This window comes from Schistocerca gregaria, chromosome 3 (genome assembly GCF_023897955.1).
Source record: "Schistocerca gregaria isolate iqSchGreg1 chromosome 3, iqSchGreg1.2, whole genome shotgun sequence".
Taxonomy (NCBI): Eukaryota; Metazoa; Arthropoda; class Insecta; order Orthoptera; family Acrididae; genus Schistocerca; species Schistocerca gregaria.
The window spans coordinates 685688054-685976411 of NC_064922.1; the positions used below are offsets into that span (position 1 = coordinate 685688054).

Here is a 288358-nt window from a genome sequence, read left to right on the forward strand (position 1 = left end):
TATACTCATGTGATCTGTTAGATAGTGTGGGATGGCTGATTTGATGCACTAGATAACACCTCACTATGGCATGGAAATGATATGGTACTTACTGAGGTTGCTGTCGTCTTATCTGCTAATGGAAGTGGCATTTTTGTTATTTGTTTTTCAAGATTCTCTTTTTTCCCACGTGCTACATAATTTATTTGGGCAGGCTTGGGAGGCATTTGATAAAACTTTGGCGTAGGATGGAGGTGGTGATTCAGTACTCTCTGTGATTGGTAAACTTGGTGATAAATATTGACAGACAGAATCCTACAGTAGGTGAGCTCTTGAAGACTGTCTGACATATTAAAATTATGTTGTGTTGGAAACTATAGTGCAAACACTTTGAAGATAAATGGCTAACTAATATGGTACTTATTTTAAAATGCACAGTATTGTTGAACCTGAAAAAAAAGATGTATGTGAAGAAGCATTGCAGTGTATTTTTCCAGATGTTTGTAATTCACAAAAATAGTCTTTTCATGTGCCATAATGATGTGTAGAAACTATATTCTCATCAGTAATGAGCATTTAAAAAGCCTTTTGTGGTTGGAGGGTATTATCCTTTTGAGTTACTGTAGATGATGGAAGGACACAATTTCTGTGATGTACTTATCCAATGTGAACTGCAGTGTTCAACTTATGATTATTAGACATAGATTAGATTAGATTAGATTAATACTTGTTCCATAGATCATGAATACGACACTTCGTAATGATGTGGAACTTAATGAAAGATGTCTGTACAAGATATTATATTACACAAAATATTGCATGACACTAATGCTTTAAGTTATTTTTTTCCCCTACCTTATTTTACATCTAAAAATTCAGCCAATGAGTAGAAGGAGTTGTCATCTAGAAATTCTTTTAATTTATTTTTAAATGTTGGTTAACTATCTGTCAGGTTTTTGATGCTGTTTGGTAGGTGACCAAAGACTTTTGTGGCAGCATAATTTACCCCCTTCTGTGCCAAAGTCAGATTTAACCCTGCATAGTGAAGATCATCCTTTCTCCTGGTGTTATAGCTATGCACACTGCTATTACTTTTGAACTGGGCTGGATTATTAACAACAAATTTCATAAGTGAATATATATACTGTGAGGTTACTGTGAGGATCCCTAGATCTTTAAATAGATGTCTGCAAGATGACCGTGGGTGGGCTCCAGCAATTATTCTGATTACACGTTTTTGAGCAATAGATACTTTTCTACTCAACAATGAATTACACCAGAATATGATATCATACGAAAGCAGTGAATGAAAGTAGGCATAGTAAGCTAATTTACTGAGATTCTTATCACCAAAATTTGCAATAACCCTAATAGCATACGTAGCCGAACTCAGACGTTTCAGCAGACCATCAATGTGTTGCTTCCAGTTTAACCTCTCATCAATGGACACACCTAAAAATTTTGAAAATTCTACCTTAGCTACAGACTTCTGTTCAAAGTCTATATTTATTACTAAAGTTGTGCCATTTACTGTACGGAACTGTATATACTGTGTTTTATCAAAATTTAAAGAGAATCCGTTTGCTGAGAACCACTTAATAATTTTGTGAAAAACATCATTTACAATTACATCACTTAGTTCTTGGTTTTTGGATGTTATTACTATACTTGTATCATCAGCAAAAAGAACTAACCACTTTCAACATCCCCACTGGACGGGGATTGGTTTCTTTCACCTATATTCCATATTTTTTACCACCAAAATTCATACTCACACATTGCTAATCTTACCTTATTTCATCACTGATTTGCATCTGTGCATTGATGACCACTGTCAGTCTGAAAGGTAAAGCTGTGACTGATGAATAGTCCATATTCAGCAAAATTAATTTTGCTTTCCTGCATCTGAAAACCACTGTGAAATGCATTGGGGGGGGGGGGTAACTCTCATTGTACTAGGTATTACGGTTTTCGCTATTCTATTCACTACCCATGCTTAATTGCCTCTGTGAATACTGTAATTAATCTATCTTTCCTTCAGGATCATGGGAAGCTGTAGTATATTCCCAGAGTCATCATTTAAAGCCAGTTCTTGGAACTTTATAAGTAGGCTCTCACAGGATAGTTTACAACTGTCTTGAAGAGTCTGTCAATTCAGTATTCTCGGCATCTCTGTGACACTTTCCCATTGGTCAAACAAACCTGTGACCATTCACGCTGCTCTTCTCTGTATACCTCCAATATCCCCTGTAAGTCCTATTTGGTAGGGAGTTCCACACACTTGAGCATTTTTTAGTATGGGACACACAGTTGACTTGTAAGTAATCTGCTTCGGGAACTAATTGCATTTCCATAGTTTTAACTGACAGAATTATCTCTGAAGCAAGATATGATGAAGATAGCATATTGGGAGTTTTTTAAGTAAAATATTACATGCATTAAAAACAGAAACATTAAAATGTTGCATAAAATGCAATATTCAAAATAAACAAGAATTCTTCTGTTCTCGGAGCTTACGATGTGATAACTGCAGTTGTATGGTGTGTTCAATCTAGTCAGAACATTTTCTGTTGATCTTTATGAAAAGTTTTCAGTATTTTATCATGTTTAGCTGAGGATTAAGACTGTTATGTACTAGGAGCAAAGTACACTCAAGAGCCAAAGAAACTGGTACACCTGCCTAATACCATGTAGGGCTACCCATGAGCACACAGAAGTGCCACCACAAAATGTGACATGGGCTCGACTGATGTCTGAAGTAGTGCTGGAGGGAATTGAGACCATGAATCCTGCAGGACTGTCTGTAAAGAGCATGAGCAGCATGTTGCAAGGCATCCCAGATATTCTCAATAATTTTTATATCTGGGGAGTCTGGTACCCATCGGAAGTGTTTAAACACAGAACTGTGTTTCTGGAGCCACTCTTTAGCAATTCTGGACATGTGGAGTATTGCATTGTCCTGATGGTATTGCCAGAGTCCTTCAGAATGCACTTAGGACATGAATAGATACAGGTGACCAGACAGGATGCTTTCATACATGTCGCCTGTCAGAGTTGTATCTAGATGTGTCAGGGGTCCCATATTACTCAAACTGCGCATGCCCCACACCATTACAGAGCCTCCGCCAGCTTGAAAAATCCCCTGCTGACATGTATGGTCCACGGGTTCATGGGGTTGTCTCCATAACCGTGTATGTCCTTCCGCTCGATAAAATTTGAAATGAGGCTCGTCCAATGAGGCAAAATATTTCCAGTCATCAATAGTCCAATGTAGGTATTGACAGATCCAGGTGAGGTGTAAAGCTTTGTGTCATGCAGTCATCAAGTGTACACAAGTGGGCCTTCAGCTCTGTAAGCCCATATCTATGATGTTTCATTGAATGGTTCGCACGCTGACACTTTTGATGGCACAACATTGAAGTCAGCAGCAATTTGCAGAAGAGCTGCCCTTGTGTCATGTTGAAGGAGTCTCTTCAGTCATTGTTGGTACTGTTCTTACAGGATCTTTTCCCACTTGCAGCAATGTTAGAGATTTGATGTTTTGCCAGATTCCTGATAGTCATGGTACACTCATGAAATGGTTGTACGGGAAATTCCCTATTTCATTTCTACCTTGGGCATGCTGTATCCCATTGCTCATGTGCTGACTATAACACCACATTCAAACTCACTTCAGTCTTGATAACCTGTCATTGTAGCAGCACTAAGAGATCTAACAACTGAGCCAAACACTTGTCTTGTACAGGCAGGGCAGTGCTGTGCTGTGCAGTGCTATGTTCTGCTTGTTTACATATCTCTTAATTTGAGTATGTATGCCTACACCAGTTTCCTTGGTACTTCAGTGTATATCCTGAATTGTTATGGAAGGAGTAATTAATGAGATATGGAGCTTATTTTTTTCTCAAATTTGTTTGAGCAATTTAACAGATTCTTGCCACTTGATTTCTTACATTCATATGAGATACTTTACTCATGCCACAGGTAGTTTCAGGCTGAAGTGTTAAAAATCACATGTATTATTTTTCGTATGAATCAAGGAGTTGGAAGCTGCCACAAACAGTAATCTACAGTAAAAAAATTAAATAATAAGGGTGAAAAAGGTAGGTTAAAACACTTTTAATGTGTAATAATACAAGGCATATTTGAAAAGTAAGGTCTGATTAGGCATGAAATGGAAACCACTGCAAAAATCCAATGGAACTTTGCACAGATGTGTTGGGCAGTGTCGTTAGTGATCATGTAGAAATACCTAAAACAACAGTGCCTCCTGCCGATACGTGGATCTGGTGAGAGATTTTGCACGAAGCTATGCAGCCCACATAACATAAATGTCATGAGATTTTTTCTTCAAGACAATTTTCAGTTACATTCTGCAGGGGCAATAAAAACACTGCTGCAGTGTTTTTGATGGGAAGTGTTTGATCACCCACAAAACAGCCCTTAACTGGCTCCTTCCAATGTTCATCTATGCTCACATGAACCACTGGCTACAAAGACAACATTTTTGCAGAGAGAAAGTTTGTACACTGGCATGAAAAACGTCCAAGTCAGAGCAGAATCTATTTAGAGAGGTAGCTGGAAGGTGTGGCTAACTGTTGTGAACAAAAAAATTTTGATTTTCGCTATGGTTTTCATTTCATTACCAATTGGACATTACTTTATGAACAGTTTTCATACATTGCTGACACCTGTATATAAAACTGGAGTGATTGAAAGGGTGTGATTTTCATCATAATGGAAACAAAGTTATTATACATATACTCTCCTCTATTGGTTTTGTGATCAGCTGTGGCTTTGTAAATTTACCTGAATTACCATGTGCCAATAAACAGTTTGTAGGAACTAATCCAGAGAAATTGGCACCATTCACGACTGTGAACAAAACTGTGAGAGAGTCTTCATATACTTTACTTACAGGAGACAACATTTTTCTGTTTTCATCAGCTTGCAACAGACTGATTGTCTTCAGACTTTGGGTATTGATAAAGAAGATGCAAGATCAATAGTCCAATGTAGGTGTTGACAGATCCAGGTGAGGTGTAAATCTTTGTGTCATGCAGTCATCAAGTGTACACAAGTGGGCCTTCAGCTCTGTAAGCCCATATCTATGATGTTTCATTGAATGGTTCGCACGCTGACACTTTTGATGGCACAACATTGAAGTCAGCAGCAATTTGCAGAAGAGCTGCCCTTGTGTCATGTTGAAGGAGTCTCTTCAGTCATTGTTGGTACTGTTCTTACAGGATCTTTTCCCACTTGCAGCAATGTTAGAGATTTGATGTTTTGCCAGATTCCTGATAGTCATGGTACACTCATGAAATGGTTGTACGGGAAATTCCCTATTTCATTTCTACCTTGGGCATGCTGTATCCCATTGCTCATGTGCTGACTATAACACCACATTCAAACTCACTTCAGTCTTGATAACCTGTCATTGTAGCAGCACTAAGAGATCTAACAACTGAGCCAAACACTTGTCTTGTATAGGCAGGGCAGTGCTGTGCTGTGCAGTGCTATGTTCTGCTTGTTTACATATCTCTTAATTTGAGTATGTATGCCTACACCAGTTTCCTTGGTACTTCAGTGTATATCCTGAATTGTTATGGAAGGAGTAATTAATGAGATATGGAGCTTATTTTTTTCTCAAATTTGTTTGAGCAATTTAACAGATTCTTGCCACTTGATTTCTTACATTCATATGAGATACTTTACTCATGCCACAGGTAGTTTCAGGCTGAAGTGTTAAAAATCACATGTATTATTTTTCGTATGAATCAAGGAGTTGGAAGCTGCCACAAACAGTAATCTACAGTAAAAAAATTAAATAATAAGGGTGAAAAAGGTAGGTTAAAACACTTTTAATGTGTAATAATACAAGGCATATTTGAAAAGTAAGGTCTGATTAGGCATGAAATGGAAACCACTGCAAAAATCCAATGGAACTTTGCACAGATGTGTTGGGCAGTGTCGTTAGTGATCATGTAGAAATACCTAAAACAACAGTGCCTCCTGCCGATACGTGGATCTGGTGAGAGATTTTGCACGAAGCTATGCAGCCCACATAACATAAATGTCATGAGATTTTTTCTTCAAGACAATTTTCAGTTACATTCTGCAGGGGCAATAAAAACACTGCTGCAGTGTTTTTGATGGGAAGTGTTTGATCACCCACAAAACAGCCCTTAACTGGCTCCTTCCAATGTTCATCTATGCTCACATGAACCACTGGCTACAAAGACAACATTTTTGCAGAGAGAAAGTTTGTACACTGGCATGAAAAACGTCCAAGTCAGAGCAGAATCTATTTAGAGAGGTAGCTGGAAGGTGTGGCTAACTGTTGTGAACAAAAAAATTTTGATTTTCGCTATGGTTTTCATTTCATTACCAATTGGACATTACTTTATGAACAGTTTTCATACATTGCTGACACCTGTATATAAAACTGGAGTGATTGAAAGGGTGTGATTTTCATCATAATGGAAACAAAGTTATTATACATATACTCTCCTCTATTGGTTTTGTGATCAGCTGTGGCTTTGTAAATTTACCTGAATTACCATGTGCCAATAAACAGTTTGTAGGAACTAATCCAGAGAAATTGGCAGCATTCACGACTGTGAACAAAACTGTGAGAGAGTCTTCATATACTTTACTTACAGGAGACAACATTTTTCTGTTTTCATCAGCTTGCAACAGACTGATTGTCTTCAGACTTTGGGTATTGATAAAGAAGATGCAAGATAATTTCAGGCAGCACATAGATAAGATGGTACTCTAAATCATATTGGTAAAGATCCAAATATCAAAACGAGACAGCCAGTATATGAAAGAAATTGCAAATAACTAACAGTGATATTAATGGTGCTGAACTATTGCCTACATCTAAATCATTTATGGGACAGTCAACTGTTGTCTCTCATTTATTATCTAACAGCACAGGTATTTTGTATCTTTTATCTTTCAACAGATTTTAATTTAGAATTTTACAAAATTCTTCAATTTTCATATCAGCGCACACTCCGCTGCAGTGTGAAAATCTCATTCTGGAATTCTTCAACAGTTCATAAATAATAATCAGAATTCATGTTTTATAGAATAATATATTTAAATGTTTTTTTTATTTCTGGACAGAAGACAATTAATACAGAGAGTATGCCTAGCATCACCATGTTTAGATCAAAGAGTAAAACAAACTTGCTGTAGATCTGCTACCACAGATGCAAATCCTGAATTTTTATGAATGACTGAGTGCTCATTTGTTGTCATGTTATCTAGAAATACTCTCACTAGAAGAATCCAGTTGTATCTTTTATACAAGTTATACCTACTGGTAACCATTAAAAATAATAGAAAGATCACTGGCTGCACTTTATTCAGCAACTGTTAACCATGTTGTTGAAAAGGTGCCATTTACCGTCAGAGTGGGCTCCTGTGTTCTGATATAAAAGTGTTTAACAAACTGCTAAGAAACTGGAAGCATACATATCACCATTGAGGGTACCAGAAGATGTCAACTGAATCTCAAATTCAGATGGCACATAAAAGCCAACCATTTTGTTTAAGGACTCCAATGTAAGTACAGATGCATGTCATAGCATAAAACAAGATGGAGCTAAATGTGCCAGAGAAATTTCTTCATTCATCTTCAGATAAACTAAAGTGCAAATGAAAATTTGGTGTTGGAGAGTAGTTAACAGTTGTTAGAGCAAGAGTGCAGTGGGCACATCAGTGGTAAGAATAAGTGAGACCAAAAGTTACAGAATATTTGCCAAAGCATGCAAGCAAGTGTCCATTTAACAATGGGGAGATCATAAAGCCTATTACAACAGTAACTTTTAGTCCACACAGCCACTACTGCAATCTTCACATGGACAACAGTTAAGAGAGTATCTCCTGGCTGAAGTATTAGATGCACCCTCCAAGACATCTATCAACAGCAAGTAAATGAATTAAGTTGTAATGGGGTACAAGAAATTTTGATACTGTGTTTGGAATGTAACAATATTATGAAAAGGAAAGTTGCCACTTGGCATATAGCAGAGATGCTGACTCACAGATATGCACAGCAGAAACACTGTCACAAATAAGCTTTCAGCCAACAAGGCATTCATCAAAAATAGACCACACACACACAAACACACACATGAACATGCCTCACACGTACATGACTGCAGTCTCTGGTAACTGAAGTGTGTGGCTTTAGTTGCCAGAGGCTTCAGTCATACGTGTGTGTGTGTGTGTGTGTGTGTGTGTGTGTGTGTGTGTGTGTGTGTGTGTGTGTGTCTGTCATCTATTTTTGATGAAGACCTTGCTGGCTGAAAGCTTATTTGTGACAGTGTTTCTGTTGTGCATATCTGTGACTCAGCATCTCTGCTATATGGTGAATGGCAACTTTACTTTTCATAATATGGATATTGTATTTGGTCTGACCACAAGATGTGTAATGACAAAACAGGTGAATTGAAACAGTCACTTATGGAGATGGTAGACAAAATGAGAGGTACCTTTGCCCAGTACTTGTAGGTGTTGTATTGAGAGCACTCCGCCACTTGTAAAATAATGGTCATGTTCCTTTCTCAGCTTATACAATTTAATATGGCTGCTTTACTGAAAACACACCATTTAATTTAGTCATTCTCCTTTATAGATGTATAGCCTACTTAAAGCTTGAAATAAGTCAATAATGTACATTCAGGCACACAACTCTAGGCATAGTTCCAATGTAGATCATTTCTCTAGCCTCTTCAAGGACTTGATAATTCTTAACTTACATGTCAATACACTAATACATACACTTTAATCTTAATATTAAACAGATTCAGTGAGTTGTAGAGCAGCCAGGTCATTATCTGTCTGTGTGGTGTGCACTTGAGTTCAGTGACCTAGTGGTCATACAGCAGCTTGAGTGTTTCATTTTGTGACACTGATTATTAGTATCACCTTCAGCAACCTTTTTTTTGAGAGGTCTGCACAAGTACAGAGGGTGTAATTGCTTGCCATTGGGAGCTCCAATGTTAGGTGGATTATGGAGCCCCTTGGAAAAATAATGGACATGTTGGAAAAGAAGACCACCATCCTCTCTGTTTGCTCTCAAGAAATGGGGGAAGAGTCACATTGGAGATGTTGCCGGCAGCAACTGAGCACACTGGGTGCACCTAGCTGCAAATCATAGTTTGTGTCAGCACAAATGACACCTGTTACATGGGTTCAGAACTTATCTTCCATTCTTATAGGTGACTGGCTGACTTCGTGCAGACAGTTAGATTCAGTCAAGGAGTGGAAGCAAAGCTATTGTCCTGTAGGATTGTTCCCAGAACCAATCGTAGTCATTTGGAGCTGAGTGGAAGGCTTAAATGAGAGACTCAGATGATTCTGTGATGACCTAGGATGTGGATTTTTCAACCTCCACTATCAGGAAGAGAAATGTAGAACCTCCCTTAATAGGTCAGATGTGCACTACACACAGAAAATAGCTACTAGGATGGCAGAGCACATGTCAGGTGCACATGTGGGTTTTTAGGACAGAGTATTCCCTCAGTAAGCCTGATTAGATAACCTTCTGAGTCAAGAAAGAGAAACATTCTCCATAGTAGATTTGAGAAAGAAAATGTTTATAAAGTATTAGTTAACTGCCAGAGCACCTATGGAAAGGTCCCAGAACTAATCTCACTTATAAATGGTAACAGTTTCCATGTAGTACTAGGGACAGAAAGCTGGTCAAAACTAGAGGAAAAATCCAACTCGATTTTTTATCACTAGGATAAGTTGAAAGCCTGTGGTGGAGGAATGTTTATAGAAGCAAATATATGATAATATCTAGTGAGGTTACTACAGATTCAGAATTTGGACTAATTTGGGAGAAGATAAATGTTAAAGGTGGATCAAACATGGCCATCAGATACATTTGCAGATCCCCCTCCTCAGCAGCAGTAGTGGCAGAACAGTTGAGGGAAATTTGGAGAATATTTTGTGTAAATTTCATGCTGATGTTATAGTTTTAGATGAAGATCTTAACTTACCAGCAATAGACTGGGAGATTCAAGTGATTAGGATGGGTACTATGGATAGAGCACTGTGAAAGGTGGTTTGAAAAATTATTTGAAATCAGTGCAAGGAATCACTCATGGGTTCCAAAATGCTATTTAAAATCCAGCTGTCACAATGATCATGCAAACAAAGTTCAAAATAATGGGGTACAATAGTAGAGCAGCTCCTCATAAGACTCATTTCTGTAGTCAGTGCTAAGTGACACTTGAGGTGGTGTAAGAAGCTGTGCCACTGGACAGTGGATAACTGGAATTGAGTGATACGGAATGACAAATCATGCTATGCCCTGTGGCAATCCAACGGAAGGATTTTGGGTTGGTGAATGCCAGGAGAACATTATTGTCATCAATGCCAACAGTGGAGTACAGAGGAGGTGAGTATTACAGTATGGGGCATTTTTCATGACTAGGACTTGGTCCCCATATTGTGCTTAAGAAAATGCTAAATCCAGGAGAATGTGAGCACATTTTACTGCATTCTATCCTGCATGAATTAGAAGAGCAGTTTAGAGATGATAATTGTATCTATAGGAGACTGCACCCTGTAGGAGTATAATTATTATTTTCAATGGCCACTGTGACCCTGGTAGGGCATGCCTGCATTTGGTAAATTAAAATGTACTTAGCAGTCTACTTCTATAATTTATGTCATTATATAGATTCAAAACTGTGAAATCTGTTGCAGAATGACAAGTATAAATGCTTATAGCAAATAAGCGTTGTTCTTATACACTGAAGAGCCAAAGGAACTGGTACATCTGCCTAATATCATGTAGGGCCCTTGCAAGCATGCAGAAGTGCCACCACACAACGTGACATGGACTCAACTAATTTCTGAAGTAGTACTGTAGTGAACAGACATAATTAATCTTGCAGGGCTGTCCATAAATCCATAATAGTATGAGGGATGGAGATCTGTTCTGAACATCAGGTTGCAAGACATCCCAGAAATACTCATTAATGTTCATGTCTGGGGAGTCTGGTGGCCAGTGGAACTGTTTAAACTCAGAAGAGTGTTTCTGGAGACGCTTTGTAGCAATTCTGGATGTGTGGGGTGTCACATTGTCCTGCTGGAATTGCCAACATCTGTCAGAATACACAATGAACACGAATGGATGCATATAATCAGACAGGATGCTTAGATACGTGTCACCTGTCAGAGTTGTATTTAGACATATCAGGGGTCCCATATCACTCCAATCGCACACACCTCACACCATTAAAGAGCCTCTACAGCTTGAACAGTCCCCTGCTGACATGCAGGGTCCATGGATTCATGAGATTGTCTCCATAACTGTACACATCTGCCCACTTGATACAATTTGAAATAAGACTCATCTGACCGGGCAACATGTTTCCAGTCATCAACAGTCCAATGTCAATCGTGATGTGCCCAGGCAAGGCGTAAAGCTTTGTGTCGTGCAGTCATCGAATCAAGGGTGCACGAGTGGGCCTTCACCCATGTCATAGATGTTTTGTTGAAAGGTTTGCATGCTGACACTTGTTGATGGTCCACCATTGAAGTCTGCAGCAATTTGCAGAAGGGTTGCATTTCTATAACACTGGATGATTCTCTTCAGTCGTTGTTGGTCCCATTCTTGCCGAATATTTTTCTGGCCACACTGATGTAGGAGATTTGATGTTTTGCTGAATTCCTGATAATTCACAGTACACTCCTGAAAAAGTCAGATTGGAAAATCCCCAATTCATCACTACCTTGGAGGTGCTGTGTCCCATCACTCATGCACCGTCTACAACACCACCTTCAAACTCACTTAAATTGTGATAAGCTGCTGTTGTAGCACCAGTAACTGATCTAACAAATGCGAAAGACACTTGTTGTCTTATATAGATGTCGTCAACCACAGTACTGTATTCTGCCTGTTTACATATATCTGCATTTGAATACAGATGCCTAAACCAGTTCCTTTGGTGCTTCAGTGTAGCATGAATGTAATTGTTATTCTTAACACATATGTCATTTTACCTGTGGCACCATGAAACAAGCATTAGTAAATAAGGAATAATTAGAATATTTGGGGAAGCTGTCTTTTTTCTCCTTTTTTCAAAGCTGTAACTTTCCAGTTTATTTTACATCTTATGATGTCACAGTTTTATAAGCAGTTTATGATATTCAACATCCCATTATTTCTAAAATTATTGTTGAAAGCATCTTATTGCTATAGTTTGTTTTATTGTTGCTACTCATCAATTCATGGATCTTCTTACAGTGATTTTGTGCTACAAATTTTGTTAAAGTATCTCTTCAGGTCTGATGTGACCATACCATGATAGCTTTTGTTGGTTACTGAGGACAAAAACCACCTTTATGCCCAGGCTATGTGTTCACTCATCCACCTTCATTTATCTTATAGAGCACAAACCCTTTTTCCTTTTCACTGAATTTCAGCATGATGTGTAAGTTGCCACGTATTGAGCAAATGACAAATACATGAATCTGAACTGTGTCTCAAATCTTGGTGTTACATGTTATGGAATTAGCTATTTCAGTAAGACCTTTCCTATGTCATCTTTTCAAGAATATTTTTTCATCTTTTTTTGCATTTAGTATTAGTAACATCATAGTACTTAAACTTATCATTTAATTTTTCTAAATGAAGTAATGTTCCCCACATTTCTGAGCCATGTGTTCTGCATCTGCTCTACTTTCTGTAAGAAAAACTATGTCATCAGCTCTTAAAACAAATTGTGTACATGTTCTTCTCCAACTTGATCATCTATTGGACTGTATTTCCTTTATTGTTGCTCCAGGTCACTTAAATAAAATTTGTTTCGTTACATTCTCATAATTTTTAATAAATGTTATTCTATGTTTTACACTAATACATAATAGGCCTTACTCTAATTTATTTTTAGTCACCAAAAGAATATTATTAAGAGACAGAACATGAAGATTCACAGTTACAAATACCACATAGGAAATTTCTGGACTTTCAGAAAAGTGAGCTAACCAGTAGCAGTGGGTGTTCAGATTGTGATATTTGGTTGGTTGATTGAGGGAGGTGACCAAACAGCAAAGTCACTGGTCCCTTGATCTAAGGTGGCAGAAACCAAGGGAGGAAGAACAGAAATAGCACAGTCCAGTCAAGGGGAATGGAAAATGGGCAAACATAGAGGTAAAAGGAATGTCGGGGCAGCAGGAAGAGTAAAGAACAGGCTTGGTGGGGTGGTGGTGGGGGGGGGGGGGGGGGAGGGGATGGCAAGAGAAGGGCTGCCTCACGAATGCTACATACTCTGTACTGTGGTCATGACACAGTGGGTACAACAGCAGGGGAAGAAGGCACAAGATTAGAGGGAAACAAAATGGCACATAAAACTAGACAAAAATAGAGAAAAAAGGGAGAGGAGAGCACAGCAATGCTAACTTAGAGTCTCCAGTTCCAGAGGGAAATTCAGTTACTTAAAACTGGAAGGACAAATCAGTTCCATGAAGGAAATCATCAGCTGACACCTGGAACAAGGAAGGTGGGAGGGCATATTTAGTGCTAAGGGCCAAAATTCAGGGGTAGTCTAACAAAATCACCATAAGGGAGGGGGGCAGCATATAAAAGGGGGCAGCTCATTGTGGAGTAAAATACCACTGATCAACCTAGTATGGCTAATATGAAGATGGCAGAGGATGGTAGATTCCTTCTGGGAAAGGTTCATGCAATCCCCTTGATTGCATGAACTTCATTAGACAGGGCAGCAGTCTCCAAGGGTTGATCAATGATTGAGCAAAAAGAGATTTGGTATGAAGCCACAGATCTGCCTCTGGAGTGGTTACGGTGGCTGCCTTCTCAGCCAGACAATTGGCAAGTACATTAAGAAGAGTCATGTGGCCAGAAGTCCAAAGTAAATCAACTGAACAACAAGCAGTGCCAAGATTGGTGAGAAGGTTGTGGATGGCAGAGACCAAGGGGTGTCAGAAAAACACCCAGAGATAGCCTAAATGCCACTCATTGAGCCCATATATAACAAAACTTGGGTGAGGGAGCACCATTTAATAAAGCAGAGAGCCCAATAGATGGCCATCAATTCTATAGTAAACACCCCACACACGACAGGGTATAGGTGATTTCCATGCGAACAGAAGACTTGAAGGCATATCCCACATGATCAGTAGATTTAGAACCATCTGTGTAAAAGAAACAGTGGCGTCCTGAAACTCCAATAAGAGCAGGTGAGAAAACAATTATGGAGCCTTTCAAACCCTGGAAGAGGTCCTTCTGGAAACAAGGCCGAGAACTAACCAAAGGTTTGGGGTCAAAGAAAAATGCAAAAAGATGGTGGTGCTGGGAAAAGGCCTGTGCAACTGTGGTTTCCAAACAAAGCAGATGATCAGTCAGAGACTGTCCCTCCTGAAAGCTGCACTGGTAAGAAGATAAAAGGTCCTGAGATTCAAGGACATGAGCTGACTAGCCACCATCCATTCAGATAACTTGTAGGGAACATTGGTCAGACTCATGGGCCAGCAACTATCGAAGTACAACAGATGGTTGCTGGACAAAGGACAGAAACCACAATAGTGTCTCTCCATTGAGAGGGGAAAATGCCTTGGAGCCAAATATAGTTAAACACATGAAGGAGATAGTGTTGTTGTAGCAGATTGAGGTGTTGAAGCAATTGGTCATGGATGGAATCAGGGCCAGGGGTGAATGACAGGAAGAAGAGAGGGTCAGAAGACAATCGCATTCATAAAAGGTTCATTGTAAGATTCCACCTCACAATTGGTAAAATATAAGTGAGCAGCTCCAGCCTGCTGTGAAGGTGGCTGGATAGGAGGCTGAAGCTGATGACATCGCAAAATGGGTTGCAAGATGTCCCATGAGAACTGATGGATCTGTACAATGGTTGTCTAGAAAGGCAAGAACTGGGATAGAAGACTGCCACAGATAACCTCAGAAAGTGTGGAGTGTAGGTCACACCTGTGACAAAGGGACAGAAGAACCTAGGGAGGAGAAACAGCATTTCCAACATATCTGCTTGCTCTGTTTGATTAAGTAATGGGCTTTGGCACAAAGGCATTTGATGATAATAAGACCAGCAGAGGACAGGTACCACTTCATACATTGCAAGGTGTGACAACAATCATGGATGGCTGTGGCAAAGGCTGTGCTCCACTATGAAATTGCCTGGCAGTGAACGGGGCATTGCGCAGGGAATGGCGATACTGGCAGCATGAATTATCTTATCAGAAAGATCACAAATGACTTCATTAATACAACCTGACAAAGAAGGTTAAACATGACCAGGGAGGTATATAGAGGCCAATCAGCATGATGGATAGCTCAGCGGGCTAACCTGGCCATTAGGAGATGGGAAGGGAACAAGACAATCTACATGAAGTGGTCACTATCGCAGAGATCATCATGTGATGACCAGTGCAAGGAAGGAAGAATGGAGGGGAAGTAACCGAGAGATTGGTGGCAGAGAAAGTGCCATATGCATCAATAAAAGGAGTAGTGGAACCATCATTATGAAGCACAGGTTGTGGTCTACAAGAAACTGGTCAATGGGAAGCCCCTAATTAAATGAAAAAGCACTGCCCTACCGAGAGTGATGGGCATTAAAATTCCCAAGGAGGAGACAGGTAGCGGAGAGTTGCTGAAGGAGGGCAGTAAAGGCAGTGGGTGTAGATGGCCTATTAGGAGGGAGATAGAGATTACAAATCATCTCCGTAGAGTCCAATGGACACATACAGCAACTGTTTCCAGTGTGGTACAAAGTGGGGGTATGGACAAATGTGCAAATGCCATTGGAAGTCCTCAAAGGCAGACCCGGTTCCAACAAAAGCACAAAACCCAAAAAGGGTCAGAGATTAAGCATCAATAAAATGAGACTCCTCAAGAATGACACATATTACCAAGTAAAATGAAATAAGGGATTACAGTTCCAGAAGGTGACAATAGAACCCATTACAATTCCACTGAATAAGCACAGAAAGGGGATCCTGATGGGAGGCAAATGGACTGGAGCCAATTATGCCTCCAGGTAACCATCCATCACCAACAAGGATGAAGTGACATCCATAATTAAGAGGTCTGACTCAGGTTTCTATGGGGGGATGGCACCTCTGGCCACACAGGAGGGGCTTTGACCTGGGACTTACATTTCTTCTTCTTCTTCTTCTCTTTCATAGGTTGAGGAGGACAGGACACAGTTGGAAAGCAAGCTTCTGCAGGATCTGGAAATGAGAGAGAGAAAGCGACATAGGGACGCATAGACTGTGGGTTCCACAGATTAGTTGTGGCAGCAGGCCTCTGGCCTGATAGACACCATGGAGAGGGGTCCCAGGAGGGAGGCCCATCACTGGTGGGTGCCAAAGAGGAGGGACACTCCTCTGACTTGGGAGGGGTAGGGTCACTTGGAGAAGAAAGTGTGGGAACCATAGGGGAGGTGGAGTGAAGAGGGGGATGGGGCTGGGCTAAGGAGGAGGGCAGAGGGGAAAGGACGTAACAGGGGCAACATTATATGTCATCAACACACGGTGAAGGTGATCATATTTCTGATGAGCCTCAGTGTAGGATAAACAATCAAGGGACTTATAATCGTTTCCTTTCTTACAAACCACACAATTAACACACATGGGCAATGGGAAGACATGTGCCTGATACACAAGCACCAAAAACACCTCATTTGTGGTTGGCTGTCACATTGATAGCAAATAACCTTGATTTTTCTAGCAGGATATCTCCCTCAAATACCAGAAAAGAGGCACTGGTATAAGTGTGATTGTCCTTACAACCTTCCTAAACACACTGAACAAAATAAATGCCCTGTTATTCTAAATGGGCCAAGAATTCCTGATTTGTTTGAAGAATGAGGTCCCTATGAAAAAAGACACACTGCACCATATTGAAAGACTGATGAGGAGTAGCTGACACTGGGATGTCACCAAGACAGTCAAAAGCACAGAGGCCTTCATATTGGGGGCAGAAGATGTTTTGATTAATAGCAAACCTGACTGCATCTTATTGAGAGACTTCATGTTGCCAAACTTGTCTTTGATATTTTCCACAATAAGTAATGGCTTGGTGGTGGAGAAAGTGTCCCCTTCAGTCCTAGTGCAGATCAGGTAGTAGGAAAAGTGTTTTGCCCCAAGCTGGTGAGCCTGGCCCTCCTCCCATGGTGTTGCCAGGGAAGGGAAGGCCACAGGATCATAGGGAAGCAGTATTAAATAATCTATTACCAACTGAAGAGATGGCCATAGAAGAATGGCCAGTTTTTTTTAGCTTAATATGTTTCACATGCAAAGCATCCACTCTGCTACCACCCACTCCAAGCAGGGGCTCTCCCCATGGGCACCACCCAGCCACAGTGAGGGCTGTCTGGCACAGTGACCATTGCTGGGAGTTCCAATGCTCCAGAATGCCAAGTAACCGCTCCTAGGGGGTAATGGGAAAGGAGCAGGGAGACAGGGAGGGAGGGGCTTGTGGAAGGAAATGAAGCCTGGAAAGGAAGAATGGGCTTCAGTACCTCAAGGCCTCATGTGTGCCACACACAAACTCACAAAAGGAGTGCAAGACCCCTGGGGGGCTCAGATTATGATGACTCAGTTGTATTCTAATGTGCCTGAGTTTGATCTTAAGTGGCCTGAATATACATTCATGAAAACAGGAATTTTGCCAGTAGGTCAGATATTTTTTCCCTAAGCTTTGATGCATTCCACATTGGAAGCACAGATCATATAGTTACTGAAATGGGACATAGCATTCCGTCCCTGGTCCATTACTAACTAGAACTTCATAAAGATAATCTATGTTTGGGATCTGTAGAAAGAAGAGGTGTCAGTTTAGGTTATTTGGAGAGAGAAAGCCATTAGAAGTGGTTTGACAGTGCTCCAATGTGACTTTTGTTTCAGATTAAAACTTTCTTGTATGACTTAACATGTTAGTTTTTTGCAGTAACAACTTGAAATAAAATGTAGGTGATGCATTAAGGATTAAAGGCAGGAAAAGTTAAAATATTTATTTCGTTTGTAGTAATATTATGGCATAAAGATAGCTTGGAAGAATTTAGCATTATTAAATTACTGCCAAAGAAGAAGCTTCAGTTTTGTGTGTGTACCTCAATTAATTTGTGTGTCAGTTCTATTCAATAACCTTTTCCTTTGAATATCATCTAGACTGGGAATATGTTCATGAAGTGTAGTGGTTTCCACAGCAGAGGTGAAAAACTTCCGGTCTGCTGAATGCAATCAATAGATGTAGAAATGTTTTGAATAGTCAGGACAAGGAATGTTCTTCACCTATATCAAGACTGATGAGCCATAATTAAATGCTTTCATAACTGTGGTAACTATTCCATCAGATGGAAGGAGAGTTATGGCAGTTGTAGGTCACTAACAAGCAGCAGCTTTTCCTAAGGCCTTTATTTGTTGAAAAATTATTTGAAATATCTGACTTAGTTGGTCTGGTGTTACATATCTCAGCATAAATTTTTAACAATATTAATTTAATTTTTGTGTGCATGTGTTTGTGTCAACTTTTTTTCAGTCTTTGTTTCTGTGAGTATTTAACATTGTTCATCTATGATTCCCTTGCATGTACCTATTAGTTCCTTCAACACAAACTTGTAACCCACAAAGGATCTTCCATCCCATAAACCACTTTGATACTGTGGTTTGGCATTTCTGTCTCTTCTTCCTTACTTAAGAGAACTGGTAAATCGCCTATTCCACCTTCACTCAATATATTTATTGGGGATGGGAGGGAAGGGGGATGTTTGGGGAGCCTGATGGGTGTTACCCTATATTATCTGTATTTTATGCCTATTATTTGTTCCACCAATAGGTCATCATTCATTTCTTCAATATTTTGTTGGAAACTTTTCTGAACTCTCTCATTTGTGGAGTAGAGCTAATTCAGTTATTGTGCCAGTGTTCATTATTTATGCACTGAAGTTGCAACTGCTTACTGTTCACCTAAGCTTCATTTTGGTGGACTGCATTATTTGTCAGTTTACTGACATTGCTCACTGACATGTTATAGTTGTGCAATTCTTTGGAAATTTCAGTTTTGTATCTCTTGCTGTAGCATTTCTCACTGTTCTGTGTATAGTGTCACATATTATACAAGATTAATGCTGCATATTGTTACCATAATGTGCATATTTGCACCTAAAAAGATATATGTGGCAATTCAATTATCATTTACAATTCCCTTTGCTTATACTAGATCATTTTCTCAAAAAATCCTGTCTTTCATACCAATTTCTCGTATTTTCTAATTGTAAGTTATACCTTATGTTTCTAAGTAGTGAGTTGATTACAGTGGAGGCCATCTTCGTCCTTTTGTACCACATTTAGTCATCTGCTTTTGTGTTTTGTGTAAAGTGGCAGCTAAGTAGTGACTACATCTAAATGTACATCCATATTCTTCAAACTACTGTGAAGTGTAGAATACTACCCACTCAACAACATATTAGATTTCTTCTCGTTCCATTTGTATCTCAAAGGAAGACTGTTTAAATGCCTTTTGTGAATGCTATAATTAGATTGATCTTGTATTCATGATTCCTGTGGGAGTGGTAACTAGCTTTGATTTGGTAATGATACAAATTATTTTAGAAAGATGAAATGCTGAATCCACCTGACTGTGTTGATCTATGTATTTCAGGGTGTCATGTGGGAAAAGCATGAGTAGAGTTTCACATCATTGTTTACCAAATCTATATCATTTGGCACTGAGTGGACAGCCTATTAAAGATATCTCATTATTTTTCAGTTCAGAATATTTTCTAAGTTTCAGCGACAGATGGGTGTTAATGGTGTTGGCTAGCAGTTCCATGAATCATTTCTGCAACTATACTTGCAGACAGGTGAGGACTGTGTATTCTTCCAATACTGGATGCAGCTGCTTGTTTAAGAGAGCTATGGTATATATTATCATTCAGAGTGGGGTTAACTAAACGAAGATGCTGTTTAAAATCTGATATAAATTTCATCTTCTTTTGTAAAGGGATAATTGAAAATGGAGTTTATAGGCTTCCATGGTCAGTGTCAATTTGAAGTTAATTACTTTGGGTTTTAGGCCCCAACATTACAAATACTAAAATGACTGTGTAAATGACTGCTGCAAAGATGATAGTTTTAGTATTTAAAATTACTTTATTTCATTTTGAAACAGAGATAAACATTTCTGTGTTTTCTTTACTTCTCTCAGTTTTGTTGGGTCTTATGTCATCCATGAGTGTCGGTACACTAAGTAGGGAACAGTGACACCACATATGAGCACAAGTTGGGTTTTGTAATAGATCTTTTAAAAGGAAGTTGAAATCTCCATACATTCATTTTGACAGCTAAATGCTTTTCATTTAGCATTTACATGTAAATCTAGAGTCTTATGTTTTACTTTAAGCCAATTCTGCAGCAGTCAGTGTTTCTGTGAGCATGGAGAGATCATTGTGGATGGCTTTCATCACAATGTTTTCTGCTGGGTAACTATCAGTGCTTCATCAAGCCACAGTCCCTCTATATGTTCCTGCCAAAATTAAATGTTTCAAGTTTTTCCCTGAGGTATGCCACAACTGTCTCTTTGTCTAGTTTTCTGAATACATAAATATTTCTACTGTTTTTAATTGTCTTTTGTACTTTAGAGTTAATTTTCCTGCAGCTGCCTTGTGGACACTGATACCAGTTTCATTGTGGACATCTTAAAAGAAGCCACATATATTAGATCCAATGTATTTCCATCAGAAGTGGGCTTCAGTCTGTGATATACCTTTTGCATTACTTACTTTTATGTTTTCATCCTCTTTAAAAGCAAAGAGAAAAGATGAGGTGGTAGTAGCCCAGCGTAGAGCCTGTGCCTACCGTCACGTATTTTTGACTATCAGATGTTAAAAGACAGAGCAGTTTTTGTTCTTGTACGAGTTGTTGGAAGGTAGGTTTCGCTCAGTGAGTGAACGAGTGAGAACCGCCATTTTTTAGCGAGTAATTGCAGACCGCCATTGTGTGTATTTTCTATGTGCATCGAACAGAAATATAGTAGCGTTTTATTAACAGAAAATTTGTGAGAGTTATTATTATTTCAAGTAGAAATGCAATAAGAAGAACGGAAGCCCACCTGTGTACTTCGGAAAATTTACGAAGATCCGAATATAACAACACGGCCACAGTCAAGGAGACGGCGATCGGACATAATATTAATAATTGGTACGCATAAAATACTATGAAGACGATTTATTTATATAAATATAAACTAAAATGATTCCTTTCCCGTTACAGGCAATGCCTAGCTTATTGTGCTTGTCCTTCATGCCAAAGAATTAATCTCTTTAATTCATCCATTTTAAAAAAGCCACACATTCCAACATTTTATTATCATTCATTCCCTATCCTATTATATTATCATTTTATCATATTATAAAGTGGCGACAAGTGACAGGCACGATACGTAGTGGGCAAAACTGTGAGTACTAGTATTGTTAGGAAAATGAATATACATGTATGTTAACAATTTCTTTATGTTACATGTACGCTGATGATGTGACGGAGACGGTGATGTGATACTGAAAGGAAATAATAAATAAATTAGAAGGAAGAGGACGACAATACCAAGAACGTACAACAAAGCACAGTAGAGGACGTAACAGTTACAAGACAACAATCAGGTAGGACCGCGCAATGCATATAGAAAATGCGTTCCTAGTAAGCATATTAGAAAACCCAAGCACCTATTTCCTAAAATCCAGAACCTAAAGCTTCAGAGATTAACGCTATTGTATTCGAGTAGAGACAATGACATTTCTTTATTAGTACTGAAAATATATTGACCGAACAACAACTGAGATTACAATTACATACAGCTGTATATGCATTTTTAGCGTGAGAAGTACCAGGAAAGTGAAATCTTAAGAGAGAAAATACTGATTTTGATAACTGTAGTGCCTTAAGAGTTTCTATAATGGAGAGTCAAAACAATAAGGAAATGTCATTCGAAAATCAAAATGCCAATGTAGTGGATGTGCATTTACAAAACGCAACAAGGAGTGGTTTAGAACCGTTAAGCGGTGATTATTTGGATGCTGGGCGCAACATGCCATTGTTGCATTCGACGCCCGTGAATACAGAACATTTCATTACCAGCAATACTTTGATTACAATAGACGAAATTAATGACAACTCAAGGCAGGAGAATATTTTAAATGAACGTAGTACGCGTAGTACAGAAGCAGATGCTGACAGGCGTAGGCCGGAAATGAATAGAGAAGATATGCAAGCATTATTTCGAGCTTTAACAGAAACTATACAAACTAACATGAACACAATTAATTCAAAGATGTCGAGTTTAGACATAATACAAGCAGACATGACTAACATGAAAGCAGACATGACTAACATGAAAGCAGACATGACCACAGTAAAGTCCGAGATCGCGAAGGTAAATACAAACATGACGCACATTTCAGGCGAGGTACAAAGTTTGCGCACAGAACTCAATAACATGGATACGAAGTTCACACAGCAGATTTCGCAAATCTCCACGGAGGTGGATAGGAAAATTAAGAAACAAGTGCAAATTTCAGTTCATGATATGGGTGAGAAATTAAAAGGCATAATGAGAGAAAATTTTGAGACACTAACACACACATATCGACAGGAGCTATCCGGTATTAGAGAAACCCAAGAGAATTTACAGGCAATGCAAAAGAATACGCAGGTTAACTTAGACAATGTACAATCAGAAGTAGCGAAACTACATTCTTTCTGTGACGACTTGCCAGAAAATGTAGAGAAAATCACAGTGGAGATAGGGTTACTCAAGTTAGAACACAAGAGAATCAACTCAGACATTGTGCAGCTTTACGAAACGGTAAAGAGTAATGCAAAGGACGAAAACACAACGTTCGCAGAAAAATGCGTACGTGAACAGCGCACTTATGTGGAAGCGGTAAAGGAAGTAATGGGGGAAAAGGAAGAAGAAATCTTAAAACGCATAGAACAGGATATCAGACAGGTAGAACAAAGGTTAAGGGACGAAATAGTTAGCAAACAAAGTACGGTAATATCATCGCCGGGGGCGGTAAGCGCAGCGCTAAACAGCCATCCGCCAGTGAGAGGAATCAGTGGCGCGGACAACAATGCCCAACCCACGCCGCGCGACCGCATGTCGACGCACGACGCGAGCAACGGGCAAAATTTTTGTGAAACAAATATACCGTTACTGCAGGGAAATGCTGTTCCGCCCTCCTGGACAGCGTTGTTAATGGATGAGAGCTTAATAAAACATCGACAGTTTCCCGTATTCTCAAATGAGAAAAAGCGAACGCACCCGGTAGTGTTTGTCCGAGCCTTCAGAAATGTACTGCCGAGGACTTGGACAGAAGCTCAAAAGATCAAATATGTAGTAGGACATACCGAAGGTGATGCCCTTTTGTGGGCTACGGAGATGTCAGAACTTTGCGAGCCATATGATCAGTTTGAGAATGCATTTTTAGATAAATACTGGTCTACAGCTATCCAGGAGAGTTTAAGACGAGAGGTATTTAACCCAGTACCATATCATTCAAAATTCGGGGGGCTAAGAAACTATTTTGAAACATATCTAAACAAGACCCGTTACTGGAATAATCCGATCTCTCATGTAGATGTATTGAAAATCTTAAAGAACAAGTTACCTGCAAATGTTAGGGAAAAATTAGTAACTGTTCCCGAATATGACCTTGAGTATTTTCTTTCAGTGCTCGACTCAATAGATCTGATTCATGAGTATGGGCAAGAAGTCTAGCTGTTCTATGTAGCTTACAGAGAAAGTATCTAGTATTGTTTTGTACAGTGCCTTGTTGCACCCACCACTTCCAAAGTTCCATTTACCTCAATCAATTGTTGGATGACTGAAGTCTCCTCCAGTGATGATAGTATGATTTGAAATATATTTATTAGCAAGACCGTGTTTCCCCTAAAAATTTCCATTACTTTTGGGGGGTAAGTGCAGTGGTCAACAGAAGGAGTCAATTTTAAGTTTATATCCAGTTTTGATACTAAGTCTCATCTTATGAAACTCACATGCAGTTCCTACCTCTGTATGGATGGATTTGAGTTTCTTATCCATTGCAACATGTGTGTGACCTTCATTTTCCAATACCCTATCCTTTTTATATACTTTTAGATTTATCCCAAATATGTCACTACTTCAATTTAGTGTTTCAACCAGCTCTCTATGCCCTGTATTTTGTGAGCTCCACTGTTTTTCAGGAGTTTTTTAAACTCTGGCTGGATGTAAGAGGAAGGTTAGCTCTTTTTTTCAGATTACCTGCTTTTCTGACCATATATACGGGATGTCTCCTTAAAATTATCAGGAACATCTTTTCTGGTGTTTTGACAGATATCAGTAATTTAATTTTTTCAATGTGTATATGGTCTCAGCCCAAACGAATATTGAGTATGATGTATTTCACGTGACACTTTGCATTGACAGCATTTTCTTTCTCATTACAAAAAATGTATTTAAAGTGGAATTTTATGATCCCATGATAGAATGGGCCCAATTTAGTATAATAGTATATTAAGGTTAACTACTCTATATATTTTAACAGGCAAAACAAACAAAATGAAAACCAGAACTTAAACAGCAGTTAAGTAGCTGCAGTAAAGGTGTATCTAATTGATCACTGCTTCTACAGCCTGAAAGAGTAGTAACAAAATGTGCCAGTATGAATAATAATGTACCATCTGTATCCACTGAAATCATAGTAACACTGTAATCACTGAAATCATAGTAACATTGTAATCACTGAACAGATAATGTACCAAGAAAAAGTAGTGTAACCACAAGAGATTAATGATGTTAAAATGATAGAAACAATATTGTATTAAGTGATGTCCAACACCTCATGTACATTCTATGTACACCAACAAGGTCTCATGGACAAATAAATAAATAAATAGCACTGCTAATTACCAGACAGGCAGCGAAGCAAGGGCTGGCACAAGAGAAAGGGTGAATTGAGGAAGGAAGGCATGACCAACAAATGTTTATGTTCTTTGAGTCTACTGTAGTCATAAAATCATGATAAGTTTATTGATAACAGCAGCATAGCCATAGAACAGAAATCTCTTTCTACTGACCTATTTCCCTTCGATCAGTCTTCAGCAAAGACCTTGAGACGATCCTCTCCAAATGTATCCACAAAAGCAATTTAAACAGCAAATCCCACCACACTTTAGTCAGCGTGGCATCCATTCTGGCTTCTATGCTGCGATCAACTCTTTCACCTAGTTTACCTCCTATAAAAACAATATAGAAAAACAATACAACAGTCTTTCAGAACCCCAGGAATAGTTGAAAAACCAAGGTTTCTGTTCCACAATTCTTATCTGATGATCCGCAGCTGTCTAATCCACATAAGGCTAACACTCAGTCAAAAACTAACCAGGAACTTTACCTACTCACTATCCAAAAGGAAGCCCACAAAAGACTAAAAAACACTGCTGAACATGGGAATTGAATGCCGTGGCTATCCTCATCCTCCCCATCCTTGCCCATGAGAGTACAGCATGATTTTTTTCTCCTCACATGTTCTGTAACTTACTCCAAATCCTGAAACAATATGCACTCCACATCACTTTCAGTATTTAAGTACTCTCTCCCACTCATACTTTATATTTCCTCATAATGTTTGTACACCTCCTCGCGCACATAGAACGTGCATATCTATCGTTCTGGGGAATGAAAATAGCTGCTTTACATACAAAAAGATTGTCCACAACACTCACGCTCCTTTCTAGAGATCCTTGCCAACTTCTACACAGTGATCCTTTACACAGGCTACTATTCTGTCTCATGAAAATGTCCCATATCCTACTTCTCCCTGAATTCAAAAAAAGAAACCAGGCAATGACATGTTCTCCTACAATTCATCAGCCTCATCTTGGGGCTCAACAAGCTGTTTGAATCTGACATCTTCCAATACATACATTAACACCTAAACCAACACCTACACTACCTGGCAACTAGTCTATTTTCTAAGTTTCCCTCCTTGACATTGGAAATGCATTTGATCAGTTATGGCAGTCCTGTCTTCCAGAGTGTATCCACCTTATTGCAACCTAGCTATCAAACACCCAATTATATATAACCATAAACAGTGCTAATTCCCCTTACCTGCTGTTTCTAAGTAAATAAAAAAATATTTTTAAAATTTTTCTACATTGCGGGAGATTAATAATATTTTTATTTAGCCATAACAATGAAATACTTCATGACACTGGAATGTGAATGTGCTATATCTTTCGTTCATAAATTGTTATTAAGAAAATATCCTTTCATATGAAATGATAATTAGATAAAACATTGTAATAATTCGTAATTTATGCTGATAAGGTTCACTTCAAGTCAAAGTTCTCTGTGATTTCAGCTTGTGAGGTTTGAACAAAATCACTGAAAATATTTGGCCATGTCACCTATCTGAAAAATCATCAAATGTCTTTAAGGAGACATCGAAAACTGCAATTTGCTTTTTCAGATATGCAGTTTGGCTAAATGTTGGTGAAGATGACTCAAAACTCTCCACAAAAACGTCTTTTTTAAAGTACGCCACTTGTCTCACAATATTTTTGAAATTAAGTTAAGACTTTGAATAATAGTACTTTGCTAACAATTATAATTTCAACATGCACTTACATTAACTCAGCAATTAATAGCAATCAGACTCAGAATTAGAACAACAAAGGAATGCGATGAGAATGCGAATGCCAATGCAAGAGTCTACATTAATTCATCACTTATACATTAGTTATGAAAAGCATCCTCGTCACGTTATGAGTTATTTTGTATAATATCTCTAAAATTTAATTACTCCATGCTCTTAAAGGCCCTGAACTAGGGGAGGGGGGGGGCAAAAACTTGATAGTCGCGCCCATCCCCCCCCCCCCCTCTCTCTCGAGCGTTTGAGATAGAACGTAAATTTTTTTAAAGAAATCAGTTTTTTCAAAAATATGTTCATTTTGTAGCCCCATAAGTTTCTGAAGAATCCGATGTATTAAACATATATGTTAGAGGAACGTAAGACATTTTATTTTGTCTTATGTATTTCGCTCTGTGTAATTCAAATGCGTGTTTTATAATGGAAGCCATCAAACCTGTATTCACGGCAGCGGAAATTAAAATGTTCTATGGTAAACTTTTATGAACTCGTCCTTTCCGTTTAAGATATTACATGATGGATGCGTCGGTGGGTTGTCAATGAGCGATAATGTGTTCTCCCTTTCACTGTTCTTTAACTGATGAGCTTTTACTGAGAGTAGAAAAAGTTCTATAAACCATTCTATGAAAATCGGATTATCCATCAAGATACTCCTCTGTGATGTGTAAACAATAGGCGTCGCATACATGATTTGTCACCTCAGTGTATTCCATACTATTAGAGTCGAACCAACTTAAGGAAATCCCAGATACCCGGCAGAGCTTTTGACATATTCCAACTGCGAAGCGCAAACAGCTATACTCGAAATCAATAGTCATCTATAGAGCTATGAAGAAGAGTTGCTATAGAGACGTTGGAGACACGCGAAGAAGCTGCGTCCAGCGAACAGCAATTGTCCGGGATCATCTCACACCGAGTGTTCTGTAGGAGTAGGCTACATATAAGATTTTGTTTCTAATAGAAAATTGGCAAAATAAATACCCAAGTAATACCAGGTTTGTCACCTCGTTAGTCGTTAGATGATTATATCCACTCTCCCTGACAGTGACTGCATGAGGAGACCGGTGCTGTCATCATTGGACGATGTTTGTGTGGTACGCTGCTAATATTCGAGTTAAAAACTGGAGAAACAACAATTGCTCAGTTATATATCCAGATCAAAATAATCAGCCTTCACCTATCAACATAATTAGAAAAGACTAAAGGTTTAGTCATTTACCATAATGCATATTCTTGCGTCACTAACAAGAACAGCACTAATCTACACAGTGTTTACTTTGACATTATTCTATTTACATCATACTCACCTGCACTAAACAAAAAAGCTCTTTTCTTCACTTGGTTTACTTTTTAGGAAGAAGTAAGGTACAATGAAATTACTATCAAAATACCTTCAAGAAATTTCTTCAGGCGGTGCTACATGTTTGAAACTGGAACATTTACAAAACCCAAATGTGATTTTAATTGTTTACTTAAGTCTTCAAACATACAATGCATCAAACTGTAACAAAAACGAGAAATAGTTTATAAATTAGGAAACCATTGATTTTAAGTCCGTCACACAAGGTCCATATCGCTCTCGCACTCGCTGTCCAATTTGAAAACGACTCCTTTGTTGGCTGATCCAGATTTCTTCTACAGAACTGATGAGTGATGGGACACTCTCAGCTGATCAGCGATAAAGCTAAAAAGCCAGTAGTCTTGCCGAATAAAATCATCCATTAGGGAAAATGTCGAATGGTTCCAGATCTCACACAAAACGAAAACATTTGTTCGTCTTGCGTCTTAATATGGTGTTGTTCTTACAATCGAGTGGCGTGTCTTTGTTTCGGAGACAGTGCACCCCGTTTGGCTCAGATGTGGCCACAATTTCGGCCACAGCACTTTGACAGAAGGAATTTTATTTCTCTAAGCTGATCTGATATTTCTACAGATTAAAACTATCTACTTGCTTGCGTCCCTAACTCCAATCTCTGCTGTCCTCATACTCTCCTAGTTGGAGCCCTCTTTATGTACTGACTCAGAGCTTCAAAATGACACCATACTTACGTCCTCAGTTCCATAGTCAGGAACGGCTGACCAGCTACTGTTGCAGAATTAACAAAAATATAATGAAGAGAAGGCTGCGTGGATATTTGAATAAATATCAGATTACGAATACTATACTTCTGGTTAAATCTGTCGGTGATCTCTGCTCCTTTCATGGTACTCAACAAATTATTTGCGGCAGTGTCCTGTCTGTCCTTGGCTAGAAGTACATATTAAAATGTAGACCCTCCTCATATAGGTCATGTGATTCGGACCATAAGATTCAAGAGGCTGAGGTCATACCTGCAATAGTAGAGTGCTTTGCACAGCAGTGGCGGGTTCAAACTAATCTTCGGATTAAAATCTGTATTACGTGAGATGGAGAATGGTTTAACCACAAGTTGGGCTTCAGCGTAAAGAGTACGAGATTTTGGAAGAGCAGTAGATTGCTCAGGGAAGTTAAATGATCATCTTTGGTGGACAGCGTTGTTTGCGAAAAATCCTGTTGAGTAAATTTATAGAACTGGTATGCGAGGTGCATTATGCAGCAGCCAACAGTCTCCATCGACATCTCACATACGGGTAGTCAGAAGAAGGTAAAATAGATGATAGTCTGTACAGACAGTCGCGTCTACTCGGTACAAAAGCGATTGGATTAGAACGAGAAGTGACTAGCAATGCTGCAAGCACTACCGCCATGAACTCTACGGTATCCACCAAAAAAATTTCGGAGTTTGTTCTAGTATATTTTTAGAGTATTCTGGTATTGAAGACCAGTGGTCTCCGGTGGCTCGTTACAGAGTAGCCCGGTGTATCTTAGTATCGGTACTGCACCGAAAACATCGGCGCAACAGTGCAAATATCGACGGTATTCATTGTGTGTCTTGCTTGTAAACGATCTTGTCCCGTTCTTTCACGGTATTTTCTGTTGGAAACAATAATGCCTACTTTACCCTTCGTTCTGAAGCTTGTATTCAGTACTGCTTGCTTCTGTCTCGTGTTTGTTTTACGGCAGTGTTAACTGTACGTTGACAGCGTCATAGACAGTTCCACTGATGAGGAGTTGACCGACGTATAACTCACTTAACGAGTTCACTGAATACCTTGGAAGAGCAGCACAACGAATCTTTGCTGAGATGTTCCCACAGCGACGGAGACCGCATCACGGTACCTTTGTTTCTGGGGTTATTGCATTGCTCTGTGTTGTAAGCTTTGGTGATTGCGTATTACTGGTTTTTTTCATTGTTGTGCAGGTATTTTCACGGAAACAAAGGTAAATGGTGAAACAAACCAAATAACTCATAACCACCTGATTACTAGAGTCGTGTTCTACCAAAACTACGGGTCAGTAGTGTGGCACAATATGTTAACGAACTAATGCGTGATAGGTATGCAACACCCCTAACATGCAGGTAATGCGGTTGCGACCTTAAATGGCCAAAGCTATTAGATAAACTATCATAGTCTATGCTTACGTACCATAGTCTGGCGCAGCCTAAGGTAGTTTTACAACTCTAGTTATTACTCTGCACTGAGCCACATTCTGAAGGTATCCTGAACGACCTCCGAACTTTTTATTTACGCACCCAGACGGCAGAGCGCGCTATTGGGCCGTTTCTGGGCTTTGGGCAAATGATTTTGAGCCGGGTGAAATCCGCCTTGAGTATTAAGAACTAGGGCAGGGTCGCCAGCCAACCTGCATGTGGTTTCGCAGGAATTTTTGGGGCAGCCTCAGATACATGGTGCTTAAACATGCAGAAAAACATTCTCATTCTTGAAAACGTAATTTATTCTAGACGCAGAAGGTATGGCAAACAATTCCCATCCCAGGGGAGTAGTAGCGTCAAGAAGGGCACCTGGCCGCCACTGTCACTGACATTGCCAAAACCCATATAACAATGCCAATCCTGTAGAGAAGCGTGAAAAGGTGAGGAATAAGGAGGACAAGGAGGAGAAGGAGAAGAAGAACAACAACAAGGGCATTTTTTGCTGGAGTTCTGGTACATCCGTTGTTGTACTAGGTCGTAGCTTGGAGTCGATCTGTAAAGCGTGTTCTGAAACCTGAACTGAGTGCTGGCAGAATTTTGAGATCAGGGTTGCACTTCCAGTACACCATACAGTTTTAATTGAACACAATGGTTTAAAAGGTCTTCTGTTGTCCCATTCCCACAACTGAATGTTGTTGTACTTTCTTGTCACGACTGGGTTACTCGTGAGTCTCGGATAGCATATCAGGTGTAAAAGACAAAATCACTGGGTAGTAGTTGCTAGGAAGTCTGGACCACTGACGTGATTCAGTCCTCGCCGAAAGGTGGCAGGACGGAAGTCTGCGGAACGAGTCCGGAAGGAAGCCCCCGTGGCTTCTGTGCATATTAGCGGTCCTGTAGTCGACGACAGAGCAGCCAGCGGAACACTGCCGCGCGGTTACCTAGGTGCCATGTAATATGGCCCCTGAGGAGGACCGTATGCGTAGAAGGACTGGTGGTGCGCGTGGGACGCGGTGGGGAAGGCGGGAGGCGGCGCCGGCGCAGAGACGGGGGGTGGAGGCGCGCCCGCAGCCAGGTGAGGGTGCAGGAAGTCCGTGGCCGCGCCGTACGCGGCGGGCCCTGCGGGCCCGGCTCCGCCCCCGGCCGCGTTGCCGCCGCCCCCGTGCGCTGCCCCCGCCGGCACCGGCCCGCCGCGGCCGCCCACTGCCGCCGCCTCCAGCGGCGACCCGTACATGAAGCCCGCCGCTCCGGCGGCCGGCCGAAAGCCTTGGTGCGGGTGGTGGTGCAAGTGGTGATGCTCACTGGCCTCCAACGAGTACTGCGCGTGCGCACTGCAAGCAGACAGAACCACAGCGATATTACCCTTGTGCACTCTGTACCAAAAATATGAACGAGGGTGACACTGATAATTTGTAGATAATTAAGAAAGGATTAATTTTTAAAAAATGTAAATTATTTGATACTTGCAGACTGAAGAGCCGAATGAAAAGTTGTACCAAGAGCAGGATTCGAACCCAAGTCTCCTCACTAAGTAGATGCACTAACCACAAGGATGAGTCAAATGAAAACCTTAAATCTGTAATAACACATCGAAATTTGGCTCCGTTATCCTGTAAGTTGGTAAGCGTGCTACAAACAGTGTGCAGAATGGCCTGTAGGTGGCAGCATAGTGCAGATGCACACATACCGTCACAGTATCACTATAAAGATGGCCGCCCCACTTGCGACGTGCACCAGGGAAGAACAGCGTTCTGTTATTCTGTTTTTGCGTAGTGAAGGTGTGAAATCTATTGAAATTCATCGACGAATGAAGGTTCAGTACGGTGGTGCATGTTTGTCGCAGGAGCAAGTCTACGAATGGAGTTGGAAGTTCGCAAATGGTGTGATTTCAGTGGAAGATGCTCCTCGTCCATGTCAGGCACAACGAGTTGTGACTCCACAGAACATTGCAGCAGTTGAAGCCATAGTGAAGGAAAACCGCCGAGTGACACTGAATGACATTGCAGCATGAAGAATGAGAAAGAAGAGGTAAGCCACGTGGTGCATGAGTGGTTGTGCGGACTACCAAAAGAACTTTTTTTCTAAAGGAATTTATGCACTTTGTAAGCGCTGGAGGACTAGCATTGCGCGTGGGGGAGATTGTGTTGAAAAGTGATACTCATTTGTACCACTTCTGCGCAATAAATAATATTTAAAAAATACTAAAGGTTTTCATTTGACTCACCCTCGCACCATATCACCCTAGCAAAGTGCACAACTGCACAGAATGGGAATTTGATTGAGGAGAAATGTGTCCTAGTGTAGTAGGAGATCCAGGTTCAAATCTCAGCACTGGTAGAAATTTTCTTTAGTCTCTTCAGTCTTCACATAAACATCATAAATTTTTGGGACTTGAAAAGGTCTCTGGAACCATATAGTTTCATTTGGTAAATGATTTTATTGTTTTTTAAAATGTTCCCTTTATCCTCAATACATTTTTGCATTCGATCGAAAAAGACTTCAATGCAATGTTGTCGCCGCTCTTTCTGAGGTACTTCAGAAATTAGGTTTTCATAATGTTTTACTGCTTCATCTGGTGACAGAAAAGTGATTCTTTGCATTTTTTCTTTAAATTTTGAAAAGAAAAAGAAATCACGAAGTGCTTGGTGAGGACTGTATGGTGGAGGGTTCATGGTGCTGTCTTTTAGGCATCCAGAAACTTAGTTGTTAGTTTTGCTGTATGCTCGGACTCGTTGTCGTAATAAAAATTTATTTTCACAAATGTTTTCAAAAATTAACGGTGAACAGAAGTTGGTGAATCAGTTGTCAGTAACTGCAATTCTGCATGGGGCATCATTGCCAAATGCATTTCTAAGACGATCTTCGTCTTGTTCAGGCATTAATCACGATTTAAAATCTTAAGAAATCATAGCCCGGGAATATTCTCTAGTCAAATTCATCTTACGGTGCACACAGCATCTGAAAATAAAAATAAATAACAAAATGTTAGAGCAAATCGAAGACACTAGCTGGCAATGAACTTCCAAAAGACTAGGAAGTAGCTGTCAAATAATTAAAAAGGTCAATTGCTTTTAGAACCACGGCACTCTAAAAATTTCCGTTGTATACGAGGGTGAATCAAATATAAACGAGACTCTTGGCCACCCGAGCGCACTATTGGCGTATGACGTATCCCGCTCCTGCCAGTGTTGGGCGGGGATGTGAGAAGTGGGGAAAGCAGCTGAGAGAAGTCGCTCGCTTCTGTCATTAGTTATCGACACACCGCGTGGATAGGCCGCGCGGTTTGAGGCGTCATGTCACGGACTGCGCTGTCCCTCCTGCCGGAGGTTCGAGTCCTCACTTGGGCATGGATGTGTGTGCTGTTCCTAGCATAAGTTAGTTTAAGTAGTGCATAAGTCTAGGGACCGATGACCTAAGCAGGTTGGTCCCTTAGGAATTCACACACATTTGAACATTTTTTCATCACCACGACTTCTGTGCAAGAGGCACGTGTCTCCGTTGTGCAACGCATTGCTCTCACGTTTCTCGCTCGGCAAGGTGTAAAACAGGCGAAATGCTCCGGGGATGCGCTGAACAATTCAAGAAAGAGAGACACCTCCACGATCTTGAGTGTTTTTGCTTGGCACAAGCAATTTGTGGTGGGTCGTGTGCTCGTTGAGAATGATGGCTACGATCGCCGACCCAGCAACAGAATTACAAACAACATTCGCCGTGTTCAATAAAGTGTTGAGGGTGTCAGGTGTTTGACGATCGTTGACGGTCGCTGACATTGCAAATAAAGTCGGGATATTTTATGGCAGCACTCTTCCCCTAATCACAACAAACTAGGATTTAAGAAAGATGGATTAATCAGCTTTAGACAACTAATAAAAAATTGAATCGTTTGCACATGAGTGAGAGTCTCTTGGCTAAATTTCAGGAGAACGGAGAGTCGTTCCGGACTCACATTATCGCCTGTGATGAAATGTGAGTGCATCAATACACCCCCACCCAATCAAAGGAAACAAGCGGGGAATGGAGAAACAAAAACACAAAAGTGTACGGGGGGGGGGGGGGGGGGGGCAGCTGTTAAACTTAAATCACGGTTGTCATCCGGCAACGTCGTGTTATCTACTTTTTGAGACCAGTGAGGCATGTTCCATATCGACTTTTTGCACGTATGTCGGACAGTGAACGGTGCGCATTAACACGTGGTTTTTATTGAGATTAGGCAAGCATATCGCTCAAACGACGTGACTTATTGATGAAAGAAGTGATTCTTCTGTAAGACAACGTGTGGTCCCGTACAAGAGCCCTGAACAAACAAATACTGGAGTAACTCAACTGGGAGACACTTAAACGCTCTCTGTATAGACTTTCATGTCTTTTGTCCACTTAAAGAAGTTCCGGGATGTCCATGGTTCAGTGGCGACAGTGAGGTTGAAGTCTATGTGCGCAACTGGATACAGGCACGAGCGACTTCGTTCTATGAGGACGGGGTCGCAAAGTTACTTATTTGCTGGAAAATGTGTGTTCCGAAAGAAGAGGGAGGAAGGAATGGAGGGAGATATATAGAAAATTGATGTATACACCTACATTTATAATTTATAGTGCCAACTAAAAAAACAAAGGAAGTTTAGTTTCTATTTGATTCACCCTTGCAGACGACACGGCTTCATGTGAAAAATGCGCTGTCTTGCTTTCGATGTGAATTGTATGACGTTTCAGAGAAGAAGAGATGTGGATCACAATGAAAAGAAAAGGTGCCCATTTGTCGACAACATTTTACTACGTTTTTCGTCGCACAAGGGAGTATTTCTCTGCGTGTTATTAGGAACAATGTACTAAAGTACATTGGACGATGTGGATTGTATGGTAGAGGTCTCGAGGACAGACATCTTGGGTTGTTCTTCCTGTAATTACTGCTTGGGTTATACAATACTGATGGAGACGTCGCACTGTTTACATCAGGACGCTGAGTTGGAGGTATCGTAGGGAGAATGGAGGACGGAATGGACAGCAAGGAACGCGGTGTAGTTAGCATACTGAGGTATGTAAACGGGAAAGGATGGTTTAAGAACATCGACTGTGTAACTTACAGGAGAAAACTTAATGGCGAAAGAACAGATCCTTCGGTCAGGTGAGCAGCTGGATGGAAAATGCGGGGCAGCGTTTTATTTGTTGTAACAAAGGATGTACGGTTAGTTAGAAAGGATGTAATTAGGCAGATATAATTGACTGAAGCGTATACCACTTGAGCTTCAAATGGATGCCAGAATTCTGCACACGTTCGTAGGTAGAGGGGAGGTCGGCGTTTGTAGTATATGCTATAGGAATTGGACTGGGTTTAATTGTTGACAGCTTTTTGAAAAGTTAGGGCAGAAGCCACTTTGGATAACAGAGGAAATCAGATGTTGGTCAAGGTGGTGATGATACATTCAGAGATATTGTGTGGAGATAAGGCTGATGGGTCGGTGGGAAGAGATTTCACTAGTAGTTTTAACAGACGGAGATTTTTTGAGGTTTTCCAAAGCCCGGTGTAGTAACCGATATAGAGGAAGGTGATGTATAAACTACAAAGGTTGCTAGTCAGAGGAAATAACCTGCTTTAAGGAAGTACTACGTTATGGAATCATGATCAGGGTCTATGTTGTGTGTCTCTGTAAAATTGCTTTTATGTCGTGTGCTATAACTGGAGTGTTTGACTTTGTTTGTGGAGTGGAATTATTATTGGAAACTAGGAGCAAGGGGGGCAGCGAACGTGTCGCTCTCCTCTTGGATATGTGGGTCCATAATGTGGTCAAAGTTGAGATTATGAGGGATGTTGAAGGTGTCTTGGAACAGGAGGCGAAAAGACTGACTTTGCTTAGGTTGTCAGGGAGAGAGTTTTTTTTTTTTTTGGGTGAGAGGGTAGTGTGGAGCAGGTTGTGGCCTTGGGTCGGTGGAAATCTTTCTAATACTTGCTGGAGTTAACAGCTGCCTACTCACCTTGGTGCATGTCTGTTACCATTACTGTATTTTGGCAGTCATAAAATTGTGGACGTGTTCTGAAACTACCAGTGATGTTTGAGTGAGTTCTGCACGTGGTTAAGCTAGAAAAAGTATTAGAGATGATGCCTCTACCTCAAGAAAATACGAGAAAGGGGGGGGGGGGCAACGACGGTATATGTGTAGCACCAAGCACCAACTTCATTCCAGTTTTGTTTAAAAAAGAAGTATTCCTGCAAACATTGTTTGGATTTGGAAAGTTAGCGAGATGGCTTCTGATGGGGGAATGAATATACTTCCGTTAGTCATTCCACTCAGTATAGTTGTAATCTTGAATTAATTTGGGTGTGGTACTGTGGAGTCGTATTTGGTGGTGTGGAAATGGGACCGATTGGCAGTAGGACAATTTCATGGGCGTTTCCAACTGTACCTAGGACCTCTGCTTGAATGCGACCAAGAAAGTTTCTACATGACTTTAAGATAACAGGAGTGGAGTTGCTTCCAGAACAGGTGTAACGAGAAGGAGGGACGGTATCATCAGGAAGGAAGATGGTAAACTGACGCCATCAGCTGATACAAGCTCGAGAGCGCTTGTGGATATTTAGATCAGTGGCAATGATATGGGCGGAAAACGGTAGGTCTACATAGGCGATGGAATTAAACAGAATGGGATAACTGGTGCATGAGACAAGTGATAGTACAAATTAGCAAACATCGTTAGCTACCCAGCAGATGCTGTTTGAAATTAAGAATACTTTTTATTCCTACATAATACCAGAGTTTGATCAGTGTCGCACAGTTAACAGTATAAATTTTCAAAGTGTGTGTTTTTTGTAAGGTGAAGCTTTTTGTCTTTGTATTACCTTTTTGTTGTGCTTTGTTGCTCAGTGACAGCAAATATGCAGTACTAAGCCTTGTGAGGTAAGAGCAGACAGCTTTGATCCTACTTACAACTAATTTAGAGAACTGAAACACTAAGCTTCAGCACATACAATTTTATTTCACGGCATCCATCACAGAGTGACATCACACACACTTGCTGCATATGGCAGCGCCATCTACTTATTATCAGAAAGTGGCAAGAGATGGTGCTGTGTCGTCCGAAAAAGACACAGCCAGGGAAAAAGCACCACAATAGAGACTTGGCATTTGTGCGAGTTCCACCAGCGCCACGGGCGGCGCTGAGGATGAAGATATGGACTTCTCCTCGGCCAATTGCCGGCCGAGTGAAATCCACCAATCGCCGGACGACAACGGACAGAAGCTTACTCTGAAGACAGAAGAGCAGCCCTCGCCCACTTGGTAATACATCATGTTCCAGAACTGACTTAGACAGGGAACGTCGTTTAGTGAGCTCTTAGAAGTGAACATACAGTTGTAGTAAATTGCATTTGCTATGTACTGTGTAGTTCACCTACGATTATTTGCACTTAGTCATTGTGGGCCTATTTTGGGTTATATTACATGCAGTGTTGCAGACTTAATGTTTCAGCAAGTCACAAAGATAAGTGAAACTTTTAACTCATTTGTGTGACTTCGTTACTGATTTGTTGGATTGCTGTAGAACTTTTGTTCGCCTATCTTGTTACCTGACCCTATGGCATAGATCTGTAATAGTAGCGGGGAGCAATTTTTTTAGCGGTGTAGTGCATCAGAAGCCGTTTCACGAACTCACAAACTCGGCCTACCGTAATAATACTGTGGAAACTCTACCTCCAAAGCAGTAGTGACGAGTCCTTACAAAACTGGCGACAAGGGTTTACAAAAGATGACATGAGTATCTCTTCTCATTCTCCGGTATCCTCCCCACCCTGGTCCACCTCAAGGGATGACCAGCTGGATCGATCGACAGATCTTCGTTCCACTCAGCCGCCAGAGAATAATACACCTGATTTTGTCGTTTCTGCCACGCCGAACCTATTCCACCATTGCTCTCTCAACCGAATCCATTTTCAGCTCCTCGTATTATTTTGTGGGCCAGTCAAACCATCTCTGGCCTCTGAGAACTCTCCTCCCCACATAACTCACCAACAAGCAAGTGGACAAATGCACATTTTGCATGCGTGACATCAAACTTGTGGTCATGTCGGGGCTAAGCCTCAGCAATAGCTGTTGTGTTTGACAGCATGTACACAGCTCTCTGAAACGTTAAACTGACAATTTAGTTCAACATTGAAACCTGCAGGACACCGATGAACAAACTGAATTTTTCGCCTTGCCTTAACGACGTTATGGCAACATTGACATCCTTAGGAATCACATCAACTCGTAAAGCATGCAAAAAAAAAAATGGTTCAAATGGCTCTGAGCACTATGGGACTTAACTTCTGAGGTCATCAGTCCCCTAGAACTTAGAACTACTTAAACCTAACTAACCTAAGGACAGCACACACATCCGTGCCCGAGGCAGGATTCGAACCTGCGACCATAGTGGTCGCTTGGTTCCAAACTGTACCACCTAGAACCGCTCGGCCAATTCGGCCAGAGGATGCAACAAGCCATGCACTTTCCACCTCGATGGTCAGCAATTTAGCAGCTGGTTTGTTCGCCCAGAGCAAGCTTTTTTAATCTCTGCAACTAATAATTGTTAATGATATGCCTTTTCTGCTGTTTTTTTCTGTATGTTATTTTATCCCTCCCACCCCATAAGGGTACATTCAACCCGCTCTTCAGCCAGGGAAGAATAAAATTAACTAAGAAGAAAAGACACCAACATAAGGGTGTTTTATTGTAAAGTGAGTTAGAAACTTTTGGAGGTGAAATTAGTGGAAGGTTTTATTCGTGGTTTTCTTCGTTTTAAATTTAAAACACAAATAATAAAACGATTCAACGAAAAACAACAATATTAAATTTCAAAAAATTAAAAACGCGACTTATAAAACTGATCTTAGGAAGAAGTACTTCATTGTCCCAGAAAGAAAGAATGCTACAAATGCGAAACGTTACGTATGTATTATTTGGAGTCTCCAGAGTGAGCGAGCCAAGTTTCCGTCACTTCCGACAGATGGCGTAGCTGCAGAACAGTTTCAAAATGGCGTCTTTTTTTTATTATAGTGTGTAGTGTGGACTGAAGAGATCATCCTTGGGATGTAAGGATAAAAGGAAATCACTTTATTTGTTACACATTCAGTTAGGCTTGGGCACGCAATGGGTCTTTTAGCCTGCTGTCTTTGGTTATGTCTATCTCCTATGGAGGGCGAAATGTGTTAAGGCTGTTATGTGTGACTGCTTCCTCGTGTTATGACAGATTTCCTATGAGGGGTGAAATGATATTGACTTCGGTACTCGATACTTGTGCCATCTTGCAGGGTTTACTGCTTCTACCAATTCTAATTGTCGAACTTCGTCTCCAAGGGCTTCGACCTTGTCAAAAACTCGTAGAGCCTTGTCATGGACCTTCTCTTGTATAGTGGTCTTGTGGAATGTGGTGCGGATGTCGACGTTTCTTGTCCACCATGTAGCTCCTGTGCTCCATTGATAGCAAATGTTTTGCTGGGCTCGGAGTTTGTTGTAGTTGGAGACGCACGTAGTTCCCCACAAGGTGGAGCCATACAACATTGTGGGTTCCACCGTTGCCTTATACAATTGGAGTTAAGTCTTAGGGTTGAGATGCTTACTCTTTAGGAACGGAATCAATGACCTGGCCATCTTCTGGGCTGCTGTCTTTTTGTCGTCAATATGCTGCGTAAAGAGTAATTTTTTGTCAAGGTAGACACCGAGATACTTCACTCCCGGCGACCATGGGATAAATTGGTCAGCTATTTGTAGTCTGTCGTTCAGAACTGGTTTCCTCTGTGTGAACAGAACGGCTGCCGCCTTCGTCGGGTTGATCGTTATCTTATTTTGCAGCGCCCAGCGTTCCATTACAGCAAGTTGCCATTGCATCCTAGCGATTAGCTGGTCCAAGTGTCGTCCAGTTATCAGAAAGGCCATATCGTCCACATAAAAACTCGCCGTAACAAGGGTGTCTGTTGGGATGTCACTTATATATAAGTTGAAAAGCAGAGGCGAAATGACAGAGCCCTGCGGAGATCAGTTTCATTTCGGAGTTTTTATCGTCGACTCCGACATACAATTTCCTGTCCTGCAGAAAGTTGTCTATGAGTCTAATGTAACAATCCGCAATAGGGGTAGTGCGATGCATTTTGACGATAAGGTTGGGCCGCCACACCTTATCGTAAGCTTTCTCAGTGTCAAGGAAGACACCAATCGTGAAGTGCTGCTTGTTGTATCCTTCTTGTATCCGTTCGGTGATCCGTAGAAGTTGAAGTTCGGCAGATAACTTGGCCTTGAAACAGAATTGTTCGGGTCGTATAACATCATGCGCTGTAAGCGTGTCATGGAGCCTCTTCAACAGCACTCTCTCGAGCACCTTGCCAAGGGTCGGCAAGAGGCTAATTGGCCGGTAACTGTTGGGTTCTGCTGGGTCTTTACCTGGCTTAGATATTGGAACTACTCGAGCCATCTTCCACGCCGTAGGGAAATACCCCTGCAGAAGACAGCTGTTGAGAGTTCGGGTAAGGAGCACATTTGGCTTCCTGGGCAACTGTTTCAAATCGGTGTTGCTTATGGAGTCGTTGCCTGGCGCATTATTCTGTCTTCCGGATAATTTTACGGATCTCTGCTGGTGTTGTGAGTTGTGGGCTGCTCTGCACAGGCGCAGTATGAAAAACAGTCCATTCTGCTGTAACGACGGCTTCCTGTTCTTGCAGGCGGACGTCGTTCACGGGGATCGCTGGTGTAGACATATGTTCTTGGTAAGTCGTAACAGATAGAGAAAGTGTATGAGGATATTGAAAGGGTAATGCAGTATGTAAAGGGGGACGAAAATCTAATAGTCATGGGCGACTGGAATGCAGTTGTAGGGGAAGGAGTACAAGAAAAGGTTATAGGAGAATATGGGCTTGGGACAAGGAATGAAAGAGGAGAAAGACTAATTGAGTTCTGTAACAAGTTTCAGCTATTAATAGCGAATACCCTGTTCAAGAATCACAAGAGGAGGAGGTATACTTGGAAAAGGCCGGGAGGTACAGGAAGATTTCAATTAGATTACATCATGGTCAGACAGAGATTCCGAAATCAGATACTGGATTGTAAGGCGTACCCAGGAGCAGATATAGACTCAGATCACAATATAGTAGTGATGAAGAGTAGACTGAAGTTCAAGACATTAGTCAGGAAGAATCAATACGCTAAGAAGTGGGATACGGAAGTTCTAAGGAATGACGAGATACGTTTGAAGTTCTCTAGCGCTATAGATACAGCAATAAGGAATAGCGCAGTAGGCAACACAGTTGAAGAGGAATGGACGTCTCTAAAAAGGGCCTTCACAGAAGTTGGGAAGGAAAACATAGGTACAAAGAAGGTAGCTGCGACGAAACCATGAGTAACAGAAGAAATACTTCAGTTGATTGATGAAAGGAGGAAGTACAAACATGTTCCGGGAAAATCGGGAATACAGAAATACAAGTCGCTGAGGAATGAAATAAATAGGAAGTGCTGGGAAGCTAAGACGAAGTGGCTGCAGGAAAAATGTGAAGACATCGAAAAAGATGATTGTCGGAAGGACAGACTCAGCATACAGGAAAGTCAAAACAACCTTTGGTGACATTAAAAGCAACGGTGGTAACATTAATAGTGCAACGGGAATTCCACTGTTAAATGCAGAGGAGAGAGCAGATAGGTGGAAAGAATACATTGAAAGCCTCTACGAGGGTGAAGATTTGTCTGATGTGATAGAAGAAGAAACAGGAGTCGATTTAGAAGAGATAGGGGATCCAGTATTAGAATCGCAATTTAAAAGAGCTTTGGAGGACTTACCGTCAAATAAGGCAGAAGGGATAGATAACATTCCATCAGAATTTCTAAAATCATTAGGGGAAGTGGCAACAAAACGACTATTCACGTTGGTGTGTAGAATATATGAGTCTGGCGACATACCATCTGACTTTCGGAAAAACATCATCCACACAATTGCGAAGACGGCAAGAGCTGACAAGTGCGAGAATTATCGCACAATCAGCTTAACAGCTCATGCATCGAAGCTGCTTACAAGAATAATATACAGAAGAATGGAAGAGAAAATTGAGAATGCCCTAGGTGACGACCAGTTTGGCTTTAGGAAAAGTAAAGGCACGAGAGAGGCAATTCTGACGTTACGGCTAATAATGGAAGCAAGGCTAAAGAAAAATCAAGACACGTTCATAGGATTTGTCGACCTGGAAAAAGCGTTCGACAATATACAATGGAGCAAACTGTTCAAGATTCTGAAAAAAAGTAGGGGTAAGCTACAGGGAGAGACGGGTCATATACAATATATACAACAACCAAGGAGGAATAATAAGAGTGGACGATCAAGAACGAAATGCTCGTATTAAGAAGGGAGTAAGACAAGGCTGTAGCCTTTCATCCCTACTCTTCAATCTGTACATCGAGGAAGCAATGATGGAAATAAAAGAAAGGTTCAGGAGTGGAATTAAAATACAAGGTGAAAGGATATCACTGATACGATTCGCTGATGACGTTGCTATCCTGAGTGAAAGTGAAGAAGAATTAAATGATCTGCTGAACGGAATGAACAATCTAATGAGTACACAGTATGGTTTGAGAGTAAATCGGAGAAAGGCGAAGGTAATGAGAAGTAGTAGAAATGAGAATAGCGAGAAACTTAACATCAGGATTGATGGTCACGAAGTCAATGAAGTTAAGGAATTCTGCTACCTAGGCAGTAAAATAACCAATGACGGACGGAGCAAGGAGGACATCAAAAGCAGACTCGCTATGGCAAAAAAGACATTTCTGGCCAAGAGAAGTCTACTAATATCAAATACCGGCCTTAATTTGAGGAAGAAATTTCTGAGGATGTACGTCTGGAGTACAGCATTTTATGGTAGTGAAACATAGACTGTGGGAAAACCGGAACAGAAGAGAATCGAAGCGTTTGAGATGTGGTGCTATAGAGGAATGTTGAAAATTAGGTGGACTGATAAGGTAAGGAATGAGGAGGTTCTACGCAGAATCGGAGAGGAAAGGAATATGTGGAAAACACTGATAAGGAGAAGACTGAGGGAATGACTTCCATGATACTAGAGGGAGCTGTAGAGGGCAAAAGCTGTAGAGGAAGACAGATATTGGAATACGTCAAGCAAATAATTGAGGACGTAGGTTGCAAGTGCTACTCTGAGATGAGGAGGTTAGCACAGGAAAGGAATTCGTGGCGGACCGCATCAAACCAGTCAGTAGCCGGATGAAAAAAAAAAAAAAAAAAAAAAAAAAAAAAAAAAAAAAAAAAAAAAAATCGTGGCATACAGCTCTGCCTGGGCTAGTTCGTCATAGAGGAGGCCATCTGGTCCTCTGATGGCTCGTTTAGGTGGCCGCTGGTGTCGTATATTCTTGACTACCTGCCATTCGTTCTTGGTTCGAAGTAAGAATTCATCCATCTTATCTTCCGAGACCTGCTGTCGTCACTTGGCCCCTCTCTTGTGCAGTTCTCGTGTTAAGACGTGTGTTTCTCGTCGATCGATAGGGTTTCTATAGCGGAGCCAACGTCGTCTGCTCCTGTTTCTCTGTATCTTCAGTTCTTGGAGTAGAGGCGGGGACTCGTCGAAAGCTACTACAGGGAAGACCGTGTGAGTAGTTGCCCTCCGTTTGGCTACCTTTATCTTCTGCGTCAAAGTTTGTACCGCGATGTCGATGGCTTCCGCTGTTGAAACGTCTTGCGTCGGGCAGATATTGTTGTCAAGATATGTCCGAAATTGACCCCAGAGTTTGTGAGGTAGGGGGCGGAAGTTTGCCCGTTGCGTTTTCCACTATGCTGGTAACAGGCCGGTTGTCAGACGAAAGATCGTCGACGGTGCGGAGCTGGAGGTTCGTCTCAATATTTTTGATGATAGCAATATCTAGGACGTGTGCTTCTTGCCGATCGACGTAAGGAATCCGTGTGGGCTCTCGTGGGCCATGGACTGTGATGCCCAGTTCTTCTTCCATGGCAATCAAAGTTCGTCCACGAGGGTTCGTACGCCGGGAATTCCACGCGACGTGCTTGCTGTTAAGGTCACCTCCTAGGAAGATTTTGTCAAAATTGGTGAAGATACTCCGAAGGTCATCTGGCAGCAGGTTTTTCCCGGGGCTGTTGTACGCCGCAATGAAAGTGATGTTGGCTGCCGCCGATCGAACCGTTACTGCTGTTGCCTCCAGATGTTGGAGGTGTGGTAGTGTTTCATGATGGTGCCGCAGTTCCCTTTTAAGCAAAACTGCGATCCCTCCACCTCGTTGGCCTTGTCTGTGCGGAATATAGACGCACATGTTACGAAATCTGAGCCCAGTTGTTGGACGAAGGTGCGTCTCCGATACAAATGCGATGTCGATTTTGTGACGTTGTAAAAATTCTGTTTTCTTGTGTTTCATTCCGTTGGCGTTCCATATACAGATTTTCAGATTTCTCGTGGTCCCAGTGCGATCCATCTTAAGGTGTTCCAAAGGCCTTCAATACACTTTCGATTAAAGAAAGTATCCCCACTAGTTGTTGCTGCACGGCGGTGAGAAGTTTCGCGGCATCAGAGAGCGCTGGGGCTATAGATTCCATCAAATGAGCTGGTGAGACCTAGGTTTCCGGTTCCGGTCGGCGTGGTGATGCTACGTGGGCGTATGAATAATGCTGTCGGTGCTGTCGAGGTGAAAGTGCTTCAGGAGGAGGCTGTGTTACTGGCTGCCGTGTCGCCGCCGGCTTTTCTTGTGGCGTTCTCTGACTCTGGGGCGGAGGGTGTGGCGTCAGGTTGGAGTGCAGTATTACACGAGTCCTCCGTTGAGAGGGCTGCGGGGAAGACCGTTGTCTGCATTTCCTGAGAAGTTCTTGGTACTTCTGGCAGTCACGCCATGTGGCAGGGTGGTCCTTTTCACAGTCAGCACATTTCAGCGGAGCCTCTCTGGGATAAGTACATGCTGGTGGAGATCGGTGTTGCCCCCCACATCGAACGCAGCGAGCAGGCAAGCTACAATAATTAGCTGTATGTTCGAATCGCTGGTAGTGGCGACACTGAACAGGTACTTCTTGTCTGTTGTTGGTTTCAATAAGTACTTTAGTATATGGAAGGTATTTTATGTCGTAAATCTTGTAGTTTTCCTTTTGGGCTGGCAACGTGACACAGTAAGGATCTTGAGGTTGTAATTCCTTGGTGTTGTCGTCTCGATTTTTAAACTGGTGGACGTTGGTGACAGGGAAAACCATTTCTATCAGTGCGTCTTTCAGTTCTTCCTCCGTAACTTCGGCAGGTAGACGTTTGGCAACCACTTTGAGGTCCTTGTCCTCTGCGGCCTGATGTGTAAAAAAGTGGATGTCATTCGACACAAAGGAATTGATGGCCCGCCGTTGATCTTCATAGGAGTCAAAGTGATATTTGATCCTGTCTCATGGTAGATGGCCTCAAGACTGCCGTCAATATACGCTTTCAGCGCCTTGTTGAGTTCCATGTAGTTCTTGGTTTGGTAAATAGTAACGGGCGGGACTCTGCGTTGTAAGTTCCGGCCGGAGCCATCTGTCCCCTCTTTATCTGCTCCGAGATTGACGTCACTCGTCTGGTCCATACGTTCTGGAGCATCCGTAGTATCTTCCGTCGCAATAGGCGCATAACGGTTGGAAGTTTTCAGTTCTTCTGTGCGTTGTCGCTTCCGAGAGTTGTTCTGCTTAGGAGAAGAGCTGAGTCGTTTGCTTTGGCGAACTAGTGTAAAACCGCCCTCTCCGTTGGTGGGCTGCATGGTCCAAACTTCTTCAGAGGAGACTCCCTCCATTTCGTCGTCGTCTTCTGGAGGAGAAAATTGTTCCACGTCGTCTACTTGTTCATCAGGCTGAGAAGTAGGAACTGTAATAGTGCGGTTGTCGTATACTTCGTGACTTTGCAGAATCATGTGTTGTATTTCACGTCGTAGTTCCCGTTGTAGCCGATCGTTCCGTGTTAGGTGATGCCTCTCGTCACAGGGCTTTGACGGCCCCGGCGCGACCGAGCCGTCTGGCTCGGACGCTCGCGTGCCGTTGTCCGCACTCATCGGCATCGCGCGCTCAACTGAAAATGGCGTCTGTACGTGATGTACGTTACAAGCAACGTCCTGTCATTGAATTTCTCACTGCAGAGAAAGAAACTGCGGGGAATATTCACAAACGCTTGTGCAAAGTCTATGGAGTATCTGCTGTCGACCGAAGTACAGTTAGTCGCTGGGCACGAGGGGTGAGGTCATCAGAAGGCGGTTCGGCGGAGCTCCACGATTTGCAGCGGTTGGGGAGACCATCCGCGGATGTCACACCTAGCATGTTGCAGTGAGCTGATGTTGTCAATCGCCATTAAAGGATGCTATTCGTGGCAGACATGATGAGGACGACGAGGAAGTGATTCACACAGTGAAGCACTTGCTCCGCAACCATGACAAGGATTGGTACCGATAGGGCGTACACTCCCTTGTTTCACGCTGGAAGAAGGCCATAGAACGAGATGGAGATTATATGGAAAAATGGGGTGTGTAGATGAAACACCATTCTTTCGTATGTGTAATTCTCTTGATGTTCAGTAAAGAATGGTTGAAGAAAAAAAATGCGGTGCATTACTTTCTGAGTAACCCTCGTACAAATGATTCATTCGTTTTCAAAACTCTATATTTTTCAAACTATTACAAGTGCAAATATGATTGTTGCATGAATAGAACCGTAAAATCACTGCTTGAATTTTCCACTTTACAAATGTCTTATGAGTATCCGTCAGGTCACACGTCCTCGTGGTAGTCAAATTCGTTCCAGCGTCACAGCAGTAGTGATACGTTCTCTGAGCCATTCAAGTATTTTTGACAGTGGAAATATGTAAACACGATCCTTAATGTACCCGCAAAGAAAAGAGTCACAAGGCGTTAGGTCAGCCGACCTGGAGAACCAAGGGAACAGAGCCACCTCATCTTCACTACTACACACAATCCAGCGATGCTCCGGTGAAGGGGTGCCCCACCTTGTAGGAAGATGAAGTTTACAGAATCAGCAGTCAGTTGCGGAAACAATTAAAACTGCAACATATCAAGGTAACATGTACACGCCACACTTCTCACAGAAGAAAACGGCCCACACAGCTTCGTCCGTGCCATGCACATAGAACGTAACCTTAGGCGAATATCACTCACGCACTACAATTTCATGAGGATTTTTGGTGCACCACACTCTCAGATTGTGGCGATGAACCTTTCCAGATAAATGGAAGGTTGCTTCCTTGCTGATCATCAGCTTGCAGACGAAATGTTCATCCTCAAATGCTTCCTGCATTATGATACAAAAATGAAGGCCGAGGCTGAAATCTTCAGGTTTTAATTGTTGCAAGAGCTGCAGGTAGTATGGTTTGAAATATTGCTGCCGTCGCAAAATTCCGATAAGATTACGGGTCCATTTATGCATCAGTCATATATATACACGTCGTTTTTTTTTTTTTTTTTGAAAAATATAGAATGCTGAAAACGAATTAATCATTTATAATAGCCCTGTATTATTTTTTGATCATGTTACATAAAGATATCATTCGTAAATGATAATTATTGTGAGGTACGAGGCCGTGCTGAAAAGTAATGCCTCGGAATTTCCATGTGAAAGCGCTTAAAAGCTTTTTAAATAAAGCAAACGTTAACAATATCTGAATCTTTATTCTTCATGTCTACATATTTGTAGCGCTCGGCCGGTAGAGGGCTCCGAAATGTTAACGCGCAGCATGGCAATGTGCTCGTAAGAAACAACTAGTTTCGAATTCGAAGAGTTTGTCCACAATGGTGCTCCTGACTTGGCCCCATCCGATTGTCATTTGTTTCCAAAACTTAAAGAAAACCTTCGAGGACTTTGATACTGACGGAAATCAGCGTTTGGCGTCATTGGCCGGGAGGCCCCTTACGGTGCATGACCGGCCGCCTCGGTGCAGGTCTTATTACATTTGACGCCACATTGGCCGACCTGCGCGCCGGTTGTGGATGAAGTGATGATGAAGACGACAGGCGACACCACACCCAGTCCCTGAAGGGAGTAAATCCAGCCGGGAATCGAAACCTGATCCCTTAGAACGGCAATCCGTCATGCTGACCACTCAGCTATCGGGGCGGACTTGATACTGATGAACCGGTGCAAGCGCAGGTGAGATTGTGGCTCCGTCAACACTGTCAAACATTCTAGTGACGGTATTAGCAAACTGGTCTTTCGTTGGGAGAGGTGTGTTTTTCATCAAGGTGACTATGTTGAGAAATAATTATGTAGACATGAAGAGCTGAATATATTTTCAGCAGAAATCAGTCTTAACGATCTAGTAGTCAACGACATTTTTCCTCTAATCTTCCTTCTTACCCAATTAAGCCTTCATACACGGTCCAGCCACGTTGATATGACCACCACCTACGTTCGACGTCAACGTGAAATAATTCACAGACGGCTGGTGGCAGCACTAGCATTAGAGCGTATGTAAAGCATGGCGGGGGGAAGCGGGTGGCGGGAAATACCGTGCATGGCAAAATGACGATATCCAAAACTGGCGCCGAGGCAACGTTGGTGCAACACGGGCTACAGATGACAGGAGTGAACGATACTGCGGAGATGTGTACGGGAGAATAGACGTGCTACTACTGGACAGCTGACCACCCTTATGACGCAAGGAGCTACCAACAGTGCCTCCTCAACGACCGTTCAGCGAACGGGGCTGCGTGTGGGTCTCAGCACCAGCCGCCCATGCTGACTGCTGTTCATCGGCGACGAAGGCTGGAGTTTGCTAGCCAGCACCGCAATTGTATTTCCACTGAGTGGTGACCAGTGGCTTTTTCAGATGTATCACGTTTTATACTCATTTGGGGTGAAAGTCATTAAAACAAAAGCGTTTTTAGTTGCGGTGGTATCGTCTCGAGAAATTTCAGTCACCAGCTTTCTCCTCCGAATGAGAAAGTATTTTACTGTCGCCGACGTGCGTAGGGAGAAACGATCATCGTAAGAAAATAAGGGAAATCAGAGCTCGCACGGAAAGATACAGGTGTTCGTTTTTTCCCCGCTCTGTTCGAGAGTGGAATAATAGAGAATTAGTGTGAAGGCGGTTCGATGAACCTGCTGCCAGGGACTCACGTGTGATTTGCAGAGTAGCCATGTAGATGTAGATGATAGATGGCTTTTGGGTTTTAAGATCCTGCAACAATCATCGGAAGGCCAGCTAGAGGAGGGAACATTATGGTCTCGGGAATGCTTTCGTGGAATTCCCTGGGTGGTCTCGTTATTCTGGAAAGCAAAATGGATCAACACATGTATGCATCTATCCTCGGGCACTATGTTCACACCTACGTGGAGATTGGTTTTCCTTCGCGCGATGGAATCTACAAACAAAACAATGCAGTGTGTCAAACAGCTCGCAGTGTACGTGCATGGTTCGAAGAGTATCAGGACGAGTTTAGCGTAGCTGGTTGGTTGCTCTCGTGCTACTGTAGTAAACATCCGTAAAAAGTGACTGAAGGATGCTGAAACCACGAGTAGGTGACTAGGTGTTGGACGTCCGCACCTCATTACAGAACTCCGAGTTTTGAGGCTTACCTTCTGTATGAAGCAGGGTACGTGGCTATCTACGGCAGCTCTGACGACAGATTATATCGTTGATGAATACATAAGTAATCTAGAGCACAATGTTCAGCGCACATAGGGGCTCCACTGCTGACGACTCCGAAGCGTCCAATTTTGACATAACGACATCGTCAGTTGCGATTAAAATGTGTACAAGATTACTGAGATTGAACTGTGGATCAGTGGAAACCTGTCGCTTCGTTGAATGAATCACGTCTTTTGTTATGTCAGGTCGATAGTCGTGTGCGGGTAAGTTTTCATCCAATCGTCTCCTCGTAACACATCGCGCCATAGCCACAGGCTGGTGGAAGCAGTATTACGCAGTGGAAAATACTCACCTGGGCTTCCATGGCACGTGTGTCAGTAGTCTAAAACACGATGACAACTATGGACTATGTGAATATTATTGCCGATCAAGTATACCCCTTCATGCTTGATGTCTTCCCCGACGCCTGGTAGTAATCTAAAACACCATGACAACTGTGGACTATGTGAATATTATTGCCGATCAAGTATACACCTTCATGCTTGATGTCTTCCCCGACGCGATGGCGTCTTCCAGTAGGATAAGCGTGCGTGACACAAGGACAGAATCATCCTAAAGTGGTTTGAAGAACATGTCACTGAATTCACATTGATGTCCCTCTCTCCCTGTAGGATGCATACAGCTTTCGCCGCATTCCATATATCGCCTTCGGTTCCTGTCTTTCACTGTTTCCACTTAAGCCTCTCTTTGTTTTCATGGCCTCCTTTACCAATATAATCGGGCAGCCTGCTGCCTTAACTTCTCTTTCTTCTCCGAGGATGCTGCATCTAGGTCTTTTTTTGTCATCTGTCTTCTGTCATTCGCATTATATGTCCATGCAAGGCGAACTGCCTCTCTTCTGTTAGATGAATGATGCTTTCTTGAATTCGAGTCATTATTCTATTCGGTGTATTTCTTACGTGGACTCGCTGAGATATTCTGAGATAGTCCACTTGAACAAATCTCAATTTGTTTCTATTTTTTTCAGCTCGTTCCCAGCACTCGTATCCATAAGTTGTTATAGTCTCTGGAATACTTTTACAGTGCATTTTCTTTATTTTCCAACTGATCTTGGAAGACCATAACACAATTTAACTTCTGGGTTGCTCTTTTCCAACTCGCTGCTGCATTTTCCAATTACTTGTTCCGTCTGCCGTTAGAATTCTATCCAAATATTTAACGTTTTTACCTGCCTTGATGGGCTGGTCATCTACTATTATGCTTCCCATTTTTTCACTACTGTATATGTATATAGTCTCTTGAAAATTTATTTTCAGTGCCCACTGATCATGTTCATCTAATAGTTTTGTTAGCATGAAGCGGACATCCTCTGTACTAGCCACCTGATCATTTGCGAGGACCAAGATGCACAGACAGGTAGATCATTTGAGATTAGATTCAAAGAATACATGACAGCACTGAAAAAACAAACAAAAAATACCACATATCAGCCATAGCCATCCACCTGAACGAAATAAAACAACACAAGTCTCAGCATCCTACATATCCAACAGAAAGGCAAAAAACTAGACATCCTTAAAACACTCCAAATACACAACCACCAAATAAAACGACCTGAGTCCATCTTAAACGATAACAGTTACAACATTTACAGTACAATAGTGTCATCTCTGTTTTTAGCGCCAGTCTACGTTATTAAATTTGCTATGCACTCACTCATTCACACACACACACACACACACACACACACACACACACACACATACAACTTCGCTCCTCCCTTTCATATTTACCATAAACAATTAGTTACGTTATCATTACATTTGCCATATAAACAACAGAACGGTCTTATTCACAAATGTAACAACACACCAACAATTTGCGCCCTGATATATCTATGTGCGTATTATTTTAAAGCATAATTAATATATTACTCCAATATCTACTAAGCTGTAACATGTAACAGATATAATTTTAACAGTGCAAAGTTGGAAAAAACATTTACTCTCTTACAGTACTTCCATACTCTCTCTCTCTCTCTCTCTTCCCCCCCCCCCTCTCTCTCTCTCTCTCTCTCTCTCTCTCTCTCTCTCTCTGTGTGTGTGTGTGTGTGTGTGTGTGTGTGTGTGTGTGTCCCTTCATATTTACCACGAACTACTTTAGTTAATTTCATATTTTCGAAATGAACAATTGACTTGCTTAACTTACAAAACTTAATAGATCCACACCAATAAAACCAACAGTTTACCCCATATCAGCGATATATTATATATATTTGTTTATATTAATAATAGTATACCTAGCTACAAATCTTTAATTTGGTGTCAGTGTCTTCAACATTTAGATAGCAGATGTAAGTTTGAGAAACTCGCAGCTCTAGCACATCCAAAAATTTGCTCTCCTTTTCGTACTGCTTTCATCCTCCATCTCTAAATCCCAGCCAAAATTGTTATTTATATATAATTTTGCTATTTTTTGCAACATAATTATTGCACTTAATGTTTTCAACGTGTCATCTGATACAGAAACGAGTACGATATTTAAGCTATATAAACTTGACACAAAAGGATTTTATACCACCTGAAATATTTACCCTAACATTTCTGTTCATCAACTCAACGAAAGATCTACGCAATGACTTACGACTTTCTCTGAAACAATGGTGTTGTTTTGCTATATGTTCTTTGCACTATGAAATAGTGTTTCTGCTTTTGCTACTATATGTTACTCGCACATAGTAGTTTCCAGACACCATCTTTGTTTACAAAGTGCTACAGTTTATATGCCATGTATTGCGACAGAGACCACTGTGCCTGTGACGACAGGAGGTACTCTACTTCAGTTGTTTCGTTTTTACATTCGCATGTAGTTTTTAATCAGACACCTCCACAGAGGCATATTCTGAAACAGTGTTTTATTTCTCCACTAGGCAGTGTCATAAGTTTTCCCAAAGTCGTCCCACAGTACATACAAGCCGTATTAATAAATATAAATGCACCTGATGATGGAGGTTTAAACCTAGGAAACGTGTGCGCATATAACTAACCAGTGACTGATAAGAGTAACTTATTGTTTCACTCGAAGGCATTGAGCCTTTGTTATCTGTACACCCATCCTAATGTGCTGCGAATACATAGAGAGAAAGGTCCTTTATCATTTAGCTACAATATAGCAGGTCAGCAGCTGGAAGCAGTTAATTCCATAAATTATCTGGGAGTAGGCATTAGGAGTGATTTAAAATGGAATGACCATATAAAATTAATCGTCTGTAAAGCAGATGCCAGACTGATATTCACGGGAAGAATCCTAAGGAAATACAATCCAAAAACAAAGGAAGTAGGTCACAGTACACTTGTTCGCCCACTGCTTGAATACTGCTCACCGGTGTGGGATCCGTAGCAGACAGGGTTGATCGAAGAGATAGAGAAGATCCAACGGAGAGCAGTGCGCTTCATTACAGGATCATTTAGCAATCGCGAAAGCGTTATGGAGATGATAGATAAACTCCAGTGGAAGACTCTGCAGGAGAGACGCTCAGTAGCTCGGTACGGGCTTTTGTTGAAGTTTCGAGAACATACCTTCACTGAGGAGTCAAGCAGTATATTGCTCCCTCCTACGTATATCTCGCGAAGAGACCATGAGGATAAAATCAGAGAGATAAGAGCCCACACAGAGGCATACCGACACTCTTTCTTTCCACGAACAATACGAGACTGGAATAGAAGGGAAACGATAGAGGTACTCAAGGTACTTTCCGCCACACACCGTGAGGTAGCTTGCAGAGTATGGATGTAGATGTAGATTTAGATCCTTGTGCATTTCCTGTTCCACGAGTTTAAGTCTTTCTGAATATACCTTAATGTCCTGGTCATGAAATTCGCCTGGTCTCTAACCGATGGAACATCTCTGGGACGCTATTGGGTGCCAGCTTCGCGCTCACAAACCACCGTCTCCTAATTTACGGGAACTGCGTGACTTGCGCGAAGACATCTGGTGGAATATACACCAGGAAAACTACTGAGGATCTTAACTGATGCCAAACATAATGGCTAATGAACTGAGTTTCAGCACTGTGCTAAGCAGGTGGCCATGACGTTTTGGATTATCACTGTAGAGCTGTGAAATTTATTCAGTGGCGAAAACCTATGTTACTGCAGGACACAAGTGTGCCAAAAGTATCCCGGAGAAATCCATGCAAGCAGTATGTGTGTGTGTGGTTGTGGGGGTAGGGGGGGGGGGCGTTTGCGCGCGCTTTTAGATTGTGTGCAGTACTCACCAGGAGTAGGCGGGCTTGTGCGCCAGCGGCAGGTCCTCCACTGGGCGAGGCCCGTCCAGGTCTCGCTCGTACAGCTTGGCGAAGCTGCAGTCTGGCTCCGCCTTCATACGGCTGCAACAACGTGGTAAGGGTAGTCAGCAACAGCAGTGTTCTCTCTCAAGAAAAACGGGGGAGGCCGAAGGTCTCTAACAGCGCTTCTGTTAGTACCAGACACACAAGCCACTCAAGGTTGCAACGAGTTCGCTACCAGTACCAAAAATAAAAAGTACCTCTGTCGTCGTTGCACCAGCTGCACTCATCTCTCTAGTCGACATGCGATGTGACGTTATTATTAGTGGAATATCTGATTTAATATCATAGCGATCGACTAGACAGAAGGAAAATATATCTCCACAAACGCAAATGTGTCCTGCTTTTATATCCGAGCTAAGAAACTCGTGCAGTTTATGATAAAAGAATAATAATAACAGAAACGAAACAGGATTGTAGCCTACCCCCGAGGTAGTTCAATATGCGCGTTGAGCAAGCAGTAAAAGAAATCGAGGAAAAATTTGGACAGGGAATTAAGAGTCAGAGAGAATAAATAAAACCTCTGAGCTTTGCCGAAAACATCGTAATTCTGACTGAGACGGATAATTACATGAAAGATCAGTGAAAAGGAATGGATTATATCTTCAATTTAGGTTATAAGATAAATAACAAAAGTAAAACAACAGTGATGGAATGTAGTCAAATTAAATCAGGCAGTTATGGAGGACTTGAATTAGGATATCAGACATTAAATGTAGTAAATGAATTTAATTACTTGATCAGCAAAATAACATTATGGTCGAAGTTAGAGGATGTAAAATGCGCACTGGCAATGGCACGAAAAAAATTTCTGAAGAATGATAATTTGCAATAATCTAAGATAAATTTAAGTTTTAGGAAGGCTATTCTGAAGATACTTATCCACAGTGCTATACCGAAGTGAAACATGGACGATTAAAAGTTCAGACTAAGACCTGACTGTAGTAAGCACGGCCAAATGGATGTAGCTTGCAGTGGCTATGCAGAAATAACGAGAAGCCCAAATGATAGATTAGAGAAAGTGGAGAGCTGCATCAAGCAAGTCTGAAGACAACAACAACAACAAAAACAGAGAAAAAGTAAAGCTATTACAATTTTAAAGTATAAAGAAATTACCTGTGTAAGTCCCAGGTCAGCCCGTTATCAAGTAATAATTGTTTAATATAGATTTGACTTCTATTAAAGTTTCAGGCGATTGAAGAATCACTTACAGTAAAAAGATCATCGTCCTACAAAAACGAAAGCATCATCAGATCCGATCCAAATATTTACTTCGCTTGTGCAGTTTAGGCTTGATCCCGTTTAATTTTTTATACAGTCCTGCTCTCTTCTTCATCGCTTCACCTTCCTCAAAAAGCTGTGGGGAACACTATACTAAGTCCAGCATTATAATTTCACAGATCGTTCTCACCAGATAACATAATTTCCACCTTACTCAGTCTGCAGTAGCTTTTAATTTTTACGAATATCTGCTGACTTATTTGACAGATGTCGTCCGCCTACGAAATTTTGGAACTGTACTGCCTATTCTAAGACTGTAGACGAGCTCAGTATAACCTGCAAAACATGTTGCGACCTAGGTCAGTAAACTCCATTTACGTTAAGCACAGATCTTCACAACAGTATGTATAATTTTATAACATATTTTTGAAGTGTGTGATTAGGCTGAAAACGATTTGCCAAGATGAAACGATTTGCCCAGATGCGTTCACTTGCGTTTTAGGCGAGACTAATTAAGATTTTCTATACAAATATCAGTTATATTGGCAAAAGCAGTTAGTTAGGAAAGCAACTTACATGTATCATTCTCTAATGAATGTAAGTGGTTTCTGTTGTGGAGGAGTTGGATGCAGTCGCTCTCCCAAATGAGAATTCAGTCATCTCAGTTACTCCGAAGTAAAATAATCAGGATGGTATATGAACCAATTGAATGGAATGTGACGCAATTATGAGGCTGGGGTAAAAAGTACAAACTTTTGAAGTTGGGGTAAAAAGTACACACTTTTGCTGATAGTTTAATAAGGTGCTGGAGTCTGACAGTGTATTAGGAAGAAGTGCAATGAATTGTATATAGATCATTTCTCAGAGCACATATACCTACTCTACTATATAAAGACAAGTCGTTGTTTAGCGGCGTTACCAAAAATGGCGCAAAGTTCTTGACCGATTTGCATGCTCTATTAAACATTCGGATGAACGTAGGCTGTATATTTTTAATATATGTAACATACAAAGGGGAAACATTGTTGGTAAAAATAATTTAAACTTTTTGCACAATTTACTCCAAATTTTTACACAATACACTAATAAACATTCAGACGGACATAAGCCATATACTTTTTAAATGACAAAGTACAGATTTTCCTTTAAAACTGACTAGAACTAAAATACAGTGCTGTGCTATAAAAATGTGCGGTTCCGTTTTACTTGTCGCAGTTTTAAACCACTAGACAAATTATTTCTCCCATATATATTCTTTCTCCATATACAGGGTGTAATGGGAGTAAGTGCAGACATTTCTACTGGTGACTGAGTTAGCTATAGATACTAGTATATTTTCTGGTTGGTTAGTACTTCTACATATGTCTGGCACAAGCAAGCCATTAATGCTTATTTTCGTCGGGGTAGTGTGGACGCGTGGACGCAAAACGGTTTAGTCTATACTGACAGGTGTATTCCACTTACAGGTGCAGTTACAATTGTGCAGAAGATACCAGGTAGTAGAGCTTGTCACATGTTTGTGGGAAGACCGAAGGATGCAGATAAGAAACAACTAACACACTGAGGCGTGTACACATTAAGGTACCACATATAAAAATATGTGCACTTATACCTGTTACACCTTGTATATAATTTTAAAGCAAAATTGTACACACAACACTGTGTCCTTTGTTTTCTTTCTCGCCATCGTCTTTACAGAAAAGGGGAAAGTTTTGTTTACAGCTTATCGGGTTATGATTAAAATACTACTACGAATTCTGAATTGTCCAAAATTTTACAATCCTCCACATATGCAGATTACATCTATGCGAAATACTTCTTCTTTTCCTTTAGTGTTCAACCCTGAGGTTGGTTTGCAGCAGAGCGCCATTCCTCTCTCCTGCCTGCTCTCCTCTTCATTTCCACGTATGTGTTCCATCCAACCTCATTCATGATCTGTTGCATGTATGATATCCGTTGTAGCTCCCGCCGATTCCTTCCCTCACTAGCTCTACGAAATACTGTCATTGAAAATCCGCCAGTTGGACAGGTGTCTCCTTTACCCTGTATATCAATGATCCCAACCGATATAACCATTCATTTCAAGCGACTTCGATTCCCAGTCAAGTTTTCGTTTGCAACAACAATAAACAAGGCTCAAGGTCAGAGGAAGGGCAGAAGAGGAGAGCAGAGAGAGAGAGAGAGAGAGGGGGGGGGGGGGGGTGCGGAGATGGACAAGGAAGGGGAGGAAGGAATTTCGGATGTATTTCCAGTTGCAGTTAGCATTTTTGAAGCATTGTCAGGCTGGCTAGTAAGGTATGGTCTAAAGCGCGTAACAATTAAAAATTTCAAAAAGAATTGAAGTCGGTGCAACGAGAGAGTTCTGATAGTGATAAAATGAAGGCTACGTATTAGTGCTCTGCAACAAATAATGACTTTTTTACATTCCTGTAATACTTTTTGTGTACGGCGTATTCTGCAAAATGTATCACTGACACAAATATCTAATTTGGCACAGATAGTCACTAGAGAAGGTTTAAGAATCTGCGAAGAAAAAACAAATTTATCGCTAGCATGAAAAATGCACCAAAATTTTTACAGTCATTGGTCAAACAGAAAAGGTCAAAGAGTTCAGATATCTAGAAGGGATAATTTGAGAACATGGGTTAGAAAAACGAGCCTTGAATTAAAGGTTTCACAAAATGAAAAGGCATATGGGATGGCAAAAAAAAGCAAATAAAATAATGTAATGTCCAGACATGCTAAAATTGTTAATTCCCACACTGTAAGGAAACCAGAACGCCGTCTATGGAAGTGAGTCTGCAGCACTGAATTACAATTTAAACAAGATAAAGAATCATGAGCAAATTTTTGGTCCAATATGAAGGGTACAAGCCTGGAAGTGATTAAGAAGCAATGATGATATATACAAAAACATAGAACTAACAGCAGAAACAAGAAGTAAAAGAAGAATGATGTTCTTGTTGAACATTTATACAGGATGAATGACAATAGGTTACAATCTTTCAAGTATCGCTGGGAAAACAAATTAGCATGAAGCTGAATCCCAGAAGATCAAAAGATTTAGAAATAAACAAAATAAATTGAGAAGAATTAGCAAAAAGAACAATTCAATTTTCAGCCCTGGCTGTTATAATATCACTGTTGCTTACACCAAGATAAGCTGATTTTGGCTGTTAGCCATATGCAAGAGTTAAAGAGTTGAAATGAGCTGACGGTGGTGTAAATACAGAGGTTACACAAAAATATTCTAGACAAGGCTGCAGTTTTTGCTGTTCTGTCTGACCGTACAAGAAGCAGGCGTGGCCAGAAAAGAGTTCTGTGTGATTGTAAGTGCATTATGTAGGAGCTAAGAGAATTCGAACGTGAGCAAATTATTTGTGCTCGTATCGTAGTTGTTATCGAAATCATGGTAGGCGAAGTGTTTGATTATTCAAGAGATATCGATCGAAGATTTATACCGCATACAGGGAGAGCGATAAAACCTCATCCGCTAAACCACAGAGCTGACGAAAGAAAGAGTGATCGTGACGGATGGTCATTGAAGAGGACAGTGACGAAAAACAATAGGGCGAAAGTTGCAAAAGTCACTGCAAATCTGAAAGTCACACTCGCGAATCATGTCGGTACCAAAGTGGCACGAAGGGAGCTGCATAGGCAGGGAATTGCAATGCGAGCTGGACTCGAAAACCACATAGAGTGAAACAGATTCCCGTAACGGGAAAACGGGCTGCAGAAGCCACAAAACATGGACTATGGAGCAATGGAAGAAATACATTTTGTCCATTGAGTCTTGTTTCACATTGTTTCGAACTTCTTGCCGAGTTTGTCTCACAAGAGTGAAACGTGGAGGGGTTTAGGTGACAGTTTCATGTGACACTTTTGACTGAACCAGTCCGCCCCGTAGTACAATGTTAGTTCCCTTACGGTGATGCTGTATTCCAAGACGGCAGGGCCCCTGTTCACACAACTCGCATCGTTCAGTACTTGTTTCGTAACACGATGACACATAGTCGCATCTTCCCTAGGCACCACAGCCAGCAGATATCAGTGTTAATGAGCCTTTGTGACCTACTTTGGGCAGGAGGGCACGTGATCGCTGTCCACCTCCACCAACTATATGTGAACACGCCACTATTTTGCTGGAAGAATGGTAGAAGATTCCCTAGAAAACCATACATCACCTTATTTACCCTTTCAGAGGCGACTGGAAGCTAGCTTGAACGCTAACGGCTTTGCTGCACGGCATTAGGAATGGTAGTGTGTTGTTTCTTTTGTTTCCATATGTTTCTCCATCCGCTGTAACAGTGATGTTATAACAACTGGGAAGGAAAATGGGATTGTTATTCAGTAAATTAGTGGCTGTGACATCAGAAATGAAAAACATATTAAAACGAGTAGGAATTGAAAGTGCTAAGTGGTCCTTGGTTGTCCAAAACGAAAGACAAAAAGGATTTTAAAAAAATATGAATGACGTTCGCTAGTTGGCTGCCAGGAACGCAACTGTTGTCAAGGTGCAGACGCTGCGTACCCGTGGCAGCGCCCGATGTCCGGAGAGGTGGAGCTGACGCCGGAGGTGGAGGGCAGGTCGGCGTCGCTGCCTGGGGACACGGCGGCCACGCCCACGCCCACCCCCATCGCGGCCGACGTCTTGGGCGGCTTGCGGCGGCGCGGCTGGTACTGCGGACACAGTCATTCATTCACCTCCTGTTGCTCACTGTACAACTACGCAATAGTAATTGCGGCTAGCTAAAACTGAGTCTGACACTAGCTAGTTTCCTTGACATTTGCAGATTTACACTCGTGTGAAAAACTTAAGGACGAAAGTAACTTTTGCATGGTGTCTCACTGCCAAGCAACACAGCTCAATGAAACTTGGACTATGCAAATAGATAACAGCTACAGAACAATGTACATTACTGGCCATTAAAACTGCTGCACCAAGAAGAAATGCAGATGATAAATGGGTATTCACTGGACAAATATATTATACTAGACCTGACATGTGATTACATTTTCAGGCAACTCGGGTGCATAAATGCTGAGAAATCAGTACCCAGAACAACCACCTCTGGCCGTAATAACGGCCTTGATACACCTGGGCAATGAGTTAAATAAGCTTGGATGGCGTGTACAGGTACACCTGCCCATGCAGCTTCAACACGATACCACAGTTCATCAAGAGTAGTGACTGGCGTATTGTGACGAGCAAGTTGCTCAGCCACCATTGACCAGACGTTTTCAATTGGTGTGAGATATGGAGAATGTGCTGGCCAGGGCAGCAGTCGAACATTTTCTGTATCCATAAAGGCCAGTACAGGACCTGCAACATGCGGTGTTGCATTATCCTGCGGAAATGTAGGGTTTCGCAGGGATCGAATGACGAGCAGAGCCACGGGTCGTAATACATCTGAAATGTAACGTCCACTGTTCAAAGTGCCGCCAATGTGAACAAGAGGAGACCGAGACGTGTCACCAACGGCACCACATACCATCATGCCGAGTATGGCGATGACGAATACACGCTTCCAATGTGCGTTCACCCCGATGTCGCTAAACACGGATGCGACCATCATGATGCTGTAAACAGAACCTGGATTCATCTGAAAAAATGACGTTTTGCCATTCGTGCACCCAGGTTCGTCGTCGAGTACACCATCGCAGGCGCTCCTGTCTGTGATGCAGCGTCAAAGGTAACCGCAGCCATGATCTCCGAGTTGATAGTCAATGCTGCTGCGAACGTCTTCAAACTGTTCGTGCAGATCGTTGTTGTCTTGCAAACGTCCCCATCTGTTTTCTCAGGGATCGAGACGTGGCTGCACGATCCGTTACAGCCATGCGGATAAGATGCCTGTCATCTCGACTGCTAGTGATACCAAGCCGTTGGGATCCAGCACGGCGTTCCGTATTACCCTTCTGAACCCACCGATTCCATATTCTGCTAACAATCATTGGATCTCGACCAACGCGAGCAGCAATATTGCTATACGAAAAACCGCAATCGCGATATGCTACAATCCGACCTTTATCAAAGTCCGAAACGTGATGGTATGCATTTCTCCTCCTTACACGAGGCATCACAACAACGTTTCACCAGGCAACACCGGTCAACTGCTGTTTGTGTATGAGAAATCGGTTGGAAACTTTCCTCATGTCAGCACGTTGTAGGTGTCGCCACCGGTGCCAGCCGGTGTGAATGCTCTGAAAAACTAATCATTTGCTGGTCACAGCATCTACTTCCTTTCGGTTAAATTTCGCGTCTCTAGCGCATCATCTTCGTGGTGCAGCAATTTTAATGGCCATTAGTGTAGTAGGTAACTGAGAGAAAGGTGCAGATGACACGAACAGAAATGACACTTCTATTGAGTGGCAATAATTACACTGAAGTCATCGCAATTCATACTAGTGCCGTGAACATTACAAAGGGCGAGACGTGGTTGTTTACCGTTGTGTGTAATCACGACGGACGGCAATGCATGCTCTTCAACGGGTTGCCACGCTGGCCTCTGGGTTGGTAAGGAGTTCCTGTGGTAGATTGTTCTATTCCTCCATCAGCGCAGATGTCAACTGCCGGGTAGTCGCTGGTGCATATAGACTTACTTCAGTACGTCTCCCCAATGAATACTACACATACTTGATGGGATTTAAGTCGATGGAAAGGGCAGATCAGTCCATTAGCCGAATATCCTCCCGTTCCAAGAGCTCCTTTACCTGCTCTATTCGCTGCAGTTGTGTATTGTCGCCCATAACAACAGCCACGTGCTAGGAAGACTCGCGCCCTGAGGGTTCCGTACAAACTTGAGTATACAGACAGTTCGTCCACTCCAGGAATCCACACTCCGTCGGAGGTTCGAGTCCTCCCTCAGGCATGGGTGTGTTGTCCGTGGCGTAAGTTAGTTTAAGTTAGATTAAGTGTGTAAGCCTAGGGTCCGATGACCTCAGCAGTCTGGTCCCATACGAACTTACCACAAATTTCCAATTTCCAGGAATCCAGCATATTGAAGATTTTCCCCTGTTATCGACATTGATATTGCTAATATGTCGATTCCAGGAATTCCAAGACTTTGAGAATGTTGTAATTTCAGTTTTAAAACAAATATTTTTTCTTGTTATAACATTACAAATTAAATATTTTCGTGTTTTTTTCCTTTACTTGTACTGTGAAGCCTTGCTTCTTGCCAAATTTCATGATTATAAGTCAACGGGGAATACGCTGAAGGTTTTGATGAGTGCGTTTCCGAGGATCAAAATATGTGACATAAATGGGCGTATCTTTTGGCTGCGTTAACTTAGGAGCTTAAAACTGTTAGACAGGACAGCTAAGGGACTATAGACCTGATCAGTGACATTAATGAGTACTTGAAACGTCTATTCGTTCCTGGGGAAAAGGGTTCTTACATCTACATCTACATGGTTACTCTGCAATTCACACTTAAGTCCCTGGCAGAGGTTTCATCGAAACATTTGCATACTACTTTTCTACCATTCCACACTCGAACCGCGCGCGGGAAAAAGGAACACCTAAATCCTTCCGTTCGAGCAGTGATATCACTTATTTTATTATTATGATCATTTCTCCCTACGTAGGTGGTGTCAACAAAATATTTTCGAATACGGAGGAGAAAGTTGGTGACTGAAATTTCGTAGACAGATCTCACCGCAAAGAAAACTGCCTTTGTTTCAGTGGCTGCCACCCCAACTCGCGTATCGTATCAGCATATCAGCGACACTCTCACCCCTATTGCGCGACAACACGAAACGAGTTGCCCTTCTTTACACTTTTTCGATATCCTCCGTCAATTCTACCTGGTGAGGATCCTACACCGCGTAGCAATATTCCAGCAGAGGACGGACAAGTGTAATGTCGGCTGTCTCTTTAGTGGGTCTGTCGTATCTTCTAAGTGTTACGCCAAAAAAGCGCAGTCTTTGTTTCACGTTCTCCACAATATTATCTATGTTGTCTTTCCAATTTAAGTTTCTCGTAATTCTAGTTACTAGGTATTTAGTCGAATTGACAGCCCTCAGATTTGTGCGATTTATCGTATACCCAAAATTTATCGGTTTCTTTTGGTTCCCATGTGGATGACCTCGCACTTTTCTTTATTTAGTTCTAATTGCCACTTTTCGCACCATACAGAAATTCTCTCTAGATCATTTTGTAATTGGAATTGATTATCTGACGGTAAATTACAGCGTCATCTGCAAACAATCTAAGGGGGCTGCTCAGACTATCACCTAGATCATTTATATAAATCAGGAACAGCAGAGGGCCTATGACACTTCATTGCGGAACACCAGATATCACTTCTACTCGATGATTCACCGTCTGTCACTACGGACTGTGTCCTCTCTGAGAGGAAATCACAACTGAGACGATACTCCATATGCACGCAATTTGATTAATAGTCGCTTGTGAGGAACGGTATCAAAAGCCTTCTGCAAATCTAGGAATATGGAATCGATCTGAGATCCCTTGTTGACAGCACTCATTACTTCATGGGAATAGCCCGCATCTCGTGGTCGTGCGGTAGCGTTCTCGCTTCCCACGCCCGGGTTCCCGGGTTCGCTTCCTGGCGGGGTCAGGGATTTTCTTTGCCTCGTGATGACTGGGTGTAGTGTGATGTCCTTAGGTTAGTTAGGTTTAAGTAATTCTAAGTTCTAGGGGACTGATGACCATAGATGTTAAGTCCCATAGTGCTCAGAGCCATTTGAACCATTTTTTCATGGGAATAAAGAACGATATTTTCTGAATCCGTGTTGGTTATATATCAATAAGTCATTTTCTTCAAGAGTACAGTATATGCCCCAAAATCCTACTGCAAACTGAGGTCAGTGATATGGGTCTGTAATTCAATGGGTTACTCCTATTTCCTTTCTTGAATGTTGGTGTGATCTATGCTACTTTTCAGTCTTTAGGAACAGACCTTTCGTCAAGTGAGCGGTTGTATATGATTGCTAAGAAAGGTTCTATTAACAGGCGGATAGGCAGAAGAGCGACAACAAAGCGATAGTATAAGTTTTCCGTTCTTACAGATTGAGACACAGAACCCTAAAAATGAAGTTAGGGCGGAATACACCCCAGAAAAGACGCATGTGGGGCAGAAGTACTGTGTCAGAAGAATGAAGACTTGGAGGTCAGTACGTCTATGCAACTTTATGCCTCCCCACACCTGAATCACCAAAGTGAATATGTCCACAGTGCTGGACGTACCCTCAAATGGCATGAGGTGGGAACACGATCGTTTTTGTGGCCCAGATCTTAATGGTGTGAGGCGGCATAACGTTGAATGGGCGTACTGACCTCCAACTAATTGAACATGGTACACTCACCGGTCAACGTGATCATTATTTTTATGGATGACAATGCGCAGCTGCATCAAACAGCGCAGATGGAGGAAGTCTTGGAATGAGCGGATATTTGGGGAATGTGCTGCCAGTCCCCCCTGACTTAAATTCCGCACGTGTGGGATGTGTTCGGGAGACGTACTGCAGTACATCCACGTGCACCAAAGGCCATCCAGCAGCTTGCAACGGCCGTCGTGGAGAAATGGTACGACCTACCATCAGAAGTCCTTACCAATCATGTGTCCAGCATGGGAGCACATGGCAGAGCATGCACTGCCTTCCATTGTGATTACACACCCTATTAACAACCATGTCCCATCGTTTGTAATGTGGAAGGGCCATCATGAATCGCGGTGACTTCAGTGTAATTACTGTCTTTGATTAAGGGTGTCATTTCTGTTCGGCTCTTGCAAATTTCTTTCAGCTAGCTTCTGTTCAAATGGCTCTGAGAACTATGGGACTTAACATCCGAGGTCATCAGTCCCCTAGACTTAGAACTACTTAAACCTAACTAGTCCAAGGACATTGCACACATCTATGCCCGAGGCAGGATTCGAACCTGCGACCGTAGCAAAACGCGGTTCCGGACTGAAGCGCCTAGAACCGCTGGGCCAAAGCGCTAGCTTCTGTACTATACCGTAGCAACACTTGCTATGTGCTAAGTTTAATCTAACCGTGTTATCTGGCAGTGACATTTCACACGAAAGTTACTTTCGTCCTTAAGTTTGGCATACCAGCGTAATCATCATCATATAACATCATTACACACCACTTTAATTAACATAAACTTAGAATAACATTCATAAAAAACTGTCTATTGGCTTCTCTCTCGGGTTCTTCGGCCGACGTTCATCTAATGATTTTTCTGACGTTTCGCCAGCACGAGTGGCTGGCATTGTCAAAGCTTCACCCTCTCCATTGCCGGTGGTGAACTAGAGCCGAGCTCTATATGTACCTGGCGCGCCAACGTCCGAGGGCTTCTCCGCGGTCATTTCCGGTGAGGTTCTCCTCTTGCTACCTGCGACGGTCGTTCGCTGCAGTACGGGAAGCCAGGATCCGTTTACCGTAAGGCTTTCCTCTTTCTCGTTCAAACTGTTCGCGTGTTTTTGTATTTCTACAGCTTCTCTGAACAAGCGCGTGTGATAATGCTTCTCTACAGCCAGAACTTCCGTGTCGGCGAATTTTATTACGTGGTCGGTCTCATTCAGTGCGTGCTCTGCCACGGCCGATTTCTCCACCTGCCCCAACCTGCAATGTCACTTATGCTCTTTGATCCTGGTGTTAATGGATCGTCCAGTCATTCCGACATAAACGTTTCCGCATGTGCATGGTATTCGGTATATTCCCGACATTGCAAGTGGGTCTCTTTTTCTCCTTCGCCGATCTAAGACACTCTTTGATCTTCCTTGTCGGTTTGAAAATCGTCTTTACGCCATGTTTGCGCAATATACGGCCGATTCTGTCCGTCACTCTGGGAATGTATGGCAGAAAGGCCGTACCCGACATTTCTTTTTCTGGTTCCTTACTTCGCCGAGTGTTTGGCTCTGTTACACTTCTAATATAATTTGTGGAGTACCCATTGCTCCTCAGAACAGTTCCCAGGTGTTGCATTTTTGAGGTGTTGCGGCTCACATATTCCTCCTGCTCTCGTTGCGAGCGTACTAATCATGCCTCTTTTCTGGCTCGGGTGGTGGTTTGACAGTTTGTGAAGGTATAGATCCGTGTGTGTTGGTTTTCGATACACGCTGTGTCCCAGCTTTTCGCCGTCCCTTGTGACCAGCACATCTAGAAATGGCAGTTTCTTGTCCTTTTCTACTTCCATGGTAAATGTTATGTTGGCATGGAGGCTGTTCAAGTGTCTTAGGAAGTCACCGAGCTGTTCTTCACCATGGCTCCACACAACGAAAGTATCGTCGACGTACCTGTACCACACCATAAGTTTGCAAGTCTCCGAGTCCAGTGCATGCGCTTCGAATTGTTCCATGAAGACGTTGGCCACCACTGGACTGAGAGGACTACCCATGGCGACGCCTTCCAGCTGTTCGTAGAAATCGCCATTCCACGTGAAATAGCTCGTGGTGAGCCATGCATGGAAGAGCTTTCTGATGTCTTACGGGAAATTGGAACCGATGTGCTCCAGAGCGTCACTGAGTGGCACTTTTGTAAATTTCGTCTCCAAGCCACGACTAACAACACAAATCCTGCAGCACACAGTCCTTTAAAGTTTGGTACCCGTACGATAAACAGCTTTCTGTTTACAATGGCTCAAGTAGCCAAAGTTTAACCACCATGTTTTTTGAAACCCTACTCTGAAGACACGTAATCGTACAAATTGTGGGACTTCACACGTTGATGTTTCGAAAGTCTCTCTTAGCAACTACCAAGCAAATTTGGTAACACACTAGCCGTTATTAACCTTTGTTACTTTCTTTTAATCGGTGGACACGTTACGGCATCCATTCCTTTTACAGTGGATGAGTAACCACGAAGAGCTGAGCTTCGCCGCTTTAACGTTATACTGTATGCTAATGTGTACTAGGCCTAAGGACTGCAGCCTCTGAGGGCGTCGGACACACTCACCTCACTTCCTCCACTAGTTTCCATACTGCAGCCAACCACAACATTCACTTCTGACGACACTTAGCTAGTACGAAGAGATAAGGACTAATGATGGACGCGACTCACAGAAGAGTGAGTAGCTGTTGCCGCTCACCTTGTACTCGGGGTGGTCCTTCTTGTGGGCGTTTCGGAGCCTCTCTGCCTCCTCGATGAAGGGCTGTTTCTCCTCCTCACTCAGAATCCTGTGGCACAGGAGGAACACGGTTAACTACACACAAAGACAAGCACACTGTACATATTCATAACCATCCCTTAGGTATTACACGGTCCAATCACATCAAAGTAATCACGGCCTGTGTTCGACGTCAACGTGCGATAACCAGACTGTAGATGGCAACACAAGCAGTGGTGGGTCTATAAAGCGTGTCGGGGTAGGGGGGGGGGGGGGGGGGCGTGGAAAGCGAGGCATTTGTTGTCGTGATGCAGAAACGGAGATATTTACCCGACGCCCAAAAGAGCATGATCATTGGTTTTCGGGCTAAGAGTGGTAGCGTTTCCGAAAGGCTAAGTTTGTAAACTATTCGCGCTTCCACGCATGGCAGAACAGCGCTATCCTAAACCGGCACCGAGAGAACTATGGTGCACCACTGGCCACAGATGACAGGGATGGACGACGGCTGCAGAGATGCGTCGGGCGAACAGACGTGCAACTGCTCAGCAGCTGACCGCCCACATGAACCACAGGGCTACCAACAGTGTCTCCTCAACCCTTTCAACAAACGTTGTAGCGTATGCGTCTCTCCAGCAGGTGGCTGACCCATGCACGCATGCTGACAGCTGCTCGTCGGCGACGAAGGCTGGAATTTGCACGCCAATACCTCAGCAGCAAGGCCGAGAGGCGACAGGTGGCCTTTTTCTGATGAATCAAGTTTTTTGTTCCATCGGTCAGATGTTCCATCGGCGTAAAACTTCTGAAAGCAAACACCCTGCAATCGTCGAAAGGGTCCAGGTCGTTATGGTCTGGGAAATGCTTTAGTGGCATTCCCTGGGCGATCTCATCATTCTGGAAGGCACAACTGATCAAAACAAGTACGCCATGTCGACCCCTGCATGAAGTTTGTTTTTCTCAGCACAATGGCATCTACCAGGAGGACAACGCAACGTATTGCAGAGCACGTGCGTGGTCGGAAGAGCATCAAGATGGGTTTACTCCCTTGGCCATCAAACTCCCCGGATTTAAACCGAAGCAAGACTCTTTGGACCACCTCGATCGGAATGCTCGCGCCGTTAACTCATCGACTGGAGGATCCTCACTGGAGTCGGCATGGCTCCACACCCCTCTTAATACTTCCCAGAACCACATGAATCTCTTCCTGCACGTCTCGCAGAGGTCCGCGCTGAAGAGGTGGCTACTCAGACTTGACAGTTGGTAACATTAATGTAACTTGACAGTGCGAATGTGTGGGTCTGGTCCACGGACAACCCCTCAAAATGGCCCTAAGCCCTATGGGACTTAACATCTGATTTCATCAGTCCCCTAGACTTAGAACTACTTAAACCTAACTAACCCAAGGACATCACACACATCCACGCCCGAAGCAGGATTCGAACCTGCGACCGTAGCAGCAGCGCGGTTCCGAACTGAAGCGCCTAGAATCGCTGGACGGCCACGGATAACGGCATTGTTAACCGGTACTGAGATGTGTAGAACATGCGGCATCCTGTAGATCGTCAAGGGCTGCTTCAGTACAGAGGTTTCCAATCTTGTTACATTATAGCGTAACACTGGTGATTTCGAGGAAAATTGTTAAATAATTAGTATATTATTTGTGCTAGAATCTTGTTGCTATTATGTGGCGTCTGCTTCTAGTTTTGGAAGGGTTTTATCGACGACAGAGATCTTGCAGCACCAAACAACGAAGATCGTATGACGATAAGTGTCACCAGATTATTACAATACATGCTATAAATTGTCATTAAATGCTAAAGTCGTACGGACCATGGGATACGATGAGCTCTGGCTGTGAAGGCCAGTTATTACCATGGATTTACCGAATACTCTTTGAATTTTACTAGGTCTGAGGCGGTGCCATACAGTAAGGTACCTCATAGTTGGCGCAGCCGCGTGGTGTCGCCACGCGGTCTTGGACACCTTGCTACGGTTCGCATGGCTCCCCTGTCGGAGGCTCGAGTCCTCCCTCGGTCATGAGTGTGTATGTTGTTGTTAGGGTAACTTAGATTAAGTTAGATTAAGCAGCGTGTAAGCCTAGGGACCGATGACGTCAGCAGTTTAGTCCCATAGGAACTTCTCACGACCACAGTTGACGCAGTCTGTCAGCTGTACAGTCGTATATCCTGTACTCTAGGCGAGCTAATTACATTAGATTGGACCATTCTTATGCAGGAAATATAGTCACTGTTTCATTGAAATAAAAATGTTATTAAATGGCTCACATCTGGGTATAGTTGATCATGTTGTACATTAATGACCTTGCAGAAAAAGTTAACAGTGACCTTCTGCAGATAATGTAGTTACCTATAATACTGCAGATACTGCAAAAACATTCAGTCAGAATTTGATAAGCCTTCAAAGCGGTGAAAAGATTGGAAATTTGTTTTAAATGTTCAGAAATGTGAAATTACACCTCACAAAACGAAGAAACGTTGTATCCTGGGACATAATATCAGCGAGTCACAACTGGAGTCAGTCAACTTAACACATCTAGCTGTGTGTATTAGTGAGTGTATTAAGAGCCCTATTAAAGATTTCACTTTTATTTACATATTACTCCGGAAAGGACGAAAAGATCATAATGATACCTTGTAGTCTTATTTTTGTTTATGTTTTCATTTATTTGCAGCAATTTAATTAAAGTTTACCCCTTCGTTACTTAGTTCACTTTTCCGGAAAATAGTGAAAATTTTAATTACTCTGGTTAAGAATACTTGCTCAAGTGGTTTGTTTACATACAGTTGCATATAAGCCAGATTTTTACCAACCTATTTCATTGTTTCTTGGTAATTTATTCAACTTCTTCTTACCGAATTATTGTATTACCATGAATGAAAAGTGCCTAAGTTGGCGCAGGGTTGGTAGTTCCAGGGTATGGCGTGATAAATTCGGTAGTATTTTCTTCCATCTGAGTGACTGTTGCATCGTGGGAATTGGGAAAGTTAATGGAGGTCTTCAGTGACTTTACAAGATATGTACTGGAGACAGGGAAGATAGTGGAAAAGGGGGAGAAAATTGCTGCCATTCAGGACGCGTTAGAAAAGACTCTGAATGGTCTGGACTAGTTAAAGAAGCAGAACGGCAAAGAAAGAGATGAGAAGTGGGAACAAATAATAGTAGGAATAGTTATAGGATTTCCTCTGGCAGCTTTGCAGTGAACGTGAGAAAGTAAGTTTAACCTGTTGCTTCCGTTGGAAACGAATGAGTCTAAAGGTGGTTTGGGTGTAGACAGGACACGGATTTAAGGAAGGCAGTAAAGAGAAAAAAAAGTTCTGTTGTTAGGTAATTCTCACGCTACAGAAGTTGGCCAGCCAAAAGAGACACCTTGGTTACAACAGATGGCGCGAGCAGCAGCACTGACACAAATGAAATGATTGTATGGCATTGTTGGCCGGGAGACCCCATTCGAGGTTGTTCGGCCGCCGTATTGCAAGTTCTTTTCTGGTGACGCCACATCGGCGACTTGCGAGTCTTTGTTGATGAAAATGATGATGAAAGACACACAACACCCAGTCCCCTGCCGGGAATCGAATCCGGGCCCCCTGCGTGGTAGGCGGTAACGCTATCGCTACGCTACGGTAGCGGACAGCACTTACGGAGATCATGCGTACAATATAAGAGGGTGGCCTGTTAAAGATAATCAGCATTTGAGACATACAGTTATTAAATTTGTGTCTGTTTTGAACCGCCATTAGTGACCTCATTTGAACTCTTCTGTCAACAATGTCAGCGAAGGGTCACATGATGGTGCGATTCCTGTCAATTCTGTCGGTAAATAGGGCTCTACTTCAGTTCATCGGGAAAGGGAAGGGTAAGCTGACTGCTCTGGGAGCGAAAACGTAAGGGAGGGATGATGGGTGAGGCACTGAGACACTGTCATAAGTGGTAAAATCCCAGTGGCTACAGGTGTCGGAGCAGCTACTTTTTTTTTGGACTATGGGGGGTAGAAAGGTTGGACTATGGAGGCAGAAAGAAACAAAATATTCAGAGAGGTTAGGCTCAAATGGTTCAAATGGCTCTGAGCACTATGGGACTGAACATCTGAGGTCATCCGTCCCCTAGAACTACTTAAACCTAACTAACCTAAGGTCATCACACACATGCCCCAGGCTGAATTCGAACCTGCGACCGTAGCGGTCACGCGGTTCCAGACTGAAGCGCCTAGAACCGCACGCCCACGCCGGGCGGCCAGAGAGGTTAGGATTTAAGCAAATCTTCAGTTGGGAAAAGAAACTAAACAGCATATTCTAGCAACTGCATCGCTACAAACACGTTTCCGCAATCATTAGGAATTTCATTTTCATCCAACAATACCACAGTCAGTGAGAAATGACTGTCATCTGTATTGCTTCAGAATATTCGAAGTGGCATTAACGAACTTCTTCTTGGCATTCGTGAACTGGAGTATTCAAACTGAATTCACATAATCTGCCTCTCTGGACTAACAGTAATTAGGTTAGCATCATATTTACAAAGAGCAGAATTTTATGACTTATTCTGAGGTATATGGCAACGTCTTCTTTCTCAATTTTTGTAGAGCAGAAATGGAGAAAGGAGGCGTTGCCAGACGTGTCAGAAAAAGTCAAAAATTTAAGAACAAAGACATTCATAAATTTTGATTGTGGCAGCATATGGAAATATGCGTGACAGAAGCAGAATTGCGTAACAAATCCTTTACAGTAGTAAGTGTATACCGAGAGCCCGCAGGTAATTTTAATCTGTTTATAACTCACCTTGAGGCTCTGTTGACCCATTTAACAGCAAAAACAAGGAAGTAGTGATCGATAGTGATTTTGATACAATTTTTTCTAAAAATTATTCCAATAGGAATTTACCGCATGTGGTAACATAGTCATTCATCTTAATTCCTACCGTAAACGTCTCATCTAGAGTAGCTATTTGCTCAAAAACCGCCACTGACAATATATTCATAGAAATATTTAATGAATAAAATTATGTTACGAAACCAATACCGTAGCCAGTATATTAAATACAGTAACTTAGACAGCAAAGCAGATGGGTTTGGAGAAAAAGATAGTTAAATCAGGTAACTAAATAAAGTCAATATAGGATGTAGTAAAGAAGGTGACAACCAGAACCAGATATGAAGATGAGCAGATAGCATCAAGAGTATTAATACAATGTGTGTTATCAACGTTCGATACCACACTTGTTAGGGGTTGCAGTTGTCGACTGCGGTCCATACTACTTTATTTCTGTGTTTCTCGTCTTCGCAATTGTTCATGATTGGAATTCAGGAATATTTACTTCGTCTTCTTAGGTGAAAGAGTTTCGGAAAACCTTGTTTAATAACTCTGCTTTAGTGACACTGTCATCAGTGACTTCACCGTTGTTATCGAGCAGTGAAGGTATTGATTACGTATTGCCACTGGTGTGCTTTATATATGATCAGAATCTCTTTGGGTTTTCTGCCATAATCCGAGAGAGTTTCATTATTGAAGTTATTAAAAGCATCTTGCATTGAAGTACGCGCTATATTTCGAACTTTTGCAAAACTTTGCCAATCTTGGGGATTTTGCGTTCTTTTAAATTTGGCACTCTTGTTTCGTTGCTTCTGCAACAGCGACCTGACCCGTTTTGTGTAGCATGGGGGATCAGTACCATCACTCATTAATTTATGTGGTATATATCTCTCAAATGCCGTCGATACTATCTCTTTGAAATCATTCTACATCTTTTCCACGCTTATGTAATTAGATCGGAAGGAATGGAGACTGTCTCTTAAAAAGGCGTTAAGAGCATTTTTATCAGCTTTTTAAAACAGATGTACTTTGCATTTCTTTTTGAAGGGTGTGAGTGTTACGGTATTCAGTCTAGCAGCAACTGCCGAGTGGTAGCTAATCCCTGTATTCTTCATTATACTCCCTATTTGAACCGCGTGACCGCTACGGTCGCAGGTTCGAATCCTGCCTCAGGCATGGATTTGTGTGATGTTCTTAGGTTAGTTAGGTTTAAGTAGTTCTAAATTCTAGGGGACTGATGTCCACAGATGTTAAGTCCCATAGTGCTCAGAGCCACTCCGTATTTGTCCAGGATTATTTGTTGCTAAGAGGTCAAGTACTTTTTCTGACTAGTCTATCGTCTTCTTTGGGCTTCAATCTCCAAACCATACTTCATCCATATCAGTTCAGCAGTTTAGTTGTAAAAACGTAACAGACAGAGCTATTTTTGCATTTAAAATATTAGTATGGGTAAAACATTAAATTATGACATCTTTCTCCCTTGGTCCGATTTTGATGAAAGAAAGCCTGTACGTTGCTCCAAGCTCTCAAGTTACCCATGAAATCCCCATGAAGATTCGTTTAGTAGTTTTGGAGATTCGTGTGTTCAAAAACAGAGATGACGGGATGTAAATCAGGCTCTCAGGGCACTAAAGGTTGTACACGACTACTCTAGAGAATAGCTCGGTGATCTATGTACATTCAAACAGAGAAGTGATTAACTGAGTGGAAATTGTCGAACCTTTTTCACTTAGAAGATAGTTGGAAACATAGTGAGAGGTCTGTGGTGGAGATCGTCTCTGAAATACGATCTGGTGCATATCTGCCTCTTGTTCAGATGGCATGGGTCTTTCTATAAAGACGATAAGTTCTAACCTAGGATGTCAGACTGTTTGATGCATCTCTTCTACGAACAAGCGTATCGACTTGTCCTGTGCAAAGAATCTTAGCTGTTCCACATGAATATGGATCCCATTCATGCCCTATTGGAGTATGAGAGCCATTCTATCTAGAGCTATACTGATTTCTTAAATGAATGCTCTTCCTCCCTGCTGACGCATGGTTTGTTGGCTTTGGAGAGAGGAATTTGGCTTTCCTGTTGTTGTTCAGCTGCGTATCTGAGCAAGCCTAATACAATCGACGTACAGCAGACTTCCTTAAGGCTACCCACTGACAATTTTCTTCAACAGCCGGCCACCTTACTGGTATGTGGCTCACCATCGGACTGAGGGTTTATTTTTATAGAGACTCAAAATATGTTGTTTTGTAAGGTAAACTCTCCGTTCTTTCTTGAGCTTGTTAACAAGGAAGAAATTATTCCAACTGCCATCTACCAGAGATTCCTGAAATTTAAGAGAGCAGATGACGCATGCTATAGTACTGCCTTCCTGCAGCAATGAAACTGATGTGATAGCGACGTCACGAAGCAAGAGCCTGCATGGGTTCCAACGAAACCAAGATCGCCTAATCGGCTTAGCTGTTCCCGTCGCTGCATTATGACCAAGTAACTGTGTGCGAAGCTAAATATTGGTATCGCTGAGTTAAAACAAATATTAGCAACGCAAAAAGTATTACAAAGATTCCTCCTGAAGGGGCTGTTTTTCCCTTCTGTCTACAACGATGGAACAACTCTTATCGATGTATAATATTAAATAGATTTTACCACTTAAGATAAAATGGGGCAAAGATTGACATTACTCTCTACACTTCCTTCGGCTCCTTAGATACAAGAGATGTTAGTTCTAGTTCATCACTGAGAACAGAAAGCCTTTTCTTTGCAATCAGGTCCCCAAAAATCTGATACCCGCCTTTACATGTAGCGTGATTAATATTAATATAATTTGTTGTCTGTATTGTTATTATGTCCAAGAAAATGTACCCCGGTGCATACTCGGAACAATAGTGTGCTCAAAGGATCCTAAACGAGCCATATGGTTATTTGAAAGTTAGTTTTGTGTCTTCAGTGTATTATTAATGAAACTATATTTTATATTCACAGAACTTAGTGAAAGAAATGAGATAGATCGAGAAATAATGGCGATAATCCTGGCAGGAAAAAGATCCAGGTTTTTTGTAAGAGAGCTGCTGAGGTCCCAGCTTCAATTGATATCCATGAAGAATAGGATTTACAGGACAGTAATACAACCTGTCGTCCTACACGGAGCAGAGACCTGAACCATGACACAAAAGGCAGAGAGAAAACTCCTGACATTTGAGAATGCTGTTCTGATTTTTGCACCTGGCAAGAGTGAAGACGAGTGGAGTAAAAGGAAAAACAGTGAACTGCAGGAGTTGTACAAATTGCTGGACATTGTGGCTGTGGTTAAACGGAGGAGACTAAAGTGGTATGGACACACGATACGCCGAGAACGCCAAATCACCAGGCAGGTGCCGAATATGAAGTCAGAGGCAACAGACTGGGGCCCTTGAGAAAAACGCGGCGGCCAACGAACTTGTTACGTCACACTAGTCGCCTTGTCCGCCATATTTCACGATCCTTCGACTCTGTGCAGAGACCACAGGAAGTTAATCTCAATGAATAGGTACCCACTAAAGGTCAACATTTTCGTGTGCTGTCGAGAGCTTGCATGCATTTAAAAGTGCAGTTAATAGTTATTAAACTCGTCTGAAATAGTTACACGTTCTCCATCAGGGATGAATGCTGGCACTCACAAGATCTATAGTGTCAGTGTGATGAGACATACGCGCCACAGTCTGTGTTTCTCATGGGCCTTGCGAGAGGCTGAGGGAAAGACCACGACAGAGGTGGATTGGCAAGATCGGAGAGTATTGAGTACAAATGGGCTAGTTAGAAGGAGTACATGGGCCGCAGAAGATGGAGGAGGCTGGCTTGCGACGCTGCGGTTCTTTCTTCAGCTTGTTAATAAGTAAGTAAATAAGTAAGAGCTCTGTCTACGGAGAACCGAGGCATAAATATTATAATTATACTGTTCCTAGGTTTATGTCGCAGGCTGTACAATACTTGGCTACTTAACAGTATGTGGGACATATGAGGTAAAGAGAGAAAATATAAAAAGACATAAAAATAATAATAATAAATCAGTACAAAAAGCATCCTATGGAATACTATATCAGACGCTTTCATACACAACCTCCAAGTACTCAAACATTTTTATCTTAACTTTTTATGTAATTACCTTGACAAAAATGCGTAACATTTTTGATGAATGTATTTACTTATACTAATCGTAGATATTTCATTTCTACACAACAATGTTCTTCAGTTCACCCTCCCAGATAGCCGTGCGCGTTAAAGCGCCACTTCTGGGACACAGAAATGCGCCGAGCCCGAATCGAATCTGCTCACTAACGATGAGGGACAATGTGCCGGCCTTCCTGGATGTCATTTTTAGGCGGTTTCCCACATTTCAGCAGGTGAATTCCAGGTTTGGTAGACAAGTTCCCGCCTCAGTCACACGATTCGCAAACATTTACAAAACTTTCGCTCACATTCACGTGAATAACACTGCACACAGACAGTTGAGGTATACATATTCACTTGAGGTACTTGGGTGGCGACAGGGAAGGCATCATCCACGTTAGCTTAACCATGCCAAATCCCTATATAACAATGCTGACCTTGCGTCGATATGGGACAAAAGGACAAGAAATGAAGAAGAATATTTTTAATAATTTTCACTTTTTATATAATATTTTTATTGATTATCATTTTTCTATATTTTTATGAAATTCGAGGCCAACGTAGAATTATATTCTGATATACGTAAATGTATCACACAATAAATGTGTTTTGTGCAGATGATGCCCCACAGCTCGAATTTTTTTTTTTTTTAAAGTTGGTCTTGTTCCTGAGTTGCCGAGAGATCATTAACTACCGGTTTCGATCATATGATCATCATCAGTCTGTAAGACGACGTTCTGACTGTGGCGTCAAACAAAATAAAAATCAACCTGGCTCACTGCCGTCAATGGTATAATGCAATGTACAGCCAACAATAAAATAAGTACAATTTGCTATTGTTAATGCAGCTACGTACACTCTAGCCATACAGGCTGCTGCAAATAATTTTGTGTTGACTAATGATTAACAGATAATCAAAACCAGTAGTGAAAAAGATTTCTTTCATCAGCAGCTCTTGGTAGATCTGATACACGATTTTTTCTCCATCAAGTGAATGTACACGTAAAGGCCACATATATCCCAAACCAAAACTCGAATCCATAAAATTTATTAGATAAGATACTAAAGTTATCCTGAAATCATACGTTTTAGGGGTTCATTAACTTGAGGTGTGAAAGACGCAAAGAAACGAGTATTTTAGTGGAGACGCCATCCTTTGTAACATTTCTGACGCTTGTAATTTTCTACGAGTTTTGGCACTGGAACACAACATAAGGACTCAGATTCGTCGGTGTAGAACCAAATAGTACGACTATACTAAATAATATATTTTGTTGCTAAAACTTCACACAGACACTATTATTGTCTGTTCCAAAATTTTGAATCTTTCAAAACCCCGTTTGACTAGCCAGACTTAGGTTTTCTGCAGTTTCCCTAAATCGGTCTGAGCATGAAGAAAGGGGGCTCAGATTTTTAAAGTTCCGTCGAAGGCAAGATCAGTGAAGACGAAGCACAAGAACAGAGAACAGAGAACAGCTGCGTTCTTTTCAAAGGAACCACCCAGAATTCACTTTAATCGATATTGCAATGATATGACGGAGATTTGAATCCAGCTCCTGTCGAATATGAGTCAGTTGTGCCGATCACTGTATCACCTCAATTAATTCGCCTAACTGTCTCTAAAGGAAGTTACGTGACAGCGTTCCTTCGTTCATCTGTAACGATTGCATAGTCCTCGGCGTGTTTCATTTTGCGCCTAATGATGGTTGTCTGCCTTTCGGAATTTTTATAATTACACAAAACACCATAGTACCGGTTTTCATTGTGACTGTTATTCGTAAATTTTGACATCGTCGATAACGACAGAGAATAACCTTTTTCACGATGATTTGTTGCCCGAAATTCAGAATTGACGACGGCAAAATTTGCGTTTTTCTTGTTTCCAGCGAAGGACCGACATTTCACTTTCTTCCTTTCTTCCTGTTACTGCTTGAAGCTAATTTTTGTACGTTGCAAAAAAAGTCACCTTCATTCCTACTGTACTATGTACATTTCTCTCCCTAGAAATAATATGTAGTTAATACGACGCGGGCTCTTTCCATATCACTGTTCTATCCGTTAACACTTTTCGGCTGTATATTTCTAGACGAAAAGTAGTACTCGATTTGATGGCTAGAATACTTCCGCTTATCGTCTCATACACAAGAGCCAAAGTCGAGATTGGATAGTTAAAGAAATGCTTCTAGCATTTGCCGTAACTAATTCACAAAATTACAAATCACTTGGTGTGAGGGGCAACTGCAGCTTTCCAAATGAGGAAAACCGCAACAAGTGACTCACAATGATTTATTAACTACGACTAGTTTAACGACGTTCTAATCAAATCTTCAGAAACAAACTGCTGAGCTAAAGAAGACTGAAAAATCTTGATTAGAACTACGTTAAAACAGAAACTAAAATTACTAAACTTATTCGAGTATTGATTAGCAAGTGAGGTGTACGGCCGGCCGAAGTGGCCGAGCGGTTCTAGGCGCTACAGTCTGGAACCGCGCGACCGCTACTCGCCTGCCTCGGACATGGATGTGTGTGATGTCCTTAGGTTAGTTAGGTTTAAGTAGTTCTGAGTTCCAGGGGACTGATGACCTCAGATGTTATGTACCATAGTGCCATTTGAACCATTTGAGGTGTACGCATCTTTCCATACATAATATCCTCAAAATCTCAATAAGAATAAATAACAGAAGTCCCCTGTCTTCCAGTGGCTATTTGATTCATGACGATTGTGTACATCATGGAGCCGGTTTCGTGCAGGAAAATAGAGGACTTCTGTTACGAAGATTTTATGAACATTATGTATTAAAAGGTGCACATACCTTATTTGCTACTCAAAGTTATATTAATTCGGTAGTTCCTGTTTTAAGATAGTTCTAATTACTATTTTTGTATCTTCTTCAGGACAACAATTGGTTACCTGAGGATGAGTCTATAATTTCATGAAACTACTCATGATTAATACATAATTTTGACGTAGTTGTTGCGGTTTTCGTCATTTGAAGTGATTTAGTAAAGATACGGAGATCTAAATCTAAACCTGAATCCTGCTCCTCCCTATGTGAGTCTAGTGTCTGCTCCATCTTTTATTGTCGTTGGACTTGGAAAACACATCACACTCCATTGCTAACATTTCCATTTGAGAAATAGTGAGAGAAGATGGTGGTATACGTCATGTCAGCGACTAGTCAGTTGCGTTTTGTATCTCGAACCGAAAGTATTGGGTAAACTTATAACGTTGATAACGACAGCAACACATTTATAATAATTATTTTACGAGAGCGTGCTGAAAAGCAACGCACCGAATTTTTTATATGAAAAGTCTCAAAACGTTTTGAGTAATACAAACTTTATTAGCACTCTACATCTTTATTCTTCCTATCTGCATATTAATTTCTTAACATAGTCACCCCGGTGATGGACATATTTCTCCCAACGAGGGGCCAGTTTGTTGGTATCGTGACTGTAGCGCGTTTGACTTTGTTGGCAGAGCCATAACCTAACCTCTGCTTGCAGCGCTTCATCACTATACTCGAAAGTATTCTTTAATTTTTGGAAACAGATGAAAATCAGATGGGACCAAGTGCGGACTGTGTGGAAAATAATCGATGACAGTGACCCAGAGCATCGGATTGTTGCAAATGTCGCAGGGTTCGTGTGCGGTCTGGCACTGCCATGCTGTAGGAGAGAGTGCTCCATATGTGGACAAGCACTTCGAATTCGTGCTTTCAGTTTTCCGAGGGTCTCGCAGTACCTTGCAGAGTTTATGGTGGTGCCTTTAAGCACCACATGTTCAACATCTCCCAACATTCTGAGAATGACTTTGTTGATGGGATGAGCTTGAACTTATTTGGCGTCCTTGATCCGTTGAGAGGGGTCTCCATTTATGCTCTCTTGTTTTCGGGGTCAAAGCTTCATGATCTGTCACAGATCTGTTACGGAACCCATCACCCTCATAATCATAACTCAGAGAAAATTGTTGACAGATGTCATATCTCTTCTGTTTCATTTCAGGAGTGAGCATTCGAGGCACCCACCACACACACAGTTTTCTGTACCGCATTTCTGCAGTGATGGCCTGTACACGCTCTTGTGATATGCCTCACTTACCCGAGAGCTTTGTCTGTGTTCAGAATGAGATTTTCACTCTGCAGCGGAGTGTGCGCTGATGTGAAACTTCCTGGCAGATTAAAACGGTGTGCCGGACCGAGACTCGAACTCGGGACCTTTGCCTTTTGCGGGCAAGTGCTCTACCATCTGAGCTACCCAAGCACGACTCACGCCCCGTCATCACAGCTTTACTTCTGCCAGTATCTCGTCTCCTTTACAGAATCTCTCCTGCGAACCTTGCAGAACTAGCACTCCTGAAAGAAAGGATATTGCGGAGACATAGCTTAGCCACAGCCTGGGGGATGTTTCCAGAATGAGATTTTCCAGTCTGCAGCGGAGTGTGCGCTGATATGAAACTTCCTGGCAGATTAAAACTGTGTGCCGGACCGAGACTCGAACTCGCAGGAGAGTTTCTGTAAAGTTTGGAAGGTAGGAGACGAGATACTGGCAGAAGTAAAGCTGTGATGACGGGGCGTGAGTCGTGCTTGGGTTGCTCAGATGGTAGAGCACTTGCCCGCAAAAGGCAAAGGTCCCGAGTTCGAGTCTCGGTCCGGCACACCGTATTAATCTGCCAGGAAGTTTTTGTCTGTGTTATCCGACGATTTCCTCTGACGTGTTTACTAACCCGATTCCGACGAGTGCAGTCGGTTGCTGTACGCGGTCGTCCACTCGGAGCTCTTGTCCCATACCTTGTCAGCGCCACCGTTTCCTTCATTCCGAGCAGGATCAACCAAACGTCGCACGTTACTGCTGCCGACACAATCATCACGTTTACAGCTTTCATTCTTCTACGGGTTTCAATTAGAGGCACGTTTCCTGTGGTTAGAAGTACGATGACAGCACGCTGTTTCTCACACATAGACAAAGCCACGCTACATAACCATGTTGCACGCTACAGTTCAGTGTCCTCTGGTGGCAGATGGTTGCAGCTTGCGTCGGTGAAGCGTGAAAGTCAACCGAAGAATATGCATGACATGTATAATATCCTCCTACATTGCGAACAGAATAAAACATTCTGAGGCATTACTTTTGAGCACGCCCTCGTATAAAACTGCAAAATGTGAATTACTTTATTTGTTACTAGCGAACCCAGCAATTTTTCGCATTTTCTAAAGATGCATGGGAAATAGATAAACGCCCTAATCTCTTCTCCGACCCCCCCCCCCCCACCCCTCTCTCTCTATCTCCTCCTCCCGCTCCCTTTGTCCATCTCTTCCTCCTCCCTCCTATCTCTTTTCACCACCTTCCACTCCCTTACTGTGCAGCTTTTACCCCACACTCTCTCTATCCATCTTCGCCTCCTTTATCTCTCAGTCCAATCCTCCTTTTCGTTATTTATATCCATTTCCTCACCCCTCCCCTGCCAATCTCCTCTTTCTCGCTCTGTCTGCCCTTGTCTGCTGTTATTGCAAACGCATTGGTAATATAAGTCAAAATGATTGGATAAATAGGCTGGAATCATTAGTACATTGAGTATTAGAGAGACAATTCCTGCTGCCAGATGTGTGAGTATAGTAGCTCCAATGACATTATTTCGCGTGGTTTTAAGCTATGAAGAGACAGAATTATATAGTTGCATTAACTTTCCCGTTATCTGTTAAAAATTTCTCCGGAAAGGAAAACAAAACCGCACATCTTCACAGCACAGCTTAGCGTGTTCTTTCTCGTAGCCGGGATAACAGACAGTGTGTATTGTATAACATCTCCATATCACCAAGCCAAAGTGCCATACGATCATTTCATTTTATCTCCAATGGATTAGACTTCGTTGTCTGTCAGCCAGTCTGTTGCCCAGAAGGAATTCACGCAACCGAATCTTTTCTTTGATTTGTGTGAATAGATAAGAAACAATTTCAGTAAGGTCATGAATTGACTGATAGGAAATAGTTCGAAAATCATTGTTTTGACAATAATGTCTAGGTGTTTTTAATGAGTTCATCACAGCGCTTGATTACGAATGATATTTTTTGTTTTTCCATCCGATGGTTTACCGACTCCCGAACACGCTATGTACAACTGCCCATTGCAAAAACAAGGCAATTCAAGGTTTATTCCACGCACTTCAAATGACTGGCCTCGTAACTTATTGATTGTTATTACGAATGCAAGGTGAACCGGAAACTGGACACGCTTCAATTGAAACTGCAAGTGGTTGGAATCAGTAGTACTCTAGGGATCACACCATAATCACCTTTGATTATCATTGATCATCAGCTTCTTAACAGCAGTCCTTGTTCCACTGCATAGTTTCCGTCGGTAACCGGCTGTTGGATCGTATCTGAATGCCAAACGTTCAGTTCGACGAATTGTCCCGTTTGGCCTTCTGTTTTGTCGACGTCTTAAATTATTTTGTGCGTGAGCTCTAACTGAGCGAGTGAAACTCAACTGTACCCGTTGTTCCGAAGTCATAATGAATTGCGCTTGAGAAATTCGATTTGCCTGAAAACGCTGACTACGCTCTTCTAGTTGACTTGTGTTGTGCATGCGCCTCATTAGTGGTAGTTTTCCCAAAGAAACAAACCACTAACCGAAATCAAATGAATTTTTGCAACACACCATATTACCACGAACTGACATCAGTTAAGTCTCTGCAAGACACAAAAGATATGTGCACCATCGCTGAATATCAATATTCATTGTGGAATCTTGTTGTCATAAAAATATGCGGCACCAGAACTATCAAACTGAACGTGACTGTTTTTTATTAACACATGTGACAGCAGAACTGTCAAACCGACCGTCACATCTCAATCACTGAGATTTTCATACAAAAACACCATCCAAATTTCCGACTTTTCCGGTGGATGTTCCAAAAATTGTCTTTCATACAAACATTGTCCTGACAGTTATGAACGCAACAAAAAAATCAGCTAAATCTGCCTAGCCGTTCTCAAGTGATGGTCTTTCATACATGCGACAACTAATTTTTATTTTTTATTTTGGTGTGTCCATCGTTTTAGCAGGACGTCTCTGGGACGACGGCCGTTTACTATCGTGACCAAAAATACAAACACCTACAGCCGACCTTATGATTTGATTTTGATTTTTTTTTTTGTCGCTACCGGTTTCGACGCTTCATTGCGTCATATTCAGGCTGTTTCGATGCGGTACAGGTTGATACGATCCCCATGCGTAACCATCAGTTGCCAGCATTACTGGATTCGCAGATAATGTGTCAACACTCCAACCATCAACAGTTGATGGTTGGAGTGCTGACACAGCTAGTAGCTGCCTTGTTTTAATGAAATTTATACTATTAAGAAAACTCAAGTACAATTTTCAATGTTTATGTTACGAAAACTTTCAGTCTACTTCGCGACTATCGAGATTTCAAATAACACGAGTTGTTTTTCAGGAAATTTCCTGTAGTAACAAGCCCCTTCTTCCCGCTGAGTTCCAACATTCTATAGAAAGTTGTGATTGGGAAATGTTTTGAATCACATTGTAAGTGGGCTGTAGGCGAACGAGGGTAGTCATGAAGCTCTAATTATGACATCGACAAAATAAAGTTATGTTATTTATTTTTTGTCTGTACTCGAGGTACACGCTGCAACCGCCGTGACACTCTAACGCAACATACCGTCAGAAGATCCAAAACAGAAAGTAGCAGTCCACTGATGGAGCCGAGTATCGTACAATAATTGAATTTCGGATGCAGCGGAAATGTTGTACGAGAGTCACTCCGAAAGAAATGCACACTATTTTTTTTAAATCCATCTTTTATTCTATATGTTTGAAAGTTTTACAGTGTGTAGATACATCCTTTAGTAACAATATTTTCATTTCTCTACATAATTTCCATCCCTTTCAACTGCCTTACGCCATCTTGGAACCAGAGCCTGTATACCCGCACGGTAAAATTCTGGACCAACCTGTTGGAGCCCCTGTTTGGCAGTGTGCACAAGGGAGTCATCATCTTCAAACCTTGTTCCACGAAGAGAGTCTTTCAGTTTCCCAAAGAGATGATAGTCATATGGAGCCAGGTCAGGACTGTAACGCGGGTGATTCAGTGTTGTCCATCAGAGTTTTTGATCGCTTCCATGGTTTTTTGGATGACATGTGGCCGTGCATTGTCGTGCAACAGCAACACCTGCTTTTGCCGATGTGGTCGAACACGACTCAGTAAAGCTTGAAGTTTCTTCAGTGTCGTCACATATGCTTCAGAATTTATAGTGGTTCCACTTCGCATGATGTCCACAAGCAAGAGTCCTTCGGAATCGAAAAACTCTGTAGCCATAACTTTTCCAGCAGAAGGTGTGGTTTTTAATTTTTTTTTCTTAGGTGAATGCATGATGCCACTCCATTGATTGCCTCTTCGTCTCTGGTGAAAAATTGTGCAGCCATGTTTCATCACCTGTCACAATTCTTCCAAGACAGTCATCTCCACCATTCTCGTGCTGTTCCAAAAGTTCGCTGCATACCGGTTTTCTTGTTTTTTTGTGAGCCACTGTCAACATCCTGGGAATCCATCTGGCAAAAACCCTTTTTAACGCCAACACTTTCAGTATTCTGCAAACGCTTCCTTCCCCTATCCCAACGTAGCGTGACAATTCGTTCACTGTGATGCGTCTGTCAGCAATCACTAATTCGTTAACTCTCTGTACATTGTCTGGAGTGTGTGCAGTACGAGGCCTGCCGCTGCGAGGACAATCCTCAATATTGCCGTGCCCGCTTTCATCACGTAACCTGCTTGCCCACTGACAAACTGTACTGCGATCGGCAGCAGCATCTCCATACACCTTTATCAACCTCTTGTGGATGTTTCCCACTGTCTCGTTTCCACAGCACAGGAATTCTTTGACAGCAAGCTGCTTCTGACAAACGTCTAGTGTAGGAGCTATCTTGAAGACATTGCTAGAACGGCGCCACTAACGGGAACAGGTTGAACTAACAAAGGGAGGCCGCCAATTGTGAAATTCAGATTTGATTCATACTGCGCATAATAAAAGCTCATGGCCAGAGATGTGATGTGGCAAAGCACCAAGATGCACTTCCCTGCCGTGGTCGAGACAATCGAAGTTAAAAGAAACCGTTGCGGTGAAATACTTTCTACGATTAATAATTTTCTGCAGCGTCATGGAGCAGCGGTAAGCGCTCGGGTTCGTAATCCAAAGTTCACCGGATCAAATCTCGCGCCATACAATTTTTTTTAATATTAGTTTTTTGTAATTCAAATATATATAAATGGAAAAGCAAGAAAGGAAAATTGTGAGAAAGATCTATGGGCCAGTTCAGAGACAGGGGATCTGGATAAAGAGACCAACAAAGGAATTGTACAAACTGGCAGAGACAATTACAGACAATATCAGAAAAAGAAGGACAAAATTCTATGGGCACATTCATAGGATGAATGAAAATAGACTGACCAAGAAGATTTTTAACATAGTGGTGACGAATATGGTGAAAACTAACTGGGTAAAGGAAACCATGGAAAACCTCAAAAATCTAAACATCTCCACAGAAGAAATATCAAACAGAGGAAAATACAGAGAAAAAATCAACAAACAGAAATTAGAAGAAACACCAAAAGAGAAGAAAACAGGAAAAAAGTGGACAGAAGAGAGGAAGGAGAAACACAGTGAATTTATGAGAGGTTTTTGGGAAGAGAAAAGAAAGAGACAGAAAAAAGTGCCATGAATTTGAAATGTACCAATTTATGTACCATATTTTCATTGTGAATATTGATTGTGTTTTAACGCTCTCCTTAATGGGGAATTAACGATTATAATAGTAATAATAATAATAATAACAATAATAATAATAATATATAAACTATTATGTATGTTGGTGAAGGCGGATCGCTCTCCAATTGTACCGCTTCCATTTTTCCGTTTGTTTAACAGGTTGTACCAAAGCTCTCACGTCCGCACTGATTTTCGACGATGTTCTAAGTTGCGCTAGTGACTGCATCTACCTTCTTTCGGAGTTAGCAGGGAACTACGCTGTTATGTGGCGGCTCGTTTCGGCCCATTCAACATCTGTCCTTCAAGTGTAACGAGCGAGTAACGGAGTTTATATTTCATACCTGCCACAGCAAATTTGTGTTTGTGGGGTCTCTATTCTAATTCGAACGTTTGACTTACGCTATACGTATTCGTTTCGGAATATCGTTTCTACGTCTTCCGTTAACTGTACATGGCTAACATTATGTTGGATGGCGCAAGATTCGATCGGGTGACCTACGGACTACGAGCCAGAGCATTTACCGCTGCGCCACGACGCTGTAGAAAATTATTAATCGTAGAGAGTATTTCACCGCAACGGTTTCTTTTAACTGTCGATTTTCTCGACAACGCCTGGGAAGCGCATCTTGGTGCTTTGCCACATTACACCTCTGGCCATGAGCTTTTATTATGCGCAGTATGAATCGAATCTGAATTTCACAATTGGCGGCATCCCCTTGTAAGTTTGAAAACAAATGGGAAGGATGTATCTACACACTGTAAAACTGTCACACAAGCAGAATGAAAACTGTATTTTTACAAAAATAGTGTGCATTTCTTTTGGAGTGACCCTCGTACCTGTGTCAACCAATCTAGTTAACTTCTTTAGTTGTATGGATTGGCCTATCACCGTTGCGACATTTTCGCTGTTCCCGAAATTGAATTACCGTGCGATATACCACTCTATTCTCTATTAAATGGAAAGACCTTGAATCTTAACTGAAAGGTTGGTACGTCCACAAAACCTGCCGTTTTGGCTTAATAATAATGTGTTTCGTCTTCAAACCACTGAATCTACTCGTTTAGGAAACGGGATTTCAATATCCAGCAGACATCTGGGACGAGCGTGTACGAGAATAATCCACAATTTGTGGCGATATGGATGCTAGCTACGGCAAACTGGAAAAATGAACTCGTGCTGTTTGATCTTTGTCACTGTATTGAGGCACACAGCTGTGCAGCGTCGGCTGGTGCATTACACGCGTTCTGCAACACGTGGCGCCTGGTATAGCTCGCGCCCGTCCAATGTTTGAGCGACGCCTGCGCGCGTCCCCTGGAATTGGCTCCGAGTAAACAGGAGCGGCCCGCGCATGCGCGTGGCGTCCCAAACAAACAGCGCCGGCAGCAGCGACGCCTTTTGATGTTGCACCAGTAAAAACAACACGCGCCGCCTCAGCTTAACTGTCTCTTAAACGCCACTGCCCCGGTCGGCGCCGAATAAAACGCTCTAAAATCCCCGATAGCGGCCGTGTTTGTTTTCCCAGGCTCTGTTTGTGACGTTCCTTTCCAGAAACTATTTCCCGGAGATGAACTGAACGGGAGGTATATCGGCGGCGGCTCCGGGAATAAGTTAGCCGACTAAAACAAACTGTCTGACCGGACTCGACAGCTAATTAAGACGGATCGCACTCTGCGCTGAAATCACACACCTGTTTCGCAGCTCCTTCCGTTTCGGTCATCTCTCAGCTAGTAAACAGTTTCCTGCTGCACAGCAACATCGTTAAGCACTGCTGTGAAAGTGGCAGGAGGAGTTTTGTTTACGTATTCCATGTGTAGTTACTTTACTTCGGAGTAGAATGCGCGGGGTTTAGTAAAGCCCAGTTCATTTTTACGTGATAGACGCTGTTATGTTGCGATGCAAGACGATATAATTAATGAACGCAAATGTCTTCTCAGACGGGCGCTGTTGATTGTCTTCAGTCCTGTTGTCCTTTGGCGTGAGGGGGGGGGGGGCGATGTTCGGACACTACAATGTTATCAACAATTTACAGGGACTTCTAAAAGAGAGATGTTTAAGTTTATGAAACTGCAGAAAAAATATTGATTAAGTCAACTGGAGAAGATGCGATGTGATAGGATTCCAAAGGAAATACTGAGTTATCATTCTTATCTTTTAGCCTTATATTAGTAGTCTAATCTCTATATTATTGCTCCACGTATTTTAATCCATTATTCTTTTACACTGCATTTGAGCATAAGGGCTTTCTATGTCTCTGTACACAGTTTTCGCTCTAGCACGGCCTGCATTGTGTATATTGTCATATGTCCTGTCATTTTTTATTTATTCCTCAATTTGTCCATTACTATTAGAATTTTCTTAAGCTCCTATCATTCACATGTGTGAACTATGTGAATATCGACGGGCCTCCGGCACCATTCTAACCTATGGTTATGTTTAGATTCCGTGCACGAGGTATTGTTTTGCGCTGCTCTGTTCAAAATGGTTCAAATGGCGCTGAGCACTATGGGACTTAACTGCTGAGGTCATCAGTCCCCTGGAACTTAGAACTATTTAAATCTAACACCACACACATCCATACCCGAGGCAGGATTCGAACCTGCGACCGTAGCGGTCACGCGGTTCCAGACTGTAGCGCCGGCGCTGTTCTGTCGTCACTTCGTTGAGGTAATATGCATTTTTCAATTTCTCCTTCGTTCTCTATTCATGCCCGTCCTCGGTGTATTTAATGATAAATTTTTAATATTTTTTTCTGAATATGTTGCCTTTTAGTACGTTTTATTGGGTGTCATACTTTCTTTGAAGGATGCTTTTCGGTAGAAAATTTTTGATATTTTAACTTGAGGTACACTGCGTGTCTGTATGTAATTTTATTGGGTCGGTGTTTGAAGCTTATTTTGCTTGTATAGTAGTCCAGGATAGGATTAATTGTAATGAGGTCCTACACTTATATTTCAGTTAACCTAATGATGCTCTAACTGGGAGAAACCGTCGTTCTTGAATTAATAAAGAACTTCGTACAACGTACGACTGCCTTTTACAGTAACAATAATAAGGCTGCTGTACGACGACGCCAAGAAGGAATGGAATATATTTTAAAAATTGTCCTCCTCCAGAAGGAAGGGGCAAGTGATGGTAAGGTAAATAGATAGCAGCCTGGCATTGTAAGGATGGACTTCGTAGCTCGGAAGAAAGAGATGAAACACATATAAGAAGGTAAATAGTTCTGGAAAGTCCAGCCTGTGAGGGCTCACGGTGAAAGGAAAAAAAGCAATGAAAATGACAGAAGTGTGACTCAGTTGAAGACGGAGGTAACCGAAGGTACACGCAAAATGTTAACACTGAGCCAGTATTGAGACAGTTGCAGAAGGATGGAGGAGATGAAAATGAGGATTCGATTGTCTCCCCCAACGAGAAGGAGCGTAAGTCTGCCGGCCCGTAGACACTGTTGTGATACAACAAAGACAATTACGAAATACTTGTGATATGTTCTCTTCACAACTGTTGCCGTACAGAAGCAGACGTTAGTGCAGAAACTCTCAGAATAATTATTCCACCCAGAGATTCCATGTCAGAAGCTGCCAGGTTAAACGACTGGTAAGGTGTGAATTTTAGTTACCCAAGTAGGTTATATTTTGGTGGAAAATGCATTAGAATTCAAACCACCACTGGTCTAGTCAGACGAGCAGTAGTTTTGTACACATCGCACTGTTAATAAATGCTACAAAAGTGACAGTCTGAGAGTAGTAGTATTAGGCAAAGTTCTGATCAACATCTGTGTTCATAGCTGAAAAGCAGAGGTAGACAGATAGCGGCAGCGGAGACTCAGCTATTCTTACAAGACTACTGCTGTCACCGGTACCTCATCCCACATTGCGTCATCTCTATGCTTCTTGCATCTCCACTGAAGAAGGTTCCCGTTTTTACCTGAAGGGTGTGCTTTTGAAGATATATAGAACATTGCAGAAAATTCGAGAGTATTCGAGAGCATTCCACAACATTCCAAAATGTTCGAACACTAGCTGTGATTTTAGCTTGCCTTGTCGAAGAGTATTACAATTTAGACACTAGTCATTTTAGGCATCGTCTACAATAATTTAAAAGAGCTGCATAAAAAGTCCGAGAGACCTCCTTGGGAGTGCGGGAATATGAAGCGAATTGTGAAACTAGTAGTTCAGACACCTGTTTGTGATATAAACACAGCAATTAAACTACGAGTCTGTCGGTATTTCCCAGTTTAATGAATGTCAATTAATTATAAATACAGGCAGCCATTGGCTGCAGTGGCTTACCAAGATACGTCGACCACTGAATAAATTATGCTAACGTAGAAGATATTAAAGAGATCAACTTTTTGAATAAGATGCTGTAACACGCAGTGTTCGTCAAGTTTCCCTAATATATTGCACTGGGAGTACGGCAACAGACTGTTGTGGATCCGTTACTGTTTACAATGTAACTTGGGGAAGTTGCACGAAGCTGCTCGCGGACGATGCTGTTTACTATAGAAACAAGTCTGTAGCGAAGTGCAGGAAGAACAGTGGCGGATCGATTGTTGGTGGAGGAACTATCAGTTACACCTGAACGTAAATAAATGTTACGTGTTGCGCGTAATTAGGCGATCCAGTACGGTTCAATTTGTATGTCAGTGATTAATCAATGGAAACAATAATTTTTTATTGAGTCATATTGTAAGTAGGCTGTTTAGGTTTTTATGTTGGTAACACCACATAGCGCTCTGTATGAAAATCACTGACTGTCCTGCGTGCAGTCTGTGGCTGGTTGGGCTCATTGTTGGAATATTCGCTTGTCTAGTGTTAGGCAGTTGGATGTGAACAGCGCGTAGCGTTGGGCAGTTGGAGGTGAGCAAGCAGCAGTGGTGTATGTGGAGTCAGAGATGACAGAGTTTTGAGCGGTTGCTGTAAGCGGAAGATCTGGACGTGTGTTCGCCAGAAAAAGGAAATTTGTAAAGATGGATGTCATGAATTGATAGGCATATGTATGATGACTTTTGAACATTGTTGAGGTAAATACATTGTTTGTTCTCTATCAAAAATCTTTCATTTGCTAACTATGCCTATTACTAGTTAGTGCCTTCAGTAGTTAGTCTTTTATTTAGCTGGCAGTATTGGCGCTCGCTGTATTGCAGTAGTTCGAGTGACGAAGATTTTTCTGAGGCATCATAAAAGGTATAGGTTATTGTTAGTCAGGGCCATCCTTTTGTAGGGATTATTGAAAATCAGACTGCGTTGCGCTAAAAATATTGTGTCAGTTTACTAATGATCAGAATAAGTAAAGAGAGAAATGTATGAGTACGTTCAGTTTTGCTCAGCTGTCTGAAAATCAAATAACGTAAGAGGTTTACCAGCACACTCATTCATAAGTTTTTCTAAGGGGACGTTACAATATGTTTTGTGACTGGCCTGATGGGGCCCGTCACGAATCCCCATCCCGTGCTAACATTTTCATCTCGGAGTAGCGCTTGCTCATGACCCCATCAATTATTTGTGGGAAGTATTTAAATTTCTAATTTCCTCAATACTTTTTACGCTCCACGGCTCCCTGTAGTCGTAACACTTTTTCTGTCTTCTGTCCCTTCTTCTTGTCAATCTTTTCCCTATGTTCCCTTCTTCGCCAATTATGCGGGGAAGCTCCTCAACATTCATCTGTAGCACCACATCTCAAATGCTTTGGTTCTCTTCTGTTCCGGTTTTGTCACATCTCATGTTTCACTGCTATAGAATGCTGTGGTCCAGAAGTACATTCCCAGAAATTTCATCCTTAGATTATGGCCTATGTTTCAGTTCTATTGGCCAGGAACGCCCTCCTTGCATGTGCTAGTCTGTTTTTATGTCTTCCTTGGTTGGTCCGTCATGGGTAATTTTGCTTCCAACGTAGCACAACTGCTGAACTTCGTTTATACTTTGTGTTGACATACACTCCTGGAAATTGAAATAAGAACACCGTGAATTCATTGTCCCAGGAAGGGGAAACTTTATTGACACATTCCTGGGGTCAGATACATCACATGATCACACTGACAGAACCACAGGCACATAGACACAGGCAACAGAGCATGCACAATGTCGGCACTAGTACAGTGTATATCCACCTTTCGCAGCAATGCAGGCTGCTATTCTCCCATGGAGACGATCGTAGAGATGCTGGATGTAGTCCTGTGGACGGCTTGCCATGCCATTTCCACCTGGCGCCTCAGTTGGACCAGCGTTCGTGCTGGACGTGCAGACCGCGTGAGACGACGCTTCATCCAGTCCCAAACATGCTCAATGGGGGAAAGATTCGGAGATATTGCTGGCCAGGGTAGTTGACTTACACCTTCTAGAGCACATTGGGTGGCACGGGATACATGCGGACGTGCATTGTCCTGTTGGAACAGCAAGTTTCCTTGCCGGTCTAGGAATGGTAGAACGATGGGTTCGATGACGGTTTGGATGTACCGTGCACTATTCAGTGTCCCCTCGACGATCACCAGAGGTGTACGGCCAGTGTAGAAGATCGCTCCCCACACCATGATGCCGGGTGTTGGCCCTGTGTGCCTCGGTCGTATGCAGTCCTGATTGTGGCGCTCACCTGCACGGCGCCAAACACGCATACGACCATCATTGGCACCAAGGCAGAAGCAACTCTCATCGCTGAAGACGACACGTCTCCATTCGTCCCTCCATTCACGCCTGTCGCGACACCACTGGAGGCGGGCTGCACGATGTCGGGGCGTGAGCGGAAGACGGCCTAACGGTGTGCGGAACCGTAGCCCAGCTTCATGGAGACGGTTGCGAATGGTCCTCGCCGATACCCCAGGAGCAACAGTGTCCCTAATTTGCTGGGAAGTGGCGGTGCGGTCCCCTACGGCACTGCGTAGGATCCTACGGTCTTGGCGTGCATCCGTGCGTCGCTGCGGTCCGGTCCCAAGTCGACGGGCACGTGCACCTTCCGCCGACCACTGGCGACAACATCGATGTACTGTGGAGACCTCACGCCCCACGTGTTGAGCAATTCGGCGGTACGTCCACCCGGCCTCCCGCATGCCCACTATACGCCCTCGCTCAAAGTCCGTCAACTGCAAATACGGTTCACGTCCACGCTGTCGCGGCATGCTACCAGTGTTAAAGACTGCGATGGAGCTCCGTATGCCACGGCAAACTGGCTGACACTGACGGCGGCGGTGCACAAATGCTGCGCAGCTAGCGCCATTCGACGGCCAACACCGCGGTTCCTGGTGTGTCCGCTGTGCCGTGCGTGTGATCATTGCTTGTACAGCCCTCTCGCAGTGTCCGGAGCAAGTATTGTGGGTCTGACACACCGGTGTCAATGTGTTCTTTTTTCCATTTCCAGGAGTGTATTTTGATATTAAGCTTCTCACTATTCTCAGTTCAGCTTCTTCTTAGTACTTTTGTATTTTTCCGGTTTACTCTCAATCCGTATTCTGGACTCATTAGACTGTATTTCATCCAACAGATCCTGTAATTCTTCCTCGCATTGACAGGTAACTCTAAAACATGTAGAACTAACAATTCCGAGCGTCTAAAAGTGGTCAACAAACTCCAGTCGCAAACTCTAGATGAGAGGAGCTTCGCAACAGTGAGATAAAGCAAACAAAAAACAAACACCGTTCCAACAGGCCTTGAAGGCTCCCTGCCGCCGTTGGATAAGCAGCTGCAGCAGCAAGTCGTATAACCCTAGCTTACTTATTTCTTAGATAGTTTAATTAATTTCTTTGCGTGTTTTTGGGTACTTGCATTGTTTAATTCATATATTTCGGGCGTATTATAGTATTTGACAGTTGTAGCATCGTGCTTTAGTGTTTACTTGGTAGATTCTTATTTAAATTGGGTGTGAGTTTCGTATAGGAGGTGCAATTTCGAGTTTTAGTTACTGTAATCGTAAATTCAGCAGATTGTAGCGCAGTCGTTAGGCATTTGTACAGGTTAGTTGATACATTCTTTGAGTGTTTCGCTTGCGTTATCTAGGCACGGACTCGTGTTTCAGTACCTGTTGTTCAACATCGATTAGAATGGACAGGGACTGCGATTGCTGTGTTCGGATGAGGGCTGACTTGGCATCCCTTCGCTCACAGCTGCAGTCGGTGCTGACTTCGGTTGCGCAGCTTGAGGCTGTTGCCAATGGGCACCACTGTGGACAGCCGGACTTGGGTATCACGGGGATGTCAACCTCGTCCCATCTGTCCCCAGGTCGGTCTGCCGCTGTGGTTGCCCCGGTTGCTTCCCGCAGTGGGGCTGAGCCCTCGCCTGTGGTTGATTGGGAGGTCGTTCCAAGGCGTGGCAGGCAGCGAAAGGCGTCCCTGGAGGCTGATCAGAAAGCCTCCCTGGTGCGTCTGACAAACCGGTTTCAGGCACTGTCTCTGGCTGAGCCAGATGCAGCTGCCTGCCCTGTTTCAGAGGATCATTCTCAGCCTCAGAGGGTGGGCTTACTGGTAGTTGGGAGCTCCAATGTTAGGCGCGTAATGGGGCCCCTTAGGGATACGGCGGCTAAGGAGGGGAAGAAATCCAATGTGCACTCCGTGTGCATTCCGGGAGGAGTCATTCGTGATGTGGAAAGGGTCCTTCCGGATGCCATGAAGAGCACAGGGTGTAGCCAGCTGCAGTTGGTGGCACATGTCGGCACTAATGACGTGTGTCGCTTTGGATCTGAGGAAATTCTCTCTGGATTCCAGCGGCTATCTGATTTGGTGAAGGCTGCCGGTCTTGCTTACGAGATGAAGGCAGAGCTCACCATCTGCAGCATCGTTGACAGAACCGACTGCGGACCTTTGGTGCAGAGCCGGGTGGAGGGTCTGAATCAGAGGCTCAGACGGTTTTGCGACCGTATTGGCTGCAGATTCCTTGACTTGCGCCATAGGGTGGTGGGGTTTCGGGTTCCGCTGAATAGGTCAGGAGTTCACTACACTCAGCTGGCGGCTACACAGGTAGCGGAGGCTGTGTGGCGTGGACTGGGCGGTTTTTTTAGGTTAGAAGGCCTCGGGAATGTACGGGGTGGGCTGCAATGTCAAAGGGTGCATGGCAATTACAGGACGTGCTTGGATCAAGGAACAGTCGGAATTATAGTTGTAAATTGTTGTAGTTGCGCTAGAAAAGTCCCTGAGCTTCAAGCGCTAATAGAAAGCACAGAAGCTGATATCGTTATAGGTACAGAAAGCTGGCTAAAGCCTGAAATAAGTTCTGCAGAAATTTTTACGATGTCTCAGACGGTGTTCAGGAAAGATAGATTAGGCAGAATTGGTGGTGGAGTGTTTGTGTCTGTCAGTAGTGGTTTATCTTGTAGTGAAGTCGAAGCAGATACTCCATGCGAATTGGTATGGGTGGAGGTTTTACTTAACAGCCGAATGAAGTTAATAATTGGCTCCTTCTACCGACCCCCAGACTCCGATGATACAGTTGCGGAACAGTTCAGAGAAAGTTTGAGTCTCGTAACAAATAAATACCCCACTCATACGGTTATAGTTGGTGGGGACTTCAACCTACCCTCGGTATGTTGGCAAAAATACATGTTCAAAACCGGTGGTAGGCAGAAAACGTCTTCCGAGATTGTCCTAAATGCTTTCTCCGAAAATTATTTCGAGCAGTTAGTCCACGAACCCACGCGAATTGTAAATGGTTGCGAAAACACACTTGATCTCTTAGCCAAAAACAATCCAGAGCTGATAGAGAGCATCATGACTGATACAGGGATTAGTGATCACAAGGTCGTTGTAGCTAGGCTCAATACCATTTCTTCCAAATCCATCAGAAACAAACGCAAAATAATTTTATTTAAAAAAGCGGATATAGTGTCACTAGAAGCCTTCCTAAAAGACAATTTCCATTCCTTCCGAACTGACTATGCGAATGTAGACGAGATGTGGCTCAAATTCAAAGATATAGTAGCAACAGCAATTGAGATATTCATGCCTCATAAATTGGTAAGAGATGGAACGGATCCCCCGTGGTACACAAAAAAGGTCCGAACGCTGTTGCAGAGGCAACGGAAAAAGCATGCAAAGTTCAGAAGAACGCGAAATCCCGAAGATGGGCTAAAAATTACAGACGCGCGAAATTTGGCACGTACTTCGATGCGAGATGCCTTTAATAGGTTCCACAACGAAACATTGTCTCGAAATTTGGTAGAAAATCCGAAGAATTCTGGTCGTATGTAAAGTACACAAGCGGCAAGACGCAGTCAATACCTTTGCTGCGCAGTGCCGATGGTACTGTTATCGACGACTGTGCCGCTAAAGCGGAGTTATTGAACGCAGTTTTCCGAAATTCCTTCACCAGGGAAGACGAATGGAATATTCCAGAATTTGAAACACGAACATCTGCTAGCATGAGTTTCTTAGAAGTAGATACCTTAGGGGTTGCGAAGCAACTCAAATCGCTTGATACGGGCAAGTCTTCAGGTCCAGATTGTATACCGATTAGGTTCCTTTCAGATTACGCTGATACTATAGCTCCCTACTTAGCACTCATATACAACCGCTCGCTCACCGATAGATCTGTACCTACAGATTGGAAAATTGCGCAGGTCGCACCAGTGTTCAAAAGGGTAGTAGGAGTAATCCATTTAACTACAGACCTATATCATTGACGTCGGGTTGCAGTAGGGTTATGGAGCATATACTGTATTCAAACATTATGAATCACCTCGAAGGGAACGATCTATTGACACGTAATCAGCATGGCTTCAGAAAACATCGCTCTTGTGCAACGCAGCTAGCTCTTTATTCGCACGAAGTAATGACCGCTATCGACAGGGGATCTCAAGTTGATTCCGTATTTCTAGATTTCCGGAAAGCTTTTGACACCCTTCCTCACAAGCGACTTCTAATCAAGCTGCGGAGCTATGGGGTATCGTCTCAGTTGTGCGACCGGATTCGTGATTTCCTGTCAGGAATGTCGCAGTTCGTAGTAATAGACGGCAAATCATCGAGTAAAACTGAAGTGATATCAGGTGTTCCCCAGGGAAGCGTCCTGGGACCTCTGCTGTTCCTGATCTATATAAATGACCTGGGTGACATTCTGAGCAGTTCTCTTAGATTGTCCGCAGATGATGCTGTAATTTACCGTCTAGTTAGGTCATCCGAAGACCAGTATCAGTTGCAAAGCGATTTAGAAAAGATTGCTGTATGGTGTGTCAGGTGGCAGTTGACGCTAAATAACGAAAAGTGTGAGATGATCCACATGAGTTCCAAAAGAAATCCGTTGGAATTCGATTACTCGATAAATAGTAGAATTCTCAAGGCTGTCAATTCAACTAAATACCCGGGTGTTAAAATTACGAACAACTTCAGTTGGAATGACCACATAGATAATATTGTCGGGAAGGCGAGCCAAAGGTTGCGTTTCATTGGCAGGACACTTAGAAGATGCAACAAGTCCACTAAAGAGACAGCTTACACTACACTCGTTCGTCCTTTGTTAGAATATTGCTGCGCGGTGTGGGATCCTTACCAAGTGGGATTGACGGAGGACATCGAAAGGGTGCAAAAAAGGGCAGCTCGTTTTGTATTATCACGTTATAGGGGAGAGAGTGTGGCAGATATGATACACGAGTTGGGATGGAAGTCATTACAGCACAGACGGTTTTCGTCGCGGCGAGACCTTTTTACGAAATTTCAGTCACCAACTTTCTCTTCCGAATGCGAAAATATTTTGTTGAGCCCAACCTACATAGGTAGGAATGATCATCAAAATAAAATAAGAGAAATCAGAGCTCGAACAGAAAGGTTTAGGTGTTCGTTTTTCCCGCTCGCTGTTTGGGAGTGGAATAGTAGAGAGATAGTATGATTGTGGTTCGATGAACCCTCTGCCAAGCACTTAAATGTGAATTGCAGAGTAGTCATGTAGATGTAGATGTCATGTAGATGAAGGCCCGATGGTACCGACCCGCCGCCGTGTCATCCTCAATTTAGGCGTCACCGGTTGCGGTTACACAGGGGCACGTGGAAAGCACAACGCTCTCCCAGACGTTGCCACTTTGCGTGATCGGTGCCGCTACTTCTCAGTAGCTCCTCAATTGCCCTCACACGGAATGAGCGTAGCCCGCTTTCCAATAGCATTCGGCAGACCAGGACGGCGACCCATCCAAGTGCTAGTCAAGCTCGACAGACCTTAACTTCGATAGCCGTTGGGGCAAGGCTGTTGGATAACAGGGAGAGATGTACCGTTTAAATTTCGACAGCATATGCGCGAAGAAGAGTTCAGATACATATTAATTCCTCCCACATATACAGATACCCATATGACCACCAGGATAAAATCAGAGAATTTAACTTTTATACGGGGTTTTATCGTCAGCTGTTCTTTCATGTAGGAACATATTGGAACACTTTACAGCAGCCAATTACAGAGCAACAGCATCATGCAGGCGGTCTTTCTCACCGGAATAATACCGAATCTAACATCTGTCACCAGTACCTCATCCCACATTGCGTCATCTCTATGCTTCTTGCATCTCCACTGAAGAAGGTTCCCGTTCTTACCTGAAGGGTGTGCTTTTGAAGATATATAGAACATTCGAGAGCATTCCACAATATTCCAAAATGTTCGACAATGATCCGGGATTTATGAAATCTTGAGGAATAGTCTGGAACATTCGGGAAGATTTCAGAATGTTCGGGAACACCCTGGAACATCCCAGGTCACTGTGTAAGATTCCAGAATACTCTCGAACGTTGTGGAATGTTCTGGAACATTGTGGACCATTCGAAGCCTTTTTGGTACATTCTGGAATTCGCAACTCACGGGGCCACCCATTGGTAGGGGTATATAAAACAAGATCCTTCGTGGATTCGAACGTCAGTTTCTTATCAGTGACTAAGGGAGAAACCAAAAAAGTAGTGCAGTGAGTGAATAAAAACAGAGAAATGTGAGCAGCCAAAGTGATAATGATTGAATATAAATCGAAAATAAAGCGTGTTAAGTGTACTTAATGTATTTGTTAATAAAAAGTTGATTCGATTTATATTTTGGAAAATATGTAAAAGAGGAGGAGATCTTGCCAGTTCGGATGCAAAACGACGAAAACAAAAAGAATAACGAGAAAGCGAAACAAACGGAAAGCGCGAAACACGTTTACGTAAGTTCCCAATGAACTACAATAAGCAGTCAGAAGCAGAGAAACGGAAGAATCAAGAACTACGACACAGTCTTACAATAACAGACTGAGAACTCAAGCCAGCCATGAAAATATCACCCTACGAGAAGCACGGACGAGGACAACTAAACAGTACAACCTAACAAATGAAGCATTCCATTACAACCCGACGAATGAATATAACAAACATAAACACGTCGAAATCGAAAAAAATGGATAATATCTGCCAGTTTTACAACGCGTTAAACTTCAGTAGGAAAACACTAGGATTCTGTTACATGAGTGGAAAAATTCAATTACCATCACTGGAAGCACCTCCACAGGAATCTTTACATTGAGTGGGGGTATCAAAACACTTTTTTCAAAGTATAAAAGCGTACAACGCCTGCTTCCAAATGACTTCTTTCGGTGTCACTTCCGTCAGTACTAACGGAGATGAAATCGATTATGTTTTATCCATCCAAGGATAAGTCTATCACAACATGGGATCATTACTAGCACTACCCAACGAAGACCATAAATTTCTGGAAGTATATTTCATCAGAAATGGAGAAACAGAAATTGATCAACGATGCACAAATATCGTTGGACTGAGACGAGAAGTAGTCCGACACGTATAGAGGATCTTGCACAAATACAATCAACTGACTCATATATTCGAAACAGCACATGATCGAATGATTTCTGAGGGTTATAAAGTTGTATTTAGAGCCGACAGAAGAACACATGGAGAACACGAACGCCGATTTAATTCACCTCAGATAGGCGATGTCGCCATCGTAATTGTGGACAATGGTTGGTTGGTTGGTTTTTTGGGGGAAGAGACCAAACAGCGAGGTCATCGGTCTCATCGGATTAGGGAAGGACAGGGAAGGAAGTCGGCCGTGCCCTTTCAGAGGAACCATCCCGGCATTTGCCTGTAGTAATTTAGGGGAATCACGGAAAACCTAAATCAGGATGGCCGGACGCGGGATTGAACCGTCGTCTTCCCGAACGCGAGTCCAGTGTGCTAACCACTGCGCCACCTCGCTCGTTGTGTGGACAATGAAAACACAAGTCGTGATATGATTCTACAATTAAGAAGAGAAGGACTAAACCGCATTCCAGAGACACACCGTTTATATGATATAATACAATATTCTGCACGGAGAGGACGGATATCATTCTAATGTAAAACAAACCCACTCTTGAAACAGGCATAGAAACAAACAAAAAAGTCGATCGAAGGGGTTCTATGTTTACCGCTTAATGATCAGAGACAATAAAACATGCTATCACATTCCCAACACTCGCCGTTTATTGCAACTATTCCTGGTAGATATGTATGCAAAAACAGATGCAGAACATATGCTTTACATAAGACTAAATCGGAAGAAACTACGCACAGAAGAATACATCCACCTTCGAGACGCAGTCGTAAATGACGGAAAAATTGACTGCATAGGGACAGTGATAATCGTATCATCATCATATACAGGAAGTCCGAAACACGTGCACGAATACACCAAGATGCCATTACCTTCATAAGAAAATATGGACGATCTGACCTCTTCATATTATTAACATGCAACTTGTGGCCAGAAATCAAAGAACAACTAATATACGGACAAGATCCCATGCACCGACACGACATTATAGCCCGAGTTTTCGGACAAAAACAAATGAGATTTTCTAAAGTCATCACAAAATGCCACATCTTGGAACCGTTAGGTGCTAGATGCACACAATCGAATGGCGAAACCGAGGACTGCCTCACTCACATAATCTCATATGGATACACGACAGAATTCATCCCACGGACATCAACAAAATCATCCTTGTTGAATTTCCCAGTCTACAATAAGATCCGGAAGTGCACGACATCGACATGATGGTGAGTGACGGACCATACCGGCTATTAAACCCCAATTCGCCATATATGAGTGATGGAATCACTTTAAAAAAAAGAAAAAAACACCATACTTGTACGAAACACAAATCCCAAATATAGAAGACGGTTTAAAAAAAAGTGGCTGCGCAGCAAAAATACGAATACGAGGCAGTGACGACCTGGAAACAGATAATCAATGGATATAACACACTACTTTGCAAAATCTTCCAAGCACACATAAACGTAGAATACTGCAATTCAGTGAAGTCCATCAAATATGTCTGTAAGTATGTGAACAAAGGCAGTGACACTGTAGTATTTCAAGCAACCAAAGACACCGAACAGCAAAACTGAAACGCTCAGATCCTCTTGTACCAAATGGGAAGACACATCAACAGCAACGATGCAGCGTAGCAGATTTCCGGTTTTCCCATACAAGAATGTGAACCAGCTGTGCAACATCTAGCAGTCCATTTAGAGAATGGACAGACAGTTTACTTCGCAAAAGACATCGCCAGAAAAAACTGCAAGCGAACCTCCTCAGAACACAACATTAACAGCTTTTTACCAACTGTGCCAAACGGATCCATTCGCGAAAACATTGCTGTGTGTCGCAGTCCCTAACTATTATACGTGGAACAAAACAAGAAAAATCTTTCAATGACAAAAACAAGTAATTACCGTAGAAGATGATTCAGGAATCATGAAAACTGGCACACATGGCCGAGTATACACAGCACGTCCGAACAACGCCGAATATTTCTACCTCTGGATGTTGCTATACACGAGGACCGAGAAGTTTCGCAGATCTCGGGACTGTTGACGGTTACCTACACCACATGTACCAAGAAGCATGCCAACACTTAGGACTACTGGAAAACAACAACCAATGGGAATTAACACTACAAGAAGCCTCACTCACAGTGTCAGCTCAATAAATGAGGCACTTATTCGCCATAATTCTAACAACATGTAACCCATCGAATCAAAACCAGCTATGGGACTTTTTCAAATAGAGCATGAGTGATGGCATGCTATACCGAATAGGACAAGCTCATCCTGAAGTGACCATCGAGTTCAACGACGACATCTTCAAAGGAACACTCATCCGCCTAGAAGACAAATGTTTAGCAATAAACAACCAGACCTTTAATAAAATTTTCACGGGCTTCCAGCCGCGTCAGGCGGTTAAAATCCCACGAGCTTTCGACAGAGGTCTCCCTAGTCATTGTCAAGAGGTAAGACTGACTGCTGTGTCGCCGTGGCCGCGTCGTTATATAGCCGCACTGCTGGCTGTGACGTCACTGGTGCTCTCTTCCTCGCCATATACGGTAATGTTTTCATCCCGCGCCCGTCACGCCCGTTTTAACATCACGATAGCCGGGTCACAGGCTGTGCTGAGTTGCAGACCGCCGTCCTTATAGATGGTGTTTTCAGAGATTTTAATTTCAATAGCTTCCTTTTTGACACTATCCCAAAATCCCTTCGTCTTCATAACGACAGATGTTTCCTCGAATAGAATTCAGTGTCCATTTTCTAAGCCGTTTTCTGCCACGGCTGATTTTGCTCGATAGCGCAGGCGTAAGCACCACTCGTGTTCCGTCCGGCGTTGCTCCACCGTGCGTACTGTTTAGCCGACGTAGTAACAGCCACACTGACCTGGTATCTCGTATACTCCAGTCGTTCTAAACCCTAGACCGCCATTCTCAGGCGTCATGAGCTGATGAAATTTTGCTAGGGGCCTGAACACCGATGAAATGCTATATCTCTTCAGGAGCCGGCTAATCTTTCCCGACACTGTACCACAGAAAGCCAAAAACACAAGTTTCTTGCTTTCTTCTTCGGTGGTGTTCTCTTCTCTGTCGGTACGCTTCTTGCGTGTCACACCAGATATATCCTGTGACTCCTGTCCGTGGCTGTGCCCGTTTTCCCGGAAGACTTTTCGGAGGTGGCTCAGTTCTAGTCTGAGACGACTTTAGCACGATGGACGAGGGTATTCAGAGCGCCACGTTTTTGTGCCAGATGGTGGTGCCTGAGAGTGCGCAGATACCGATCTGTGTGTGTCGGTGTCCTGTAGACACTGTGGCTGTGGTGCCCATTGGTTTCCCGTCGACGCTGGCACGGCGACACAGCAGTCAACCTTACGACTTGACAATGACTGGGGAGAGCTCGGTCGAAAGCTCGTGGGATTTTAACCACCTGACGCGGCTGGAAGCCTGAGAAAATTTTATTAATTCATATCGCGGCGAAACCATCCATTCAACCAGACCTTAGTACAACTTGGGATGCAAGCAATCCGAAAAGATGTTATCGATGTGCTAAACTTGTTATCTATGTGCTAAACTTCGCAAAGGAAAAAAACTACAACATCAACGAACTACTGTACTTCAACACATTGCTCGCAACAAACCACTCCTCGTTGACAATGAAAAGGAAATTTACAACAATATCATGGTTCAAATGGCTCTGAGCACTATGGGACTTAACTTCTGAGGTTATCAGTCCCCTAGAACTCAGAACTAGTCCCCTAGAACTCAGAACTACTTAAACCTAACTAACCTAAGGACATCACACACATCCATGCCCAAGGCAGGATTCGAACCTGCGACCGTAGCGGTCGCGCGGTTCCACACTGTAGCGCCTAGAACCGCTCGGCCACCCCGGCCAGCCAACATTATCATGGAGCAGATCGACAACAATACTGGTGGAATTATTTACTTGGCCGCACCAGGCGACACCGGAAAACGTTTCTAATAAATCTCCTGCTGGTGGAAATACTTGCTAAACAACACATAGCATTTCCATTGGCACCATCCGACATTGCAGCCACACTTACGGAAGGAGGACGAAATGCTCATTCCGCCCCGTAACTACCGTTGAATATCGCCGAAGAATAATTCCCGGTATGTAAAATCTGAAGAACATCTGGACGGGATGAACTTCTAAAGCAAGCTAAAACAATCTTCTGGGATGAATGTACAAATGAGGTATAAAAAATTCACTCGAAACCATGGACAGAACATTACAAGGCTTGCGAGCAAACTCTGAAATGACGGGAGGAGTTCTACTCATACTCTCAGGAGATTTTCGACAAACACTTTCAGTTTTCCCTAAGTGAACACAAGGAGGCGAGATCAACGCTTGCTTAAAAAAGTCGCACCTCAGGTCTCACACACACAAATACTGCGACTAACAAAAGATATGAGAGTTGAACTATCGAAAGACGAAAGAATAGTACATTTTGCTCAACAACTCTTACAAATAGCCGAAGGCTCATGTCCTACTAACCAGACGTTTGGCCTCATAAAACTCAACAGTGATTTCTGCAACGTAGCTGTTGCTAAAAACGTACTCATCGATCAAATTTATGCGAACATTGTTCACAAAATACCAATCCAGACCGGCAACTTTCAAATATGAAAGTGCAATTTTGGCAATTAAAAATAAAACTGTCGACAGTATCAGCTTTAATATTCAAAAGAAAATTCCCAGTGAAGAGAGAATATACAGATCGATCGGCACCATGGTAAACGTTGAAGAAAGTGTGAACTTACCTACGGAATTTCTAAGCACTTTGCAAGCTTTAGGAATGCCATTACACTGCCTTCGACTTATAACTGGGCCTCCGATTATACTATCCAGAAATCTCAACTCACCAAGACTATGTAATGGAACAAGGATGATAGTCATACAGCTATCGAATAACATAATCGAAGCCGAACCCATGACTGGAAAGTACAAAGGACACTCACTATTTATCCTCAAAATAACACTGATCTCTACTGAACTTCCATTCCATTTTAAAAAAAAGTGCAATTTCGAATCAAATTAGCTTATAGTTTTACAGGTAACAAAGCCATAACTGGAAAGTATAAAGGAAAGTCACTATTTATCCTCAAAATAACACTGATCTCTACTGAACTTCCATTCCAATTTAAAAAACTGCAATTTCGAATCAAATTAGCTTAAAGTTTTACAGTTAACAAAGCGCAAGGTCAAACTTTAAAATATTGCGGCATCAACCTTAAAAACTTCTGTTGCTCTCACAGTCAACTATACGTAGCTTACTCATGAGTAGGAAATTAGAAAAATTTGTACATATATACCCGAGATGACAAAATAAGAAATGTGGTTTATAAATACGTATTATAAATAGTTAGAAAATGTTTTCAATAATATTTTTTCACCCCCTATATTTTAAATTGATCCTTTTATTCCAACTGCCACACAATCTTGTATAAAATCCGTGAATGAATTCGGGTACCCGAGCTAGTAGTTCAGTTTACTTTCTCACAACATTTTAAAATTATTGCAATTACTTTCTGTGTGCTATAGTTTATTTCTGAAGTTAGTCAAATTACTCCAGAAAAGTAAGATTTTTCCAAGTGTGAAAAAAATATTCCAAGGCACAACATGCCCATGTATACAGGAAAAAATATTCTAATGAAATTTGAAAGTGTTGAAATTGGGAAAATCTTGCCCGTACTGTATATAATGGTCTATCTATTACATTATCACTCTACTGCAAACCAATTAGTATAAGCATTAGCAACACCATTTACAAGATAAATTTTTTGGAATATAAGTTAACTCAAGTTTCCAGTTTCAAGGCAGACAAAATTCTTAAGACGTTAAAGAAACACGTTTAGCAAATATCAAATGCTCCATACTAGGAGACCTGTTTCCGTTTAAAGAAAGCACAAGATGGTGCACGGCCCACGAAGTACGACTTAACAGCCCATACATTATGTAAGTAGTTTCAAAAACATACAGAATTCTGCTCACCGTGAAAGTATGCAACTAAACAAACGACAAGATCTTCCAAACAGCTTTAATATATTATACAGTACTTACAATTGCACATCAACCTCATGTCTCCCAACAACAAAAACTGTAAAAAAATGTCAGAAATTAAATACTGTGGTCTCCAGGGTGCATTCTTACACGTGATTCTGAAATCGGCCACTACACTGACATATCGACCGGGAAACATAAGATTTTCCTAAACACCTATTCCCAGTCTATAACGCTTTCCAACTATTATGGAATGGGAACCCCTCCGCCACCCTCAGTAAAACGTAACAAACTCAAAGAATATCATTCAGTAAGCAATTTTTTTTGTACAAAATAGAGTCTTGACAGGGATGCAGTACTAGAAACAATAAAGTGAAAGAAATTAAAAACACATTTGCAGGTAACAGTCAAGATTTCATTTACGCAAAAAATACGCTGCTCTCTCCGCCTATGTAGCGTAGCGGTAGCGTTACCGCCTACCACGCAGGGGCCCGGGTTCGATTCCCGCCAGGGGACTGGGTGTTGTGTGTCCTTCTTCATCATTTTCATCATCATCGACTCACAAGTCGCCGTAGTGGCGTCAACTAAAGGGGACTTGCAATACGGTGGCCGAATTCCTCCGAATGGGGTCTCCCGGCCAACAATGCCATACGATCATTTCACTTTTCGCTGTTTTAAGCGTCTAAGCTATTAGAGTGATGTAAATTAGTTTCTATTCAGAATGTATGACCAAAGGGAAAAAACAGCAAGTATGCTATTGGGATATCAGAAACGGAGCACAACCTCGAACAGCTCAAGGATGTGGAAGATTTATTGCGTTTATTTGGAAGACATTATCTAGCTTATTGGCACTGCCTGATTTAGGGAAAATCACCGGAATCGTAAATCTTGGTGGCAGAATAAACGGAAATCGTAAATCTGAGTGGCCGAGTAGAGGTCTGAACTCCAGTTCTGCGGAAAGCGAGTGCAGTGTCTGAGTCACTGCGTCAAATCGGTTTTTCGCATCGGCTATGAGCGTGTTCTTGTGTTATAATATGCTGTGCAGTTTTCCTCTTGTCCAGCTCACTTTCCATGAAGGTACGTGCCAGACAGACAACCATTTTTGAAATTAGCTTATCCAGTGTCAATAACCAATATTACACCTTGACAAAAACATCAGATCACAGATGCACAGAAATGTTAAGTCAACTATTTAGAAAACACAGAAAAAGATTGTAATTGATATACAATTACTTGGGGGTAGTTGTGTGAAGATTAGGACTGATCTCGTATGGTCAGGACTAGGCGAAGAGTACGACAGGCATAAATTCATTAGCAGTATAAGGTGTCAGGCAAATCCAACATCTTCCATGAAAACCCTGACATGATACGCAAATCCAGTAGTATGTCACATAGCTTCGAATAAATCGTGACATTAAATTAACCAAAGTAATACGAGTAACGAGTGAGCAAATGGAATACCACAGACGAACACAAGAATGCTTAAATGTATGTCATACCTTCCCACCGTGAGACAGACGCAGTTCCGAGGGGAGAAGCGAGAACAGAAGCCGAGAGCAGAACCGTGTTAAGCTGAAGGCCCTACGATAAGGGACAGACACCCACGTCGCCAGCTAACCGCTAGGTCCACCCCCCAGCCCATGTTAAAAGCTAGAGCCATCCAGAAAAACAGTATAGATCTTACGATAACGCTAAAAGGACCACACCAGCTGCAGGTTTTAGCGTGAGACTTTTTCGCGTCTCTGTTACGTTGCAAACTTTAAAAACATTGCCCCAACACGAAAAGTATAACGTTTCTCATTGGATAGACAGAATTTTTGTAGGCGGAGCTTAAGGTTAACATTGAGACCCTGATTGGTCAGATGAAAACACAGCCAGATAGTTTTTTTTAAGCCAACTTCGGTAAATTGTAGTAAGGAGAAGTTAGGAGGAGAGTTGCTTAGGAGACAGGGAGGTGAGCGGAGCTGTGCTTCCAGCCGCCCCCTAACGTACACCGACAAGGTAATGAACGCATGCGATGCCGCATTTTTGAGCGCATAAAGCTTCACTCAGAAGTGCAGAAGTCTCATCTGTTACACCCCCTTTTTCGTAATACTAGTGTCGATATTATAGTGCATGGTGTTCACATTTGCCACTTGCAGTAAAAATCTGAAACGCGATGATTTTTCTGTTATATAGTTATTGAGAAGCCACATCCGCCACTGTAATTTATGTCAAGTTAGATAAGTAATTAAAGATAATTGAGGGTCAATGTAGACCATTTTGATAGTTTTCTCTCTTGTGAAACTTAATTTAAACCTAGATTATAGATGTGATATGGCATAGGTCATCCTTCCATCCATTGTAGAACTTGGAAACCCACTCAGGGAATATTCGTTCACATTTTTGTTGAACGCAGTTGGTTTTTACCATCCTGTATTAAAACATCTCCTTTTATCAATGGTGCAATTTATAAACAATGTTTTGTGAGTAGAATAAAATTTTCAGTGGTAAACTTAACTGATTTTTCGACGTTATTTTACCAGCTAACTAAAAATTGGAAAGTCTTGAACCCCTTTCACTAAATTTAGTTAGTATTAAGATTCTTTAGCAGGGAGTGCAGTGGAGCTGACGCTGAAATCATTAAGTATTTGGTTATATCATCGCTAGTCTCACTGAACGCTTCTGAATTCTACATGTCATGTGTGGTCTGGCGTCTCCTTACCAGCAACAGGACCCAGTTTCAAAATAGTCAATTCCCTAAAAGACACGCTCAGAGCGTCGTTGCGCGAAAGTGGTAGGTAGACACGATATAGAACAAACAGACACCACGGAGAATGTTAGAGCAGGAATACGGGGAATCTTCAGTTTGCCTTCAAAGTACATTGTTTACTGTATATTTTTACCGGGCTCAATGTATGCTGTTAATTATGTGGGTTCTCTGTATCAGGTCAAACTTATAACAAACGTCGAGCCCGTGTAAAGATTGGAGGCGCCATTGGTCGCAGGCTTGTTGATCTGAGGAGAGAGTATTATAAATGCTGATTTGAGAAACAATCAAAGAAAGAATCCGGCGAAACATACTCACAGAATGTCAAGAACGTATTTTATGGATGGCAACTACGCATAACCTTCAGCCACCTAGGAATAGGAAGGAGATGGATAAGAAGATTTGCTGTGTTCATTTCGAAGGAACCATCTAGGTTATTCGCGTTGCCATACGGATCCTAAGGATAATGTTACAGTAATAAGAGATTGTACACAAATATATTGGGAAAAATTCTTCCAAAATCTCAAATAGGAATGGAACCACAAATATTCATCACATATCGTACAACAAAAGCAGCTCCCTGCCATGCACCTTGACCAACAATTTTCATATTTAGATGTGGATGTCTCCAACAATGTCGAGACCTCATTCAAGGCACAGTTCATTCTGAGCCATTCCGGACATACCTTTTGACCTGACATATCGCCGAACAAATATGTACAGGGAAAGAATAATGAGCTATTGGATTGTCTCTAACTTCCATACTTTCTACAGTCAGTAATCTTAACAAAAAAAGATTTTCGTTGGAATTTGTATCAGTAATAATCACCAAGTAGCACTAATGTCGTTTTGTTCTGATGACCCTCCGTGGGCTTTACCTTTCTTTTGCGCTACGGAACTAACTTCACTTGCGCTACGTCGGCTTGGCGTAAGTATGTGAATATGGGGGAAGGAAACTGAGGACCCACCTCCAGAGCTTCCCCAGCGTCTTGCTGAGCTCGGCGTTGTGCAGCTGCGGATACTGGTCGGCGAGCTTGCGCCTCGCCGCCTGCGCCCACACCATGAACGCGTTCATCGGCCGCTTGATGTGCTGCTTCCTCTTCGCTGACGACTTCTGCGTCACGGGTAGTAGTGTCCAGTCGTACCCTGAGCAAACACATCCTCAGTTACCTCGATTTCCTCGAAAAACAATTTCTTATTCAGAAAAGGCAGGAAAGGGAGCCAATTAGTATCCCACACAGTTCAATTTTGGGTCTGCTGATGGTACTTTTACACTTATCTTAATAGCATTCAAATTAGGATTCTGCATATAATTTAAATACTTTTTGGAAATTATCTAGATATTATAATAGTTTATTGGGTCTCTTAGACATACAATTACAAAGACACTCTCGATAACATTATTAAAAAATTATGAACAGACCAGGTGACCCAAGCGAGACTTGCGTTCTTTTATAGTCTTAAATAACGACAGCAGCCTACTTGGAATATGTGGAGTCGTTCAGAAAAGGGAAGTTGTGGGACTGCAGAGAAAACATGTTGAAAAGGAAACCGAACGATGTAAAATTTTAATCATGAATTTATGATACATCCTTGTATATACATTTCCAAGCACATATCGGTATATTTGAACAAGACTGCTTACAGAGTATTTCAATACCTAGGAGTACACGATATTTGACCCTAGAATGTAATCTTTTTGCTTTCTATTCTCTTTAAGCGACACAAAAACTTTGTTGATTTAATTACCTTTGAAAAGGCTAAATACAAATGGTTCAAATGGCTCTAAGCACATCTGAGGTCATCAGTCCCCTAGACTTAGAACTACTTAAACTTAACTAACCTAAGGTATAATCTATGACAATGCTGTGTAAAATTATCCGATTAATAAGTACTTTAAAACAATATAGTGTGTGTAATAAGATAAAATGAAAAGAGAGTCTCTTACTCGAGGTTAATAACTTGGCTTTGTAAAATATAGGTCTGAAGCTGGGCATCTATAATGCTCTTTTGCCTATGACAGTTAAAGTCTTCTTTACGTTAAACAAATAGGAAGCAAAGGGCAAAATCAGTTTGCGATGCCAGAAACCTGTTTAAAAACCTTTGTTACGATACCTCACTCACCCCCATACGATTAGTATCTGTTGAGGAAAAGGAAAATTGGCTTAAAAAATAATACACACATCAAAAAAAGTTTTGAATCACCTCAGTTCCGAGAGTTCCAGCTCCTGTACAGAAACTTGGAATAGAGATAAACATCATTTCCGCCCTTTTTACTGCTGATAAGAACCACACTTTGCATGTTGTACCACCATACAGCGAGATCTGCAGAGGTCGTGGTCCAGATTGCTGTACACACCGGTACCTCTAATACCCAGTAGCATGTCCTCTTGCATTGATGCTTGGCTGTCTTCGTCGTGGCATATTATCCACAAGTCAATCAAGGCACTGTTGGTCCAGATTGTCCCGATCCTCAATCGCCACTCGGCGTAGATCCCTCAGAGAGGTTGGTGGGTCACGTCGTCCATAAACAGCGCTTTTCAATCTATCCCAGGCATGTTCGATGGGGCTCATGTCTGGAGAACATGCTGACCACTCTAGTCAAGCGATGTTATCATAAAGGAAGTAGTTCACAAGATGTGCATGATGCAGGCCAATATGCAGCCGATATGGTTGCACTATCGGTCGGAGGATGGCATTCACGTATCGTACAGCCGTTACGGCGCCTTCCATGACCACCAGCGATGTACGTCGGCCCCACAAATGCCACCCCAAAACAGCAGGGAACTTCCACCTAGCTGTATTCCCTGGACATTGTGTCTAAGGCGTTCAGCCTGACCGGGTTGCCTCCAAACACTTCAGTGGCGATTGTCTGGTTGAAGGCATCATATGCGTCACTCAGCAGTGAAGAGAACGTGATGCCATTCGGCATGTAGCTGCGCCCATTTGTACCGCGCTGCATGGTGTCGTGGTTGCAAAGTTGGACCTCGCCATGGACGTAGGGAGTGAAGTTGCACATCATGCAACCTATTGCTCACAGTTTGAGTCGTAACTCGACGTCCTGTGGCTGTACGAAAAGCATTATTCAACATGGTGGCGTTGCTGTCAGGGTTCCTCCGAACCATAATCCGTGGGTACGGTCATCCACTGCAGTACTAGCCCTTGGCTGACCTGATGGTGGTGGTGGTGGTGGTTAGTGTTTAACGTCCCGTCGACAACGAGGTCATTAGAGACGGAGCGCAAGCTCGGGTTAGGGAAGGACTGGGAAGGAAATCAGCCGTGCCCTTTCAAAGGAACCATCCCGGCATTTGCCTGAAACGATTTAGGGAAATCACGGAAAACCTAAATCAGGATGGCCGGAGACGGGATTGAACCGTCGTCCTCCCGAATGCGAGTCCAGTGTGCTAACCACTGCGCCACCTCGCTCGGTGGGTTGACCTGAGCGAGGCATGTCATCGACAGTTCCTGTCTCTCTGTATCTCCTCCATGTCCGAACAACATCGCTTTGGTTTACTTTGAAATGCCTGGACACTTCCTTTGTTGAGAGCCCTTCCTGGCACAAAGTAACAATGCGGACGCGATGGAACGGCGGTATTTACCGCTAGGCATGGTTGAACTACAGACAATACAGGTCGTGTACCTCCTTCCTGCTGGAATGACTGGAACTGATCGGCTGTAGGAGTCCCTGGTTGTTTACGTCTTTGGGAGGGTTTAGTGACATCTCTGAACAGTCAAAGAGACTGTGTCTGTGATACAATATCCACAGTCAACGTCTATCTTCAAGAGCTCTGGGAACTGGAGTGATGCAAAACTTTTTTTTTATGTGTGTATATATGAATGATTCTGTGTAAACGAATTTTCCCTTAATCTTGAAAAAACATCGTAGTATATTCATTTCTTCTCAGTATTAGAATAATACCGAAGCTACACGGAAAGCGTTAACAGAAACTAAAAACTATATCTGAATGTTCCAAATTTTGAGTATAGATATAGACGCCATAATGCACTGTAAGGAAAATAATACCTTCTCAAGCAGATACATTCAGTAACCGTGACACGACCCGCCATTGCCAGTCTTGAAGAGAAATAACAGGAACGAGAAGAAAAAATGACAGTCATTACTCTCCCGCAGTGACCTCTTTGCCAATTGGTCGAATCTTTCTTCTATTTCCTTTGTTGTCAATATTGCCCACAGAATCTATATTATGTGCATTATCAGCCATACTGATAATTCACTCGTCTCTAAAATCAGTATAGTTTAGGAGTATTTGGTATTCAACTTTCTATGATTATGCTGTATCAACAATACAGTCTTTTTAAGACTCTTCTTCCTTCGTGTTTATATTGGATCACTTTATTTGGAAACTTGTCTAAAATTAGATCAATCTATCTGTAAATTACGTACGTTTTCTTCTTTTCCTGTCTTTTTATTTCGAACTCTGTCCCTCAAAGTCAGCGTTATTCAGTTTGGCTTTATCATTTCGTTGAAGAGTCCAACATTAAATTCAATAGCTGAGAGTATATTCTAAAATGACATTGTGAACTGTTATTTGTGTTTCTTTTCTCATTTTTAACCAAAGATTCCGCTTAATGTTTGATCCAATTACTTATACTTTCTTAATTATTTGTCTGCGGCAATTTAGGTTAAAAATTGCAAAACTTAGTTGTTAAAATGTGTAAATCTTCTTGCTTGTTCCACTATTTTATTATTGATTGCAACTTATACTCTTGAAAGATTTTATTTCAGCTGATAGCCATTGCCTTTGCTTCAGTTCCTAAAATTATCATATTATACAGTATGGGAATGTTTTGAAGCAGATCTAAAGGTACCTCATAATATCTCATTTCTTAGAACTAATGTTAACTTCGATTTTAAGGAATTTGTAAAGGTTGTATTACAGAAAAGTAAATCAAATCGAATTTATCACAACATTTGAAACTTTGTATATATTCTGTTCTATAAAATAAATCACCTGTTCTAATTCTATCACCTGTTAACGACTTTCATTACAGCTAGCTTCTCAAAATTCAGAAAAATATATCCTTTTTTCACTAAAATCTTGATTTCTTGATGCTTCCCATTTTACAAGGCATTCTACTATTATATTGGATTATGTAGGTCTACAATATGACACTCTATGAAAAAGGACAACAGTCAACAGTCTAAACGAAAAGGCCAGGCCCCCTCCCTCCATTCCTGTCAGATATTTGTTTCCACGAACTAAATTGAATTTCAATAATTCAGTAATAAACGATAGAGTTTGGGCGTACAAGACGGCAATAAGACAATATCTGATTATCGACGGCAGTTCCTCTGTAAAAACTATTTGTATGTGAGCTGCATACCACACATAGTAAAGACTATATTTGTCAGTGAAATCGTGGCATAGTGGAAAACAGAGGAACTAAGTTCAAATAAATGTAAGCAATCGGAGTGAGTAGGTGTCACAGGGTGAGAAAAGTTAGGCTATGAGTAAAAATTCAATTACGTAAGAACTGAATTTTGTAACATAGCAATTACCTACATGTTATAAATATAAATAACTTATAGATTTATAATATAAATGAAATAAGATTAGCCATACTTTTACAGAACGTAAATGTATGATGAAACAATAATCGATTTATAATAAACTGCAAATGAATAGCATAGCTGAGTATGGTAGCAGATATTGTGAGAAGTGTAGATAAATGAGAAGGCTATGTGAGGTTCGAGAAAGCGAAAGTCCTAAGGTGAGTTTGAACTTTCAGAATTAAATACCTCGCCCTACGTATTGTTATATATAACGAAATGACCATGATGTAAAACAGAAATTTTGGAAATAATGAGTGATAAACAGAAAAAAGCACCTTGCATGGGTTTTCAATCAGTAACTTTTTAAAATTCAACATCGTGCTTCATCCAACTCCAAGCCACAAACATCTGTATTTGGTGGATTAGGCAAGTCATGATGCAGACTGATGTTGCCACCTATCTGAGAAAAACACAACCTGCGGAATAGCACACAAGCAGTGACAAAGAGTCGAAATACGTTTGCCTGCCACTGAGAGCCCACATTTCATATTCCCGGTAAAAATTCCGTGGACTTCTTGTTACATGTCGTTGCTATACGATACCAGGAGAACGTGAAGTTGTAAAAGCTTTCAGTGTTATGAAAAAAGTCAAAAGGAAAAACAAACAGAAGTCACCTGATACTGCCCAATAATGATTTATTTTAAAGAAATTTTAAAATAAGGGCTACAAAAGCAGTGTTCACTGGAGTCATGTAATCTGCAGCTCTACATATGCTACCAGACTCACTGAATTTTCGAAGAGTAGTATATTTAGAGTAAATAGTATAGAACGCATTTAGAGTTAGCCGTTAATACGTGCTTCAACTTTTTAGTTAGTAAGACAAGAATAGACTATTGTAGAAGCAAAATGTATCTTCCTCGTCATGGAAGCAGCAGCTTATCCGCCACTGGAACACGAGGCAACGTTAAATTGCGCCAGCGTAATTGTTACAGCCTACTCGGGGCCACAGTACATGGTGTCAAATACTAATGATCTAAGGAATTAAACAAAAAATGAGCAGAAGATGGCGTGACACAATGTACACTAATTGGTTTCCGGATTGTTAGTGGTAAGGAGTAGCGCGTCAAACCAACACTTGAGGGTACTCAGGGCTTGGTTGTAGCGAAGGCGATGGAGCGTACAACGAGAGTTCACAACGCTTTAACAATGGACTATCTCTTCGGAACTTGATGCATTAGAGCTTAAGAAGACCCGCTTTCTTTTCCTCGTAGACAGGCCAGTTAGTTCACCGAATAAACATTAATTTCGAGATAGAAGAACGCCTTTAGACGAGACGTATAAATCGGAGCAGTGGCAGCGAATGCCAAAGAATTCGAATCGAAATACGGCCGTGTGGCTAACTCATAATGCTCGAGCACAACGGATACAAGGGACAAATAGGAAACAAGTAAGAAGGAAAGAGCTAGAGAGGAAAAAGTCAAGAACTTGGCACGGTTCGAGGGAATGTGGGCTCAGGCTAATTATCCAAACAATGGTGGCTAGGTACATGTTCTGAGTTAGATTCTGAGGAAGATATGGTATCATTCAAAACACCAGCAAAAACATGGCGTCCTATCATTGTTACTAAAAGGGAACAGGCATTGGACGATTTAAGTGTAATGAACTGGAAGAGAAAAGATCTATCTGCCAGGGAATATACTGGGTGCCTCTAACGGACCGCGACTGGAATTTTTCTCGATAACAGTAAGACAGACTTTTCTCAAGTATAATGCGTCTTGTGGAGAACATTGAGGGTGAATTGGGTGCAGAATTTCGGATTGCATGGAAAATGGAAACATTATCAGAGTTTCGTATGGAAGTGCGATACTAAATGAGGATCGTTGAAAGAAGAACTATCAAACCGATTATGTCTAAGTCTGGAAAGATTTGATAAGTTACTCTCTTTTCAGTTATATTATTGGAAGTATCCTCTAACCGTTCTCACCGCCAACACAATATTTTAGCAGAACTGTAGCTATGTTGAGAAATTTCGCTTTATCGTTGTAAGAGGAGGAAAAATGAATATTATGACTGGATTTAATTACAAGTGTTTCTTTGCTACTTCAGTATCTTTTCTGGTAACACTTCATCCTGCGCTATGGATAGAAAGAAAGGACAAGAGCTAACTCATCTTACGTTTCGCAGGGACACATCGAAGACCTGCAACAGATTAAATGACTGAACCTAATTCAGAAGCATGCCTGTCTGCATCAACTGCAGATCTTCGATGGACGTACGAAGACGGGACACAAGTATCTTTCGAACAAGGAGACATAATCTTGAAAATTGAGTGCAGTAAGCCGAACAGTTCTAGGAAATACGTTATTCTTCAATAATTTGTAAAAAAGACAATTCAAATCGTATTTTACTATTCTTCAAAGTACAAGAAGAACAGTTATTTAAAACATGATCATTTCTACTTAATGAATGTGTTTGCACATAACAAAAATGTGTTCCTACGAATAATTTGAAAATTCCGATTGTGTTCTGTTCTAATAACGGAGAACAATGAAAAGAAGAGGATGCATCGGATTCAAGAGCTTCCAGTCACTGAAAGTAGGATGTTGGAATGAATACTCTGCTGATTCCTATCCATCACTTCGAATACGCAATGTAAATTACACGTAAAAGCAACAAAATACAGTGCCAAAAAATATTTCACTCACGATTTCCGCTGTTTAACTGAAGACTGACGACAGATGTTGCATTCGACGATGTTTAATCAACAAATTGACAAGTCTACGTCCATAACGGTATCTGTAAGGCTTTAAAAAGAACACAGTGAAAGCTATTTTTCCTTTTTTAAATTTTGCCTCATTGTATTCATGAATCGGAAACTAGACCTTCATGCCGGAAGAAGTTTTACTAACCTTATGATCCAGTACCGTAAGTTATTCTTATAAATTTCGAAATATTCCTCACAGTTTTATTAAATGTTTGTGAAAATTATACAGAATCTCTTTTTGACGAATTGCTCAGCATACCTGTAATATTTATTGTTCACAAACGTTGTTATTGCTCTTCTTTGTATACGTTTCACGTTCTGTGTTGGCTTGCCTTGGAATCATTTACAATCGACCTGGTCATTTGAACAGCGTAGCAGCCGTTTCCTTATATCCTACTTGTGAGCAGGAGTCTATCCCGTACTGTGAAAATAAGGAAAGTTAAGTGATACTTCCACAGAAAGGAGTCACGCATTGTTAGTACAAAATAATCTTACGGCATGAAATTTTGCAGATGTGATTCGCTATTCCAGCAGATTAAGTATCAAACTCCATTTCTTCCTCCGTAAGGTCGGCGGAAAATTTATAGAAACTATATAGCTGCATATACGCTTATAATACACTCCAGACACGCCTTTACTGCTCATCGGGGCTCAGTTAGAAGCAAGAACCATCACTGAAGACAATTCTACTCCAGTCAATGAGATCCCAGTCCGAAGATGTGTCAGGAGACGCCCCGGAAACCGGTGGGATACCAAACTGACTGTCGCCACCATACGGCCCAACAACCAGGATTCATGGTCTGTGGTGCCATCTCTTTTCATAGCAGGACCCCTTAGTTTATCATCCGGCACAGCGGTGGCGTCGACTATATTCTACGCCCCGCTTTGTTGCCCTTGATGTCAAGCCATCCCGGGCTTACATTCCAGTAAGATAATGCCCGCCTGCACTCGGCGAGAGCTTCTACTGCTTACCTTCGTGCTTGCCAAACCCTACCTTGGTCAGCAAGTTCGCTGGATCTCTCCCCCAGTTGGTTCTCCCCCATCTCAGGATATTTAAGCTCTGTCGCGCCAACTGCACAGAATTTAGCACGATTCCCTCAGGAGAACATCCAACAAATCTGTCAATGCCAAGCCGAATAACTCCTTGTAAAAGGTTCAGACGTGGACCAACGTGTCATTTACTTTCTCTGTTTGTGAAACTATTTCACTTGAATAAATCATACAGTTTTCCTGAAACTGTAACATTTGTTAGTCTATACACGTACATCACACCTACCATATCTACCGATTGCGATCCCATTAGGATAATTCCTTCATGGTGCGTTCTTTTTCTTGTCTTTGAGTGCAGTTTGACAAAGGAAACGTATCTTTGGTAAAAGTCTGAGATTATACACAATTTTATTTCCAACTTCATTATAAAAAATTAACAATACTGATCCAGGATCACAGTCCAAACTTTACCCAGTTTTATTCCTCCTCAGCGTAGCTCACTTGATTCGACACCGTAACATGCTCTTTCCCCAACTACAAATGCGCCTACATATTCCACCGCAGAGTGTCTTTTTTTGTTCGAAGCAAAACGGTATATTCGTCATCGAGTTATCGACTAGCGTGCGTGATAAACATGGTTACCACGAGGAAGACAACTAAAAAAGTAATTTATGGTAAATGAGAAAATAGTGTGGCATCGGCCCACAGCAAAATTAGACTAATATCTCGCCACGCTTCTGAGAATGCTACGACAGCATCTGCGCAGTGGATAGTTCCTGAGGCTGGACGCGCGATGCCGCAAGTCGCGCCAAACGCGTCACATTTCAATAGTCATCGTAACTGTGCTCCATATGCGAATGAAGGGGGTAGACACCTTATTCGAGAGTACAATGGGAAGTACCCTCTGCTATGCACTCTGCAGTGGTTTTCGTAATATGGATATAGTTGTAGATGTAGCTGGTATCGGCGGTTGACCCAAAACATAAAATAAGTACCTGACACGGTGGCTGGATCGGCTGCTCGTGCCTTATTATCGAAGCCGCCCTACGTCTATTCACAAATGCAGATGTTGTCTCCCTTTCCGTACTTAGACTTTGATTTTAGAACTCTGATTGTGTATTTTGCTGTTCATGACGATTCTGTCTTTGTTTGCTGGAGGTGATCTGAGCTCACGTTACTTGCAGAGGTTATATTCGCTCTTGTGATGTAATCAAGCCCGAACATATTCTGAATTCTTCGATATGGATGAGTATCGGTAATTTCATTTTATAAATCAAAAAGCTTTTACAAAACTACATCCACGAAAGTAAAATATTCCATGCACAACTGTTTGCATCATATACGTCTAGTAGAAATTTAGAAGTTTTGACATAAAAATATGTATATTTAAATCTACTAAGTTATGCTGAATATTCATCAACTTATGTCTTTGATAACGATTTAAACCTCGTTCCTTCAAATGTTATCTGTGTATTTTTCTTTTCTATATTTGGCGGGGCGTTGTGGAGTAACAGAGGCAAGTGGTGTTTGTGATACTGTAGAAAGCAGACTTTGTAATTGGAAAGTAATAGCTCAAGGAAGCAAATGATGTTACATTTCGTTATTTGAAGAGTTAAAATACAAATTTTGAAAGGTGCAGACGTTTATTTCGTTTTGTATTGAGTGATTCAACGGTTATTCATAATCCTAGTAGATGGAAATGTTCTTCGTACAAACCAGATCTGTGAACATTATCGTACGTCGATAACAAGACAACGAAGCCAGCTTCAAGGTAATCAGCTAAGTAAATGTTATATTTTAATAAGTGAATATACCTTTCCATGCAGCTCCATTCGAAATAATGACAAACGTAGGTTCCATGAACACGTCATTGTATAGATAACATCTGAATCGGCATATTATGCTCCCTTACACTCTGTTAAGAAGTATGGGATTTGTCATCATCATCACCATCACTATGTTTTGTAGTGTATAGCACAAAGATAGCAGAGGACTTCAATCTAAAGACGAGGGAAAGAATGGCTGGAATGATCTAGAATATTTCTGTATGAATTAAAACTTAAATAATATAATAAAATGTAAATCATGAAGTATTACAATGGGATAGACAAGTCATCACTGATGTACTATTTCTTAGCAGGATGGGTTGACAAGTCTCTTACATTTCTGCTAAATAGCAACAAACTGTGCATGTCATACATTTCGCAGGAATGGTTGAAGAGGAGTACTGGCCAATGATAAAACGCTGTTTTTAATGGCTTATAGTCTAAATACAAATTGAAAAGAGAGAAGTTCGTAGTGAATGTGCACCAGCGCTTTTTTTTATTTTATTTTTATTTTTGCATTTACTTTACTACGTAAGGTTGGGGTCTCTAGGCGCCCTCTTAAATCTAGACTTACTGGGAGAGCTATCACAGCATAGTTCATAGCACAGGTACATGAACGGTACGTAATAATAATAATAATAATAACAGTAATAGTTATAATAAAGAATGTAGATATTACTGTAAGATCATAAGCAGTAACTGTGTTAATAATTTTATCATAACACTACGTTCTTAAAGAATTTTAGGTGAAAATATGTTCCTAAGTTTTTGAATTGCGTGAAGACGAGAGTTATTTCCTGCAGGTTGTCACAGTTTCTTCTTCGAAGTTTAGATGTTCGTCCCATGTTATGTAGAAATCATTTAACCTTTTTTGATAGGGTAACTGGATATCATCATGGAATATGAGGAAGAAGTATTTTACAAAAACTTCTGCTGATCAATTTTCGGATGCGATTGAGGGTTGCCTTATTATTGGTTACCTGAATTTAATCGTGATCGTACAAACATCGCTGACTTGTCACCTTCTGTGAGTTCAGTTAAAGAGCCATTTAATGAAATGACCAATAAAAGAGTCTTCTTAAAATTCACGTGATTTTTGAGATGAAAGGGAGCTCATATGGAAGTGTAATCTGGAATGGAGTTCTGCGTACGAGAATGGAATTCTGCATATAAGGAGGCTGATTGCAAAATTCATGGCGCCTTTGTTGTAAGGAGGTCGGAAACACTCGCAGGAGGGTGCTTTAAATAGTGTTTCGAAGATCTGAAGCGTAATTCTGAAGGCACTAAAAAGAGCACGTTATCAAAGATAAAACTGCATTGGTTTTTCGGATAGGAGAAATTTTTCTTTTACTTGTTCGATGTCGTTGTCTTTGGCTATTAGGAAAATATAAAACAGTGACTGGCCTTTATTACGCAATGTTGTTGTTGCGTTGTCTTACTGAGTTGAAGCAAATGATAAAGAAGATGAAATAAAATGATGGTATGGTATTGTTGACGTGGAGACGCAGTCTTAGCTTGTTCGTCCGTAAATTGCAAATCTTTCTATTTGAGATCACTTCGGTGACTTGCACGTCGATGAAGATAAGATGAAATAAGAACAACACAACCATCCAGTCCCGAGCGCAGAAAACCTCCGACTGTGTCCGGAATCGAACTGAGGACCGCAAGATCTAGAGACAGCTATGTTAACCATGGGACACGAGCTGCGGTCGCGACGACGACGATGACGACAGCAGGATTATTTGGGCGCATACGTCGATATCTTTAGTGCCACAATGAAATATAAGGAGACCAGTGTCGTTAGACCCAGTATAAATCAAAATAAACTACAGGGTGATCCATTGATCGTGACCGGGCCAAATATCTCACGAAATGAGTGTCAAACGAATAACTACATAGAACAAAACTTGTCTAGCTTGAAGGGGAAAACCAGATGGCGCTATGGTTGGCCCGCTAGATGGCGCTGCCATGGGTGAAACGGATATCAACTGCGTTTTTTAAAAATAGGAACCTCCATTTTTATTACATATTCGTGTAGTATGTAAAGGAATATGAATGTTTTAGTTGGACGACTTTTTTCGCTTTGTGATAGATGGCGCGGTAATAGTCACAAACAAATGGCTCACAATTTTAGACGAACAGTTGGTAACAGGTAGGTTTTTTAAATTAAAATACAGAACATAGGCACGTTTGAACATTTTATTTCGGTTGTTCCACTGTGATACATGTACCTTTGTGAACTTATCGTTTCTAAGAACGCGTGCTGTTACAGCGTGATTACCTGTAAATACCACATTAATGCAGCAAATGCTCAAAATGATGTCCGTTAACCTCAATGCACTTGGCAATTCGTGTAACGACATTCTTCTCAACAGCGAGTAATTCGCCTTCCGTAATGTTCGCACATGCATTCACAATGCGCTGACGCATGTTGTCAGGCGTTGTCGGTGGATCAACAGAGCAAATATCGTTGAACTTTCCCCACATAAAGAAATCCGGGGACTTCAGATCCGGTGAACGTGTGGGCCATGGTATGGTGCTTCGACGACCAATCCACTTGTCATGATATATGCTATTCAATACCGCTTCAAGCGAACGCGAGCTATGTGCCGGACATCCATCATGTTGGAAGTACATCGCAGCCATCGTGGATTTTCCGTTGCCCAATAGTGCATATTATGCCGGTTTACGTTACCGCTGTTGGTGAATGACGCTTGTTCGCTAAATAGAACGCCTGCAAAAAATCTGTCATCGTCCCGTAATTTCTCTTGTGCCCAATGACAGAACTGTACACGACGTTCAAAGTCGTCGCCAAGCAATACCTGGTGCATAGAAATATGGTACGGGTGCAATAGATGTTGATGTAGCATTCTCAACACCGACGTTTGGAGATCCCCGATTCTCGCGCAATTTGACTGCTACTGATGTGCGGATTAGCCGCGACAGCAGTTAAAACACCTACTTGGACATCATTTATTACAGGTTGTGCTTGACGTTTCACATGTGGCTGAACACATCCTGTTTCCTTAAATAACGTAACTATCCGGCGTACGGTCCGGACACTTGGATGATGTCGTCCAGAATACCGACCAGCATACATAACACACGCCAGTTGGGCATTTTTATCACAATAACCACACATCAACACGATATCGACCTTTTCCGCAGTTGGTAAACAGTCCATTTTAACACGGGTGATGTGTCACGAAGCAAATACCGTCCGCACATGGCGGAATGTTACGTGGTACCACGTACTTTTACGTACTTTTGTGACTATTACGGCGCCATCTGTTATAAAGCGAAAAAAGTGGTCCAACTAAAACATTCATATTTCTTTACGTACTACACGAATATGTAATAAAAAAATGGGGGTTCCTATTTAAAAAAAATCGCAGTTGATATTCGTTTGACCTATGGCAGTGCCATCTAGGGATCCAACCATAACACCATCTGGTTTCCTCCTTCAAGCTAGACGAATTTCATTCCTTGTATTTTTTTCGTTTGATGCTTATTTTGTGAGATATTTGGCCTGGTCACTATCAATAGACCACCCTGTATACTGAAAGAAAACGTAATTTCTTTGAAGTTCTTTTGTTGAGATCTACTCACACACACACACACACACACACACACACACACACACACACACACACACATACACGCACACAAACTAAATAAAAAAAAGTGTCCCTACGTTACTTCTTAGACGTTAAGCTTGACAAATCCAATGAAGAAGTGATTGGGATACTATATTAGATGTACGTGACTAGCCGATCACTAACAAGAAGGGATGACAGCCACTCTGCAACACACTTGAACCTCCGACCACAGCCTTTAATGCACGAAATTTTAAATGCTTTGTAACATTTGTCGTATCTTTAGCTAAAACAGAACTCAGGTCTCGAGTTACAATAGCCGCTGTCCTCTCGTCGTAGCACAAGGACTTACTCCAAACGTGGCTTACAGTGAGTCTTTTGCCATAGGCACCACAGATTGAAGCATTTTCCCAGCGAAGACGGAAGCCCTGTGTTAATGAACAGTGTTCAGTTTGGAGGCAGGTCAGAGGTTTTCATCCCTTCGGAGAGAGGCCGGTATCAAGTAAGCCACGGGTACCACCTTTACCCCTACCACTACTATTGTAATATAGTATGCTTTTACCTAAATAACAGATAAATCTTTCTCTATGTGCCATATATAACCCTCTTACTAAATATAGCTTATTTTCCAAATAATGTACACTATGGGAAGGTAGTTCTGTTAATAGTAAAAGCTAATCAATAGAGTTACCCTTTTTACAGGATTTGACGGTGTGTTATGTCTGTTGGATAAGTAAATCATACTACTGGATTCTTTCCCTAAAATCTTAGCCAGCGGTTAGAAAGAAACGCAGTATGAATAGTATTATACTGAAGCTAGGACAGCTCAGTTCCAAGTTCAGTTAGTGGTTTAAAATATGTACTTACGATCGCCAGCGTATGAAGGCAATGAAACAGCGAAGTATTGGAAAACCAGAAGTATGAAGTTTGACTAATTTCTAGCTAGTGTTTAAGTTGCTTCTTCAAATAAGTATTACTCCATGTAAACAACATTGGTGCAGACATTGGAATTTATTTTTGACTACTACATCCTTATACATTACGTTTTTAAAAGAGAAAAAGCCCAGAAAATGACTTCAAGGAAGCTAAAACAATTTTTTGCCATGGGGGACGTTTAGAAAAGCGCTTTCCATAACCAACAAACTTAAATGCTAAAATACTTAGATATTAAAGCACACACTTTTTATACTGAACATTTCACTTCAAGAAAACATCTTTCTTACTGTAATTTACTTTCAAAAGCAGTTATTCTTTGAACTAACTCTGTATAGTCATTAATAGATTCTAGTAACTTTGCTTCACTCTAACTGAATTTTACGTACGCAGACTTTTACTATAATACTTCGCAATAGTTAAGAAAACTATCTCATTATTGACCCAAAGAAATGATTTGAATGGCGCCTCTTTATGTTAACTTGGCACTTCATAAGTCTATAAAACAGGATACTTGGATTAATCAAACAACAGGTAGGAACCCTATATAAATCTATGATTAGTATGATATAACAGGGTGAACCAGTTTCTTCAGAGTTCAAGAATGGTTACAGTTATTGTTAATGGTTCACTCTGTACAAAAGTAGAATACAAAAAAATCGTATCTAGTGGCTGTAGGCTTGAGAGTGGCGAACAATTACAGCAGCTATACTCCCACAGTACGGCCTGCAAGTATCTTGCTGTATGGACTCAATTTCTCTTCTTCGCGTCGTCCAACTTCACGTACAGTACCCCGACAACTCTCGGCTATGCCGTAAGCCGTTTGCAGTCTTCATCCGGGGCATTTTTGCGCAAATTTGCAGAAAAAGCTTCTCCTGCTCCACAAGGTTGTTGCCTCAATCACTGCTACCTACAGATTGTGTGACTTGTTTCCCGCGCTTGCTCTAGGTAGCGCGCCAATTCGCCCTTGCCACCCACCTTTTCCACTCCTCAGAGGTACTTTCGTTTCAAACAAAAGCACACTGGCTTTTACATAACACCTACTTCTTACATTGTCCCTAGGTGTGACCCTTTCTTACAGTTGTCCAATTTATATCTACATGAATAGTTAATACACACAAATATTTTGAAATACGAATGTCATCAGAAAATTATTTAACGTAATAAACAATTTACATAGTATTTTACATACATTACTTATATACAATACAAAGAACTTCAACCTCCAGTACAGTACACTTTACTTTACATATACAGAAAATATAGTACCAAAATGTGAAAATTTAAAGCAAAAAATTATTAATAAAATATAGATGTACCATAAATAAATAGTGTTATACACCGGTCTCAGAGTGATCATGACTAGCTTGCACAATCCGCCCCCGGAAGCTGAACCCTAAGGGCTGGGTTCGATTCCCGGCTGGGTCGGAGATTTTCTCCGCTCAGGGACTGGGTGTTGTGTTGTCCTAATCATCATCATTTCGCCCCTATCGACGCGCAAGTCACCGAAGTGGCGTCAAATCGAAAGACTTGCATCAGGCGAGCGGTCTACCCGACGGGAGGCCCTCGTCACACGACATTATTATGAAACGTCCCCTTTGAAAAATTATACACGACTGTGCTTAAACTGAAACACAATATTTTGTAGCGCAACGCAATCTGACTTTCAATAATCCCTACAAAATAATGGCCCTGACTAACATTAACCTATACCTTTCACAAATCATTTACCTCACCAAAGCACCACTACTGCCAGCTAAATAAAAGATTCAAACTACGGAAGGCACTAACTACTGATAGGCACAGTTAGCAAATGAAAGATTTTAATAGAGAACGAACAATGTATTTACCTTAATAGTCATAATATATATATCAGTTCATGACATCAATTCTTACAAATTTCAAAACTCCGCCATCTCTCTCCACACGTCCACCACTGCTGGCGGCTCACCTCCAACTGCGCAACGCTACGCGCTGTTAGCATCCAGCTGCCGCTGCCCAACACTACAATGGCAGACAACAATGCAAACCAGCCACAGACTGCACACGGCACAGCCAGTGATTTTCATACAGAGCGCTACGTGGCGGCGGCGTTACCAATAAAAAAAAACTTAAACGTCCTACTTACAAAGCCACCACGGAAGCATTAACCCTTTCGCTGCTACAGAGACGTGCTCCATGTATTCCGCGCTGTGCGCGATTTTGTCATCACTGCACTGCACGCCAGTGCAGACACATGGTGTTCCGACTACTTTGACACACTTATCATTCGATTTTACAAAAACTATTTGGCCCAAAAATTTAATTTTTACACATCTTCTTGACGATACCTTCCTCCCATAAATGACTTATTTTGTTTCGATGTTCAACGCAGTTATTGTGCAGCATTAAATGTAGCAAACCATCGCGCGAAATTTTGAAGAGTTGGAAGCGGTAAAAGTCCATAGCAGGTACTTTCCGTATGGTCGATTTTAGTTGCCACTAGATATTTCAAAAAATCACATTCAAACGAATAAAATTCATGAAATAAGACACTTCGAAATTGTTTTTAAATACAGAAAATATTAAGCACCAAGCAAGATTTGAAATCTGAACCATTCGTTTAGAAGCCATACGTCTTAACCATTACACTGACGCAACTAAATGTTTAACTGGTTTCCTGGAGGACTTTAAAGCATCACGCCAAATCCCGAAAACACTGTTGGTATGACTATGAATTACTCACGTTTCAATAGGAAATAAACAATTACCGCTGTTCTTTATTGCCAAAAAGCGGTTGGTAAGAATGAATTTCCTTGCTATCGCCTGAATTAGGAGGCTTATTGCTTGGTTGGTTTAATTAATTAATAGAATATGAAGCAATTGGAATATAGAATGCTTTTTTCCAAACTTTCTTTTATAGAAAGTCTGCTATCAAGACATTGCTTTTGTTCAATTACTTTATTTATGGCAGACACTCGTCCGTGGTCTGTACTGCAGTCGAGCTGTGGCAACGTCGTTCTCTGTTCATTGGTTGACTGTGTTTTGTGACGTCAGATGCGCAGAACGAATCTAAACTCGGCCGCCGTCGTAAAGGATGCGCACTTTGGTGGTCATAGGTATTCATTACAGAGCCCGTGTTTACTCGACATTTTTGCTTCGAATGATCGTTCCTATCAAATCCCTGAATGTTGAGCATTCCTGTTGGGACACGCTGCGGGTGCCATAAAACACGTCCGACAGTGAATCACTCGGAAGACATGTGAAGTTGGCAAATCACCAATAAGAACAGATGCATCTGAAGCATTTTACGAGCAGCAGGTGACTGAGCTTACCGACAGAGCTGTCTCAACAGAGCTGCACCTGAACTAACGACGGCAGAAGCAATTTGCCGCGAGTCGGCGGTGCGGGCTGAGAGAGGCTGCGGCGCAGCCACGCGCTATTGGGTTACAAACGACCTACGTAGAGGAAGACGCCGGCCGGCGAACACGAGCGCCTCTCATCGCCGGCGGCGCGGAAAGGAAGTAAATAATTAGACGAGACAGAGGGCGCCGCCGTTTAATTTGCTGCGAGATTTGCCGACAAGGGGCCCGCGCCCGGCCGTACATCACAGCCGACAACTCGCGACCAATTTGGCCGGGATATGATCCGTGGACCGCCGCTTTGAAGCCGTCGCGGCAGCGGCAGCGCCCCCTCAAAGCGGACGGAGAGAAGAAGCAGAGTCACGGGCACGGCTCAGAAGAGGGCGCCAGTGCGCCCTGACTCATCCCGTCCATCGCCGAAATGTCTTCGAAATAGACCACCCCGTGTCGTATGCCGCAGCAGTCGTTAGCCCTGCTCTGCAACGGTCACGGGTTGTGGATTCCATTCTGGAGTAGGCTGTGAATCTGTTAAGAGTTTCGCCAAATTGTCGACTAGCCAGACGTTTCTTTTAACTATGTCTCAAATACGTGTTTTTGGCAGGACTATCCAACACACACGATGCGAAAACCATCGAAATACAACGTGTTTCCAAAAGAATATACGTATTTCGAACGCATATATTTGTTGAACTGTTAGACATACAACTGTGAAACTTACGAATCTCTCACGTTTAGACTGCAGATGTTCAACGTATCCTCCACGAGCAACACGAAAACTATCACATCGATGCTAGAATTATTCTCATACTCGGGTGAGCATGTCCATCGTCACTGGTGTTATGGCGGTAAGGATCCGGTTCTTCAGCTGTTCTGGGTCCTGTAGTAGTGTTGGTGCACAATCTTTGTCCTTTATAAAATCCCACAGCAAGAAGACACAGAGAGTCAAATCCGGTGAACGTGGAGGCCACCTGAGAAGTGTTCAGGGAACGGCTTGAAATTCTGTGGAATTTAATTTAGATATTCATTCAGTTGTCGGCTCCAGTAAAGGGGTGATTCGCCTTGTTGAGAAATGAAGTCGTTCTCGTTCAGCCACGTAAACAACCACTTTTGTAACACAAAAGATACTGATGACCGTTAACAGTGTTTCCATCGAAGAAGAATGGGCCGTAAACACGTGAGTGGAATGTCGCACAAAACACAAAGACTTCGAGTGAAGGAAAAAAAAATGGATTTGAGCAGTATGGGACTTAACATCGGTGGTCATCAGTCCCGCAGATCGTAGAACTACTTAAACCTAACTAACCTAAGGACATCACACACATCCAAGCCCGAGGCAGGATTCGAACCTGTGACCGTAGCAGTCGCGCGGTTCCGGACTGAGCGCCTAGAACCTCTAGACCACCACGGCCGGCTCGAGTGAACATCGCACAAGTTCAGTGTGTATATGTGGGCTCTGCAGGACCCAAATTCGGATCTCGTGTTTGTTTACTTTCCCACTAACGTGCAAAGTCGCTTTTTTACTCAACACGATGCGTTGTGCGAAAGCTGTTTTTACTGTGAATAGCATTCTGAAGATGGTCAGAAAATGCCACAAGTTTGAGTTTCTCGTCATCATGTCGAAACTGTAACAGCTTTAACTTGTACAGCTTCATACCTCAACCGACGTCTCAAAACACGCAAAATTGTTGTTGTAGGTAGCTGTAACTTTCGATTGGCAGGCCGAGTTGATTTTGTAGGACTACGTTGCAAAGCAGTTTGAATTAGTGCGACTTTTTCGTCGGAAACACGAGGGTGGCTAGGGCTCTTTCTTTTACATACGTATCCTGTGTCAATAAACTGTCGATACCATCTGCGAACGTTCCACTCATTCGGAGGATCGGTTTGGTACTTCGACGTGAAACGTCTTTGCACTTTAATCCCGGAATTACACTTCGCAACCTGGACAACACAAAATTATTTCTGCTGTGGAGTAGCCATTTGCAACACGCGAAGGTGACCAATCAAACAGAAGGCAACCAACATGTAGCGGCAATCAATACAAACTAGATAATGTATTCTTTCCTCCAATAACAGACCCGTGGCTAAGCGATCGATATAAATGATCTAGGAAGTAACGCAATTTACCGAGTAAAAGCCGTTAGTAAGCAAGTAACTAATTTTGGGGGAACTGTCGGATGTCTGCAAGTTGCTGCCACGTTATTTGCGCACAGAGTCTTCTAGCCATCTTCAGATGAATACCGACGAAAATGCACTAAGCTCACATACTTAAGACCCCGCCGGCACATGCGAGTTGTATCCAGTTGGTGTTGCGCATGCGCTGCTTGAGTGCTATGCGCTTCTGCTGTAGGTCTATACACTGCGCGTTGTCCGTACTGAAAGCTCGCCTCGTCATTATCAAATCGATGGTCTTAGTACGGTAAAATGGCAGAACGCCGGCTACGCAGAGCGAAGTTTTTCTATGAAAATATACTACTCATAATTTAACTGGAAGGCGCCGTCTCGAGCAATAAGGGATACCGACAGTAGCATTTCCACTGATTCAGTGATGATGTAGTTATTCTTCATGTCTACATATTTGCAGTCCTCTGCAGATGATGCGGTTGTCCATAAGAAAGTAGCAACGGCAGAAGACAATATCGATTGCAGAATGACCTGCAGAGGATTGGTGGATAGTGTAGGTTCTGTAAGTTGATGTTGAACGTAAATAAGTGCAAGCCTTGCGGAGTGACCGCGTGGTTAGAGGTGACATGTCACGGATTGCGCGGCCCCTCCCGCTGGAGCTTCGAGTCCTCTCTCGGTCATGGGTGTTTTTGTTGTTCTTAGCATAAATTAGTTTAAGTAGTGTGTAAGTCTAGGGACCGATTACCTCAGCAGTCTGGTCTCTTAGAAATTCACACACATTTTTGAAATAGGTGTAACATATTGTGCATACATACGAAAAGATATCTACAGCTGTACAACTGCACTATTGACGAAAAACTGCTGGAAACAGCATCCACCGTAAAATATCTAGGAGGAACTATCCTGAGTGGGGTTAAGTAGAATGAGCACATAAAACAAATATTAGGAAAACCAGATGTCAGACTGAGATTCTTAGAAAGAATCTTAAGTAATTGTAACTCGTATACGAGGGAAGTAGCTTACAAGGCTGTTGTTCCACAGATTATTCAGTGTCGTTCATTAATCTGAGTTCCTTACTGGGTAGGACTGATGGAGAAAGTGGAGAAGACCTAACGAAGATTGGCGCGTTTCGTTAATGGATCGTTTAGCGGTCACGAGAGCGTTAGAGATATGCTCAACAAACTCCTGGCGGACTTTATGCGAGAGACGTTGTGCATCTCGGAGAGGTTTACTATTGAAATTTTGAGAGAGCATTTCCCGGGAAAAGTCCAACAACGTACTACTTCCTCGTACATAAATACATCTCAGAAAATTACCACGACGAAAAAATTGGAACAATCAGAGCTAATATAGAGGCTCACCAAGAATCATTCTTCCTATGCGCCATTCGCAAGTGGAACAGGAAAGAGGGGATCAATGAATGGTACCGGAAGTAGGTTCCACCAGGCACTGTTAGGTGGCTTGCAGAGTATAATGTAGAGGCAGAACAAATATAGCTTTTCTGGTACCTCACTGTTATATCGGGCGTAACCGAAGAATGATAAACACAGCTGCAGCCGGTGTTGTCCTGAGAGCTTCGAAGAGCCTTATTAGAGCTCGCCTCAGTACGCTGTTGTAGTTTTTCAGTCTCAGTCGGTGTGCCCATAAACTCGCTGGAAAGCTTACAATTGCTATGAACCTGAACTGCATTAACTGCATTTTATTAGTACTACCGGTTCCGGCCTTAAGCTATCATCTGGTACGTAAATCACATAAAACATTTCAAGTTTCGTGAATATTGAAACACAAAGCATCGAGTATTTTAATAACATGAAACACGTAATAAAGACCTCCTTCACAGCATTTATTCATACGAAATGGCAACCACGAATACAAAGTTACTTGGTATACCAATGAATAAGTTTTAATTGCGTGTTCTATGTAGATTAAAACATTCAGTGTTTAGTGTTTCAATATTCATGACAACTGAAATGTTTTAAGTGATTTCGTACCAGATGATGGCTTACGGCCGAAACCGGAAGTAGTAACTAAATCCAGTTCATGCAGTTCAGTGTCATGAGTTTTTTGAAACATATACCGACTGTTGAAACTTGCCTGAAAAAAACCTATGATTGCATTGAAGGTGACGTTATGGTAATTAGGCGTAACATAAAGCTGTTATTTTGTAATCTGCGGTACTGGATACTCACATCGCACGTGACATATCGCTGACATTTACGCACGTACGGAAGCGCTCGCACACACACACACACACACACACACACACACACACACACACACACACGGCACACGGCTAGGGGCGGGTGGTCCGGATTGGCGACGCAGGAAGCGGCGTCCGCGTGTGTGGCGGCCGGAACTGCGGCGGCGTCTCAAAGGCGGGGGTGGCGTCCACCCGGAACAGCCAAATGAGCAATTAGGGGCGAGCACATGCGCGAGGCACGGCCCGCCCCCACGTGGACCGCCGGTGGGGACAACTCTTTCTAAGCGGCTACTTCCGACAGTGGGAGCGGCAACATCGTCTGCGTACAAGGAGTCATCCCATTTCACCAGAATGCGTGGACTGAGACTGAAACTTGGGGTAAATTTTAACCAACACACAGAAACTAAAAGTGCACTTTCGCGCTATTTGTAAGTTGCCGGTTCCTTTTGTTCTTGATAGGGGTCGCCCAGGCTTAATTAGCTCGCTCGTTCACTCATCCCGCTATCTGCAGAACTCGAAGAATATGCCAGAAATTTCAAATTGTCAACAGGATGGAGCGCCATCTACAACAGAACGCATTTTTCCGAGACACTGGAAATTTCGATTGAAATCTCTGCTTACACTACGGGAAAAAAACCGACGCATCACAGAGGAATTATCCGAGTGGGACGAAATTCGGTAGATGTCATGTATATATACAGGCAAACAAATGATTATAATTTCAGAAAAATTGCTTCACGAATTGAGCGAGTCAATAACGCTTGTTCCACCTACGGCCCTTACGCAAGCAGTTATTCGGCTTGGCACTGATTGATAGAACTGTTGGATGTCCTCCTGAGGGATAGCGCCCTAAATTTTGTCCAATTGACGCGTTAGACCCTCAAAATCTCGAGCTGGTTGGTGGACCTTGCCTACAATGCTCCAAACGTTTTCAATTTGAGAGGGACTCGGTGACCTCTCAGGCCAAGGTAGGATTTGGCAAGCACGAAGAGAAACAGTAGAAACTCTCTCCGTATGCAGGACGGCATTACCTTTCTCAAATGGAAGCCTACAATGGCTTTGTACGAAGGACAATACCACTGGGCCTAGAATATCGTCACGAACCGTTGTATTGTAGGGGTACTGCAGATGACAACTAAAGTGGTCCTGCTATGAAATGAAATCACAGCCCAATCCATCACTCCTGGTTGTCGCACAGTATTGCGAGTGACAGTCAAGCTAAGAAACTTCCCGGCAGATTAAAACTGTGTGCCAGACCGAGACTCGAAAACGAGACCTATGCCTTTCGCGGGCAAGTGCTCTACCAACTGAGCTACCCAAGCACGACTCACGCCCCATCCTCACAGCTCCACTTCTGCCAGTAACTCGTCTCCTACCTTCCAAACTTTACAGAAGCTGTGCATTTTCAACTTCTTGCGGCGTAAGGAATAGACCATTAGATTTCGGGTATGCAGCCGCGCAAAAATAAAATTTCCTCGACTGATATTTCTGCCACGTATCGTCCGGCCACCTCAGAGTGAGTCACGAGACTGACGCCAAGATGCCAAGCTGCACCGCGGCGGTACTGCGCATGCGGGTCACAGGTGCTGGGCGGCGGCAGAGACATACGTTTACACATGCGCCGCCTGTGGCGAAGGCGTACAGACATTCGATTCGCTTATCGATGTATGATCGGCGGCGGTGACACCATGACGACTTCTCTGCAGTTTAAGTACCCCAAGAGCCGTATTCCATGCTTTGTCCAAATTATAACCATTATATCTATTTATTAAATTATTAGCTAATCTAATCTCTATAGCTTCTTTGAAGACAGATTCCCAAAAAGAACAGGTGGATGTTAAAATCTTCACATCACTGTAATTCATGGAATGCCTGTGTCAATACATTGTTCGGCCACAGCCGACTTGTCTGGCTGTAATGAGCGTGTGTATCTTCGATGCTCCACACACCTCTCATGAACGGTGCGTGTTGTTTGACCTGTGTACGACTTCTCACCATTTCCCTAAGGAATCTGATACACACCAGCTTTACCAAGCTTTAAATCGTCCTTCACACAGCCGGGTAAAGCTGCAATATTCGTGGGGGCCGGAAGATCACCTTAACACAATGTTTCTAAAGAATACGGCCTATCTTCAAGGAAAGAGCACCCACATAGGGCAAAAACGCACTAGATCTGAAGGAATTACTATCTTCTTCACCATCACATACCTGCATTTTTGGTTTTGCATCTAATGCTCTACGAATTTGTTGCGGAGAAAATCCATTCGATTTAAAAATGCATTTGTGGTATGAGAGCTCTTCTTGCAAATTGTCTTTATCGGATATACAGTGCGTCCGATGCACTAAGGTCTTAAGGACACCTATGGTCTGTGAAGGGTGATGGCAGCTACTGGCACGAAGATACAGATTTTTCTGTGTTTGTTTCCGATACACGGCATGTGCTAATGTGCCATCACCTTTACGGCGAACGACAACATCCAAGAAGGGGAGGCAGCCGTCTTTTTTTACTTCCATAGTAAATTTAATGCTAGCATGGATGGAATTCATATGCTCAAGAAATCGATGTAATTCCTCCATCCCATGGTGCCATACCACGAATGTGTCATTCACGTACCTCCAGAAGACCGTTGGTTTAAAACTTGCTTAGTCCAGTTCCTTGTCCTCGAAGTCTTCCATGAATAAATTAGCTACCAGAGGGGAGAAGGGACTTCCCATGGCAACACCATCAATTTGTTCCTAACATTCACAATTAAACTGAAAATAAGATGATAAAATCACATGTTCAAATAAGACCGTAATGTTCTTATCAAAATATTGGCCGATAATAGATAAACAGTCCTTTAAAGGTACCTTGGTGTATAATGATACTACGTCAAAACTAACAAGCGCATCCTTACTATTTACCCTGATATTGCGGAGTCTCTGAATAAAATCCATGTAATTACGAATGTGGTGACTACATTTTCCTACCAATGGTTTTAATAAGGAAGCTAAATATTTGGCAGAAGAATACGTTGGTGAACCAATAGTGCTCTTTATAGGTTTCATAGACAAGTCCTCTAGACGCTCATCCTTACCCATCTTGTGAACTTTAAGAAGACCATAAAATCTCGGTGGTACTGCACCTCGTACTTTTAAACTTCTTATGACTTCCTTCGGTAGTGATGAAGCGTTCAGCAAGGCAGCAGTCCTTATTGTCACCTTGTTAGTAGGATCTTTGCTAATCTTCCGGTATGCACCAGAACTAAGTAGGCCACATATCTTTTCCATTCTCACTCTGAGGATGGCCGGACGATACGCGGCCGAAATATCAGTGGAAGAAATTTTATTTGAGCGGCTGCATGCAACAAATTTAAAGGACTTTACAGAAGCTCTCCTGTGAACCTTGCAGAACTAGCACCCCTGAAAGAAAGGATATTGCGGAGACAAGACTTAGTCACAGCCTGGTGGATGTTTCCAGAAGGAGATTTTCACTCTGCAGCGGAGTGTGCGTTGATATGAAACTTCCTGGCAGGAAGTCTAATGGCAGCGTACAGACCGGCGAAAGGAAACCAAGCAAACGAGTTACAAGAGGAACTAGTGAAATAGCTGTGCTATCGGCAGTGCACCACAATCCACGGACAAGCGCGATTCCGGTATGTCCATGTCACAATACTGCATCGTCTTAAGTATCATCAATTCCACGTGAAACTGCATCAAAAATCTTAACTTCTCCATCTTAAATTTTCTCGCAAACTTGATGTAGCGCCTCTTGGATGTAAAAATGATAAATTAAATAAATTCAACATTGCACCCTTGTTAAAACTAATGTTTTTCTGCGTATACCAACATCATTTTCAGTTTTCTGTTAATACACAGTCTGGCAGATTTATGTGAAGAGATGAATAATTTGTTAATCGGGTTATTCTCATTGCCATATTTACATATCGTCGTGGTGGTCTTCAAATGCTTCTTGGGTAGTACACGGGACTTCAAGCAGACAAATACAGTATGGAGGTGAAAGTGTGTAATGTGCTACTAATGTGTGAAGTATTACAGACACTATTTGTTTTATTAAATTAGAATTTCATCGTATGTTACCATAATAAGTTATAATTGATTTGTACTGGAACTGTGCATATTTTTAAAGCGCTTCTCGTTGATTTATTTAATATAACAGAAGAACATAAGTGAAAAATTAATCATTAGCTATATCCCTCGTCAGTTCAGTTAGATTTGAGAATGAACTAATAATAAAATAGAGAAAAGTTAAGATGCTGGTTCTAACGCTTTCTGTGTTCTAATAGCCTCCCAATACTTGAACACAATATAAATAACGTTCATATAACATCGTGAAACTGTAAGGAAAGTCCTTCTTTGTGATGTTATTAACTCGCGCATCACAATGACTTAAATTTCAGTTATGTCGTCAAAGCGTTGACTCTTCATGTGAATTTCTACACTTTGTCGTTTTTGGTGGATTCGTATTGATAAAACCAACTCTCAACACCTGTGGTTATTTTTTCCAGAAAAGAATCGTCCGCGTTTTGCATTTCAATCAAGTCCCGGTAGGCGGGCGGTCAAGGGCGCCTTGCCACGGTTCTCGCGGCTCCCCCCGTCGGAGGTTCGAGTCCACCCTCGGGAATGGGTGCGTGTGTTGTCCTTAGCGTAAGTTAGTTTAAGTTAGATTAAGTAGTGTGTAAGGTTAGGGACCGATGATCTCAGCAGTTTGGTCCCATAAGACCTTACCACAAGTTTCCAAAATGTCCAAAGTCGCGGTAGGCGCCAGCTCATCGTTTTTTTTCTTCGGGAGTCAAGATGAGGAGAAAGCTTTGCACGCACATTTCTCTGCCTCAAAACAATTTGAGAATGCTTTGAATAATTAATTCAGAGATGTTGTTCCATTGTTATTTGTGACACAACAAAGTTGATATACTACGGTCGCATGTCCTCTGCTTAACACTGCCTGCTAGCAATTGACTGCGCGTCTGCACAGCTACTGTTTACAGTTGTTAGTTCAAGCTGCCAAAGTAATCAGTCCGCTGATTTCACTTATACGCCGGCAGTAAAATGAGTCTCGGAACTTTTTGAGCCAACAATGAACACTATCATGCCAACCATTGATATATGGATAGTATGGAACAAGCCGCATTTTTGTACTTTGGTACGGTTTATTGCTCTATTAACTAGTCTTCAAGCCACAGCAGGCTCATCATCAGATGGAGGTGTTACAGACGTTATCTATACCATGTGCAGTAAAACGCAAGGATCTTTGTACAACTTGGTGGAACACATTGTGATCTCCCCTTCTCTCTTTGCTCCGTTTCTTTCCCCGATCTTTCCTCTTCTTTCTTCCTTCTTCGTACTGCGGCTATAAGGGTTTTCAATGCAGAAATGTAATGAGAAGGGGGCACATGTGTGTGGTGGTTCACGATATCGTAGTGCTGTGAGACAGCGTCACTCGTACCTCTGGTTTGAGAAGACTGATGGCTGAAGTACGAACATTTCTCAAAAGAGAAACAGGTATGTGCCCCCTTTTCTTTTAAAACTATAAACAGAAGCGTAGCTTTTACTATCTATCGCTTTAATAAACTGAATGAGCGCGACACCACAAGTTTCAACCTCGAAAGAAGTTTATTAATACCAATTAGCTGAAATTAAAAAAAAGATTCATCCAATCCAGAGGTCAGTCACAGTTAGAGTAATTAGTTTCTGATGTGTGTGTAGTGGTCATTGCTACTTAAAAATTCGTTTCAGTAATTCTATCACTGTCTGTTTATGAGTTGCTAAGCAACGTATCAATAAGCTGACTATGCAGTGATTAATATTTGCCGGCCGCGGTGGTCTCGCGGTTCTAGGCGCGCAGTCCGGAACCGTGCGACTGCTACGGTCGCAGGTTCGAATCCTGCCTCGGGCATGGATGTGTGTGATGTCCTTAGGTTAGTTAGGTTTAAGTAGTTCTAAGTTCTAGGGGACTAATGACCACAGCAGTTGAGTCCCATAGTGCTCAGAGCCATTTTTTTGATTAATATTTGTTGTGTCCCGACAGTAAATCGCTTCTCGCTTGCTTTAAGCATCAAGACAATTACTATGCCGCTCATATATGTCTTTCATAGTTATTATCAAGCTAATGTCCGTAAATTGCGGTTAATGTTACTGAATCATACAAGCGACGATATCGCCCGATATCCAGCCGCGTATCTTAAACTCCGCACCGATATTTGAGAGTTCGCGCGAGATTTGTTTGCACCAAAGTCGGGCCGTAGTTCTCTAGAATAATTTTTAAATCAACGCCGGGTTGTAAATTAACAATTCTATGCCCATTCATGAAAGTTACAGCAGATCCTCACTCGACGACTAGTAGATCGCGCACTCGAGCAACACAGAAGTTTTTCTTCTTACAAATAGAAAAAGGCATGATGCATAATGCAAACAAGGTTATTTTTTATGTCAAAACATATTTATATCTATCTCATTAAAACTCATTACCTATTAAATGTTGTACATAATTAAATTCTTTACTCTGTAAATAATCAATAAAATTTAGAGATGGACAACATGTATAAAAAAAAATCTCAAGCTCATATGACGTCATGGGTCACTACTAGTTTTGACTCCCCTACACTCACGTGACGCAAAGTAGATCCGACTATATAGGACACACTCATGTAATGTTACGACGTGGCAGGCATTCCTATAATGCATTTTGTCAGCTTTCACAGACAATATTTATTTGATTGGGTACTCCATCAAGAGTTGCGTGCACCACGACCACCACGTTAGTACTAATAACAAAAGGAGGGTCAGCATGGTCGTTCAAGTAGAAACCTTTGTTACTGATAAAGTTAATTTCAATCACTGCGTGAAAGCCGGCCGGTGTGGCTGAGAGGTTCTAGGCGCTTCAACCTGGAACCGCGCGACCGCTACGGTTGCAGGTTCGAATCCTGCCTCGGGCATGGATGTGTGTGATGTCCTTAGGTTAGTTAGGTTTAAGTAGTTCTAAGTTCTAGGGGACTGATGACCTCAGATGTTAAGTCCCATAGTGCTCAGAGCCATTTGAACCATGATATTGTTGTAAATTTCCTTTTCATTGTCATCGAGGAGTGGTTTGTTGCGAGCAATGTGTTGAAGTACAGTAGTTCGTTGATGTTGTAGGTTTTTCCTTTGCAATTTCGAAGTTTAGCACATCGCTAACAAGTTTAACACATCGATAACATCTTTTCGGAGTGCTTGCATCCCAAATTGTACTAAGGTCTCGTATTAAAGCCCTGTGGACTTATAAGTACAAGCAGTAAAACAGTAATATCTGCAATATCAATGAACATGACATGTCAGACCGAAGGTACCAATTCGGTCTGACAAGTACTGTCCAGTGATACCGTCTGTCCAGATATTACAGTTTTACTAGTTGTTCACAGAGCTTTAATACTAGCACTGATGATGGTCACGCAGTGATTGAAAGCGATTTGCAACAATAACATAGACTTCTGCTTGAATGGCCAATGCTGTACTTCCTTTTGTTATTAGATAGTTTCAGCTGCACTTGTTTCACATCGAAAAGTCATACATGCCAGCAGCCAGCAGTCTTCATTACCGACATAGTATATATTTCAGGCGCGGTAAGAAATATCTGAAGCTCACATTCGGAAGGTCCCATGCCACATCGAATGCACGACTCTTTCGTGCCCTTGGGGACTACACCCATACTGATGTTGATGATGCATATCACTTCTGAATTGATTATATTTGTTTATCAATAAATTTTCTGGTACCAGTCACATTTTCCTTTTATTTACATTTTACACGACGCGTTTCGGGAAGTTATTCCCACTTTCCGTCGCATTTTGCTGCAGTGAAGTCAACAGAACAAAGTAGGAACTCACACATCATATACATTTTGAAAAAATGACATAGTACACAGAGAAAACCACAGTAGAAAATGGGAATCAAGACCCAACCAACCAACGAACCGACCAACTCGCGCACGCACGCCCTGACCGTAACATCGCTGGCTGGCCACAGTTGCTGTCGCGGCCGTCGACGTAGGGCGTTACCGCCGACGGAAGAGGTCGCGCCATGGCTGAGCTCGGGTCCGCAGCGCCCTCTGCCTTTTGCATATAAGGAGGAGCGCTGGCCCCGAGAGGCAGGCGATCATGATAGGCCGCACCACCTGCTCCTTCCGCCTCCATGATTTCTACCTCACTCCTACCCTCAAATGCCTTGGCCTCACACTCGACCGCCACCTTACCTTGACTCCCCATCTCCTTACCATCCAAAACAAAGCTCACAGCCGCCTTCGCCTCCTGAAACTCCTGTCCGGCCGGACGTGGTGTCTGCATCCTTCCATCATCCTTCACACCTACAAATCCTTGATCCGCCCCGTCCTCTGTTATGCCAGTGTCGCTTGGATTTCCGCCCCTCCCCGGTTCTATAAAGCCCTCCAAATCCTCGAACGCCATGCGCTCCGCCTTGCCTTCCGCATCCGCCTTCTGTCCCCCACGCACATCCTCTACGACCTCATCCCCTTCCCCCACCTTCTCCTTTTCCTTGAACACATCCGCACACTCTATATTGTGCGCCGCCTTGATCCCCCTCACCCCCTGGTGTCTCCCTTCCTCTCCACCCCCAACCAGTTGCCGCACCTTTACCGTTGTGTCCCACCCTCTCTCCATCTCCACACCCTCCATCTCCTTTCCCAACACAACTTCCACCGTCTACCGCTCCCGGATGATAAGCTTCGCCCTGACATCTACCCTTCCTACCAACTCTAACCCCATCTTCCTGCCTCCTCCTCAGGGCTCCCTCTTCTTCCCCTCCCTCCTCCAGCTTCCCCCTCCTACTCCACCTCCATCTCTTGTGCCTCCTTTCAGTGTCTCTGCACTCCCTCTGCCCAGTCTTCCCTCTTCCTCTCCCGCCCCACGTGTCTCCTGCCTCTTTGTGAACCCACTGATGCCCCTCCTCTCTTCATCCCGCCGCTTTCCCAGCTGCCCCATGCTCTCCCCTTCTTTTCCATCCTCTCTGACCTTTCCCTCGGCAGGTCCCACCTGGCAGTTTTATTCTTCATCATGTGTGCTCCAAGTGGGTTTTAAGTGTGTTGTTCCGGAGTGTTTTTAATACTGTGGGTGACTTTTAACCTGTGCATGTGCATTCACTGTCTTCTCTGTATTTTAATAATCGCCAACTGTGTGACTTTTTTAACTGTCCCCCATGAGCGTCTCCATGTCAGTGTATTTTTACCTCCATTTTCTCCCCTTACTCTGTTTTATGTTCCCCTTTCTTATCTCTTTATGTATGTATCATTTTATTCTTATTTTAGTTGCCGTGTCACTCGGCTGAAGAGCGGCGGATTGTGCCACTGACAGCCCTCCCCTGCCCTTATGGGGCAGGGGAGTGAAATCACAATTAAGAAAAAAAAAACAACCTGAGAGGGACAGTCTATTGTCGATTGTCTATTGCTAGCCTTTCGTCGAGTTCATAGCGGAGCCATATCAGTGTGATATTTTGCTATTGTATACGACTAGGCTCAGCACACGAAATACTCTTGGATATTACTTGGACATGTATTGCTGGTGCACATTTCGTCAGAAATAAAGATAAGTTATCTATTCATTCAAGCTGGCGCAATTCTTGTCATTAATTATTTTTCGGCCTACAGACATAGCTACATCCTGGTCACTACCCACGCTTTACACAATTTGTGGTGGCTGCCCCAAAAGTACTGCCGAGGACCTTGGGATTGGGAGCCATCACAAAACGCATTGTTTTTGAAGTTGTAGGCTTTCACAGTCCATTTCTAATGGATTAAATCCGTTCTGAATAGAATGACAGTTATATCATTTAATACACGTAACGTGATGAACCTCTCGAGGAAATCTGACAAATATCAGACTGTAGTTTCACGGTGCTGAAGTTCTCTGTGGTTCGTTAAATTTCCTCATGGTGATGTGAGGAATGTTCCTTCGAAAAAACCACAGCCGACTCTCTCCCTCCATCTTTGTTCAGTCGAGCAGGCGCTCCGTTTCTAGCGGCATCGCTGACGACAAGACGTGAAACTGCAACTCCACCACCTTTCAATTTCAAGACACAAAGCAATTAATGACGTTATATGCCAGTGAGCATTGATTTAAACCAATGGGGAAAGTTGAAAATCTGTGCCAGATGAGGATTCGAACATGGGTCTCCTATTTACTATGCCAGATACGCTGACCACTGCAGCATCCGAACACAGCAGTCATCGCAACTACACGGATTACCATAGCACGTCTCCTATCAGAGCCAAATTATCAGCTTATCCACACACTGCATATGTAGTGTTTTTTGCCCATTATCTTCATTACTCGCGACATTACGTTGATTTCCGTAAGAGTTCAAGCACGGTGTGCATGCGCAGTGAAATTGCCAATTGGTCATCCTCGACTTAATTGTATACTATCTGTTCTTTCAGACTTGTGCGAAAAAACAGACAGGATTTTAAAACTTCCTGGCAGATTAAACCTGTGTGCCGGACCGAGATTCGAATCGGGACCTTTTCCTTTCGCGGGAAAGTGCTGTACCGTCTGAGCTATGGAAGCGCGACTCTCCCAGCTTTAATTCCGTCAATATCTTGTCCCTAGTTCGAGTCTCGATCCGGCACAGAGTTTTAATCTGCCAGGAAGCTTCATATCAGCGCACACTCCGCTTCAGAGTGAAAATTTCACTCTGGAGACACCATTTTGCTCCTGCAGCCTCTGTGAATCAAGACATACCGGGAGTTATACCTGATTTCCTGCGTACTAGGCAGATGCACTGACCACTGCGCCATCTGGGTGGGAGGAATGCTATGATAGTCCGTGCAGCTGACTTGACCACTGTGCCTAAATGGCACAGGGGTCAGCGCATCTGTCGAATAGGCAGGCGACCCGTGTTCGAGACCCAGTTGGTCACAAATTTTCAGGTTTCCCCATTCGTTTAAAACAACGCCCAGTGGCAGGTAATGTCATTAATTCATTTGTGTCTTGGTTCATAGTGCCTGCAGGATCAAAATGGTATCTGTTCTTTCGGACATATCCTTTTAATTTTCTCAAGACAGTCCGGCTTTTGACGTCCTAGATCTGCAACTGGTCTGAAAGAATCATGTCGACAATGTAGCGTGCTGCAACACAGGAAGATTGCCTTATCGCTCCGTCAGGGAGCCGGACGCTATCGCCAGGGTCGCAGCCGATCTCGCCGGCTGCCAGAGCAGAGCAGAGTCCCCGAGAGCAGTTTCCGCGCCATTTGCGCTGGCCGCCCAGATGGTCTTCCGCGATTAATGGCCTCGGCCCGAAATACGGCGCTGGCCGCGTATTCGGCGAACAGGTGGGCGGCCGCCATCGCTCAGCTCGGGCCGAGCGTCGCGACGCAGACATAGACGCAGCGGCAGACGGCAGACGCTATCGCCGCTCGCTGCTGCTGCCGCTGCCGGGACATGTGAGATGCCTCGCGACGATAGGCAGGCCGCGGCGCGGGCACAAAGCCGGCTTTCAGCGGCGCCAGGTAAAAATACGGGGCCCAGCCAGCCAGCTTCTGGGAAGTGAGGGTAGCGCTGCCGGCTCGCCGGCCAACTACCCGTACTCGACTTGCACCGTATTTACTGAATTATCCCCTCAAGCGCGAGGTCCACAACTGGCACGCAGCTTAACTGTCATTCCCAAGATTGGTTGGCAGCAAATCTTCATCTGTACTATATTAGGTTCCTCATTTCCTCATTAATGTGGCAACGTGTCGAAAGCTTGACTAACGACCTCTTGCAGTGGAGAACGCAGTCAAATGTGCAGAAAGAGTGTCAGTGAGATTCCGAAAGGTGTGGATAGCGATGTGGAGCCTTGCCAACACAAGCGTCGTGGCCAGCTGGGCTAGGATTCTCGGCTGAGGGTCCATATTGTGTTCAGCACAAACGAGATGGTCCCACAGCTTCTCGATTGGATTTAAATCCGGAAAGTTCGATGTCCAGGAAAATACAGTCAACTCTTCCCGGTGCTCTTCTAACCACGTACGTATACTGTGGGATGTGTGAAAAGTAGCGTTTTGCTGCAGGTGGATGCCTTCTTGCAGAGGGAAAACAAACTACATGTTGGAGTGGAGATGGCCCCCAATGATTCACAGTGCCTTCCAGAATGACAATACACCCAGGGAATGCCACAAGACATTCCTCAAACTATTAAGCTTCCTCCTCTGGCCTGGACTCTTCAGTTTCGGGATGTTTACTTTCGGGTGTTTTATGCCTTACACTCAGCGGTCATCTCTCTGGTTGAACATAAAACGGTATTCATCTGAAAAGGTCGGCTGTCGCCATTCAGCGGACAACTAGTTGAGATATTGGCGTGCTAAGTATAGCCTTCGTCGCTGATTAACATCAGTCAGCATGTGTGCATGAACCAGCCACCTGTTGCGGAGGCTCCTACGCAACAATGTTCACTGAACCGCTGAAGAGACACTGTTGGTACCCCCTTGTTCCATCTGAATGGTCACCTGCTCAACAGTTACGCATCAGTTCGCTCATACACATCTCTACAGTCGTCATTCATTCCTAGCCTGTGGTTTACCGCAGTTGCCTTGGCGCCGATTTTGGAATGGGTCATATTGTCATGCACGGTATACTTTAAACACGGCGGTATGCAACCAGTTTACAAACTTAGTCGTTTCGGAAATTCTTCGATCCTTGACTCGAATGCCAACGATAACATCATTTTAGCACTAAAAGACCTGAGTCGAAACAAGGTCCCCGGAGTAGACAACATTCCATTAGAACTACTGACAGCCTTGGGAGAGCCAGTCCTGACGAAACTCTACCATCTGGTGAGCAAGATGTATGAGACAGGCGAAATACCCTCAGACTTCAAGAAGATTATAATAATTCCAATCCCAAAGAAAGCAGGTGTTGACAGGTGTGAAATTTACCGAACTATCAGTTTAATAAGACGCAGCTGCAAAATACTAACGCGAATTCTTTACAGACGAATGGAAAAACTGACAGAAGCTGACCTCGGGGAAGATCACTTTGGATTCTGTAGAAATATTGGAACACGTGAGGCAATACTGACCTTACGACTTATCTTAGAAGAAAGATTATGGAAAGGCAAACCGACGTTTCTAGCATCTGTAGACCTAGAGAAAGCTTTTGACAATGTTGATTGGAATACTCTCTTTCAAATTTTGAAGGTGGCAGGGGTAAAATACAGGGAGCTAAAGACTATTAACAATTTGTACAGAAACCAGATGGCAGTTATAAGAGTCTAGGGGTATGAAAGCGAAGCAGTGGTTGGGAAGGGAGTGAGACAGGGTTGTAGCTTATCCCCGATATTATTCAATCTGTATATTGAACAAGCAATAAAGGGAGCAAAAGAAAAGTTCGGAGTAGGTATTAAAATCTATGGAGAAGAAATAAAAACTTTGAGGTTCGCCGATGACATTGTAATTCTGTCAGAGACAGCAAAGGACTTGGAAGAGCAGTTGAACGGAATGGACAGTGTCTTGAAAGAAGGTTATTAGATGAACATAAACAAAATCAAAACAAGGATAATGGAATGTAGTCGAATAAAGTTGGGTGATACTAAGGGAATTAGATTAGGAAATGAGACACATAAAGCAGTGAAGAAGTTTTGCTATTTGGGGAACAAAATAACTGATGATAATCGAAGTAGAGAGGATATAAAATGTAGACTGGCAATGGCAAGGAAAGCATTTCTGAAGAAGAAAAATTTGTTATCATCGAGTATAGATTTAAATGTCAGGAAGTCGTTTTTGAAAGTATTTTTATGGAGTGTAGCCATATATGGAAGTCAAACATGGACGATAAATAGTTTAGACAAGAAGAGAATAGAAACTTCCGAAATGTGGTGCTACAGAAGAATGCTGAAGATTAGATGGGTAGATCACATGACTAATGAGGAAGTATTGAATAGAATTGGGGAGAAGAGGAGCTTTTGGCACAACTTGACCAGAAGAAGGGATCGGTTGGTAGCACATGTTCTGAGACATCGAGGGATCACCAATTTAGTATTGGAGGGCATCGTGGAGGGTAAAAATCATAGAGAGAGACCAAGAGATGAATAAACTATGCAGATTGAGAAGGATGTAGGCTGCAGTAGGTACTGGGAGATGAAGAAGCTTGCACAGGATAGAGTAGCATGAGTCGCTGCATCAAACCAGTCTCAGGACTGAAGACCACAACAACAACAACATCCTATTGGACATTAGATAACTTTGCTCCGTTTCTGCACTACGATAACGAATGCACTCTTTCTGCACCCCCTCCCCTTTTCTCCCCTTCCCCCGACAAGCTTTATGTACACTCCACTGCTAGTGCTTCCACATGCCTGTGACTGTGAGTTGCACATTGACGACGAACGTAGGCGATTATCTCATTAAAGCGACTGGACCGTGTATTATCCTACTCCTATATTTCCCATGCTGACTAGGTACTTCTCATCCTCTCTTTCCTTGAACCATCACTTTAATACTGTTGAGCATTAAACTTCAACACCATGAAGGTGACATGCAACAGACGTCAAAGTCGCATGAACTTTGCTGCATGCTTGTATACGCGAACGATTAACATTTCATTACAATGGCAGAATGCAGGCAGGAGTAATACCATCTACATACTGCATACAATGCAGTAGGTTTGTCACTTAGAATCCACATTTTGTGGTATCGTCCTAAGATCGCGGCACCACAACAGAGTCGGTAACGCTCATCCATACTGCAGACATCAGCGATGTTGCGGTGCATTTCGCAACCACGAATGCTAGAGGCTGAAGACGACATGCATGTGCACTCGCACAGGGGTCAGTGCAGAGCCAAGCATGGGAACACTCGACCCAGTTCGTGACCCCAGCTGAAGCTCTCAGCATCATCGAGTAGGACTAAAAAGTTACGCAAAAGTACTTTTGTAAATGTTGAATACAGGGATGGCGGTTATCACTGAAACTACCGGTTTTCGTTTACAGGAGTTCTTTTCGTCTCTAGTTTTCTCTGGCAATTAAAATACTCATAGGTAATCGGCTTCTCAAATAACCGATTTTCGGTTGCTTCTGCTGTTACTTCCAATAATAAATGTAGACTTTAGACAAAGACTGAAAAATTCTCGTGAAGGTGAAGGAGTAGGAGATCACAATCGATATTGGATTGAAGCTTTTGCAGAAATCCGTCTTCGTCTCGAGCAAAGATTGGGAAGGTGAAGGAGACGGTAGTGGCGACACTGCGAGCTAAGGATCCCAAATTGAAGCTTCCCCACATCGTCACTTTTGGATGATATCAGGCACAAGATTATCCCAAGATTATTTCACGTCAATAAACTTATAGGTATATCACACAAATTTACCTTTTCCTCCAAGGAACAGTGTGTACTTTTTCTGCTTATATGTTGCCGAAGGTTTGTTGTGCCTCCATCCGTTTTTAATCTTTCAACACAAATGGAACACGGTACTTCGTTGCTACATCACTTCGTAAAACACTTCCGAACTTGGTACGGTGTCATTCTGCAATACAGCTGATGTCCGAGGACGACAGTGAGAAATTGCTGTATACCGTTTTGACGAGGAAGGGGTGCACACTGCACGCTCATGCACACCGTATAATGGGTCACAGATATATTATCGTCTCAGAAATAATATACCACCTCCAATGTCATTTATCTGTTCGCTTCTAAGTAGTTTTTAACACTGGTGCTAAGGGAAGCTGATACGCTGTTTCTTCACCCGGTTATTAGTAAAACCGAAACATACTGGTTATTCAGAACTAAAATACCAGTATCTGTTTTAACCGGCCGGTTTTTCCCATCCTCAGTTGAGTATTGGACTTCAGGATAACAGTTTGTTAGTTTGTGAATCAAGTGATGCTTTAACAGTCGTTGACAGTTGTGGATTATCAAGCATTCCCGTGGCAAAGGACTGTATCAAGTTGCTGAATCTTTTCATAATTCAAATAATAAAGTGAACTAATATTTCATGTGTTGTAGTTCCAACGAACAATTTCCCAGAGCAATGAAAGAATCCTCATTTACTGCCAGAAGATTTTAGTTTCATCTGGTCATAACACATTTGAATAGTGCTTATTTGTGAGAAGATCGTGTTATGCCTCGTGTAAGGACGAGCAATGTCTATTGCCGTGTGTTGGATATCGACAGCGGCAGCGCTGCAGCCTATGTAAACTGCAGTTTACCTTTCTCCGATATTGTTGCTCGTACTGGTTACGAACCCGTGACTGCAGTGCGAATAGTGAATTTGTGGGTTCAGAAGTGTCTTACTCAACGCCACGCAAGATATCAGAGGCCCCACGCGACTAGCGCACGAGAAGACAGATATTTTTGCTCACTCGGCTGTGTTAGATTGTATAGCCACGTCGCATCCCTTGAGTCAGTAAATTGACTTCGTTGTGGGAAGACGTCCACGCAGAGAGTGTGATGACGATTGGAGAACCTTGGACTCATTGTTAACTTCAGTCCCTTGGTGCGGGAGACAGTGTGCGACCAACAACGTTGGACACAGATGTGACATCAAGTCGTCTTCTCGGACGAGTTGTGGTTTGCATCAGTATCGTGATAGGCATATCCATATATGGATGCTCCAGGAGAATGAATGTGGCCTGGTAGCACTGATCATCGTAACATGGGCGCTCCACCTGGCATTGTACTATGGGGCGCCATTGGTTGGGACAGTTAGCAATAGCTTTCTGATGTGTTAGGGATTCAGGGCAGTGGCTGTTGTTGCATATTATAGCAACCAATGATACTTCAGGGGGAGGTCGAGCAGATGCTGCAACACACAGGTTATTAGTAATTTATGAAAGCTTGAGCACAGTAAACACAATTAACTTTGTACACAATTATTGTCCACACAGATGACATGTATTGACACTGTCACTGATACTTTGTTCATTGCAGAATGATAGTTTCCCATCATAGTATAATTATCTTTAACTGGACGTAAGTTCAGAATAATTGTTCTAATAGCACACAGCCGGATCTGTGCCAAGACGATACTGTCGTCGTTAGCGGTGATTTACAGGTGATCTCTGATTACATGGGGATTGGGCTATTACACAGGGACTGGGGAGGAGAGAGCAGTACTGGCTGACGAATGAAACTATAAGATATGCGATAATTAGAGTTAATTACAGACTAGCTTCTTTAAAATTGGTTGTGAAAGATCGGCTGGCTTGTGCGACTTGCTGTTCACACAGTCAAGCGAGCCCTCCGGGTTCCACGCCTAGTAAGCCTGGCGTTGTGCTGTGATCACCTGCCGACGTGCCCAGCACACGCTGCCATCAACGCTTCCCTCCACTAGCTCCGTACTGAACAGTCAAAAGTTGCCATTTATTTTAAGCTCGCTGTAACAAAAAATATTAGCCATTTGAAGATGGGCATAGTGGTTCGAAACCGGCTGTACCACTAAAATAAAACATTTAAAAAGTATTTGATGCTGGTTTTTATTTACAGAATATATTTGAGCAGCAAAGTGAGAGAATCGATATATGTTTCCGTAGCTAAAGCAAACCGAATATGACGAAAATACTTTTCGCGACAACGAATAGTTATCTCCTAATTTTCCGAGAGCCTAAGAAGAAGGTTTAATAATAGCTGAGCAGAACAGGCTACAAATACAAGGTTTCTCAGGATGAATATACGGGTTTTAAGCTTTGAAGCATTCATTATATTCGATTTACAACCATAAATAATGCGTCAAATGAAAGAGCGACTGAGAGAATTTCGATTGTAAACCTGCGTCAAAACGCAAAGAGTGGCTGAAGAACGTCTTGAACGAATATAAGTCTTTCACGCGCAGCTGCAAGAAATCATTTCGGAAAGCTAGTCATGAATTAGCAATTCCAGTGACGTCTGTGTGGACACAAGTTACAACTACGTCCTTATCGCTTGCGCTTGTTACGAGTTCTAAAGCCTAGAGACTACGGTTTATCTTCCAACGTTGCAAACTAAATGTTACTGTATGACGACGAAGACTTTCGGGACTGTGTCGTCTTGAGTGATGAATTGACAATTCAACTAAGTGGAAATGTGAACACACTCAGCATGTGCGTCTAGAGATCTGCAGATTTCTACGAGATAGTACAGCTGCAACGAGACTCCCGAAAGCTGATGTTTTTTGTGCCACGTCCCTACGGAAAGTTTATAGACGTTTCTATTCCGGCAAAGCAACCGTAACTGGTGTTTTTTTTTTTTTACTTTGAAGCGTCAGAACCGAGGCTATTACCTCAGATGGAAGATGCCGAACTACAGAACTTTATTTGGCAGCAAGCCGGTGCGCCGCCTCACTGGCATAACTCAGTATGCGACTAGTAAAACGACGCCGTAGCCGACTGTTGGATTGGCCACAAGGGGCCGGATGACGGAGCTAGTCTTGCAAGACCTCCAGGCTCATACACGGTCTGGCGCCATGCTATTTTTAGCTTTGAGGGCTCATAAGGATCATGCGTATGTGCCTCCGCTACCAGCTGTTCTGCTCGACATTAGAAAAAGCATTGTTGCGACAATTACTCCAGGTACACTGATCAAAATTTCTTCGTCTTCTGTAGTGGTCAATCCAAGGATTGGTTTGCAACAGCTACAATGGCAGCTTGTCTCCATTCTGCGCGTCTTTCAGCTTTTCTCTTCATTTCTTTATAGGTGTTATATCCCACATCTTTCACGATTTGATCCATGTACCTCAACCCTGGACTTCCTCTTGGTCTTTTTCCCTCGACATATCTCTCTATGATTCTGTTCAGTTATGCCTTAATAGAGGGCCTGTAAATTTCACTCTTCATTTAACAATGAAACTCCAGAAGCTTCTCTTCTCACCTGCTCTTTACAAAACCACTTCGTTTGTGACCTTGTCGATACATTTTATTTTGAGTATGCGTCTATAGCACCACATTTCAAAAGAATTTAGCGTCTGGTCTTCCTCTGTCCCGAGAGTCCACGTTTCACACTCATAGCATGCCACACTCCACACATATGATTTCAGAACTCGTTTCCTGATTTCAAGGCTGATGCTCTTAGATGTTAATATGTTTTTCTTCTTGTTAAAGGCAGCCTTTGCTTGAACTATTCTACTTCTCACTTCTGCCTTGCTCCTTCCATCCCTGGTAATATTACTGCCCAGATAAGTAAATTTATCAACTTGTTCAAGCAGTTCACTGCCTACATGAACTTGGACTTTCACTTGATCTTTTTTGTCGCATGCCATTACTTTTGTTTTTGCTTTATTAATTCTCATATTATATTCTTCACCCATAACTTTATCCATTCTATTCAGTAGGACTACAAAATCTTCTTCAGTTTCAGCCAGGACAGCTATATCATCGGCATATCTTATCATATCTATTCGTTGGCCATGAATTACAGCACCTGTCTGTGAATGTTCCCTTACTTTTTTCAGCGCCTCTCCAACGTATAGGTTAAAGATAACAGGGGATAGTGCGCAACCTTGTCGGACACTTTTCCGTATCTGCACCTCGTCTTGTTTTGTTCGTCCACGGATAACTGCTGTCTCGTTTTTGTACAGGTTCCATATCATTTTTCTATCTTTATGGTCTATTCCTACTTTTTTGAGTACCTCAAACATCTTATCCCATTTAACATTATGAAAGGCTTTCTGTACATCTACGAAAGCTATCCATGTTGTCAGGTTCTTATCTAGTCGTTTCTCTATTATTAGTTTTGGGGCAAATATTGCTTCTCTGTTTCCTCTGTCTTTCCGGAATCAAAACTGGTCTTCGGAGAGTGCAGCTTCGACTTTTTGTTCTATGCGTTTTACAACAATTGAGGTTACTATTTTAGAGGCGTGAGTGACAAGGCTGAGCGTCCTATAGTTTTCACATCTTGTAGCATTTGCCTTCTTTGGAATGGGGATCATAATGTTTATCTCGAAGTGTGTAGGAATTTTACCCTGCTCGTGCATGTTGAAAACAACTCCTGATCAGTTTTGCTCCTCCAGATTTCAGAAGTTCAGCTGGGATATTGTCTATACCAGGCGATTTGTTGTTTTTCAATTTTTTCAGAGCTAGTTCAAACTCTTCCTTTAATTTAGGTTCACCTATGTTGTGTGCATCTACTTCTGTTTCTTCTTCCACGATGTTTTCAGACAGTTCTGGTCTGCTGTACAGTTTTCCTATATATTGCTTCCATCTTCTAGAAACTTCATCATCGTCATCCAACATATTGCCATTTTCATCCATCACAGCCCTACACTTGTTTCTTCTTTCTCCAAAGAAATGTCTCACACATTTATAGGCCTTGTCAATATTTCCCTTTCTCATGTTGTCCCCTACTGAAATACAGAGATCATCAAGATATTTTTCTCTTGCTTGTTTTGATTCTCTGTTGATTCTCTTTTTCAGACTCTTATATTTCTCTTGGTCTTCCCTCTTCACAGATTTTTTTTTTAAATTTCCTTCTTTCTTCCATCATATTTAGTAGGTCATTAGTGATCCGTTCCTTCCTTTTCTCTGTCCTTCCTTTTCCTATTACTTCTTCTGCTGCTTCTAAAATACCAGTTTTTATTTTTTCCCAGCTCCTTTGGATGTCATTGCAGCCCTCTGTATTTGTTTTCTTGTCTGTTTCTGGTTGATAGTGCTTCAGTGTATTTTCATTTTTCAGGTTTGTGAAATCCCATTTACATGTACTTCTTTTTTTAATGTTCTTGAATTTTAGCTCAGTCGTGATCATAACGAATATGTGGTCACTTTCCACATCACAACCTGGATATGATCTGCTGTCCTAAACTTAGTTTTTAAATATTTGTTCCACTAATATGAAGTCAATTTGATATCTGCTAATGTCACCAGGCATTTTACAAGTATATCTTCTTCTTGGATGATAATTAAAGAAGGTATTTTTATTGCAAAGTTTATTTCTTTGGTAGAATTCTACAAGTTTATCCCCTCTTTCATTTCTTAATCCTAATCCAAAATTCCCTGCCACACCCTCTTCTTATCCTTCCCCAGCAACGGAATTCATATCTCCCATGATGACAAAGTTTTCAGATCCTTTAATTCTGCCAATTATTTCTTCAAGGTGGTCATATATCATGTCGATTTCATCATCCTCGTGCCCCATAATTGGCATGTATACTTGGATTATGGTTGTGTCTCTTGGTTTAGTTTCCAATCTGACATAAATTATCCTCTCACTATGTTGAACAAATACTTTTACTCTTAACCCCATCTCTTTATTGAGGATAATTCCCACTCCTGCAATCCCGGGATTGTCTTGTGCTGTTCCAGTGTGTATGATTCTGTAATCCCCTGACCAAAAGTCTCCAGCGTTTGGCCATCTCATTTCTGAGACTCCCAGTATATCAATATCGATTCGTTTCATTTCCATTTTCAAGTTTTCCAGTTTACCCCATTTAAGAAGTGAGTTGACGTTCCATGTTGCTATCCTTCTTGCATTAATGCTTGTGGATTTCGGTATCTCTTTAGTTGTCCCCACCCGGAGATCCGAATGGGGGACCATTTTGCCTTCGGAGAATTTAACCAAAGAGCTTTCCATCATAAGCAGTTGATACTTGGGATACCCGCCCGGGTTTTTAATGGAGTGGTTTTTGCCGCTGCCTTCTCCAATCTATGCCGTTGGCCACCTTGTGGCTCCGCCGCCTTTAGGATCAAAATTTAGGTAGTAGAAATCGACTATCGAATTGATGTGTAACGAACAGTGTTCACACTGAATACTTGTAAGAAAAACTGATTTGTTCTTTCGCTATATTTATTACAATTGTAAGTTAAATGCAATGAATGCTACAAAGCCTTTAGACCCGTATGTTCATTTTGAAACACCCTGTATAATTATGACGGATGTTTACAGAAAAAAATCTCTAAATAGTGACCAGCCTGAACGAACGTAGAGAGTATGCGACGAGGGCTGGATGTTCACTCCCATTACAGTACGACAAAATGTGGAGCGATAAAACAATACAGTACATTAAAGAATGGAAGAACTGCAATGTTAAACTGTACGTGAGAAGGAGGAGGCATTTTTCATCTCCTCGGCAGTACGAATCTGCACGTCCGCGAACAACACTTGGCACTTGTCGAGCCGGGAAGCACACCGACCCGCAGACGAGCCGCAGGTACGGCCACGGGACATAAAGGACTGTCCGGGCCCTCACAATGAGCTCGCGTGCCGCCGCCTTCTAAACAGCGCTGCTTTACGGCGCCGTAAACCCACCGGCGCAAATGAATCACGGCCGCTACAAATACTCCACCCAATGCTGCGCTGAGCGGCCACTGCTGCGGGACACGCGTGAAACTAATCGAAAGTGAAAGCTGCACAAGGTTCAGTTCATCCGCAGAGCACAATTCCAGGAAACCGTGTTGCATTAATCAACAACAGGTGCACACTTATTTGCTCTTTATGCACAAGGCTTGCGAGCGATGTGATTTAGCTTCTAGTATCGTATACGATACATCTTTTCAGACTGTGCTCATCAGCAAACTGCGCTGTATTTCGCAAAAAAAGTCGTCTGCATTATATTGGATACACTCAGAACAGAAACACCGTCAGCTGTTTATAATTTTTAGAACTACTGATAAGTTTCTGGAGCAACAAGTTACAACGCTTTCCGACCATCTGAGAAGGGCTACAAGTGAGCTTATTTTTTATTTACCTTTATTTCTTTATGAAAAAATTATGCTAACGTGTTATTATAATTACCTCAATCAAACTGTCAATGAAAATGAAGTGGAAGTTTTTAAAAATTGTTCTGTCTTAGACACATCAGATTTGACTGAGTCTATACGACCACTTTTCATAAGCGTGCTAGAGACTGGCAGCTCAAGCCATTTTCTACGTTCATTCCTAGCCCTAACACTTTCTTATTACAAAGAGAGGAAACGCTATCATAGGGCATCCAGAAACTGAAGACTATGTGCCAAAAACGGCTAGTGAAGAAATAAGTTAAAATAAATTGTTTTAAAAAGTTTAATACTTTATAAATCATTAGTGTCTTGTATTTTTTAATTTTATATGTAATTTTCTGTAACGTTTACAATATTGGATGTTTATTAACATCTTTCATTTCAGTAACCAGCAACAACGCACAACATTCAACAATCACGTACAATATAAACCTTACCAAGAACTTTCTATTAGGTTAGTAAATTAAAATAATAGAACATTTATTTTTGTCTGTGTGTCATTTCGTGTTGTATATTTTATTACACATAGGCTACAACAATGTTTAAGCATCCGGAAACATTGCTATGAATATATTATCACGAGCAGGGCCAACTAATCTGTCAAGGAACATTAACGCGACCACCTTCCAAAACCTTCTGTAGCGCGGATGGTTGCGAGACGTGAAGTACGAGTCATTGAGGTTCTGGGAGATACTGACAGGGATGTGGAGCTATGCCGACTCCCAAGTTTCTCGACTGAGGATCCGTGGCACGAACAGCCCAGTCGAAGTGATTTTCTACTGGGTTTAAGTCTAGAGAGTTTGGTGCCAGGGGTGTAGATAAATTCGTCCTGGCGCTCTTGGAACCACGCAGGTACATTGCGAGCTGGGTGACACGTTGAATTGTCCTGGTGGTGGATACCGCCTTAGCGAGAAAAAACAAACTGCATGTAGGAGGGTGCATGGTCCCGAAGGATAGATGTATATCTTCCAGAATAACGAGATAACCCAGGGAATGCTAGAAAACATTCCCCACATTATAACGCTCCCTCCTCGTCCCTGGACCCTTCCGAAGATCGTTTCAAGGTGTATGCTTTCAGACGTTTCACGCAGTGCACGCCGACAGCATTCGCTGATGAACAGCAGTCAGTATGGCTCCAGGAATCTGACGTTTTCTGCAGCAAAGTTTGCTGAACTGGAGGCACTGCTGGCAGCTCCTTCGTTCATTGGGTATTCAGTTGCTCAACAGCTGCACGTCTATTCACCCGTATACGTAAACGCAGCCGACGTTCACCCTTGTCACCTATGAAATGTAGTGCACCACTTTTGCCTCGGCATCGGTTTTGGATAGCGACAGTTTGCCATGCACGATATATTTATCCACTGTGGCACGCAGACAGTATAAAAACATAGCCGATTCGACCAGTGGTCCGAAAACCAATCATTATGCCCTTTTGGACATCAGAAAAATCGTTCCGTTTCCATAACGAGTGCACTGTTTCCCAGGTCCTCACGGCATGCTTTATATATCTCCTTCACTGCCAGTGCTGCCACCTACTATCTGTGAACGGTTATTGCACGCTGACATCGAACATAGACTGCAGTTACATTAAGGCGACTGGACCTATATACCGGGTGGTCCATTGATAGTAACCGGGGCAAATATCTCACGAAATAAGCATCAAACGAAAAAACTACAAAGACCGAAACTCGTCTAGCTTGAAGGGGGAAACCAGATAGCGCTATGGTTGGCTCGCTTGAGGGAGCTGCCATTGGTCAAGCGCATATCAACTGCGTTTTTTTTAAGTAGGGACCCTCATTTCTTATCATATATTCGTGTAGTACGTAAAGAAACATGAATGTTTAAGTTGGGTCACTTTTTTCGCTTTGTTATATATGGCGCTGTAATAGTCACAAACGTATAAGTACGTGGTATCACGTAACATTCCGCCAGTGCGGACGGTATTTGCTTCGTGATACATTACCCGTGTTAAAATGGACAGTTTACCAACTGCGGAAAAGGTCGATATCGTGTTGATGTATGGCTATTGTGATCAAAATGCCCATCGGGCGTGTGCTATGTATGCTGCTCGCTATCCTGTATGACATCATCCAAGTGACGGGACCGTTCGCCGGATAGTTACGTTATTTCAGGAAACAGGAAGTTTTCAGCCACGTGTGAAACGTCAACCACGACCTGCAACAAACGGTGATGCCCAAGTAGGTGTTTTAGCTGCTATCGCGGCTGAACCGCACATCAGTAGCAGACAAATTGCGCGAGAATCGGGAATCTCAAAAACGTCGGTGTTGAGAATGCTACATCAACATCGATTACACCCGTACCATATTTCTATGCATCAGGAATTGCTTGGCGACGACTTTGAACGTCGTGTACAGTTCTGCCACTGGGCACAAGAGAAATTACGGGACGATGGCAGATTTTTTGCAAGCGTTCTATTTAGCGACGAAGCGTCATTCGCCTAAAGCGGTAACGTAAACCAGCATAATATGCACTATTGGGCAACGGAAAATCCACGATGGCTGCGACAAGTGGAACATCAGCGACCTTGGCGGGTTAATGTATGATGCGGCATTATGGGGGGGAAGGATAATTGGACCCCATTTTATCAATCGCAATCTAAATGGTGCCATGTATGCTGATTTCCTACGTTATGTTCTACCGATGTTACTACAAGATGTTTCACTGCATGACAGAATGACGAAGTTCTTCCAACATGACGGATGTCCGGCACATAGCTTGCGTGCGCTTGAAGCGGTATTGAATAGCATATTTCATGACACCGAGCGAGATGGCGCAGTGGTTAGCACACTGGACTCGCATTCGGGAGGACGACTGTTCAATCCCGTCTCCGGCCATCCTGATTTAGGTTTACCGTGATTTCCCTAAATCGCTTCAGGCAAATGCTGGCATGGTTCCTTTGAAAGGGCACGGCCGATTTCCTTCCCAATCCTTCCCTAACTCGAGCTTGCGCTCCGTCTCTAATGACCTCGTTGTCGACGGGACGTTAAACACTAACCACCACCACCTAATTCATGACAAGTGGATGGCCCGCACGTTCACCGGATGTGACGTCCCCGGATTTCTTTCTGTGGGGAAATTTGAAGGATATTTCCTATCGTGATCCACCGACAACGCCTGAGAACATGAGTCAGCGCATTGTGAATGCATGTTCGAACATTACGGAAGGCGAACTACTCGCTCTTGAGAGGTATTGCCAAATGCATTGAGGTTGACGGACATCATTTTGAGCATTTATTGCGTTAAAGTGGTATTTCCAGGTAATCACACTGTAACAGTATGCGTTCTCACAAATGATAAGTTCAAAAAGGTACATGTATCACATTGGAACAACCGAAATAAAATGTTCAAACGTACCTACCTTATGGGGCATGGATGTGTGCGATGCCCTTAGATTAGTTAGGTTTAAGTAGTTCTAAGTTCTAGGGGACTGATGACCACAGATGTTAAGTCCCATCGTGCTCAGAGCCATTTGAACCAGTTTTGAACGTACCTTACGTATTTTAATTTAAAAAAAACTACCTGTTACCAACTGTTCGTATAAAATTGTGAGCCACTTGTTTGTGACTATTGCCGCGTCATTTATCAAAAAGCGAAAAAAGTGGTCCAACTAAAACATTCATATTTCTTTACGTACTACACGAATATGTAATAAAAATGGCGGTTCGTATTTTTAAAAAACGCAGTTGATATCTGGTTGTCCTATGGCAGCGCCATCTAGCGGGCCAACCATAGCGTCATCTGGTTTCCTCCTTCAAGCTAGACAAGTTTCGTTCTTGGTGATTTTTTCGTTTGACGGTTATTTCGTGAGATATTTGCCAGGTCGCGATCAATGGACCACCCTGTATATTTTAGGCTGTTTCCGTTAGTTTATTCTGCAAATTTAGCTTCGGGTCTCTAGAAGTTATTAGTTTGGGAAATATAAGCATTACGTAAGAGTGTGCTTTCGAGTGTTCATCCCAATAATGGTTGATTCCATTTTTATGCAAGATGTTTCGACGACCGACCCAGTCTTCGTCTTCAGTCATTGCGAACTGTGATTTTATGTGTGCCTGCTGCGTGGACACCAACCAGACTCAGCTTCTGCTAGTTTCACGCCGTCATTTATAGCCGAGGTCAACTCCCGGCGCTAGTTAAGCCATTTGATGCTTTTATTTTTTCGTAACCTGCTCTGTCATTCCGCAAAACACACATTGTCTCCATTATCTCGACGTTTTACAGCTGTGATACATCAGAATACAAGGGAGATCTAAATAAATCGAGCGCAGGAATCCCAGCCTTGTTTAAAGTGAAACCTCCGACGAGGTTTATTAAGCTTTCCGACATTTTTATTTCGATAGACTCCTTAACTACGTTGTTTCAGAAGCTTCTGTCCACGATGCTGGTCTCGCCGTATTTTATATCATGATTATATTCCAGGCAATGCTCGGCGACATAAGATTTGTTTTGTTGGTTTGGTTGGGGGCGCGTCCCTGATGTTTCGTGAAAAAAAAAATCGGATTGGAATCGACAAGTACTCTGAGCAGTCGAAAAGACACCATTGATCAATTTCGCACAGAAAAGCTTCCAGATCGTAAACTCTACTGATGGTATTTCCGATCGAACTGTCATGGAACTTCGATCTGCGTTGGTTCATATGGTTCAAATGGCTCTGAGCACTATGCGACTAAACATCTGTGGTCATCAGTCGCCTAGAACTTAGAACTAATTAAGCCTAACTAACCTAAGGACATCACACACATCCATGCCCGAGGCAGGATTCGAACCTGCTACCGTAGCAGTCACGCGGTTCCGGACTGAGCGCCTAGAACCGCGAGACCACCGCGGCCAGCGATCTGCGTTGGGAGGGAGGCAAAACCACCTACCGTTAATTCTTTTAAGATGTACGAGGTCAAGCTGAATATTTTGTTTCCCTTAAGTGAAAGAATGAGGTTTTATGTAAATAGCGAATTTCTCTGTAGATTAATACAAATTTAGTTTAATCCCATGAGTAGATCCCTTCCCCCGAGTGTGATTCACGAGCGTTTCAAAAATACGCACCTGTCACCTCTATACTGTTTTCATTCGACTCAGAATATTTTTCAGAAAAAACTTCCTTTGGAAATGGGAACAGGAATTATTCAGTGTCACGTTTCGTAATCAAATTACATTCATACTTCGGATTGTTCTGTTTTCTAACTGTGAAAACAAAGGGTAAGTGAACAGCCCTGGGGTTTTCGTTAACGATAAAGGCTTTTTCTCATGTATTTTTCCTCCCAGTTGGTCGGATTGTATTGTATTTGCCAGTTACTGTTCTACCTTTCTCAAAGAAGTCAATAAGAGAAACATATTTTGGAAGTCCGAGAAATACAGGCCATAATCTTTACGACATATAATGCCTTTCTGGGGAAGAGTCATCGACTTCTGCCCCTAAACACTAAATTGAATGCTATTTCGTTGGTAGCGTCGGGTATTGGAGCCACGTTTCATCCACAGTGAATGAAAGCACTTTTTACCAGTTTATGCATTTGAAAGAAAGGAAACAAGCACTGAAAATTACTTGCATTCCGTCATTTCAGCTGATACAGCAACCAGTGCGAAAACGTACTCTACGGGAAAAGCTTTCCTCAAACTTTCAGAAACTTGTCACTTCTAACGCCGTCCATAAAATCATTCCACGATGCGAATACTCGGCAAAATGCGATTGGGATATCAAAAAGTTTAAAATACCCAATGCCTAATAGGATTTCCAACTTTTTGGTGTTCCAATCGCATTTTGCCGAGTATTCGAGGTATGATTTTATGGACGGCATGCGTACGTTTGATGAAAACGTTTCTTGTAGATTACGGTATTGCACAAGATGGGATCAGAACGTTTCCTTATACTTATTTTTGCAATTTTTTACATTTTAGATACTCTGAAGATGCCTACCACAGACGAAAGGCGCCACTGAAATTTAAAAATAAAAGCCTCCTCAAACAAGACTGTATTTTTATCTCAATAAGCACTGATTTAAAAATCAACATAACAAATTATTCAGCACATGAAGTTGATACTTGACCTGTTATTTTACAACAGATTCCAACACAAAACAGCAGTTATATTAACACTATCTTGGTGCCAGATCAAGAACTGTTCACCTTGCCTTATCACGAAAATGATTTAAATTATTATGTTAGTGCCAGCGATGATGACTGGGAGAGCATCTTACTGAAGTACCTGCGTGGATTAACTACAGTGTACACTCCATACAGTTTGGTGTAAATTTACGAAAGTGATTCAGGTGGACGATCCCAGTACTATTCGGAAAAAATAAAGGGTTCAGAGGACAACAAAACAGAATTGAGACAAAAAACTAAATATCGAAAATTCTGATTTTAGTCCTTGTGTGATATATGTGTTACACGTTACTCTAATCGCTTGCGGTATTGTAAACTTACGTTCATATTAGTTACAAGCTTTCTGTACGTAGCGTGTGACATAACAGCTACTGCGGGTTGTAGTCAAAAATTTGCATACTACGTGAAAATAAAGGTTTCTGTCAACTGAAGGTAACGTACCTAAGCGCAATTATTCAACTTATACCACGAAGTGTGAACAGGATTTATTCATTCAAATAAAATAATTTTGAGTCCAGTGCCGCAAGTTAGTGCAAAATTAAATGCGTCAAAAACATGCCGAAGTTTCGACCGTATCACAACTATCATCTTCAGGCCATTTGCACTAATTGAAGCTTTACACACAGACATATTTTTATTCAAATTGACACTGACTGCACTGAAATCAGGATGAATGTATTTAGCCGGCCGGAGAGGCCGTGCGGTTCTGGGCGCTACAGTCTGGAGCCGAGCGAACGCTCCGTTCGCAGATTCGAATCCTGCCTCGGGCATGGATGTGTGTGACGTCCTTAGGTTAGTTAGGTTTAATTAGTTCTACGTTCTAGGCGATTGATGACCTGAGAAGTTAAGTCGCATAGTGCTCAGAGCCATTTGAACCATTTTGAATGTATTTATACATATGCAGATTACCACAGAAGGAAATAATGAAAAGTACAACGTGGGCTATGATGGCTGGTTTCGAGCCAGTCCATCGCTGCTTGCGTATCTTCGGTTTGCTACCGTGAAGTGCGGCTAGGTGGCTCCCCGGGGTCGGGAGGTAGGCTAAGCGAGGCAGAGATGGCGTAGCGCCAATGAGGCTAGTGCACCGAGCTTGGCAGACTGTTTAAGAGAAAATATGCGTTGCTGGGTGTGATGCTCGTCGGTGCTAGCTCTGTGGTCAGCGGCAGCTAGCAGTATTTTGCGATGGTGCCGTATTTCTGTTGCACTTTGGCCGACGAGCAGAACTGATTTTTGGCGCCTTTCGTTTGTCCTTTAAAGCCATATTTGCGGATGACGAAGCCGATCTTCTGGAACCAATGGTATTACTCCATTATTTCCGGGCTGAGAGGCCGTGATCGATCTGTAAAACTTCTTCTTCCTGACGTGTCTCACCTCGGAAGAAGTTGCCCGCGGTGGGCAGCGAAACGTCAGGAAGAATAAGTTTTACCGAACGACTACGGCCTCTCAGCCCGGAAGTTTTAACTAATGAAGACGCCGGCCGCGAAAGCCTACACGCTGTGGTCAATAATTTACTGTTCCGAACTCTGGATTCTAGCTTGTAATTGCTCCCTTCTGCATTTTTATCGCCAGCGTGGCTGAGAGTTGGCTTGAGATTATATTTCGTATGACTACCTTCACCTGGTTTGGGTCCAGATATGTGGAATGTACATTGTTTATGTTTCGATGTGAGGGATCTGTTTTTAATTTGTGCATTTATTTGTACTGAAAATTGATGGAAATCTTGGTGTGTTCTAGTACTGTTCACGCGAACTGCTAAGTGTAAATTACGGTGACGTCATTGGACATTGTTCCGCTGGGTATATCGGTATATGTTATTTTTCTCTTGGCCTCACTGCTGTAACTGTGGTACGCTGTAAGCTATTGAAGCTTAATTTACCTTATTTTAAATTCTTAAATTCTGGAATTTGACGTGTAGCATGCTGCGTAGCGCTACTGGTCTTGATGATGTAAACTTGTGGCCTAGCTAAAATTTCATTGCAAATTATATATTTAAGATTTCTGTAAATTTCTTCCGCTGTCTAGTCAGCAGATTAATTGCAGTTTATCGTGTTTGTAAGCTTGTTCATGTTATTGAGGTTTCGAGGTAGTAAGGCCAAGGTATTTCGAGCGAGTGCTTAAATTTGTGTCAGTCCCATAGGCTACATAGTGGCCTGGCGCAAGGTTTTGCTAAAGAAAATTTAATATTCATACTGCTGAATCCGTTTGGGTATCCCTCTGTGCAGTTAACGCGAGTTTTCCGTCTTGTATCACGAGTAACAAATTTTTTATCCTAGGTCTGCTACTCATCCTAGTTGTTAATGTACTTGATTGCTCCCGGCTACCTTGTTCGCGTTAATCGTCCACGCTTGGATCGCTGAGAGAGTCGCGCTGCATCGAGCGACACACCTTGTTGTGTGCAACCACTCCAGAGGGACTGAGTCTGCGTACTGGGAAAGTTGCAACTGTCTACGCAACTAAGTGGTAAAGTTAATCTGGTATGCATTTTGGTTGAAATCTGGCCTTAGGTCTTAAATATTTCATGTAATAACTGAAACTTATTTGTTTTTCGTGTTGTAAGAAGTTGCTTACTGTAGTGTTTGATGATCTTGCATCTGGTCTGTTACTTTGTTTGTTAATAGTTTTACGGGCCTAGTCTTCTGTTAGTTATATATTGTTCTGAATTATTTCTCTCAGGCAGTATAGACGGTAAAATGTTAATAATTCTTGTAATTTTTATCGAGTAAATTTTCTTGAAGTGCGCAGTTTTTTCTTCACATAGTTGCGCTTAAGGTGCTGGTTCGCAGCAGTAAATTAATTTCATTTTTTAAAAATTTTAATATACAGTTTTATTCTGGGCATTAGTGAACCTATGAATCTTGATTTTAGTCTTATTAACTGAAGTCCCTTCACACAGTCTTGATATTTGTAAATTCTGGATTAACTGATGATTTGAAGTAACCTTCTTTTAACTGATTAATTGCTTGATTAAACAACTGATTTTTAATGATTACGATAATATATATTTATGTTTGAAATTAAACAGTGAATGTTGTTGAATAATCGTGAGGTCACGTCCTTCCATGCAAGTGTTTTTCTATAAATTCCTTGGAGCGAAATTTGCCGATTTCACTACTGTTACGAATCATTGTAATTCACGAACCAAAATGAGAATTTATTTACTGGAATAGGAACATAAGGATTAGAAAATAATTTCAAAAAAACTACTCTCTATGGCAAATTCTGTTCCAATTTTTTTTTTCTTGTTTCGTTAACTTCTTACGAAGTTGACGAAAAGAATCCATCGTCATGCTTGAAGCGATCCCAGCACAAAATGGTAATCACTATAATCAAACTGGAATTTGGAACCATATCTTTCAGACTGGTGTTTCACCGTTGTTGCTGTTCTACCTAATTGGGAGCTCTGTATTAAGAAGCAAGGTTGAAGGGGCTGCAGTAGTGTGACTGGCCACACGCTAGGTTAATCATAGTTCTGTAGAGAAGATGATGGGAACAATGAAGATGATTTCACATTGTTGATGTTAACAAGCTGATCTCCAGACACAGGTAATATTTGCAATAGGGCATCAGGAAGCAAATAACTGACGGTGTCAGTGTGAGCGGCGAACGTTTAGACATTTCCGCAGGTAGTTCTGTTTATTTCGCTTACTTACCGTCGATAATCCCGACTGCATTACTCACTGTGATGTAATAGCTCCAGTTATTTTGTTTTGAAGCTACGTGTTAGTTAATACGTTTTGGGTTACAGTAGCCTTTAGTTTTAAAAATCTCTTTGACTATAATTTATATGGTGATCACGTTGTATTTGCATTGGCCCATTTTTGTAGTAGGTTTCGTGGATAACACAAAGAGTTTAAAAAGCATATGTACCCTTTGTCGCATCGGATCGTGTTCAAATTCTGTCGAATGGTTCTGAGCGGTCCACAGCGGTTACAAACTGTACACGAGAGAAAAAATTGCGATAGCGCTGCACTCCAAAGGGGTGCGATCACTTTCAGTGGTGACGCAGCCCCACGATGTCCTTAGAGAAGGGTTGAAACGTCAAAGGGCGTCAAGAGTGTTAAAGATCGTCAAGAACGTCTTCCTATTGGTCACTGCACTTCGAAATGTCGTTTTCGACCGCAAAATGTGTGGCAATCAACGGTCAAGGGAAATGGGTGGTTTCTTTGATGCACTTTTACCACCGCCTGAGGACTTTTCGTCTCGATTCTGAGTGACAGAGTATCTGAAATGTTGTCCTCGACTACCCTGAGAAAATCGCTTGATTTAAACGATGGGTGTCGCGGCTCTGATCTAAGTCGTACAGACGATAAAAAGGGGGTGAAATGTGGGGAAGAGGGCTCTGTGAGGACCCTCTCATCGTGTGACAAGTCGGCAGTGGCGTTGGGCAGAATTATGGTGAAATCTGATGCCAATCTGACATCATTAGCTCACCTTACAGCTCTCATGAACTTCTGAACTGTAACCTTTTCTTCAAATGTGGCGACACCTTGGTCGTAGCGTCGTCCCGTCGCAGGGTGTCGTCGCAGGGCGCTACGCTTTTGCAACACTATGAATAAGGCTGTAGGCGTTTGAGCCAAATTTTAAACTTCAGCGTTGCAATGGGAGGCAACAACGAGGTTTTGGAAAAAGTGATCCTTTAATCCTGTTGCTTAGTGTAGTGTGTTGCGTTTTAATATTTATACATGTTTTGTGACATTTACTGCACATGAAGGACAATATTATGAAATCTGCTGATTATTTTCCCTACTTCATGATTAAATCTCGACAGTTAGTTTCCTGAACGAGCTCTTATCGCCTGTCTCCATAAACACAGAAAATAAATCAGTGATTTAACGTCTGGTCTAATAAATCACCGTTTTCTCACATCGGAATGAATTACTAGAGGAAGAGCATGCGTAATCTATTGCGATACTACTTACACTATGACCACAACATTTATAATTCTAAATATAAGATGAAACACATCCTTCCTTTCTCACAGTTGATTCATTTCTCAAAGATGATTCATTTCGCACAGTTGACGGCTAGCACAAGAGGAACCAAACTACCGGAACGACTGGAATTTAGAAAGATACTTATTAAAGCCCCCCATGAACCATGGACCTTGCCGTTGGTGGGGAGGCTTGCGTGCCTCACCGATACAGATGGCCGTACCGTAGGTGCAACTACAACGGATGGGTATCTGTTGAGAGGCCAGACAAACATGTTGTTCCTGAAGAGGGGCAGCAGCCTTTTCAGTAGTTGCAGGGGCAACAGTCTGGATGACTGACTGATCTGGCCTTGCAACATTAACCAAAACGGCCTTGCTGTGCTGGTACTGCGAACGGCTAAAAGCAAGGGGAAACTACAGCCGTAATTTTTCCCGAGGACATGCAGCTTTACTGTATGATGAAATGATGATGGCGTCCTCTTGGGTAAAATATTCCGGAGGTAAAATAGTCCCCCATTCGGATCTCCGGGCGGGGACTACCCAGGAGGTCGTCGTTATCAGGAGAAAGAAAACTAGCGTTCTACGGATCGGAGCGTGGATTGTCAGATCCCTTAATCGGGCAGGTAGGTTAGAAAATTTAAAAAGGGAAATGGATAGGTTAAAGTTAGATATAGTGGGAATTAGTGAAGTTCCGTGGCAGGAGGAACAAGACTTCTGGTCAGGTGATTACAGGGTTATAAATACAAAATCAAATAGGGGTAATGCAGGAGTAGGTTTAATAATGAATAGGAAAATAGGAATGCGGGTGAGCTACTACAAACAGCATAGTGAACGCATTATTGTGGGCAAGATAGAAACAAAGCCCATGCCTACTACGGTAGTACAAGTTTATATACCAACTAGCTCTGCAGATGATGAAGAAATTGATGAAATGTATGATGAGATAAAAGAAATTATTCAGGTGGTGAAGTGAGGGGAAAATTTAATAGTAATGGGTGACTGGAATTCGTCAGTAGGAGAAGGGAGAGAAGGAAACATAGTGGGTGAATATGAATTGGGGCTAAGAAATGAAAGAGGAAGCCGTCTGGTAGAATTTTGCACAGAGCATAACTTAATCATAGCTAACACTTGGTTCAAGAATCATAAAAGAAGGTTGTATACATAGAAGAATCCTGGAGATACTAAAAGGTATCAGATAGATTATATAATGGTAAGACAGATTTAGGAAACAGGTTTTAAGTTGTAGGACATTTCCAGGGGCAGATGTGGACTCTGACCACAATCTATTGGTTATGACCTGTAGATTAAAACTGAAGAAACTGCAAAAAGGTGGGAATTTAAGGACATGGGATCTGGATAAGCTGAAAGAACCAGAGGTTGTACAGAGTTTCAAGGAGAGCATAAGGGAACAGTTGACAGGAATGGGGGGAAGAAACACAGTAGAACAAGAATGGGCAGCTCTGAGGGATGAAGTAGTGAAGGCAGCAGAGGATAAAGTAGGTAAAAAGACGAGGGCTGCTAGAAATCCTTGGGTAACAGAAGAAATATTGAATTTAATTGATGAAAGGAAAAATTTAAAAATGCAGTAAATTAAGCAGGCAAAAAGGAATACAAATGTCTCAAAAATGAGATCGGCAGGAAGTGCAAAATGGCTAAACAGGGATGGCTAGAGGACAAATGTAAGGATGTAGTAGCTTATATCACTAGGGGTAAGATAGATACTGCCTACAGGAAAATTCAGGAGACCTTTGGAGAGAAGAGAACCACTTGTATGAATATGAAGAGCTCAGATGAAAACCCAGTTCTAAGCAAAGAAGGGAAGGCAGAAAGGTGGAAGGAGTATATAGAGGGTTTATACAAGGGCAATGTACTTGAGGACAATATTATGGAAATGGAAGAGGATGTAGATGAAGACGAAATGGGAGATAAGATACTGCGGGAAGAGTTTGACAGAGCACTAAAAGACCTGAGTTGAAACAAGGTCCCCGGAGAAGACAACATTCCATTAGAACTACTGACAGCCTTGGGAGAGCCAGTCATGACAAAACTCTATCAGATGGTTAGCAAGATGTATGAGACAGACGAAATACCCTCAGACTTCAAGAACAATATAATAATTCCAATCCCAAAGAAAGCAGGTGCTGACAGATGTGAAAATTACCGAACTATCAGTTTAACAAGTCACAGCTGCAAAATACTAATGCGAATTCTTTACAGACGAATGGAAAAACTGGTAGATGCGGACCTCGGGAAGGATCAGTTTGGATTCCGTAGAAATGTTGGAACATGTGAGGCAATATGACCTTAGACTTATCTTAGAAGAAAGATTGAGAAAAGGCAAACCTACGTTTCTAGCATTTGTAGACTTGGAGAAAGCTTTTGACAGTGTTGACTTGAATACTCTCTTTCAAATTCTGAAGGTGGCAGGGGTAAAATACAGGGAGCGAAAGGCTATTTACAATTTGTACAGAAACCAGATGGCTGTCATAAGAGTCGAGGGGCATGAAAGGGAAGCAGTGGTTGGGAAAGGAGTGAGACAGGGTTGTAGCCTCTCCCCGATGTTATTCAATCTGTATATTGAGCAAGCAGTAAAGGAAACAAAAGAAAAATTCGGAGTAGGTATTAAAATTCATGGAGAAGAAGTAAAAACTTTGAGGTTCGTCGATGACATTGTAATTCTGTCAGAGACAGCAAAGGACTTGGAAGAGCAGTTGAACGGAATGGACAGTGTCTTGAAAGGAGGATATAAGATGAACATCAACAAAAGCAAAACGAGGATAATGGAATGTAGTCAAATTAAATCGGGTGATGCTGAGGGAATTAGATTAGGAAATGAGACACTTAAAGTAATAAAGGAGTTTTGCTATTTAGGAAGTAAAATAACTGATGATGGTCGAAGTAGAGAGGATATAAAATGTAGACTGGGAATGGCAAGGAAAGCGTTTCTGAAGAAGAGAAATTTGTTAACATCGAATACAGATTTATGTATCAGGAAGTCGTTCCTGAAAGTATTTGTATTCATTGTAGCCATGTATGGAAGTGAAACATGGACGATAACTAGTTTGGACAAGAAGAGAATAGAAGCTTTCGAAATGTGGTGCTACAGAAGAATGCTGAAGATTAGATGGGTAGATCACATAACTAATGAGGAAGTATTGAATAGGATTGGAGAGAAGAGACGTTTGTGGCACAACTTGACCAGAAGAAGGGATCGGTTGGTAGGAGATGTTCTGAGGCATCAAGGGATTATCAATTTAGTATTAGAGGGCAGCGTGGAGGGTAAAAATCGTAGAGGGAGACCAAGAGATGAATACACTAAGCAGATTCAGAAGGATGTAGGTTGCAGTAGGTACTGGGAGATGAAGAAGCTTGCGAGGATAGAGTAGCATGGAGAGCTGCATCAAACAAGTCCCAGGACTGAAGACAACAACAACAACTTATTAAAGGCCGATCTTATGTCGCATTCATTTGCAATGAAGTAAATCAGAAAAATCAGTGTAAAATTAAGCCTGTGGTCATTTATAAATTTCAACAATGTCCATCTACAACAAAAATTAACTGATCAAGCGTGTGTGGGTTAATGTTGTGCTCCAGCGGAAACCACTAAAACATATAATGCAGTTACTAATAATATCGGCCTAAGCAGAGCTGCGCGTTACTATTGGAGGTACTGTGATAATGTCAGGCAGTAAGTTATAGGAGGACTTGAACCATACAACAACCTGATGAATTTCACATAAATATTTAATGTAACCAGGACTGAAGTACCCTGCGAGTAGTCTCAGCTTTAGATTAATGATCCCACAGTTACATGACCGAGATACCAGTGCACATGGCAGTGGTGCTGTGGTGATCTTCAGTCGAAAGAATGGTTTTCTGCAGCTCTCCAAGCTAGTAATTCCGTCCAAGTCTCTTCATCTCTGCATAACTCCTCAACCTACATCAGTTTGAACCTGCTTACTGCTGCCAATTCTTTGTATTCTTCAACATCCTCACCCCCCCACCCCCCGCCCTTTCCCAATTACGAAACTGATCATTACAGAGCGAGGTGGAACAAGGGTTAGCACACTGGACTCGCATTTTGGAGGCCGACGTTTCAAATCCACGTCCAGCCATCCTTATTTAGGTTTCCCGTGATTTTCCTAAATCGCTTGAGGCAAATGCCGGATGGCTCCTTTCAAAGGGCGCGGCTGAGTTCCTTCCCTATTATTCCCTAACCCAATGGGACCGATGACCTCGCTGTTTGGTCCCCTCCCCCAGATCAACCAATCAACCAAACTGCTGATTCTACCTTGCCGATTCCTTGTTTTAGTCAAGTTGTGCCATAACTTTCTTTTTTCCCTCCTCATGTTATTTATCATTGTTCGTTTTATTTGTTATGGTGAAAAACAAAATTATGCATTCAATTTCTTTGCTCTTGTCTGAAAGATCAAAGTAATGGAAGTAGTATTATTAACAATTCTTCATAACACTTAAATTTATGTTAGACGTTAACAAATTTCTCTATTTCGAAAATGCATTTTTGTTCTTGCCAGTTAGCATTTTACATCATCTTTAGTTCGGAAGTCATCAGCTATTTTGCTGCTCAAATAGCAAAATTCACCTACTTGTTTTAGTGTCTCATTTCTTTCATTTTTATTGATATTCATCTTTTAACGTCTTTTCTATACACCATCCATCCCGATCAACTGCTCTTCCAAGTCCTTCGTAATCTCTAACGACAGAATTGGGCAAACCTTAAAGTTTTCCTCTCGCTTAATTTCGTTTCATTTTGCAAGTTTATCTTTGGTTTTGTTTACTGCTTGCTCGATGTACAGATAGAATAACATCAAGGATGTGTTAAATTCCGCCTCACTTCCTTCTCAACTGCGCTTGCCTTTTTGTACCTTCGTTTCTTATAACTGTAATATGGTTTGTACATAAATTGTAGATGGCCTTTCGCTCCCTATACTTATTTCTACTACCTACAGAACACGAAAGACTGTACGCCAGTGAGCTTTGAGACTTTCTCTGACTCTAAAAATGCTATAAACAAAGATTTGCCAACCTATCTTCTAAGAAAAGTGGTAGGGCGAATACAGCTCGAGTATTCCTACATTTCACCGAAAACTAATCTTCCAGAGGTCGGCTTCTTGCAGTTTTTGCATTGTTCAGTAAATGGAAGCTATCAGTATATTGTAACCATGGCTTATTAAACTCATGGTTCGATAATACTCACTAGTGTCAGCACCTGTCATCTCTGGAACTGTAATTATATAATTCTTCTGAGGATTTGTCGTCAGCCTGTCACTGACGTAAGGTGGCTGGAAAGAAAATCTGTGAACCTATATCAGCGGATCGAAAGTATCCGCACATCCCCGTGTAAAGCAGAACTGACCACTAAACGATACGAGATGCGGACTCGCTAGTATAAAAGGAGGCGGGGAGAATTGTGTTGTGAGCACAGAAACAGCAAAAGAAGAATGGGTCTACTAGGCGAGCTTTCTGACTTGGAAAGTGGACTAGTCATTGCATATTTCCGGAGTAACAGATCCGTTAGGGACACTTCTAAATGCGTGCAAGTCGACGGTTCGTGATGCGATTACGCAGTGGAAACGTGAAGGAGCGGCCACTGCTAGCCCGGGACCAGGCGGGCCTCATACAGTGGCAGACAGGTATCAACTAGCATTGCGGAGGTTGGCTGTAAGAAATCACGTGTAATCAGTGGAAGCTCTGCCGCCAGTCCTGCTAGCACAGTGACTCTGCGTGGGGAGTTAACCCTCTGACGGTTAAAATTTATTCTGAAAAATAAAAGGCAAAAAACTGACTTCTTCTGTGATAAATAACACACTTTCATTTACAAAAGATGTGATCTGACCGATAGTGAAAATCGGTGAAGTGGGTCAATGTGTCCCACGAACATAACTGGAGCCAAGTTCTCATGTGAACCTAGGATTTTCAGAGTTAAAATTTTAATTTTAGAATGGTTTCACCTGGATGGGTGTTATGGAGAAAAGTATAACAAATCAGTACAAAACACATTTATTCTCCTGGCAATGAAAAACATGAAATATCGCACACAAGTTTTCAACACATTTGATGGCTTTGACATACCACACACCAAATTTCGCTACATTCTGTAATGTTTTCTGGAGCATGTACGTCCCACTACGTACAAATTATGTCAAACAATTAGAATTACTAAGGTGTATAGTAATGTTTCGCAACAATGTCCGTGATGTGTCAGAAAACACAATTGGTTAGCCGCGCGAAGTAGCCGCGTGGTTCGGGGCGCTATGTGACGAATTGCCGCGCGGTTCGGGGCGCTGTGACGGATTGCGCGACCACTCCTGCAGGAGGTTCGAGTCCTCCCTCGGGCATCGATGTGTGTGTTGTTCTTAGCATAAGTTAGTATAAGCTACCTTAAGTAGTGTGTAAGTCTAGGGACCGATGACCTCAGCTGTTCGGTTCCTTAGGAATTCACACACATTATCACAACTAGCTACTTCAGACGTTCTTGGAGAAGATGGTTATTGGTTCTGACTTTTTTTTCTCATGGGACGTGCGGACTGTAAAACGTCTACACACAAGCCGGCCCATTTGATCGCCCACAGACCTCTATATATCCACCCTATGGGTGGTAGTATTTTCCTCGAAGTTGGGAAATCACTCAGAGATTCTGCCCCGACGACGAGGTGAAAGAAGAGGTTCACAACTTTCTGCGCACCACGGTGGCGAGCTGGTATGACAAGGGCATACAAAAACTGCCACATCCTCTACAAAAATGCATCGACAGAAATGGTTATTATGTCGAAAAATAGCTAAATGTTCAAGCTGTAAACTGATGTAAGCCATTGTAGCAATTAAGAGGTCTATATCCAAAAAAAAAAGTAGGAGACCTTAGTTTTAGGATTACCCTCGTAGAATACTGAATTCTCCAACGATGGAAATGGAATTCCAATGTGTGTAGCCCCAATTACCGTTCCGCGTCGAGACTCTGTTAATACCCGCTGTGCGGCCGTAATCATGTCGGAAACCACTTCACACGAATCACCTGAGTACAAATGACAGTTCCAATAATGCACTGTCCTTTTATACCCGGAGTATGCGTTACTACCGCCATCTGTATACGCGCATATCGCTATCCCGTGCGCCATGTCGCCTCACTGTAGTGTAGGCAGCAGAGAGATCTTTATTTCGCAGAGCTTAACGAGTAGCACAGGCGCTGTAGGATTGCATTACACGATTCTTTCAGCGTTCAGTCACTCAGCCACTCTGATTAGTAGCACGCGTGCCCCGTCCATTTCCGGAGTGAATGCTTAGCGCGGCCGCTCAGCAGCGGCTGCGGTAATGAGGCAGGATCGGCGGCGGGCGCGGCCGGATGGGCAGGGCGGGTGATAATCAGCAGGAATGTGGCACCTCACCTGCCAGGGAGTCCGCGGCCGCACCCGCCGCCGACCGCCGGCCGAGGGCCTGGCCCATCCCGTGACGCGACGCGACGGACGCAATGCGACGCCGTCCGCTAACCGCCGCGGCGCCAGGTCCAGCGGAGACGAGCCCACGCCCTATCGCCTTGTAGCCCCACGTCTCGTCCACTGGGGCGGCTTTCGAGTCGGAATCCTGGCTCACGTGGGCGAGGGTGGAGAAAAGAAACCGCTGGAATCACTGCACCCTCCGCCAATAGTAAGGGAATTCGCAGAAATACCGGGTGGTATGATTAAATTGCAGCTACCTACAGATATCCAGTGTGGGCTGTAATTATCGTATGGCAGCGAAACTTGAAAGATATTCTTATGCATTAATGCGGAAAAAAGCTGGAAAAAAATTAGTTCCATCTTGGCCACCAGGTGCAAATCTGGCGCTATGAATGCAAGAAAGACGTTTAGAAATGTTTCCATATGTAGTGCATTAAGAGCGGGACGCGGGCAAAAACGATCAAACAAATGAGAAAAGCATAATGTTGATTTTATTATTAAAATCCATGGAAAAGAAATAAAAACTTTGAGCTTCGCCGATGACATTGTGAGTCTGTCAGAGACAGCATAGGACCTGGAAGAGCAGCTGACCGGAATGGACGGTGTCTTGAAAGGAGAATATAAGATGAACATCAACAAAAGCAAAACGAGGATAATGGAATGTAGTCGTATTAAATCGGGTGATTCTGAGGGAATTTGATTAGGAAATGAGACACTTGAAGTAGTAAATGATTTTTGCTATTTGGGGAGCAAAATAACTGATGATGGTGGAAGTAGAGAGGACACAAAATGTAGACTGGCAATGGCAAGGGAAGCGTTTCTGAAGAAGAGAAATTTGTTAACATCGAGTATAGATTTAAGTGTCAGGAAGTCGTTTCTGAAAGTATTTGTATGGTGCGTAGCCATGTATGGAAGTGAAATGTGGACGATAAATAGTTTAGACAAGAAGAGAATAGAAACTTTCGAAATGTGGTGCTACAGAAGAATGCTGAAGATTAAATGGGTAGATCATATAACTAATGAGGAGATATTGAATAGAAGTGGGGAGAAGAGAAATTTGTGGCACAATTTGAATAGAAGAAGGGATCGCTTGGTAGGACATGTTCTCAAGCATCAAGGGATCACCAATTTACTATTGGACTGCAGCGTGGAGGGTAAAAATCGTAGAGTGAGCCAAGAGATGAATACGCTTAACATATTCAGAAGGATGTAGGTTGCAGTAGGTACTGGGAGAAGAAGAAGCTTGCACAGGATAGAGTAGATAGAGTAGCATGGAGAGCTGCATCAAACCAATTCTGGACTGAAGGCCACAACAACAACAAATACAAGAAACCGTGATTATTCTGTCAATGACGTAACTACCTAGTAAGTCTTCTTTTTAAAAGTTCTATTGCTGAAACATACCACGTTTGTTTTCAATCAACGATACGTATCACAAAGCTACAACGATAATATTACATATTCTTGACATGCGCTGCCTGAAACTGGAGCAGCTGCCTAGAGTATCATGTTAGCCCTCTGTCAGAGCAAGTTCCAGACATGAATCACCCGTGGAACAAGTGTTTGTCAGAGAACGAGTGTCCGTCAGAGACAAGAGTATCTTCATGGGTGCCCCTGGAAGTGCGATAGGACGTTCTTGTTCTCTGTGTAAATAAACAGTCTGTCGGATAGGATGAGCAGCAGTCTGCGACTGATTGCTGATGGCGCTGTGGTGAACGGGGAGGTGTCGTCGATACAAAAATGTAAGCTAATATAGTTGAATAGGAAAAACAATCCTGTAACGTTCGAATAAATGATTAGTGGTGTGCTGTGTGACACACTCAGGTCTGTTAAATATCTAGGCGTAACATTGAAATGCAGTATAAAATGGAATGAAAACAAACGTACAAATTGTGCAAGGATTGAGAAGATAGATTAAGATAATCAGGGCTCGGACAGAGGCATGTAGGCAGTGGTCTTTCCTTCGCTCTGTTTGCGACAAGAACAGGAAAGGAAATGGCCAGCAGTGGTAAAACGTACCCTCCGTCATGCACCGTAAGGTGGCTTGGAGAATATGTATGTACATGCAGAGACATAGATACTTCTATACGAAAGTCCTCTGTGCAAAAAAAAGTAAGAATACGAACGTTTTATTGGTTAAACGTCACTACCTAACAATAAATAATGAAATGAAAATCTCACAAAATTTCTGGTGTGTGTTTGTAATAAGATGTACATCAAATTGTGATGCGTCTGTGTGTTCGGCTGACGCGCTGGGTCTGAAGTGACTATTTTTAGACGCCATTAGCAAACACGCGGAGCTCCTGGACGCCGAAGTAAAGTATTTATTGGCGCTGGTAAACGAATTTGAAGCGGATGACTTAATGCTCTTTCCATTTAGCTGCAACTTCACACGTGTCCATGTGATTGTTTGAATCGTGTGCCTTGTCGTGGCGCATTTTAATGTAGATTCATCGGACCGTGGCCGATCTGTCTATTCTTTCGGCAGATATTAGCTCCAAGCCTTATTATTAACTTGTCTGTCAGAATCACTAAGACTGCTGAAAAATGTATTTATGTCTTTGTACTATACAACTACTTTTATTAGTCAAAATGTCAAATATTACAGTTAGGCCTGCTACTCCAGTGTAAAATATGAACGTCAATGCTACAAAGCAGTTCACGTGGAGTTAACTGAATAGAAGCACATAGTTGGCGGTAGAAAATAGGTTAAAGTTGTGCATATTCGCTTCTGGAATTTTCAGATGTACGTAGAACCGTTAAAAATTTCTTGTAGTACCCTATACTCAAATTACATGTATTGTTGCAAAACCACAATATTCTTGCTTAACGTTACTGTAGGATCACCACGAAGACACCATGTGCTGATTTCTCTGTACAAATTATTTTCGTCGGTATAACTGTTACACTGAAATTGATTTTTTAATGTTTGCGTGCGGTTCCATCAGGGCTTACATAGAATCTTAAGATTCCTCTATGTGCGGCTGAACTGCACCTACCTTGATAACACACAATGATTTGTCAACGTAGTACTCCAGCATCCAACATGTAAAAGTTCGTAACGTGATCTTTCCTGTCTTGTAATCAAGGGCCAAGTGAAGCGCGTCACAACAGGACAGTGTTACTGGCTTTTATCAGTGCTGATAATTTCTAACACGGTGTCGTATACTGTGACTGACGCCAAAAGTAACCATTCAATATGGCTTCTTGCAGTTGCTCTGAAGCGTTTGATTGTGAATATTCCTTTTAATATCACAGTGCAGTGGAGGCCTGCTTTTTCTAACAGCCCACTGGCTGTTAGGGCAATGGACTCAATTTTCAGAGTGCCGGGATTTTAATCACAGTCTGACAATTCAGTTTTTTATTTGCCGATGTTTCCCTTCGTCATTTCGATGCTAGCCGTGATGACCTTTGTCACGCTAAACTAGTGAAACGTACAGCATAATAATATGAATTGATACCATACAGGTGCGACGAGAGTTGAATGGGCGTAGCAAACGTAAATAAAATAAAAATAAAATAGCTAGTTCTCTGACACTAATTTTTTCCAAGATATTGGAAGCGGACTTCCATGGCAGTGGGTTATATTACTTTAAGAGATACAACAACCATCCACTTTTATGCAGCTGAATCTCTGCCGGGGAAGAATACAGTAAAACAGTCCGTTAGTAAAGCCAACGATTCCAGGAAGGAAGGTGACAATGTTTTCAGCTTAGAGTTTGCGGAGCGACTGTAATGCTTCCCACGGATGGAGAGAGTTGTAGATCAGAAGTCCTTTTATAGGAGGTTATCTAATATTGCTACTTTTTCATGAAGAGAAAATGACAATGCCCTTTTTGCCGTGATTTTTCTGGGTTTTGTATAACTCTTCAGAGAAAATTTATGACCTCAGTTGGTATTCGGGATAATTTATTTCTGGCAAGAACTGTTGACAAGTGGCGGTAACAATTTGGGGACGCGTATTGGTATAAACAAGGTAGGCATTTCGCATGCAAGAGAAAGAAACTATTCTCTTAACTACAATAATTTTCTTCTAAGTGTGCTGATTATCAACTTTACGTATGCTGCGGCCTGTCTCCGAGATGCGGTGGGCCAGCTGTCAATATTATCAGTCACCAATGCTTGAGACAGGAAATAGTCTCTTTAGCACGAAATGCTTGGAGGTATCTCTGTTTCTCTTTTATTGAACCAAAGCATTAGCTTAGTTCTCATAAGGCTTTATAGAACCGACCTTGGAGTTACAGAAGTGCCTATCGCACCACTCGCTTGACGTAATTTGGGACACAACGGAAAATCATGGATCAAGCAGCCCACTTAGAATTTTAACACACTTGCTAAAACAATAAATAGTTTTACTATGGTCCACTCTTGCTCGTTTTTCCGCAGATTTCTTGCTGTTTTAAGTGGAGCCCTATGAGACATGCAACCAGCACCGTCGGGCTCTAAGTAATTTTGCAATTACCTGTGACTGTCAAAGTTTCAGGCGAGGCGTATGTGTAACCGAAGAGGCAAACCTGAAGATTCTATATTTTAACGTTATACAAAGCTGTATGGAATAGTGGTTAAGCAGTGGCCTCTCATTTCCAGTCGCTGTTCGGTCTCTAGATTTTGTTTTTTCCTGGCTTCTCCATCTCGTCAGGCGGATGCCAGGGCGGTTTCATTGGAAAGGAGACGGCCCCTTTCACGGCGCTTCCATGTCCGGGATGGGCTTGTTGACGCTGCGACGGTAAACTCTCTTCCCTTTTATAGCAACCTCATGCAGTTTTTTAAGAAGAAAACAATCTTTTGCAGCAAAAGTCACACTGATTCCCCAATTTTTGCGATACATGAAGGACGAATAGTTTGAAACAGCACAAATATTTTCACTGGTGTTTTCTAATATTTCAGATTCACCAAATGAGGCTCCATACGTTCGAGATTTAGCAGTTACTATCATTTTTAGCAACTCGAAATCTTTCGTCACTTCAGTAATTTAACTTGGGAGAGAAAACGCTGGATACGATCAGTCTCCTAATAGCGAAGAGATTATTCTCTGTGTTTTCACAATGTTTGGTTCAACAACACCGTAGCTGATAAATATTAATGATGTTTATATAAAGTCACGTTGATTTTTCTCTTACCTTGAGTATGTTAGAGAATAACAGCAAATTTTGCCCCCAGACACTGTTGAAGTTGGCTTTTTACTTATACTTACTGATAAACATTTGGAATCTTTCCTACAGTATTAATTAGAAATTACAATCGACTGCACAGAAACTTGACCGAACAAAGAATTGACTAGTTGTTATATTCATGATGAGCACAGACAATAACGATACTTTGCACCATAAATTTTCCTATATTAAGATAATAATACCCTATCAAACCACACACGCATATGCATTAAGTTATTTTATTTTGTCTCGAGTACAGATTGATGTCAGATAAACAGATTTTTTTTTATTGGAGAGCCTGTTTTAAAATGAGGAATGTACCGTACTAAAAGCTTCTAGTAGCAGGTTAACCTTAGATTACATATAATATAGACCGCTCATGACGCAATTTTACTCAAACGAACATCTCGTATGATGGGTGGAATATATTGTCAGTACTGTGTGGAATGAACCTTCTTTTTCTCTGTTCTAACATTTTCGGTAAATGTTTATTACAACGGTAAAGTCTTTTACAGTGTTTAGATTCAGCAATAATTATTTGAAACGTAGCAACATTTCATTTTCCTGAGAAAATTGTTTTAAATATACAAATTTTTTGGCAAAAATTTTTTCGGAGTCAAGTCAGTAGACTGGTATCGGAAGAAAACTGAAGCCCGGTGCTGTGCCATCAATTTTTTATTTTCCTCGGCATTTACACCCTACGAACTATAAAAAAGAATGTACCAATTCGGAGAAATCCGCAACAAGCGTCATATGTGTCGGTAAACGAAGTATATTGTGCGTTTTATTTGTGCTTATATCGATTTGACTGTAAAAAAAGAATTATACGTGATTTACAATCGTTCAAATGCAGAATTTTCACTGCATCTGAAACAACATTTAGCTGGAGTCTGTTTGGGTTTGCATAAAAATCTGTGAACAACACCATGGTTAGCGTTGTTGAATAAATGCCGCTTTTATCTGAGATTTAACAGGCAGGATGCAGAGAACAAAGCCTCGTTGGCAGAATGTGGTGTAAAAATTTGTAGATGTTAGTAGTAGACTGTTAATTATTATTCAAGGTCAATGCAGAAAATATGATTAACACAGTACAATACAATTGATGTCACCCAATGTCGTACATATTGATAAAGGAAGTGTTTGTGTTACTACCGACACAAATATTTCTTCATTTTTCTGTTTTCTCGATTGTTTTTAAACTAAGAAATTTGCTAAACCTCTTGGCTCCAGGACTAGAAAACGAATCGTTCAGGCAACAGAAATGTTCTTCTTAGTCACACTTCGCTAGATTAAGACCATTCCCCTCATTCTCTAACACAAGCTACATAGCGTAGTGTTAATGTTACCAAACTCACTACAACAGTTTTCTCAATACCAATATTTAAAGTTTGCTAGTACATTAAGCTTTATATCTTGATATTGTTTCACTTTCTGTTCTGGATTTAGCAAACGTTATACTATACAAACACTTATTTTCAGTCAAAGCAATCTGTAATTCATAAAATCAAATGTCATTTGTTCTTTTATGTGAAGAGGAATGAATAAAAACGGATGTGTGCTGTCATCAAAGATTTGATGGATATCGTGGAGTGTGCCACGAAAACAAAGCAAACCACAATCGCTAATCAAAAATCACCTGAGCAGGGTAATTTCTGATTCAGGAAAAGGCCTTTCCTTTCTGTAAAGAAACCTCAAAGTATTGATCGTGTTAATTGTGACAGGCGTTATTTATAACTTCAATTTTTTTTAAAATAAAGGCCAGTGCGACTCTGACAGAACTAAATTTACAGGGAACTCAGAACAAATAAACAGGGTTCCAAAAACAATGTGGAAGGCTTGTGTGTTGCAGGATAGGTTGTACTGAGAAACAATTGTTAGGAAAATGCTATACTTCGCTTAGTTTCCGAATTAATTACTATTGAAGTTAGCCAATTAGGTAGTCGAGCGCGCAAATTAAGCGGTCCGCCAGATATGGTGTCGCCCAGCGTGTGCTTCGTTTGGTTTCCTAAAACCGAAAAAGAGAGACACAAAAATTGGGCATGGGGCTATAGCAAGGATCGAACCCCAGCCAAAGGCTGAGCAGTCTCGTCCTCTTCACCTACGCTAAGACAACAACCGACACTAGTTGTATCTGGAGGGCCACTTGAATTTACTCGCGCAACAGCCTCATGTCCTAACGTCAATGCTAATTACCCCGGAAACAGTGCAATGAATCTAATTTTTTTTCGTAATAATTATTTCTCACCACAACCTACTCTGTAACACCCTTACAAGCTTTTCAGACTGTTTCTGACCACCCTGTATAACTTCGATAAAACCTCGTTGTCTCATGACTCTTCTAAACCTAAATTTGTTGGAGCACCTGGCATCAAAAGCAGAAGCTAGACTGGATCTTCTCGGCTACAAAACGCTGTAGTCTTTTTGTGTTTGTCAGCTGGTGATAAAGTGATGCCATTGCATTTGCATATTTAAAGGAAAGTACGTAACGTAAAACTGCATGGACAGAGAAGTGCCTACAAAGACTGCCTTGTCAGCAAGCAACTGAGGTTGGATGGAGACCATACTATTTTTCATCTTTTCCTAATATGTCTTTTTAAAGAATATTGGCTCATGTTGGGTATTATTATTTATGATGGACGTGTGACCAAAATTTCAAGTAGACTGATCCGGATAGTTCAGGCGTACCACCATGAAACAGTCACCTCACACTATCCACGCATTACAACTTCTCTATGTTTTATTGCCTTTAATATAACTCCTCTGATATCAGTAATCATGGAACCACTGAACTGTGATTTTTTTGTGTACCTTTAGTCAACAGGTACATATCCCCGAAATCAGTCTAACATAGCTTATATAAAATATAGACTGGGTGGATCCAGTTATCCATGCGAAGAGAAATTTTTCTTTTGAATTTTTCTTTAACTCAAATATTCAGAGATATTTTGAAATAGAGCATTTCAACGAGAATTTCTCAAACTGCAATAAGACTGCTTTAAAGATTAAGTTGAACAGAACTTAAGAAACAGCAGGCTTTAAAGTAAAAAGGATTATGTTCAAGTTGCAAAATCTGGCCCACTTACCCCATGCTTCCTCATTGCGCAGTGACAGAAACTTGACTTTATTCCATCCCTCACATGACTTACAGGTTACTTTTAGGCCTCAACATGGCAGCGATAGACAAGTTTGCCATCGCTATATACAAATGGGCTGAGGCAATACAAGCATCGCCTGATGTCGAACTTCGACAAATTATGAAAATCTCAACAAAAAAAGCGTAACACGGTGAGCGAACATACGTAGAACTTACGACTTATTATAGAAAATGTCGTTGAAACTTTAGAATAAGGACTGACCACAGGAAATGCTGCACTGTAGCTACAAAAATTGAAATAATTCTTTGATTTCTCTTTAATTATTCGATCATTTGAAGTGAGTCCATGACACAGGCATTGAAAAATAAATTTTGTATTAAGGGCGACAAAGTAACTTTTCCCTTATGGCAACGCAGTGTGAATGGTGTTGTATCAAGAAAAGCAACCTCAGATGCGACATGTTTTGCACTAAAAAATCTGCAATGTAAATTCATTAATCCGTTATTATATCTCTCAAAATTATATGGAATTACGTTCAGTGCACATTTAAAAGTATCTTTAAAAACAAAATAATTACTATTAACAATACACACATTATTCCCATTACTTTGTCTACGCAAAAATCGTGTCTATCTAGCTCTCTGTCTCTCTGTCCTGTATTTTAGTGCGCTTCAAGCATAGCCTAAAACAAATAAGGTTTCCGTATAATATGGGAAGTTGTAGCTACTCAAAACGAAGAAGATGAAATATTAGGAACTTACTTCAAATTTTGTGATAACGATCGCAAATGACCACAAAGTTAGTTCTGTCTTCTCTTTGACAAAATTGACGAAGAACGACGCCAATAAGCAACATTATATACGATCTGTGTCGGCCCCGCTGGCATCTTTACTACAATGTTTTGTTTTCCACTATAGACAACATCAGCGACATAGCACGGATACCACTGCAGCTGCTCGGTATGCATGTGTTACTGCAAATGAACCATCTGCAGCATTTAAACATGAATGTCTCTGGAAAGCAAGTTCACCAAAGACTGTTACTTTCCCGTGTCATTTCTACCGTAGCACCTGATCGATATGTGCTTTAGAAGTTTGTGAATGTATGAGAGGAAACATTTCCCAGATGTTGTATATCTACTTCTTCACCTCTCTTAAGGCCTATAGACACACCTTTTTTGTGCACATCTGTGGCAAAGTACCTTTTGAATTATATTTCACTGACCTCCTTGTACAATTAATATAAAAAATCGGTACTTCAATTTTTAATGTTCACATATTAACTTTATAATGACACACAAAAACTTAAGAAAAACACGGATTGGGTGAGCTTAAGTGGATACGTAGGTCTAATGAAAGAGTTCTTTTTATTTGTACTTGTCTTGAAATTTATTTCAGTCCATTTAGAGCATAATGATAATCAACGCTGCTCATATTAGGGTCTATGAACTGAAGAAATTGCATGGTATTGCAGTTTGTAAGTATCTGATTAATGTTATGCTTTGCAGTACAAAATGTTAGATATGCATCCTAGGGGGACGAGTAAAAGCTTGGGGCATCACCCGGAAAGCGTTATATTACACTCTAAATATATGTAGCTTCTAGACTATTTCATTAGAATTTTCTATAGTACCGTAAGGCTGCTATCCGACAAACGAAAAGCGTCTCAAAAATATATCTGTGAAGTGCGAACTGTTCGCATCAGTTAAACGACGTTAGTGTTAACAAAAACCAAGACATGGAATATCCAACGGTGAATTTACGATAGCACACATTTATTCGATTGTTGGGGCTGATATCGAAATTTGGAACCGCCATCGTGCAAACATCCTCTGTTTATCATACGATGGCTAGACAAGACGGTACGGCTATATTTATGTCATTGTAAGTTTTGTTTTACGTGCGTTATGTCTTCATTTAAACTTATATGAACTTGAAGCAAAGAGGATTTTAATAATTTATAAAGTACTTCTGTCCACAGACGTTTAAAGTTGTTGATCTGCACATTGCGAAACGCTCAGGACATCATCCAGGAAGTGTTATATGACACTCCATATATCTATAGCTTCTAGACTATTTCATTAGAATTTTATCTGTTATTGGTGACTGAAAATATCAATAAGTTTTGCCAATGTTTTGGCGCCACGAACTTGCATTGATTAACCAGTCGCAGGATCGACAAAGGTAATCTCAGTTAAGTGATTAACGTAAACAAAAAGACTCCCTATTTCTTTGCATCCTGCAACAGCTAGGATCTAAAATAGCAAATTGTACCCTCTTGAATAATGAATGAAAAGTGGGAAATATAATAAGTACTCGTGGGCTGTATTTTGCAGTTAGATGATGCCCTTTTGGGAACCTATTTACACCTGAACTCTTTGGCATTTGACTAAAACTAACAGTTTTACTCGCATAGGGAAAGAAGTAAAAACGAAGAAATGCGTTGCTTTTACCGCATTGTAGTCTATAAGGAATGTATTAACAGTAATAGCGATATTATCTTCCCCTCCTCCTCCTCCTCCTCCTCCTCCTCCTTCCCCCACCGTCACGCCCTCCCCCCCCTCTCTCTCCTCCAGCCTTTCGTGGTTTTCCAAAGAATGTAACGTAACGATTTCGATTGAAACTGGTCGCGGGGCGCATATTGACATACTTGATATACATTTCCTTTAGGTTTACTTGTGTCCCCGATATACGAAATAATTATTAATGTTCCATTCTAAGATCTGAAATTAGTGTTAGCATTCCGTCGGAGTTCTCACAATTTCAGGATGGGGACTGCTCAGTTCCTTGTGAATACGCAATGACTGACAAACATTGGAAGTGCATCTTACGGAGAAATCATAAAATTACTACAAACAGAATAAATGTGAACTTACCTCGTATTTTGTAAACACGTTCCGCAATTTTTAACCCTAGATTGTCTCTACCACTGGGAACATTGGTTCTATATTTAATAAATTTTTAACGTAAAGTTAAAAAAACAAGGTTGTGTGACCTAGTAGAAAAAGACAGTTTCGGAGTATATTCTGTATATAGCGAATGTTATGCATATACAGGGTGTATCAATGATTCTGGTATAGTCCTTCAAGGACAGGTAAACGTATCTGTTTGAAGTAAGATAATACACCGGATATAATTTCTTTTTGTTAGTTCATGTGGAAAGTCTTTTGTACAAGGCTTCTGTCAAGGTTGAAGACGATCACTTAAGCAAGGGTTCTTGCTGCCTGTAACACAGAACGAACAATTCCTGTGTTGTTAGGACTGATATAACAGAACGATACCATGCCGGCATAAAAGCCGTGAGCTGCCACTGAACAACTGCTGTAGACGTGGCGCCTTCCACAAGTTGTGAAGCAAACCAAATCACCCCATAAATGTATGTACTTCAGTTGTTATCCTCGTCAGCAGATTAATGATGATGATTGTGATTTATTTTAAACATTTATTTATAGTTTTCAACTTACCATACCTGTCTTAAAATAATACAGTTCCCCTTCCCCATCATATTTGACATTATGGAAACAAACTTTTTGTTTAACGATAGGATAACGCTAGGTGGACGATACGCTGACATTTAGGGCAACAATGAAGTGAGCATATGGCTGCATACAAAAATGTAAACCATTCAATAAATAAATTTGCATTAGTTGATGTAATTAAGAAAAAGTAAACGTTAGAACAGAAATCCGCAATATTAACGGAGGCAGAGAGATCTAAACTGCGCCCAGCGGAGTGGAGGAAAAGTAACGTAGCAGGAAACACACGTAAAAACGAAATAATAATTTAACACAATCATAAATATCATTCATATTGACTAATTATAACATATCATGTATTAAAGGCAAAGGCTGATACTGTTTTAAAACGTACAGCCACCGAACGACTATCTTAATTTTATATTTTGCTCATTTTGAAAGTTACATTTTTTTACATGACGCATCGTTGCATGTTTGGTGAAACCAAATGCAGAAGCATATTTCTGTATGCGCACAAAGGTCCCAGTTGTAATTTCTTGAAAATCAGCTCATCTAACGAAAATGACTATTTAAATAGAGACGTTTAACAACGTTTGTTCTTCGCATACACCATCCGCAAGTCGAATAGGACAGATGTGAAACATAACTTGTCTCCAAAGTATGAAATCGTTGACAGTAAGCAAAAACGTCGTGCGCCTGCAAGAAATTTCGAAGCACGAGGACCAAACAGCTTATGTTGGCGAAAACTAAAAAGTACTTACATATCTCGTATATCGTCTCAGGATTAGATCCTGAAACGCGTTGTGATAAATTAAAAATGTTGTGATAGATCTTTTTACCCTTTTTAACTTCAGCCGCAAAACACGCAGTATTTTCGGTAGTCCACACATATATTGAGGATGTGCTTCCTGCACACAGTAGTATTTGTTTTAAGGTGCTGAAGTTTCATACGATGAAAGTAGTTGATCACGGTTGTAATCTAATTACCAACCGTAACTTCCACGCGTCAGGTAAAGATTTGGAAATAAAAGAAAAAATATCTATAAGTTTCCTTATCGCAGAGCAGGCCTAAAATATTTTTAGATACCTTGACATTGCACTGACTAAGAGAACAAAAGAGTTTCCTTAATTTTGCAACATACTATAAAATAAACGGACTAGTTAATTGATCGCAGACAATGTTAATTAATGATGAGCCCTATCATTTTCCTCTTAGTTTGAATTCATATTTCCTAATTACCCATTTCATATTCTGCAAAATTGTGAATTGTTACTTTACTACTGTTCCATATTTTCTTGTCTTGTGATTGCTATTCGACCAGGTAAGCTTTGTGTGCTCACGTTAATATAAACCGCCAGCTGCTTATAACAAGAAACTTTACTTATTCGTTCAGTTCGATTTATTTAAAAATCACAATTGCTTAAACAACTATCACCAAATTTGCTGCTTTTTGGTCGTGACTGTTTACTAGAAGTACGTTGAATATTTAAAAAACAGCTTCGACGTGTTTTTGATGATATTGTTTAATAATCCTAGTAACAAGCCTATCACCATTCACTAATATAAATTAATTTAAAATGCACACATTAATAATCATTTCACTGACTGATCTACTTGTAAGCGAGGAGAAAATCTGAGAGAAAATCGAATTAACCTGTCAAAAGGCTGCTTAGTATGATCTACATCTACGTCTACATCTATATGGATACTCTGCAAATCACATTTAAGTGCCTGGAGAAGAGTTCATAGAATCACCTTCACAATTCTCTGTTATTCTAATCTCGTTTAGCCCGCGGATAGAACGAACACCTATATCTTTCCGTACGAGCTCTAATTTCCTTATTTTATCGTGGTGAACGTTTCTCCCTATGTAGGTCAGTGTCAATAAAATATTTTCGCATTCGGAGGAGAAAGTTCGTGATTTGAATTTCGTGAGGCTCTGAGCACTATGGGACTTAACATATGTCCCCCAGAACTTAGAACTACTTAAACCTAACAAACCTAAGGACATCAGACACAACCATGCCCGAGGCAGGATTCGAACCTGCGACCGTAGCAGTCGCGCGGTTCCAGACTGAAGCGCCTAGAATCGCTCGGTCACACGGGCCGGCTCATTTCGTGAGAAAAACGCTTTTATTTTAATGATATCCTACCCAAATCCTGTTTCATTTCAGTGAAACTCTTTTCCATATTTCTCGACAATACAAAATATGCTGCCCTTCTTCGAACTTTTCCGATGTACTCCGTCAGTCCTATCTGGTAAGGATCTCACACCGCGCAACGGTGTTCTAAAAGAGGACGGACAAGCGTAGTGTAGGCAGTCTTCTTAGCAGATGTGTTACATTTTCTAAGTATCCTGCCATTAAATCGCAGTCTTTGGTTAGCCTTCCCCACAACATTTTCTCTGTGTTCCTTCCAATTGTTCGTAATTGTATTTCCTTTTGTAATTAATATTATTTACGGCCCTTATATTTGACTTATTTATCTTGTAATCAAAGTTTAACGGATTCCTTTTAGCACTCATGTGGATGACCTCACACTTTTCATTATTTAGGATCAACTGTCTATTTTCGGACCATTCAGATATATTTTATAAATCGTTTTGCAATTTGTTTTGATCATTTGATAACTTTATTAATCGATAAACAGCAGCGTAATCTGCAAGAAACCTAAGACAGCTGCTCAGATTGTCTCACAAATCGTTTGTATAAGAAACAGTAAACGGCTTATAACACTACCTTGGGCAATGCCAGAAATCACTTCTGTTTTACTCGATGACTTTCCGTCGATTACTACGAACTGTGACCTCTCTAACAGGAAATCACAAACCCAGTCACATAACTGAGACGATATTCTATGAGCACGCAATTTCACTAAAAGCCGCTTGAGTGGTACAGTGTCAAAAGCCTTCCGGAAATCCAGAAATACGGAATTAATCTGAAATCTCTTGTCAATAGCACTCAACAGTTCAGGCGAATAAAGAGCTAGTTGTGTTTCATAAGAACGATGGTTTCTAAATCCATGTTGACTGTGTGTCAATAGACAGTTTTCTTCGAGGTAATTCATAATGTTCGAACACAATATATGTGCCAAAGTCCTGCTGCATATCGGCGTTAATGATATGAGGTTGTAATTTAGTGGATTACTCCTATTACCTTTCTTGAATATTGGTGTGACCTGTGCAATTTTCCAGTCTTTGGGTGCGGATCTTTCGTTGAGCTAACGGTTGTATATGATTATTAAGTATGGCGCTAATGTATCAACATTCTCTGAAAACTAATTGATATATAGTCTGGACAAGAAGACTTGCTTTTATTAAGTGGTGTGGAGAATATTTGACTACTGTAAGTAATGAGAAAATGTTTTACCAGGGCGCGCTGTAAGGTAATGCCTTTGAATCATTTATCTGAAAACTATTAAGGCTTTTGGAATAAAACAAACGTTATTAACAATCTACATATTTATTGTAACTTCCTGGCAGATTACACTGTGTGCCCGACCGAGACTCGAACTCGGGACTTTTGCCTTTCGCGGGCAAGTGCTCTACCAACTGAGCTACCGAAGCACGACTCACGCCCGCTACTCACAGCCTTACTTCTGCCAGTACCTCGTCTCCTACCTTCCAAACTTTACAGAAGCTCTCCTGCGAAACTTACAGAACTAGCACTCCTTTCTTTCAGGAGTGCTAGTTCTGCAAGTTTCGCAGGAGAGCTTCTGTAAAGTTTGGAAGGTAGGAGACGAGGTACTGGCAGAAGTAAGGCTGTGAGTACCGGGCGTGAGTCGTGCTTCGGTAGCTCAGTTGGTAGAGGACTTGCCCGCGAAAGGCAAAGGTCCCGAGTTCGAGTCTCGGTCGGGAACACAGTTATAATGTGCCAGGAAGTTTCATATCAGCGCACACTCCGCTGCAGAGTGAGAGTCTCATTCTGGATACATATTTATTCTTCTTCTACGCATCTGCAGACCTCTGCCTCTAGACGGCTACCAATTGGCTCTGAGAACTATGGGACTTAACATCTGTGGTCATCAGTCCCCTAGAACTTACAACTACTTAAACCTAACTAACCTAAGGACATCACACACATCCATGCCCGAGGCAGGATTCGAACCTGCGACCGTAGCAGTCGCGCGGTTCCGGACTGAGCGCCTGAACCGCTAGACCACTGCGGCCGGCGGCTACCAATTGTAGCTTGTCACATGGCGGTATGTTACGTAACAACGTGCTGTAATAGAGCTTCGAATTCTACGAGTTAGTCCACACAGGGAGCATGACAGTGCCAAACCACGCACGAGAGCTGCAACATCTGGAACAGTCCGACGCCTTGGATTCACTGTCATCGGTCGTCCTCCACATATTCCTACTTGGCCCCATCCGAGTGTCATCTGTTTTCAAACCGTAAAGAACTCTTTCGAGGACCTCACTTTGATAGTGATAAAGCGGTTCAAGCAGAGGTGAGGTAGTGGCTCCTTGAACAAAGTCAAATATAGCACAGGGACTGTGTCAACAAACAGAGCCCAGCCTGCTAGGCCTTAAAATCAGAACGTAAGTAAAGCATTAAATCCCAACTTAAAACAGGTCGTCCACAGTTCCCTCGAGAGGAAGATACTCTTAACACGCAAACCAGTTGCTCTATCGGAGAGAGCTGAGCACGTATTGGCTATTTGTGTAGCAAAAAACAAACGATGAGCCTGCGGCCATATGACTACCAACTGCAAACCACGCAGAGAGGCAGGCACGAAGCTGCTGCAGCTCTACAAGCTGCAGACAACACAAGCGGGTTTTTCGCGAATTCTCACAAACGATGATCGTGGAGTAAATGGCAGCAATCTCGGGGCTCTGTTCCCGAGCAGGAAAGCCAAGGAAGACGCCGACCTGATGCAGTCCGGGGCAGCAATAGCACCTGCAAATACGCCGCCACAGTAGCCAGAGCTCTCCGTCCTTCAAAGCCGGCTGTCAGCACTCCATCGGAACTATATCTTTGCCGGAAATATTGGCCACGCCTGACGAAGAAACAAGTACATTCAGCCTTGCACGTCTGCTCACACCGACCGCTGAGCTTCGACTTCCCGTCCCCCCACCATAACCTGTCTGTCTTGCCCATAATCCGCCAAACAAAGATCGTTTCACGAGGAAGGACAGTGTACAAGTCACCGGGCGCGAGATATCGACGATGCCGCATAGCTCAGATCTATCATCAGCACACCAGTCTTAATAGGTGCCACGGTAACCAGTGCAGCATAAATACGAGGGTTGGAACTCAAATAATGGCAACTATTTATTCACAACCGATACAACCGGCTTCAGTCCGGAACCGCGCTGCTGATACGGTCACAGGTTCGAATACTGTCTCGGCCATGGATGTGTGCGATATCCTTAGGTTAGTTAGCTTTAAGTGGTTCTAAGTCCAAGGGGACTGATGAGCTCAGATGTTAAGTCCCACAGTGCTTAGAGCCATATGAACCACTTGTTCTTCAAAGTAGTCACCAGCGTTGTGTAGAACCCATTGCCAGCGATGTGGAAGGCGTAGTATACCGTTAGCAGAGCCTGCTCTGTCGATGATGCGAATGGAACGGTCTACTGTCTGTCGAATCTTGGAACAGTTCTAAAGCGAATGCTAGTTCCTTCATCTTCGGAATCAAATCAAAGTAACAAGAACTTAAATCCGGGGAGCATGGTGGATGGTACATTACTTGCAAGTCCCATCGACCGAACAGAGCAGCCACAGCTTGCGCTGTATCCACTCGCGCATTATGCAAAATAATGGGTTGGTTAAGCAGAAAGTGTCGCCGCTTCTTTCGCAAAGCTGGTCGCAGGTGATGCTTCGACAACGAACAGTAATACTGTGTGACTCCTGAAATTTTCCGGTAGTGTTTCTTCTTTTAATAATTTCCGGGTATGCAGCCGGATCCCGTCGACATTCTGCCACGATATTTCGGCCCAGAGACGTCCAGCCATCATCAGGTGAGTAAACAACTACTAAAGAGCCCAGGTGCAGTCGTGGTATTTATGCCGAATCTCGCGCATGCGAAATGTGCTGGCATCCTACAGCGCATGCGTCAGATGTTAACATGCGGGGCATAGCCGAGTTGTACGTGCTGCCCTCGGTGGTGAAAGTAAAAGATCATCTAGTCATTGAGTATCGAATGACGCTGTCGATTCCGCTATATATGAAGATAGTACCTGTTCTCGGAAGAGCGGATATCATTGATGACCTTGCAGCTTCTCTGGAACCCTCGGCTGCCGACAGGTGTTATTGATATACCTCGATGGGGACGGTTTAAAATGTGTGCTCCGACCGGGAACAGTTACAGTTACTATCTTCATATATACTTAAAGGCTACCCGGCCATTGATCTTCGTCTGTGCGAATACGCACAGGTTGGCTCAAATGGTTCTGAGCTCTATGGGACTGAACATCTGAGGTCATCAGTCCCGCAGAACTTGAGGACTACTTAAACCTAACTAACCTAAGGACATCACACACATCCGTGCCCGAGGCAGGATTCGAACTTGCGACGTAGCGGTCGGGCGGTTCCAGACTGAAGCGCCTAGAACCGCTCGGCCACAGCGGCCGGTGCGCACAGGTTGCCCGAACTCTTACCGGAATATTAATATCACTGGTGTGTAAAGTGGAAGGGTTATTAGTGTATGCTATAGAAACAGCTATTACTGAACGCAAAATAATTTCCGAATGATGCCACTTGCATATAAAACGATGATTGTCTTAGAAAATGAACAAACATCGCGTTGTTCGTCCTTGCGTATTGGTATGCAGGTAAGTGTTGGTAGTACAGTGTTTCTGGGGGGACAGTGCGGTAGTGTCAGCGGAGCAGTGTTAAAAACGAGCGCGGTCACAATTAGCTCCGCCGGTTAGGGACGGCCGGCGCTGGCCGGCTTCCGCGGCTAACGCGCATTTCACGGCCGTCGCTCGCACCATCAGTCTCCGCGGCCGCGCTCCGCCGCTGCGAGGCGCCCCACACTCGCTGCCTCGAGCTAACTAACGACCTAACGAGCACCTGGTTTCAGGATGACGGCGGCCTGTCGGTTCCATTTAACGACTGGTCGTACATAGGCACGTCACAGCAATACAATAACGTGAAACAGTGTGATTTTCCGGAGGCTGTATCAAGTGCCAGAGAACGAAATATCAAACGAGCTTTGTAAATCGATTAGAGAATTCCTAGCATACCTAACACTTTACAATGGAGATGAGCCTACACACCTATAAGTACACTCCTGGCCATTAAAACTGCTACACCAAGGAGAAATGAGGTGATAAACGGGTATTCACTGGACAAATATATTATACTAGAACTATCATGTGATTACATTTTCACGCAATTTGGGTGCATAGATCCTGAGGAATCAGTGCCCAGAACAACCACCTCTGGCCGTAATAACGGCCTTGATACGCCTGGGCATTGAGTCAAACAGAGCTTGGATGGCGTGTACAGGTACAGCTGCCCATGCAGATTCAGCACGATACCACAGTTCATAAAGAGTAGTGACTGGCGTAGCGTGACGAGCCAGTTGCTCGACCACCATTGACCAGACGTTTTCAATTGGTGAGACATCTGGACAATGTGGTGGCCAGGGCAGCAGTCGAACATTTTCTGTATCCAGAAAGGCCCGTACTGGACCTGCAACATGCGGTCGTGCATTATCCTGCTGAAATGTAGGGTTTCGCAGGGATCGAATGAAGGGTAGAGCCAAGGGTCGTAACTCGTCTCAAGTGTTACGTCCACTGTTTAGAGTGCCGAAATGTAACTTCCACCGTTTAAAGTTCCGTCAATGCTAACAGGAGGTGACCGACACGTGTAACCCATAGCACCCCATATCACCACGCTGGGTAATACGCCAGTATGGCGATGACAAATACATGCTTCCAATGTGCGTTCACCGCGATGTCGCCAAACACGGATGCGACCATCATGATGCTGTAAACAGAACCTGGATTCATCCGAAAAAATGACGTTTTGCCATTCCTGCACCCAGGTTCGTCGTTGTGTACATCATCGCAGGCGCTCCTGTCTGTGATGCAGCGTGAAGCGTAACCGCAGCCGTGGTATCCGAGCTGATAGTCCATGCTCCTGCAAGCGTCGTCGAACTGTTCGTGCAGATGGTTGTTGTCTTGCAAACTTCCCCATATGTTGACTCAAGGATCGAGACGTGGCTGCACGATCCGTTACAGCCATGCGAATAAGATGCCTGTCATCTCGACTACTAGCGATACGAGCCGTTGGGATGCAGCACGGCGATCCGTATTACCCTCTTGAACCCACTGATTCCATATTCTGCTAACACTCATTGGATCTCGACCAACGCGAGCAGCAATGTCGCGATACAATAAACCGCAATCGCAATAGGCTACAATCCGACCTTTATCAAAGTCGGAATCGTGATGGCACGCATTTTTCCTCCTTACACAAGGCATCACAACAACGTTTCACCAGGCAACGCCGGTCAACTGCTGTTTGTGTATGAGAAATCGGATGGAAACTTTCCTCATGTCAGCACGTTGTACGTGTCGCCACCGGCGCCAACCTTGTGTGAATGCTCTGAGAAGCTAATCATTTGCATATCACAGCATCTTCTTCCTGTCGGTTAAATTTCGCGTCTGTAGCACGTCATCTCCGTGGTGTACCAATTTTAATGGCCAGTAGGGTAACTTTGGGCGTACCCCAATAAAGATTTATAGGACTATTACTTTTTGCGATATGCAGGGTGTCCGGGCAAGAGGTAACACAACAAATCCTTATAGCAGAACAACTCAGCGTTTTACGTTGTTGGGTAAATACGGAATGGACAGAGATAGGCTCCAAGATGTAACCCTCACCATTTCACCAACAGCGCTGAATCGCGTGGCTCACGCGCGTTAGTGTCGGGGCACACCTATCTCGACGTGTTTGCGAACTATGCAGTATACAGTTGTGGATTTGTATGCCTGGCGACTTATCAACGATATGGCTTACAGATAAAAAATTCGAGATCTGGCAGATTTGAGGCCGGATCTACTCCACAGCAGGGACCATAACACCTCTCATGTTTTTGAGCATGTGGCGAAAAGTGGAGTACCGTTTCGATATCTGTCGAGTTCCAAACGGTGCCCGTAGTGAACTATACCAGCAAGCACCAAAATGTTTGAGCTCCCGTGTAGAATGCTGGACAAATAAACTAATAAACCTTAATAGGTATTCAAACAGAAACAAATTATTTTGTATACCTGTAGGGCGGACACTCTCTATATACACTCCTGGAAATTGAAATAAGAACACCGTGAATTCATTGTCCCAGGAAGGGGAAACTTTATTGACACATTACTGGGGTCAGATACATCACATGATCACACTGACAGAACCACAGGCACATAGACACAGGCAACAGAGCATGCACAATGTCGGCACTAGTACAGTGTATATCCACCTTTCGCAGCAATGCAGGCTGCTATTCTCCCATGGAGACGATCGTAGAGATGCTGGATGTAGTCCTGTGGAACGGCTTGCCATGCCATTTCCACCTGGCGCCTCAGTTGGACCAGCGTTCGTGCTGGACGTGCAGACCGCGTTAGACGACGCTTCATTCAGTCCCAAACATGCTCAATGGGGGACAGATCCGGAGATCTTGCTGGCCAGGGTAGTTGACTTACACCTTCTAGAGCACGTTGGGTGGCACGGGATACATGCGGACGTGCATTGTCCTGTTGGAACAGCAAGTTCCCTTGCCGGTCTAGGAATGGTAGAACGATGGGTTGGATGACGGTTTGGATGTACCGTGCACTATTCAGTGTCCCCTCGACGATCACCAGAGGTGTACGGCCAGTGTAGGAGATCGCTCCCCACACCATGATGCCGGGTGTTGGCCCTGTGTGCCTCGGTCGTATGCAGTCCTGATTGTGGCGCTCACCTGCACGGCGCCAAACACGCATACGACCATCATTGGGACAAAGGCAGAAGAGACTCTCATCGCTGAAGACGACAAGTCTCCATTTGTCCCTCCATTCATGCCTGTCGCGACACCACTGGAGGCGGGCTGCACGATGTTGGGGCGTGAGCGGAAGACGGCCTAACGGTGTGCGGGACCGTAGCCCAGCTTCATGGAGACGGTTGCGAATGGTCCTCGCCGATACCCCAGGAGCAAACTTGTCCCTAATTTGCTGGGAAGTGGCGGTGCGGTCCCCTACGGCACTGCGTAGGATCCTACGGTCTTGGCGTGCATCCGTGCGTCGCTGCGGTCCGGTCCCAGGTCGACGGGCACGTGCACCTTCCGCCGACCACTGGCGACAACATCGATGTACTGTGGAGACCTCACGCCCCACGTGTTGAGCAATTCGGCGGTACGTCCACCCGGCCTCCCGCATGCCCACTATACGCCCTCGCTCAAAGTCCGTCAACTGCACATACGGTTCACGTCCACGCTGTCGCGGCATGCTACCAGTGTTGAAGACTGCGATGGAGCTCCGTATGCCACGGCAAACTGGCTGACACTGACGGCGGCGGTGCACAAATGCTGCGCAGCTAGCGCCATTCGACGGCCAACACCGTGGTTCCTGGTGTGTCCGCTGTGCCGTGCGTGTGATCATTGGTTGTACAGCCCTCTCGCAGTGTCCGGAGCAAGTGTGGTGGGTCTGACACACCGGTGTCAATGTGTTCTTTTTTCCATTTCCAGGAGTGTATGAATCACCTAGTCGATAAAGTCGCAAGCTCCACTACGCCTTTCGCGGCTGGTGCTGCTTTATGCAAAGATGTCGCCACCTTAGAAATTTGTAGTGAAATACAGGGAGATCTTCAGAGTATCAACGCTTCGTGTAGTGAAACGCCAGTTGGCTGCAACATACACAACTGTAACATGTTGTTGACGTTGTCTTCAGTCCGAAGACTGGTTTGTTGCGGCTCTTCTCGCTACTATATCGTATGCAAGCGTGTTTACCTCCGAATAACTACTGAAACCTTCATTCTTTTGTATCTGATTACTGTGTTCATCTCTCGAACTCCTACAATTTTTACTCCCCTCCACTCTCATACTTTCTTCCAAATACTAAATTGGTGGTCCCTTGGTGTCTCAGAATGTGTACTGTCAACCGATCCTTTCCTATAGTCAAGTTGTGCCAAAAATTTCTAGTCTCCCAAGTTCTAATCAGTATCTCCTTATTAGGTACGCGATCTATCCATCTAAGTTTTAGCATTATTCTGTAACACCACCTTTCGAAAGCTTCTATTCTCTTCTTGTCTAAACTGTTTATCATCCATGTTTCACTTCCATACGCGGATACACTCCACACAAACACCTTCAGAAAAGATTTCCTAACACTTAAACCTGTATCAGATGTTGGTCTTCTACAGAAACTCTTTTCTTGTCATTGCCAGTCGACATTTTATATCCTCTCTACTTCGGCCATCATCAGTTATTTTGTTGCCCATGTAGCTAAACTAATCTACTCTTAGTGTCTTGTTTGCTAATCTAGTTCCCTTAGCATCGCCTGATTTAATTATACTATATTCCATTATCCTTGTTATGCTTTTGTTGATGTTCATCTTATATCACTCTTTCAAGACGTTGTCCACTCCACTTAACTGCTCATCCAAATACTTTTCCGTTTGTGACAGAATTACAGTGCCGATATCAAAACTCAAAGTTATTATTTCATCTCCATGGACTTTAAATCCCACTCCAAATTTTGTTTTCCTTTACTACTCGAAAAGTTTAAACGCACTGCGTTTAAATAGGCATTATTGCATGATTATACGATTAGAAGACAACATCTGAACGTAGTCACATTAATTATATGTTGACGAGTGTGCGTATGGATTCATTAAAATAGGAACGAGCACATGATACCAATCTCTGGTAAAGCAGACGCCAGGCTGAAATTCGTTGAAAGAATCCCCAGGAAACACAGTCAATCCACGAAGGGGATAGTCTACGAAACTCTCTTCCAGCTGATACATGAGTATTGCTCGTCAATACGAGAACGTTACCAGGTTGCACTGACGGAGAAAATAGAGAAGATTCATAGAAGAACACCACGTTTCGTAACGGATTCGTTTACTAAGCTCGAATGAGACACGGAGACGCTTAATCAAATCGAATGTCAGGCGCTACATTAGAGGCTTATCGAATCACTGTGTGGTATGTGGTATACTGTTAAAATTACGAGACGGTTCGTTGTACATCGTTGGCTCTGACCTATAGCTCGTGAAAAGACCACGAAGGTAAAAACTGAGAGAGATTCGAGCACACACGTAGTCGTACCGACAACCTCTCTTCTCGCGCACCATTCGACTGGAACAGGAAAGGGGGATGCGACAGTGGTACACAACGTTCTCTGTGTCACCTTCCATAAGGTGGCGAAGTTTAGATGAGGATGCAGGCGCAGAAATAGGGAGGCGTCAGATATTAACGTTTGAAATATTCACACAACGTAAACCCGAACTCTACCTACAAAATTTCGGAGGGCCTTCAGAGATGTCTTCTGAGAATTTCGGTTAAAAGGATCAGTGGTCCCCGGTAGCACGTTACAGAGTAATTGCATTTCATTTTCTTTCTTACCCTCATTAGCCTTTGTAGCTGTATTAGCTTGAAAATATCTACACAACAGCACAAACATCGACGGTATGCCCCGTGCATCTTCTTTACAAACTAACTTGGCCCATTCACTCTTGGCCCTTTGTGCGGCAATATAGATCAATCTTCACCGCAATGATCAGAGTTTATACACTGGTATAGTCCTAGAACCGGTGAACGAAGACTAACACTACTTGCAAGATGCCCAGTCGGTCTCTTCTTGGTGGCGATTGTAGATGAGTTGTCAGATATTCACTGATCAGGAAATATCGTCTATTTGAACTCATAATGTAAGGAGAGAAAAGCACACTTGCAAGATAGTCCTAGTTCTGGTAGAAAATTTGGACCATGATTTTGAAAGTCGCCAGGTATGATCTTCTGAATGTACAGCTTTTAATCTTTCGTGCGCAGCGTTTGCTTGTTACTCGTTCTGCCACGCTGCAGTAGCCCAGGGTCGGAGCGCGAAGTACTGTACAGCGGAGCAATAACCAGAGACCTCCTGTTTGCGAGGTGTTGAAGGCAAGGGAGGAGGAGAAGAGGAGAGGGGAGATGGACACACTGCCTAACGCGTTTTAAAAGTCTGTCAGAACATAAGTATTATTTATTCTACGTGAAAAATAGCAAGTAATATGAGAATGTAGTAAGTGTACCTCATGCACATTTACGTTCAATATTGTTTTAACAACATTCTTGTGTTGATATTCTATAGCTACATATACCGAAGGATGCAGCCCTGAAATGAAATCAAAACGAATAAACCGAAGCAGCCGAATAATTATTATGAAATGAAGTTAATGACTTTCGATTTAAAATTTAATCATGCCATTCACGTTGAAGAATGGCGCTTTTCCTGCAAATGTACTTCACGTTAGCAACATTACGCACAAAAGCGACGTTATTTATTAAATAGCGCTAAGCTACTTATTTAATGACGCACTTGTTTCATTCATTTACCCTGCACTTTTGAATCGCAACATAAAAATGTTCGAAGAAGAGCGATGTTTAGCTCCAGCTACGGTTTAGAAACCGTGCACTTTGTCACAGTTAACAATGCGGGTTACCAGTGTCTAAACAGTACTTCACCAGTCTCTTACTCACTCCACTGCACTTTGCGCTCGAGCATTAAACATCTGCAGTGGGATGGAGCGAGTAACAAACAACCTGTGCGCTCCAAAGTTTAAAAGCTGTGTTTTCAGAAGGTTATAACTGCGTACTGTGAGAATCATGGACCAAATTTTCCCGAGCAATAGACTGCTGAGGCCGATAGATTCAAAATGGTTTTTTTTTTTTTGTCCTTAAGATAATAGACCAAGTTGGTGACGTTTCCTTGTGAGACCTATCCTGATGGTATTACATAACTAACCATGTGTTGCTTATATCCGCGCTTGGAGGTTGCATGTCCATTTGGGAACTATTTGTGTGACGTCAGGTGAAAACGTAACGTAGTTTTTGTCCTGAGTCCTCCCTGGACCTCTGTTTAACAGTGCTGCGCCTGAGCTGTAGGCAACTCGGCGCACTTCTCTGTAGGCTGCGTCCCGTATATTCCGAAGGAATACTGTGCAGAATATTTTGCAACGGCTCATCTGTCATGGGATTGGAAACGTATCTCAGAGCAAATGAACGTAATATACACTTCGAATTCTTGTGTGTGTGTAGGTGTGTGTGTGTGTGTGTGTGTGTGTGTGTGTGTGTGTGTGTGTGTGTCAAATGGTTCAAATAGCTCTGAGCACTGTGGGACTTAACATCTGAGGTCATCAGTCCCCTAGAACTTAGAATTACTTAAACCTAACTAACCTAAGGACATCACATACATCCATGCCAGAGGCAGGATTCGAACCTGCAACCGCAGCGGTCGCGCGGTCCCAGACTGAAGCGCCTAGAACCGTTTGGTCACACTGACCGGCTGTGCGTGTGTGTGTGTGTGCGCGCGCGCGCGTTTCCGTAGTTCACCAATAATCTTATCTGACTTGCACGTGGAGGATTCAGGTATAGACTCCCGCATCGAATTTTTCGTCACGGGAGGATCGGACATTACTTACTCTATGTGGTAACGACTATTGAGCTACCTGAAGGAGTAGTAGTGACTTCAAAATTAGTGACCAAGCTAGAAACTTCAGAAATAAAGCGACATAGCGTATAGTTACCATACAGAATTGTGGGAACGCCGTCTCGAATATTTTGGATGAATCTACCTGTCACGAAATGTCAAAGTTACGTCTGAAAAAATTAACACCTCCTGCATGACTGGCATTCTTGTTCAGTAGAATGGTAACAGTGAAGACAGATATGGTCTCACGTCTGTGATACGGCCTTCAGCAGCATAAAAGCGCTTGTGGTCATGTACTCACCTTCGAGCAGTTTCCCGACGGCTTCATCCAGAGGGACGCTGCCTCCGCCGCCGCCGCCTCCGCCTCCGCTGTCGGGCCGCGAGCTGGAGGTGGACGAGGCGCCGGGAGAGGGCGTGGCCACCGGCGTCACGGAGCCGCCGCCCGCCGAGACGATGGCACTCTTATACATGGCCGCCGCTCTCACCGCGCCCACATCACCTCCTGCACACACGGCGACCTCTCAGCACAGAAAGTCCACTTTACTGCTGGACAAGACGTCTAGGGACCTATTATATTACGTCGTTGTCTGAACACAAGCTTTGTCTCCACTGCAGTGCAGTAGGAATAAGAATTAAAAATGTAAAGTTTTTTCCAACTCACCATAAAGGCAGAAAAACTACAAAATGTGCTGGTACAAGTATGCTTGTGGATCAAGTTTATGTCGTTATTCCAGCTACAGACCACAGTCTTGTACAAAACGCAATTTATTTTGTTCTATGGGGACTATCTTCAAGACCTAAAAAACAAGACAGACGCACGCTGCCGCTAATGATGGCCAAGCACAAAGTGCATCAAAGTTACAGAGCAATGCTACCAGAAATCAATTTATACGTAACTAGCACATTCTCATCGACCGACATCGATACCTCTCCTCAGTGCAGCACTCCATGGGCTGCCATTCCCCAAGAAACTTATTCCAGAGAGAGTGGAGCTTGTCATCAACGATATGGGTGTGTCCATACTGAATTCCAGCATTACCGATGGAGGGCGCCACGAACTTGTAAGTCATTTTCAGCCAGGTGTCCTGATATTTTTGACCACATAGTATAGGTGCACACAGGATCATCTCCCTATCCAACCTCTCTGATGCTGGAGGGTCACCACTTCCTATTTAACGGCAGCAGTTTTTAATGCCTCAGGCGTATAGGTTTTTAGCTATTTCAGAATAACCTCTATACCAAGTCGTTGTTCAGCTTATCATGGAATCAAAATTCACAAATCGCCCGTAAGCAATTAGATCATTCGTATCCACGGAAAAGACGATCTAGTGGTACCCGGTGTGGCACAAACATCAACCCTTATCCGGGTTTGGAACCGACTATCGTCCTGGTTACTAAAGAGGCCCATAATTATTTTCTATTTGCTAGGTACAGAGTAGTCGGTGCTACTCAATAAAATTTGACTTATTATTTTGTGAAATTTTATACTAACAGCAGATTCCGAGGCGTCAGTACTAGTTAGCAGCAAGATTTGTAATAGATGTAGCAAAAAGTTTGTGCATTGTGCGTAATTTGCTAAGCACTGCCCAATTTTGGGTTTACTTCCCCTACATCGTTTTACCTTTCTGAGAGCTATATCCATGATTAGCTATTCCTAGGGATTTCGGTCACTGTGGAATATCGACGGAGAATTTAGCTGCACTTTGCGAGATGTTGGAATCTGCAATGGTAACTACTGACCGGCGTCATACAGTCGTTGCGAAATGCGTCGGCGCCGGAGTGGCAGGGCGGTCTCCTGTTGCAAACGAGTTTCGGAACCTACCAGCTAGTCTTGTTTTTGAACTGTCTGCAGACAACTGAGGCCTGCCGTCATGCGGTCACTCGAGTGTGACTAGCGGATAAGGCTCTGTGTGGCAAACGACCGACAGATTAATTATGTACTGCTGGTGAATGGGTTAGAGGCATTGCTTCCCACTGATGATGTCACCGCTCTGCTCGAAAAAAGGTCTCAGCACAGCTGTCGATTTGTAACGGCGTTACGAGGACTAATTGGACCTTTGATCTGAAGCCGAGTCCAGGGTGCAAACCGGAGGTTTTGTGGGTCCTGCAATGAGATCGGTTGTGGATTCTTTGACCTGCGCTGCACGGTGGAGACGTGTAACTAGTACACAATACACTGGAAATGGCCTCTCATATGGCAGATTACTTGTAGGATGCACATGAGGCTTTCTTAGATTAGGCGATACTTGGAGAGTTCCAGTAGAAAAATATTATCAGATAACGGAGTTATGAGAACTGGCCAAATAGCAGGTCCGGATATTAAGAATGTTACATTATTAATTGTTAATTGTTGGACCATTCCCAGCAACTTCCGAGAACTCAGGCCTCTCTAAGAAAGCACTCAACCCTGCATAATACGAGTCTCTGAGAGTTCGTTGAAACCCTACACAGTTACGAAATGTTCGGAAACACATGGAACATATGTTAGGTTCAGTGAGGGCCGAAATGAACCTGATTTCGAACTAATGTGGAGTACATTAAATGGATTCGGAGGGTCTACAGTTAGAGCAACAATCGGTTGCTTCTGCCCGTCACCTAATTTAGACACATTGGTCGATGATCATCAAGGCAAAAAGGTCGTCAAAAATCGTACGATGATATTTGTTTCGGTCGAACTGATACAGTCACTGAAAAATGCAAGGGTCGTATGGCATTATTGGCCTGGAAAAAACGTCTGTGTTTGCTGGGCCACTTAGTGCACGTCTTGTTATTTGACGGCACTTCTGTGACTTGCACATCTGTTGATGAAGATAAGATGAAATGATTAGGACAATTCAGACAGCCGCTGCCCGAGTGAGGAAAATTTCAAACCCGTCCAGAAATCGAACCCCGGACTCTGCGACCTAGAGGCAGCGACGCTAATCACTGGACAACGAGCTGCGGACGACACATTAGTAAACCACCTATGTCAAAGAAACAGTTTTAGTTCAAGACCCGACAAACCAAAAACTATTGCATTTAAAACTCAAATATAAATCACATTCCAGTAGAACATGTACCAAATAAAGTAATAAATTAACATAAAAAATTCGGAGAATTTCCTGTAAACAGAGACTGTTACACTTTCGTTACAAAAGACATCAAGGAAACTAATAAAGAAAACTTGATGCTAGTTCGTACACCCGTAAGAGGAGCTTTGCATGAAGCCTACTACATTTCCACAGTCAGATCCTGGCGAATGATTATCAGGGAAACATTTAATTATAAGATCCTAGGAACTTCTCGTTAAATTCAAATGGATCCAGACCACCCTTTCAATGACGGAGTAGTCTGCTATTGAGTCTGAAGAGAGCAGGCAGAAACCTGAAATACGTATTTTATACTTTAAATTCTTCCCATTTTAACTTGACTCAATGAGGATGGCACTGATTAGCCCTGTATTGAGAGCGCAGAACTCTTGCACGTATACGAATTTGAGGATCAAGAGACGGGGCAAGATGGGGGAGGGAGATGGCCATAGAGATGATATATATCCACAAAGACGACTTTACCTGACCTGCCGATAAAGACGAAAACATAGATTATCTTAAAAGACCAATCGAACAGACCAGCGTAACTACCAATACTCAATACGGCAATGAACGATTGTACGAAATCAGCCGTCTGTTGCAAGATACTAGGACATTATGGTCTAGATGAGTAAGAACGTTATTGACCCTTCGCCATTCACATTGGCAGGCACCTTTTAACAGTGTGCCACTGATGGTGTGCCACTTGAAAACAGAACCTGTTAGACTGAATTTTTACTCCGCAGTGCAGTGTCCACTGACTGAAGCTTTCTGGGAGATTAAGTCTTTGTGCCGGACCGTGACCCGAAACCGGGACTTTTGCCTACCACGGGTAAGGGCTCTATCAACTTTTCTTTTTTTATTATGAAATAAAATCAAATTATTTATGAGAAACAAGAAGAGAAGTTATCTCTCTTTTTACTTACAGCACACAGAAACAAGAAGATCACAGAAGTTAATTAACAGCATACAAAGTGTTTTGATGCCCGGCTGTAACTGTAATTCTCCATTATTGGCATAACTTTTTATTTTTAATCTTTCATATACAAAAAGATCAATTTTATCGATTTTTTTTTTTAAGTAATGAAAGTCTTACGGAAAAATCCTCTTGTGACTGTATAACTGCCGTAGTGCGGTATATCTGGTGGAGCTCAAAATACGTTGCTTAGCAATATTCATTTAACAGTTTCCAATATATGTCATAATTACACAATGTCACTTGCTTTCCTTTCAAAACGGATCTTACAAAGCTTTCACAAAATTAAAGATATTTCACCATATCATAAAAGAGCATGAGGATAACGGTGAACCCTCAGTTATTTTTCCTGTTATTACAACGAATAGCTTTTCCGAAGTTTTTCCCAGAATCACTGTATCATCTACACTACTGCCCCACCAGCAACAAAGTTACAAATTAATACATGGAGTTGAAGAAAAATTTCTCAAAAAAGGTCAACACAACATAAAAACTAAACAGACATTAGGATGACAAAAAATGGTACAACATAATTACAAGGAACTGTTCACGGTGTCTGATGTGATAGTTCATTCATTCTCCACAGAGATAACTTGCTCAAAAAACCGCACTGAAAACCTATTAGTCCTACCTGACATCAGTACTTTGATATTTGGCGGTGGTTCCTCTGGGTAGTGTTGTGGCCGGATGTCCTTGGAAAAGTATGAAAGATCTTTTCCTAATTCCCTTTTTTCCTGCAAGAGATAGGCTAGTTTATGTTTGTCCACTGACACATGTCAGTGTTTACCTTTTCTCTCGATAGTGAAATATTTTTCAGGCTTGCTACTACAGGGGAAGGGTCGTCAATGTAGGTTCTAATGGTTTTCTAACTCTGTCGCATCTCAGGAGGACATGGGAAGATGTGTGCAGGCCTCTTGGAACAGATATTGATCTTGATGTGCTATATGTATGACGATTAAGTTTCAGACGTGACATTTGCTTTTGCAGAGCAGCTGCAAACGAATTAGGGTCAGTCTTCGTAGTCGGATCTTCAAAAAATTCATCAGGAAGTCATATAGCCTGTCCATACCCATCTGTCCAATGGAGTGGTTCGATTTCTCTCATACTGTGCATAGCATTAAAAAATAGTAAGTAGAGTTCTATCCTTTTAGAAACCTTGATTACAGACTTCAGTGTTTCCTGTAGTCACTTAACTTTAGCATTGCGTACCTTGGCATTGCGTTGAGGACGATACAGTTTTGCGTGTTCAGTTTTCATCCCACACAATAAATCCAAATTATTAAACAATTGCGATCTATACCGTGTTCCTTGGTTGGTGATTACCGGAAATGGAACGTCGGATCTTACAATCAAGTGCTGATAAAAGGCCCTTGCTACTTTGGCACCTGTGATATCTTCGAGTCGTATAACTTCCATCCAAGATATGAAACGAACAATACAAGTAAAGTAGTACATCGTGCCATTAGTTGCACATGACATGAAAAGTATTCGCAGTTGCGACTATGGACTACCTTCTGCTGTATAATGGACCGACGACACTGAAAATTTGTGCAGGACCGGCACTCGACCCGGATTTCTCGCTTATAGCGAGCGGTCGATTTATCATTTGGCTTTCCGAGCACGACTCCTGGACACTCCCAAACCTCCATAAGTCATCAGCCATGTGTACACAATCTGTACTCGTACACTACGTACACTCATGCTCATAAATGAAGGATAATTGCAGACTGTGGTGCCACACAACGTGGCACTACACAAAACTGGCGCTAATAATATAGGCACATAGGAAACACACTCGACAGAGATCTGTAAGTCCACGGTATTGGTGATACGTTGAGAAAACCGTCCCGAAACACACGTGTACAAAACGCCACTGGTTCCTGCGCATGTACCCCGACATCAATATGGGATATGATCACCATGCACACGTACACAGGCCGCACAAAGCGTTAGCATACTCTGGATCATGTGGTCGAGCAGCTGCTGGGGTATAGCCTCCCATTCTAGCACCAGTGCCCGTCGGAGCTCCTGAAGTGTCCTAGGGGTTTGAAGACTAGCAGCGATACGTCGACCAAGAGCATCCCAGAAGTGCTCGATGGGGCTTAGGTCTGGAGAACAGGAAGGCCACTCCATCCGCCTGATATCTTCTGTTTCAAGGTACTCCTCCACGATGGCAGCTCGGTGGGGCCGTGCGTTATCGTCAATCAAGAGGAAGGTGGGACCCACTGCACCCCTGAAAAGGCGGACATGGAAAATGACGTCCCGATACGCTTGACCTGTTCCAGTTCCTCTGTCAAAGACATGCAGTGTTGTATGTGTACCAATCATAATCCCACTCCACACCATCAAACCACGACCTCCATACAGGTTCCTTTCAAGGACATTAAGGAGTTGGTATCTGGTTCTCGGTTCACGCCAGATGAAAACCCAGCGAGAATCACTGTTCAGACTATACCTGGACTCGTCCGTGAACATAACCTGGGAGCACTGTTCCAATGACCATGTACTGTGTCCTTGACACCAGGCTTTATGGGCTCTCCTGAGACCAGGGATCAATGGAATGCACCTTGCAGGTCTCCTGGCGATTAAACCATGTCTGTTCAGTCGTCTGTAGACTGTGTATCTGGAGACAACTGTTCCAGTGCTGCGGTAAGGTTCCGAGCAAGGCTACCTGTAGTACTCCCTGGCCGTCTGCGGGCACTGGTGGTGAGATATCCGTCTTCTTGTGATGTTGTAATAAAAAAAAAATACTTTGTGAAGTGCTCAACGAGAGTAACTGAGTTACCCAATTTTGACGAAAAAATGAAAGAAAGAAAAGAGGGAGAAGTGGTTAGCATTGTCGCCTCTAGATCATGGTATCCAGGGCTCAGTTCCCAACTGGATCGGATTTTATCCACTCAGAGACTGTGTATTTTGTTGGCCTCATAAATTCTTCATAACCATCAATGTGCAAGTCACTAAAGTAGTGCCATATAAAAAGACTTGCACTAGGTGGCCGAAATACCCCTGATGAGCCAGTAACGCCATACGACCATTTCATTTCTTGAGGTTATTTTAGATGTGGACTTTTGAGGAAGCTTTTGTGGTTTTCGCAATGGGAATGTGCACTCCAAATGTGATCTCAGGATCCTGCTGTCAGCAGAAGGTAATCAATGAATCTCATTGGCAAAGGCGAGCCTCCCTAGGGAGGAGGGCAGTTTTAACAGAAGTGAGGTTGCAGCCTGCTACAGATTTTTGTGAGCGGAGACGGCTCCTAACCTAGCTGAGAATAGAAGGCACCGTGCAACCACTGCCGTCCCCAGAGAATAATTGAGTTTCATCTGTTTGACTTTTATGCATGAAGGTCAAAGATCGAGGCGCCACGGTGCCACCTGGCCAGCATGAGAAAACAGTTGCGTTCGCTGCAGAATTTTGTTTATCCAATAGAGGTGAGTCGACCCATCACTATGCTTGGCACAGAAAAGCCGACGAACCGAGGAGACACTGGTGCAGCCTGGCACCACCCTCATGTTTGTTCACGTGTGTTCTGTATTCCAAGAATGGGAAGTTTCTGCTGCGTTCCCCTGCTTTTTTCGCGGAATAAATGGCACACATTGGCAATGCCTGTGGATCGTCCCGTCCACAGGGCATTTTCGAAAGCTAGGCAGTTGAGGGCCGTGAACGAAGATTCTGAGCTATTCCGTTCCGATCGCCGTGTTGGGCGTTTCATCTGACTGACACCGTCTGGTGCCGATCGGCACACACTAACTGTTGGAGAAATTTACGTGTCGCAATTGCTGTAGCCCAGTCTAGATCCTGAGCAAGTTGTTGCTTGCTTACTGACCCACATAACTGGAGTTGCTTAATTTGGTTATGATTGCGACATCTTACTGTAACATTACCTTTGATTTCGCGAGATGCCCAAATGGGCAGATATTGTGGCGCTTTCTGCAAACCGTCTCCTACACTTTTTGGTGCTCCTTGCATTGTTATTAGTGTAATTTTGTAATTTGATCAGAGTATTAGAGGACTTTATCGTCTACCAGTTTTATTGTGACCTTGTCAGTCAAAAATGCAAATAAATATTCGTAACTCAGTCTTGCCTTAGATTTGAAGATATTTTAAACTATCCCATACTGTTTCCATTGTTAGACGACCCACTAACAAGAAATATGACGTGGTGCAAACCTAAGCTTGTTGTCCTCACTGTGGTGGCATTGTCATTATGTACGTGGCCAAATTCAACTATCATTCTCTTATTATTCATGAAGCAAACGAGCATTACACTCGCTCGTCTTGTCTGATTATTAATCTGTTTATTGAACACTGAGTGGTGTGTCTATTTCCCCTAGGATTGTAAGTTCGGTGTGTTGTTTTATGACTATTTTGTACCTTGCAATATTCAGATGTATTAACCAACAACACTGCATACGTACAAACGAGGGATGTGGATAAAATATGGATATTGTGAAGTAAGTTTATGTGGCACAAAAAAAGGAGTCCGATTGCACTGGGGGTTGGGGGGTGGGAGGGGGGGGCGGGGGGCGGGGGGCGGGGGGCGCGGGCGGGGGTGAATGGAGTAGCAAGATATCCGATGTGAAGAAACAACATAAGAGTTGCGTTAAAAAACGACTTTTAACTCAACTAGTGCGCTATTTCTTCACATCGACGTTGTTAAGAAACAATTGCTGTAAACGATGAACAAAAATCTAAATGACATGACTGATTTTTACGGTGGACGGAGACCTGTGAGGGGAAATGCTGACGTAATCGGTGCTCAGTGCTACCAACAGAAACTGCAACTTTTAACTCCACCACGCAATTTTGGCACTTCAACTGCTAGGTCGCTGGCGTTGGCAGAAGTGAAAAAAACAGGGAAGTCGACTTGAAGTGTTCCTGAAAAATCCGATGTGTGACGAAACGGAACGACGGACCTATTGGACACCTCGTATTATTCCACTTACACGCAGTTACCATTGTTAGTAAAGTGTCTAGTAAAGTGTGAACGAGCATCGTTTTCCTTACAATTCTCGCTCTAAGGGATATGAGTAGTTTGCTACCTTGTTGCTTACAGAGTATCTAATTATAAATTAATACTTAAATATACAGCTCTATAACCAGAAGTATACTTAGAATGAGCAGTCCATATTTTTATAGGCAGGTACGTCGACTTTTTTTCTTTCAATGTAGCGATATATCGGTACTTGTCTTCATTATAATGTGGGCCGATAATGATATTTTTTTAAACATCGATATATCGGATTCCTGATATTTTAAAAAAAGTCAACAGTCCTAATACAAAAATCGATCATTAAGAGGTGGGCGTCCATTTGAAGGCACATGTTGTAGAGAGGATACCGCTAATCGCCCCCGGAGATTAATCATGTACACAATGTGCACAGTGTGCTGTTTTCGTCGCTATATTAATAGCGCAGAACGTACACACTGAATCACGCTATTCTAATAAATGGCGAAAACTCTTTCGATAATATTTGTTTAGCTTTCTTTTGGCGGTTTGGTAGCTTTCGCACTGGGAAAGGCTCCTATCCACGCCTCCCATATTCTTGTTGTATCAGTGCCAACACTTGTCCTTTGCACAACGCCATTCTTTCAATTTACTTCTTGTAATGTATCGTCGTGGAAAGACGTGCCATTCGCCCTTCGACATCATAAACATCTGCTTCTTTCTGTACGAGTTATCATATTTTCTTTACTCAGTTTTTCATTGTTCAGTACATCAGGGAACACTGTGCTGTTGCGGTTCATTGTACTATGACGTTTGTGTTCTTACTCGTTAGTTTGTCAACCAAATTTTTAATAGCTTAGCAGTCATCGAGATACATTCAGTATGTGTTTCTGAGCAAATCATGTGCAAGCTCCACAGCAGTTCGACAAGTTATTTTCTCTTCAGGACAATTGCTGCCACAAATTAAGTTCTTATCAGCATAAACAATGAAAGAGGTGATAAGTGGCCGAGAACACATTATCCTGACTGGCAAAAGGATGCAATAATAAAGGTTGTTGACAGGTGGGGACGCCGAGTTAGTTTGTGATAGACGGTTAGTCTAGGCCGCGTATCCGCAGAGCGCGCGAGCGACCCGCGCAGGTGTTTGCGGCTGTGTCTCGCGCAGTCGGTACCATGTCTCATCCCGCGGTTGCCGCAATCGAACTTGACGCGCCAAGACCTACGGCGAAACTCTGCTCGTGCGGTCGAGACTCGCGGCGGTAGTGGTGTCGTTCGGGGCGCCCAGAATGAGCAGCCAATGTCTCTTGACCTAGCAGAGCTCTGCAGAACAAGAACAAACGTTGTGGAACACAAAAAGAACAGCACCACAACAAAAATACGAGTAAGGACGCTGGAACGACACAAGCAGTGAATTGAAGTTGCCAATTCAGGAACTAAAAAGAAAATGATACCTTTAGTGCCTTCATACAGAAGAGAGAAGGAGAACCTCTCCGTTACAGTAATCGCATCTCGAATCTGGATGGCTATTTTTCTTATTTTTGGTTCTATCGTTGCGTTTAATTGTTCGATATTACGTAACGACATGCCAGTACAAATTTTTACACTACTGGCCATTAAAATTGCTACACCACGAAGATGACGTGTTAGAGAAGCGAAATTTAACAGACAGGAAGAAGATGCTGTGATACGCAAATGATTAGCTGTTCAGAACATTCACACAAGGTTGGCGCCGGTGGCGACACCTTAAACGTACTGACATGAGGAAAGTTTCCAACCGATTTCTCATACACAAACAACAGTTGACTGGCGTTGCGTGGTGAAACGTTGTTGTGATGACTCGCGTAAGGAGGAGAAACGCGTACCATCACGTTTCCGACTTTGATAAAGATCGGATTCTAGCCTATCGCGATTGCGGTTTATCGTATCGCGACATTGCTGCTCGAATTGGTTGAGATAAAACAAAAATGGTTCAAATGGCTCTGAGCACTAGGGAACTTAACATCTCAGGTCATCAGTCCCCTAGAACATAGAACTTAAACCTAACTAACCTAAGAACATCAGATACATCCATGCCAGAGGCACGATTCGAACCTGTGACCGTAGCGCCTAGAACCACTCGGCCACCAACCACCGGCTGGCCGATATCCAATGACTGTTAGCAGAATATGTAATCGGTGCGTTCAGGAGGGTAATACGGAACGCCGTGCTGGATCCCAACGGCCTCGTATCACTAGCAGTCGAGATGACAGGCATCTTATCCGCATGGCTGTAACGGATCGTGCAGCCACGTCTCGATCCCTGAGTGAACAGATGGGGACGTTTGCAAGATAACAAACATCTGCACGAACAGTTCTATAACGTTTTCAGCAGCATGGAATATCAGCTGGGTGACAATCGCTGCGGTTACCCTTGTCGCTTCATCACAGACAGGAGCGTCTGCGATGGTGTACTCAACGACGAACCTGGGTGCACGCATGGCAAAACGTCATTTTTTCTGGTGAATACAGGTTCTGTTTACAGCATCATCATGGTCGCATCCGTGTTTGGCGACATCGCGGTGAATGCACATTGCAAACATGTATTCGTCATCGCCATACTGGCGTATCACCCGGCGTGATGGTATGGGGTGCCATTGGTTACCTGTCTCGGTCACCTCTTGTTCGCATTGACGGCACTTTGAACAGTGGACGCTACGTTTCAGATGTGTTACGACCCGTGGCTCTACCCTTCATTCGATCCCTGCGAAACCCTACATTTCAGCAGGATAATGCACAACCGCATGCTACAGGTCCTGTACGGGCCTTTCTGGATACAGAAAATGTTCGATTGTTGCCTTGGCCAGCACATTCTCCAGATTTCTCAACAATTGAAAGCGTGTGGTCAATGGTGGCCGAGCAACTGGCTCGTCACAATACGCCAGTCACTACTCTTGATGAGCTATGGTATCGTGTTGAAGCTGCATGGGCAGCTGTACCTGTACACGCCAACCAAGCTCTATTTGACTCAATGCCCAGGCGTATCAAGGCCGTTATTACGGCCAGAGGTGGTTGTTCTGGGTACTGATATCTCAGGAGCTATGCACCCAAATTGCGTGAAAATGTAATCACATGTGAGTTCTAGTATAATATATTTGTCCAATGAATACCCGTTTACCATCTACTTTTCTTCTTTGTGTAGCAATTTTAATGGCCGGTAGTGTGATTGTATCTTCCCACCATGCACTTTTCGTTGCGTTCCCAATTGTTTTCGATTTTATTCATTTTATCAGTGACTGGCAGCGAACACGTGCCATGGAGAGAACTCGCGCGGCTGCCGCATGAGACGATGTACAAGTCGGCTGCGCAATGGCTCTCCTCAGTCGATACGCGGCTTAATGTATTTTAGTGCGCTAGCTAAATGTTTGGAGTGGTTCAGGATGGCGAGTCGATTTGCTGACCGTGTCGCATGTTAATTTCTGATAGAGAGTTGGCGCCCTTTCCTACTCGACGTGTTTGTCGCGACCACTAGGCGTGCCTGCATGAAACTCGTCGATCCAAATGGGTACTTGCTGGCTTTAACTGAAGCGCTGCTCACGGAGGTCCTGTGAGGGCCGTAATTTTCGTATGGAGTGAAATTTGTAGACATGCTAAAGCGTTAATGCGGAACGGATTTACAGTAGGAAAAAATAAAAAAATATATATATTAGTTCCAATTTTGGCCATGAGGTACAAATCTGGTGCTGTACAGCAACAAGTCGACGTCCTTGGTGGTCTTATTGAATAAGCGGTGTAGGCGGCGGTTAATAATAAAATCAACATTGTGCCTTTCTCCCTTATTTGACCTTTTCTGCCCCTGTCGCGTTCATAATCCATTACAAATGGAAACGGTCTATAAGTCTTTATGGAATTCATAGCGCCAGATTTTCACCAGGTGGCTAAAATTGAAACTAACATTTTCCAGCGTAACTAGGTTCCGCAGTAACGGATTAGAATATCTACTAAGTTCCACTGGCATACTATAATCACAGCCCACAGTGGGCCCCTGTGAGTAGGTGTACCTCGATTATAACCAACGGCTACTAGTCACAGAATGTTGCAGACGATATCTGGAGAACGGGCAGGCCGTGGACATATATATACACTCCCTGAAATGGAAAAAAGAACACATTGACACAGGTGTGTCAGATCCACCATACTTGCTCCGGACACTGCGAGAGGGCTGTACAAGCAATGATCACACGCAGGGCGCAGCGGACACACCAGGAACCGCGTTTGGCCGTCGAATGGCGCTAGCTGCGCAGCATTTGTGCACCGCCGCCGTCAGTGTCAGCCAGTTTGCAGTGGCATACGGAACTCCATCGTAGTCTTTAACACTGGTAGCATGCCGCGACAGCGTGGACGTGAACCGTATGTGCAGTTGACGGACTTTGAGCGAGGGCGTATAGTGGGCATGCGGGAGGCCGGGTGGACGTACCGCCGAATTGCTCAACACGTGGGGCGTGAGGTCTCCACAGTACATCGATGTTGTCGCCAGTGGTCGGCGGAAGGTGCACGTGCCCGTCGACCTGGGACCGGACCGCAGCGACGCACGGATGCACGCCAAGACCGTAGGATCCTACGCAGTGCCGTAGGGGACCGCACCGCCACTTCCCAGCAAATTAGGGACACTGTTGCTCCTGGGGTATCGGCGAGGACCATTCGCAACCGTCTCCATGAAGCTGGGCTACGGTCCCGCACACCGTTAGGCCGTCTTCCGCTGACGCCCCAACACCGTGCAGCCCGCCTCCAGTGGTGTCGCGACAGGCGTGAATGGAGGGACGAATAGAGACGTGTCGTCTTCAGCGATGAGAGTCGCTTCTGCCTTGGTGCCAATGATGGTCGTATGCGTGTTTGGCGCCGTGCAGGTGAGCGCCACAATCAGGACTGCATACGACCGAGGCACACAGGGCCAACACCCGGCATCATGGTGTGGAGAGCGATCTCCTACACTGGCCGTACACCTCTGGTCATCGTCGAGGGGACACTGAATAGTGCACGGTACATCCAAACCGTCATCGAACCCATCGTTCTACCATTCCTAGACCGGCAAGAGAACTTGCTGTTCCAACAGGACAATGCACGTCCGCATGTATCCCGCGCCACCCAACGTGCTCTAGAAGTGTAAGTAAACTACCCTGGCCAGCAAGATCTCCGGATCTGTCCCCCATTGAGCATGTTTGGGACTGGATGAAGCGTCGTCTCACGCGGTCTGCACGTCCAGCACGAACGCTGGTCCAACTGAGGCGCCAGGTGGAAATGGCATGGCAAGCCGTTCCACAGGACTACATCCAGCATCTCTACGATCGTCTCCATGGGAGAATAGCAGCCTGCATTGCTGCGAAAGGTGGATATACACTGTACTAGTGCCGACATTGTGCATGCTCTGTTGCCTGTGTCTATGTGGCTGTGGTTCTGTCAGTGTGATCATGTGATGTATCTGACCCCAGGAATGTGTCAATAAAGTTTCCCCTTCCTGGGACAATTAATTCACGGTGTTCTTTTTTCAATTTCCAGGAGTGTAGGTCATGTCCACTTAAACGGCGTGATGGCGACACATAGAGAAGAATTTTGCAGAATTGGTTTAGCATAAAATGGAAGACTTTATTCGTTACTTAACGGCCCGCATGTTCCGGCCGCTGGCAGTACATGACGCGAGTGTAGGGGTGTAGCCACCTGTTGGGCGCAGCGGATAAATGAGAGCGCCGTGAGGGCGGCATTGTGGGCGCGGCACAGCGCCGCCTTGTGGAGCACAGCGGCGCGCTGTGGCGCGGCCACAATGCGGGCTCACCTGCTGGCAGGCGCGCCTGTGCCCAGCTCATCGCCTGAGACGCTTCGGGTTGCGGCCAGACAGCGCACCAAAACACCCGGCACAACAACCCGTGGCGCCACTAACTAGCGCCATCTCCTCCTCCAAATGAACCGGCAAAGTGGCGGTTCGTTTTCAATGAGCGGAGCGTGTATGTGGACGGCCTCCACTTACACTGTCATACACCAGAGAGCGCACATATCAATGAGGAGATCCTTCGGTAAGCCTTCGATACAGTTCAGCGCCAATGTTTTCTTAATGAAACGCATGTTTAAGCTCGTGGGGACTGATGACCTCAGATGTTAAGTCCCATAGTGTTCAGAGCCATTTCAACCATTTAAGCTCGACCAGTCGGAGCATTTGCTCAGAGACAGCGATGCATTACGAAATTAAGTGAAGCTTAGTGGTTTAGGAAGTCTTCATTATTGTTATGTACAGAGAGAACATTAATGTAGAAAATGAAAGGGTGTACACAGCCTTACACTATTCACATGGCCAGAGTTCACAAATAGCTGCCTGTATTTTGTGAAAAGCACAACATAAAATGCTGCTTCCATCGACAGACACTTAATTGATCGGTCTGTACTGACCGTTAGAACAGTTATCCGACTGAACTGAAGATTTCAATTATAAAAAACAAAATAAGGAATAAAGAGAACGAAGAAGCTCAGTATGTGTTCCTTAGCGGGAAGGAGACCACAGAAGGGGTTGTAGCGTCTCATGTGCAGTATGAGCAAACTTTCACTGCGTGAATTGCACCAATGAAAAACGAGTGACCGTACGACAATTAAAATTTGTGAAAGCAGAAATTGGTACCAGCCAAGTATTAACCCAGTAGGAAACCGCCCAAAATCCGTATCCAGATTCACCAGAATGCGAACCTTCGCCGTGAATATACCGGGCGGATTCGTGGCCGTGGAAACTCCCCGTTCGGAAAGCGGCGCTTTAACACGCACGGCAGCCGGTCGGGGTGGCCGGGCGGTTCTAGGCGCTACAGCCTGGAACAGCGCCACCTAAGGACATCACACACATCCATGCCCGAGGCAGGATTCGAAACTGCGACCGTAGCAGTCGCGCGGTTCCGGACTGAAGCGCCTAGAACTGCTCGGCCACTCCGGCCGTCGGCTGATTACATAACGATTGTGAAGTAATGACACACAATAACTCTGATTATACATAATGGCCTTGAATGAAAGTGTTTGGGAAAAACGCATTGTTATTGCACTTGTAAAATGGTTACAAATAAACAAACTGGGCGGTTTCAGTCCTATGATGTCAACAATTTAACAGATAGTTGTACAGAACTTGCTGCAAGTATGTACAATAAAATAAGAAATGCCACTGCTTACAAAAAGTTATATCGTCACTAGACGGATAAGACAGTGAATGATTACGAAACTGATTGTGAAGTAATTACATAGAATAAAGAAAAATAGTAATCGTTCGTGACAATGAATAAAGGTGATTCTAAAGAAGTGCATACTCATTCACCTTGCGAAAGAGCTACAATAGCTTAGGTGAATCGTTTTAATCTTATGTTGTTAGCAAAATTAAAACCGTGCTGTGTTGAAGTTGATATGATGTTACAAAATCATAATAAAGCTAACTTTAATTTAAAAAATAGCGAAAACTGCATGCAACCTGTTCTATCGTTAGAACAGATTTCCTGAAATTTTTCGCTACATTTTGAATTGAAGTATTGAATTACAGGAGGTCGTGACACAATAAATGATTATCAGCAGAGATGTCGTGGTTCTCATTGATTATTAATATCAGTCTCAACCTGCTGTAAAGCTCAAAATGATTAAGATTAAACCCGATGCTCATCACAGAGTATATTATGGATTTGTGACAAGAGACATAGGATTTCTCTACTTGTGGCAAGGGAACATACTGCATCATACTTTACGTCAATGACAGACTACAAGTGCCTCGCGGAATGGCAGCGCTGTTTGAGGCGTCATGTCATGGATTGCGCTGCCTCTCCCTCCGGAGGTTCGAGTCCTCCCTCGGGCATGGGTGTGTGTGTTGTTCTTAGCATAAGTTAGTTTGGTCCCTTAGGAATTCACACACACGGACAAAAAATGGACCAGTTCCACCAACCGCTGGTTTTCCTAACTCTTTGATCGTTTTCAGAAAGTCTACATACTCAATTACATTACACGAGTTTGTCAGTATCTATACGAATCCTCTGCAGTTTACACTTACGTGTTTGGCAGAGGATTCGTGGAACCTCTTTCAGCTTGTATCGCAACTGTTGTATAGCTCGCGGGAAAAATACTTTCCGTGTGAGTTTTCATTAATCTTACTTTATTACGATGGTCATTTCTCTATCTGTAACAGACGTCAACAAAATATTGTGGCATTCGGAGTAGAAAATGGATAATTTTGTGAAAAGATCTCGTCCCAAGCAAAAACGCTTTGGTCTGAATGATTGCCACCCCAACTCGCTTATCATCCATGACACACTATTTCGTTGCAAGCTGCCTCTCTTTGAAATTTTTAGACAACCTTTGTCCGTCCTTTGTTTTAAGAATCCCGTAGCACGCAGCATTATCCCAGGACGCACAAGTCCAGCGTAAGCAGAGTCTTCAGTAGATCTGTTGCAGATTCTAAGTGTTCCACGAATAAAACGGAATCTTAGGTTCATCTTGTATTTTATATGTGATGATTCAAAGCTATGTTGTTCGTAATTGTAATCTCTAGGTGTTTTGTTGTATCAGCAGCCTTTAAGTTTGTGTGATTTATCATGTAACCGAAATTTAATAGAATTTTTTTCGTATTCAGGCGAAGAAGTTCAAATTTTTTATTGTTCGGATCAGTTGCATCTTTTCACACCATGCAGATATCTTATAGTTTCGATCTTCTGATGAAATGAAATGATCGTATGGCGCGACTTTATTAAACGGTAAACGGCAGCGTCATATGCAAACAATATAGGGAGGCTGCTGAAATTTTGGCCTTCTGTTACGAACATCAGAAGGCCAATAACATTTCGGTTGATAGTCCCAGGTATAGCTTCGAGTTCGTTAGATGATTTCCTATTAGTTACTGCGAAATGTGACCTTTGTGACAGGAAATCACAAGTCACATCACACTGCTGAAACTGTACTCCATAGCCGCGTTTGTCAATCTTTTTCCTTTAGAGTGCACCAAAGTAACTTTCTAACTTTTGCAAACACCCCTACATGTCTTTTTCTCCAAGGGAAAAAAAAAACAAAAAACAAATACGTAAGACGTGTTAGAGTCGAATGAACAATGTATATAATTATTATGATACGGTACATATCTAAATGCGTATAATCAGGGTGTAATAAGGGGCGATTCCTTGCAAATTAGGCCATATCAAGAAATGATTTGGCGATAACCTCTTTATGTTCTGAATATGAAGATGGCATCTGTTCTTTAGGACATCTCCGAAAGAACAGATGCCATCTTCATATCGTTAAAGGCTAATCGGCTGATGACCTTCTTCAGTGCGGATGCACACGAATTGCCTGAATTCTTACGGGACTCGGTGGTTGTCTGCTGCGAGTAATGGGTATAGTGGCAGGGGCACAACGAATGTGGTGTGTGGGCTGTAAGTTGAGAATGTGGGTCTCACGGGGAGCGTGCCGGCGATAAGTCCCTGCAGTAGCGTTGTCCTCTGTGCCCTCGGAGGCTCAGATGTATTTGCCGGCACCGTAGCTCAGCGTGTTCAGTCAGAGGGCCGATTGTCCTCTGTAATACAAAAAAAACTGAGTAAAGGAATCAACGATCAACTTGAACGAATGTCATGTGACGTCCACCCAGACTAAACGAACCGAACAATCCCGAATATATATACATAATGGATAGAGCGTCTGCCATGCAAGCAAAAGATCCCGGTTCGAGTCTCGGTTGGGGCACACATTTTCAGCTGTCCCCGTTGATGTATATTAACGCCCGTCAGCAGCTAATGGTACTGATTTCATTTTAATTTCATCTTTATGTTCTAGTCGTTTTATCTGCGGAAGATCAGAAGACATTAAATAATTCGCGATACACTTGACATGTGTTCGCGACGGACCAATGTGTAGTGACATAGCACTGGGAAATGCAGTAGAGGCACGCTATGTGTTCAGAAGCGCTTGTGAGGAACGGTATCAAAAACCTTCTGGAAATCCAGAAATATGGAATCCTCTGACACTAGTACTCATTATTTCAGGTGAATAAAGAGACAGTTTTGTTTTACAAAACGAAATTTTGTGATCCGTATTGGTTGTGTGTCAATTTGTCGTTTTCTTCCAAGCATTTCATTATGTTGAAACGTAGCAAATGCGTATGTTCCAAAATCCTACTAGAAATCAATGTAATTGATAGGAGTCGATAATTCAGCGAATTACATTTATTTATTTTTTTGTGTATTGGTGAAACCAGGTTCTAAGTAAAATTAAAATTAAAAGGAAGGTCAGCGTTGGCCGTAATATTGATGTTTTATTGATAGCAGAATCGATTTTCGATTACATATTCGGTGCTGTACAAAGTTCTAAGTTACTCGTGTTAGAATCTGTTCTTTAATTCATCTGGAAAATGCACTGCATCTATTTTGGTGTTTAATAACTCTGACAAAGTGGAGCTGTGGTCGGTAACATTAGCAATCCTACCAAAAACTGAAGGTGTTGGTTGTAATACTTTCCAAGCGACCATAATCTCCTCAGATTTTCATTCGGATTTCGAGTCAGGGTTTCGTTGTATTGGTGAAAGCATCGGCGCTACGTTTCGAGCAGCCATAAACGTCAACTGTTACGGAGAGTTTGTGCTCTTTTAAATATAGCATGCATTTTTTTCCGCTTCTGTAAAAGTTTTCTGACCTCTTTTGTGTATCCTGTGGCTCTACTCCGTCTTTTATTAATTTATTTGGTACAGAACTCGCAATCGATCGTGAAAACTGACAACGGCCGGGAGAGAGATGTGCTGACTGCATGCTCTTCCGTATCCGCATACTGTGACGCCTAAGGGGTGGTGATGAAACGGCGGCCGGTCGGCTCAAGACTTCTGCGGGCGTTGTTTGTTTTCTGTGTTTTTTTATGTAAAACTCTCAACTGGCGTCTACACTATTTCGTTGAATTTGAGCCACATTTGTTCGGTGCAAACGTAGTACTGGAAGGAACGGAGACTGCCTCTTAAGGAAGGCGATTAGTGAATTTTTATCTACTTTTTTAAATAGATATATTTTGTATTTGTTTTTGGTGGGCTTGGATGTTACGGTATCAAATCTCGCTAAAACGACCTTATGGTCACTAATTCCTGTATCCGTCATGACGCTCTCTGTTTGCTTAGGATTAATTTTCGCTAATTTTCGCTAAGAGGTTTGGTATGTTATCGCAATCATTTAACTTCGTTTGAGCTTCTGAACTAATTGCTTGAAATAATTTTGGGAGAAAGCGATCTGTACAGTTCTGGATGGCGTTTTTTGCCTACCATCGAATTTATAATGTATGTTCGTAAATATATTGAGGTCGAGCCCAACTATAACTGTATGAGTTGGTTACGTGTTTGATATGAGGCTACAGTTTTCCTTGAAACTTTTAGCAGCTATGTCATCTACTAGGGGAGGGGGAAGGAGTCGGGGAATCGGTAACAGAAATCAGTTACTAATTTATTACGGTTGTCGAGTGCATCGTTTCCACATAACAAGTCGTAGCAAGTATTTTCTTCAGTGTCACAGATAAAATTCTGCCAGCAACATACACGCCACCATTATGTCCTTGATAAAAACCAGCTTTCAGTATATATAACCAATTCTGCTTCAAAGCTTTTCATGAGCGCTTGGAACTCTTCTTCTCCAACACTAAAAGTTGGTTTTTACCAACAACTATCACTCCGATGTTATCTGGGTCCACCTTCGTCCCGTGTTTGACCAGATCTCTTTGAGGCGTTACCCATGTTTAAACTTTTGCGAGAAACTCTTAACATACAAAACGGCCGAGTCCACTTCACACCGCCCCGTTAACAGTGCAACCGGTTTCTGTGTACGGTGACCTATATTTGCAGTGATGATATCTTTTTTGTCTTTATCTTCGATAGGAATTATCTGCTCTGGTGCATTTACATGAATATGATATTTCTATGTACGCACTTCTTTAATTGGAATCTGTTACTTTCTGTGGCAAACAGAAGCGTAGTAAGTATCAGATTTGAGGAAATTGTAATTATGCATGTGTCTGCAGCATTCTCTGTCTTTTGTCACGAGAGTAAAGTTGATATGTTTCATACAACACGCACAACATATTGTACACTGTTTTCTTTAGGGAGTATACATGTTTTTGGATGAAGATCACATTAACAGTAGCTGTATATATGTGAAAATGTATTACTTTTTTCGCTCCTATTTTGGAATACGTCTATCTTTAAAATATTGCAGATTTATGAAAATATTATAGAACCGCTTTCGACTGTTTGGTTTGTTAGTTTCTTGTTTATGGTATTGGAGAAAATGTATTTTTATAGCATAAAACAAATTCATTTACATTACTTTTTAAAATTTATATAGTAAGTTTTAGGCCTACGTCACTGCATTTGGTGGGGACTTCTATAACAGATACCATATTGCGCATAAAGCGTTGAAAATGATATACAGAGAGCCGGTCACAAATGATTTGATTCCATCTATAACATTTTACTGAAGTTTCTTAAATGTTCAAGAACTGGTATGAAAAATTTGTAAATTTTCTTTTCAAATTAGTACATACTCGAAATGGACATGAATGAAATCTTTGATATAATACGTAAAAATCTGTGAGCAAACAGTATGTTGCCCGCGCGCGCACGCCTATTTGTGTCTCATTTTTATTCCCATGACTTTTGCAAGGAAAAAAAAAGAAAACTTGGTTCGTAAAACAAATAGCGTAGCGGATGAATGTGTGAGATTACATTGACGAAACCGTAAACAAATCCACGGCAGTTCTTACGGTACCAAGTCTCTTGCAGCGCGAATTTAGCCAATGGTAGTTCGTCTCGACTTTGCTGTAGTAGTAGTAAGCGACACAACTGCCGTTACTGCAGGTAAGAGAAAGTGAAAAAAGGAATTGTTATCGTGCTACATGCTGCTGACTAGTTGACTCTTGACAAGATTGTAGCAAAATTTGCAGATATCTAAGATATTATACTAAATAACGTCTTGTCTGCTGGGTCCGCAGCTCGCGTAAGATCATGATATGACTGACATCTTCCTTATACTTTTTACAAAATTATCTGCAAATTGATGATTTATTTTTTATTACATAAGTCTATGTTTGTTTCGGTATATGTACGGTTATCAGTTGTTCCTGTTGGCGTTACATTTATACATCATTCTATTTTACGTCATTCTACGTCTATGTAATAGTATTGTGAAATTTTATTTTATGCAGCGTGTTCCAGATAAAACGACTCAGGTACGATCAATCATCTCCAGTCGAATTACTTGTGGACTGGCAATACTGTCTCAGAAGTTGGTTACATCGCATTTTATCGGAAAGTTGAGTGCCGCTGTGTGTTCGTGCGTCAGTTGTTGTGAGGTCGTGTTACTGAGTTGCTACAGAAATGGGGCAGTTTGCATTATAACAGTGAATTGATATTCCGGAGTGACACATAAGGACAGACTCCATCAAGGAATGTAAAAATAAAAATAAAAAGTTTCCAGCGAAGTATCCTGGTAGCACTGTTCAAGATCTGTTCGAGAAATGGTGGGCTGTGGGATCTGTTCAGGATGTGCAGAATAATATGTAACCGACGGTGAGGACCCCTGAAACTATATACAGGATTCTCATGGACATTACGAGAAGACCCCTCAATTAGGTAAGGAGGTTATCGCAGTAGGTTGATGTATCTCGTACATGAAGTCATTGTTTACTAAAATATATGAAATTAAAAGCCTGTCGTGAGTGTGGTACAAGAGTTAAAATTTGAGGATCAGTAAAAATGAATTTGCTATTGCAACGGGCTTAACATTAATTACTAAAGGTTACTTGGACCCCTTGGTTTACTTCATGTCAGATGAGGTCTGGTTTCATTTGCCAGTTTATGAAAACTCCCAGAATTGCAGATACTGATAGCAATTCAACCCACACGTTGTGCATGAAGACTCTCTCCACTCAGAGAAGATAGGTGTTTGGTGTGCGTTATACGGCATGCGCATTACTGGCCTCACCTTTTTCAATTGCACCTTAAACAGTGCCAGATATTTTCATAAATTTGACTCGTAAGGCACAATTAATAGATGCGGTGAAGTTGTGTGCAATATTCCAGCAAAAAGGAGCAACCGCTCACACTTACAACCAAACTATGGCTCACATCTCCAACATGTTTTCTGAAGATAGACTTGTCTGCATAGGCCTCTCTGGCTCCACAGTTCGCTGCCTTAATATCGCGAGATTTTTATTTACGACGCACACTAAAAGGCACGGTGTGTGCTGACTATCGCCACACAACAGACGATCTTTAACGGAAAATTAGTTGAGGAATTAATAACATCACACCTACTGAATTACAGCGTGTTGCTGGTACCGTCATCACACGAAGTCAGCGATGCCTGGATGTCCATGAATGCCACTTCCAGCATCTCTTCCAAACATGTAACTACATGTTCTGTACGTTAATTCACTTTACTAGAATTTCAGGAGTGAGGCGTACTGGTTTTTGGGACACCCTGTACTTATGTTTAGATGGAGCGACATCCATAAAAAATCTTAGAACTTAATTTCTTTTGTGTACTATGTTATTGACATATGTCACGTATTTATTTTCTATAGAAGAATAACAGGAAAATTTCTTTTTTTAATACAGTTGTAATGTTATAGATTGTTCTAATGTTACCTTAAACAGAAAAACAATTGACAAAATTAAGATCGCTTATCTACATAATGCACAATATCTTTGTTAAAAATATCTATTTCTACCTAAGGTATAATTAATTTGGAAATATAAACCATCATTGGAACTATCTGTCATTTTTACAACTTTGAAAAAGTAAGACGAAATTTCTATAGAAAGTTAACCGTTGATCTACATTAACAACATACTGCGTAAAAGAACTTACGTTCTACGCTCATTTATAGACGTCACACGATCTAAACGTAAATATAATATTCATGTAAGATAAGATCTCATAATACTACAACACTGATATTGAAACAATCTGAAATTTTATAGCTTTACAAAATAATACCGAAATTTCACTATTATTGCTCAAAAAAATGTAACCCATGTTAACAACATGCTATAAGAAAGAAATTACCTTCCAGAAAATATTATGGAAGTCGCCCCATCTGAACATAGTATATTAAGGTCAGGTCTTGTAGTACTATTACACAGGCTTTGCATAAAATGATATATAAATGCAATGTCAACAGGAACACTTGATAATGGGTCGTCGTGAACTTACGTAACCAAGAAAAAATAAACAATTTGCAGCAAATTTTGTAAAAAGTATAAATAAGATATCTGAGATGAGCTGACGATCATTGCCATGATAAGAAAGGAGAAAGAATATCACATGTTTAATGTAATACATAAGTGCAAACGAATATCCGAACAATATCGCTTACAAATATAGATTGTCAGACTATGTTTCATCACGTTATCGCTGCAGCAAACCATGCAAGAACTACCCTCGCCGGAGATGTGATGATCTTTTAATGGAATGCAATGTACGGAAGAAAGAGAAACGTTAAATCAATTTGTGTAACGATTGCCAGCGACGTTTTCGCAGGAGTATGAAACAAACATTGAGATGTTTACAAGTCTCTGAGCGTTATATCACTTATCCGAGACTGCACAGACGAGGAACATTTTATGTGCGTCTCCCTACGTGTTTGATTCAATGCTTCGAGCTGTAAGCCTCAGTGTCGCCGTAACTACTAACTAGATTCGCATGAAAACTGCTCATTGCGTGAAAGCAGGGACGAACAGTGTGCAAGGTGAGACTAACTGGCTTCTGAGCCAACTATACACATTGCAAACGTGTTACAGCAAGGAATTTTGTTACGTTATTGTTATGCTTCAGTTATCTTCCGGAAAGCGTATTAACCTGACGCTTCAGGATTAATTTCTGGATCGATTATGAAATATTTTCTGTTACTTTCTGTTCCATTTATCTAAAACTTAATGTGTATGATACTGTAATCTCGGGAGGCCATTGACAGACCGCATCTCTTACGGCAAAGTCCAGAATCAATGTGATGTTGATACTAATAAACTTAATGGTGAGGACTGTTTGGTTTACCATGTAACTGAATAAGATTAAAATATTAATATATTATATACAGTACTAGATGAACTCGTCTTATATTTGCTCCACATGGAACTCTTGCTTGTACGTGTAAATTTATGGCAAACCAAAAGTGAATTCATATTCTCGTATACAGCGATGATGGCGTGAACTACTTTCTTCACTCTTAAAAAGTAAAATTTTTGTGTTCTTCATAAGCATCTTCGTGAGCTCTAAACCATGCAGCGTATTAAATTAAGCTGATCCATTATAGGTAGTCTAAAACACTTGATTGCGTATTGCGTATTGCGGAAAACTGCGACCAGTCCATTTTGAAGTATTTGTTAACTGCAATAAATCAATTTTCGGTAGTTTACGGCAATAAACATATATTTCAAAAGTTTCTGCATATGTTTATGCTCAGACTAAGTCTTTACGATTCCTATAGGAGTTGTACGCATTAGACTGCATGACAGTCCAATTTTTCTCACGGAAAGTCGTTTTTTAAGTTCTCTATACAGATTTCCGCGAGAATCGCACTCTGATGTTTCAGTATTTTTAACGAAAATTGCTTGCGGCGGTTTGCGCTGTCTTCTAATGAATATACTCAATATTCCTTGATATTTCAAACCGATATGGGTCTCATACACTTGTCAGTATTCCATTATGGATGAACTAAAGTTTTCACAATCAATTTATTTCTTACTCAAATTGCACTTCCCTATAGTTGTGTCTTGTGGCTAACACACGCTACATTTCACATTTGCAATTGGGGAGAGTGTTACACTAGTAGAACACTTAATGTTTTCTGGTCGGTGTTTCAGTCTAATGACTAATTTTCGAATCACATAAAGGAATGCGCACTAGAAACCATCGTAAGCAGTTTCCGCTATTCTCTACTGTCTTTGTTGCTGTGAGACATGAGGTTGTGTTCTGTGCAGCTTTTGTAAATATCACAAGTTCTACATATATCTGAAAGATATTGTTAATTCTTCAGTTGGAGCATGGTAATTAAAATTCAGTATATTTTAAAAGTCTGCAGTTCGTGGTCTTACGATAGCGTTCTCGCTTTCCCGGGTTCGATTCCCTGCGGGGTCAGGGATTTTCCCTGCCTCGAGATGACTGGGTGTTGTTGTGTTCGTCTTCATCATCATCATTTATCCCCATTACGGTCGGAGGAAGGCAATGGCAAACCACCTCCGCTACGACCTTGCCTAGTCGGCGGTGCGGGTCTCCCGCATCGATCCCTACGCTTCTCGTAGTATGGGACCTCATCATCATCATCACATTTTAAAAACAAGTCACATAACATGTCAACTGTTAAGCCGTACCTCGTTGGTCATGTCTTACCCTGTAGCATAAAACGAAAGGAGATGCTGTTCTATGGAACACATGATATCTGCCAATGATATGAGTTTCTTTAACGTTTTAGCAATTTTTCCTGTCACGAAAATATAAATTTTTGGTAGTTGCTAATATCTTCTATTTCAACATGTTTTTAATATGTAACTGGTTTTTGATAAAGCTTCATCTTAATTTAATTTCACTTACTGATTATTAGTGTGTGGTAGCTTAATAACGTAACACATGGACTGATGAATATAATAATGACAAGATTTTCTCGTTGGAATTGTTTTAAATGAATTTTAAATTTTGTTCCTAGGTACATGACGACATTATACTTGGGAACAGTAGTTCGCATTTGGAAAAACCTTACTTTTCTGGAGTAATTATTAGAAAAAGACTACAGCACACATAAAGTGAATGCTATCATTTGAAAATGGAAAAAGAAAATATGTTAGACTTACATTATAGGATGGCTAGAGGCGAAACTCTGAAAATTGTTCAAGATACAACAGTCTCCCTTACTGCAGGAAGCGCATAGAATTTTTTTGTCACACATTCGTCTACGAAATTCTCCCTGCTTCACACACTGAAAGCTTCTCGCAGATTATTGCACTATCTCTGCAGATTTATTTTCACCCCTCCCAGAATTCATAGTGCCGGTGTTTTTTTAGATCTGGCTGAGTTTGCAAGTAATTAACAATACAAATCGATAAATTTTTTTGGTAAACTGGTACGGCTTTTTCCAACAAACGAGACATTTTTTTTACCTCTGATTGTGACTCAGGAAGTTCAAGGTACTGGAGTTGTCGAGTTGAGATGATGTGAACAAACCGACTGAGGGGCCAGTCACAACTTATCCTAATATGAAAATATTTTTACTCATCTTCACATATTTAGCTAATAACTAGGTTTATATTTATTCCTGATGCATTAAACCTGACGCTCACAAGCTAAAACTAGCCCCTTCAAAAGAACAGACGACCTGTTGAGAAGAACTGAGGTGGCAGCGCATTCACCAGAAAATTCTGTAAGACACAATTCCTTATAAATTTCAATATGGAATTGATATGACTGTTACAGAAATAGCTCTGATATTCATAATTTGAAAACATCGAACATCCATCCTTAAAACTAGTTAGAAAGAAGTATAAAATGTCTGCATCTATAGTGAGATAATACAAAAATATCTAGGAATTGTATTGTTATCTGTGTTATGGTGCATGGTAGTGTCTCAGAAATAAAGAGTGCTTATTAAGGCGTAGCTATCAGCGTAGATAAATAGTTGATAAAGAGATTCTAATGCTTCAATAGTAGGTCCACAATCCACGCAATATGATAATGTTTTTGATCGAGTAAATAGGGACCTATTTTAGGTAATAATGTAATAAAAATGACTATTGCCGCAGCTGACTTCAACCATCCATTTCCTGTGCCTGGGTAGACAGTTTTTTGGCTCGGGAGCCGCCTTGTGCAATTGGAGGTTAGCGGAGGGCTGCATCTTTTTAAGATGATAACATTTCAGAATAGAAATGAACTGTACCATAAAAAATCATTAAATTTAAATTAAAGGAAATAGTGTCAGTTTTAATCAGTTTCTTTATGGCTGCAAATACATACAATTTTAAAATCAGTGTAATGGGACAAATGTATATTATTACCATTTTCTACAACTTTTTTTTGAAATGAGCAGTAAATGAGCTTGCTTGAGATTCTTATCACAGCCTGGATGTTACCGTTTATTAAAAAATATCCTGGGCGTAAAATTGCTCTTGTTGTTCTTCAAGCAAGAAAAACTTCCCTTACAAATATTTGCAGACCCATGTATAGAGCAATTTTTCCCAACAAATTTCTTCACACACAGCAATTTTGCGGCAGGCAAAGATTTGTAAAGTCAACTAATGACACAGCATGACGTATGTTTTTCACAGTGTGAATCTGGCTGCATGTCAGTAAATAAATGGAAAATGCATTTTGGTCACTCCCTTCAACGATCGCGTCGGGTGCCGTCCTAGTAACAATCTTTGGACGCGCACGGGAAGGAAATCTGGGTTCAAGGCGGAATTTCCTGACTGTCTTGGTGGCCCGCACAAAAACCATTAGCGGGCGGCAATTAAGCACAGACTTCTATTTGCCCACCCCTGCCCTAAGTAATGGAAAATCAATAACGCTGGAAAGAGGAAAACGTATGTAGCTTTGCTGTTTGCCTGCAGACAAGCTCGTAATTTAAATTAGATACTGATTAAGTAATGCGCCATTGTAATCTAAAACAGCCTTTAGACATTCGCAATATTTTTGAATAATAGTTATGCAAGCAACAGAGAATAGCTTTCAGAAAGTAGTTCATCGACTATATCTTTATTTATTATTTTTTCCTCACACACCGTCAGTGAAAATAAAAACAATGTCAGCTCCGGCGGGCCGCGGTGGTCTCGCGGTTCTAGGCGCGCAGTCCGGAACCGAGAGACCGCTACGGTCGCAGGTTCGAATCCTGCCTCGGGCATGGATGTGTGTGATGTCCTTAGGTTAGTTAGGTTTAAGTAGTTCTAAGTTCTAGGGGACTGATGACCTTAGAAGTTAAGTCCCATAGTGCTCAGAGCCATTTGTCAGCTCCCGGGAAACTTCTAGTAAGAATTAAGAAAGCGATTGACAGCTAGCTAGTTGATGAAATTTGGCATGAGGTCTGTACTGTTTGAAGCTGCAGCGATAGCATCGAACCAAGCGACGCAGTAGTTACGACAGTGGTGTTACACTGGGGTGGATGGGGTTTCAATTCCAAGTCCACTCATCCAAGTTTACATTTTTTGCTGTGTTGCTGATTAAGTTAAGGTTAATTTCGGGATAGTTTCTCTGAAAAGTACACGGATGAATTACAGTCCTCTTTTTTTATCCTGTCTGAATTTGTGAAGCGTATTCAATGACCTTGTAGTCGTCGCAATGTTAAACCTCAGTCTTCCCCTTTTAAAATTAGTAAATATTCATGCACACATGCCACATGGCCAGTACACACTTGAAGCCTGACAAGAGGGTGGAAAGCATGCTAAGAATTGCACGCGACTGAAATGCAGTTTCTGAGATCAGTGAGTGGCACAAAACGAAGGTTAGCATGAGAAATGACGATATCTTAAGTGAGCTCTGTGTGAAGTTTCAATTTAGCATTGTAAATTTTTCCGGCAGATGCGGTCGTCCCACGTAAATGGCATGGGAAGCGGTTTGAAAAACTGTAATATTACAAAGTGATGGACGACTTAAAAGCTAGACAGAATATAAAAATTCGAACTGTAAATCAATCTATTGCAACTCATTCTGTACATACACATTTGACGTTTTTAAACATAACTGACATCAGAAGTAGTTTCAGAGTGTGTAAAAAAACATTGTAACTTTAGATTAATCCGATTCAGACAAACGCGTAAGTCGGTTACATGTGAATACCGAGTTGCGTCAGTACGTCAGTGAAGATTGAAGGTTTTGAGCTGTGCGTAGCGGTCGCACGGTTCTAGACTGAAGCGCTTAGAACCGCTCGGCCACACCGGCCGGCTTACTATAAGACAGGTTACTGTGTACCTACGAATATGACCTGAATATGAGTGACAGTTACGAAACCAGTAATCAGTAGACGACAAAGTAGCTATCAACGGACTGAAAATAAGTTTATTTTCTAGAAACGTGAAACACGGTACATTCGCTAGTAACGAGTATCCTCAGTTTCGGTAAATCATGTATATTATGCCAACAGCCCGAGCCGCTTCGTGGCGTAAATTACGCTATATCAAAAATGGGCTGTTTCCTTTATTTATTGGAGGAATGATCAGAAGAAGAATGGCTCACGTGGGACCAGAGACAATGGGAAATTCACGCTTGAATGCTTCCGATCTCTACAGCTATTAAGAGTGTAGTTTATTAGCTTTCTTGATGGTGACATGGTACGAATATGACCTGTGTCTTTTGTTTCCTCGCATAGTCATAATACAGACGGAAGACTGAGTTGCCGGAAACAGAGGATGAATCAGAACGTGAAACACATTTTATTGACGATCTAGACTACGTGTATTTATAAGATGTTGATCGATTTCGGCTCCATAAAACCATCTTACTGTTTGAGTACGTTGGTTATAAGAGCTATCCGTCAAAGTCTGTAAGTAATATGTGTACAATGTCGTAGTACGATGTATTGTTATTAGTTTAACTTAAACAAATCACTTTGAAAACATGGTATATATATATATATATATATATATATATATATATATATATATATATATATATATATAGGTGTTACAAAAAGGTACGGCCGAACTTTCAGGAAACATTACTCACACACAAAGAAAAAAAAAATATGTTATGTGGGCATGTGTCTGGAAACGCTTACCTTCCACGTTGGAGCTCGTTTCATTACTTCACTTCAAATCACATTAATCATGGAATGGAAACACACAGCAACAGAACGTACCAGCGTGACTTCAAACACTTTGTTACAGGAAATGTTCAAAATGTCCTCCGTTAGCGAGGATACATGCATCCACCCTCCGTCGCATGGAATCCCTGATGCGCTGATGCAGCCCTGGAGAATGGCGTATTGTATCACAGCCGTCCACAATACGAGCACGAAGAGTCTCTACATTTGGTGCCGGGGTTGCGTTGACAAAAGCTTTCAAATGCCCCCATAAATGAAAGTCAAGAGGGTTGAGGTCAGGAAAGCGTGAAGGCCATGGGATTGGTCCGCCTCTACCAATCCATCGGTCACCGAATCTGTTGTTGAGAAGCGTACGAACACTTCGACTGAAATGTGCAGGAGCTCCATCGCGCATTAACCACATGTTGTGTCGTACTTGTAAAGGCACATGTTCTAGCAGCACAGGTAGAGTATCCGGTATGAAATCATGGCGGTGAATCGAGGAAGTACGGGTACATACTGACGAAACTAAAATGAGCTTTAACATGGAAATTAAGCGTTTCCGGGCACATGTCCACGTAACATATTTTTTTTCTTTGTGTGTGAGGAATGTTCCCTGAATGTTTGGCCGTAACTTTTTGTAACACCATATATATTGCTGGAAATGTAGACGATAAAACCGTTTTACTGAAGAAGATACTGTGTAAGTGCCTTGGGTCAATTGGGACTGTTTGAAAACCAGAAATGCTTCTCCAGAAAAGCTAAACTACAGATACTTAATGTAATAGTGAATAAACTGACATTTTCAAAGTAGGACACCAACGTGAATCCATTCCATAGCATCTGGCACCTGCTTTTCGTCGCTGGGTATGGATACCCAGTTTGGGAAAGATGATGTCAGTCTATAAAAACAGACGCGGCCCTAAACGACACCTGCAGGAAATAACTGGCTGCCTGACCATTTACAGTGGACCTTTTATATTAATCATTGTCCTAAGAATGTCATGAAATCATCCCTGAACTTGAAGGAGAGGAACAAACCGATGAATGATCAGCGTCAGCAGCTACACAACCATCAACCCATGCCAAAAAGGCTTAAACCCAGACGAAGTTTCATATACTCAGTACAACCAACTGAAATTTCCATGATATCGTTATAGCAAGAAGAATGTCTAGAAACCTTTATCACAGAGGAAGCTCTACCCCAGGGCTCTTACCTACTCTGGCGAGACTGGAAAACATTGAACCGATTTTGCACTAGCCCGGGGCGATCAAAACAACTTATGATAACCTGGGGCTACAAAGACACTGACAAGTGCGAGTGTGATAAAACACAAACAATAGAACACCTTGTAAAATAGCCAATTGTTGATGCACCCAGCGAGTGTACTCAAGAGGACCTCCTGGATTATACCGAGACAGCTACAGCTTACACGGAGTTCTGGATGATCTAAATATGACATAACTTATATTTTTGATTATGTATTCTATATTTGATCTGTGTGTTTTTATACAAATAAACTTCGGATACTGTCACTCAAAGAGAAATTCACAATTTTCACCAGACCACGGTTATTGGTGGAAGCTTGGCAATTACACATTTTGAGTCTACATATTATGTGGCATCACACCGAATATTTTTAAGTGAAAAAGAAAATAATACATTGGAACTGCATGATTTTTCATGAAGACTTACATAATAGCCAATTTTCCATGCCTGAGGGCATACTGTGGCCACTGACATAGCAACAGGGTCTCAAGTTTGTTTTTCTGATTTCAGGGCACATTTTCTAGGCGTCTTCAGGCCCGACTACCTAAAAAAAAAAATACCACGCGGCTCCCAAAGGCCGTTTTCAATCGGACTTTTGTATTAGGCCAAATATAAAAAAAGAGGAATTAAATAATATAACTTATTTAGTTGTCACAAAAGTATAGAATGGCTGATGACAGCTTGTACACAAAAGGGTGTAGAAGTCAGTTTTGCCTGTTGTATGTTGTATAGCGCGTATTTTTTTGGAAGTAGCTAACTCTTATTGAGGTGAATACGTTTTTGGTCACTTTTCTCGACAAGTATTGTTGCTACGTTTCCCGATAAGACCACGTGACGGCATTAGTGACTCACAGAAGAATTTATCAGGGTGAAATAATTAACAAGGAACTATACTTGTATGCCGAAAGACGTTGTTTAAACACTGATATTGGAAAAATTGCGACTCTCCATACAACTGAAGTAACAAGAATAATATAAATGACTTATCTTACATCAGATGACTCAAAAACAAAAAATAGTTTTAACATGAAAAACAGCGGCACAAGTTTCCTCTGTTAGTCGCACTGACAACAATGGCGTTGTATGTTAGAACTAGAGTGACCACTTCTCGGCAGACAGCAGCGATGGCCACGGCAAAACACAGTGGCCACTTTTCCCATCCTGGGCACTTTACATCTTCCCCTTGCGATGTCACTATTATTGGTAACCTGCATAAATTAGTATTTTATATTAATTAATCACAGTAATTGCAATATGAGATATGACCCAAAATGTTTAATAAATGTTTAGAATGCCATTTTTGTTTTACTCATTTTATTGTATTAGAACAGCCTTAGTTTGATTTAGTATTACTTGATACAAACATGTACTACGTCTGAAGATGACCATCTCTATATTGAGCATTCACGAATCTGTGCTACTTACGTTTGACATTTACATCATAGCCGTTGATCGGTGTTAGCTGCGCACGCTCGTGAGTTGTCAGCAGTGGAAGGCAAACAATAAAATATTTCCCTTCTCACTTATATTTAAGCCGCAGTTACCGCGCTACATGCCACTGTGCTCCTGCGTTAAGCGGCAAACTTACTTAACTCACGGCCGATTTCACCTACTTCAATTAAAGCTACGTAAATGTTACATTATTACTTTCTCTGTAAGTATTTTTGCATCTTACTAAGGAAAAAAAGAACGCTGTTAACGTTAGTTGACGTTTTTGGATTCTGCTAGAAGCATATCATTATAAAATACGGACGAGAGCCGCGGGTCGCACGGACACTTCATTCGGGCCCATACGACCCGCGGGCCGCAGTTAGATGACCGCCGATCTAGACAGACGATGCTCGTTGGTTGCAGATTTGCTCCAAAAAGATACTGCCTCGCTAACTTGGCTTAGCGCAGATTTACCGTGAAACTGACTGCTATCCACTTCTACGGATTCCGTGCGACAGCGGAGGAACGGAGCCGGTGGCGGTGGCGCGGCAGTGCCGGGACAGCGAAGCGCGGCCGGTTTGCAGCGGGAGGCGGTGTGGTCCACACAGGTGAGGCGTGTTGGCGGCGTGGCTCGAGAGCTGACTGACTCCGCTGCGAATCCCGCAGGCCGCGCCGCGACGGGCGCACGGAGGAGGGGCCGACGGATAAAGAAAAAATACACGCGAGGGAATAAATAAAAAGAGCAGCCTCGGCGCCGGCGCGGTCCGCCCGGCGGAAAGAGAATACAGACGTGGGCAGAGAGGAGAGCCAGAGAAAGCACGGGCGGGGGGAGGGGGGGGGGGGGCGAGGCGCCCCACCCCAGTGCGCTCCACGCCCCACGCAGCCGCGAGGACGCGCCTACTCGCCACGGGCAGTTAATCTGATGGCTTCTGGTCGCGCCGCCTACCCGCCCTGCAATTAACGCACCAATTAAAAGTGTCTCGTCGTCGCGACGGCAGAGTACCCGCGCCTCGAACAACACACGCGGACGTGGCGTACGGGCACACGTGTTGTCGTTATGACTTTTTCTGGTGGAAAAGACGGGAGCGACTTCCGCGTGCGACCGGCGCCGCCGATGCTGCCGCTTTTAATTCTGGAAACAATTGTCGCACCGTCGCAAGGAACGACAAAAGGGCGCGACGCGGGCAATTTGGGCAGGACGAGTTATTAAGCGCTTAACGAAGGCGCGGGCTAATTTGAAGCGACTGTTTCTCCATGCGTCGCCTGAATTAGACGCGGCCACTATATATCCTCTCGGCACCTCGCAGCACACGCCTTTTTCTTTTTGGCCTGTCTGCGCCGTCTCGACAGTCAGCCCGCGTGAAGTATTATCAATTACTGTCTCAACACTTGCTGGCGAATATTTCTTAATCGTTTCATTCCGAGAATAGAGAGGCAGGAAATGGCGTACAGTCTTTTTCGTCTGCTACTTAAATTAACGAGACTACGGATTCCATTAATTCTAGACACCTTCATTCCCTTTAAGCGATGGACTTTCTTCCTACGTTTTCTTTTATTTATTTTATTGCTGCGCACAGAAACTTCAATTTCTTTCATCAGTTATCGAGGATTCATCCAAGAATTCATTGCATCTTACGCTGCTATTATTGCTGTCACTGCTTTGATGCGGTTCTCCACGCTACTCTATTCTATGAAAGTCCCTTAATCTTTGCCGCCGGCCGGTGTGGCCGAGCGGTTCTAGGCGCTTCAGTATGGTCGCAGGTTCGAATCCTGCCTTGGGCATGGATGTGTGTGATGTCTTTAGGTTGGTTAGGTTTAAGCAGTTCTAAGTTCTAGGGGACTGATGACCTCACTTGTTAAGTCCCAAAGTGCTGAGAGCCATTTGAACCATAATCTTTGCCTCTCGATAGAAGTTTAAATCCACTACACTGGTAACTTACACGTGTTCTCATTAGTGCTGTAGATGGATGTAGGAATGCCAACAACGAAGATTCAATGTAAATCATTGCAAACTGAAAATAGGCATTCTTCTAACAGCGAAAATGAGATATAAGCGGATTCCATTACTGGTCTACATTGAAAACTCGTCCCGGATGATACAGTTGTCTGCCGCGCATATTTCCAGACATCGAATCCCGTGGATCTGAACGTGGCCACAATTACTGGAGAAGAAATGCCAACATCCCGAAAACTTATAGAACATTATATTTGCCGGAAAAGCTCCACTAATATCGAAACTTCAGTCAACTGAACTTGGGCAGAAACGCAGTTTTACTGATCAGAATAGGCGCCGGTAGTGTTACACACAGTAGGATAATGAGAATTTATAAGCACTACTTTACAGACAGAGAAAAAGATTATATACGTTGTAATTTCGGCTGCTAAAAAATCACTCACACATTTAGTAGGTTGTTAACCAGTTCATGAGAGATTTGATGAGGGGGAGGGGGGGGGGGGCGGGAAGGCTCTCAGAGAGCAAGTTTTAGAGTTTATGAATTTTTATAACTAGTCTGTTCAGATCTCAATTATTCATTTATTACATATTTAATTCGAGCACTTTTGGGGCTAGTTATTTCACAGTATTTATTGACTAACGTACGTTATACTCTTTGGCTTAAGTGGAGGGGTTTAGTTTGTCGTAACTTGTGTGGATGTTTGCTTGTTCGCTGGTACTATCTGTAGTTCCGTCATTACCACATTACCACGGTATGAAAAGCTTCCTGCGTGATACGTAGTCATGTCTTGAGGACACATCATGCCACAGCTATGTTATTTTGAACACTCTGATGCTGAGTCTGTCAATGCCATTCGTACAGCATCATCGCCGAGCTCCATAAAATTAACAAATGTGAAATACCGCCGGCTTGAGTGGCCGAGCGGTTCTAGGCGTTACAGTCTGGAACCGCGCGACCGCTACGGTCGCAGGTTCGAATCCTACCCCGGGCATGGATGTATGTCATGTCCTTAGGTTAGTTAGGCTTAAGTAGTTCTAAGTTCTAGGGGACTGATGACCTCAGAAGTTAAGTCCCATAGTGCTCAGAGCCATTTTTTTTTTTTTTTTTTTGTGAACTAGCGAAAAGTCGAAGGTTTATCATGCACAAATCGCCGAGCCTGTTACTGTGGCACGTAGGATATTAAGTACGACATGCAGATCACAAACAGTTCGTAACCATTCTAGAGCACATTCTTCCAGTTAACTTTATTTTCTAAGGTGCAGCGAAATTTTGACTGTTTCATTTGGTTAATGGGACTTCATTTATCGTAATTAGACTCCGGTTCTCGAGTATACTGGCCGCAAAACTTACGATGTAGAATATCCGAGCCACTCTGCCTGTCCCGAGACAATCCAAACAGCTTTAATAGTTTTCGAGGCAAAAACAAGTAAAGAAAATAAAAAAATTAGAGATTGGTTTCGATTCTCATCGGGTACAGTCCACTGTCCTGAGCTTAGGTTATACGCGACGTTGAGTGTGAAAAGTCGTATCATGCACTTGCCATAGCAGCTCGAGTAAACGAGAGATCAACGGGATGCCTGATAAGTTAAGACCCGGGGAGATTACTTGCTCAAGTACGGATAGGGCCAATCATTATGGTTGTTACTGCTACCTGAACAACTTAGCTACAATGATTAGTTGTGACTAGAGATGATGTTTGATAATCGTGACAGTTTGGACGTGTGTTCACCCTCATTACGAAAGAAAATTTTGGTTGCTAGAGGAAAATGGTAATAAAGGCTATTTTGCGAGAGTGAAGAGATTACTGAGTCGAACAAGTCTCTAGAGACTTACTAACTGTAACTAAAGTGCAAAGTTGCCCTTCAGTGACAAAGGTTATTCAGGAAGAAGGCGAAAAGATTAATACAATACTCCGTTTCAGTCGGAGCTAAGGTTGAATTATCCGTGGTAATCTACGGATGGCAGGAACATTTAACCAAAGCAGTTGGTAAGGGTCTGCTGACGTTACAAACCCATTCTGTACACTTAAATTTTGAGAGAATTCTTCCCCAGTCAGAACGACTAATATAGTCCATTCCTTTTGTTTTATGTAGACTGTAAATGATATGAGTTCAACTGGTGAACAAACTGAATTCTGCAGAAAAATGATAAAATTTGATACAATATACAGATCTACGGTTTCCACGTGCAGTGAATGGAAATAGATCTAGTTCTTTCACTCTAGATTATTTCTGATCAGTATCATCATTTTAATGGCCTGAATTGCAAAAGTCACCGGTGGTAAAGCGACAAATGGAAGCAAGGTGACCTAGGAATCTATTGCGCAGGGGATTTGGTCCGTTGTTACCTTTTATTATCTTAATCAGACTAAGGCAACTCAGAATAAGTTGCTGAAAGCTGTTAATCGGGAGTACTCTTTATTTACGCACACGCTTCACGCCTCTCCGAAAAATCCTTCCCTGAGGAAGGCCGTTGCAATTCGGCCGAAACGTCGGTTTTAATTTATTATTGTTGTTAGTTTTTTAGAAATGACGCGGCATATTACCCAGAAGAATTTTAATCACTATCCTTAGCATTGTTCGGATGTTGGATATCACACAGTAATTGATAGTATTGGCAATTTTAATTAACTCATGACAAGGGATTAATTTCCTTGTGTACGTTGCTCTTCATTGCTCAGCATTTCTCATGGCTGTGTGGTCGGTGATTCCGTTTCTGCTGCTTCTCAGTCCACACAAGGTTTTATGTATCGCCACACGTGACTGTCACCATAATATACTTCGACTGTCATCGCCAGAGAAGAACCAAATTGTACGAGAAGGAATAAATTGTGGTTAGTACAAAAAAAAAAGCCAAAATTATCGTCTGTCATTTTCCTCCCATATGACAGGAATTTTATCTTTCTATTATTCCTATAAAGAGTAAGAAAAAAATTCATAAAATCAGTCTCACCATTGCTGGTAAACAATATTAGCAAAATCTCGTTTCAGTCACTATTGTTTTAATGTGGATGATAGTTAGACATACATTTCATGTTTTTTATTTCCTTAGTAATGATAATTTCCACTATTTTTTTTAATAATGCTTACTGTGACGAATTACCCTTCGGTACAGTTTCAATATTACTGAATGTGAAACATAATTACAGTAATTGTTCTAAATTTGAAGTGAATTGTGGTGTGATCCATCACTGAATGGGCCAGAGCTGGTAAGTCAGAGGTTTTTAAGGATATGACAATAGATGGTGTGAGCCTACAGTTGAGCAAGTAGGAGATACCTGAGATGATAACAACATCTGAATCTAGTAACCTGTACAGTGAACAGGCCGCTCCTCATAAGTTTATGTGAATTGTTATGAAGGAAAAGTCGCATAATGAGCATCTGAATTTAAAATGGGGAGGCCTTCTTAAATATGAAATGTAAGCAACAGAGTTCACATACATATGATGAGAAAGCTGTTTCAGTGACCTACGAAGTGAAACCAAATATCATAATCAAATCTTGTTTATTACTAAGATGTATTAACTTGATTGCGGTCACTGAGTATGTGAAACAAGTAATTGTAAAATGCCCGAAGTTCAAATTGATTATAACAAATACACGATAATACCTTGGCACAGATGGATGGAATTGGAAATGAAATAACAAGAATAATTTAGTAGGTAATGCAACAGATAATTCTACATCTACATCTACGTGATTACTCTGTTATTCAAACTTAAGTGCCTGGAAAAGGGTTCAATGAACCACCTTCAAGCTGTCTCTCTACTGTTCCACTCTCGGACGGCACGCGGGAAAAACGAGCACTTAAATTTTTCTGTGCTAGCCCTGATTTCTCTTATTTTATCGTGATGACCATTTCTCCCTATGTAGGTGGGTGCCAACAAAATGTTTTCGCAATCGAAGGAAAAAATTGGTAATTGAAATTTCATGAGAAGATCCCGTCGCAATGAAAAAGTCTTTGTATTAATGATTGCCACTCCAATTCACTTATCATATCTGTGACACTATCTCCCCTATTTCGCGATAATACAAAACGGGCTGCCCTTCTTTGCACTTTTCCAATGTCATCCGTCAGTCCCATCTGATGCGGATCCCATACTGCACAGCAATACTCCAGAATAGGGCGGACAAGCGTGGTGTAAGCAGTCTCTTTAGTAGCCGTTTTTTATCGCGTAATCGAAATTTAGTTGATTTCTTTCAGTACTCATGTGAATAACTTCACACTTCTCCTTATTCAGGGTCAATTTCCACTTTTCGTACCATACAGATATCTTACCTAAATCATTTTACAAGTCGTTTTGATCATCTGGTGACTTTAAAAGACGGTAAATGACAGCATCATCTGCAAACAATCTAATACGGCTACTCAGATTGTCTCCTATATCGTTAATATAGATCAGGAACAATAGAGGGCCTATAGCACTTCCTTGGGGAACGCCAGATATTACTTCAGTTTTACTCGAAGACTTTCCGTCTGTTACTACGAACTGTGACCTTTCTGACAGGAAATCATAAATCCAATCGCACAACCGAGGAGATGTTCCATAGGCACGCAGTTTAGTTGGAAGACGCTTGTGAGGAACGGTGTCGAAAGCATTCTGGAAATCTAAAAATATGGAATCAATTTGACATCCCCTGTCGATAGCACGTATTGCTTCACGAGTATAAAGACCTAGTTGTGTTTCACAAGAATGATATTTTCTGAAACCGTGCTGACTATGTGTCAATAAATCGTTTTCTTCGAGGTACTTCATAATGTTCGAATACAGTATACGTTCCAAAACCCTACTGAAAATCGACGTTAGTGATTTAGGCCTGTAATTCAACGGATTACTCCTACTTCCCTTTTAGGATATTAGTGCGACTTGAGCTATTTTCCAGTCTTTAGGTACGGATCTTTCTGTGAGCGAATGGTTGCATATAATTACTAAATAGGGAGCTATTCTATTAGCATACTCTGAGAGGAACCTGAATGGTACACAATCTGGACCAGAGGCCTTGCCTTCATTAAGTGATTTAAGCTGCTTTGTTACTCCTAGGATATCTACTCCTATGTTTCTCATCTTGGCAGTTGTTCTTGATTGAAATTCAGGAATATTTACTTCGTCTTCGTTGGTGAAGGAGTTTCGGAAAACCGTGTTTAATAACTCTGCTTTAGTGGCACTGTCATTAGTGACTTCACCGTTGTTATGGTGCAATGAAGGTATTGATTGCTTCATTGAGTACTGATTACTTCTGAAAGTAGATTGGTTTTTATTCAGGAATCCAATACATCAAATTGTCACGTAGAAGAAGGTGTAAATACACTCACGCTCATAAATTAAGGATAATTGCAGAATGTGGTGCCACACAACGTGGCACTACACAAAACTGGCGCTAATAGCATAGGCACATAGGGAACACACACAACACAGATCTTTAAGTCCACCGGATTGGTGATAAGTTGAGAAAACCGTCCCGAAACACATGTGCTACAAAACACCACAGTTTCCTGCGCATGTACCCCCATAACAATATGGGATATGATCACCATGCACACGTAAACAGGCCGCGCAACGGGTTGGTATACTCTGGATCAGGTGGTCGAGCAGCTGCTGGGTTAGAGCCTCCCATTCTTGCACCAGTGTCTGTCGGAGCTCCTGAAGTGTTCCAGGGGTCTGAAGATGTGCAGCGATACGTCGACCGAGAGCATCCCAGACGTGCACGATGGGGTCTGGAGAACAGGCAGGCCACTCCATACGCTTGATATCTTCTGTTTCAAGGTACTCCTCCACGATGGCAGTTCAGTGGGGCCGTTCGTTATCATCCATCAGGAGGAAGGTGGGACCCACTGCACCCCTGAAAAGGCGAGCATACTGGTGCTGGTGCAAAACGGCGTCCCGATGCACTTGACCTGTTACAGTTCCTCTGTCAGAGACATTAGGGGTGTACGTGCACCAATCATATTTTATTTGTTTATTTCATTAACAGTACAGAGTAACCCACCGTCTTGAAATGTAAGCAAAGACTTCTCATTATTACAGTCTTATTGGTATACGATTGTTAATGCTTTTTTTAATAACGTAAAGAACATAATATGTAAAAAAATTGAGTGAGATTACAGCGAATCGAATGCTTAACAGTTTTTAAAATGGTTCCATATAATTTGTTACTACCTAGTTGATGAGAATATAATTAATATAATGCAAATGTCAAAAAAATAAAAGAAAATGTAACACAATGAGAGTGGTTAAGAATAATTTATAATATATAGAGGGAAGTGATATATTGTATCTGGATGAGTAATATAGTCTAAGTAGCACGCTGGTTAATAATGGCCTATTTCTGCATATTTCAGTTGAGAAGGTCTCGGTACAACCTCGAGGTATTCTCATGTGAAATGGTTTGTGCTAATGCATGTTTACGCAGATTATACAGATTAAATGCTGGTTGAACACTTCATACATGGAATACATGAGTTTTAGCCTCACATGAGAAATACACTTATGTTTTTAACTTGTTAGTTGAAATAGAATATAGTTCATTGCTACTTGAATGCATTATTTCTTAAATAACTTAATACATTTCTGATATATAAAATTCATTGATTACAGCTTCGAATGGAGATGAGAATATACTTCTGTCTGCACACAATAAGACGAACAATACATTACTACTTGTGTACAGTATAATTTAAACACTATGCAGAATGTCTTTGAGGAGGAGGAACCTCGGAATAAAAGTTCTTTGAGCCTTCTGCTGCCAAGCGACTTTACGTTATTACTACAGTCTTTGTATGTGGTGCCGGTGTGTATTTGTTTAATGATTGTTGCGTTGTTTATGATTGTGTTGTAGCACGCAGTGTCATGCATTGTTGGTTTTGGTCCCTTACATGTTGATCCCTTCTGAATCATGTTCACTTAGTGTTCCTTCCTCGGTTTCGGAATCTGTGGTCGTGTTTGTGTCCTCCCATGTGGTTTGTTGTGTTGTTTGTGCTTGTCAACGCCTCCTTCCATATGGGTTTTGGCGCTTGTATTCTTCATGCAGAGTGTTCGATAAAATATCGGCTACGCTATTTATTGTGTTCCAGTCATCGGGATTAAGTTTTACTCCGGCGATGTCATTGTCATTCTGTATAGGTCTCACTTGTGCTAGCGTGTTGCACAGCAGTGGTGTCCCAGTTTCTCCGCATACGCATTCTTCATCGTTAGTTAGTCCCATACGGTTTAAATGTAACGGATACGGTTCGTGACCTGTCAGGAAATGGGCCATCCTCCGGCGTGGGTCGACATGTTTCAGTTGTAGTCTTTCATGTACCTCAGGAAAGAAAGAGTGTACAGCGATCCTTGTCGGATTAATCCCACTCTCTCTGCCATGTTTGAATCCGCCATTGTTTCACTCGTGTTTGGTCATAATGTTGGTTCCCGTAATTTTGGTGACTTTATCGACCCTGTCCCACTTAAGCCAGTAAAGTGCAGCTCTATAACGTATTGTTATATCTATAGGGCAGGTCCCCATCATAACGCAAAGTGCCTCTAGTGACGTGGTGCTGAAGGCTCCACTCATTCTCAGGAGTACACTACGTTGACTTCGTCTCGCAATTGTCTTGTTAGTCTGTATGTTCAGTCTGTGCGCCCAAGCACTTGCGGCGAAGCATGCGATGGATTCAAATATCGCAATGTGGTAGGTCCTTATCGTCTTAATAGGTAATTTGTACTGAGTTGTATTTAGTCTTGCTAGTTTGTGCATAATTTTGGAGGCTTTGTCAATTTTATATGGTGGTTGAAAGCCTGTTTTTCGTCTAGATGCAGTCCGAGATAACGAGAGGCTTGCTTCCTCTTTATGCTTGTATTGTTTAATTTTAGAACTGGATTCCTCTGTAGTGTCTCTATGAGCAGTAAATATACAGTTTTGTTGGGAGCTATTTTTAGTTTATTTTCTTTGCACCAACTGTTAATTTTCTGAAGCAGTAGCGTGCCTTTTGTCTCTAGTGCTGCTCTCGAGTTAGCTGACACCACTATGAGCAGGTCATCTGCGTAAGCCACCACACCTCTTACCCTTTCGTCACTGTCCAGGGTGTTCAGCAAGGGCTCGATTGCGATATCCCAGAATATCGGTCCGTAGATCGAGCCCTGTGGACATCCCTTTGTTATTGTCTTGACAACCTTCCGTGTATCAGCCCTCCACTCCGCCACTTTGCCTCTGCAGTAATCGAGGAGGCTATTGTAGAGGAAAGCTGATAGCCTCATTTCCCTTAACCTGGCGAAGAGGTTCAAATGGCTCTGAGCACTATGGGACTGAACATCTATGGTCATCAGTCCCCTAGAACTTAGAACTACTTAAACCTAACTAACCTAAGGACATCACACAACACCCAGCCATCACGAGGAAGGGGAAATCCCTGACCCCGCCGGGAATCGAACCCGGGAACCCGGGCGTGGGAAGCAAGAACGCTACCGCACGACGACCACGAGATGCGGGCCCTGTCGAAGAGGGACGGCCACCACAAGTTGTCAAAAGCCCCGGCTTTGTCGATTAGCATGGCGGCTGCGTATTTGTCGCTGATGATATTTGTAACTGTCAGTGCTTGATTGACGGCGCCTTCTATTGATCTACATTCCGTGAAGCCGAATTGATGGGGCGTTAGGGCGAGGAGGCGTCTGTGCGATTGTAAACGGTCACACAGGAGCCTTTCTTGTACTTTACCGAGAGTGTTTAAGAGACAGATCGGTCGGTACGATTTGGGGTCTGTTGGCTCTTTGTCTTGTGATTTCCTGATTATTACGACATTAGCAGTTTTCCAGAGGTTGGAATTCTGCCTGTTAGTAGTTCCTCGTTGAACATGTTAGTAAGAAAAGATACGATCTGTGTTACTGTTTGTTTTGATGTTTCTGAAAGTATTTTGTCTGGGCCGGGTGTTTTTCGGTTTTTAAGCCTGCTGATTGCCGTTGTGACTTCTTCTTGGGCGAATGGCATGGTTGCACTGTCACTGATGTATGGTTCCCTCATGCTCTCTCTTAGGTCAGCGTGGTGTCGCTCGTCTTGTGTGGGGTCTTCATCTGGGAGGAGCCTCTTCAGAAGATATTCTGCTGTGCTTCTCCATCCTCTGGCCATTGTGCCGTCAGCTTGTTTTAGTGTTGACAGAACTGTCGGTGTCTTAACTCGTTCTGTTTCTATCTTGAGTGGTTGTCCCCAGGACATTTGTCAGTACATGCGTTTTGTAATCTATACTGCCTTGAACAGTATGAGTAAATGCTGCTGTCATTGGTCCATGTTATGTGTACTGATACGTCTATCCGTGGTTATGACGATTGCGTTGTGGTCGCTGTGTGTGGCTCTATGTAATATCCTCCATGTATTGACTAGTGGAAGACATTTTGCGTTCCCTAGAGAGAGGTCTATGTTACTTACACCACCGGCGTCTCCGTAGTAGGTAATATGAAGAGGTTGCATTCATTTACCACGTCAAGCACTAGTTGCCCTCTGTCGTCAGTTCGATCTGAGTTCCACAAGGGGGATTTGGCGTTGATATCAGTTAGAATGAGCAGCCTTTTCCTTTCTGAGTGTCGTGTAATGTCTTTTATTTCGTCTAAGAAAAGTTCTATATCATACGAGTACCGATCGTAAACAGACGACATGAGCCATACATCTTGTCCGTCTGTTATTTCTACTGTGGCAGTGTGTTCAGAACAAATGTGGGTGATCTATGTTACTATGAGGTTTGTATTAACTACTATTATCGTGGCTTTCGCGTTTGGTGTTCCAGCTTTTGTGATGTAATGTGAGGGGAGCCTGAAATTTTCCCGCCTCACGGGAAAGATTCCTTAACTCAGGCGATGTCTGCTTTTGTTTCTTCTAAGAGCCTAGCTAGTTCCATGTTTACTAGGGTACGGCCCAGGCAATTTACTTGTATTACCTTCAGAAAGGATATCTAGTGAAGGAAAAAAACTTGGGTGTGGTTTCTTTGCAATCCAGAAACACACGTCCATGTCCTCTCCCGAAGTCCTTGTATACTTTCTCGAGGTTTAGGCCCTCTCCCCTTCGAGCACATGCCTCCCTAGAAGCTTACATAGCTTTTTGGGGTTCGTTGGCAGATTTTCAACTCTTAGGATCATCCTCTCAGTTTGTTCTGTAGTTGGAAACCAGATTTTCATGCTTAGTTCGTATTACATAACGAAGAGCTATTTGAAAGATATCCTTGTTTTCTAGTCTGCTAAGCCGTAGGTTAACTTGTAAGTTTTCGTAATTTACGTAATTAACGATATTCACCTTGGGGTCTTTAGTGTATCTGGTTGGTGTTCTTGACTATTTGTTTGTTGCTCCGATTTCGAGTAATTTTGTAGTGCAGCACGTCTTTCCTGCTTTATGGTTTTTGGTAGTGTGGAGTTCGATGTGTTTTCACTGACCATTTCCCCTGGTAGTGACTTGTTGTTTTTGAGCTCTACCAGGGACTTCTTCGTAAAATCTGACTGTTGTATATCCGTTTCTGGGGTGTTTGTGACTGGTGTTGTGCCGGTGCAGGATGTGTCTTTCTGTTCAGCTACATTACTGTTTTGTTTTTCGTAGTGACTGTGTGCGTTACCCCCGTGTACAAAACGAACTGGTGTAATATAGGGTCTACATTTGGTTGTATCATATTCAACGTGTTGCGCGGGTAGTGTGCAATTGACTGCTTGTGTTTGGCTGTGGTGTTGGATTTCTTGTGAACTCAGTGACATCTTCATTCTCAGGATGTTCAAGGACGTCTTTGTATTTCTCTGTACTATCACGCAGTATTTCGTCTTCCAGTTCGTCAACTCGTAAAAGGAGACCAGCCTGGAAGATGGCCCAATCAAACAAGTGATTTTTCAGGTGCCTGGCAACATCATATTCTATTGCAACCTGCATGCACATATCGTCTATATATGTGATCTGAGGCTTTCACGGCGAATGTGCTGTATCCAAGGTTCTCGGGTGCCCAGCCGGATCCGATCGTCGAAGTTCCACGATGTTTCGGCGAATAACCGTTCCGCCATCATCAGGTGGTGCTGATGGAATCAGACGATCGGATCCGGCTGGACACCCGAGAACCTTGGATACATCGTCTATATAGTCGGTAATGCTGAAGTTCCTACACTGTATTGTCTTCCAAAACTGAGGCATTACATTAGTATCGATATCTGCATTTGGGAATTGTAATATCCCCATGTGTTGCCGCCAGGCAACGGCTCGCCGCCAGCCTCTCATCCTAGTCGACGGCGATTTGTACCTCTGCTGTTTGTGTTATTAGTTACGTCTGTTCCTGCGTGTGTTAGTGGGGTGGGATTCTGACAGTTATGGTAGCACTCCTTTTTAATGGACGTTGTCCAGGACATCGTATTCGGTGCGCACTATTTGTCTTTCGTAGAGCTCCAGTTCCTATGTCAAAGACATTAGGGGTGTACGTGCACCAATCATAATCCCACCCCACAACATCAAACCACGACCTCCATACAGGTCCCTTTCAAGGATATTAAGGGGTTTGGTTCTGGTTCCTGGTGTACAGCAGATGGAAACCCGGGGAGAATCAGTGTTCAGACTTTACCTGGTCTCGTCCGTGAACATAACCTGGGACCACTGTTCCAATGACCAAGTAATGTGTTCTTGACAGTAGGGTTTACGGTCTCTCCTGTGACCAGGGGTCAGTGGAATGCACCTTGCAGGTCTCTGGGCGAATAAATCATGTCTGGTAAGTCGTCTGTAGACTGTGTGTCTGGAGACAACTGTTCCAGTGGCTGCGGGAAGGTTCCGAGTAAAGCTACCTGCAGTACTCCGTGGCCGTCTGCGGGTGCTGATGGTGCGATATCGGTCTTCTTGTGGTGTTGTACACTGTGGACATCCCGTACTGTAGCACGCGGACACGTTTCCTGTCTGCTAGAATCGTTGCCATAATCCTGAGATCACACTTTGTGGCACACGGAGGGCCCGTGCTACGACCTGCTGTGGTTGACCAGCTTCCAGTCGCCCTAGTATTCTGCCCCTTATAACGTCATCAATGTGTGTTCTTTGAGCCATTTTCAACACATGGTCACCATTAGTACGTCTGAAAATGTCTGTACACCTACTCGCTGGACTGTACTCTGACATGCACCAACATACTTCTGCGTATGAGGACTACTGCTAGCGCCACCGTGCGACGACCCCAGGTCAAATGAACCGCATGGTCATACCCCTAGGTGATTTAAACCCACAAACCGCCCACCAGAGCGTTGTTTCATCATGTATCAGCATTATCCTTAATTTATGAGCATAAGTGTACATCAGAGGTGGTTGTTGCACCACGAGAGAGGTCATAAAACAAAATAACCATTTCTGAGTGTCAGAAGACCGTTGCTGTGTCTTTACTGGCTGAGGGCGCGACTTTGAACCATTTCTTCGGAGGAGAGGTGGTGTGGTGCCACTATATGGGTGGCCGTTTGGCTTGCGATCCGAAGTGAATGTTTCGTCGCGTGTGACGATGTTCGACAAAAGATTGCTACGGTCAGCTTCGTAATGCGCAAGCAATCCCGCGAAGATAGTCCTTCGTTGCTGCACACGGTCTTCTGTTAGACGGCGAGGAACCCGCCGGGCACAACAAGCCTTTGAGTATCTCAACTAGTGGATGATCGAGTCAGCGCTACGTACAGAGAGTACTGAGGTGCTCGTGTGTGATCCGTCGATTACCTTGAACGAGAGTGTCCGCACGTTCCAACATTGCAGGAGTGACGGCCGGCACGCGTGAGAACAAACAGGTACGCGTGACATTGTTGCGATGGTGACAGACGCCTCGCTCAACGACTCACCATGCTTTTGTTCATTGACAGGTCTTCGACGACATTCTGTAAGCGCCTATGAATATCTGCGATGCTCTGATTTTCCCCAAAAGAAAGTTAATGGCAGCTGACTGCTTGGAACGCTCTGCATAGCGCCGCGTCCTATCGGATCTTCATGAAAACTGTAGGGGCTGAAGGGGAAATCTTCCACGATGCCCAGAACAAATTTCGTGACTGTTTAAATTGGCCTAGAAAGAAATGTGTTGCATTACTTACAGGACGCTCCTCGTAAAATCAACTAGGTCCACATAAAACGCCAGTGATAGTGAAATTAGTCAACAGATTAAAGAAAAGACGCAGAAAACTACATACAACCGTAGTTACCTTTCCCTTAGCACGTGTTAGGTTCACCTAGCTGACTGCCTGAATTAATTTACGCTAGCATAGATCTAATATGAAACAAACGGTTCCGCTCGCATATGTATCTACATCATACTATGCAAGCCACCTATTAGTGTATGGTGGAGGGTATTTTTGTACCACTAACTGCGCCTTCCGATCCTGTTTTACTCGCGAATGGCGCGTGGGAAGAATGATTGTCGGTAAGCCTGTGTATTGGCTCTAATTTCTCGAATTTTCTACTCATGGTCATTACGAGAGACGTATGGTGGGGGAAGGAATGTTCTCTCGAAATTTCAGTAGTAAATCTCTCCATCGTGCACAACGCCTCTCTTGCAACGTCTGCCAATGGAGTTCGTTGAGCACCTCCGTAATGCTCTCGTGCCGACTTAACGATCCCGTGACGAAACGGGCCGCTCTTCGTTGGATATTCTGTATCTCTTCTACGTGTCCTATCTGGTAGGGAATACTTGCGAACGGGTCTAATAAGCGCCCTATAATTCACTTCCTTCGTGGATGAGTTACGTTTCCTTAACCTTCTTCCTATGAATCTGTATCTGATATGCCGGCTGGAGTGGCCGAGCGGTTCTAGGCGCTTCAGTCTGGAACCGCGCGACCGCCACGGTCGCTGGTTCAAATCCTGCCTCGGGCATGGATGTGTGTGATGTCGTTAGGTTAGTTAGGTTTAAGTAGTTCTAAGTTCTAAGGGACTGCTGATCTCGGATGTTAAATCCCATAGTGCTCAGAGCCATTTGAACCATTTTGTATCTGGTATCTGCTTTTCCGGCTATTTGTTTTATGTGGTCATTCCACTTAAGGTCACTCTAGATAATTATACCTCGATATTTTACGGTAGATACTGTTTCCAGCGGTTTGCCATCAATAATGTAGCTGGATTTCTTTTCATATGTATGCGCTCTACTTACGTTCAGGGTCAACTGCCAGAACCTGCACCATTCATCAATTCTCTGGAGGTCATTCTGCAAATTGTTACTATCTTCTGGTATTGCTAGTTTGTTACAGACAACCGAATCATCTGCGAAGACTCTTAGAGAGCGTCCGAAACTTTCTACTAGATCATTTATAAATACTGTAAGCAGTAATGATCCTATCAGACTTACTTTGGAAATTACCTTTACCTCTGTCGATTTTGTTCTGTTAAGAGCGACGTGTTGAGTAATGTCTACAAGAAGTCTTGAATCCAGTTGCAAATAAATCTATTTCGCTACTCGCTAAGCTCTTATTTTTTTCACTAAATGACGGTGTCAGTTGCCTTACTGGAATCAAGGAACGCGGCATCAACCTGAGCGCCGATGTCCACAGCACTGTGAATACGATGGACGAGCAGAGCGAGCTGAGTTTCGAAGGAATCCGTGTTCGTTTTTATATAGAAGAATTTCCTTCTCCAAGAACGTCATAATTCTTGAGCATGAAACATGTTCCACAATTCTACAACAGATTTATGTCAACGATGTAAGACTTAATTGCTTGCATCTGTCCTTCGGCCCTTCTTAAAAACGGTAATGACCTGCGCTTTTCTCCTATCGTCAGGTATCCTTCGTTGCTCAAGAGATCTATGATAAATTACTGGTAGAAGTGGATCAAATTCTTTCGCATAATCCTAGGAGAATCTTACAGGTATCTCATCTACTCCTGATTCTTTCCGCTACTAAGCGATTGTAGTTGTTTATTTATTCCGCGATCGGTTATCTCAATGTTTGCCATTTCGACGTTCGTACAACGACTGAAAGGAGGGACGCTGTTACGGTCTGCCACGGTGAACCAATTTCGGAAGACGGAATTCTGTATTACGGCTTTCTCTCTGTTATCTTCCGTTTCGCTGCCAGTATGGTCATTGAGTGAATGAATAACTGATTTTGACCCACTTACTGATTTTACATACGAGCAAAACCGCTTTCAGTTTTTACTCAGATTAGCTGACATAGTTTTACTTTGAAAGTCATTGAACGCTTCTCTCGTTGCTTTTCATACGCTCATTTTCGTTTCGTTCAGCTTTTATTTGTCAGCCAGGACTTTACTTCTCTTGAATCTGAGATGAAATTCTCTTCTTTTACATAGCCGTTTCTGACACGGCTGTTAAACTATGGTGGGTCTTTCCCACCTCTTAAGACCTTACTCGGATCGTATTTGTCTACGGCATATTGGATGGTTCAAATGGCTCTGAGCACTATGGGACTTAACTGCTGTGGTCATTAGTCCCCTAGAACTTGGAAATACTTAAACCTAACTAACCTAAGGACATCACACATATCCATGCCCGAGGCAGGATTCGAACCTGCGACCGTAGCAGTCGCACGGTTCCCCATATTGGATGATTCCTTTGATTTTTTTCCGTTTTCCACATCCTCGTCCTCATCACCGAATATTTGATGCTGGCTGCTCAGATACTCCTAAATTTGTATGCTGTCACTCTTGCTAAGCAAAAATATCTTCCTACCTTTACTAACATTTTTGTCAGACGCGTCGTCATAGTCACAGTCTTATGATCGTTGATACCTTCCTCTGCGTTAACTGATTCGATAAGTTCTAGTCTGTTTGTTGCCAGGAGATCTAAGACGCTCCCTTCAGAAGCTGGTTCTCTAACTATCTGATCAAAGTAATTTTTGGACTAGACATCCAGAACAATGTCGTGACCTTCGCGTCACACCTTACTCTGCCTTAGCTATAGATGTATTGGGATTGTAACCAAACGGAAGTTCAGTAGTATAGAGTAGGAACGTTATGTGAAACTACTACGATGAATCGAAAACATAGCGAAGAAGTTACGGAAATACAGTGACAAACAAATATGACCTGAAATTTCCTGACATTTTAAATCTCGGTGCCGGACCCGCATGCGAACATTGAACCTTTGCTTTTGCCTTCTGGAAATAATCCCCGGGGATGTGACAAAGCCATATCTCCATAATATCATTTCTTTCAGGAGCGATAGTCTCGCAAAAGATTCAGGAGAACTTCTGCGAAGTTTGTAAGGTACGGGACCACGTACTGGCGGAAGTAAAGCTGTGAAGTCGGGTCGTGAGTTGTCCTTGGATAGCTCAGTTGGTAGAGCACTTGCCCGGGAAAGGCAAAGGTCCCAGGGTAGAGTCCCAGTCGGGCACACAGTTTTAATTCACCAGGAAATTTGAAATCAGCGCACACTCAACTGCAGACTGTAAATTTATCGTGGATATACCAGCCCTTTCCTGCCCACAACTCGGCGGATTCGTAAGGGGTCAATATTATTACTAAACAGACCGCATCGATAGGAAGAAGGTAAGGGACTCGTCTGGCGGTAAGTGCCAACAAAGAAACAACGGTCAACTGTGCGGTTTTTAGCGGAGTACGAGTAAAAATTTGCCTGTGTCCCAAAGCGCTGAGCTTTCTTTTGTGGCATGACAATAAGCGCCGGCCCTCGTCAGCATCGTACAGAATCTCATCAGCTCGTCTGAATGGGTACAATAGGAACATACTGCTCTACCAGCGGCTGCTTCTTCCGTCCTCAAGCAGCGAACACCTTCCCCATCAACACGTTCCTCGTTTGTCTACACGCAAATAAAACAGAGGACCTGAAAACTGTACTCAAAACCGTACCTTCGAAGATTGTGTGAAAAGGAGCTTGTACCTCGTTTGCGTAAAATATTTAACAATGACCGTAGTAGAATGAAAAACACAAGAAGTGTTTTATACTGCAGATCGTATCATACCAAATAACGTGCGAAAATATTTCCACCTCCCATTGATGTTATTCATTTCTTTCTGTGGGGAGAGTGCTCATTTGCTGAACCATTCTAAAATTTTACGGCGTACCCCAGAGCTGGTAAGAGTAAGCAAGATGATTTTCGCACACAATACCTTGACTCCTAAAGACTGCTGTTTGGGCAAGTGAAATATTTCAAGGTTATAAATGTCTGTTCGGTCTTTTCCATCCATTTTGAGAAAATACATTTATAACTGATAAATCCACAATAATCTAAATAATTCAATACATTTTCCATTTGTGTGGTTTTCTGAGCCCATTGCTAGTAGGAAAAATTGGTAATTGTATTTTTTGTTATTTGTCTCAGTATTTACGATTCTCTGTTATCGCTAACGCCTAGCACATATCGTGTTGTAGTAAGAGCTTCGCCTTCTAACGTTCGAAGCAGTCGCCCTTTTAAATATATTTATATATTACCAAACCCCCATTGGAGAACGATAAGCTGATGATTTTCAGTCTCTCTTAAGGTTCTTATTTTCCCAATATTTCTTCATTACCTCCCCAAAGATCTCCTTTCTTTCTTCGGTCCACTTTGATCGGTATGGTTTTGGTTCCATCTCTGGAGTAGACTTCCACTTGTCAATTTTGCATCTGAATGTATCCGTGTCTGGCGTGTTCGTTATGCCAATTTTTGCTTTTTTCAAATTCTTCTTAACTTCAGTTACCCAAGTTACGATGCTTTAAGTGATGTCACACAGTCCAGTAGACGTTTAGTTAGTCTGTTTCCATGTAATATGTCTAGGTGTCCATAGAGCTTCATTTGTCTCTTTCTGAAGCCGGCCGCTGTGGCCGAGCGGTTCTACGCGTTTATTCCGGAACCGCGGTGTTGCTCCCGTTGCTGGTTCTAATCCTGCCTCGGGCATGGATGTGTGTGATGTCCTTAGGTTAGTTAGGTTTAAGTAGTTCTAAGTCTACGGAACTGATGACCTCAGATGTTAGTCCCATAGTGCTTAGACCCATTTGAACCATTTTGTCTCTTTCTGAAGTCAGTTTCGATGTTTGGGTTTTCAGTTGTCTCGTTGGTTTGCCATCTGTATCCATCTTGTGTGTATCACGGTCGCAGAATTTTTCCAACATTCTTTCTATGTGCTCTCGTAATTTCTTGTAAATCCAGTTTTCGATTCAATGAGAGTATTTCACTTGCATATGTGACTGTCAGTGCTGTAGTGTCTGATTTTAGTGCCTTTTCACACAAATTTTGAACAAGTGTAGATTCTTTCTTGATTTTCTGTTCTTTTTGTTCCATTTTTTTCAAGTCCTGTTGATTCAATAATTTCACCGAGTAATTAAAGTGTTTGTTGATTTCACCTTAATCTGCTTTAAGTTTCGGAATCTCCAACTTGGAACGGATGAATCCAATCCTCTCAAAGGATATTTTCAGGCCAGCCTTCTCTGCACATTTTTAGAGGGTCTCGACTTATATTACTGCTGTTTCTTCACTATCGGTTAGAATCACTAAGTCGTCTGCAAACGCTAAATATGGACTTCAATTTTTCTTCATCTCTTCCTAGTTTGATTGGCTTCCAAAAGTTTTGTTTTCTTAGTTCCATTTCCCATTCTTTCATTACTTGGTCTAAAACTATGTTGAATAATACTGGCGAGGTAATATCTTCTTGTCTTACTCATGTTTTAATTAACAATGGTTCCAAAATTTCATCTATGAATTTAATTTTGTTTCTGTCAGTGTTTGTTCGATCGGTTTTCGGGTTTTGGTGTCTAGCCGGCGTTGTTCTCGAACATGGCATAGAAATTGTCTGTATACAGTATCGGATGCTTTTTTTAAATCAACGAATGTGCAGACCATTGGTTTCGACCTGATTGCTTTAATTTTTAAAATATTTTTAAGATTGAAGATAGGTTCTGGGTACGATCTTTCAGGTCGAAAGCTTGTTTGGTAACCTGAAATTGTACGGTTTAGTTGTTCTTGAGCCCTATTTAGGAGCCACGAGGATAAAATTTTGTAAGTGAACAGCAAAAGTGAAATGCCTCTGTAGTTGTTTGCATCTGATCTGTCTCCCTTTCTGTGCTGTGGATGAATCAGTGCACATTTCCAATCCTGTGGAATATCTTCTATCTGCCAAAATTCTTGGTTATTTCAGTGCTCTCTTTTTAGGCATTTGGCCCAAAGTTCTTCAGCGGCTCACCTATAATTGCATCTTCTCCCTGTGAGTTATTATTTTTTTTGAGCTTTTTAATGTGACTATAAATATCTTCTTCAGTTGGCGGTAGTGAAGTTTCATTCTTGTATTCTGACTGTAACCTGGGGAATCTCCTGCCTAGTTGTGAGCAATTTAGAAATTGTGAGAAATATTTGACCAATTATTGACTATTTTCTTTTTCAGTTAGTGTGACTTTTCCACTTTTTTCCTGAAACAGAGGTTTTGTGGAGTGTATCCTTTGATTTGATTTGCAAACGTTTTGTAAAAGTCGTGTATTTTGTGGTTCCTAAATTCTTCTTCAGTTGAGTTCAGCTGTTGATTAAGATATTTTCTTTTAGTTTGTCGTAGCTGTTTGTTTTCTGACTTCGATAAATTTTTGTTGTCTCGTTTCTGATCTGTCTCAGCGGTATTTTAAGAAGGCTCGTTGTCTCTCTTCTGTTACGTTATCAGTTTTAATTCCACCATGGGTGTTTACATTTTTTCTTTAATGGGATCAGTTCTCTTACTTTCTGTACAATTTTCGTTTGGAAATCTCTCCATCTGTTTGTAGGTTGTTTCTCCTATACTTCTGTAATTTTTTATTCTTTGATTCTTTGAATCCAAATTTGGGAATCAGTGGTGTTTCCTTTCAGCTTTTCCTTTTTGTTGTGACTTTAATTTTGACTCTGATAAGATAGTGGTCAGAATCTATATTTGCCGACTGCGGACTTTAAAGTCTTGTATTTATTTTTTTGAAAACATGAGAGATTGCTACATAGTATATTAGAAATTTACCTAACTGAAGGATTGGGGATCGCCACGTTTATTGTTTCTTAGGGTTCTTTCGAAGTGAGATTGACAGGATTTTTAGATCGTTTTGCTGGCACAGTTCGATGAACCTGATGCCATTCTTGTTCGTGACTTTGTGTGCAGGGTAATCGCCGACTGCTTTTTTTATATTTCCTCTCTTTGCTAATTTGTGCGTTGAAATCACTGAGATGAATTTTTACGTCCTCCTTCGGAATTTTGGACATTTTAATTACAAGTTTTCTCAAAGTTTTCCTGTCTCCTCAGGTTCTTTTCTGTTGCTAGTGTTAGTAGACGTGCGGACATTTATAATTGTATATGTTTTGTTCGTGTACATAATTCTCATGGTTATTGGTCTGTTGCTAATTTGATTCACATCTATAAAAGAGTCAAGGGTGACCTTATTCTCAATAAAGGCCATGCCAAATAATGGACCTACTTTACATATTTTCTTGTCTGTTTCGCTTTTAAAGATACGGTAGTTGTTGTACTCATTTGTTTTCAAGTCGGTGAATCTAGTATCCTGAAGTGCAAGGATATGAATTTTCTGTATGTTGAGTTCTATAGTATGATTCTGTAATTTTCTAGTTTGAATAAGTGTTTGGATGTTGAAAGTGCCAATATATGTGAGAGATTTCGTAGAAATTTACCAGAGAACTCTGTCGTACGAGCCTAAGCTCCCCAGAATCCTACAGCTTGGGTGTCGCCGCAGGGCGAGCATATTGACCACCTGGGGTAATTTTAATATTACTTGGTTAGTTGGTTTGTTGGTTTGGGGGACGGGATCAGACAACGAGGTCATCGGTCCCATCAGATTAGGGAAGGATGGGGAAAGAAGTCGGGCGCGTCCTTTCAAAGGAACCATCCCGGAATTTGCATGAAGAGATTTAGAGAAATAACGGAAAACCTAAATCAGGATGGCTGGACGCAGATTTGAACCGACATCCTTCCGAAATTACTCCAGTGTGCTAACTACTGCGCCATCTCGCTCCGTAATATTACTTGTAAGAAACATTCTGTTTGTAATTAGGTTCCCGATAACGCTGATTGGGTAGAATCATGGATTGTTAGTTCCTGGAGCCTAGTTTTCAGCCGCACCTCACATGGTGAAAGTGGTTCAAATGGCTCTGAGCACTATGGGACTTAACATCTGAGGTCGTCAGTCCCCTAGAACTTAGAACTACTTAAAAATGGTTCAAATGGCTCTGAGCACTATAGGACTTAACATCTATGCCCATCAGTCCCCTAGAACTGAGAACTACTTAAACCTAACTAACCTAAGGACATCACACAACACCCAGTCATCACGAGGCAGAGAAATTATAACTACTTAAACACACATCCATGCCCAAGGCAGGATTCGAACCTGCGACCGTAGTCGTCTCGCGGTTCCAGACTAAAGAGCCTAGAACTGCTCGGCCGCAACGGCCGGCTCACATGGTGAACAGACGCTGGCCAGAGTACCGGTGGTTGGCACACAGACGTGTCTGGACTGTTAAATGTGTTTTATCTTCTTTATCTCCGCCAGTTCCCAGTGATCTATATCCCCGCTTTAACTACCATTGAGGTCTTCGCCGTTATCCTGGCACCCGGTTACTCTTTACAGTTACATTTGCCAAGACAACATGCTCTCCACAGCGGTTACTTGTGGAGTCGATTGTATCCAGCGACAGAATACCCTGGCGGATCAAATATAAACGGGATTTTATTTATTGAAAAACTCAAGGCAATTATAACTTATTTTGACGCATAGTCTCCTGCTTTGGAAATGCATTTGTCCCAGCGTGTGGGCTTCTTTTTGGTACCATCATCATAAAAAGAACTGAGTCGTGTCACCAGCAAGGTTGCGCACGAAGTCTTCCACACTCTCGTCATCTTCAAATTGTTGCCCTCCTAGAAATTCTTTGAGCGGTCCGAATAAATGGAAATCGCAGGGCGGTAAGTCCGGGCTGTAAGGAGAATGATCAAGTATAGTCCAATGTATTTCCTGTAGCTTGGACACAGTTAGAGCTGCAGTATGGGGGTTGGATATTGTCGCGGAGGAGGATGACATGTCGAATCGATTGGTCTCGTCTTTTGCTGTGTTATGCAACTCTTGCCTTGTTTAACAGTTCGCAGCAGTAAGCAGCATTAGTTATGCGTCTATCATGCAAAAAATCAATCAGTAAAATGCCTCGCTGATCGAACAAAAGGTTGGAAGAACCTTGCCAGATGGCTTTCACTGGTGCTGCCTCCCCTTTCCTCCGCAACTCCTTACTGGCTTGTTTGGATTCTGGAGTGTAGTGGTGAAACCATGTTTCGTCGCAGATGACGATCCGACTGAAAAATGCATCACCTTCTTTCGAAAATCTCTCTGTAAGCCTCTTGACAGACCTCCAACAGTCTCAACTTCAGATTTGCGGTCAAAGGTTTAGGGGCCCATCTGGAACACACTTTACGGAACTGTAGGTCGTTTGTGATGATTGCTTGACAGCTCCCATAACTGATTACGACTTTTTGTCCAATTCCTGATACCATTGCCCGTCGATCGTAGTCAATAGTGTCTTCAATCGCACGAATGTTTTTGTCTGTTATGCTGGTCCGAGGACGGCGATCGTGTTGTTGATTTTCCACACGTTCTTGTCCTTCTTTGCAAACACAAGCGTCCTTGTTAATGTTTTATCACCGAACTGTGCAGTCAATCTTTGGCAAGTTTTCGTCGCTGTAACTCCTTCACGAGCAAGAAATTTGATAATTATGCGTTGCGTTATGGTGGGGTGCACATGCTGCTCAGGCATTGAGAGCGTTACTGACGAAACGACGGGAAATATCTAACAGCACGCTCTCCTTACTCCTATCGGTCCCGCCGAAGCAGCAGAAGTGCGAGGCCAGTCCTATCAACTGTTGATGTTCAGGAACAAATATACCGTTTGTATTTGATCCCCCTCTAATCTTGATGGTAAACTGTCCTGCCTTGACCACTTAACAGACTTTACTGCACTGGTATAATTTTTATATCAACCATAGTGCAGAAAGTTAGGTGATAAAATGCTGGTGTAGTAACTATTGTCCTTCTTTGTTGCAAGCAGAAAACAAGGCGTAGGAGAAATTGGTTCAAGGAGCGTCAAAGATAACTCACGAAAACTTGTTGAGAGAATTGAGTTTGAACAAAATAAAGGAAAAAACTACAATATATTAAAAAACAGATTATAACAACTTTTTGGGAACAATGACCGCTGCCAGCCACAATAAAAGGTTATTTTCTTTAAGGCATTACCGGTTTCGGGTTCGTGTCCATCTTCAGATGGTTTACATTCATGTATATGTTTCCATAATCAGTACGAAGGTAAGTGTTTGGTTAAATAATCAGTAGCTCATTTGATACCAGACAGATAATCAATCATTTGACATTGATCTCCAACACTGAATATGGAAACATGAACTTGAATGTAAACCACCTGAAGATGGGCACAAGCCTGAAACCGGTCGTGTTACCTTCTATTGTGTTTGTTAAAGCTTATTATTCTACATTCTATGAAGGAACAGTCACGGAGTTCAGCTGCATCCACTATGAATAAAATACATTCCACTTTTTGTGTGTTGATGGTCCAATATTTGGTATATTAATCGAAATCGTTTTCCCCATGCATTGGCATCCCTATATATAGGTACTACCGCCTCCCCCCTTCTCTCCGGATAAATTTCTGTGGACGCTCACATCCCCATCATTAAAAAAAAAAAAAACTAAAAAAAAACAATGATACACCAAGTCGGAGCTTATCTGTAACGCTACTGGAAATTCTTCCGAAAACTTCAGATTTTAAAGTGCATGTTTACCTTACAGTACTTAAGACACGGTTAAGAAAACGTATCATGCATTAATACGTGCACTAAAGAATATATTGAGGCAAGTAATGGACAGATGGAGATAAATATCTATATATGCTTTTATTCATAACCTTGCATCAGTTCATTTTTTTTAATCTTCCTTCGTAGCCGTTCTCCATATTATCTGACAAACAAATTATACGCTTCATCGTTCTTAAAATTTACGTTTTTTACTCAGTTGCCCTAAAATCCCACAATGTTGGCAATGGTGTATACATTTCGATGAACTCTAACAATAATGTCCTTTCGTCTTGCTTTGAATTCATTTCCACACAACAGCAAGTAATCTAACTTTAACCAACCTCCTTGGTCTCTTTTACATGCCAAGGATATTGTCAATACTGCCCAAAGACGACAGAATATTTCTAGGTACCGCAATATATTTCCAAGGCTTTTGATGTTCTCAATATTATTGCGCAACCCCTCAGTATTGATGATTTTGCATCCAGGAAATATTGTCAATATTACTGGTCGCCTAGCGGCCATTTAATTAAATCTCGTTAATGACTGTTTATAAACTTCCAAAAGACACTTAAATCAAGACATCAGAGTCAACTCTACTGTGTAGCAGCAACGAGATGGCGATCAGTGCAAACCTATTTTCAATTTAACTAACAACGTGTCGATCTTGGTGTCCACTGGGTGACCACAGCACGCGTCAAGACGGTAAAAAACATGTTTAATATCTGTTGCTAAATGTTACTACACACATCAAAAAAGTTTTGCATCACCCCGATTCCCAGAACTCCTGGAGATAGATGTTGACTGTGGGTATTGTATCACAGGCACTGTCCCTTTGACTGTTCAGAGATGTCGCTAAATCCGCCCAAAGATGTAAACAAACGTGCATGAAGAGTGCCTATTAGACGGAGGGCATCCAACAGCTGATCAGTTCCAATCATTTCACCAGGAAGGCTCGTGTTGCCTGTAGCTCAATCATGCCTAGACGGTCACTACCGCGGCTCGGTCGCGTCCGCATTGTTACTTTGTGCCAGGAAGGGCTCTCAACAAAGGAACTCTTCAGGCGTCTCGGAGTGAACCAGAGAGATGATGTTCGGACATGGAGGAGATACAGAGAGACGGGAACTGTCGACGACATGAGTTGCTCAGGCTGCCCAAGGGCTACTACTGCAGTGGATGACCGCTACCTACGGATTTTGGCTAGGACGAACCCTGACGGCAACACCACCATGTTCAATAATACTTTTCTTGCAGCCACAGGACGTCGTGTTGCGACTCAAACTGTGTTCATTAGGCTGCATTATGGGCAACTTCACTCCCGACGTCCATGGCGAGGTCCATCTTTGCAACCACGACACCAAGCGGCGCGGTACAGATGGGCCCAACAACATGCCGAATGGACCGCTCAAGATTGGCATCACGTTCTCTTCACCAATAAGTGTTGGATATGCCTTCAACCAGACAATCGTCGTTGACGTATTTGGAGGCAACCTGGTCAGGCTGAACGCCTTAGACACACAGTTCAGCGACTGCAGCAAGGTGGAGGTTCTCTGCTGTTTTCGGGTGGCATTATGTGGGGCCGACGTACGCTGCTGGTCGTCATGGAAGGCGCCGTAACGGCTGTACGATACATGCCATCCTCTTACCGATAGTTCAACCATATCGTCAGAATATTGGCGAGGCATTCGTCTTCATGGACCACAATTCGCGCCCCCATCTTCCACATCTTGATAATGACTTCCTTCAGGATAACGACATTGCACGACTTGAGTGGCCAGCATGTTCTCCAGATATGAACTTTATTGAACATGCCTGGTATAGACTGAAAAGGGCTGTTTATGGATGACGTGACCCACCAACAACTGTGAGGGATCTATGCTGAATCGCAGTTGAGGGATGAGACAATCTGGCCCAACAGTGCCTTGATGAACTTGTGGATAGTATGCCACGACGAATACAGGCATGCATCAGTGCAAGAGAACGTGCTACTGGGTATTAGAGGTACCAGTGTGTTCAGCAGTCTCGCTGTATGGTGGTACAACATAAAATGTGTGGTTTTTATGAGCAATAAAAAGGGCGGAGATAATGTTTATGTTGATCTCTATTCCAGTTTTCTGTACAGGTTCCGGGACTCTCGGAACCGAGGTGACACAAAACTTTTTTGATTTGTGTATATTGCCCCTGCAGCCTCAAGGTGAGGTTTGTAACTGAAGAAATGTTTTTCGTTAAATAATTTAATCCTGTGCTGCAGGAGTCCACTGCAGGGCACAGCACCGGCAGCGAGTGTACACTGGAGCGGTCTGTGTGGATTTGCAGCCTCAGGACTGATTAAAACCGCCAAAGAAGCGACATTAACAGCTTTCCACTGGGGTCGACAAATGCACCAAAATATTTTGACTGTTTTCAGTGTCTAAAGCAACATTTTAATACAAAATGCAATATAGTTCATGATTTTATTTCCACTCGCGGAAAATATCACTGCACGAAGAAGGAGTTGTGCGACATAAACGAAAGTTTGTAGGCGCGAGTCTACATCTGAAAGATGATGTCTGCCAAATTTCGCACCAGTCGCACAAGAGTAGCGCTAGTACCACCATTATGATGATGCAAAATAGGTTTGTTTTATATACACGCTGTGACTCTCGTGAACGTTAATGATCTTTGAGACTGGACGTGGTAAGTTGATGTTAGTCAAGAATACCTTTAAGGTAACAAAGACGCCATTATCAACACCTCATTGAGTTTGAGCGAGCTCGTCTAATAGGACTACGAGAAATTTTATGTCCCTTCTGCGATACTGCAGAAAGACTTGTAGCTACTGTAGGTGAGTACTGGCAGCAGTGGTCACAAGAATGTCAAGAAAGTACGGTCGTAAGATGACTGGGCTCCGGATGGCCGCATGGCATTTCTGAAAGACCATCGTGTTCGGCGTATTGCTCCGACTCATCGTACTGCATCAGCAGCAAGAATTTGACCAGCAGTTGGCACCATAGTGACAAAGTGAACTGTTGCAAATCGGTTACTTCAAGGACAGCTCCGAGCCAGACGCCCAGTAGCATGCATTCCTCTGACCCTAAATCACAGCCATTTCAACTTCAGTGGTATCAAGCGAGAGCTCATTGGAGGGCAGGGTAGAATACTTTTCTGTTTCCTGATGAAAGCTGGTGCTGTGTTGGTGCCAGTGATGGCCGTGCTTTGGCTAATGGGGGCGAGTCGAGGCCCTGCAACCAACCTAACTGCTTGCTAGACACACTGCACCCACACCTGGAGTTATGGTCTGGGATGCGATTTCGTATGACTGCAGGAGGACTGTCAGGGTTATCTCACGCACCCCGATCCAAATTTGTACGTCAATCTGGCGATTCTGCCCGATGTGCTGCAGTTCATGAACAGCATTTTACGGGTGTTTCCCAAAAGGATAACTCTCATCCACATATGGCTGTTGGAACTCAACATGCTCTACAAAGTGTCGACACCTACTCGATCAGACTAATAACCACAGCAGTTGAGTCCCATAGTGCTCACAGCCTACTCGATCACCAGATCTGTCTCCAGCAGAGCACATGTGGGACATCATGGGACGTCAACTCTAGCGTCATCCACAACCAGCTTTAACCGTCCTTGTATTTACCGATTAAGTGGAGGAACTCCATCCCACAGACTGGCATCAAGCACCTGTACAACACAATGCATGCACTTTTGCATGTTTGCATTCAACATTCTGGTCCGCAGCTCGTGGTCTCGCGTTAGCGTTCTCGCTTCCCGAGCACTGGGTCCCTGGTTCGATTCCCGGTGGGGTCAGGGATTTTCACCTGCCTCAAGATAACTGGCTGTCGTGTCGTCTTCATCATCATCGTTCATCCCCATTACGGTCGGAGGAAGGCAATGGCAAACCAGCCCAGCTGGCCAGTTTAATAAACAGCAATTGATTGGAGGTCCAAGTGTTTTTCGTGGGCTCCATCTGAACTTTATCTGTGATGTACAAGCATTGTTTGGAGGTAGTACTTGGCTCACACTTACCGTTGCATGGGGCAATCAAGCAGATTATGGTGGCCTTGAAGCATTTTCAGATGCTAACATTTTAGCTTGGAAGGCATGGAGTATTGCTGAGACTACAGGAATCTTGGCTAAACAGCTTTATGGTACTCTTGTTCCAAGCATGCCATTTGTTTTGACTACAAGAAGGAAGAAGAAGTTGAATGCTGACGAGTACCTGTTTATATGGGCTAAAGTCGGCAATGGCAATTGTAAAATAAAGATCAAGGACCTTGCCTAGTACGGCGGTGCGGGTCTCCCGCATCGTCCCCTACGCTCTGTTACGGTGTATGGGACTTCATCATTCAATATTCTACCTGTTACACCAGTTATTAATGTATCAGCATTTCATCTTATCTATCGCTTATATTAACCTGTGATCTTACAATGTTAATCAGTTAAGTATGTTACAAGACAAATGTATTCCCGAAATTTCATTACTCTATCTTAATTATTTTGTGGTGTTGCACTTTTTCCGTCAGTGTATTTGTGGATTTATAGCTTCTACAGTTGGTGGTAGAATACGCGATATATTTAGGTGTTAAACGACATTGACGTTCAGAAACATGTGTTAGGGAAATGTTTATAAATGAAACGAACTATAGAAAAAATACGTAGAATAGCAGCATCGACACAGATGAATACGAAGTCATCTCCAGAGCCGCCCACCTCAGGTAGCAGCTTGAAAAATATGTTCCAATGGCGCATCTATCACCAACATCGTCCCATCACATCTTCATTTGACATATTCCGACTGTTCGGCCGCTAAAGTAGTTAGTCTTAGGAAGGATGATGAGAATTGGAATAGTGGCTGAAACGAAGAGAGTTTAATTGCAAGGGGGAGAGCTGGTTGCTGGGCGCGATGGGAAACCCCGGGCCTCCTCCGTGGAGACGGCCGGCCGTAGCCGCCCAACTGGGAACAGAGGCCGCTTTGTGCTGGCGGCGCGCTCCGCAGAAATAGACGCCGGCCGCGGGACACGGCGCGTCACGTCACACACGCCACACCAACTGCTCATTCACCGACGCCCACAACACTGCACCGTACACCACAATCTTGCGACTTACTGTACTCTCACACTTCTTAAGGAGCCACCGAAGCACCTGTGGAGTGGAACGAAGAGTCTAACGAGGACGCACTATGGATTGAGATTAAACCGTAGAAGCACGACAGTAATGATGGGAAGCAGAAATGTGATTAGTGATAAACGTAGTGTACCAAAGCGGGACCAAGAAGCAGACGAAGTGAAAGAATTGTGCTATCTAGGAAGCAACATAGAATCTGATGGACGAAGCAAGGGTGTCATAAAAAGCAGACTACCACAGACAAAAAACAGAAAGTGTTCTTAACCGAAAGAGGTTTACTAGTATCAAACATCGGCCTTAATTTGCGGAAGAAATTTATGAGAGTCTACTTTTGCGTGGAAGTGGGAACCGCAAAAGAAGGGAATCAAAGCATCTGAGATGTTGGGGTATAGAAGAATATTGGAAATTAAATGTACAGATACAGTAACAAATGCGGAAGCTCTCCGCAGAATCGAAAAGGAAAGCAGCATACGGACTGCACTGACAAGTGAATACGTGGTAGTAGAGGAACTTCAGGGGGCAATAACTGAAGGGCAACACAAAGATTGGAATACATTCAAAAAATAATTATGGATGTCGAGTCAAAGTGCTGCTCTGAGGGGAAGAGGTTCGCACAAGACAGTAATTCGTGGCGGGCTGCATTAAACCAATCAAACAATGCGAGAATGAGTCGAATCCTCGCATTTTCTTGTTCTAGCAATGGAACACTGTATTTTTAGATGGAAATGCACATATTTTTCCATGTACTCCAATTGCAGGGTGGGAATGGAGGTAAGTAACGTAAATTGTTCTATGTTTCGTCGTACTTATACATTTCACATATTCCCGACATACTGACAGTTGTAACAGCGACTAATATGTTAGAAAAAGTGTTAGTTTAAGTCTTACTTCGATAAGCAGGTGTGTCAAAAAAGAAAGAAAAAAATCATTTTCTGGAAGGTATGCAAAAACATCGATCTATCACTGCCTCTTCATTCAACTCCGTGTTTCCAGCTACGTATCTTGTAGATAGTGGAGTAGGTGGAAGTTGTAGGACAGCAAACTCGGAGCTTAGGTGAATGTTACATTAGTTCGCACTTCACATCCCTCAGTTTCCCAATGCACTTTGCGGACAAGTGAACTGATCTCATTTCTTTTTCTTTATAATCAAGCCCATCCCTGTAGTCTCACCAGTTGTGTTCACCCTTTGAAAGTTAGTCAGAATACCATTTTTTTCTTTTTTGGGAACACTTACACACTACAGCGTAACTTTCTTGGATAGTTACTTTGTCTTTATACTTTATACAATACGACGTATTTTTGTTTGTAACTACTACCACAGTGCCACCTGATGGCTGGTTGTAACATCTACGATGTTTACTTGAGAATCTCAGTTTCCTTTTCTGCTAATGTTCCCACAAGAGCTTGTATAACCAATGCAAAATGTACCTTGTTTTATGTATTAGTTATTTTATGCTTGACTTGCTGATATATTATTGTTATCAAGTTCATGAAATATCGTTCTATAATGTGATCGGTATGGTATGCATTTGATCAAGATTCAGTGAAATGTAGTGTAGAAGGTATATCATATTCCATGACATAGGCCACGTTTATCTAAAATTGTATTACACTCCTTTCCATCTGATCCCACTGTGCTTGAATATGTTGAGCTATGCTTTACATGACATCTCTTGGAAATCGGGTTTTCTGACGGATATCAGCGTCTTCCAAACACGATATTTCGACGTCATTACTCGACGTCTTCATCAGGTGTTCCCTGAGAAATATCGTGTTTGGAAGACGCTGATATCCGGCAGAAAACCCGATTTCCACGAGATGTCATCAAATCGCCGGGAAAGTCTAAGAAATTATGCTTTACATGTCTGATGATGGCAATGCAGGTTGCTAGAACCGGTCATCCCAATAAATGCTGTACAATAATGATCTTAGTGGTTTGAAGTTGTACTGCTGTTTCCATATTACACATCTTTTCCAAATGGATTTTATTTTGATGCCGGGTGGCCCTGCGAGATGGTGCGAGTTTCGACGAGTAATATACTCACCATCTTCTGGCAAAGTGAATGCTATTTTGTCCTGCCTCGTTACCTGCTTAGTTGCTCTTCACTGTGGTCACAGCGGATATCATTGTTGTCATAAATTCATTGCTATAATTGTTTTGTCTTCAGTTGTCTAGTATAGAATTGTTGTCATTAATTCATTGCTATAATTGTTTTGTCTTCAGTTGTCTAGTATAGACAAACAGCGTTTCTTAACAGTACTTCTTGTTTAATTCTTTATTTAGATTAATCATGTATAAAGATGTAAACATGTAAACATTTTACATCTTTATACATGTTGTTGTTGTTGTGAAGACCACAACAACAACATGTATAAAGATATAAAATATATAGGTTAATCATTTATTATTTCCTATCTGCTGCGTGTGTAATTTAGCAGACATGGTTCGAGCTTTTGGGTCCGGAAGAGCAAGAAAAACGGCAAGCAGACACATGTAGCACAGAATAGAGAAAGGAGTCGGTTAATCCAAAAGAGATTATATTTTATTTTAGGATAATGAAAAAAAAGGGTTGACTTTAAAAATGTTGGAAGAAGTACTACGCAGCTGACACAAGAAAAACTCAAAACAAAAAATATACAACAATCATTTGCGTCATAGTTTGTAGATGATTTGATAGAGAGAACACTTTTGGCTGAGAAACAAAATCTAAGTTCAGTTGGGAAAGGAAATCAATTATCAGTATTATCTTCAAGATAAAAGGAGTGAATAAAACCTCATTACTACAGGACTATTAGTTCATGCTGGCCTTCTCCGTTTACCCTTGTTTCCACAGCTGGAAATGTCCTTTTCTTACAGTTTTGTAATCAAGATCGTTTCAAATATATTAATTTCTGTCCAAATAGTTAAAAAGAGAACGAGAAAAGAAAGAAAAAAGGTAGCTACCAGAAAAAGTGGTCATAAAAACCTGTCTTCTTGCTTTTAACATATTAATTGTCTGTGATTAAATGCTGTTCTTTTCACTGTAGGATTAAGAATTTTTTTTAAGATTGGCTAGTGTCCTTTCTGGAATAGCCGCAATTATCTATACTCATAACAATGCCAAGTAACACTGTTGTCATATGTTGTTTGGGAAGCCAGTTGGCCTACTTTTCTAATCTGACTGTGTGCGTTGCACAATTACAAAGAGTTAAACAAACAACAACACGAGTAGTCTATTATCTGGAGTGAACAAGAGAGACTGATATGAAATGTCTAATTTATCCATAGCAATAAGTTTCTTCTGGCTCAAATGGTTATCCATCTGATATTAGCGATCTAATTGTTATGTTTATTCCCACAAATAAAGTCGTAGAGCGCTTACAAAATGCATATTTGAGGTAAGGCCATAAGCAGGGGATCAAAGTACACATTGGATAAAATATGACCTCGAACTACCCTCCCCTCTCCCTCCCTTCCCCCACTCTTCTCTCCCATTCCCAATCCACAATTCTTCCACTCCCTCCCCCCCTCTTCCATGATAGCCCATGGTCGGATATAGCCCAATCAGAGAGCATAAAAGCAAATGCACATATTGCTCCAATAACATGGTACTATTTTACTGTACAATAACACTTCTCAACTTCTTAAGCCACAGCCCTTTTGTGGAAGCAGGTCAATAAAAGATGATGTCCATGCAGGTTCCAGCTGTCATACACTTCCCTTGTCTGGGTGTGGAATTCTACATAGACACGAAGGAGATTTAATACTCTGTCTGCAATGTAGGAACCATGAGGCATGATAGGTACAGAACACAATAAAGACCAGTGAGATATATGGCTCATGATATATTATGGAAGTTTTTCTTTACATTTCTCATAATACACCTACAACAAGTGTTTTACAATTACATTCTCATAATAGATCTGTAACCAGTGTGTTACATTTTTCAATGCCATAATCCCTCTATAACACGCAGGTTATAGTTTCAGTAACTCGTATCACTAGACCTTTTCTGCAGGGTGTTACAAAAATGTACGGCCAAACTTTCAGGAGACATTCCTCACACACAAACAAAGAAAAGATGTTATGTGAACATGTGTCCGGAAACGTTTAATTTCCACGTTAGGGATCATTTTAGTTTCGTCAGCGTACTGTACTTCCTCGATTCACCGCCATGATTTCATACCGGATACTCTACCTGTGCTGCTAGAACATGTGTCTTTACAAGTACGACACAACATGTGGTTCATGCACGATGGAGCTCCTGCACATTTCAGTCGAAGTGTTCGTACGCTTCTGAACAACAGATTCGGTAACCGACGGATTGGTAGCGGCGGACCAATTCCATGGCCTCCACGCTCTCCTGACCTCAACCCTCTTGACTTTCATTTATGGGGACATTTTAAAGCTCTTGTCTACGCAACCCCGGTACCAAATGTAGAGACTCTTCGTGCTCGTATTGTGGACGGCTGTGATACAATACGCCATTCTCCAGGGCTGCCTCAGCGCATCAGGTATTCCTTGCGACGGAGGGTGGATGCATGTATCCTCCCTAACGGTGGACATTTTGAACATTTCCTGTAACAAAGTGTTTGAAATCATGATGGTACGTTCTGTTGCTGTGTTTTTCCATTCCATGATTAATGTGATTTGAAGTGAATTAATAAAATGAGCTCTAGCACGGAAAGTAAGCGTTTCCGGACACATGTCCACAGAACATATTTTCTTTCTTTGTGTGTGAGGAATGTTTCCTGAAAGTTTGGTCGTACCTTTTTGTAACACCCTGTATATCTACAATACAGGGTGCAAAGGGTATAAGTTCAGCGTATGTACACGCCAGAGTGCACTAGTTGTTTTTTCTCTGCATTGAACAGTCTTCTCACAAACATTAAGACCTGATTTTTTCTACGTGGCTGTATCTGGGCAGTGAGGTGAAAAACGCCTGTCTGTAGAGACTAAACGTTTTGTGTCCACTAATCTGCTCGTTAACACCTGATACGTTATGCACCTGATACGTTATGCAAACAAATTACATTAGTAGCACTCGGTTGTAACAAGGATTCAGTATCTGCATGTATGGCAAACAGTAGCATTAACTGCTAGAATTTTATATTACTTTTCCTTGCACCGGGCATGAGACTGGTTTGAATTAGGGTTATGTCAGGGTGAGTTGGATCACTGGGTGAAACGGATCTGTGGTGTGTTTCACAAACGCGCCGCTGGAGAGCAGCTCTCGCTACATGTGGGGAAGCTGTTTATGAAGAAATGTGGTGCAGAATTGTTGCTGCAATTTCCGTGTCAGTTCTGCAGAACAACCACATTCTCTGTTCTCACAAGCCGAAAAGTTTCACAGTGTATTTACATTATTTTACTATTAAGGCATAGTTTGCACAATATCGACGCAGCATTTTTTACTGCTAGCTTAACAGATGTGTAGACATGAACTTAACCTAAAATAACAACAGAGTTCCCTACCTAAAAACAGAAGTCAGGATAGGCAATTAAATTCAGCTACAAGGCATAATCCGACTGAAGGAGGCCACAGTCTCAGACTATTTGTTTTGTATCGGCTTAACGACAAGCGCCGGCACGAGGATCGAGAACGATACAGCAGAGAGGGCTGTGAGACGACGTCAGCCAATAGCACGCCGGCTAGGATGTCACCACGCCAGGAGGGGCACCTACACGAAGAGAATAAGCAACGCGACGCCTAGCCGCGGCCGGACAGTATATGACGCGCACTAGAAGAGAGGACTAGAAGAGAGGACTAGAAGAGTCGCACCAGTAGCCACACTAGAAGAGCCGTGGCTTGTAACCCATATGAACCTCTGTGATTAACTTTCATGAAAACTGCTTATTTCGAAGGGCACTGATTAATTACATGTCGCAAATTGCTTGCGACCCAAAGTTAAGTATTGCCAATCTTCTCTAGTGTAATAAAAGCTATTACTGTGATTTGCGTGAACTGTTGTTTAGATATCCAAGAAAACTGCATCCTAGGCACCCTATAAGACACGAGTGGGCAGGATACCACATATTTGTCGGAAGATATGACTGTGCAAACAAATAGAAGAGTAAAATCTCACATACAGGCCAACCAACTACTTTAAAGCTCATTAAAACAGTAGTCAAATTCCTTCACTGACACAACTTCAGATTTCCTTACTAAAACTAAAACTTCGAAGATAACCACCTGAAAAGTGACTTCTCCGGAGCCAACACAGACAAATTCGTTTGGAAGAAATATCACCTTTGCCTGCTATTGATAAAACCATGAATTTTAAGAGGAACGCAGCAAATGTGTCCAAAGGGCTAAACTGCACTGAAAATATTGAAACTGTAAATAAAAAGATGGGTAAGAAAAGAAAGAAAACTGAGAAAAGGCTATAGGGAATCAGCATACTCACGCCTTATAAAATTCACATCAGTCTTTCCATTGTGTGCCAGCCTAGTCCGCTGTAACTAGCTCTGATGCAATACTTTAAAAATCAAGTAAATAACCTGAAACGTTTCTAGCATGTCTGGAGTAATACTAAATCAATATTAGTTGAATATCAGTTCAATAACTTTAACCATTTTCGAAATTTGGACGATTTTCTGTAAAAATCATTGGCACAACAGAAAAGAGCTAGAAACTTAAAAATTTATATTTAGATTCCTTTTGTGTATTAATTTAGTAGAAACAGTATTCTGGATCTCACAAATTAAAATTTTAGTTGAAATTCATGATTTTCTGGTTTTTTGTCTTAGAAATTAAGGAAACTATATAGATTAAGTAGGCGAATAAATAAAGCTAGGATGTTTAAATTTAAGTAGAAGGGAGATCCGCTATAATCATAAAGATGTGGGAATTTTTAACAGAACAACTATAAAACTATAGCGACAGCATATCTCTAAAGGGCAAGTTCAGAGCTCGTCTACTGCGTGTAGTGTAATTAAATTAATTCTCTCGCCCAAAATATTTGACTTAGCCACGTCAGACTTTTTTTATGATTACTTACCTGTGTGCTGATTGCACATTCAAATTGAGAGCTTCATCGGCCAACAGAAAAGGAAGCAATGATTAATTCGATAACTTAAAGTGGTGCATTACTAGCCCAGCGGCTAGTCGGGAGAGCGGATTTGATCAGGCGTTTCCTTAGCCGTCCGCACCGCGGCTTTATATGTAAGAACGCTGCACGAGGAAGGAAGGCCCCAGTCCTCACCAGACGCTGATTAGCGCACCACCTGTGCCGGGAGTAGCGTCGCGTTGGTATCATTGCTATAAACAGCCTCAGATGCAGTAATAAGTTACTCGGGATATGCGTACCCATGAAATCGTTTTCGAGTGAAGTGTAAATTCTGGGATGACTTTAATGATCTATCTTCAGTTTGCGTATGTCGTATTTTCACGTGCCGCCGAAGCACAGACATTCTACCATTATTTAGCTTGGCGTTTGATGAACATTATCGTCAAATTATGGCGAGCATTCACTTAAACACTTAATTTGAACAGTTATAGTTGCATCAGCGCATTAGACTCTGAGCTGCTCTGGTAGTTGGATTGTGTGGATTCTTTTTTGGTCTGTGACTTTCTGAATATATTGAACATTTTAGAGAAAATGGTTTTTGATTATGAATCCCAGACAATCTCCTAATTCCTCAGAGCTATAAGCTGTAGCTATAAATGTACTTCTTAGATGAGGTGGGCACTAGGAATTCTAATTACAGGCTTCACGTTTTGCTAATCACTTTGTGGTTGCCAATATTGTAATTAGAGAGCCAGTGTTGAGAACAGCAAACAACATAAATAAATAATAGGCGCATTATATAATAACAATTTCTTTCCACCCGCCGCCCCATATATGTTGCTAATCGGCCCGGAAAAACAAAACATTTTTATACACAAATATTCCACCCGCCGCCCTACAAGGCACAAAACGATCAGCAAAGTTCAATGAGAGTGAAGAGGCAAACAGACTGAAGAAGCTAAAACAGAAAAATGCTGCAATTACCTCACCTTGTTCATCAGATATCGATACTGTAGAAGATTACGAAAATAGCTTAGATGATAGGGATGAATATGAAAGTGTCAAGTGTTTCGCAGTGTGTTATGAAACTAATGAAAATGACGATTGGATTAAGTGTGTTTGTAATTCACGATGGCCACATGAATGTTGTTCAGCATTTGTTAATAAGTGTAGTTTCTGTGCTGAAAGGAAGATGCGATAATGATTAAACAAAACCAACAACTATTTCGAAAACCCAATTTTCAATCAATATTTATAATAAATTGATAAAATGTATAACCAATATCTTTAATAAATTGATAAAACTGTTTTGGACCAAACTATAGTATAATTCGATATTCATTACAAAAAATTCTAAATACAGATATGAAATTTCTGTTGACTCTTTTCTTCATGTATAGCCATTTTTACACGGCCCATCTCTTCCGATATACTGGTCCGTCTACAACTATGGATGAAATGGATGACTCATGTGTTTATTCATTTTATCAAACAGCTTGTATTTTATGCAGTAAAGCCTCAATAATATATCGTACTTAAGTGTATAGGGCTCTATAGACGAACATGCTACCAGAAGTAAAGAAAAGTTGAAAAACACCCAAATTTCATGTTGAAGAAGAAAAGTGGTGCAACTCTCCTAGACTTACCCTATGCACTCAGTTAAATGTGATGTCAACTTCGCATTGTATTGAAATAGCATAAACTGCCATAATTATAAAAAGGACTTATGCTACTATGCACTAGAGGCAAATAGTAAATTTCCATGTTTTTGACAGGCAGCATTAACAGATTCAAATGTTTCTCATTATGATGATGCTTCGAGAATTACAGCGGAATCACTTTCAACTCTTTTCTTCTTTATTCCTTTTTTCCTCTTATAACCATTCGCTCATGCTTAGAGTACTTGATATCGCACATATTGGCAGATATATTTTCGTTTTTCGTCTCAAGTATTCCACATGCTTAGGACTGCTGGGAAATGGAATGTTTGCGAAGTTTAATAATCTGATTATGGACAATAATTAGAGCTGTACGCCATTGTCCTTTGCTGGATATAAACCAGCTACAAATGACTATTTGAAACAATAATTACCATTCTGTGGATCAACATCTACCATTGCATGTTTGCTTACAGCCACTTTAGTAATTTGATGTGAGTTCCTGCGGAAAATTCTTTATTTATATTTACGTTAACAAATGGTTGGTTCAAATGGCTCTGAGTACTATGGGACTTACGATCCGTGGTCATCAGTCCCCCAGAACGTAGAACTACTTAAACCTAACTAACCTAAGAACATCACACACATCCATGCACGAGGCAGAATTTGAACCTGTGACCGTAGCGGTCACGCGGTTCCACACTGAAGCGCCTAGAACCGCACGGCCACACCTGCCGGATTAAATTACGTTAACACCAAATTTCAAAACTTTTTTCACTGCACAGTTGAACAGTTACCAGTTTTTAAAAAAATCCTCCATCATTGGTTGAATACCATTTACTGATGTCATAGACAGCGATAGAGACACATTCTTGCTGTTCATATACAGTTCGCTAAACTCAGCTGATTTGGGAATTAAGAATTTACAAATAAGTGAGAATCCACTTAAATCCATTCAAGAGTATCGTCACTGATAATTAATGTGCTTTGCAGACAGTTCACCAATCAGTTATAAGTACATACTACCAAACTGTCTGCAGTAGCTACTCTTTTTCACCAAAAGTTTGGAAATGTCACATCCATAATTTCATGGTTATATTGTCTAGCCTCAAAAATAAGGTTCTTTGTACACTCTTATACAAAATGTATAAGAACTAAGACTGTTAATAGAAACCTTCTGCACACTTACAATTTGAAGCTGAAGACAGGTATGGATGAGTGTATGCAGGTCGCTCCATGACACAGGCATTGTAGACAAGTAACTGTGCCAGCAACAGCAGCAATAACTTACTAATACTAGAGGTTACCTTGCTTTTAATTTCTATCTCTCAAGGTCACAGACAATTCAAGGAACAGGTGATGCAATCTTCAAGCTTGATTAACATATAGTTATTTTCGATATTTTTTGATACTTTCCAAAATGATTTATAGCAATCACAAGTGACTTTATAAAAACTTCAGCTGGCTTTATGGCAAAACGTATTGGTTTTAAAGAGTAATCAATGAGAATTACGTCTGTTAAATATCATAGGATGTGATTATGAGTGTGTGGAAGTTTTGCCGATATGCTGGTCATTTAGATTTAACAGCACCGCCGTTCCCTTAAGTTTACCTGCGCTTGAGGTGCTATACGTATAATGCTGAGGTAGTGCAGTCTTCACAAACTTGTGCGCTATCTAACGCTGCGCTAGCAACATCTTCACGGATAATCTCTCATTCAAGATATATCAACTGGGACGTGAAGACTTGTGCAGGGAGTTTTCATTGAATCATTTCATACATCATACATGACAGCAAGCAAGGCCTTCTGTCTGTGTGACGAGATGTGGGGAGAGCAGACCCTTTGATGTGGCATTCAGCCTCTTACACGCAATCAGCTGCACTCAAGTCTGCAAGTATAGACTGAAGGGCCAAAGAAACTGGTTTAGGCCTGCTCCTTCAAATACAGAGATATGTAAACAGGCAGAATACGGCGCTGAGGTCGGCAACGCTTATATAAGACAACAAGTATCTGGCGCAGTTGTTAGGTCGGTTACTGCTGCTGCTACGGCAGGTTATCAAGAGGTGAGTGAGTCTGAACGTGGTATTGTAGTCGGCACACGAGCGATGGCACGCAGCATCTCCGAGGCAGTGACGAAGTGAGCATTTTCCCGTACGACCATTTCACGAGTGACCGTAAATTTCAGGAATCCGGTAAAACATTAAATGTCCGACATCGTTGCGGCCGGAAAAATATCATACGAGAACGGGACCAACGCCGACTGAAGAGAATCGTTCAGTGTGACAGAAGTCCAACCTTTCCGCAAATTGCTCCAGATTTCAATGCTGGACCATCAACAAGTGTCAGCGTGCGGCCCATTCAACGAAGCATTATCGATATGGCCCTTCTGAGCCGAAGGCCTACTCTTTTACCCTTGACACTGCACAACAGAGCTTTACGCCTCGCGCGGGCACGTCGACACCGACAATGGTCTGTTGATGACTGGAGACGTGTTCCTGGTCCGACAAGTCTCATTTCAAATTGTATCGAGCGGATGGACGTGTACTGGTATGGAGACAACCTAATGAATCTATGGACCCTGGATGTCAGCAGGGGACTGTTCAAGCTAGTGGAGGTTTCGTAATGGTGGGGGCATGTGCAGGTGTAGTGATATGGAACCCCTGATACGTCTAGATACGACTCTGACAGGTGACACGTTCGTAAGCATCCTGTCTAATCACCTGCATCCATTCATGTCCATTGTGCATTCCGACGGAGTTGGGCAATTCCAGCAGGACAGTGCAACACCCCACACGTGTGGAATTACTACGGAGTAGGTCCAGGACCACTCTTCTGAGTTTAAACACTTTCGCTGGCCACCGAACTCCCCATACATGAACATTATTGAGTATATGCTGGATGCCTTACAACGTGCTGTTCAGAAGAGATCTCCATGCTCTCGAACTCTTACAGATTTATGGAGAGCCCTGCAGGATTCATGGTGTCAATTCCTTCCACCACTACTTCACTCATCAGTCGAGTCCATGCCACATCGTATTGCGGCTCTTCTGCGTGCTCGAGGGGACCCTACACGGTATTAGGTAGGCGGACCAATTTATTTCCCTTTTCAGTGTAGAAGACGTGCACGTAATACGATTCTGAGAAATCATGCGTCCATGCATTAAATTTCAATACATATTTGTTTTGATTGTATCTCATCTCCAGAACAGAAGTCCTCAGTCAGCTGGCCAACTGAGGATAGGATTACATACACATGTGATAGTTTTTTTAAATTTCTTCATCATCATTTGTTATTCTCTTTACTGCACGAACGTGCGCTTCAATTTCCGCAGCGTGGATTCGTAGTTGTGGGGAGAGTGGCGGAAAAAGTGTGAGGTAAGTACCACCAAACAGCTATACACCTATACTTCCTTGTCAGTTTACCTGCTAGTGTGAAGCGCGTGTTATCTTGCAGACTAGGCAAGCAAGGGAGGTCGATGAGATTCTGCATATCCAAACCTCTTGAGTCGAGTTTTGACTGTGAGTGCATCTTTTGTGCTGAGTTCGCAGTTTTATTGCATTAGAATTCGAATTAAAATCGTTTTCTGAAATACGTTATCTCTTGATTTTGTTCCTTTCTTTAAGAGTATTAGTTATCAGTAAAGATGGAGACGATGATGGGATGTCTGGTTGTGTTGAGTGGATTATGCCAACAGATCTAGCATGAACATTTGTAAGTAATGTACATAATAATATAGCTAATAAATGATATGAAATAAAATCTGTTATTGTTGTTGTTGATAAACTGTATTCATGAACCACTTGGACTAAAGTAAAACAATGAATAGATTATGACCATACGTCTAAGTTTTAATGAAAATATTGTAGAGAATATGTTTACGCTCGAATTACGAAGCCTTCAGATTTTACAGCATACATGATACACTTTCCGCGTTTGTGAAAATGGAATGGAAACCTAGGTTAATCAGAAATTAATACCATCTACGCTTGTTGGATGATGAAGTGAACCATTACTCACAAACTTCTAAAAGAGAATGGGTGTTCAAAGTTCCATTTTTATGCCCATCGTTCCTTCAACATCATTTGCAGCAACAGATGTTGCCCTCTGCCCCTCCCTCCAGAAAAAAATAAGCTTGGCATCACAGACAACACTATCATCAACATTCAGCTTGTTTTACTTGAAATAGCGCTGTGCTGTGGGATATGGTAGGCAAACGAACTGTTTTAAATTTGTTCAGAAATTCTTTCAGATATTAAAAAGAGAAAAAAGTACTGATTTAGCATGAAAATGGTTCTAACTTCAAATCTTTTTCCTCACGAAACATTAAAATGGCAAATAGAGGCATCTGTGGCATTATACTAGCATCTGGTTCCCGCAGGGTAAAGACAAACACACACACACACACACACACACACACACACACACACACACACACACCTTTAGGCACATTCTGCTCAGTGAAATATCCGCAGAAAGCTGTCGTTACTGTAGAAGAGGGAGACTGAAGCTTCGTCTGTGCTGGAAATACCATTTAAACTCGTTTGTCAACGGCTGCAGAGATTGGTGTGTAAGCAGAGTGCGGATGATTGGTGATTCGCCAGTAGATGTTGCTGGAGACGATTTAATAATTCACACTATGAGATACCCACAAACGATTGGATTACACAGTTTATTGTTCAATATAAAACCGATAAAAGGAGCTACACAGCCTAAGATCTTCAAAATTATACTAAAATTCTCCAAAAGCGATGGGAAGGAAGGAGAGGGAGGAAAGATGAGTTCAAGGTCATATTTTATCCGAAGAGTACTTTACTCTCCTCCTACTGCACATTACTAGAGTGCTAAGCAATTCGCAGAAAAATACTTTTTTTAAAGTCGGACAGTTTGCTGGTGGTTTAAATACCACTGACAAATGACTGAGCAATGTGAAACTTGAGTTTCTCCTTGCGCCTAAAATGTTCACACATCCTACGGGAATGGAGCCGGATTTTTGACAAGCTCCGATGTTTCGGCAGGTACACAGCAAGCTGTTTTCAAGGCACAAATGCGATGATACAGCGCTGTGCAAGGAAATTTAAAAGCTCAATATCTTAATCTATATGTACATACATACTCCGTAAGCTACCACATAGTGCCTGGGGAAGGGTACCTTGTACCACTACTATTCATTTCCTTTCCCGTTTCACTCGCAGATAGAGCAAAGAAAACACGATGTTTATGTGCCACCTATGAAACCTAATTTATCTTCGTGGTCTTCACACAAAATGTACGTTGGTGACTTTAGAATCGTTCTGTAGTCAACTTCAAATGCTCGTTCCCAAAATGTTTTAAGTATTGTTTCGCGAAAAGAACATACCCCTTACCATTTGAGTTCACGAGGCGTCTCCATAATACTGGCAGATTACAGGATTGTTTTTTTTCTACTCATCCACATTAAATTACGGTTTTATACATTTAGAGCAATCGTCTATTCATCGTACCAACTAGAAATTTTGTCTAAATAACCTTGTATACTCCTACAGTCACTCAATGACAATAGTATACCTCAGCGTCATCAGCAAACAGCCGTAAATTGCTGCACACCCTATGAGTCAGGTCATTTTTGTATGTAGAGAATAAAAGTGGTACAACACAACTCTCTGGGACACTCCTGACGATACCCGTGTCTCTGACGACCACTCGCCATCGAGGAAAACGCACTGGGTTCTATTACTTTAAAAGTCTTCAGTGCACTCACATATGTGAGAACCTAAACCGTATGCTCGGACCGTCGTCAACAGTCCACGGTGGGGCATCGTGTCTAATGCATTGTGGAAAACTAGGAATATGGAATTTGCCTGTTGCCATCTGTCCATGGTTTGTGGGTTATCACGTGAGAAACGGGCTAGCTGAATTTCGCACTCGCGATGATTTCTAAGTGCTGATTTGTGGAATAAGCTTTTCTCTCTCAAGGAAATGCATTATATTCGAACCCAGAATGTTCTCACGGTTTGCACCTGTCGAAATACAGACGGTTACCGAAGATGTCACCGGCCTGTATTCCCGAAAGTTGTTTGAACAATCACTGGGCAACTTTGAGATCATATACTTACCGACCATTCGTGAATGGAAAAATAAAGTAGGGAAAAGCTAATGGTACCAGAAGTACACTCCGCCCCACAACATTACGTTGCGTGTGGAGTATAGACGTAGATGAAGATGTAACGTTTACAGGGAGAGCTCCTGGACAGTTTGATTACTCAGAACGATTGATTTTAGGGTTTTTGTATACATGTAAGGTGTAAAAACTCAATTGAAGAGGATAATTCAGTTTAAATGTCATGTACACAGGATACTGACAAACTGCAGACACTCATTGTCGTTGTTTGTGCAATGTTCCGAGAAAAGACTGAAAGGCTTTAGAGCGCGTGCGGGACAGGATGTATGTGTCGAGCCGCTTCACTGCATGCGGTAGGCGCCGGGGCTTCTTCAGCTGTTCTGAAGTGGCCTGCACTTAACATCTGTCTAAGAGGACCACACGCGAGATGTTTTTCAAGTGTTCTATATTCAGCGTCTAGGAAAGGCGATCTTAGGATTACGCGATGAACCAAGACCAGTTCCCTGTGCAACTCGTAGAGCACTAGCTTAGAAACTTGTGAAATTTCATGCCTTTTCCTTTTTCTCTCTACATATAGATAGATACAGCCTCATATGTCACGTTTTTCAGCAATGGTGATTTGAAATAATTATAACACAGCAATTAGTTTTACACTATCGAAAAACAAAAAACAATGCAATTAAAATGTATCGTTAATTATGTAACACATGTTTTCACGTCTGGTGCTTATATCCTTGGATATAATATGTCTTCTGGCATTTCGACTTTGGTCTCAGCTTTAATTTTTTGCTGAACGTCTCTTCCCTGCTGCGAGAAACGAAAAATTAGGAAGAAAATTATGCTTAAGACGACCATTTAAGGCCCAAAAAAGGTATGTCACTTCCGACTAATTGTTACCTAGTATGTTTGTTTATGGGATTACTGACAAAATATTATTGTTACCAAAACTGTGTATGAACAGCTTTACCATAAAAATATATAGGCAGATAAAATGTTTGGCATAGGAAGGTAATGAGACGATCATATTTCTTTTTTTATTTTAAACGTTTCAGGTTCCAGTGATTCAGTTCAAAGCATGTGTTTATGTAATTATATCGAATATTCTGTAGCATTCACACAAAGAGTACATAAAAATGACTGCCTAGTACAATACTTGACATCCGTTCGTATAAAGGCTTCCCATATACTTTTCTATACATTATCATCTTCAGTCATTTACGTCGACATAGCTCCTCTGGTTTCTAAAGTAACATACCAACCTTCAATAGACTGTTGCTTTCTTACCTCTTGAAATTTAGAAGAAAACTTCCTTGTTCCATCTATCGTCAATTCACATGGCTGCATACCCCCCTCCCCACCTCCTCTTCCTCTTTATTTGGACTATATTATTATTATTACATCTTCCACCTTCCATGTTTCTTGTTTCTCTTGGTAATTCCAAACACGTACCTCTCCATTACCAGCTGAGTCACACTCACTCCTTAAATGGTTTTTGCATTAAAATTCCATGTGTTACTGTCATCAATCAATACGAACAGTGCATACTCATTGTAAACTTCCCTTTCTACACGCACCAGGAGTATAGTTTTAGAAACAGTAATTAGTCTACGAAAAGCATTGTAGATCATTTTTTACTCATTTGTTTATTTCTTTTGCTGTCCATCCACTTGTCTTCAACCCTGCTAAATATGAAAACTCGTCAACTGGTTCTATAACTTCATTGTTAATTCTGTAATATTTTTTCCATATATATGTTGCACTCTATTTAATTATTTTATAATCGATTATAGGCCTACTTTCAGACTTGATTTGTTACGCTCTTTCGTTCCTTGTCTCTCATATTTTTCCTCGTTTTGTAGTAGAAATATCAATGTCCATTTCTCTAGCCTGATACTGACTAGCATTTACATGGTTGTTAAGCATACAGGAAATATATTTGCGACGTACGAGTGACAGAAAATGATTCGATGAAGTGCAAATTGTAGCTTTCGCTTTAATTGTGGCACTTTCTGTTGTGAGTGTTTCGCATCTACTGAGGGGCAAGTGCTTTGGGAGGAGAAAGTTGTTTCTGAGCTGTCATGGTGACAATACGGATCTTACGGGTTGAAGGCGCAGGCCCTTTGGTAGACGAATGTGGGTCGAGTGAGCCAGTAGGTCGCCTCGCCAGAATCTCGAGTACAACAGAGTACTATTAAAAATTATTGTAGATTTAAATTAATTAAATGTCTGCGATAGGTAAAAAGTGGAAATGTGGTGAAAGGAACTAAATAAATTAGTGTATTAGGAGGAAAAGGTGAGAATAGAAAGTTTTGAAGGAAGTTGCGTTCTAATTTAAGAGGTTCAAGTCTTGAAGGCTAACAATTGAGCTTGCATGTTAAGAAACTGTAATTCAGTATGAGTCTGACGTGAGCTTTAGTAATTTTCGTGAGAATATTCCAGAATGGAACTAACGAGAGTACAAATAGTATTGGAAAGCAGTAGTGAGTATGAGTGCGAAATGAAAGCTTGTTAAGATAATCGTGTTTAGTGGAATTATTGAATACAAACCACGTACATCTCATAATATTTTAAATGGCAATAAACAATTATCAAACTATAATAAAAGATCGAAACATTAAAACTTGACTGGTGATGGCCGCAAGATAACAACTCTTAACCTTCTCTTGTTTTCTTTTAGGCGATTGCTCCAACCGTAACTAAATAATTTCATAGCACCTTTACTTAATTTTGAAACTGTTAAAAGCTACTGAAATATAGCGAGAGGAAATGAAACACTCGTTTGAAGACATACGGTTGTGAAATTGCTGTCACGTGATGGAGTTTTATTAGTAGAGGTCGCCCGCAGTTAACTGGGAAACTCAATTGTAAAAGTAAGTAGTTCCACTATCAATATCGTAGTGGAGTGTTTTGTGTTGCACTCAGATCGCAATGATTATACAATTATCAGAGATCATTCCTGTAATGCTCCCCTTGAAAAAGCCTCGAGCAATTTTTTCCCCACGCTCTTACTGTGGCAGCTAGTGCTCAATCTGAATTTACTTCATTGTTGGCGTGACTACATGTTTTTGCTGGCAGTTAAACACATCTTCATTGCATTTACGTTCCTTTAGTCTCCTCAGATTGATTCTCGATTACTCGTGTGATCACTTGGACATTACTGAGGCAGTTCTCGTACGTGGCCTTCTCGTGCCGGGCCTGCCCGTCCTAGAAGGGTCACGCCCTTAGCACACTGTTACATCAGGCGCCACTCTCGGAGATGAAAGCACGCGACTAACAGCGGCGATCGCCGACGTTCTTGGAGGCTCATAAAAAGCGGCGGACAGCGGGTAATATACGTGCTGCGGACAATTTCCGCTAATTTAGCCGGCACGCGCTCCGTTTCATCGGCGGCGCTGCGATGATTAGCGGGCCAGGTGCCTGAGTACTAATGGCCGACGCCGTACTCAGGGCCCCTTTTGTCCCCGGCAGCTCGCGGGATCTGCTCCCCGTCTACCTGTCCCCTGTTTTATCGGAAATGTTATCACCGCCACAGTATTAATAGCCTGCTGGGCGCGACTCTGAAACAAGCGTATGTAGTGCATTCTCGACGGGGAACACATCGTAAATCAAAGGTGTACGTGACAAAAGAAGTTATGGCTAATAATTACACGTGCCTTGTGACTGAGCGAATGAGTGACTGTGCGTGTCTCCTTGCTGGCCCCAGGTGGCTACAATTATTGGCAACCAACAGTCCATGTATAAAATATGGAACTGGGTGGTATTTATTAATTTCCTCTCAAAGGTGTTGCATAAACTGTAAAAAATTCTGTAGAATGCTTCAAATAATTGCGGTAAAGTACAAACAAACAAAGCAACAGATCGTTATTTTTTTATGCCCATCAGTGTTTGAAGACTTCTCTTCTCCGAGGACTGTCAGTAGCTAACTAAATATTGCCGTCCACATAGTAAAATATGACAGCTAGGGCCTTTTGATTTTTTTTTTTAAAGAAAGTTTGTTACCACAAATTCCAGTCCGCAGCTCGTGGGCTTGTGGTTGGGTTCTCACTTCCCGCGCACGGGGCTCCGGGTTTGATTCCCAGCGGGGTCGGGGATTTTCCCTGCCTAGAGATGACTGGGTGTTGCTGTATCGTCTTCATCGTCATCATTCATCCCCATTACGGTCGGAGGAAGGCAATGGCAAACCACCTCCGCTTGGACCTTGCCTTCGGCAGTGCAGGTCTCCCGGATCGTCCCCTACGCCCCTCGGAGTATGGGACCTCATCATCATCACAAGCAATTCCAAACTCACATTAATTGATTGAAAAGATAATAACATGCCAACAGCAATCCTGAGCATGACCTAATATTTGAAATATTACTAATACTATATTTTGGGAACTGTTATTATGAAATAAAACTTGATAATGGTTTCCTTGTGCCTCTAGAAGGCATTGTAATTGGTAAGAAAGTTTGAAACCATTTTATTCCCTTAAAAATTATATATTTCTGCTACAATCATTGTCGATACAATATTTAAAGCAGAAGTAATTTGGAAGTAATTAAAAGTAGAAAATATTTAGTCTTAATAATTACTGATGATATACAGTTTAAGGTTAATATAATTAACGAAACAAAGAACAGACCCCAGTTAAAATACCAGTGTAATTATGAAAATACAGAACATAAACAGTCTGCTGGACTCGGTTTTGAAGTGATTGTTGCACTAAAATGAAGTACATTTTTATTAAAGCCAGGGAACATGGTAGGAAGAATTTACGTTCTGTATTTTACGAATATAAAATGTTATGTGTATTGCTATAATCAGATATGTGGCTATTTTCATTCTCAATGAGACTGCTTTTTAATGAATTTCGTATATTAACGTAATGTAATTTTATTTCACGATTTGTTCATTGTTATTTAATGTAATGCTCTCTGTCGAAATTCATAGTAATTCTTTAAATTTCTGTTTTTAACAATTACGTCGTAGTGGCAAAACCTATATAATGCCCACGTGGAGCCACTGTTGTACGCCCAGTTTTCCTTGGATTATCGACGCGGCGTCTGTGCCGATCAGTTAACATCTGCTTGGTTCTAAATGGCACACACTGTGCCAACTTTGTACGCCTGTACTCTGAAATAAACAAAACTGAAGCTCAAAAAGCGTAGCCCGAATTATTGTGAGCAACCCACTTGGTCAGTATTTCTACCTCCGGGACGTCGATTTATTCTTGCTTTCTACAGGAACTGTAGCTACACTAGTTCTTCGAAGCTACAACACAGTTTAAGTACTTGCTCCCAGCCGAAGAACAGTTCTCTTTTTATTAGGGAACGTGTCTGTGTACAGATGATTTTTCATTCTATTACGTAGTTTCATGGAAATAAAATATCTTCAGTCTAAATTCCGATTCCTGAGACTATCAAACGCCTCATGATTGATGTTTTATAACGTCTTTCTCTAGTATCCGGGGAGGAAACAGTGCAACTGAATGGAGCTATTTCCGGAGACAAACTGTTACAAGGGAGAGGGCACCCGAAGCATGCGTATAGTCGGTAGATGTAAATATGGAGCTGATTACGGATGTTGCCGAAGATAACGTGGAGACCGCCTCCAACCAGTAGTCGAGTGTGTGTAAGAAGCTATCTGACAGTTCCAGCTGGCTGGGCACGGCATTTTCGCGCGGGTACGTCAGTCAGTCACGTAACACGATTTTGACCGAGCGAGGCAGCGCAGTGGTTAGTACACTGGACTCGCATTCTGGAGGACGACGGTACACTCCCGCATCCGACCATCCTGATTTAGGTGTTTCTTGATTTCCCTAAATCGCATCAGACAGGTGCCGGAATGGTTTATTTGAAAAGGCATGGCAGACTTCCTTCCCTATCCTTCCCTAATCCGATGAGACTGATGACCTCGCTGCTTGGTATCTTCCAGCAAGTCAAACCCCATCCCGCAACCCGATTTTGTAAACGCTCGTGCGACAACGCCTCAGTGCAGCTGCATAGACGGCTATAGTGTTCACCTACAGGCGTTAGCTGGCAACAGTGCTGCTAACTGTCACGGATCATCACACGTCGACTCGACTTCAGCGTTAGTTCATAGCCAGAGGGTGCTCCCGGTCTTCATGTGATCTCCAACCGACGCGGCTGCAGCATGTGTCCTGGGCTATTCCACTCTTCAGAGTTGTGAACAAGATCGATCAGAATCAACTACGGGATTCGTGCACTGTCTGATTCCATCCGTCTGCTTTGATCCATGACGTAGTATTTGGGATAAACAACACGGTTTTCACCAGTTACAAAGACAACCACAGATAATGTTAAAAAGCAGGTTGTTTGCATGCTTCAAGATGGCGATCACAAGATAGATCGTGATAGCCGCAAACAAGAGTAAGAAACACGCAAAATACATCAGTCACTTAATGTAATGACTGCAGGAATCAAAGGATTTTGTGCGGGGACTACAAAAAAAAAAAAAGACTACCATCACTGAAAGATAGTCACGTAATAAAAAACTAACGCACACGGATCGCTCGAGGATAAACCGAACAAAAACATATAAAATATACACAACATGAATAGAATATTTCACTTGACATTAGCTCAGACGAAAACACCGATACGAGCCATCCTCCTCACCCCATACAAAATCATAATAACAAGGAAGGTGAATTTTGTTTGACCTATGTAGCTCAAACGAAGACAGCGATACCAGACACCCACCCGCACAACCATAATAATCAGTATTGCCAAATATTTCTGAAATCCGTGACTGTAAATACACTCCTGGAAATGGAAAAAAGAACACATTGACACCTGTGTGTCAGACCCACCATACTTGCTCCGGACACTGCGAGAGGGCTGTACAAGCAATGATCACACGCACGGCACAGCGGACACACCAGGAACCGCGGTGTTGGCCGTCGAATGGCGCTAGCTGCGCAGCATTTGTGCACCGCCGCCGTCAGTGTCAGCCAGTTTGCCGTGGCATACGGAGCTCCATCGCAGTCTTTAACACTGGTAGCATGCCGCGACAGCGTGGACGTGAACCGTATGGCAAGTTGACGGACTTTGAGCGAGGGCTTATAGTGGGTATGCGGGAGGCCGGGTGGACGTACCGCCGAATTGCTCAACACGTGGGGCGTGAGGTCTCCACAGTACATCGATGTTGTCACCAGTGGTCGGCGGAAGGTGCACGTACCCGTCGACCTGGGACCGGACCGCAGCGACGCACGGATGCACGCCAAGACCGTAGGATCCTACGCAGTGCCGTAGGGGACCGCACCGCCACTTCCCAGCAAATTAGGGACACTGTTGCTCTTGGGGTATCGGTGAGGACCATTCGCAACCGTCTCCATGAAGCTGGGCTACGGTCCCGCACACCGTTAGGCCGTCTTCCGCTCACGCCCCAACATCGTGCAGCCTGCCTCCAGTGGTGTCGCGACAGGCGTGAATGGAGGGACGAATGGAGACGTGTCGTCTTCAGCGATGAGAGTCGCTTCTGCCTTGGTGCCAATGACGGTCGTATGCGTGATTGGCGCCATGCAGGTGAGCGCCACAATCAGCACTGCATACGACCGAGGCACACAGGGCCAACACCCGGCATCATGGTGTGGGGAGCGATCCCCTACACTGGCTGTACAACTCTGGTGATCGTCGAGGGGACACTGAATAGTGCACGGTACATCCAAACCGTCGTCGAACCCATCGTTCTACCATTCCTAGACCGGCAAGGGAACTTGCTGTTCCAACAGGACAATGCACGTCCGCATGTATCCCGTGCCACCCAACGTGCTCTAGAAGGTGTAAGTCAACTACCCTGGCCAGCAAGATCTCCGGATCTGTCCCCCATTGAGTATGTTTGGGACTGGATGAAGCGTCGTCTCACGCGGTCTGCACGTCCAGCACGAACGCTGGTCCAACTGAGGCGCCAGGTGGAAATGGCATGGCAAGCCGTTCCACATGGCCTACATCCAGCATCTCTACGATCGTCTCCATGGGAGAATAGCAGCCTGCATTGCTGCGAAAGGTGGATATACACTGTACCAGTGCCGACATTGTGCATGCTCTGTTGCCTGTGTCTATGTGGCTGTGGTTCTGTCAGTGTGATCATGTGATGTATCTGACCCCAGGAATGTGTCAATAAAGTTTCCCCTTCCTGGGACAATGAATTCACGTTGTTCTTATTTCAATTTCCAGGAGTGTATGACCACTGCCCGTTCCGCTCGCAATGCTGTGCTCTGTGATAAATTAATTTATCGAATTTAAAACTAAAAAAATCGATTTACAGTTTAATACTGTGATTACCTAAGATCTCCAACGAATTTCGATGTTCATTTTAAAAATGTCTGAGGCACGATTCGCCTACTGTCTCTTGTCATCCTTCCTAGTTTGGCTTTCAAATGTTGAAATGTGTGTGAATTTCTAAGGGACCAAACTGCTGAGGTCATCGGTCCCTAAACTTACACAATACTTAAACTATTTTATGCTAAGAACAACACACACACCCATGCCCGAGGGAGGACTCGAACCTCCGACGGGAGGGGCCGCGCAGTCAGTGACATGGCGTCTGTAACCGCGCGGCCACCGCGCGTGGCATTTGATTTTTATAATGTAAGCGTCTCATGCGGTGTGCTCGTAGCATATTTAAAAAAAATATTTATTTAACAAAGATGATATTACTGCCCTTTACAGACGCCGTGTAAAGTTTTTTTTATGTGTCAGTGCCAATTACGGTGATGGCGAGTCGATTTGCGCGCGCTCCGTGCGCCTTATGTACAGATTCGCACCATCTAAAAACTTCTAGCCTTGAAGTCCAAATTTCTTTAACGAAGTCAGATTCATGTTCTCTAGTGTAATGCAAATCATTCAATAATGGCCCGCTGTCACCGAACTCATCTGCTGGGCAACACAGATTCTGAGCCTAACCACTATTAAAGGAGGTAACAAAATCGAATTAAACTGATCATCATCATCAGTAAACACTTCTGGGCTAAATTGCCGTGGTCGATCTGTAGAACTTCTTCTCCCTGAAGTTTCGTTCTTAACTACGGAGAACATCTTCCGAGGTGAGTCGACGACTGGGTGCTAGGAGCTGGGGTCGCCGGTTATATGGAGATCGTAGAGGGCGCCACCGCACGTCACGTGGCATCGATGTGTAGCTATCTCTGGCTATCGTCTGTTCTCTCGATTGCAGGCAATCGATTGTCACGTGATTGATGCAACGTCGACCGCCATATTTTGTCCAATATTAATCCTTCTTCTTTACGATTAAAATTGTGTTGATGTTTGTGGATTTCAACTGCCACTCTATACATACGTGTATAATAATGCGACGTCCTCGCTAGCACGCTTGTCTCACCGAATCTTATTTCATGATTTCTATCCTTAAAAACATGTTCCGCTACTGCCGATTTGTCGATATGTCCCAAGCGACAGTTTCTTTTGTGCTCCGTCAAACGTGTATTGATGCTTCTTTTTGTAGTTCCTATGTAAACCGTGACACAACTACACGGAATTTTTTATACTCCTGGGGTGGCTGGGGGCTGACGAGCATCTCTTGTTGATCTTAGGCATTCACTAATTTTCTTAGTAGGTCTGAAAATAGTCTCCACCTGAAACTTGGCTAGTACTTTCCCAATGCGATCCGTGATGTTATGGATGAAGGGAAGAAATACTTTTCCAGCTGGTGGTTGTTGCTGTCTCCTATTTTAGGCATTTCTCTATTTGGGTGAAGTGTTCGGTTAATCTCGTTTTTCGTATAACGCTTTTTCGCAAAAGCCATTCGTAAATGATTTAGTTCGTCTTGTAAGTAGCCTGGTTCACAAATATTATTGGCCCTATCCACTAGTGTTTTTATGACCCCCCTCTTTTGCCTAGGGTGGTGGTTTGAGTTCTTGTGGAGGTAGCGATCAGTATGTGTACCTTTCCTGTAGACCTTGTGGCCTAAAGTCCCATCCGGCCGTTTGATAACTGATACATCCAAAAAGTTAAGTTGCCCATTATTCTCTTT

The 288358-nt window shown here is 42.3% G+C and overlaps 1 protein-coding gene across 1 annotated transcript; it reads right to left on the reverse strand.

Annotated features, from left to right (window-relative positions):
- Window positions 1-28130: 28130 nt before the first annotated feature.
- On the reverse strand, window positions 28131-233484 carry LOC126354305 (transcription factor SOX-10-like). Its single transcript, XM_050003860.1, has 7 exons — window positions 233338-233484; window positions 199702-199902; window positions 109621-109798; window positions 67365-67452; window positions 59838-59986; window positions 54017-54127; window positions 28131-31521 (listed from the first exon to the last, which is right to left on the reverse strand). Exons 2-7 carry the CDS (start codon window positions 199868-199870, stop codon window positions 31128-31130), a joined length of 1089 nt encoding a protein of 362 aa, XP_049859817.1. The 5' UTR covers window positions 199871-199902; window positions 233338-233484; the 3' UTR covers window positions 28131-31127.
- Between the last annotated feature and the right edge of the window lie 54874 nt (window positions 233485-288358).

Coding starts and splice junctions, on each gene's coding strand:
- LOC126354305 (XM_050003860.1), bottom strand. CDS start 199,870: ATGTATAAGAGTGCCATCGTCTCGGCGGGCGGCGGCTCCGTGACGCCG. Junction 67,453..109,620: donor ACGCTGGGGAAGCTCTGGAG/GTGGGTCCTCAG, acceptor CCTGTGCCACAG/GATTCTGAGTGAGGAGGAGA. Junction 59,987..67,364: donor AGGACCACCCCGAGTACAAG/GTGAGCGGCAAC, acceptor CTGTGTCCGCAG/TACCAGCCGCGCCGCCGCAA.